Source organism: Candoia aspera, chromosome 2, assembly GCF_035149785.1.
Source record: "Candoia aspera isolate rCanAsp1 chromosome 2, rCanAsp1.hap2, whole genome shotgun sequence".
Taxonomy (NCBI): Eukaryota; Metazoa; Chordata; class Lepidosauria; order Squamata; family Boidae; genus Candoia; species Candoia aspera.
Window position 1 is genome coordinate 157,630,351 of NC_086154.1, and position 288,358 is coordinate 157,918,708.

General features: G+C 40.1%; 2 protein-coding genes and 2 long non-coding RNA genes across 13 annotated transcripts; 3 read left to right on the top strand and 1 right to left on the bottom strand.

Moving 5' to 3' along the window:
- Positions 1-19,155: 19,155 nt before the first annotated feature.
- Positions 19,156-132,552, top strand: TRPC4 (transient receptor potential cation channel subfamily C member 4). Of its 6 annotated transcripts, XM_063294537.1 has the most exons (11): positions 19,157-19,589; positions 64,132-64,536; positions 76,832-77,350; positions 89,781-90,117; positions 97,343-97,482; positions 98,731-99,044; positions 111,487-111,682; positions 123,297-123,491; positions 126,376-126,417; positions 129,577-129,666; positions 131,488-132,552. In XM_063294537.1, exons 2-11 carry the CDS (start codon positions 64,159-64,161, stop codon positions 132,193-132,195), a joined length of 2,919 nt encoding a protein of 972 aa, XP_063150607.1. In that variant the 5' UTR covers positions 19,157-19,589; positions 64,132-64,158; the 3' UTR covers positions 132,196-132,552. The 6 variants fall into 6 exon arrangements, with proteins under 6 accessions (XP_063150608.1, XP_063150607.1, XP_063150612.1 ...); XM_063294538.1 differs by lacking the exon at positions 126,376-126,417 and having other exon boundaries at positions 19,156-19,589; XM_063294542.1 differs by lacking the exons at positions 19,157-19,589; positions 76,832-77,350; positions 89,781-90,117 and having other exon boundaries at positions 64,474-64,536.
- A 21,349-nt stretch (positions 132,553-153,901) lies between these two features.
- On the top strand, positions 153,902-210,508 carry POSTN (periostin). 5 transcript variants are annotated; one of them, XM_063294543.1, is made up of 24 exons: positions 153,902-154,086; positions 159,888-159,986; positions 161,253-161,317; positions 162,914-163,071; positions 164,371-164,535; positions 165,042-165,188; positions 166,971-167,112; positions 170,691-170,903; positions 171,121-171,255; positions 175,382-175,530; positions 176,876-177,012; positions 183,607-183,737; positions 186,805-186,935; positions 187,187-187,289; positions 190,729-190,796; positions 192,969-193,014; positions 199,366-199,422; positions 200,717-200,812; positions 201,511-201,600; positions 202,269-202,349; positions 203,247-203,327; positions 206,254-206,340; positions 207,120-207,161; positions 209,782-210,508. In XM_063294543.1, exons 1-24 carry the CDS (start codon positions 153,962-153,964, stop codon positions 209,850-209,852), a joined length of 2,619 nt encoding a protein of 872 aa, XP_063150613.1. In that variant the 5' UTR covers positions 153,902-153,961; the 3' UTR covers positions 209,853-210,508. The 5 variants fall into 5 exon arrangements, with proteins under 5 accessions (XP_063150613.1, XP_063150616.1, XP_063150617.1 ...); XM_063294546.1 differs by lacking the exon at positions 203,247-203,327; XM_063294547.1 differs by lacking the exon at positions 200,717-200,812.
- Positions 159,897-215,363, bottom strand: LOC134491062 (uncharacterized). The gene is made up of 3 exons (XR_010067275.1): positions 215,290-215,363; positions 190,851-190,905; positions 159,897-159,971 (listed from the first exon to the last, which is right to left on the bottom strand). It is a non-coding gene; the product is annotated as an uncharacterized LOC134491062 (long non-coding RNA).
- On the top strand, positions 199,777-200,592 carry LOC134491065 (uncharacterized). The gene is made up of 2 exons (XR_010067278.1): positions 199,777-200,048; positions 200,438-200,592. It is a non-coding gene; the product is annotated as an uncharacterized LOC134491065 (long non-coding RNA).
- Positions 215,364-288,358: the final 72,995 nt, after the last annotated feature.

Sequence of the window (288,358 nt, forward strand, 5' to 3'; positions counted from 1 at the left end):
ACCATAAAACTCCCATTGTTACTGTATAGTTATTGTGGCACAGAGAGCAAACAATATTTTTTATAAAGAGTAAAAAACAAAATGACTGTAGGCTATGTATGCTGAACCAGTGCAGAAAGTGCTATGTATGCTGAACCAGTGCATACATGTATGCTATGTATTCTATATATTTACAGAGACTTGAGCGTTTATTTTGCTCATATATAATACACAGATCAGGTATACTATACAAAATTACTAAGGAAAAACAGCTTCTGTCAATGTTTGTCAGCTGCAGGGTTTATTTGGAGTGATCATTTATTAAAATAGTGTTGGCAGCTTATTTCTTATTTATATCCAGCCTTCCAAAGAACTCAACCCCTACCCTCCCACCCTCCACCCCACCCCCATGCGTTCATTTTGTCCTAAGAACTCAGTAAGCTTTATAGCTGAGTAAGAATTGGAGCTGGTATTTTATCAACACATCACATTGGCTCTAGTTGCCATATAAACAGCCTTTCCCATTTCTACTGCATTAACTACTCCATTAGCTGTGCAAAGCTTCAGAAAAGCGTTTTGTTCAACAAACTTCAACCAAATCAATCAAAGCACATTCACAAACCAAAGTGGGACCCACTTGGAACTAGTGAATTGAATCAAGTGGTTATGTCGCACTTTGCAGCTCCAGTGGCTTTTCTGCTGCTCCTGGGATTGTTACAGATCTCCTGCAACTCAATGCTATTTTTAGAGAATATGGGAGGGTTAGTGGTGGGTTGGGCTTTCTGACACAAACATGAGTAACTGACTATTATAATTTCATTAAATTTTGCCTATCAGAGCACTTTCAGGATAGCAAGGATAACATTGCTTTGGGGTTCACCTTCACAGCTTTCTACTTTCTAAATGGCTATCCACCAACATCAACTTGGGATGTTATGCTTCTGTGTGGTCCTGCCAACACAACTGGGAGGAGAGCTCAAGTCTTACCAGAGTAGTACAAGTATTCCCTCAACAATGTACAAGTGAATACATTTTGTGAAGTGCCAGAAAGATTGGCATAACTGGTTGGTAAGGTTGGCCTCTCCTGGGAAGGACTCTCTCATCATGGCAGGAGTTGGCTTTGATCTGCTGGCTTGCAGAGACAGTTGTAGCAGGCAGGCATAATGATACAATGCTACAGAGTCAGTCAAGCCACAAAGGCTGCACAAAGAAAATGGCATTCATAGCCTTGCCACCCTATATTATTAGAAATCATAAACGCTGTTACCCGGAAGAGGCCAAGCTCTGCCAATCTGCCCTACCAAACTTAGCACCCACTAAGTTGTGATGAGAATAAATTTTCAAGGAGGGATCAAGCTTGCCTAACAGCTATACCATTTCTCCAGACACCTCATAACATTCTCCTGAAGGTCATTCTTCATTGTCCTGCCAAGACTGATATCCAAGAAAAGATGTGGAAATACAAGAAAAGTGTTTATTTTAAACTGGATAAGCACACTTTCTGCACTGGTTCAGCAGGTCTTTGCTAGACAATTTAGAAGATGGTGTGCTGTCCTTTCCTTATCTCTGCTATCTCTATTTTAAAAAGAGAAACATTTAAAAACATATTGCAGTGAAACCATTGAATCTCAGATAGTTAATGTCCTTTATAGGGTCTACCATCCCTGCTATTTTTATCTCATTCTGGCCCAGAATGAAACAGGTGGAGACATTTTGATTTGCTGTTACTGCCTATGGATGAATCATTCTTCAAACTAAACCTCAAATTTTGAATATCTTGAATCAAAGCAGTTTGCCCTTGAATCACAAACTTGAATCATACTCTTTTCTAATAGTGTATCTCCAACTCTAACTGAATCAAGGTTGATTTGTAGAGGCCCCTAAGCCAGAACCTAATTAAGCTTACAAAGAAACAAATAATAACCGACACACTTAGCTACTTTATTAAGTACGAAACAATACAGTGAGAATGAATGATAAGTCTAAAAAAATTTATTCTGAAAATTCTGTTATCCACAGAAAGTCAGATTTTTTGGACAGCAATACGAATATCCTGATCGTTCAGAAGAATTGTAACAAATAAGCATTTCCCAAGCTATGAGTAAATCTAGAGTATCAGTTCCATCAGGAATAAATATTCTGCAGAAAATTCAAATAATACAGTTCAGATGAGAACAAAATCTCAGACACATGATTATCTGAAACTGTAGCAACAAGCATACATTATTTATTTATTTAGTCCTTCCTTCCTTCCTTCCTTCATTCATTCATTCAAATTTATTGGCCACCCATCTGTAGTGGACTCTGGGTAGCCGACAAAACTAAAAAAAACATAAAAACAGCTAAAATATTAAAAGATGTTAGATTAATGATGATCTAACATCTTCAGGAATTTTCACTCATCTTTGTTCAGATTTTTTTTTCTTCCCTTGAAATTCCTTGTACTTTCATCTACTAGAAACATACCAATTTGCTTAAGTGCTACATTTACCAACCAATTTGCCCAAATGCTAATTTTGAACCTAATTTTTTAGCAGCTCTAAATGCTGAATGATGCCTATGTACTAAGTCACACACAGATCACTTTTTCTCACAAACTTTCAACTATATACAAACAGAAAACTGTAGTCAAGTTTTGAAAAAAGAAACACTGTGGTACTACAAATTAGGGCAATGGCCTATTTAATGGAAATTTGAACATAGCCAAGCAGAACTATACAATATGAACCACTAGTAATATAAACATATAAAAATGAATAGTAAGGACGATTAGTATAGGACCTGACTCTCTTCTTGTTGGGTATTTGAATTTGACAGCAGCCCTTGTTAGAGGGTATGCTTATGCTTACTATGTTCAGGAAAACTGAAGTGCTGAAAGAATACTGAGTGATTAAGTAGCACAATATCTCATTTTAAAAAATGCTCATAGAGAATATAGTTGTCGTGGATGCAGAGTATGAACTTAGCCAGCTATTAGTGAATGCTAACAAACATTCACTGTATTTGAACTAAAAGCTAGATTTAAAAAAGCTAAAAAATACATAAAGATAGGAGATGGAAGGTAGGACTTCAGATGATCCCTCCTCTATTCTGCATCAAGAAGGAAACAATGTAATGGATGGGGATGTTTCCAACAACTGTGAAGGTCTTAACCAGTCAGAAGCAGCAGCATATCTTAAATTTTGGACTAATTAGAGGTGAATAGGCATGACTCACTAGAGTTCTGAAAAAGATCTAATCCAAGGGGACATAGGTCTTTGGAGGAATCTCTGCTGCTAATCCCTCATCACTTAACGCTGTATCTTCATGTCTCCAACCAGACTGGCCATCTAGTTGACAACCTGCAAGAACAGATATAGATTCTAGGAAGCAATAAAAGAACAGTTACTCTGTAAACATATTTGAATGAAGCTAACCTTAACTGTTGTCTTACTTGCCTGTTATTGTTTGATTTAGGAATAAAAGGAAAGATGTATTTGAAGTTTGTGGTTTCCTCTTTCCTGTAGATTACTAAAGCCAAGCAAAAGTATGCATTAATAATACTTTAACATATGAAGTTCTCAGTTATACTGTTTTGTTCAGATAAAGGGTCATGTTATATGTAATACTTCAGTTCTGACCACACATGAAATATGTTGTTTTAAGGTATGGATCTCAATAGGCCATTCATGTAATGTGTGATCCAAGCTATTGATCTTTTTCTTATCTAGTTCACATTCAAATAAGATATGAACTATGTCCTGTCTCTGGAGCTCTACAAATGCAAGTACGTTCATCTTAAGGAACTCAGTTAAACCTTCCATATTTAATCATTGTGTCCAGTTGCTCAAATCTCACTTGAGTAAATACCCCTAAGATGCTTGGGCATTTCTGTACTTAAATATTTTGCAATTTGGAAACTTCTTTAGATTGGCTCCATTTCAATGTGCTGGCCTTACTGAGGGTAGCTATATGTCTCTGAGCTTCTATATCCAAAATTCTTTGTGCAGCAGTCTTTTTAACTTCTCCAGAGACAGCTGGACAAGAAACAGGGAGGCCACAGCTCCTGATATGTCAGTTGTGCAACCCAAGAGGTTTCTAACTGAGATTTGGTCTGTTCTCTCAGACACAGTTTTCAGAGTCTGTCAGTTTCCATAGCATTGATTTTGCATCAATAATTGTATGCCCTGTTTTTAGACAAAGAACAACATGTATAAATTCCCAATTCAGCTCTAACTGCAGCAGCTGAGATCCTTTTATCCACATTCAAAATACTTTCTCAGATTCTGTGATTGTGTTTGCTCTAGTAACAGGGCCGCAACTAGGGTTTGTGTCACCTGGGGCAAACAAGGATTCCATGCCCATTTTGGCGCCCCCCCCCCCAGTGCTTATTTTGGCACCCCCACCCAGTGTGGCGCCAGGGGCACATGCCCCACTTGCCCCCACCCAGTTGCGGCCCTGTCTAGTAATGGTATGTGTTTTCAGCCCCAAACTGCAGCTCCATATAAGTGCAAAGGAGTAACTTGGTATGCCTTAATAATTGGGGCTAAGGAACCTGGATAACAGTGATTAATTTTAACAGTGAATTCATATGTGCCCTTGCTTTGAGTGAACTCCTTTGATGGTGAGGGAGCCAAGTTCCAGTCTCACAGAAGACTATTTCTAAATAAGGAAAGGTGTTGACTTGCTCTATTGACTCACCATCTAATAGCCATCTATGGCTGTGATGTTGCTTTCCGAAAACCATGATCTCTGGCTTTGATTTATTAATGATCAGATAATTATTATGACAGTAGAAGCCAAGTTTTCTTAACAACCTACATAACCCAACTTGTGAATATGATAGTAGAATCATGTAATCAGCTTAAAGCAAGGTGTTGCAATGTGTGATGAGTACCTTAGGCATGCATACTTAAGGATCCTTCATCAGTCCTGGTAAGTGATTAATATATAGATTGAATAGCAGTGGTGCAACTATGCATCTTTGCCTTACTCCTTTGTGAGTATTGATCCTGCTTGTCATGGCTCTATTAACCCCAAACCGTACTCTCAAGCAGGTATTTGTGTAACGTCCAGCATAGAACATGAATCCACATTTAGGTCAGCCAATCTGCTGGCTAACATCCCCTGTTCCCAAGCCCCTCCGTGTTAGGTACCTACAGAAGTGGGTGTGTTGTATCCAGCATGAGCCCATCATGTGATGATGATATTATTATTATTATTATTATTATTATTATTATTATTATTATTATTATTATTATTATAATAAACTTGTATGCAGTCTGGCTCTCAATGACTCTGGGCAGCTCACAACAACCAGACAAAGAAATTACAATAAAACTTAAAAAATAAAGAAAAAAGATGGCAAGCACAATGAAGTGAGGGGTCTCACTCTTCCTCGCTGAAGGCCCAGCAGAGTGGGGGCCATCCAGATCTTGGAGGCAACCTCATTCCAGAGGGTAGGTGCTGCTACACAGAAGGCATGCTTCTGGGGTCCTAAGAAATTACACTGTTTAATCAAAGGAGCCCAGAGTGCACCAAACCTGCAGGATTTGCCCTACCTCTTGGTATGAAGCCAATGAGTTCTGGGCTTTGAATCCTTACTTACTTGCTTCCCAGACCACCTTGATGCTTGGCTCCCTACACATTGCTATGGTCAGCATAAAGGAATAAGTCAGGGAGTAGGACTAACTTTGTGAGAAAAGTAAAAGGAAGTTGAAAGGTAATTTGTGCTTAAACAGACTGCCCTCCACAAGCATTGCAGTGGTGGAGAACTGGAAATTCACAAGCTGATTGCTTGTGAAATACATTTTTTAAAAGTAGTCCAAAAATGCTGGAAAAATAGAAATGGAAAAGTGTGAAGACACATTGAAGGCATTTTGTCACTTTTGTCAGCAGGCCTAGGGACTCCAGGTCAATATGGAACTGATCAAATGGTTAATTTGAGCGTGTCTATTGCCGCCGGGGTGTGTGTGTCTGTGGTTTACTGGTTTTTTGTACTATGGACTTTTAAGTCTGTAAACCACCCAGAGTCACTGTATGTGAGTTGGGCAGCCATATAAATTTGTTTAATAAACAAACAAACAAACAATTTGTTTTAGCCGCTCAAGTTCACCTTCTGAAATGTGAATCATACCAGCACAAGCCTTGACTAATTTGAGAGAAAGAAGAGGGGAAAACATTGCAGAAACCAATTAAGCCAAGTCTAACTTGCTTATACAATGCAGAAGTTACCTCTGAATGATGCCTGACAGTTTAGGCCATTTCTTCCGTATCTAATAGTTCTTAAAATCCTGCAGATTAGACCATCTATGCCCTCCCCAACATTTCACTGTCCTCACTACAATGGAAGCATGCAGGAGCAGTACTCACTCCTTTGCTGATCTTCATGAGAAGAACCTGACTCTGAAGCCTTGTCCTTGTGGTCTCCATTACCCCTTGAGAGTGATGGGAACAGAGCAGCTGCCTTTCATGAAGTGCTGTATTCCCGTTTTCCTTTTGTCAAAAATGTAAGGCTGAGGATAGTCACCACTCAAAATTCTTGTGAAAACAAAGCAACTGTTCAAATAATGTGGAGTACTCTCATGCCAAATCCTAAAAGCTAGTGCAGAGTGTCATGCAAGAACCATCCAGAAGAGGTTCCTGTTTTCTACATTGAGCAATGTTTAGGCAAATTGACAGAATCCTTTTAGTTTTCTGTCGAAAGGCCAAAGCATCAATGCAAGTTGAATATTGAGATTTGAATATTCTAAGTCCAGAATTAGATCTGCTGAAGTAATCTTGAAACCAACAGAAAATATGGTATTTAAAAATACATTAATGAATATAGCAGATAAAACCATGTGACTAATTAAATTTATTTTAAATTGTTATTCATCTTCATATAATATACATGAAAACCATTTCATATTTTCCAAAAATATAAATATGGTATTGCCATGTGTTCTTTGATTTGGTCTTGAATTTCAATTGTTTGACTTTCCTTAAAACTGTCAAGTAGGGCCTGTGAAAATAAGACCTGATTTAATTCAAATTAAAAATTGAAGATTTGAAGAGGAGCTGATTCAATCTGAGTTCACACTGAGATTTGATGGCAAACTAATTTGATTTGATCTGCTTCAAAATTCAATTTGAAAGAAAAAATGTTCATAATCTCTAATGTACAAGCATCAAATACCTGTAGTTACTTTATTTTTTTGACAAAATGGGATGAAAACAGTGGGAATGGTAGGTCCTTTAGTGAGCATTATTCCTGCTAACTTTCAAGGGTTTCATCATGATACATTTCAGCAGCTGCTGCTCAATGCCAGGTCGGTTTGTAATAAAGCTCCCCTTGTGATCTTAACAGGGGGGAGCAAGCCGACCTGGCATGAATTGCCAAACCTGGCTGGGGCCTGAAGGGAGGGTTCCCCTTTCTGAAATGTTTCCAGCCGGGTTTAGGGTATAGCACCAGCCAAGTCCCCAGGGCAGGGGTAGTAATTGTCATCAGGGAGTCTCTGTTGGCCTTCAGGGGTGCTGCTCCCCAAGTTGCTGGTTGTGAGACCCTGTTTTTGAAGTTAGGCTCAAGGGATCAGTTGAGATTGCTGCTACTGTACCAGCCTCACTCCTGTGTAGCAACCTCCCTGCCTGAGCTGCTGGAGGCCATCTCAGGGTTGGTGGTAACCCTAAAGTTCCCCAGGGCAGTAACCCTGAGTTCCTCAGGCTTATAGTATTGGAGGACTTCAACCTGCCATCTTTTGGGAAGGCCTTGGAAGTGACTCAGGAGTTCATGGCCACCATGGCAGCCATGGGCGTATCTCAGGTCATTCTTGGCCCAGCTCGAAACAGTGGCCACACACCAGACATGGTTTTCTCGTCAGAGCAGTGGCAATGTGATCTGAGGGGCGGGGGCTTATCCTTGTCCCCTCTGTCATGGTCAGATCACACTCTGGTGACTTTGAGATTCTCTTATGCTGCCCCCTCCTGCAGGGAAGCAGGACCTGTCTGATCGGTCTGCTCCCAGTGACTGATGGACCTGATTGGATTCCAAAGGGAACTGAGAGTTGTTCCTGAGGTTCTGCTGCACAGTCCTACTGAGGCTCTGGCTGCTGCCGGGAATAGGAAGGCAGCCAAGTTCTTAGATAGGATTGCGCTTGTGCAACCTCTCTTGGCTCATCATTCCTATCACTCCCCATGGTGTACAGAGGAACTGAGGGAACTGAAAAGGATCAGGAGATGTCTAGAGTGCTGCTGGAGGAAGACGAGGGAGGAACCCAAACGTGAGCTAGAGCCGCTATTAAGGCCTAACTTGTGGTGGTAAGAGCAGAGAAATGTCAATATTTCTCTGCTCTTATTGTGTCCGCAGAATGTCTCCTGGCAGCCCTATTTCGGGTTACCCAGACCCTCCTGGGTAAGGGGGGCTCAGAGGTTTACCTTCAGGGCTGTGCAAAGGAATTTGCTGCGCATCTGGCAGATAAAATCATCTGTATTTGTTCTCAGTTGGAGGCCAAGTGTGCTGCCTTTGGAGATGCCTGGGGAGCGGACTTACCCTGTTATCTGGGAACAGTTTGATCCTGTTGGACCTGAGGATGTAGACAGGGTCCTTGGGACTGTAAGCGCAGCCACCTGTAGATCCATATCCCTCCTGGCTGGTCAAGGCTGCCCGGGGGCGGGGAAATGTAGCTGGGTTCTAGTGATGATGAATTCTTCCTTGGGGGAGGAGGTGTTCCCAGCACCATTTAAAAAGGTGTTGGTTCGCCTTCTCCTGAAGAAGCCATCGCTGGACCCCACTGTCCTGGACAATTTTTGTTCAGTTTCTCACCTTCCCTTCTTATGGAAGGTCATAGGGAAGGTGGTGGCACTGCAGCTGCAGAGGATCCTGAATGAAACAGAGTAACTGGACCCCTTCCAGTTGGGTTTCAGGCCTGGATATGGAACAGAAATGGCATTGGTAATGCTTTTAGATGATCTCTGGCAAGAGTGGGATGCGGGCAATACATCTATCCTGGCTCTTCTTGACCTCTCAACGGCCTTCAATACTATCAACCATAGTATTCTTTTGGGTCGGCTCTGGGAGTTGGGATGGGGGTCAGTTTTGTGCTGGTTCACCTCCTTCCTCCAAGGCTGTTCCCAATCGATGTTGATAGGGAGTGAGAGAACCAGCCTGTGACCCCTGCTTTGTTGGGTCCTGCAGGGCTCCGGGCTCCCTCTGCTCCTTTTTAACATCTACATGAAGCTGCTGGGTGAAATCATCCATCACCGTGGGATGAGGTATCAGTATTCCAATGATACCCAATTGTACATCTCTGTTCTGGATGTACTAAGTGATGCTGTGGGTGTTCATTCGTGTTGCTTGGAGCTATGGGGGAGGATGGGGAATAACAGGCTTCAACTGAACCTGGTACGTTGGAGTGGCTGTGGGTGCAGGGCTCTTCTGGATCAGGGGGCTTATCATCTTTGGTCTTAGATGGGGTTGCATTGCCCCAGACAGACCCAGTGTGTAATTTGGGGGTCCTCGTGTACTCATGACTCCTGCTCAAAGAGCAAGTGGCAGCCATGGCTAGGAGGGCCTTTGCCCAACTTAGGGTTGTATGCCAATTACACCCTTTCCTGAACTGGGAAGCCCTTCTCTCAGTCACCCATGCACTAGTCATCTCCGGTATGGATTATTGCAATGCACTGTACATTGCTTCAGCAAAGGATCGTTACCTTGTCGTGGTGCTGGAGCTTGAGCACCTCAATGATGCCATGAGCTAAACCGTGAAGGGCCACCCAAGACGGGAAGGTCATGACAGAGAGGTCAGACTAAATGCGATCCCTGGGGAAGGTAATGGCAACCCACCCCAGTATTCTTGCCGTGAAAACTAAATGGATCAGTACAACCAGAGATATGTCGGTATACCATCGGAAGATGAGACTCCCAGGTCGGAAGATGGTCAAAATGCTACTGGGGAGGAACAGAGGATGAGTTCAACTAGCCCCAGACGTGATGACGCAGCTAGCTCAAAGCCGAAAGGACGGCTAGCGGCCGACGGTGCTGATGGTGAACGGCGAATCCGATGTTCTAAGGATCAACACACCACTGGAACCTGGAATGTAAGATCTATGAGCCAGGGTGAATTGGATGTGGTTACTGGTGAGATGTCAAGATTAGAGATAGACATTTTGGGTGTCAGTGAACTGGAATGGACTGGAATGGGCCACTTCACATCAGATGACCACCAGATCTACTACTGTGGACAAGAGGACCACAGAAGAAATGGAGTAGCCTTCATAATTAATAGTAAAGTGGCTAAAGCAGTGCTTGGATACAATCCAAAAAACAACAGAATGATCTCAATTCAAATTCAGGGCAAGCCATCTAACATCACAGTGATCCAAATATATGCCCCAACCACAGATGCTGAAGAAGCTGAAGTAGAGCAGTTCTATGAGGATCTGCAGCACCTACTGGACAACACGCCTAAAAGAGACGTTATTTTCATCAGGGGAGACTGGAATGCTAAGGTGGGCAGTCAAATGAGACCTGGAATTACAGGTAAGCATGGCCTGGGAGAACAAAACGAAGCAGGACATAGACTGATAGAATTTTGGCAAGACAACTCACTCTGCATAACAAACACTCTCTTCCAACAACCTAAGAGATGGCTTTATACATGGACTTCACCAGATGGACAACACTGAAATCAGATTGACTACATCCTTTGCAGCCAAAGGTGGCGGACATCTATACAGTCGGTAAAAACAAGACCTGGAGCTGACTGTAGTTCCGATCACGAACGTCTTCTTGCACAATTTAGGATCAGACTAAAGAGATTAGGGAAGACCCACAGATCAGCTAGATATGAGCTCACTAATATTCCTAAGGAATATGCAGTGGAGGTGAAGAATAGATTTAAGGGACTGGACTTAGTAGATAGGGTCCCGGAAGAACTACAGACAGAAGTTCACAACATTGTTCAGGAGGCGGCAACAAAATACATCCCAAAGAAAAAGAAAACCAAGAAGGCAAAATGGCTGTCTGCTGAGACACTAGAAGTAGCCCAAGAAAGAAGGAAAGTAAAAGGCGACAGTGATAGGGGGAGATATGCCCAATTAAATGCAAAATTCCAGAGGTGAGCCAGAAGAGATAAGGAATTATTTTTAAAGAAGCAATGCGTGGAAGTGGAAGAAGACAATAGAATAGGAAGGACAAGAGACCTCTTCCAGAAAATTAGAAACATCAGAGGTAAATTCCAGGCCAAAATGGTATGATCAAAAACAAAGATGGCAAGGACCTAACAGAAGAAGAAGAGATCAAGAAAAGGTGGCAAGAATATACAGAAGACCTGTATAGGAAGCATAACAATATTGGGGATAGCTTTGATGGTGTGGTCAGTGAGCTAGAGCCAGACATCCTGAAGAATGAGGTTGAGTGGGCCTTAAGAAGCATTGCTAATAACAAGGCAGCAGGAGACGATGGCATCCCAGCTGAACTGTTCAAAATCCTGCAAGATGATGCTGTCAAGGTAATGCATGCTATATGCCAGCAAATTTGGAAAACACAAGAATGACCATCAGACTGGAAAAAATCAACTTATATCCCCATACCAAAAAAGGGAAACACTAAAGAATGTTCAAACTATGGAACAGTGGCACTCATTTCACATGCCAGTAAGGTAATGCTCTAGATTCTGCAAGGTAGACTTCAGCAATTCATGGAGCGAGAATTGCCAGATGTGCAAGTTGGTTTAGAAAAGGCAGGGAACTAGGGACCAAATTGCCAATATCCGCTGGATAATGGAAAAAGCCAGGGAGTTTCAGAAAAACATCTATTTCTGTTTTATTGACTATTCTAAAGCCTTTGACTGTGTGGACCATAACAAATTGTGGCAAGTTCTTAGCGGTATGGGGATACCAAGTCATCTTGTATGCCTCCTGAAGAATCTGTATAACGACCAAGTAGCAACAATAAGAACAGACCACGGAACAACGGACTGGTTTATGATTGGGAAAGGAGTACGGCAGGGCTGTATACTCTCACCCTAACTATTCAACTTGTATGCAGAACACATCATGCGACATGCTGGGCTTGAGGAATCCAAGGCTGGAGTTAAAATCGCTGGAAGAAACATTAACAATCTCAGATATGCAGATGATACCACTTTGACGGCTGAAAGCGAAGAGGAACTGAGGAGCCTTATGATGAAGGTGAAAGAAGAAAATGCAAAAGCTGGCTTGCAGCTAAACCTCAAAAAAACCAAGATTATGGCAACCAGCTTGATTGATAACTGGCAAATAGAGGGAGAAAATGTAGAAGCAGTGAAAGACTTGTATTTCTAGGTGTGAAGATTACTGCAGATGCTGACTGCAGTCAGGAAATCAGAAGACGCTTAATCCTTGGGAGAAGAGCAATGACAAATCTCGATAAAATAGTTAAGAGCAGAGACATCACACTGACAACAAAGGTCCGCATTGTTAAAGCAACGGTGTTCCCCGTAGTAACATATGGCTGCGAGAGCTGGACCATAAGGAAGGCTGAGAGAAGGAAGATCAATGCTTTGGAACTGTGGTGTTGGAGGAAAATTCTGAGAGTGCCTTGGACTGCCAGAAGATCAAACCAGTCCATCCTCCAGGAAATAAAGCCAGACTGCTCACCTGAGGGAATGATATTAAAGGCAAAACTGAAATACTTTGGCCACAGTATTGGATGATATTCTAGAGGTGATGGACTCGTCCCTGGGGGAGCTGGGGGTGTTGACGACTAACAGGAAGCTCTGGCGTGAGCTGGTCCACGAAGTCACGAAGAGTCGGAAGCGACTGAACGAATAAACAACAACTGTACATTGGGCTACCCTTGAAAAGTATTCAGAAGCTGCAACTGGTGCAGAATGTGGCACAGCAGTTATGAGCACCTCTAGCTGCACTGGGTGCCGTTTTGCTTCTGGGTCCAACTCAAGGTATTGGTTATGACCTTTAAAGCCCTCCATGGCATGGGACCTGATTACCTGAGGAACCGTCTTGCCCTAATTACATTGACCATTCCACCCAGCCAGCAGGAAGGGCATGTTATGAACCCCATTGGCTAAAGATTTCTGACTGGCAGGGTCCAAGAAAAGAGCTTTTTCTGCCATTGCCCCTGCCCTGTGGAACATCTTGTCCCCAGAGGTGAGATTGTCCCCCACTCTTCAATCCTTCTGGAAGAGTGTTAAGATCTGGCTCTGCCACTAGAATGGGGATCTGATAGTTGTATGCAGCCCTGGTGGTCGTTGGTGGGCTGAGTATGCTCTCTCCATCTTTTTAACTTTGTATATTTTTTGTAAGTTTTTTTTTATTCTCATTTAACTTGTAAGCTACCTAGAGTCATTTCTACAGTGAGATGGGCGGCATATAAATTTAACAAACAGACAAATAAATAAATAAATACATTTTTAAAAGGAACCCAAGATGTAAAGAATCTCCATAGCTCTGTTCTCCGTGAATTAAAGGACATTTTTTGTGCTCTGTCTTTTCTTAGAAATGTAGCATCTCTCTAATTTCCTTAATCCTCTATTTTCCTTTCCTTTCAAAAGCAATCCAGTAAATTAAATTGATAGGTGGTACTTCTGGAAGTTTCTAGAAGCTTCTTACCTAATTATCTTAGTAACTGTCAGCCTACTTCCACATACAACAGAAATTTTAAAGTTTTACCTTACTAAAATAATTTCAGCTCAGTGCCTTGGATCCTAAAAACCTAGCTATAGAATATATTTGCAGAAGGGTATTTAACACCACCACTATTTTATTTTGAAGAGAAAATGAGTGGATTGGCTTACCTCTACTTATGAGCCTACCTTATCTTTCTGGGGATATAACCATGATGATCTGGTTCTCTAATTTGATACTTTGGTAAAATAACAATTCAGAGCAACAGAAAAGCACAGGTATTTTTAGCCCATATATTTTGCAGGGCTGCTGACCAACTCCTCTTAGTGGTGATGGTGGAAAACACCGAACAGTAAGGTCTGTGTGAGGAAAGCCAAACAGCCACAGTACTGCAAAAGCCTGAGTGCAGAGCCTCTACTGCAAAGGGCAGGCAAAATGTGGACAGGGAAGAGCCTGGAGGCTGGAAACGCTAGAGCTGCACCTCTCCCAAGACTAGCAAGCTGCCAGGAAGAACCAACCGCCCAAATTGCTACCACCAACAGAGTCCAAAAGGGCAAACCAAAGAAGACACAGGGCAATGCCTTCCAATGGACTTGCAGAATCTGCTGAAGTCATTACTTTGGATATGAACACCATTCAGGTGAAAATGACAGTAAGTGATAAAGTGGAAGTGAAGCAGTATTTCACAGCATGCCTGATGATATGTTGGGCTGTGTCTAAAATATATGTGAATAATAGGGAGATCAGCAACTGTAGGCCCTGGACCTTACCTGTTTTGTTCAAGTGCTACCTGGCTCTCAAGATGTCAATACAGAATTGAGTAAGACTTTGAATAATACCACTGTGGGAATGAATGGAAGGTGAAGCCATAGCTCACAACTCAAAGTTCTACCTCAAAGGATGCTGAGTAGAAAAGTATTGCCTAATACTTACCAAAATGCACAAAAGCCCATACTTAGGTTATAAGATGTTAAAAATTACACAAGTCTGAACAGCAAATATCCTTAGTTAGCTAATATAAGGATTCATTTTATTTTCACAGGACAGGAGTATAATAATAATTGAGATCTGAGGCTTTGAGACCAGCTGAAATCAGGACTAAGAAACCTTAATAGTATAAAATGAAATGGCACAAGCTCTCCTCTCTCTCCCTCTTCCAAAAGGCTGGGGGAAAGCAGAGAAAGAAATTTTATGAATTTCATAGGCCAAAATAAATTCAATAGAAAAGCTCCTACACCCTGTTCTGGGTTAACTGCTCAGCTTACAAATTAAAAGTGGAAAGGTAAGCACCACTCCACCACAATCGCAGAGAGTGTGGTTATTATTTTGTATACTTGTCATAGATGTATTATCTCTATGCTGAATAGAAATAATGAACTACCAGGGAAGTCTACCTACTTTCTCTTCTGGAGCCAAAAGACACTTATTTAGCACCAGCAAATAATCATTATAGCCCAGGAGGAGGAGGAAAAATTTGTTTCATTATGCAATGTTGCATTTTTTAAAAATAGGTTTACAAAAAGGAAAAGTCAAATCTACTTCTACATGAATTATACTTGTATACCCAGCATCACCCACCAGCAGGGAAACCATCACCAATCATTGTCCTTAGTGGGCTTGGGTAAGCAGATGCTGGACAGATGCTGCTTCTACCTTTCAAGTTGCCCAAGTGACAGGTTACTGCATAGAAATTCAAAAGTAGCCTGAGCAATAGCTGGCAGGCCTTGAATGAATTCCATTAAGAAGCAGCAGAGATACAGCCATCTTCCTCTCCCCTGCTGCACTGTCCAGCCCTTTCCCACTGTTGGTCAACAGCTGTTCAGCCTAATCTAGATCTCTGATCCAGGGATCAGTTCAGAGACTTGGTAAGCACCAGGGGCCTGGTTTAAACAACTAGACTCTGTGACTGCCAAAAGCAAAATGGCCCCAAAAGATAGGGCTAGAGGGATAGAAGATGAGGTTGCACAAGTGACCAATAGGTGTTTAGTTGTTCCTACCTCTATGGTCCCGATTGCACCACTGACAAAATGGTCAGTGACATGAATCAGGTTGTATCTACAGCAAAAGCTTTGTTGGGATAAGGGGGAAAACACTACTTTAACATTAGTACTGATATGGATATTTCTTAAAAATAATTTTACTGCATTTTAAAAAAGAAATACGTGGAAAACAATATTCAGAAGCAAGCTAAAAGAAAAACAATAATAAACACACAACCAACAAATTAGTTATGGTTATAATACCAAAACAAAATGAAAAGAAACAAATAAAACAATCAAATAGGGGAAAAAGCCCTAAAATTAACATACTAAATTGATATAAATCACCTAAATATATCATATATTCAATCATTTAGTAATATGTCAGATTGCATGTAATTTATCTATGCTTGTAGGATATTACAAAATCTATGCCAAAAAAAAATGTACAGGTAGTCTTCACTTAACAACCATTTGTTTAGTGACAGTTCAGACTTATGACAGTGCTGAAAAAACCGACTTGTGATCAATCCTCACACTTAAGACCACTGCAGCATCCCCTGGGTCACATGATCACGATTTGGGTGCTTGGCAACTGGTTCACATTTATGACCTTCACAGAATCCCATGGTCACGTGATCACCATTTTCAACCTTTCTGGCCGGCTTCTGGCAAGCAAAATTAATGGGGAATCCCATGATTCACTTAATGACCATGTGGTTTGTTTAATGCCTGCAGCAATTTGCTTAACAACTGTTGCAAAAAAAGTCATAAAATCAGGTTGGATTCGCTTAATGACTGCTTCACTTAGCAACCAAAATTCCAGTCCCAATTGTGGTCACTAAGCAAGGACTATCTGTATTGTGTCATTTTTTGATTAGTAGAACATATAGTCTTCTCAAAAATAGGTAAGTTACATATTCCTTGAATCTAGTCTTTGCTATCTGGGATAATAGTACTTTTCCAATTTCTCAATATGTCACTCTTGGTTATTCCCCCTATCTGATATAACCAGTATTTCTCAAAAACAAAGAGATTCCAATTTTGGAATATAAATAACATTGATATCTTTAAGTTAAAAACATTTACCCACAATTTCTAACATACGTTACAATAATATTCCAAAAGAAAACCAAAATCAAACATGACCAAATCATATGAATTAATGTATCCTTAAATTTCTTATATTGCCAACAGGGAAAATCAATGGTCCATCCTTTCTGATACATTCTTTGAGGAGTTCAATAAACTTGGAATAAAATCTTTTGCTGAGTTAATTTCAACTTCAAGTTCAAAGAAGCAAACTTAACATTTTAAAGATTTGTATCCATTAATGTTCCATTATTGGGTATTATAACTGTTTATTTTGTACATCACAAATATCAGTAATTTCAACTTTAAAGATATTTTTGGATTACTGATATACTTTCAGAACTGGTTTGATTTCAGAAACAGACTCCATCGTAAATGATAACATCTCAGGTTTCTTTGAGGTAGCTGTGGCTGGTAAAGCTTACAAGGTTTATACTGAGAAATCAAAACATGCTTAATATCATGCTTAAACATTATATTACCACTGATGTGTATTAGGCAATTCTGTCTGTAATTGTTGAAAACCCTTAAAACAATCATTGCCAAGTAATTGATTTAAAATATTTATTCCAGATTCTGCCCATACTTTTCAAAAAAAACATCTTGGCACCTATTTTTAGAGTTTTTCCACAAAGTTAAATATTCATGAGACTGAGCATCAAAACCCAATCTACAGTCCAATAGCACACAAATATATCTAGCTGCATGTAAACCCGGAAACGAAAGACCTTTTTTTACTGTAAGTCCAGTCGCGCTATGGATGACTGAAAGCTACCCCCGGCATGTGCTGTAAGGAAGGGAACATCATGAAAATACAGCAGAAAAAAAGAAGTTGCTATGACATGTTTGTACCACAGCTAGATGCAAGTGAGGAAAGGCCCTGAAGATGTCATAAATCACCAGAATAAAAATGGCCCAGTTGATGACATGAAAGTAGCAGCAATATTTAGGGAAAGTGATAAATCTAACCAGGGTTATCTGCAGCGGCAATCAATCAGATCAAAATGGCAGCTGCAGTTGGGCAATCGACCCCCTGCCCCTTTTTATACATGCGTATGATGCTTGCAACACACATTAAAAAATACTAAGACTGGGATTGCCATGTTGCACCTGCCACAACTTGATGTTGATGGCTCTTGTTATAGATGTCCCTGCCTATAAAGCTGGACTTAATTATTTTAAGGGTGCAAAAGATGGGTATAATCTACCATGTCTCCTGGACTTCAAAAAGCAAATTTTGAATTCAAAGCAGTGATAAAAAGGAAGCCACAGCACACCTAATGAAAAAGAGCTCAAGATCAGTGGAGTTCTTAAGAGAGAGATACTACAACCAATTCAATGATGGGGATGAATGAAGGGCGTAAGCAGCAGCTAAGTCTACCTGAGTAATTGGAAAGAAACATTTAAAAACTGCCGTGCAAAATCCTTGGTTGCCAGAACGGCAGAAAAGCTGTAATGCACCCAATGGGTGACAGCTGCTAACACAAAGGTGGTAGAACCCACCTCTCTTTCCTGGTTTAACTTATATGCTGGGCAACTCAGAACTAAAGCTCATGTGAAAGAGCACTCAATCCAGGTTTGAAAACCAAGAAGTTCAGGAGAGAGACAACAGCCTTACGGACAGCACGAGTCAGGCATTCCACAGATGCCTCTGCAGAAGACAGGTTTCTGGTGCCTCCTCCAGTCCAAGCCAAAACGGTCACGGAGAGCAATGCCCAGCAACCAGAGCATACAGAGCAGCCTAAAATGCCCAAGAGGAACTGGGCACTTTCCAGCCCCGGCCCCCCACCCTCGCTTCCTTCAACCACACCAAGCAAGCAGGTCTACCGTGAAAACTGGGCTGGGAGAGGAGGGGAAATACTACTTAAAACTAGAATCGCTAAGGCGGTTTTAAGCTGGAGATGAGACAAAGGCAACGTCACGAGATTGTGACAAACCGACAGCATGTTTGTGCTGCGATTAAAGGGAAGCGAGGAAGAGCTCCAGCCCCGGATTATTCACTACAAAAATAGTCCTTTGCTATCCCGCATCGACGCCTGTATTTTGTTCCCCAAACGCGTTACCGCCAAGTGGACAACGCTTTAAAAGTTTAAAAGCAAAAGGGCTGGGAGAAAGGGAGCCACGACGAAGTGTGAAACAGAGCTGAGGTCGTGTTCCGAGCGTGGGTTGCCCCGAGCGTGGAGGCTGCCGAGAGAGACGAGGGAGTCCCGGCAAGGCTGCTGTCACCCGAGCCCGGCTCTCGAAGTACTCCTCCGTACTCAGGGCATCAGTAGGGAACACCCTGGTTCCCGAGCACCATTTTAAAGCTGAGCCACTAGGGATCCAGGCCACGGAGCGGCAGCCTGGCGAAAGGTCAAGCAAGTAGCCATCACGGCTGGATCCGAAGGCGGAAGTGAGTCCCTTTGCCTTTTCGCCAGGAGCGGCAGCGGCGCTATGCTCCCTTGGGCCTGAAGAGGGCGTCTGAAACACAACGCCGATCTGCGCCCTCCCTCCACCGCCCAGGTGCGCCTCTCGGAGAGCGGAGTCCTCCAGCCTCAGCAACGGGAGCCAAAGCGGCCACGGCTGCAGAATTCTCCTCCCCGCAGCTTCAGTCGTTAGGGCGAGCGGACGTACCTTTTCTGCGCGCAGGAGCCGGCGCGGGCTCTCCCCAGCAAGCAGAAGCTACTCTCTGCTCCTCCCCATCTGTTGCGCCGAAAAGAAGCCTCCAGAGCGGCACCTCCGGGCCGAGAGCTTGAGAGGAGGAGGAGGAGGAGGAGGAGGAAGGCGAAAGAGTCGCAACCAGAGGCTGCTCCGTCAAGACAGAGACAGACTACTACGGAGACCCTCCGAGACAGACCAGCGCGAACTTGGGGACCGCTCCGTGGAGACAGATTTGCCAGGCAGGGAGGGAGGGAGGGAGGCAGGGGCTCTGGGAAAATGCAGCTACCTCGCTCAGCCGACCTCTTGTTCTCACGGCCAGTAAGTTATTTTTCCTCTTTACCCCCGAACTTGGACACGTAGGATGAGTGGGGAGGGCTGCTTGGCCAGTTGTCTCCCGGGTCAGATTCTTGCGATTCGAAGGCAATAGCGTGCCTTTGGAAGGGGATTTTCGAAAAAAAGGGAGAAAGTTAAAGTTGATGAGGAAGATCGTAATTATTCGGGCACGCTCAATTGGTGTAATACTTTTCACAGGGAAACTCTCACCCACCCACTCACTCCGCCGCCCCAACGGTTATGCACTGAGGAACTTCCAGTTTAAATCCCCGCAGCGAAGGAATGGGGCGCGTATTTTCCTTTCCCAGTGATGGTGCTGCTCAACCCTGAAATAAGAGTAGGAATTAAGGTGCTCCTGAGCGCATGCAGAGGCTATTCCTTCTCCACTGAATAACCCACAGACAGCCCACCTTTACAACAGGAACTAAGGGGATGTCCAGTTCAGAGAGTGAGGTGATGTTTTCAGACAGGGTAGAAAGTAATACTGGCAGGGTGAATGGAGATTTTTAAATTTTATTTTATATCCTGCCTTTATTATTTTTATAAATAATTCAAGATGGCAAACATACCTAACACTCCTCCCTCCTCCTACTTTCCCCACAACAACAACCCTGTGAGGTGGGTTGGGCTGAGAGAGGGACTGGCCCAAGGTCACCCAGCTGGCTTTCAGGCCTAAGGCAGGACTAGAACTCTCAGTCCCCTGGATTCTAGCCCGGTGCCTTCAACCTTAATAAAGGTGGACTTTACTTTGAATGTTTTATCTGGTGAAAGAAATGTGCCAGGTAGTGAGAAAACTGGAATAAATTTGGGGCTCAAATTTGTGGGCAACAGTCTCAGATACTGTTGCTCTTGCTATCTTTTCTAAGAATACATCTATTTTTGTTAAAGGTCACTGGCAAATCACTTACATGTTGCAGCAAAAGGAAGGGTCTGTATTTCCATTTCAAGTTGACTGCTTTTTTTGGTGACATCATAAAGGGTGTGCAGTAAACAAAGGTCTGGGTGCCTCAGCTAAGTGTGGCTCCCTTGGTTTTGGTACATCCAAATCCCTTTTAACTGCTACAGAATGAATCATCTTTTGCTCCAACATAAAGTCGGATTATTGTTTTGCTTGAGAGTAGAGAGGTTAATGTGTGAAAGCACTCATTATTCCTATCTGTAGTTCAACAAAGGAGCAGTTATTCCCATTTCTCAGCTGATATAATGCACAACTGCGGGTGAGCCATCTCCACTAAAAAATAGTTCTGTATGAGTAGTCATAATGTGAACATTTTGTCTACATTATTAGTTTGTGATGGCTATTATTACATCATGGGTGAAGAGTACTCAAGCCCTAGCTGGGATTGAAATTGCAAAATTCATCTCATATCCTATAGAACTCTTGACAAGTCTCAGTTCTTCATTACTAACCATGTATTTTTTTTAAAAAAAACCTTTAATTTTGGCCATGGATAACTTTACAGTTCAGTCAAAAAAAAGGGATTTTTTTTTTTTGCCATACAAATTCTACTTACAGTAGAAGTGCCAGTTGCAGCTCAACCATTTCTATTCTGGAAAATGTTCCTTTTAATTTTAGACACAGCATCCTGCAATCCTATAATAGATTTATAATGGATTTGAAGATCATTTCAGTATTAATGGTTAGGCAGGAGAATGAAGGTTGTTGAAATGATCATGCAGGGTTTTAGCTGTTTGCTGTTTTTGTTCAGCTAAGAATTTTTGACAAGAGAAATAAGGGTAACAGATTTCAAAATATAATACTAAAACATTCAACTGAATTAATTAGAAAAAGGGGGAAGCATGCAGTGAAGCATAGTCAAAGCATTTGAGAATGAGGATCAAGTGATAGGTGATAGGATGTTTATAGGTGATTTGAAAGGCTTCTGGTGATTTGATGTTTATTTTCGCTAGAGATTTGTTGAGGATATGAGTCAGTCCTTTGGGGTAGACCAGACCAGGACACAGACTCCACACTGCCCTGGAGGACTAGAACAATATTTTATTGAAACAGGCTGTAATACAGAATCTTGCAAGCCTGATTGTACTTTACCTTCCTTCCCTCTTTATATGCCAGTGAATCAGGGAGGAGCCTGCCTGAGCCTCTTCCAAATACTACCCTGTTTCCCAGGACTTAAGGAATGTTTCAATCCCCTTTGCTTATACAAGGGTTCTTGCCTATTTCCCTCGTCATCTCCCTGATTCTCTACAATATGCTTCTGAAACATAAGCAGCTTGCTGAAAGAATATTAGGTTGTCTGTCTGTCTGTCTGTCTATCTAATTTTGTCACCGCCCATCTCCCTCAAAAGAGGGAGTCTTTATTTATTTAAAAACATCCCATTGAAAATAAAAAGCTCACAATATCATACATTTGAAGTAAAAAGTAAATAAGAAATATTTTGATAGAAGCAAGGCTGTTCTATCCTCAACTATATCTTGAAGAGAGGGAAGCACAAAAGAAAAAGAAACAGGAAGTTCCCTTTATGTCTTCAATACAGAGACATAAGCCAGTGAGAAACAGACCAGTCCTCTTATCTCTCTCTAGATACTTGCCATAGTGGTCAAAAGAGGCTTATAAGGCGCAAAGAGATACGGTGTAATCTCCATCATTTTTTTTCTGATTGAAAAGTTCAATGTTTCATGAAATTCATTCAAGAAATAGGATCGGCCACTATTATATGTAGTTTAAATACATCTTCCAGGTCTATTGCGGTTCTAAAATATTGAGGAAAGGATGACTTCAGAAGGGTACTTATGCTTGTTTTAAGACTCGGTTCTAAAAGGTAGCCCTGGCGCTCTGGAAAATGGAATCCGTTTGGATGAACCCTATTTCAGATTAGTGGAGCGATGGAAATAAAGCCACAATTTGCCCAGTTCAACTTTTTATATTCTCTGTTTTTATTTGTGAAAACAAACGGCTAGAACTCCAACAGAAAACACCACTGTAGTGGTTGTATAGTAATGAAAGGATCTACATACTTCATAGTGATTGAAATAAGCGAGAAGTAACAAAAAGAGTCACTTGTTGAGATGGGCAGCTATGGAAATTAATTAAATAAATAGGAAAAAATTAAAAATCCACATAATATCCATTTAGTATTAATATAAAATTAATTCAATCCTTATTAAATCTAGACCTTACAGAAACATACTATTTCATCTTCTCATTTTTAGAACACAAAGTCTTTTCAAAAACAGATACAGACTCATATCCTGAATTCATTCCATAATAGCAGGAGGATAAATTTCTTTCACTTTACATAAAACTATCCTCTTCGCTCAGTACAGCTAAAGCTCGTCAAAAAATCACAAATTCCATATTTTAGGAACATAGTTTAGCTCCTCATCACTTTATTATATTTATTTCCAAGATTGTAATTATGTTATGCTTTGAAACAAACAAACAAAAAAACAATTATGAGTGGGCAAGACCAAATTCTAGGAGTTAAAGAATTTAACTCTCAAATTTCTTAGACCATGCACACAGAAATCTGATGTCCAACCTTTTAAAAACACTATTTGAGGGGTTCAGTAGACATGAAATAATGTTTTCTGATGAATTAACTGCATTCTTAAATCATAAGTATATTTTACATTTCTTAAAACCTGGGCCCATTGATTCTAATTCTTCATTTCTGAGTTCAGTTATGTAACTAATGCTAACTTTCAATCTATTTTTAAATTCCATATAAAATTGAACTATTGGTTTCACTTCATGCCCAGTTCAACTTAAGTCTGAATCAGCAATGTGCTAAAGAACTTAAATATCTCATCTCTTACCATAGACAATAACAAAATCAATAAATAGCTGCTACTTTTTAAAAAACCTTTTATTGGCATAGTTGCCCATTCTGAAGAGGATGGAGTCTGCCAGATTTTAAAAGAAAAATGGATGCAAGGAATTTTGTAAAAGGGAAGTCTTTAGTCTGAATGATTTTTCCTTTTAAAAAGGGCTTGTTCACCACCACCATCACCCAGATTTGTTGTGGCGAAATGCCATATATCTTAGAGATGTTTCAAATGGCGCTACATTTCTAAAGAATAAAGGCAGGTATTAGGGAGTTATGATAAATGAAAAGATACATTTAGCGTGTTTGTATCTGTGATAAGCATCAGTATGTAACTTGAGCCTAAATGAATACCATAAAGCTTCAGCATCAGAGTCGTCATAGCACGAAATGTGGGACTGCTCTTAGGTAAACTTTATGACACAGGCAGTATCTCAGGGTATGCTGTGTGGCTTGTCCTCAGGACTGAAGATAGTATCCTCTGCTTCAACCATCTTTGGTGAATGACTGAAATTTCTGAACACGAATACATCCTCTGCTTGGCTTGGGCAGGATTGAGAACATTGGGAAACTCAGAGGAATATTTGGCAAACTGTGGTAAGTTTTCTGCAGTCTGAGAAACCCATTCAAATATTCTTTGCTAGAAGAGGAACATAGGGCAGAAAGTACAATGGAATCAGAGTGGTGATAGCTTTCACTCTGAAGGATCACAGGCAAAGCCTGTGGCAGGAAAGCAGGGAGGCAGGGGCAGACATTTAAGGGAAGCCTGGATAGAGTGTGCCTAAATATTCATGTTCAGAAATTTCAGCCACTCACCAAAGACGGTTGGAGCAGAGGGTACTATCTTAAATATTGAAGACAGATCACAAAGCAAGCCAGATAGTCTGGCATTTATATGGTCATGCTGCTCTTATGACTAGTTTCTCCAGATAGGCTATAAAAGCACAATCTGTCCTACTTGGGTTCAGGTAATTTTGTACATTTTCTTCTATTACTTACTATCACCACATTAATAACTAAGTTAGGAAAGTATACAGTATGTTGTCTTCCATAGGATACACTGAGAATTCCTTTTCTTTATAACCCTTGGCCTGATCTGGCCCATTTTCAAATTAGATCTTTCTTTTGCCAGCTTCTCTCCCATCAAATATGGCCTCATACTGTTCATTTTTTCAGAGAGTTATCTTGCAGATGGACAAAGTCCTGAGCCCCTCTACATAATTACATCCTAACAATATATTGGGTTGGGAAGTATAGCAAGATACAGAAAGCATATAGAGCATGGCTTCTGGAATTATTTCCAACCCATTTACCAGCAGCAGCCATAGGAAGCATATGCATATTTTTCCATGTAATAAAACAATGTATTGTGTGTGTGTTTGCATGCATACGTATTCTGCCCAAGGATTAATCAAGGTAAGTGCATTTGTATTGCCTCTGTGTGTATGTGCACACACACAAATGATTGCAAGGTCTAACCAGGGTGGGTACAGATGTGATGCCTCTGTGTGCAAGAGAGGGAAGATATAATCAAGGGTTGGTGCTGCATCTGTGTGTATTTGTATCTGTGCCTAGGGAAGCATAGGGTAGGCTGCATATGTTCTGCTGTGTGTCATGTGACAGGGAACAAAGCAGGGATGGAATGCACTGAAAAAAATGTTTCCTAGAATGTTTTTTTCCATATCCCTTGGCTGGATCTGATTCAATTTTTAACCCTGTTATTTTTTTTGTTGGCTTCTCCTGCCACACCAAATTTGGTCTACTTCTATTTTGTTTTCAGAGAGTTATCCTGGTGATGGACAAACAGAATCCTGAACCCAGTTACATGTTTTCTTTCTAACATTCTGTTGGTTCGAAAAGAATAAAAAGACTTGTAATCCTAGGGCGGCAGCTTGCAGAAAAAGGCTGCTACACATTTTTAATGTGCACTAATGAATACCTATATAAAAGATACATGAACCATCAATGCTGTTAAATATAAAAAGACCTTGCAGAGGAAAATGAAACATGAAGTATATTTGGCTTTTATTTTTTTAATCTGTTCGATCGTGTCTGATTCTCAGAGACTGCCTGGACAAGTCCCTGCAGTTTTCTTGGCAAGGTTCTTTAGAAGTGGTTTGCCATTGCCTCCTTCCTAAGGCTGAGAGAGAGTGACTGGCCCAAGGTCACCCAGCTGGCTTTGTGCCTAAGACGACTAGAACTCAGTCTCCCGGTTTCTAGCTTGATGCCTTAATTAATTAATTAAAAAAATAATTTATAGTTTTTAAATTCAACCTGACAATGAAACTTAGGATTTTCCCATCAGTTCTGGTGTAATAGATATACTGATGCTCTCTGTCATATGTCTTTGATGAAAAAAATATATGCAATGGGACCTCTACTTGCTTGTCCTCACTACAACATAACTTTAACATTCTATGAAGAAAATATTTGATGCTTCCATTTTCAGTTGGTTGTCTCAGTGAAATAAATTTGTGTCCTTCTTTCTCCACCTTACTACTGATAGTTGCAAAATTCAGCATAAAATTTCAATAGTTATCTCTAAAGTATTGAAGACATTCCAAGCATGCAGCTTATTCTACTATTCTTGTGGATTGACGAAGATTCCTCCATTTGCTGAGGTCCCAAAGCCCTATCTTATTTTGTAGTGTTTCCTAGAACTATCCTTTAAACTTAAAGGGATATTTTCAATAGACATAAATGCTTGTGAAAGGTCTTTTCAAGTCCTGTTCATCAGTTTATTCATTTCCATCACTCAACACTTATTCCCCATCCATCTCTACCTATTCATCAAAACTCATTCTTCCCAGCCACCTCTCTTCTTATATGTAGCTCAATTAATAACAGTGTCTGATCATTTTTCACTGTCTTGCTCAGTGGTGTGGAATGACTGGATGACCTCTTGATTTATGCATTTGCTTCATAATTTTGCTTCATAATCTTCATTGTGCATTTTGCAGAATGAAGCCTCTCAATGGTCATCATTTTCCACAACAAATAGGCCCATCTAAACTAGTAACCACAGTTAAATCTGTACTAGTTATAGATGAACTAGAGGTAAAAAAGAGAATAAGAACTTAATCTGAGCCCCATATAACTCTTATCAAGTGTAGCTTGCTGATTGATAGTGCACTTTTTAACTGTTCAGAAAGGGATTTCTCACAACTGTGGTGGGGCAATTCCAACTGCGAGGATGGGAACTCTCAAAGGAGATAGGGTCATTGATCAATTGGAGTAGTGTTATTTATATGAGGGAAATATGCCATAACTATTAACTTTCCCCAACCTGTTGCCTTCCAAATTGACTGGGCTCCAACTCCCAAATTTCCCTAGCCAACCGAGCCACTGGCCCGGCTGGTTAAGAGATTTAAGCAGACTACTGTATAATCATCATATTGCCTCTTACTGTATAAGTCTGCTTAAATCCTCTAAATTCTTCTGTAACAACAATTTATACATCTTAGTAATAATACATTTACACGTACATATAAACTACCAATACGAATCCAAAATGTTGTCCTTGGGACAAAAGAGATTTTTTTAAAAATCCAAAAAGCCCCCTTGCTGATCACTATAGCATCCTAGATGCTAAATTTAGGAAGAACCCTTAGAAATATCAGGCATGCTCAGGATGCCCCATCTCACAGTAGTGGATTTCACCCTCTGTTCCAGGTCTGTATTTGCCTCCCAAATGGTCAGATACAAAAACAAACACAAAACCTGCCATTGTTCCCATGCCTCCCCCCCCTTTCTTTTATAAAACAATCTAAAATACAAAAATTACATACAGAATAATAATAGAAGACATCTTAAATGCCATTTTTCCAGTTTTCTATAGGTACAGAAAATCCACTTCTATCAATAGCCATCTGTTTAAAATCATCTATGAAGACGAGTCTTCTAATTTTCAGACAGTCTCCCAGTTTAGGTACTACCCTCTGGTATGAAAAACAAACTATTTTAATTTGTTTGATTTTTTTTCTGTACAATCACCCTTCAGATATTTTAAGCTCATCGTCGTATTACCTCTTATTGTATAAATCTGCTGGAAGTTTAGATAGTTCTTGCTTACTTTTTATTTTGCCTTTATTAGCCATGTAATTCCCATATCAGTCCAGTCTTTACCCCAAGGTATCTACAGCAATACCATTTGAAATCCAGATTGCTTGAAAATTATATGGCAATTTCAGTTTTGTTTAACATTTCTAGAATTAATTATTGTAAATTTTCTCTAAGTTATATACGAGGCAGCATTGGCTGATACGGTCTTAAATGCCAAACATGTAAGAGAATTGTGATGGGCAGAATTTTTGCAATTAACTTTGTCAAGCTTTGCCTTATTTCAGAATGTTTTTGACTTTGCAGTATAGCCTACAGCTCTACTATTCCTTGTAGGCTCCCCTATCCAAGTACTCACCCTGCCCAGTCCTGCTTTCCAAACCAAGACAGAGGTGACCAGGGGAGCTGCCACCAGTTATGGCCATCTTTATATACATAGAAACCAAAATAATTTCATCCACTGGAAAGATTCTCAGAAAGCAAATGCTTAAACTTAAGCTCTCTTATACCACAGTTTTAGGGGTGATTTGCTCTTCAGTGATATCACATCATGATAGTTGTGATGGGAGACAGATTCTGATGTTTTGTCATCTGACATTCATCCCTGAATCTTCTTGTGAAGCTATAGTCAAAGTATAAGCTTGATTCAGTTGATGGTATAATGAAGGAAATGGGTTAGGATCCAGGATTTTCCTCTTTTTTGTTGAGTTTCTAAGGGGGATATAGGAGTTTTCATTTTAAAATAATTGTGGTAAACCTATTTTGGGGCTTACATTACAGTTTTTGTCCTATCTCATATTGGTGGAAAGGAGTAGTTCTGTGGGTTGCAAAAAAGGAGCAGTGGTTTAGTTCTTATGGACGCTCAACTATATCAAAAGCTGATATCTTACCTCCAGATAATTTGGAGTTCTATACTTCCCATCAGCTAGAGTTACTATGGTCAGTGTCAAAGGGGTGTGGGATTGCAACCTAAAACATTGCCAACATCATCCAATGCACTTGAGAAGTTTCCATTCCCTTGTTGGTGTAGTTGGTGCTGGTTCAGTTGGAACCTCTCACAGAATGACAGCTGGTTCTGAAACTGTGCTGAAAATAGGGGCATTGTCTTGTTCCCATAAAAGATCATCTGTACTTGGCAGGCAGGTAGGACTTACTAAGCTTCACTCATTGCTCCAGAACAGCAAAAAGTAGCCAGGGTGAATTGACAGTGTGGTCTAAAAGCTCCAAAGTGAGCTAAGGGAACAAGAAAGTTCCAGACACCAGAGGGTTCAAGAGACTGCAAGATCATTCCAAACCAGGTCAGAATCTAACTAGTCTCAGAGTATAACATAAGGATTCCAACAACTTGTCACAGAGCACCCAAAGTGAAGATGTTATACCCACAGCAAGGTTATCTTCCAAATGGTTAGCTTTATCTCAGAAGCTGCAAACTATTCTGGGGGCTACATCAACTCCATCTGGAATATTGATCTATTCCAGATCAATACTAACTCCTAGGTTGGCCTTTACTCTCAAGGATTCCTTTCTTATAGACCTGTACTTTGACACACTCAACGTTCCGATTATCTACCTGGCAGTGCCATTCCTTCCCCAGGCTCAAAGATCAAGCTTCTTGGTCAGTTTTTGGGACTATAAGGCTCACATTGACAAGATTTGGTCCCTGCCAATGATTGTGGACTTGGCTCTGGCATTCATTGGCATTAATCCTCTGTGGAGGCTAAAACAGGCATTTCATAGTTCTTCCAAATAGTATCACACCAGATGAGAGTTTGTAGGTGCAATAAGTTAGAGGAGTACAGACTGTGTGTATTTCCATTGTGTGTAGACAGTACTGTAGAGGACATTTTTGTGCTTTGTCATATTTATTCTTGGTCTTCTGCTTCATCTTCCCAAAACACATTGGTAAACCAAGAGGTTCTTCTAACTCTTTTACTCATCTACTAATTGATACAAAGTGCAGCCACCTGGCAAAGGTGGCATAATAGCGTAAAGTAGCTTCATTAATGGTTCAGTCAGTTTCTGTAATAAATGATTTGTGTGGGTGCATGAGAGAGAGGGAGAGAGAGGTTTAAGTGCAAAAAGTTTAGTTTTCTTAATTCTGATACAGGAGGATATTCAGATGAAAAGCTTCTGTGATTTCTTTCACAGTGGTGCTTCCAAGTGCTTCCTTAATAGTGAGTGGATGTTGCACTGCAGAAAGGACAAAGGAATTGCCTCCTTTAACAGTGCAATTTTCCAATCAGCTTAGATAGTCGATTTTATTTTTTTATTCTTGCATTTCTTGTAACTTCCTAATTTTGCAAAAGTATGCAGTAAAATGTAGGATTAAATGCTGTGATATTCTAGTATCAGCTTACAAAGGGTGCACTGCAGAGTGGTAATAACATGCATTTCTCAGAAATATAAGATCTTTCTTCAGTACTATAAGCAAACACTACCAGGCAATTTTTGACTTACAGGTAGTCCTCAGATTACAACGGCAATTAGGACCAGAATTTCCATCACTAAGTGATCTGATTGTAAAGCTTGATGTCATGTGACCACATTATTAGCGACAGCAGTCTGGGTTGCCATCATAACCCCAGGACCACGCAGGTCATTAAGCAGGAAGAGGTGGGAGCTCCAGGCAAGCAGGCCAGTGGTGAGTAAGGGGGTCCGGGTGTGCTGCAGGCAGGCGCTACGGAGCACAGGCGGGTGTGTGAGCGCCGTGGGTTCTGCAGGCAGGTGCTACAGAGTGTGGGTGGGCAAAAAAGTGGCAGGAGCAGAAGTGACTTCTGACTTCCTGCCAGCTTCCCCATTGACTTTGCTTGTGGGAAGGTGATAGGGAACGTCCGAAATCGCAATCACACGGCCCCGGCTCACTGTGATGTCGTAATTGTGAGCTTGGCTCCTAAGAGCCCAGATCATGATCATGTGACCACAGGGACGCTGCAATGGCCAGAACTCTGAGGACAGGTCGTAAGTCCCCCTTGTTCAGCACCATTGTAACTTTGAACGAGGACTGTTCGTATTCTGAGGGGGATTGGGGGCAGATTGTGCTAGCTGCAAAGTAGCTGTGAAAACCTTTCATTCCAACAGGGGGTATCAAGGATAGGAAAATCTCCTGCAAGTGCTGTTACTTGGTGGGGTTTAGAGCTCCACCACTGAGCGTACAGTGGAAGCTCGTTTAGTTTCCTCCTCTTTTTCTTTTCCAAAACAGTGAGTGAAAGGGTACAGCATCGGCAGAAGTATAATTTCCAAATCATAAGAGGTAATCTCTCTGCTTAAGTCTACTTTGATCAAACCCTACCTGACTACTGTGTGCAGTTCTGGGCATCACATTTTAAGAAGGATTCAGAGAAATAGGAGCAAGTTCAGAGAAAGGAACAGGAGACTAGAAACTAAATCTTATGAAGAAGGATTGAAGGAGCTGCGTATGGTTAGGAACCACACATACTTTTGAGGGGAAATAACTGTCATTCAGTTGATAAAGTTGTTCAAGACACACCTAGAAGTTCTGAAGGTTAGTGCTTTCACAGATACGTCATCACTGTGTGCTGTGAAAAACATTGGAAACAAGGGCTGTTTCAGTCCTCTTCTTACCATCTCCTCATGCTAGCAGTCTCCTTTTATGGAGAGCTTAGAGTGAAATGTATTGGTTTTTGTGGAGGCATTGTGCTTATCTCCCTCCAAGACAAGTATTTTTAAGGCCTGTTTCTTTGCTTTAGACAAATGAGTCCAAAAGAGCCTAATCTAGATATCCAGCTTTATCTTCATTCAGTAGTTTCTTAACCATAACTATCAATTGATAGTTATTAGCATTGGCACTTATTAGCATACTAAAGGTTAAAAAGACCTATATGTCTCAGGGCCTGGGTATCCTGGGGACCACCTTTTCCCAGTAGTTTTGCCTGTTGTCCCCAAAGAGCTGGGAACTGCTAGAAACTGCTCACTGAGCTTTCTATCCTACTGGGAAGAACTGTAGGACAGGAAGAGGCCTGGCTGCAGGTATTGTCCATAGAAGCTCCCCTTCTATGAGGAGGCAAGGATGCCTTTCAAGGATTAATTATTACCAGCAATGCCATACCCAATAAATTTTAAATAATGTAATTGATAAGATTTGGATTTACGATTTTAATTCATTATTATACTGATTTTATATTGTCTTTTATATGTACTGTATGTCTGGAAACTGCCTATAGTCTGTTTGGTTTCAGGGAGTAGATAATCCTATCAAACAAAGCAAAACAGTTTGCTTTCCTCACTAGCTGCCTTCAGATCCAGTGGTTCTGTAGGCTTCTTTGCTGCATTTGCCAACATTTATTTTTATTCTTGCACTATGAATCAATGAAAAACAAAGAACAAATTGATAATGGGAATGGCAGTAAATCATTCTGGTGTGAAATTAATGTATTCAGTTTTGTGGTTAAGCATTCCAAATGAATCAAATAACAATAAAAATAAAGGGAAAGATTTCTTCTACTGTACCTTCTGTCTAGGGACGTGGTGGCGCTGCGGGTTAAACCGCTGAGCTGCTGAGCTTGCCGATCAGAAGGTCGGCGGTTCGAATCCACGTGACGGGGTGAGCTCCCATTGCTAGTCCCAGCTCCTGCCAACCTAGCAGTTCGAAAACATGCAAATGTGAGTAGATTAATAGGTGCTGCTTTGGCGGGCAGGTAATGGCGTTCTGTGTAGTCATGCCGGCCACATGACCACGGAAGTGTCTCCGGACAAACGCCGGCTCTTCGGCTTTGAAATGGAGATGAGCACCGCCCCCTAGAGTCGGACACGACTGGACTTAATGTCAAGAGAAACCTTTACCTTTACCTATACCTACCTTCTGTCTACTGTCAGTTAAGCTGACGAAAGCATGCAAATCATTTAACAAAGTCTGCATTTATCCAAAATACCAGTTACATCAAAATCAGAAACATTAAAAAGCCAGACAAAACCATATTCTTTTTTTTAACTTATGTAAATAGTTCCATCATTTGAAAATAGTCTTTGTTTCATCAGTTAAACGCTAAGGGCAAATGGCAGGAATCTGGATATTATTCTGATAAGTGGTACTGTAATAGACAGTGCTGGAAAGATGTTGGGAGGAGAAAAGAGAAGCTGACTGCAGGACAAATGCTATTTATATCAATCCCAGTTCTGTATTCCTTGGCAACACTGTTAGTAGCAATGCTCATAAGGGATGATACTCACAGATAGAAATTCCTTTTGTGGGAAAAATGCCTTAATTGGGAGCATAATACCCAAATGTTGCAGGTTCCATAGCACAAGTGGCATAAATGTTACTCTATGATTGGAAAGGAAATAAGAGTTAAGACGACATGGAGTAGCAACTTCAAGAGCTTTAGTAAAGAACTAAATAATGCTTGCATTCCCATGATGAGTACTGCTTGACTGCTGTTACTTCCATGTTGATTAATTTTGTGGGTATATAAGCTAGCTACCTAATGAGCACTGTGGCATAGATCTCTTCTTGAAATTACTGTATTCTTTCAAGATAGAAAATGCTACCCACAGAATTTTGTACAGTTTGGTATAATTGTATTTGATGTTTAGTAATGTTTGAGTCTATTATTGTAAATAACCATGTTGGGTGGGCATTATGAGAGTTATAAACAGTAGTCGACTGGAGCCAGCTTGTCCTGGCTCACAAGAGCTGATTGAACCAGCCTGTGAAAGGTGTTTATACATTATATACTTACACGCCTATCAAAGAATGAGTTGTAACTGAATAGTGCCTATTTCTATTTCTGTAGATATATGCATATATGTATATGTATCTATAATATCCATATGATTGCTTTGTCCCTTACTCTAATTTTCTAAAAATCAGGAGGAGTCTGCTACTATCTTTCCAGACTAACAGATTTTGCTAAAAGGCACAAGCTTCATCAGATGCATGGAGTGGCTAAACTGGTGTAAGATTAAATTGAGATGAGGAGGGAGGAAGGGGTGGGGGAGACAGGGTGGTTGCAGGCTACAGGTGAGGCAGATTACAAATACCTGATCAATTAATAGTTGTCATGTGTTAACAACCCATTGTGTGGGGTGACTTTCTGGGATAGCCTGAAACCTTTTGAAGGATGAGTTCAGCAGTCTCTCACTTAACTATGCTGTAATGTTTCTTTTTTTCCAAAATGGCTACAAAATGACTACTCCATCTGTAATGGAGTGTCCTGGGAGGTGGAAATGCTCTGATAGTATTTTGTCCTTGTTTTGAGTCCTAATGTTAAACTTGTGTACATTTTGTGCGAAGTTTGGCCTGCTTGACCTGTGTAGAATCTAGAGGGGCATTTTGCTAGCAGACAATGGAATATATTGTATTAGAGCATTGTTTCTCTACCTTGGCAACTTTAAAATGTGGAAACCCTGCATTAGAGGAGAAGCATGTGAAGGTGCCTCTGAGTGTGTGTGGTTAGTTGGGCTTGTGATGGTGCTGATGGCTCTCCTAATTTCCCACATTCTTTTGGTTTGAAAAAGAAGACAATATTTTATTTACAAAACAAATTTGGAACCAACTTTTTGATTCCAAATTTGGAATCAAAATGGGCCCCTTTTAAAGGCAATGTATTATTTGAAGCCTTAAACAAATTTGTACATTTTAACATTCCAAGTACTGAATAAGTATCAATTATATCAATTAAGACCAGAAGGGGGAAAAAAATCAAAATGGAAAGCCTATTTAAAAGCCAAGGGGGTGGGGGGGAACACCACCTTTGACAGAAGAGTTCTGCAATCAAGGATCTAGCACAGAAATGATCCTATTCTATCAGTCTAGCCTTTCTTGGGGATTCATCATACAGAAAGGCCTTTAAAGTAAATCTTAATCCCAGCAGGTTCAAAACCATCTAATTACCCCATTTTGCATTAACTTCACTCTAAAATCTCTTTAAGGGCACCCTCATATAGTGGTCATTGTAGTAATTTAAATAGGAAGTGATTTAAGTCAATCGATACGATGACATCTACCTTTTCCAACAAAGGGTACAACTGATTCATTGGCATACTTACACACCTATCAAAGAATGAGTTGTAACTGAATACTGCCTGTTTCTGTAGATATATGCATATATGTATATGTATCTATAATATCCATATGATTGCTTTGTCCCTTACCCTGATTTTCTAAAAATCAGAAGGAGTCTGCTACTACCTTTCCAGACTAACAAATTTTACTAAAAGGCACAAGCTTCATCAGATGCATGGAGTGGCTAAACTGGTGTAAGATTGAATTGAGATGAGAAGGGAGGAAAGGTTGGGAGAGACAGGGTGGTTGCAGGCTACAGGCAAGACCGATTACAAGTACCTGATCAATTAATAGTTGTACCCCAAAGTACCGCAGCTGGACATCATATGGCACCAAGAGGCTGTATCTCCTATTCCAGGCTAGCTTCTATACTGACCAACTGTGATTGCCTTCACACTTTGTGCTACACCATATTATGATTTGTTTGGTCTTGGCTTTGTGTTTTGTGTGAACCCAGGAATTGTGATTTGTAACCCATGGTTAATCCATGACATGGATTGATTTGTAAACCTAGCCAATACTGCCATTTTGCCTGGACTGAACTTCGTCTTTTTAATCTAAGTCTCTCACTATGTCTGGACATTATGATTGGGTAGGAGAAAGTAGATTAAATGAAATTATTTTCCATTTCATTTAATTCTATAACATGGGAATGAATTTGGTACAGATACAGTCACATATTCCATCCCTTTCTGGAAATCACTGCTACTTACTGAGATTTGTTGCCTTCTGGCTTAGATGACTTTAAAATAATATTTAACAAAAAAGGAAATTGACAGGTCTAGCATTCACTGCTAGCCACAGCACATCTTTATCAGCTGCAATTGTAATCATTTTTAGTAGGTATTTACAGGATTGTATTGCAAGGACTTGATGCTGTGCGGCAATTGCGTGGAACTGCTGATGCCTTCAAGTTTGCTCTGGGCTTTTGAGAGTCAGAAAAGCAGATGCTGATATATGATTCTCCAAGATTTCTTGTTGCAACTTGCCCTGAGTCAGAATATACATCTCAGCTGCTTTTCCCAGATTTGGTGGGTGGGTAGAAGAGGGGGTTTCCAGTGTATTCCATGTATCCCTCCCTTCTCAGCAGGTCCCGCAGAGAGTTTAGAGGTTGGAAATCAGAGACATTTCAACACCTCCCCACCCCCACCCTTCCCGGATAGGTTCCTTGGAAGGCATTGTACAAAGAGGATTCTGGATCGTATCACCAATGCAGCCTCTAACATTTCTACAAAAACATAATTCCTTTTAGACATTTTAATTTATTGTAACCTTTTCAGTCTGGTACAAACCAGAGTATTTTTTTTTTAAAGCCATGAATGCAGCACAGAGCAATAGGGAAAGAGGGCTAACAGACCTGCTTATATATTTAAGGGCACTGGTTTTTCTGAGATAAGAATAACTGAATGCTGTACAAAAATGTATGTTCAAGCCTTTATGAGGTCTAATTATATAGGCCCACTGAAGCAGGGAGACCCAGTTTGGTGTAGTGGTTAAGGCACTGGGTTAGAAACCGGGAGACCCCGAGTTCTAGTCCCTCCTTAGGCACAAAGCCAGCTGGGTGACCGTGGGCCAGTCCCTCTCTCCCTGCCCTGGGAAACAGGCAAGGGCAAACCACTTCTGAAAACATTGCCAAGGAAACTGCAGGGACTTGTAATCACAATAAATATAATCACAATAGAAAGCAGAGAATTAAACAATTTAAAGTTGATAACAGATCACGAGAATAAATTTTAAAATCCTTGTATTAAGAAGTGCTTACTGAGACTTACACTACTTGTGTCTGTGTCTTAAGGACTTTATTAGGTACCTTTCTAATAAGAGGATATGAACTAAAAAGGAATGGTGCTATCAGTGATATTATCCACCCAACAAGCATTTAAGATATGAAATGTAATGGATGTGATGGATATGAAATATAATTTGGTGGCCATTTGGAAGAATGAGAGTTCACCAAGCGTGGTAGCTAAGGTTGGTCAACAAGGTCCTATGTAAAATTCTCAAACTATCTGATTGATTATGTGCCATCAAGCTGTTTTCAACTCCTAGCAACCACATAGGTAGATTTTTCTCCATGATGATCTATCCCTGACCTGGTCTTTCAGATCCCCCAATGGTGCGTAACTGAGTCCATCTACCTTGCTGCTGGTGGTCCTCTTCTTCTCTTTCTCCTAACCCAGAAATTCTTCTAAGGGTGGATCATGAGCCCTTAGAAAATCCCTTAGGGGATGGACAGTTGCCTTCCCTGAAAGTCCTTTTCAAACAGACTTTATCAGTTTGATGCAAAAGTATACTGAATGCAAAACAGTGCAATGGTTCCAGAGTCCTATATAAAGCCTGTGCATTTTTTTTAACACACCAACTTTGCTTTTCAGGGGAAGAGTAATCATGCCTTGAAGGCATGAGACTTCAGTAGAAAGCTCTATCTGATTTCAGTAGAAAGCTGACTATGCTGAGGAAATTACCTGAAAGGGGAGGAAGAAGAAGTGATAAGTTGCAAGTGTAGTGGGAGAGATTTACAGCCACCTAGCACCAGGCTTGGATGAAAGAAGCTATAATTTTTATCTTGGTGTGACTGCCTGAGAGAGAGCAAACCAAAAGCAACTTATGAGTCTGCCACTGTTTTGCAAACTGCCCCATTTTAGAAGCAGTTTAAGAGAAGCAGATTTAATACAGCTTTAAATTATATTGGGGGTTCTTTGACTTTTCCAATGTAATTGTTTTACTCTATAAAGTTGTATCATTGTATGTATGTATGTATGTATTTATTTATCAAATTTGTCACTGCCCATCTCCTCCCACCAGAGGGACTCTGGGCGGTTTACAGCAAAATAATAAAAAAACAATAAATATATAATAAAATCCCAATATAAAAGTGCACTATAAAACCATTTCACATAGTTACTAAATATAAATAAAATCCAGATGGCCGTGGTCTCATTCAGTCCTTCTGTAGGAGGGGCACTTCAAGGCACTAGCTAACCCCAAGTATGACTATTCTCCTCCCCGCCCCAAGCCCGGTGGCAGAGCCAGGTCTTCAAATTCCTCCGGAAAGCTAGGAGCGATGGGGCTAACCTCACCTCCAGGGGCAAGATGTTCCAAAGGGTGGGCGCTACTGCAGAGAAGGCCCGCCTCCTGGACCCTGCCAGATGGAATTCTCTTACTGATGGGGTCCACAACATGCCCTTTCTGCATGATTGGGTGGGACGGGCTGATGTAGCGGGGAAGAGGCGGCCCCTCAGGTAGCCTGGTCCCATGCCATGTAGGGCTTTAAAGGTGATAACCAACACCTTGAATTGGACCTGGAAGCAAACTGGTATCCAATGCAGCTCGTGCAGTAAAGGTGTTATGTGCACCCTTGGGGTGCCAAAAGTAGCCTGCGCAGCAGCATTCTGGACCAACTGAAGCTTTCGGATACTCTTCAAGGGTAGCCCCATGTAGAGCGCATTGCAATAGTCTATATGGGAGATAACAAGGGCATGAGTGACTGTTCGAAGGACATTCCAATCCAGGAAAGGGCATAACTGGTGCACAACACGAAGCTGCGCAAAGGCCCTTCTGGCCATGGCTGCCACCTGCTCTTCAAGCAGGAACCAGGAGTCCAAGAGGACCCCCAAGTTACGCACCAGGTCTGTCTGGGGCAGTGCAACCCCATCCAGAACCAAAGATGACAAAGTCCTGGATACGGAAGAGCCCTTAACCCACAACCACTCCGTCTCACCAGGGTTCAGCCAAAGCCTGTTGTTCCCCATCCAGACCCCCACAGCCCCCAGGCACCGAGAGAGGGCAGTCACACCATCACTTACCTCACTCAGGATGGAGATATACAATTGAGTATCATCAGCACATTGATGATACCTCATCCCATGGTGACGGATGATCTCACCCAGCAGTTTCATGTAGATGTTGAATAGGAGAGGAGAGAGAACCGTACCCTGCAGCACCCCACAAAGGACGGGTTGAGGATCGGATCTCTCACTCCCTATCACCAAGTAGGACCGGCCCTGGAGGAAGGAGGTGAACCAGCGCAAAACCATGTCAACCACCCCAACTCCCTGAGCTGACCCAAAAGGATACCATAGTCAATGGTATTGAAAGCCGCTGAGAGGTCAAGAAGAGCCAGGATGGATGCACTACCTGCATCCCACTCCCACCAGAGATCATCCATAAGTGCGACCAATGCCATTTCCATCCCATATCCGGTCCTGAAACCTGACTGAAAGGGGTCTAGATAATCCGTTTCCTCCAGAACCCTCTGGAGCTGCAATGCCACCACTTTCTCAATCACTTTCCCCAAAAAGGGCAGATGGGAGACTGGACGAAAATTATCCAGTACAGTAGGGTCCAGTGATAGTTTCTTGTGGAGGGGCTGTACCAGTGCCTCCTTAAAGGCAGTTGGAAACACCCCTTCCCTCAAGGATGTATTAACCATCGCCTGGACCCAGCGACATGTCAGCTCCCGAGCTGCTTTCGCTATCCCGGAGGGACATAGGTCTAGATGACAGGTGGTGGCATTTACTGTCCAGCGAATCCTGTCCAATTCCTCAGGTCCAACAGGATCAAACTGTTCCCAGATAACTGGGTAAGTATGCTCCCTTGGTATCTGTAATGATTGCCTATTCAAAATCACCATCAGACTCGCACAGGGCTTTCATGGATATCTGATTTAATAATGAATAGTATGCAGGATCACAAGCAAAGCTGAGAATAGGAAAAGTGTGGGATGTCTCCCAATAAATCCCCAAGCAACTCCCAATCCCTCCCCCCAAAGTCAGTACAATTCCATGATCCAGGTGCCCCTAACGGTTCCTGCTGGTCTGTGGGAAATGTCCTTGACAAGGCGAGATAACCCAAACATGCATTCCTCATTCTTCATTCCTCACATCGCAGCCTGGTACAAGGAACAGGAGCAGCCCCCTCCCATACAGCAACTCATGTCAGCCCCACGGCATGGGAACCTGTTACGATGTTTTTCAGGAACATTGGAACAGTAACCATGACAGTATCTCCACAGACCATGCCTCACGCTTGGAATCTAACGTAGAGCGGATTCGAGCGATTTTATCCTGCAGATGCTCCGAAAACTCGTCTGCACAGCCCTGCAGGTGGGTCACAGGGCCCACCTTTCCCAAAAGGGATTGAGTGATTTTAAACAGGGCCATTGACTGGCATTCTGCCGACATGGTAAGGGCAGAGAAGTATTGACACTTCGTCACTCTTATTGCCACCAGGTAGGCCTTAATAGCAGCTCTAACCAATGTTTGGTCAGATTCGGTCTTTGTCTTCCTCCAGCGGCACTCTAGACATCTCTTAATCCTCTTCAGAACTCTCAGCTCCTCTGTAAACCATGGGGAGCATCGGGTATGATGAGTAAGACAGGTCGCGCAGGCGCGATCCTGTCCAAGGCCCAAGCCACCTCTCTATTCCAGGTGGCGGTCAGGGCCTCCACTGGACCGTGCAGCAGATCCTTGGGTATAACCCCCAGCTCCCTCTGAAACCCTATCAGGTCCATCAGTCACTGGGGGCAGACCAAGCCTCCCTGCTGCATAGCAACCTCCCTGCCTGAGCTGCTGGAGGCCATTTTGGGGTTGGCAGTAGAGTTCCCCAGGCTTATGGATCTGGGGGACTTCAACCTGCCGTCCCTGGGGCATGCCTCAGAGGCAGCTCAGGAGTTCATGGCTACCATGGCAGCCATGGGCCTGTCTCAGATTATTTGGGACCCGACTCGAGACAGTCACCCCGGACTTGGTTTTCTTGTCAGAGCAGTGGCAATGTGACCTGAGGGGAGAGTTACAGCTATCCCATTGTTATGGTCAGATCACACCCTGGTGGCCCTGAGATTCTCCTATGACACCCCCCTCCGCAGGGAGGCTGGACCCATATCCATGCCATCCCATGATCTCCCTTTTTAGCTACTAAAATTATATACAGGTAGTCCTCTGTTAACAATGATAATTGGACTGGAATTTGCCATAAGGCCCTGCTGCAAGGCCCTGCAGAGTGTGGTGGAATGCAGCGAGGCCCAGCAGAGTGGAGCAGAGGCCCAGTGAGCGGAGCGCGGCAGGCCGAGGTGCTCAGCAGAGCGTGGAAAGCCAAGGCACAGTAAGCCAAGGCATAGTGAGTGGAGTGGTGGAGTTTGGCGGACCAGCGGACCTCTGGCAGGCCTGGTGGACTGGGGGCTGGGGAAGAACCTGCAACTGTCCCCTCCTCGTGGTGAATTTGCCTTGCTGGAACCCCGCTGAGGCAGCGAATCCCAGCGGCAGGTCCCAGCCTTGAGGAGTGGGGCGTGCTAGCATGATGGACTTTTCAGCAAACATCATAGTGGAGGACTGGTTGCTCCCCCAATTACTGGGGGGTGGCAGAGGGTTTTAGGATACCCTCGGTGTGAGTGGGGTACTCCCTGTCAGGTGAGAGACATATGGGGAGCCCTTGTTTTTCATTTGTGTAAGAGTATCCCCCCCTCAGTGATAGATAGGGGAGGGTAGGAGTGGGTGGGGTACCCCCATAATCAGTGAGAGATTGGGGGCGTAGTGAGTGTGTGCATATGTGTATGGGTGGTGGCTAGGCCCAAACAATGCCGAGAGCGAGAGCTGGTGCGCTGGGAGGGCCTGCCATCACTTGAGGCTGATTGTGCGTGGGAGGTTGGGTGCGTGGAGGAGGGGACCCTTGTTTCAATCCAGGGTTTCTGGAGGTCCGGGAATGGAGGCAACTGGGCTTGGAAACTCTGGGGGCTGTAGGGCGGGTCACTCTATTGAGGTGGTGACGGGCTAGGGGTGCTATGGTGGGAACCGGAGGGTGGGCCATCTTTGGGGAAGACGCCCCCGGTGTTTGTTACCGGTGGTGTGTTCTGGCCCTCTGTGTTCAGAGCCAGGCCCTGGTCAGCAGACCCTTGAGGGCCCCGGCTTCTGACTGCTGCTGCTTGATGCCAGGTCAGTTAACAGCAAGGCCCCCCTTATATGTGATTTAATCACAGAGGAGGGGGCGGACCTGGCGTGTATCACTGAGACCTGGCTGGGCCCAGAAGGGGGGGTAGCCTTTTCAGAAATGTGCCCAGCCGGGTTTCATGTGTGGCATCAGCCAAGATGCCGGGGCAGGGGAGGAGGGGTAGCAATTGTGATCTGAGAGTCTCTAGTAGCCTTCAGGGGTGTTGGTCCACAAGTGGCTGGTTGTGAGACCCTGTTCTTCAAGTTGGGTGCCCAAGAACAGTTGGGAGTGTTGCTGCTGTACCAGCCTCCCTGCTGCGTGGCAACCTCCCTGCCTGCGCTGCTGGAGGCCGTCTCGGGGCTGGCGGTGGAGTACTCCAGGCTTATGGTTCTGGGGGACTTCAATCTGCCATCCCTGGGGCGTGCCTCGGAGGCGGCTCGGGAGTTCATGGCCACCATGGCGGCCATGGGCCTGTCCCAGATTATTCGGGACCCGACTTGAGACAGTGGCCTCACCCCAGACTTGGTTTTCTTGTCGGAGCAGTGGCAATGTGATCTGAGGGGAGAGTTAGATCTGTCCCCATTGTCATGGTCAGATCACGCCCTGGTGGCCTTGAGATTCTCTGGTGCTGCCTTACTCCTCAGGGAGGCAGGACCCATTCGATTGGTCTGCCCCCAGCAACGGATGGACCCAGTAGGGTTTCAGAGGGAGCTGGGGGTTATACTCAAAGATCTACTGCATGGTCCAGTGGAGGCCCTAGCCACAGCCTGGAATAGGGAGGCGGTGGGGGCCTTGGACAGGATTGTGCCTGTGCGACCTCTCTTGCCTCATCCAACCCGGCACACCCCATGGTTTACGGAGGAGCTGCGGGTTCTGAAGAGGATTAAGAGACGTCTAGAGCACCTCTGGAGGAAGACAAGGACCAAATCTGACCGAACACAAGCTAGAGCTGCTATTAAGGCCTACCTTGTGGCAGTAAGAGCGGTGAAACACCAATATTTCTCCGCTCTTATTGCATCCACAGAATGCCGCCCGGTGGCCCTGTTTAGGATTACCCGATCCCTTTTGGGTAAGGGGAATTCAGTGATCCACTTACAGGGCTGTTCAGAGGAGTTTTCTGAGCATCTGCAGGATAAAATAGCTCAGATTCGTTTTAAGTTGGACTCTTAAGTGCGAGGCACAGCCTGGGGAAATGCTGAGGGGACGTACTTACCTTGCTATCTGGGAACGGTTTGATCCTGTTGGGCCTGAGGAAGTGGACAGGATCCTCTGGACTGCAAATGCAACGACATGCCATCTTGACCCTTGTCCCTCCTGGCTGGTAAAATCAGCCTGGGACGTGACTTGTGGTTGGGTCCAGGCAATGGTTAATACATCCTTGAGGGAGGGGGTGTTTCCGGCTGCCTTCAAGGAGGTGCTGGTACACCCCCTCCTCAAGAAGCCATCCCAGGACCCTACCATACTGGGCAATTTTCTCCCTGTCTCCCACCTTCCCTTTTTGGGAAAGGTGGTTGAGAAAGTGGTTGCGTTGCAGCTCCAGAGGATTCTGGAGGAAACGGATTATCTAGACCCCTTTCAGTCAGGTTTCAGGCCAGGATATGGGACAGAGAATGCATTGGTTGCACTTATGGATGATCTCTGGTGAGAGCGGGATGGAGGGAGTACATCCATCCTGGCTCTTCTTGACCTCTCAGCGGCTTTTGATACCATTAACCATGGTATCCTTTTGGGTCAGCTCAGGGAGTTGGGGGTGGGTGGTGTAGTCTTGCGCTGGTTCACCTCCTTCCTCCAGGGCCAGTCCCAATCGGTGGTGATAGGAGAGGAGAGATCTGCCCCTTGACCCCTCCATTGTGGGGTGCCACAGGGTTCAGTTCTCTCTCCTCTCCTATTCAACATCTACATGAAACTGCTGGGTAAGATCATCCGTCACCACGGGATGAGGTATCATCAATATGCTGATGATACTCAGTTATATATCTCCATCCCGGGTGAAGTAAGTGATGCGGTAGCTGCCCTCTCCAGGTGCCTGGGGGCTGTGGCGGTCTGGATGGGGAACAACAGGCTTCAACTGAACCGTGGTAAGACGGAGTGCTGTGGGTTGATGGCTCCTCTGTATCCGGGAAGTTATCATCTTTAGTTCTGGATGGGGTTGCATTGCCCCATTCAGACCTGGTGCATAACTTGGGGGTCCTGCTTGATGAGCAGGTGGCAGTCGTGGCCAGAAGGGCCTTTGCACAACTTCATGTTGTGCACCAGTTATGCCCTTTCCTGGATCGAGAGGCCCTCCGAACAGTCACTCATGCCCTGGTCATCTCCCACATAGACTATTGCAATGCTCTGTACATGGGACTACCCTTGAAGACTATTCTGAAGCTTCAACTGGTCCAGAATGCGGCTGCATGAGCAGTTATTGGTGCCCCAAGATCGGCACACATGGCACCACTGCTGCGCAAGCTGCACTGGGTACCGGTTTGCTTCCGGGTCCAATTCAAGGTGTTGGTTATCACCTTTAAAGCCCTACATGGCATGGGTCCAGGTTACCTGAGGGACCGCCTCACCCCCCTAACATCGACCTGTCCCACCCGGTCATGCACAGAGGGCGTGCTACGAACCCCACTGGTAAAGGAATTCTACCTGGCGGGGTCCAGAAGGCAGGCCTTCTCTGCAGGGGCGCCTGCCCTCTGGAATATTCTGCCCCTGGAGGTGAGAGAGACAGGCCCATTCGCTCCCAGACTTCCGGAAGAACCTAAAAACCTGGTTCTGCCTCCTCGCTTGGGGTGGGCGGGGCACCAGTTCATCTTGGGGTTGGCTATTATAGATCTCTCCCCAACTAACAAGATCTGCACTGCTGGATTTTATATTTTATATTTATTTTATTTTTATAGAGTTATTTATATTGTAATTTATGTGTTTTAATTCTGACTGTAAACTGCCCAGAGTCCCCTTTTTGGGAGAGATGGGCGGTGATAGAAATTTGAAATATAAATAAATAAATAAAATTTCTCCCATTAAGCGATGAGGTTGTAAAGCACAATGTCACTTTCAGCGAGTTTCCAGTCGTGCAGCCTGTGAAGTATACTAGGTCCAATATTAGAAACAACTCAGACACATTAGCCAGAGTTAAGAGTCTATTTACATACATATAGCTTTGTACAGAAGTCTTCTGCTTAGCAGCATACAGATGGTTTCCACAGCACAGTTCAATGAAACAAAGTAACAGCATCCAGTGCAAGGTGAAGAGAGAGAATACACAGATCATAGTATACTCTTATACAATCTATTGTCCAATAGAATCATACATTACATCATCTCATTACACCATGCAACCATATTACACATTTCATCATCTTATTTCTTCAGCTTCCTCCTGTGTCATCAGCTTCCTACTCAACCATAATGACACAGCTAAATTGCAGATCAAATGACTCAGCAATTTCTATCATAATAATTTCTATTCTGTTGTGTAAATTCTGATGTATATTTTTACAAGCATCAACAGTCACATGACTGCATTGCTTAGCAACAGCAATCCCAGCAGTTCCCATTACCATCTTTAATTGAAGTTCACTGGTTGTTAAGTGAGGACCTCCTCACAACTTCCTGCCGGCTTGCAACAACCAAAGGCGGTGGGAAAGCTGGCAGGAAGTTGCAAGTTCCAGGTGGCTTGCAAGCAGGCTGGCAGGCAGGTAGGTGGCTGCTGTCAGGTGCAGGAGGGTGTAGGATGGGCCAGTTCAGCATGACCACAGCAAGGCTTGGGGAGGCTGCTACTGGGTGCCGGAAGGCATGCAAGGGAGTGTGAGGGACTGGTGTGGTGCGACCATGGTGAGGCTCAGGAGGCTGCTGCCAGATGTGAGAGGGCGGGTGAGAGACTGATGCAGCAGGGCTTGGGGTGGCTACTGCCGCAGGAGGGGGCGCAAGGGGCCATGCAGTGCAACTGCAATAAGGCTTGGGGAGGCTGCTACCAGATGTGTGTATGCGTGAGAGGGGCTGGTGTGGCACGAGCGCTGCGGGTCTTGGGGTGGCTGCTGCTGGGTGTGGGAGACTTACCAGAGCAACTTGCGATCTTCCCTGCCAGCTTCCCCACTGACTTTGCTTGTGGGAAGCTGGCAGGGAAGGTCGCAAATGGCAATCATGTGACCGTGAGAAACTGCAGCCATCATATGTGTGAGCTGGTTGCCAAGCACCCAGATTGCGATCATGTGACCATGGGGGTGCTGGGATGGCTGGAACTTCGAGGACCAGTTGCAAGTACCACTCGTGGTACTTTGAGGTACCTACTTCGAGGACTAGTTGCAAGTGCCATTGTAACATTGAATGGTTGCTGAATGAGCGGTAACTAACCGAGGACAACCTGTAGTGTCTTTTAGAATCTGTAATCTCTTATTCACCTAGAACATTAGATTTTTTAACTAAAATCACCATTCCTCTTCCAACTTTATCATCTTAAATTATAAGCCACTTTCTTAACTATTCCATTGAACCTTTTATATTCCAAGTCACAAATGTCTTTATCATTTTAAAAAAAAGGAATGATTTTTTTTAAACTGGCAATTGCATTTAAGAAAAATTTTAAAAAACTGAAACTTCTTAAACATCGAATAGATCATTATTAATGAAATTCTTATTAAGAAGTAACTTTTGGAAACCAAATTTTTCTAACAAAAATGCCATACTCAAAATTACTAACAACTCTATTTATACAACACTCTAAATAACCACCCAGAGTCCTCCATTGGGGAGATGGGTGGTGACATAAATTCAATAAATTCAATAAATAAATAAATAAATAAATAACTAATAAAAAGAAAAAAAAGTAATTAAAATCTAAAGAAAAAAAAATTGGATATCAGGACTTCTGATGGTGACATGCCAAGGACTTTGATTCCTCTGTTTTGCTTCCCCTGAAGTTGCAAATTGGGGGCTATGAAAGGGGGGGAAAAAGAAAAAAAGTGATTCTGTAGGGTTAATTAGCCCATCAATCCTTCCAACCAATGAATCATTTTTGAGTGGATTGTTAGGATACTGCAGTGGCTTCCTGGATAGTCCAGAAAGCATTTTACTATAGCTTCTTTTAGAATCTCTTTATGATTCTAACCTAAACGGAGCAGATGCATTTGCTTGTGGTTTTCCTGTCCTTGAATACAATCCAGGGCTTCTTGGCAGGCCACCAATTATTTAGTTGTTATATCTCAAGCAGTTAATAGTGCAATTAATTTCTCATTTACTTCAAGCTTAACTTTGTATTCTTTTAGCTTCTTGTTCTCCCTATCAGCTAATTGACCTTGTCAGCTTATTCAGAGGGCCAACGATTGATTGATTGATTGATTGATTGATTGATTGATTGATGACAAGAATATCAATGTTAATAATATCCCAAGCAATGAAATTTCTGGTGTAAATTTGAATATCTTCTATCTAAACTAGAGTTTCAGCCATAGTTCCCACTTGATAAGGTGGTGGAGGTTGTCACAGAAATAATAATTTGCAAATAATTGTTTGTTGCCCAGTGGCTGTCCCAATTAACCAGACAGCGGTAGGAAAATAACCGGTATTTATTTCGCAATTGCAAACCTTAAACATTTGATCAAATGTGATGCCTCACCAGCAAACAGGCTGAGTGAAAGACCCCAGCACAAACTAATCTAAACTTTTATGCCCAAGAATATGCAAATACAATTGTGTCATGGTTTCCATGGCGAAATCAGGCTAGCACCAGAAGTAACAGTGTTTGCTATGGAACTTTAGGTTTCAAGGCTCCCCCCACCCTACTGCCATGAACTAACTTTTACATTTTCCAGAACTTAATATTCTCCTAGAGTTAGCCTAACTAATGCCACCTTTAAATTCTCTAACATGGTAGGTGGTTTCTCCTAAAGCCTCACTACCCAACTCTGTGATAGCCTCTCCAAAAGTTGAGGCTAGGGTTGTGGTGTGAAAAAAGGAGATAAAGCTACTTCCTGAATTTATGAGGCAGTCTCTTCCCGGAAGCAGCAAAACAGTTGCATACAGGTAGTCATTGGTCAGAGAGCCAGTTTGGTCTGGTGGTTAAGGTAGTGGGCTAGAAACCACGAGTCTGTGAGTTCTGGTCCCGCCTTGGGCGCAAAGCCAGCTGGGGGACCTTGGGCCAGTCACTCTCTCTCTCAGCCCAAGGAAGCAGGCAAGGGCAAACCACTTCTGAAATCTTGCCAAGAAAACTGCAGGGACTAGTCCAGCAGTTGTGGAGAATCGGACATGATTGAATGGCCAAAAAAAAAGCGCCCTCAATTAATGCCATTCATTCAGCAACCATTCAAAGTTACAACAGTGCTGAACGAGTGGTGGTTATGACCGGTCCTCAAAGTTCTGGCCATTCCAACACCCCCATCCCAGCACCTCTGGTCACTTGATTGCAATCTGGGCACTTGGCAACCAGCTCACACAACAGTTGCACCATCCCCTGGTCATGTGATCACCATTCAAGACCTTCTCTGCCAGCTTCCCACAAGCAAAATCAATGGGGAATCTGGCAGGGAAGGTTGCAAGACACTCCTGTAAGTTGCTAGCACTCCTGCTGCTTTTTTTCCCAAGGTGCCTGGCTACAGAGTATTCCCAGGGCCACAACGAGGGTCTATGTCACCCGGGGCAAACATGGATTCCGCGCCCATTTTGGCACCCCCCCAGCACTCATTTTGCCCCCCCCGCGCTCATTTTGGCGCCCCACCAGCGCGGCGCCCAGGGCACATGCCCCGGTTGCCCCCCCCCCAGTTGCGGCGCTGAGTATTCCATAGTGTGCATGTGCCCACAGCACCCCCTGCACCCACAGTGGTCACCTGCGCATCTTCCCCCACCTGGCAGCAGCCACCCCACCACACTTGTGCCATGCTGCAGCAGCCACTTACCTGCCGACCGGCCTACTTGTGAGCAGCCTGGGACTTGTGACTTTGTGCTGCCTTCCCTATTGACTTTGCTTGTTGGAAGATGGCAGGAAGTTGCAAGGAGGTCCTTGCTTAATGACCTGTGATTCTCACTTAACAGAGCCAACCAGGACTGCCGGGATTGCTGTCACCAAGTGATGCGGTCATGTGACATCACATCACTTTATGACTGCATCGCTTAGCAACAGAAGCTCCAGTCCCAATTACCATTGTTAAGCAATGACTGTCTGTACAGTGTTTTAGTTACCATCTCTCTTCTAACACAGTCCAGTACTTTTATAGCTAAAGTGGGGGAAAAAAATGATAGGTGTTTTAGCATGTTGTCACCATTGACAAAATGAATGGATTATGTAGATGCTAATAACTTCTAGATTCCCTGAATTACTTGTAATTATTGCAATACATGAACATGTTTTATTCAAAAAGATGATATGTCTTGCTATATTAAAGTATCATTTATCAAAAGACATTCATTATGAAATTGCTCTGGATCTCAATAGAAGATCCTGAAGATTGCAAATGCATCCAGAAGATTAGAAATGCCAGACAAATCTCTAGGAAGGGTAGGTTACCCACTAAAACCATTGATACAATTTTAGACCCTGGACTTAATGTAGTCTTTCATCTAGGACTGCTGTCCTATAACGTACATCTGTTGTAACTTACATCCATCATTTCACGTCCTGCCTTCAAAGATCTTGATCTTTTGTGTTCCTTTTGTATTGATTGGGCTGAAAATAACAGAGCAAATGGTGAATGCAAGGGTAGGGTTCTGTCTCTATTATAGTGATTATCCTACATGCACAGCAGCTAGAGTAGGTAGTTTTATCGTGACCCTTGAAATTTAAAGCAATTCATTTATCATAAAGCATCCTGAAAGTCAGGATGCAGACAAGATTAAGTACTGGGCACCAGATTCTTGCCCTTTCCTTTGTGCTAACTAGTGGTGGATTTCAGAGCTGGTGCTCCTTTTCAAGAGGGAGGGGGCACATTCCAGAGAGATAAAAGATTGCACAGTCCGGGTTCTGCTGGTGGGAAAGTAAGGAGGTTCAAGGTAACTCCTCCTTAGAGCCATTGCTGAATATTTACCCATAGGTCGGTTAGAGTACCTTTAGTCTGGCAAGATTCTGTTTCATGGCAAAAGCAATAAAGAACTAGACTTGGAAATCTGGCTCAGCATGGTTCTTTGCCTATTCCCCCAACACTAGTTGTGCTTATGAAACAGTCTACTGAATGAAACATACTTTGGCTGACTAGTAAAATGAGTATATACATACACACATGTATAAGGTGTATGAAAAGTCAGGCCCCATAGGCCAATCAAAATATGATTGATTGATTGATTGATTGATTGATTGATTGATTGATTCATTCATTCATTCATTCATTCATTCATTCATTCCCAGAGAAAATGTTACTGTACTTAGACAGGTTCAAAGGTGATGTGTCAAATAAGTAAGGAAGTGTTTAGAAGAAACTGACAAGTCAATCATTTAATGTAATTTACATAATTGTTTATGGATCCTGACTTTTGGTACACACACAGCACCACACAGATGCATATATGGAACCCATGGACTTCCTTTTATCCAAGTGATTTTCTTTTAGCTTTTCATTCAGCCAAGATTTCAACCAGTTTATTCCACTTTTATTGAAATAAAATAGCTTTCCATTAAAAACAATTTCCATTATTTATCTGTCATTTTTTGAAGGAAAGGTTAGGTTTGCATCTTGTCAGAATGGATAAATCTTGTGGATTAGTTATCCTAGAAGACTGTTTCTTGTACTTGACAAATAAAGTGATGGGACTAATTAATAATTCAGCCACAAAAGTTGGTTATTAGAATTACCTTTCTTATTCCACAGTTGAATTTGCAGAATGTATTTATAAATGGAATATGCAATATGATATATAGATATGGATATATAAAATAGTTAACTATATGAGGTTTTTAACTTATGTTTCATAGCTATATCTTAAACTAGCTAAATTAATTAAAACTTGGCAATTAAGCCATTGACTAGGCACAGGCAGAGACAACTCTGTTCATCACTAATTCTCATTTTGTGACCAGTCATGTCAGTGGGTAGTAGATACAGGTGGCCTGGGCAAATCTTTGCTGAAATGAGCAGAAGTCTTCCTTTGTGGGTTGCAGGTTTGATGCATGAAGTAGGTGCTGCTATTGCAGCCTTGGGGAATCCCGTCCTCACATGTTGTTTCAAATGTAGGTTTAATTAAATGACTATACCAGGTTAAGGCTTCATGGTACCCATAGGCACTAATGGGTACCAAGATTTCTCTGTTGGAGCTAAACAGTATGTTTGTCTCATCTGATTTTTTAAAAAATATTATTTTAATTTAAACAAATAGAAAGCTGGCATATTGCAGAACAGTACAAGCCTTTGGCACCATATTTATTTGTAACAATACCTTTATGTCCCACAAGAATCCCATTGGACTGGTAAGAACATCTCTGAGAGGGCTGGTTTGGCTCCTGATAAAGGTGTTGTTAGGCACAGCCAATAACACATTTTCTGAATAGGCAAGGCTCCTATCGGCAGCCATTTTTTGAGTATGCCCACCACATACTCAAAATTCCAAATGTGTCCTCAGCCCAAAAATGTTGCCTATCCCTGGACCATGCAAAATAAAACAAAAATACAGCTAATTAATACGACGTCTTGCATGTATGACAACATTTGAAAACTTGGGAAATTACACAGTAATATCTAAGTTAGACCCACTCAGACAGATTGGTAAAATACGATCATCAGAGTGAGTGATGAATAACTATACCAAAGGCTAGAATAATTTTTTTCTATGCAAAAGAGCAAGACAATTTCAGTACAATAATAAATATTTAATAGACTCAATATTACCTGACTTGCAGGGGCAAAACCTTTGGGCTAATGGAATATCTCTAAAGTGGTCTTCTAGAACCATAGTAGACATGGTATCAATAATGAACAGGAACAAGGAGACAGAATTAACAGGTTCTGTCTATTTGTATCCTGGGAGCTTTGACCATAAATCTTTCATAGTAGGTATAATATTTGAGTAAAAATGTAGGGGAAACCCCAAGAGAAAAAGTACTATAAAAAATAAACAAAATGATGTTAGATGTGCAAATGACTTGACAGCTTGGTTTGCACGTAGTCTGAGCCAGAAACATTTTCATGGCATCAAGCCAGCTTTGTTAACAAGTTCTGATGAGATTCAAAGTTGAGTACTACTTATGTCATTTATTGAGAAGAGCCAAAAATGATGTGTGGAAAAACAAATCCTTGACAAGGATCCATAATGCGATTCCATAAAGGAACTGACGGCACACTTTTGTCTTATACAGGTAGTCCTCATTTAGTGACCACAATGAGGACTAGCAACTTGGTCAATAAGCGAAGTTGTCACTATGTGAAAAATCACATGACTGCAACAGAGCTTACGATTTTACAAAGGACAACGTGTACTAACTGACTGTAATGGTGAATATGTAACAGAGAGATGCTGCAAAGGTTGTAAATGTGGGCATTGGTTACAAAGTTACTTTTTCATCACCATCATAACTATGAACAGTTGCTGAACGAGGCAGTCACTGAAGGAGGATTACCTGTACTTTCGTAGCAGGGATAATATTTTTGCCATTCCATATAAAGGACTGTTTTAGCCACAGGACATTTCTTTGGGGCTACCCATTTTGCAGAACTGTAGGAACGGAGATCCAAATACTTAAAGCGCAAAACTTTTTCAATAGATTGGCCATCTGGGTACCACTCAACTTTGCCCACTAAGATCAAGGCTGTGAATTCCTCATTTTTTATAGCTGTTACTTGTGCAGTACTTACCAAATCCATTCAAAAGCCACATTAACTCAGGCCTGGTTTGGGTCATCAGCATACCTTTAGTAAAAAGCTAAAGATTTATATTATATGAAGAGAAACCAGCATTCAGTAAAAATTAGATTTTCTGTGTTTGGGGCATAAACATTAGTTTTGTTAAGAGATGACACTATAATTCCAATGTGTAATTTATTCAGAAATAGTAACATTCAGTTGGCATTTAGTTGGCAACCAAATAATATTATTTATTTATACAAACCAGATTCAGAACTGAAGTTTTTAAAGTATAGGGTAGAAAAAATTGTGGATGTGGAATTCAGAGCTGAAGTTCAACTTGAGGAGAAAATATCTACTTGAAGTAGAAGGAAAATTGGAAGATAGAAGGGATTGAAAACATAGCTCTCCTGAATCTGTTTAGAGAAATGATGATGCAGGGCTCAAAATTTTTCAAACACCAAATTCAAGCACAAAGCTTAGAAAGAACCATGTCAGACAGCAGAGAGTGAGTGAGAGGAAAGAGTAAGAAGAGAGATTAAGAATCACAAGCTGGCCTAGTTGGTCACCATGACATGTGTTAGAATTTTTTATATTTGTTTACCAGGTTCATTTCTGAGCCAGGACCAAAGAAACAGGCAGTTGCCTGAAATTAAGTTCTTTATTTTTCACCCAAGAGCAAAAGCAATGACAGCAAGCTGTTAGGTGGGCGATGGCGCAGGACCCCCTTCTTACAGCACGTTACATACATTCCATTCCACTCCTCCCTTAGAATACCACCCCTTACTCAATAACCCATATTCCACCTTAGCATCGTTCCATATTAGGAATTTCCTTCCTTCCCTCTATCTTAACATCATTCCATATAAGGGGCTTCCTTCCATCCTTGCTAGGGCCCCTTGACCGTCATTGAACAATGCCTTTCCTCTGGAGAAGCTATCTTTGGCATGTACACCTTACCTTTCTATGGGCATAGCTATCTTTCAAGGTTGGTTAGAAAGGAAGGGTAAGAAAGCCAACAAAACTCTTCAAGGAAATCATGGTTTCAGAGCCATAATAAAAGTGTGAATGTTTCTAATATATTAATACTAAATATAAAATATTTGTATTTAAGTTCAATATATGTAAGATCTTCTATCAGCTAAATTTTGGGGCCCCAGGGATCCTCTATGATTTTACGATGACAGAGTTGGAAAAAACCCTGGAGATCATCTTGTCCAACTCTGTGCCTAGTGCAGGAATTAATCACCACAGTGCCTTTGACAAAAAGTCACTCAGACTCCTAATGGGCCATTTGCTTAGGAGGGATAAGTCTGACTAACATGGCTTTTGTCTGATTAGCTATGAAGCATTAGTTCCACTCTCTTCTCAAGTCTGTGTGTCCATTTCTCCTTTGACGTGGATTTCAGATACACAGATTACTATATCCATATGAGGTATTGCTTCATTAATATTGGGGGAAAGCCTTAGATGAGCTATAATTTTAGAATGTAGAATATTAAAGAAAAAGATGTGATTCAATTCACAGTTGCTCCAATTTGTTCCAAATAGGTTTTAAAATGGTGGAATTGAAAAAGCTTTCAGATCAATAAATGTAGGAAGTATTGCAGAAAGTATCTTCTTCAGGATGCCAGTATTTTTCTGCAAGGTATGACAGCCTCAGATAGCAGTTTAGGGTATAAAATCCTGTTATCCTATTTGCTTTCCTCCAATTTTGATCAAATATTTCAGTTTATTACAAATAAGTTTGGCTTAGAGCTTCTTGGTAATAGACAGCAAATATATTGGGTGATAGTTACAGGGATCAGCATTATTGCCTTTCAGAATACTAGTTTTCCTCTGGGAAATTAGGATCTTTCCAAGCTATAAATCAAAGGAAAAAGGTGAACCACTAAGAGGCTAGCCAGGCAATATTCTGCTGGGATCCTATTGAGTCTAAATGTCTTTTCTGGGAAGCTGATGAATGAGATCTTTATTTTCAAATTAGCTTACTGAGGCCACTTGGGAACTGTGATGTCTTTCAAAAAACATTTGTTAAATCATTCAATATTGTCTAAAAATGTCCCTTCCATTTACAAAATCGGCTAGCATCTTTTTTTCAGCTGAACCCATTGTTTTCCACATCCTTCTTGATATGTACTAATAAAAACTAAGCATTATTCTCCTAGCAAAGGCCTCCTAATGCTCAGAAAAGGGGAACTGTCTCAGATGTGACATGTCATAAGAGGGCCATAAGATTTTGCTTGAAGCAGAATCATTGTGGTAGTTTCTTGTGTTGGGCCATTTGATTGTTATGTACCAATGCTTGCTTAAAGTTGAGAGTTTGTGTATATTTGGATTTTGAATACTAAAATGTCTGAGCTACCTTTCAGCTGAAGTCAAGTCACATAACTGAAAAGGAGATGTTAGCTTCCACTGGATGGCAAAAAGGTTTAAGCCCTTCCTTCTAGCCAGGAAAACTGGAGTTAACGCTTTTCTGTTGGGTCTTGGGGGGGCAGCACTTCAAGTCCAAGTTCCTGATTGCATTTCCTGGAGTAGAAAAATCCCATCAGGCTGGACAATGCTTTCCACAGTTTCTAACCACATGTGGAATTATCTTCCTTCTAGTGGTGCACTGCTTTAACAACTGTCACAAATGCCACTACAAATGCATTAAGAAGTATATCCTCAAGCTTTCTTACCTTAGAGGACTTGTCTTAGCCTTTGCTTTAAAACATACTGTCATCATGACTACCACTGGCACAATCCACTAGAAAATCCATTTAGCCATGCCAAAACTGCCCTGCAGAAAGGAGATACCTTGAACAAGGAGAATATGAAACTTGTACAGGTTTTATCCTAGTAGCTTCAATACATTATTATCTTTTCGCTGCAGAATTTTGAAAGTATAACCAGTTGCTGTTCTTGTGCCTACCATATGCAGAACAGGGGCGAAGGAAGAAGGTTCAGAAAGCTCACACGTTCCTTTTTAGATAGCTTGTAGGAATTGCCTTCAGTACCTTGTTTTGTAGGATTTCCCAACCTTAATGCAGTTCTCAACAGATTTTTATACTGCAGTAAAACTACAAAAATATTTGAAATTCTGAATCAGAAAAGTGTTTGTATATCCCTTTTAATTATCAAGATATCAGCTGGTTTCTTTTGTAAGTCCAGTGTAGCATCTTTTTCCATATCATTCTTGTAACCTGTCATTTTTAAATCCACTTTCAGATCAGTCTCAGTCTTGTCCAGTAAACTTGTTCCTCTTCCATAATATCTTTTAAACACTAAAGATAGAGAGCCAGTTTGGTTTAGTGGCTAAGGTTCTGGGCTAGAACCCAGGAGTCTGTGAGTTCTAGTCCCACCTTAGGCGTGAAAGCCGGCTGGGTGACCTTGGGCCAGTCACTTTCTCTCAGCCCAACTCGGTGCAATCTAGACTAGCCTCCTCATGGTGTACTCCGGGCAACGTGATTTGTCATGGCTAAATAGTCTACACACCTGGCTGCTGGGCATCACAAGGATTTCCCAGCAAGAAAAAGCAGCATGACCACTGAACTGCTATGCCAAAAGATTTTTTTAAAAAAACACTATAGATAGACTATAGATAGAGGCAGACATTCTTAAAATTAACTTCTGGGCCCATTGTTCAAAAATATCCTTCAGCATGTCCTATGTTAAAATATTTTTCTCCATTCTGCATTAGTAAGTCAAATTGAAGTGTTTTTCTCCTTTAATTGTAATCTTTAATTCCTTCTAGGTCCCTCTAGTGTCCAACCTTCAAAGTCCCATCCTATCATGTTTGGTAAAAAACATGATAGCCAATTAAATTCTTAGTGGCCTATCTTCCCATATAAATTTCCTCATTAGTTTATTGATCTGAATTAAAAATCTGTTTGGAATTAACATTGGAATGCCTCTTAAAATACAAATCAGAGGGGGCAGGTAATATTTTAATAACATTAGTCTTATCCTACCATTAAGGAATACTATTTAAAAAATAAATAAAACTGTGCTTAGTCAAGTTGAATTCTGCAATTGTTACTATTTTACTACGCCATCTGGCTTCTGAGACTTCAGCAAACCTTGCCCACACATTTCCAGTCATATTTGTAGCCAATTAATCCAAGAAAACCTCATTAAGAAAATCTCACAGCAGTGGAAAGAAATATAATTTGTTCCTACCTGGTTTTTTTAATTATTATTTTCAGGTTGGAGTTATTTATCTTAAGATTCCTTGTTTTGTAATATTTGGGATGTGTGTATTTTAATACAGATTTTTCAGTGGGCAAAACTAGATCTGTATTTCCTGTGGATATTTATTTTTGTGTTTTCAGAAACTGGCCTGGCACCCTACATAACTTATGGCTCTGTGGGGAAAACCTACAGAGCAGCAACTGATCTTGAGTTCTAATTGAATTTTGTGTCCAAGACAATCAAGCCACTTTGTTCCTTGGAACACGGCCAGCTCAGTATGTCCCAAAGGGACATTTTGCACAAGACTTCTTTTTTCTGAATTGAAATAAAACGTATTTTCTATTTCATGTATTCCCCTACTGGAAACAAAGTCTGTTGGTTCTGTTGCCCCTGAGAAGACTAGATTACATGTAGTCCTCACTTACTGACTGGACTGGAAATTCCATCACTAAGCAACATGGTTGTAAGGTGAAACATCACGTGACCACACCTGACTTATGACGTCAGTTCTGGCTGTGGTCATGAAGCAGATCACCCATGGTCATTAAATGTGACATCACGTGACTGCAACTTGTGACTTCCTACTGGCTTTTCCATTGACTCTGCTTGTCAGAAACCAGCTGTGAAGGTCGCATATGGCAGTCATGTGACCATGGGATGCTACAACCATCGTAAATGTGCACTGGTTGCCAAGAACCCAGATCACAATCATGCGACTGTGGGGACACTGCGATGGCCACAAATTCAAGGACTGGTTGTAAATCTCCTTTTTCAGTGCCGTTGTAACTTCAAACAGTCACTGAATGAGCAGTCGGTAAGCAAGAACTACCTGTATTATAGTACCTGGTGTTGTATTGGGCTACCCATTTTAGACATTTACTTGTGTATGAAGTAATTCCCCCAAATTAGTTGATATAGGAATATATTTCCATTTGGTCTTGAGAATTCGACAGTTTTAGATGAGACAGATGCCTTTTTAAAAATGTGCTCTTTTAGTGTCTTTTACCAGGCTTCATATGTTGTTTAGAAAAAAAATATTTAATGACTTGTGTATTGTATGAATAACTTAACCATCTGTAACATTGGGAAAATGAATATAATATTTGAAAGGAAATGTCAAAATTTGTCAGTAAGAATTTTGGCACTGAAAAATTTGACCACCTGCTAAAATAAGATCATTTTCATTAATAAAGTAAATCAAACACAATTTTCTATTTGTTGGCAAAAGTTAGATTTCCCCCCCAAAACTATGTGGGTTTTGTACAGTCTTAAAAATTAATCACTTCTGAAAACTCTAAACTTAGAATATTTTTTTCATTTACTTAATAAAAACCTTTTCCTCTGCCCAGCACATCCATAATGCTATTTATTCCATCTAAGGAAGTTTAGTTTGCTTGTAATATATTACAATAATCAATAATAATAATAATAATAATATCATTATAATTATCTACTATATTAATCATCTTGTGATAAATGAAATTTATCTTGTTCTGAGTCTCAAATAGCAGGAAATACTTAGACAATCTTGATCAAAGAGCACTTTTAGCCAAGTACAATGGGCTGAAGTCAAGAGAACAGTATATTGGAGGAAGGAAATGATTACATTACAGATCCAACCTTGCACAAAATAGCAACATGTTTGAAGTTTTAACCCCCTCCCCTCTACTGTTTCACTTCATTTTTAATGGAAATGACCAGGTTCAAGTTAACATATTTAAACACATGAAAGATCCAGCTCTCTTGAGAAATCTATAGTGTTGGGAGCAGTGGAAGGAAAGAAAAGAAGAGGACAAGCAGCAGCAAGGTGGGTAGACTCTAATAATGTTGATCATTGGACGATCTGAAGGTCCAGGATGGGGAAAGATCATCCTGGAGAAGGTCTATGTGATGTCTAAAAGTCAACACCAACTTGATTGTTAATCAATTAGAGTATTAGAATATACAGTATATTTTAACGTATATTTCCATGTACTGTATGTCTCTGGAACAACATAAAGCATTACTGAAAGCAAAGAGCAGTACTGTGGATGCCTTGGATTGGCATATAAAATAACATGAAAGAAAACATCACCGTTTCACATATTTGGACTGTATCCTCATTTCTGTTAATTTGAGTTGCTTCTTCCATCTTATTTCTTGCAAATTGGTAACTCTGCATTCTGCTGCAAATAACAGAAAACCCAAGTTTACTGGTATTATTCATATAAGCACTGAAGATAATTTAGCACATATTCTATACCACCCTTCCATCAAATCAGATTCCAGAGGCTCCTAGTTCATTGAAGCAAGCAGCTTTTCACTGAACAAAAGTCTTGCTCATACCTATAGGTGGACCTTGTTATCATGACTTCAGTATTCTCAGAATCATGTATCCACAGCTGATAAATATATACTTGAATCTGTTACTCATAGCATTTATAGGTAGTCCTTGGGTTACAGGGGCAATTGGGATTGGAATTTCCATCGCTAAGCAATGCGGTCATAAAGTGCGATGTCATGTGACCACATCACTTAGTGACGTCAATCCTGGCAGTCCTGGTTGCCATCGCAACCCCAGGTTAGGGGGTTGGGCAGGCCAGGCAAGTAGATTGGCAGGTGAGAGCTGTGGGTTAGAGCTACGGGCAGGTGCTACGGAATGCAGGTGTGGGTGCTATAGGCCGGCGCTACCAAGCCCAGGCGGCTGAGTAGGTGCTGCAGGTAGTCAGACAGGTGCCTCAGGCAGGTGCTACAGAATGCGGATCTGTGTGTGGGTGCCGTGGGCAGGCACTACCAAACCCAGGCAGCTGGGTGGGTGCTAGGGGCAGTTGGACAGGTGCCATGGATGGATGCTATGAAGTGCAGATGGGTGCACAGGTGCTGCAGGCATGCAGTACAGAGCACGGGCAGCTGGGTGGGTGCCACGGGCAAATGGGTGGTTGGAAAAGCAGCAGGAATAGGGGCAAACTTGTGACCTCCTGCCATCTTCCCCATTGACTTTGCTTGTGGGAAGCCAGCAGGGAAAGTCTCAAATGGCAATCACATGACCGTGGGATGCTGCAACTGTCAAAATTGCAAGCTGGTTGCCAAGCACCCGAATCGTGATTGTGTGACCTCAGGGATGCTACAACGGCCACAACTTTGTGGACTGGTTGTAAGTCCCCTTTGTTCAGCACCACTGTAACTTTGAACAGTCACTGAACTAGTGTTCATAACCTGAAGACCACCTGTAGTTTTCCATTTTGTGCATGTGGAGAAATACAGACTCTGACATACGAATCCCCCAGTGATCTACATGTTCTTACCTCATATAAACTTCTGTTCTGCATGTGACTTTCTCCACAGTGATAGAATTATGAGGAAATAGTTATCAAAATGCTTTGCTGGGGGAGGTGATACAGGTTCTTTAATGTGAGATACTGTGTGAAGCAGGCAAGAGAAGAAGAGTTTGTGTGAAAAGAGGCAGCCCAGCCCAGATTCTTCATTACCTCTGACTAACATTAAAAATGCCTTTGTGAAATTGGGGTGGTTTTAAGCAGAAATTCTTTACACATTTTCTCAGTGTTATATTGTTGGTGAATGTAAGAAAGGAGCAAGAAAAATAAAAACAAATTCTCCTGGGGATTAGTTAGATACCATGAAATCAGCCTTGACTTCTGGTGACAGCATGAACAAATATCTCAGCCAACAAAAAGTTGTAGTTCTTCCAAAAACATTCTTGTAATCTTTTTAATCCTGTCTACCTACCTTATCCACTGCTCTCCCCTTCTTCTATTTCCATTAACTTTGCCAAACATAGTGATTCTTTTCTAATCCATAGTTTGCTCACATCATATACCTAAGGAATCTGAGTTTCTGCTTGCTGATCATTGCCCCAAGGGAACAGTCAGTTTTTATTTGGTCCAGAATTAATTGGTTTTTCTTAACATCAATGATACTCTTAGCAACTATCTGCAATTTTTTTTTAATCGTATGGCATAGCAGTTCAGTGTTCATGCTGCTTTTTTTCTTGCTGGGAAATCCTTGTGAGATCCAGCAGCCAGATGTGTAGACTATTTAGCCATGACAAGACACATTGCCCAGGGTGCACCATGAGGAGGCTAGTCTACATTGCACCGGGTTGGGCTGAGAAGGAGTGACCGGCCCAAGGTCACCCAGCCGGCTTTCATGCCTAAGGCGGGACTAGAACTCTCAGACTCCTGGATTCTAGCCCGTTGCCTCAACCACTAGGCCAAATTGGCTCTCCTATCTGCAAATAATTTGAAGGCATCTGTCGTCTTCTTTGTTTTTTCTTCTTTTTCCCTTTTCCTATCTTAAGTAACAAAATGCAGGTGAACAAATAGGAGTCTGCAGTTGTGTCCTGAAAAATTTGTGGTATATTTGTGTTCCTGAGAGCAATATGGCATGCATTTGTAGGAAGTGCATGCTTGTGGACTTGAGAAAAAGAAGTCTAGGGAATTAGATGAGTAACTACACTTAAGCTCGTGCAAGAGGATGAAGATTTATCAGATCAAAGATAGGAGGCACAACTGAGGGAGCAATGTTACATAAAAAGAGAATCAAGCAAAGGAGCATTCCCACAGGATGAAAGTGACAACTAGAACCAAGTGATGTAATCAATATTCTGTACTGCTGGAATGCAGAAAAGGCTTTGGGGCGCTTAAGGAGAAACAGGCACTTAGATTTCAGTGGAAGAAAAAATAACATGGCAATTAATACAACTGGATTGAAAAAGTGCTTATAAAACTAGTCCATCAGCATTTTGATTAATGACATGAAAAACAAGACAGAGGGTATGTTTATCCCCTCCCAAAATAGGGTGAGATTGTATCATAGAAAAAGTAAAAATGTTAAGTAAAATTTAAAAAGGATCTAGACTAGTTGGAGAAATGAGGTAAAAAATAGCAGAACAAATTTTGATAAATATGCAAAGTTCTTCACTTAGAGAACAAAAATGAAAAGTGTAGGATGTAGGTTACCTGACTGTTTATAGTATTGCAAACTGAATTTGAGCAATGTGATGGCTGCAAAAAAAAAAAGCGCAAATGCAATTTTAGGCTGCTTCAGCAGAAATGTACTTTCCAGTTATTGGAAATCAATCATTCTACTTAATTTTGCTTTGGTTATAACCCTCCTTGAGTACTGTGGCCAGTTCGGGGCACCAGAGAAATTGGACCAGGTTCAGAGAAGAGCAATCATTAGGAGAACAGAGAACTAAGGGGGAAATGGTATTGGTCTTCAAATACCTTCATATACCTGAAAGGATGTTACAAGGAAGAGGATCTAGACCTGTTCTTTCTTGTAGGACATGGAATAATGGATTTAAATTAGAGAAAGGCAGATTCCAGTTGAATGTTAGAAAACCTTTTAAATTGTAAGAACAGTTTAACAGTAGAACCAGCTAACACTGGAACCAGCCATAATGCTGGTGGCTCCCTTTCACTGGATGTTCAGGTAGAAGCTGAGATGCTTTAGTAATTTGTTCTGCTCTGAGAATAGATTCAGTAGCCAAATGGCCCCTTCCTGTAATTCTAAAATAATGTTAATAACAACATTAATATAACATTTTTAATTTACAAAATTAAGTTTATGTTTTATTGCATTATTAGAGGTTTTCTCTTTGTGAATTGTATTATTGTTTACTTTTTATGTTAAAAAATTGTGATTATACTCATTAAATAATTGTAATAGAATTCAAACTATTGAGAATAAAATAAAGGGGAAAGCATTTTGAAATGTGTCATTCTAAAATATGAAAAAGACTATCTGGTTTTCAATAAATTGTTTTCAAACTTATTTTCCTCCATAAATATCTAGTAAATTAATTTAATCTCAGTTACAAAATCCCAAGTTTTTTTTTTAAATGCTGGCTATTTTCCCTTTTCCCTCCAAAACAAAGCTATAAACCTTTGCATGTTAATAAGTCTTTCATTTCATTACTTTCCACTCATTTTTTCATATAATTCAGCAAAATTAGGGAGGAATGCATTATTTTCTCAACATCTCTAAGTTTTCATGTTCCTGAAATTCTTAAATATATGCATACAGTCAGTATCGATTTGTTCACATTTCAATCAATAATCATACTTCAAACTTTAGGAGTATATTACTATTGTAGCATTTTAAAAATACATATATTTAAAAAATGGAATTATTTCCAACCTATTGTTCTACCATTCAGTAAACCTCCATTGGTAATAACATTCCCAGATCTCCTTCCTATTTTTTCTCTCATTATTACATCTTTCACTATTAATGAACTTTGGACTTTTAAATCTCGGCTGCACAGAGGTATAATTCTTCAGTTCCTGATACAAATGGAAAGGCTTTTTTAGCAGCAGCGCCCTCCCTCTCTGTTTCCCTTTCCAAGTGCCCTTTTGCTTGCAGAGCAGCAAGTCTAATCCTCTAATCCTGGAAATATGGAGGTCCATATTTTGTCATTTGTACCAAGATAAAAATGGTCATATTTCTGATTGTTATAAAATTCCTCACCAGGTTTTTCCTCCCAGAACTATCTCCCAATATATCCCTTGTATTGTTTTGTTTTAGGTATACTAAATGGATGGACATGTTCATTACTTCGGTGTCTTAGAATTTCCATCAAAGCATATTGTGGAGAAAATATGTCTTTTTGTTTTTGATGGATATCCCATGGAAAGAAATAGTGGAAGAATTTCACAATGAAAGACGGAATTTCTAAGCCCTACTCATTAAATCCAGAAATGAGCCAAGATCATTGCCTTAAAAAACCTTTATTGAGAAGAAAACCACATTTTGTATTTGGTCCATGCCATATAGTTAGCTTTTACTTGAGTATCTACTGTGTATCTAAATCATACTTTTTAAAAGAATTATAGTAAAGTAATTATAATTGAATATCGTCCATTTTCTTTATACCATTCCAATTTAGATTTTTAATACAATTGTAAATATTTATCAGTTTTCCCTTCATCATAATATTTTAAAAAATAATGGGGTGTTTAACTTTCATCTTTTTGTGAAAGTTGAAAGGTGAAAGGTCCCCTGTGCAAGCACCAAGTCATGTCTGACCCTTTGGAGGGGCACCGCTTTCGCGAAGTTTTCTTGGCAGACTATAGAGCGGGGTGGTTTGCCATTGCCTTCCCCAGTCGATACCTTCCCCGGCAAGCTGAGTACCCATTTTACCGACTTTGGAAGGATGGAAGGCACCTTTCAACTTTTTACAGATGGTTTAAAACTGTCCCTTTATCTTTTAATTTAAATTTTAGTGCCACCAAACGCCAAACCAAGTCTGGGCAGATTACAATATAATAAACAATAAAAACACAATACAGAGCAAAACAAGATGGGATCTGGTCACTCTGTGCAAAGCCATAGAAAAAATACATCCCACAAGGGGCTCTGTCCATCTTAACCCAAGGCCTGGGGGAACAACCAGGTTTTCAAGGCCTTACAGAACACCAACCAGGTGGGGGCCACACAGATTTCAGGGGGAATCTTGTTCCAGGGGGCATGAGATTGCTTCACCTATTTAGCAGAGACCCAGCTGCTCTTTTACCCCAGATCTTTTATCTTCCAAGGAAATTTTAACTAACAAAAGTAAAATCCTTGGGAATATATTCATTTTAATTGGGGATAAATTCCTCACTCAAGAAAGGTTAATGGAAGATACATAAGCAAAAACTTAAAGGAGCTTAAACATAAGCATTCATTGCATGGGGAGAGGCTGCCCCGCCCCTTTGGTCTTCCTGCTGCTAAATACTATTATTTTGATGGAATTTGGCTGCTACAGCCATGGTGTATTCATAGTGCTATTATTCCTTCAGAATGCAACTGATGACTTCTTTCTATTCTGTTGCAGAGAGTCATGGTCAGGGTGGTATAAACTATGGCCCAGTTCTATTATAAGAGAAGCATCAATGCCCCTTACAGAGATCGCATCCCTCTTCGCATCGTACGAGCAGAGTCTGAACTTTCACCTGCCGAGAAAGCCTATTTGAATGCTGTAGAAAAAGGAGATTATGCCAGTGTGAAGCAAGCTCTGGAAGAAGCAGAAATTTATTTCAAGATCAATATTAATTGCATTGACCCGCTTGGAAGAACAGCTCTCCTCATTGCAATAGAAAATGAGAACTTGGAGCTCATAGAGTTGCTCTTGAGCTTTAATGTCTATGTTGGAGATGCTCTGCTACATGCCATCAGGAAAGAGGTGGTTGGTGCAGTTGAGCTGCTCCTCAATCACAAGAAGCCCAGCGGGGAAAAACAGGTATCTGGGGAAGTTTCTGTGGGAACGTTCACCCCTTACCAACCATTCCAAAGAAATATCTCACAGAATTAGTGGGCCTTTGGGCTAAGACCAAGTATGTGTGAATCAGTGAGACTGATTGTGACAGTAACTCATAAAGGTTGAAAATGTGGGGTATTGCGTATGAAAGATTCACTATTGCTTTCTTACGTTGCTTCTGTATTGTTAATTACACCTTAAACATTAATTATTCCTTTAAGCTCATATCCCCCAATGTGGCTACATAAATCATCTGACTACAGAGAGGGACATGCAGAGAAAGAAAACTGACATGTAATAATTATGGCATGTGCCAAAAAATAATTTCTTAATCAAATCCTTATATTCTCTTAAAACTTTGTCAGTAGAAATAATGACCATGATTATTTGGCAGAATATTTGTGTGTAAGCCCTTATAGAACATTATAATTCTCTCAGAACGAGGGGTGAACTCCCAGAGTCCTCAACTTCTTCCTTTGCCACTTCCCTTTCTTTTAAAAATATTTTCCCTTATTGCTGCAGATTCTTGCTACAGCTGCCAAGACCTGTAACTCTCTTCTTTCTTGAATTTCAGCCACTAATTTTAGATGTCGGGGAAAATCTGAATAAAGAAATCATACATTAAGTCACATTTCAAAAGCCAATTTCACTTTAATGTTGGCATGTGTGGTGACTGTTCATTTAGTTTTACATCCCAAATCCCACTGTTAGTTCTAAGCTCTGGTAAAAGGACCTCTGTGATAAGGGTGCATAACATTTTTCAGGTCAAGGAATGCAGGGTAAAGGGAAACTGGGTTAATAAAAATTACTGTAGTCACTAGGCACTAAGTATGTCTATGTCTATGTTAAATTAGTCAATCTCTGAACACCTAGCTGCCCTCCAAAAAAGCTAAGCAGGGTTGGACTGGTTAATACCTGGATGGGACACCACCAGGAAATCCCAGGGCTGTAGACTAGCCTCAAAAATATGCATTTTAGGAGATAATGGCAAACCGCCTTTGTAGTGCAGCCATAAGAATAAAATGGATGTGTCCATGTAGTCACCAGGAGCTGAGCTCAACTCAAGGAAGAGTTTATCTTAACTTTATAGGCTAAGTATACCCATTTTCACCTTATATACACCATACATTTGCTGCATATTTTCATATATCTTTAAAATCTAAATTTAAAGAAAATCGTTCTTCCCAAGCTACCTTTATCGTAATTTGGTTTCCCCTCTAATCTACCACACATTATTTCCTTCCTCCATACATCAGTTTTATTTTTGCTGTCTTCTGACTGAATTATCACTATGTTCTGATTGAGGAAGCCAGAGCAGGAAGGAAGAAGAAAGCTACAGGTCTTGATGGCTGCAGCAGGAATCGACAGCAGTAGGGGGAAAAAAGTTAAAAGCAAGGCAAGGAGGTAGGTCTGGGGTTGCATTGTTCTAAACAGTATGGATGAAATCACATATAATGCCAAATTGTTGTTTTATTCTGGCTGGTAGACAAACCTCAGTTCAGTGAAGTGGTGTAAAAACAAGTTATGGTTTGTCACAACCATAAATGGAAGTTCTTTCCTCTGCCCTCTTGTATATAGGAATGAAGGTAAGAAATACACAGAGCTCTACTTACCACAACAGGTTTGATCTACCACTCGTAGTCAGCGCCTTCATTGAAACGTGGTATAGCTGAGTACAAACAGCAGCAGTCCATCCTGCTGAAAAATGCCAGCCAGTCAGGGCTCTCTGCTCCCCACTTCTGCTTCTAGCATTCCATAAATTCATTGGAAAACAAAAAGACACTCCCTGTTTTAAGACGAGCGAGAAAAAAAAACCAAGTATACCCTTCCATATGCCTTTATAAGTCCTTGAACTTGTTCCATTTTTTTGCACACATTTGATTGGTGGATGCAATTGGCAAATTGCTTTATGGTGACATATCAGTGTTGCTGATGAAGTAAATTTTCTCTACAGACTTACTAGTGTTTCATACTTGTTGGCTTTCATGTTGGTATTACACCATTCAAATACTTTTCTCCAGAATTGGGTGGGAAAAATATGGACAATGGAGCAGGAATGTCCAATCAGAAAATAGATGCTGGCAGACACTAAAAACAAAAGTACATTCAGCCATAGTGTAAGCAAAACAGAAGAAACTTTGTTTCCAAGAGGCGCTGAAGAATGTGAGTAATTTGTGGTAATGGCCACTCACCTGGATGGTTTTAAAGGGGGTTCAATAAATTAATGGAGGAAAGATCTATCAAGGGTTTCAGTTTTGAAGAATCCAGATTTTTTAAAAAATTTATTTATTTAAATTTCTATAGCTGCCCATCTCAACAAGTGACTCTGGGTGGCTTACAATCATAAAAATTACAAAACAGTCAAAATAATTAAAAGCACAAAATAAATCTATATGGTCGCCAAGTAAACAGTGCATGGATGTTAATGTAGCCAAGAAACGGGGTCATTAGCACACTCAGGGCCCCAGGCCTGGGCACAGAGCCAGGTCTTCACAGCCTTACAAAAGGCCAGCAGGGTCGGGGACATCCTAATCTCTGAAGGGAGGATATTCCAGAGGGCAGGTGCTACGGTAGGGAGGACACGCCTTCTAGTCCCCGCCAACCAACATTTCTTGGCTGATGGGACCTGTAGCATACCCAACCTACCAGACCAAACTGGACGGGCAGAAACAATTGGGAGAAGACAGTCCCTTGGGCGACAGCATGCCTGAAAATATAATTTTCAAGGAAGGGAACAAACTTAGGAGAGAGGTATGTCTCCATTTCCTCCTTATAAACACTCCAGAGGCATCTGGTTGGCTGCTATGAGAAACAGAATGGGCTTGGTGGGCTGTTTATATGTTATGTACAAAGCTGACATTCTCTTAATAGGAAACGCAAACCAGAGTTTTGCCCAGCATAGAAATTATGTGTGTGTACAAAGTGCATGCCAAAAAATGGCTTCATTAGAATACCATATGAAAATCAGTTGACACAGAAAGAAGTAGCTGTTAAGTAAAAGAGGTGCAATAGAAAGATATAGCTGAAGATGGTAAATAGCAAAAACGTCGTGTTAATGTATTAGATTTTTTCAAGTTGCAAGGCACACATTATTAATTTTAATAATGTTTTCCAAATATTTGGTGTCATGTTCCCCATTTCAATGTTCTGTTAACATTGTAACGTTTCACATGTCAAGTTCTTTCCCGTGTTCAGTCGCCCTTTCAGGCTTTTTCCATTCCTCTGCCTTCCGATGTTTTGAAGCCTTGGAATGTGTGTTTGGGTTTACGCTCCTGTTCAAGGTTACTTTCCCAGGCGCGTGTAACGGTTCCTAGCACCTGGGAGGGGGTGCGCACTGACGGGTGATTGGGGCAGGACTGGCTCACAGGCAAAGCTTTTAAGTTTGTATTTGGCGCGCTTTTGCTCATTCTCAGCTTTCTCTGTATTTGCATACTATTCCTTTAATAAATCAGTTATCTTTAAGCCCGAGCTTGTGAGACTGAGTATTTGGGTTTAGGCAACCATTACATAAAGCTGAGAATCATTTCAATCATCTTCCGCTAGCCCCATCCATTCGTTGGGTAAGAGGGAGCGCTAGCGATGACCGACCAACAGCTTCGCGTGAGTGAAGGGAGCGAGGAAGAGCAGGATGTGGCAAGAACTCGACCCGCTCTAACTTCGAGAGCGCAAAGAGCAGCACGTCGAGAAATGCGGGATGTCCAATTAGATGAATTACTAATATCCATGCAGGAGAGCCTCAGGACTGAACACAAATCCGTAGTGGAAAGGGCAAAGGGGAGGGGGTCCCCACAACTATCCTGGGAGCCCGAAATCCCCTTGTCGCCGAGGGTGGTGGTAACTAACCAACCCATGGAAGAACCGGTCACTCCGGCTCGCATAAAGGCGATCGAGGACAAAATGAACCTGATAGTGACAATACTTAAGGATCTCCCCAGGGGTGCAGAGCCAACGCAGGAAGATTGGGAGGAAGAGCCGTCACAGCTGGCTTACCCAAGACACAGCACCCTACCACCCAGGGGAAGGAGCAGGACTCGAGTATCCCGCCAGGGAGGAGGACGAGAGCCAAGACTGCCAAGGGATCGGCCATCCCTGGGGGCTCGGCGTACGTTGACATTTACGGAGCCGCCACAGCCAGCCGAGCTGGTAAGAAACTTCCCACCATTTGGGGTGAAGTTCGATGGGGATCCCACCACACTTTCCTTCTTTATCACTAATGCCAAGCATTACATGGAGGATTGGGGCCGGAGTTTTCGTTCAGAACATGGCAAAATCAATTTTATTTCCAACAAACTGAGAGGGAGGGCAGCTGATTGGTATGTGCAGCTGTGCCAAGCCGAGGCCACCGAATTAGAGGACTTCGATGACTTTCTCTGGGCTCTTAAACAACACTTCGAGGACCCTTTAGCCCAAGAGACAGCAAAAAATGCCCTAAGAAAACTCTATCAAGGATCCCTTTCCGTTGCAAATTACGTGCTTGAATTTAAAGCCATATCAGGGAAGGTGGAAGATTGGTCCGAGCCAACTTTCATTGAGATGTTCAAGCAAGGGCTAGAACCAGAAATCCTCCGTTGGGCGCTGGGAAGAGACGACCCTAAAACGCTACACGGATAGATTCAGTTGGCAGGCAGCGCTCAAAACGCCCTGCAAACCTATGCCCATACCAAAGAACTTAGACAATCCCGACTGGCCAGGGGAGCAAGGATGACTGGACCGGCCAGCCGCCCCAAACCAAAAACCTGGGAAGAGGAAAAGGAGCGACGGTTTTCCAAAGGTCAGTGCCTGAGATGTGGAAAAGAAGGACATCGCGCCACTTCGTGCCCTAGACGTCGGCCAGAGGAACGACAGACAAAACCTCCAGGGAAGCCGTCTGCCCCGCCACGGAAAATGAAAGCTGCCATCGCGGAGCTCGACCCTCAAGAGCTACCATTCGGGGAAGAGGACGAGGAATTACAATTTGAACAGCTGGCGGGAAACGCATACCACCTGCCCTAAAGGGCGCCGTTGGGCAGGTGGAAGAAACCGGGCGTGACCACAATTCGGTGAGTGGGAATTTTCCTACACTGACTGTAAAAGTTAAACTAGGATCAAAAACCAAAACTGTGGAAGTTTGGGCCATGCTCGACTCGGGCTGCTCCCGTTCCCTTATGCACCCTGATGTCGTCGCAGCCCTGGAACTGCCCACTTTTCCTTTGCCAAGACCTATGATTTTCACCCAATTGGATGGAACTATGGCGGGGGGGAAAGCAGTCACTCATTCCACAGGACTGGTTGCCTTACAAATGGGTTCCCATTGGGAGAAACTACCTTTTGTTGTAGCTCCAGTGGGGGGTCCTTTGGTTATTTTAGGTATGCCCTGGTTTGTACAACAAAATCCTTTCATCAACTGGCTACATAGAACTGTTACTTTTGCAGATGGGTTTTACAAAGTCCCAGAAAAGGACCTTCTGGAGGACATGGAGGGTGGAGGGGTGGCACACACCACTGTGCAAACACTTCAACCTCTTGAGGGGCTGCCCAGTCAATATCAAGATCTAGCTGATGTATTTGGGGAAAAGAAAGCAGATCGCTTGCCACCCCACCGAAAAACAAATTGTGCCATTGAATTCTTACCTAACGTCAAGTTACCCCAACCAAAAATATACCCCATGTCTCCCAAAGAGCTTGCCACGCTAAGGGAGTTCATTGACAAAAACCTAGCTAGAGGTTTCATTGAACCTGCTAACTCCCCGGTAGGAGCTCCTGTCCTATTCCGGCCAAAAAAGGATGGGTCATTGAGGCTTTGTACCGATTTTCGCGGGCTCAATGTGGTCTCAAAATTAAATAAATATCCTTTGCCCCTGATCAAGGATATGTTATCACATCTGGCCAGAGGCAAAATCTTCTCAAAACTTGATTTGAGAGAAGCCTATTTCCGTATACGGATAAAGGAGGGGGATGAGTGGAAAACGGCATTTAACTGTCCTCTCGGGGCTTTTCAATACAAAGTCTTACCCTTTGGTTTGTCGGGGGCGCCTGGGGTTTTTATGCAACTAATCAATGAGGTCTTGCATGACCACCTATTTAAGGGAGTATTGGTGTATTTAGATGATGTATTAATTTATACAGAAACCATGTCAGAACATATTCAATTGGTGCGTCAGGTACTGGCAAAATTGAGAAAAGCAGAATTGTATGCTAAATTGTCTAAATGTGCTTTCCATCAATCACAAATTGATTATCTAGGCTATAGAATTTCTGCTAAAGGCATTGAAATGGACCCTGCCAAAGTTGAGGCTATTGTAGCGTGGGAGCCCCCACGTACCAGGAGACAATTACAAAGTTTCCTTGGGTTCGCCAATTTCTATTGGGCATTCGCCCAAAATTTTGCTGAAATCGCCCTCCCCCTTACTGAACTATTAAAAACTAAAGCGCAGGGGGATACACGCCGTTCGAAAAACCCAGGAGCGCTCCTAAAATGGACTCCAACCTGTCAACAGGCGTTCGAAGCGCTCAAACACATCTTCACCACTGAGCCAATTTTACAGCATCCAGACCCCTCCAAACCGTTCGTCGTACAAGTAGATGCTTCTGATTTCTCAATCGGAGCACTCTTGCTACAATCTGACCACTCTGGTACCTTAAAACCATGTGCTTACCTCTCACGCAAATTCACCGACACGGAGAGGCGATGGCATGTTTGGGAAAAGGAGGCTTTTGCTGTAAAAACTGCTTTAGAAACTTGGCGACACTTGTTGGAAGGAACTTCCAACCCTTTCGAAGTCTGGACTGACCATAAGAACCTGGAGGCTCTAAGCACCAGTCGAAAACTCAGCCCCAAACAACTTCGCTGGGCAGAGTTTTTCAGCCGCTTTGACTTCACCCTTAAATTCATCCCAGGCAAGAAAAACTTCTTAGCTGATGCGCTCTCCCGTCGACCCCAAGATGCTGGCCCGGGGCCAACTGTCCAAGGTACCGTCTGGACCGAAAAGCAGTTGAGTTTGGCAGCAGTAACACGCAGCCAAACCCGTGCGCATCAAACGCAAACTCCACCCGCCCCGCCTCCCAGCCGTTCGCCGCGCTTGCCAATTCCATCAGAATTGCAACAACAGTTGCTCCTCCACCTTAAAACAGACACTTGGTTACAAGCAAATCAAAACATTGTAACCTTCACCGATGGTTTTGCCTGGCGCAACGATCGTCTATACATGCCTGATGCTTTGAGAAAGACAATTCTCCAGCGTTGCCACGATGACAAGCTTGCTGGTCATTTTGGATATGTAAAAACACTTCACCTTGTTCGACGACAATTCTGGTGGCCAACATTGCTCAAGGACCTAAAAACCTATGTCACATCCTGCCCTGTTTGCGGTCATCAGCTCTGCTTTCACAGGGCCATCTCCAGTTCACCACACCTCCCCCAGAAGTCCCCAAAAAGCAGCAATTTCCTGGAGTTTTCTGCCAAATATCCCAGTCTCTCAAACAGATTTCGCAATGGTGCAATGGCTTCCAAGATCCAGAGATGTTTGCAGAATCGTACTTACATTTAATACCTGTATAATTCTATCTATATTAAGCAAAATGAAGAACTATCTAGATTTTTTTCAAATCCTGCCTGAGTCTTCAAAGACCTGACAAGCACCTTTGGATTCTGGGCATATTGCCAAGAGCATAAAGGGTGGAAAGATACACACAAGAACCTGGCCCATATCTTAGAGATGCCATTCTTGTACACTTCTCTTATTGTTATAGGTCCATTCATCATCTGCTTTTGTTTCTCCATTATTTCTCGTAGCTTTCATTTCTCTCTTCACCCTTCTATAGTTTTGTGTAAAATGGTTGAAAGATCCTTTGCAAATTTTCATTATCTGTTATCATAGCATTCTCTTTTTGTAATTTCAGTATCATTTTTTCATACTTTCTTTCCTCAGTTTATATGCTAACTATTTCCCTGGCTCCCATTTCCATTCAAAGCTCTTGTGTTTAGCAAAGGTCATTTTTATTTCCATTTCTTTAACCGTCAATATGGCAAATTGGCATTGCAAAAGTTTAATTTGTTGCAAAATACTTTTCCTTCCTTGTGATCTTTTTAATTCATCTTCTTTCTCTTGTATCTCTGCTAAAAGCTTTTGCATCTTTTCTTTTCTCTGTTTTTTCAATTTAGTATTGTGTAGTATAAATCATCCTCTCATAAATGCTTTACTTTGCTTGGATTTTACTTTTATGGTACATGAGCTGGGCCTTCCTAATAGGGCAGGCTAAAATTAAAATCAGCTGTAGACAGCACATACTTAGGGCTGTGTGACACTTCAGATTCATAGGCAGAAGGTTGTTTCAGAGCATGAGGGTGCATGAATATAGAATCTATATGCAATGTGGAATGGCAAAAAGGAACGTGGCTTATGTCCTCATATGCTTCAAAAGCACTTTTTGCCAACTGCATGCCCTCTGGAATGAGGTTCCCCCAAAATCTGGGTGGCTCCCACCCTGATGGTATTGTGGAAGGTCTTAAAGACCTGGCTCTTCTCCCAGGCTTGAGTTAGACTGGTTGGAGCCCCTTGTTGAGTGTGATATCTGGTGTTGTTGTTGACTGGATTCACAATCTTGTTTTATTCTGATTGTATATTTTTTATGCTGTGAACCACTCTGACTTGATTTGGAGTAGGGCAGCGCTTGAATTGAATGGAATGGAATTGAAATGAAACGAAACAAATATTTACTAGGGGTATGCAGCACTTTGAATGCCAAGACAAAAATAAAGAGATAATGCAAAATAAAACAAGAAAAATAATAAAAAGAAAAATAATTTTAAAAAAGAACGTAACTTTGTGGCTCATTTTCTCTACTAAAAAAGGATAATGTAGCAGTTGTCGTAAACAAAGAAAAACAAACAGATCCCCTTAACAAAAGAACTTTAAGAAGGGGGAAGAGAGAATGAAGAAGGGAACAAGAATTCAGGCAGAACATGAATTAGAAGCACACCCTGACAAGAGATAAATATTGCAACCAAAACAGTGGTTTAGCAGTGGTTGCTAAGCAGTAAATTAATAAGAGAACAAACACGTATAATGGAAAACATATTTTAAAATGGTGAAAATGATAATGATGGTAATGGTGATATTACCTCATTGCCTACTGACAGAATTAGACATATAGGAAAACAGAAGCCACAGAAGGATGCATGAAATAGTGCAGCTCAAGAATTTAGCTCGAGTGTGTGTTGTATTGAAACTTTTCTGGTTTTGCATGACTGTGCTGCCAAGTATCCAGGCAGTGATCAGGCGCCCAGACAAATGGTTCTTTTCGATCCAGAGACAATGAGCACACCAGCGGATAAAGAGATTTTAAGCTTTATTCTTAACTCAAGCAAACAGATTTAAACAGAAACACAGTTTAGGCAGACTAAACAGAAGCATAAAAAGCATAAAAGAAAAAAAGAAAAATCATAACCTACCAGGCAAGATGATACCCCATCTCCCATCAGCTGTTAGGAGCCCCTTAATGATGACAGCGGAGAGACCCCAGAGCGGCTCCATTTCCAGAGTCCTCAGCCCTGAGCCTGGGGGAAGCTATATAGATAAGCGAGTGCTGACCTAAGCAATCTTGGTGTTTTCTCTTCTCCCACGCTTCAAACAAAAATAAAAACCAACAAGCCAGCTAAACATTCGTATAACTCAAACTCTAAGCTTCTTCATGTGAAGGAGAAAATCAAATATGTCATTTAAACTCCTCGATACGCAATGGTCTTCTGGATTGCCACTACAACCACTTCTTTTCTAAATTCAGGGAAGATGGCCGTTTTCTTCTTAGGGCTGCAACTTCGTTGATTCTTATCTAGATCTGTGCAGAATCCCATCTCTTGTAGTAGGGTGTGGTAACTGATCGGTCTGAGCCCCTAATCTTTGCATGATGGGTAAATACCTATCAACACACTCAATTTCAGTTTAAAAGTAAGCAGGCAGTGTAAGTAGATCTCTAATTTTTTCCCATGAACTTTCCAAGTTTGAGCAGAAATATTTTCAATTCTTACATAATTAAGATTCCAGAAAAGTTATACAAGTTACTGAAACTGCTGTAACTAGCAGACATCATTTATTGTGATCTTAATTAATCCAAGAGAAGGTTTCTAGTCTGAGCAATCTATTTAAGAATATTACTGGTGTTTGCAGGTAATGCCTTGAGAGAAGAAATAGATTCTCAGATTAGCTTCAGAGTCTTTAATTGGCAAAGAACGTCTTTGAATAAATGAGTTGTTTCTTCTTCTCCCACTTTTGGTGGGTGGAGCTAATGTTGGAGCAAAATGATCAGCTACAATGAAATATTACATTGTAAATATCCTTTATTTATTTAATATCCTGCCTTTATTATTTTTATAAATAACTCAAGGCAGTGAACAGATTAATGAAATGTCATGCAGTATAGGATTTCATATAGTTATGAGGGGTTTTGGTTATCCGCACCTGCAAATAAGTTGAAATGAAGATTTTTACAGTGTATTTGGTATGCAAAATACACAACCCAGTGGGCTATGCTTTCTTTTTAAATGGCCCAGTTGAAATGGATCTTTTCAGGGGAAGCATAACTGGGAGGGAGCTTTCAACTTTGGGCTAGTGGGAATGAGAAAAAAAAATCCACAGATGATTCCCAGAATTACTGGGAGTTGGGTGGCATATAAATTTAGATGATGATGATGATTTGGGGCAATCTGCACCGCTTATCATACCTGTTTTTACACTTCAAACACACCTGTTGAGAAAGTGAGAGAGCATACATTTGGATGCTTTTTTAAAAAAGCTTCAAGATAAGTAAAACAGCGTTCCTCAAATTCTTTCTCACCTTTCCCCAACCAGCCATTCACCCATCCTTGCATGGGGCCAAATCAAGTTATTTTAGACCCCCACTTCCCTCCCAGCATTTTTGTTTGATAGCCTTCCTAAGTCTCCAAGTTTCATTTTTGTAGCCAACAGTATCCTGCAACTTTCCTTGTTTGAATTGGTTTTTTCCCAAGACGTTATACAGGTAATCCTCATTTAGCGACCACAGTTGGGAGCAGCAACTTGGTCATTAAGTGAAGCAGTTGCTAAGTCAAACCGTGACTGTGCTTATGATCTTACTTCAGCTTTCCTTTGCTTTGCAGACCTGCAAAGTTACTTTTTCATCACTGTCATAACTGTGAACAGTTGCCAAACAAGGCAGTTGCTAAACAAGGACTACCTATATGCAGATTTTATCCTGCAAACATGTCATTATAGGAATCACATCATATTTTAATGTCTAGAAACTTATGTAAAAGACCACCTGTATGGTTAATGGCTCCCACAATATCTTTAAATCAAGGGCACTGAGGTGGGGGGAGGGGTATAAAAATTATAAAGGAGGCTACAATGTCACTGTTGAAGCCTTGCTCCTTTTTCACGTGTGTCAATACCTGTGCTCAAGCCTCTTTTATCCTGGGTTTACTGACAAAAGAGTCACGCTTCTTTTCCCTTGATGCTTTATTTTATTTTACTTTACTTTATCCTTTATCCTTTATTTTTACTCAGAAAGGCAAAGCCACCTGTGTTCTTCCTTACTGAATTTAAACAAATACATCAGGAAACAAGGTTTTTTTAAAAATTCTATATTACACTAGCTAGGGAAGTAGAAAGCCTGAGTTTGGTTTTGTTGGCAAAACTGTAATTATAATTGGAAATAAATCAGAAGTGATGTTTCAGAAACAGAATTATCAGTGGTTACAACAGTGAATTAAAAGAGTGGGCAAACTATCATTTTGTTTCCTCTTCCTTGTTTCATTAAAGCTGAAATAACTAATTTTGTCAGTGTTAGTCTTTAAAGAACTAATATGGAAACCTGAAGTCTTGCAAAAAAGAAGCATGTGCAAATGAAGGCTTTGATGCCAGCTGGAATTCCGATTTTGCAAAGCCTGAAGTAGATTTGTTCAGAGGTATCATCAGCTTGTGGAGGATGCACAATGAAAAGATCTCATTTTCATTGGATTTAGTTAATGTGGAATCAGTTTTTAAGCTTGGTAATTGGGATTGAACAAGAACTAATGAAATGAAAGTCATACAAGATAGAGATACTTTGTAAGAGTGGTTTATTTCTTTATTTCTTTAAAGTATTTACTTGATTTATTTGCAGACTTTTTGTTAAATCTCTCCAAGTCAGTGAATTCCAACATATTCTCAATAGACTTGCACTTATGTGACTCGTATGAAATTACCTAATGTGATCGGTTCTTGCCATTCAGCTGTAGGTAAGATTATCCAATATGATTGTATTCCTTTCCCGCCCCCCACAGGTACCACCCATACTACTGGATAAGCAATTCTCCGAATTTACACCAGACATAACACCCATTATCCTGGCTGCCCATACAAACAATTATGAGATCGTAAAACTTTTAGTCCAGAAAGGTGTGTCTGTTCCTCGACCACATGAAGTTCGCTGTAACTGTGTGGAGTGTGTCTCCAGCTCAGATGTGGATAGCCTTCGCCATTCCCGATCCAGACTGAATATCTACAGAGCTCTTGCAAGCCCGTCTTTAATTGCCCTATCAAGTGAGGATCCATTTCTTACAGCATTCCAGTTAAGTTGGGAACTTCAAGAACTGAGCAAAGTGGAAAATGAGTTTAAATCTGAATATGAAGAATTGTCACAACAGTGCAAGCAGTTTGCAAAAGATCTGTTGGATCAGACCCGAAGTTCAAGAGAACTGGAAATTATTCTTAACTACAGAGATGATAACAGTCTAATAGAAGAGCAGAATGGAAATGATTTGGCAAGATTAAAACTGGCAATTAAATACCGTCAGAAAGAGGTAGGTATGCAGAAAAAATGTTAGAAGATTTCATTGCAATAATGAGTGAGATAATATGCTTCACAAATGAGACCAAGTGCAGTTTAGGTCCTCTATACTTCATTGTCTCTCATTTTTTAATTGAACGTTTTAGATCTAGTGGGCACTGAAATATTGCAAAAGGAACACAGACACATAAAAACCAATACATCTTGTCACCCTTGGTTGATTTCAAAAAGCTAAGCAAGGTTTCGTCTGGTTAGGACTTGGATGGGGACTACTAGGAATTAGCAGGGCTTTGTTTTAACTGCCAAGTTGAAAAAACATCCTGAAAAAAGACAGTGGCAAATCACTTACTATTGTCCAAGAAAAATACATGGATATATCTTATGAGTAAAGCTGAACTTTACTTGAAAGAGATAATTTTTCTTTCTTTTTTATGGGGGATATTATTGCTGATAAAGTGGATAGTGATCCATGAACTCTAGTGCTATAAAAATGTTACAGTGCAATGAGATTCTTTGTTTTTGCAGCATACTACCATGACTACCTCTCTGGAAACTGAAATATCAGTATTTCAGAAATCTAGAGATGTTGCTGATTGTTTTTTCACATGAAATAGGTGTTTGTGGTTAAGTCTCACATCAAGCTCTTTGGAAGGATAGGAGCAATTTCTGATTCATTAGATATTTCAAATTAATTTGCAGGTAAATTACTTCATGTAATTAATTCATCAAAATGTTGATGCTTTCTTAATGAAATGATAATTAAAAAAAAGTAAATTTATAGGACTGTACTGGTACTTGGCATTATTTTTAAAAATAGTCATCTTGGAAAAACTTATCCTGAATTCTTCTTGGATTAACCAGATGAACATTAATTCTATAAGATCAAACTTGCTTTGAAATTGCAAATCTGAATTATAAAATGGGTTTCTGTAGTAACTGTGACATGTCGCTATTGGGCTCTGATTTTGTTTTTTGAAGCTGAAACTTTATTCGTATTTTATTTAAAAACCCACATATTGGGCTTAATTTTGAATAGTTTTGAATTATCCCTGTTGGATAATTATCAGCCAGTTTCCAATCTTCCCATTTTAGGGAAGTTTATGGAAAAGGTGATCAGAGGACAGCTACAGAGGGTCTTAGAGGAAATGGATTATCTGGACCAGTTTCAGTCTCATTTCAGATCAGAGTACAGTACTCTGGTCATGCTTGTTGATGGCCTTTGGCAGAGCCAGGACTGGGGTGGTGCATCCATCCTAGTGCTCCTTGATCTCTCAGTGGCTTTTGGTACTGTTGACCACAGTAGCTTTCTGGACCAGCTATGTGGGTAGGAGTGAGAGGCACCATGCTCTAGTGGTTCATATTTTTCCTCAGTGGTCAGTTCCAGTCAGTGTTCATGGGGGGAGAGATTTCGTCCACGGCCCCTCAAGTGTGGGGTGCCTCAGGGCTATCCTCTCTCCTGTTGTAACATCTATATGAAACCACTGGGTGAGGTCATTCCCCAGTTCAGGGTTTGGTATCATCAGTATGATACTCAGCTTTACATCTCAGCCCTGAGCTGCATAGGTGAGGCTGTCGATGTATAGATAGCCCTCGATTAATGACCAATCATTCAGCAACCGCTTGAAGTTACAATAGCACTGAACAAGTACTTCTGACTGGTCTTCGAAGTTCCAGCTCTCCCAGCACCCCTGCAGTCACGTGATCACAATCCAGGCACTTGGCAACTGGCTCGCACTTTAAACAGTTGCATATCCTATGGTCACATGATTGCCATTTGTGGCCTTGCCTGCCAGCTTCCCAGAAACAAAGTCAATGGGGAAGCTGGCAGGGAAGGTCGCAAGTTGCTCCTATAAGTCACTCCTGCTCCCACCACTTTCCCACACTCCCACCCTCCGCAGCACCCACCCCCGCATCCGGCCATGCTCACACTGGGCTGCAGCAGCCACCTCTACACCCTCCTGCCCTTCGCAGCACCTGTCGGGTTGCACTCATGCTGAGCTGCAGCAGCCACTTGCACACCCTCCTGCCCTCCGCAGCACCCACCCCCTGCCCAGTCACAACTGCTTAACAACTCACAATCCTTGCTTGACAGCAACAGGGACTGCTGAGATTGTCATTGCTAAGCAATGAGGTCACATGATGTCATGTTTTATGACTGCATCACATAGTGATGGAAATTCCGGTCCCAATTATCATTAAGTGAGTCAATACTACCTGTATTGACCCAGTGTCTGAAGGCTATTCAGGTGTGGATGGAGTGGAACAGACTTCAGCTGAATCCTGACAAGACTGAGTGGCTATGGCTGTTTGTCCCCCTTCCCTGCCCAGGGTTAGGGATGTTACCATTGTTGGTCTTGCATGGAGCTGCACTTCCCCATTCAAAACTGATGTGCAATTTGGGGGTCCTTTTGAACTCACAACTACTGCTCAAACAGCAGGTTGCAGTTGTGGCTGGGAGAGTGCTTTGCACAGGTTCACCTGATGCTTCTCTTGTGCCCTTTCCTTGATCAGGAGGCCCTTCAAGCAGTTACTCATATCCTGGTCACCTCACAAGTGGATTATTGCAGTGGACCTACAAGACCACCCGGAAGCTACAGCTGGTTCAAAATGCAGCATTATTTTGATAAACAATACTGATACTGAATGTTACATGGAAATGTATTTATAGCAAACTTTATTATGCAATATTTTCATCTAAGGAGTTAAAGTTGTTGCAAACAAAATGGTTTTTTGTTTTGTTTTTTTCCTATGGTCAGTCCTATAGGACTGTGTTTGAGTTACTTTGCAACACAATTTGCTTGGAGCATATTTTGCATATGTTTTCAGAGGAGATCTAGAATCACTATTTGGCCAAAAAATTACCTTTGATTCTCATATTCTTCAAGAAGGAGACTGTGAACCTTATTTCAGTTTCTGGTTTAAAGGGCTTAGATGAATTACTGAATATTCTCAAAAAGTTACAATGGAAGAATCCATTGTATCTGTTGCACAGAACTGGAAAATAAACCATATGCCATGGTAGAAGCTGTGAATTAGACAACATGTTGGAAAATGGATAAAAATTCAGTTTGGGTATCCAACACTTTGTACAAAAAATAAGATACTAAGGAAGTCGACCTTTGTTTCAATCTGCTTGGATTTTTGCTAGATTAGATGGCACCAAAGGTTTTTAGCAGATAGAATTGGTGTCAGAACTTTCACTGAAACTAGAAAAAGAGTCTCTTGGCACTGATCTGCAGCAACTAACTGGATTTCAGCAAGTGAAAGACGCATTAACTAAGGAATCTTGTCTGGCTTAATCTTGAGTGCCCCGACATATATGAAGACTGATGCCACTCCTGTCAAACTTAGTGTCATGTTGTTACAGTCTCCGGAGATAGATTAAAGAAGTCCATTGGATGTACGATCCTCTCTTTTCTGGAAAAGAGAAGAACATTTTTAATTTTTATATGTTAGGATTACTGGATCACAAACTACTCATACATATGCTTCAAACACTTATACTGCCATTTTGTCACATTGCATCCAGCATCTCAGAGATTGCAACTTATGATTTTCTGGTTCAACACATTTCTGGAAAAATGAATATAGCTGATTCCTTATCACATCTTCCATTACCTGATTCAGGATCAAAAGCATTGATGGTGCAATATATTTATTGTTACTGATTTATGTAAGATGGATTTTCAGGCACTATCAGCAAGATGCGTTGCTCGCAAGACTTGGACATTCCAACAAATAGCCACAAAAAAATTCTTACACCACTGCACCCATTTAACATGTTGCTGCTGATCTTTCTGTGAGCTGTTATTGTGTGGTGAATAGATTCTGGTTGAATCTAAAACAATATATAACAGATGCAGCCTGCTTCCCAAATTTCATGAAGCTAACTTTTTAATTTTATGAACAGTAGAATGTCCATAACAGGAATACTGTAATGAGAAGTTAATGATAATATGAAAATACTGCCAAATGTTTAGAAATATTCCATGGAAATACCACATAAAATACCACATTTCTGTCCCATCTTTAGCATCTCATTAATAATAATGAGAATAATAATAATAATAATCTAGAACAACGTAGAATGCAATTTACAGAGTAACACTTCTATTTATATAAGCATTCTTTTTTAAATAAGAACTTTATTAAAGTTTCAAAGAAAAGTTAAAATACAAAATACAGAAAAGTTAGAATACAGAATTAAAGGAAGGACACTGAAAAGTGCAAGAATAGAAAGAAAATAAAGGTGACTTCTGACCTTCTCCAACAGATATAAGTACTTATTACAATATCTTAATATCTTACTCTTAATTAAACCTTAGTTAACATTATTTCTATAAAAACCAATTAATTGTAAAAGCCCAAAATCAAAACTTTTTTTTTTCAGTTACAAGCAAATAGTCCAATTGCGGTTTCCAAGTGGAAACAAATCCAGTCACAGTCTCTTATAAGTGCTGTCAGGTTTGCCATCTGCACTAACTCCCTTCATTTCACCATCCATTCTTCCAGTGTGGGAATTTGTACATCTTTCCATTTTGTGCATACAGAAGTCTTGCTGCTGTTATCATATACAAAAACAAAGTCCCATATTTTCTTTTGAGTTGTTGGTCCATCAAGCCCAAAAGAAACAGTTCTGGTTTTAATTGTATATCCATCTTAAGAATCTTTTGAAATATAATACATATTTGCTCCCAAAATGCTTTTGCCTTCTCACAAGTCCACCAAAGATGGTAAAAAGTTCCTTCACTCCAGGACCATTTCCAACACGCATTTGATACCCCTTTAAACATTTTTGACAACTTATCAGGTGTTAAATACCAATGATACATCATTTTGTAAAAGTTCTCCTTCAAATTGTAGTTCAAAGTGAATCTCAAACCTTTATTCCATTGCTCAAGCACAATGTTATATCCGAAGTTCTTAGCCCATTTAATCATACAGTCTTTAACATATTCATCTTCTGAATTCATTTGCACTAGCATTTTATACATTTTAGTAAATGAGATGTTCATCATTAATACAGAGGTCCACTTCAAACTGAGTTTTTTCATTAACAAAATTATAAGTCTTTTTATTCAGACTGAATCATTTTGCCAATTGTGCAGATGTAAACCAATGACAAGTATAACCTTCCATTTTTAGTTGTTCCCTTGTTTTAAGTTTAGGTTCACATTCCTCAAAATTCACCAACTCTTTATAGCCAGCTTGGTTTCCCAATCATCTCTCTTCTGAAAAAGGCTTCCTGAGGTGACAGCCACAAAGGTATTAGGAGACAATCTTGATTTATATTTATTCCAAATCCTCAGTATGGCATGCCTTCCAAAATGATTTTTAAAATCCTTATTAACTTTAACTGTATCATACCACAAATAGGTGTGCCACCCAAATCTCAAGTCATGTCCTTCCAGCTCCAATAACTTCTTATTCTTCAGAGTCACCCAGTCCTTCATCCAGAGTAGGCAGCAAGCATCAAAATACAATTTCAAATCAGGTAAGCCTAAACCCCCTCTTTCGTTGGCATCTTGCAACAATTTATACTTGGGTTTTTTCCCCTTGCCAAATAAGCTTAGAAATTACATTTATATGTACTCAAGCGGCAAACCCTCTAGAGGAGAGGCCGGGCAATGCGGAGTCGCAGCTGCCGCTACCCCCACCATCTCCTCTGGGGTACCCCTCCCCTCTGGCGCTTGATAAAATCCATCCCTAAAAGTGATAGTCCGATAAACCCAGTTTATCTGAGGATTCTGCTGAACCAACCAGGGCACCCCCAAAACCACCAAGGGACCCCCTACTGGAGCCACGACAAAGGATAAACCTTCCCGATGGCTGCCCAGCTGCAAGGCTACTGGTCCTGTAAAATGGGTGACCGGTTTGCCCCCTGCCATGGACCCATCCAACTGCGTAAAGGCGATGGGTCGTTGCAAGGGGAATGTGGGTAGCTCCAGAGCCGCTATCACATTGGAGTGCATCAAACACCTGGAACACCCCGAATCGATCATGGCCCATACTTCTACAGTCTTGGATCGGGAGCCCAACTTTAACTTCACCGTGAGAATGCGGTAACGGCCACTCACCGAGGAAGGCTCGCACCCTTCTTCCACCACCTGCCCTGCGGCGCCCTTTAAAGCAGGTGGCTGCCGTTTCCCGCCGGCTGCAGTAGTTCGGGCTCCCCCTCATCCTCGTAGAACGGCACACCGTCTCCCTCACTTTCAGCCACCGCCGCTTTCTGCTTCCTCGGCAGGGAAGGGGACTTCGTTGGCGGCTTCCCCAGCCGTTCTTCCCCCTTTGCCTTCGGGCACGCCGCCACTCGATGCCCCTCCTTACCACATCGCAGACACTGCCCTTTCGCATACCGCTTGTCTCGCTCCTCTTCCCAGGCTCTTTGTCCGGGTCGTCCCCCGGTGCTCGGTGGGCGACTGGGCTTCAACTCTCTCCCCGATTTTGCGGCCTTCCGATGGGCGAACACCTCATGAGCATGCTCAGCCCTTCCCGCCAGCTGGATCCACTCATACAAAGTATATGGGTCGTCTCTCCCCAAGGACCAGTGCAGCACCTCGGTGTTCAGACCATCCTTGAATAACTCGATGATGGTGGCTTGGGACCAGTCATCCACCTTCCCGGCAAGTGCTTTGAACTCCAGCGCGTAATCAGCCACGGATCTCGATCCCTGCTTGAGTTCTTTCAAAGCTCGCTTTGCCCTCTCTTTTGCCAGGGGATCCTCGAAGTGCTGCCTCAACGCCCAGAGGAACTCGTTGAATTTCTCCAGTTCGGGCGCTTCCGACTGGCACATCTGGACATACCAGTCTGCCGCCCTCCCTTTCAGTTTGGTGGCAATGGTGATGATCTTTGCTTTTTCCGATCGAAAAAGCGACCCCCATTCCTCCATGTATGCTTTAGCATTTGTCAGGAAAAATGAGAGTTTTGTCGGATCCCCATCAAACTTGACAGGGAAGTCTCTCATCCCGCCCGCCGGTGGGCTGCGCCCTGCCACCGGGGCTTCGGCGGGTTGCGTTTCCCTGGCCAGCTGCGGCGCGGGGGCTGGGGGCGGCCGCACGGACGGTGATGCTACTTCCATCCGGACTGCTTGTTCCCCTTCCCGCAGACGTGCTGTCCGTCTCTGCTCCGGGGACTGCCCATGGGACGACGGGGTCGAATGCCGTTGGCTTGACCCGTCCCTGGTTTCTTTCAATGAACTCAGGTCTAGACTCAGCTGTTTCAGTATCGTTTCTAATGAGTCCATTTTCGACTCCAGCACCCGGATACGGTCCGGGGTGGGGGAGCCCTCCTTCGGCTGCACCTGGATCACTGTAGGGGACAGTGGGTACCTCTGCCTCCAGGATGGACCCCCCGCCACCGAGACATCTCCTTGGGTCTCATCCCAGGTGACCAGCTCACCCGGGGTGGTTACGGTAGTCTCCGGGGCGGTTTTCATGCCCCCGGCTTCACCCTCCGACTCAGAGCTCGCCTCTTCCAGGATAGCTGACAGCTCCCCCACTTGGGACGGTCGGTCGGGGTGCCTCACGGTCGAGTCCGGCTCCCCTTCTTCCATCAGCACGATATTAGGTTCAGTCATCGCTGGCGCTCTCCCTCACAGGGTTAGACAACTTGCCCTCTCCTGGAAAGGGGCCAGCGGAGTTGGGATCTTAGATTCTCAGCTTTATGTAATGATTGCCCAGCCCAAATACTCAGACTCACAAGAGGCTGCTAAATGAAATCTGATTTATTAGGGAACTTAGGACAAATACAGAGAAAGCTGAGAATGAGCAAAAGCGCGCCAAATACAAACTTAAAACCCTCGGTGCGAACGTATCCCGCCTCCCTGGCAACAGCCCCGCCCGTCCCAGGTGCTAGCAATCGTCAGACCTGCTAGCCTGGGAAAGTAACCTTGAACATAGCAGATAAAGCAAACACATTCCAAAGCAAAGCCAAGAGATAACTGCTCCCATCCTCCCATGAAAGATGAAACATGCATCCAGCTAATGACATGCGAAACGTTACGATGTATCAAAGACATTGAAACGGCGAACATGACAGTATTCTTCTTGACTTTGCGGGGGAAAGGAAATAATAGCATTGTAACAAGGTTTGGAAGATACCTTTCAGGTCATCCACTCCAACCCCCTGCCTGATGCAGGAACCCACTAGTGCTGCATCCTCAACAGACAGCCATTAGTGTAGTGCAGTGATTAAGTTGTTGGACTGAGAGCAGGGAAAGCCAGGTTCAAGTCCACCCTCAGCCTCAGAAACTGACTGGGTGATTTTGGGCCAGTCACCACCTCTCAGCCCAACCACAGGGTGGTGGTTGTAGGGAAAATCAAGAAGAGGGAATGGTGCCTGTTCTTCCCTGAGCACAAGAATGAAAGGCGAGGTATAAATCAATCCCACCTCTGTTTAAGCAGTACTGTGAAGGAGAATCTACCACCTCCTAAGTCAGCCTATTCCATTGGTGAACACTCTTACTGTTAGGAATGTTTTCCTGATGTCCAAATACAATCTGATTAATTTAAACCATGTGTTTCTTGTCCTCTCTTTTGGAACAACTCTAAACAATTCCAACCTGCTGTATATGATAGCTCTTCCAATACTTGAAGGAAGCTAACAGGACTAATTTTACTGCATTGTATTTTTTTTAACAAAGTGATTAGACTAAGGGAGTGCTGTGGATGTAGTGTACCTAAACTTCAGTAAGGCATTTGATAAAGTTGACCATAGCCTCCTTCTTGATAAAATGGAACAGTGTGGGATGGATGGTCCCACTACCAGATGGATTCCCAGTTGGTTGAACCACCAATCCCAATGTGTGGTCCTTAATGGACCTATGTCTACATGGAGAGAGGTATTTAGTGTGGTACCTCAGAGTTCTATACTGGGCCCAATGCTCTTCAACATTTTTATAAATGACTTAGACAAGGGATAGAAGGAATACTCAGCAAATCTGTAGATGATCCAAAGCTGGAGGGATTGCTAACACCTCAGAAGACACATCAGGGTTCAAAAGGATCTTGATAGCATTGAGCACTGTGCCTTTTCCAACAAAATGGAGTTCATTGGTGAGAAATGTAGAAAACCTGGTGCAGAGATACAAGATACGTGGTACATGGCTCAGCAGTAGTACTTGCAAAGAAGGATCTGAGTGTCCTGGTAGACCACAGATTAAACACGAGCCAGCAGTGTGCTGCAGCTGCCAAAAGAGCCTGTATTGGCTGTCTTGGGCTACTTCAAAAGAGATACAATGTCAAGATCACAGAAATGATCGTTCCATTCTGCGCTGCACTGGTCACCTACACCTGAAATACTACAATACAAGAAGGATGCTGAAAAAATGGAAGGAGTATCAAGAAGAGCAACAAAGGTGGTGAGGGGCTTGGAAACTAAATCTTATGAAGAATGGTTAGGAAAACTGAGTGTCTTTAGCTAAAAAAGAGAAAGTTAAAGTTAAGGGAAGACATGATAGCAGCCTTCCAATACTTGAAGGGCTCACAGGGAAGAGGATGTGGATTTATTCTCTGTAGTGCTTGAGGGTAGGACCAGATCCGATAGGTGGAAGCTTTACAGAGGGAGATTCAAACATGACATAAGGATTCCTCCTTAAGCTATTCAAGCAGGGCAAGAGCCTGCCTCCTGGAGTTTTGAGTGCTCCATCATTAGAGGTTTTTAAACAAAGATTGGAAGCCATTTGCCTGGAATGGTCTGCCATCCTCCATTATCCCATATTCATGCTTTTGACTTTATCTTCCGAATATAGGACTTTGTCCCTAGTGAAATTCATCTTGCTGGTTTCTCTGTGCTTTATCAAGATCCTCCTGCAGTAAGTTGAATGTAGCAGGAATTGGCATGTAAAGCACAAAAAGATTGAGTCAAGAATTAATAAGTGAAGAATGAATGTAGATTGAATGAAAAAATGACCTGTACTAAAGAAGTAAATTGGAGGTGATTTGATTATATAGAGAATAAAGAAGGAGTGAATCGCAAAACAAAGTATGAAGGTAATGAATGGGTTGATAGGAAGGGGAACACATGAGAAAGTTCTGGTTGCAGCCCTGGATTGGCCATTAAGCAAAAGAAGCGCGTGCTTAGGGCACACAGAGAATTTTCCCCTAGCCCTCTCACTGCCACACCCGACTTTAGTTTTCAATTAATTTTTCTATTTGCGTTTTTTCGTTTATAATAATTTTATTAGAAAATGCATAAAAGCGTGTTGAAAATTTGTATTTTTTCTATTGCCCTAATTATAGGTAAATAGTTTAGTTATATTGCTTACTGCTATTTAGTGTTAAATAAATACAATGCTTAAGAAGTTTATATTTAATATAGTCATGGGGGATGGCCTGGAAGAAAATGGCATTTTTAATTTCTTAGTTCAATAGTTCTTCAGCACTTACGGAGTCTTAATGTCTTGTCAGTTAAGGAATGGAAGGGCCGAGGAGCACCACTGTTGCTCTGTGTTTAGGGCATCAGTTGACCTTAATCCGGCCGTGATTGGTTGGATGAAATTGATGAGAACCTCAGAAAGAGACAGGTGAGAAGTTTAAAGAACAAAAGGCAATGCATTAATTGGTGTATGGAATTAATAGAAGCAAGGATAATTTGCAGTGATAAAAAGCAGTAGAGAGGTATATTGGTGTAAACTAGATTTAGCAGTATTTCTTTTTCTATTTTTTTTCCTTATCACATGGCTTTACATTTCTTCTTCCTACTGTTTCTTACTTTTCTGTACAACTTTTCTGTTGCTTACCTGTAAAGGAATAATGTGTGGGTACGTATATGTGGCTGACAGAAGGAATGAGGAATGACATATAACATCTATAATGATTTGTAAGTCTCTTATATAATACATTTTAGCTCTGAAACTATTTTAAAATTAATCATCATACCAAATATGCTTTTTAAAAAATAAAATAAACCTCATTGTCAGCAAACAGGAATCAGAAACATAAAGACATAATAATGCACTAAACAACTGGACTCTAAAGTCCTGTTAGTTTACTTTAACATTTAAGACTTGTGGTTAGTAATAGTAATATAGTATTTTATAGGCATTTATTACAGTCCTTGTATATTTTATACAATGTACTATATACATACAGTATAGTGAGAGCCAGTTTGTCTAGTGGTTAAGGCGCTAGGCTAGGAACTGGGAGCCCATGAATTCTAGTCCCGCCTTAGGCACGAAGCCAGCCGGGTGACCTTAGTCCAGTCCCTCTCTCTCAGCCCTAGAAAGCAGGCAGGGGAAAACCACTTCCAAAATCTTGCCAAGAAAACTGCAGGGACTTGTTCAGGCAGTTGCCAGGAATCAAGACTGACTTGAAGGCAGCAACAAATACAGGGAGTCCTTGTTTAGTGACTGCCTCATTTAGTGACCATTCACAGTTACAACAGTGATGAAAAGTAACTTTCCAACAAATCCTCACATTTACGACCTTTGCAGGCTTGTGAAGCAAAGGAAAGCTGAAGTAAGATCATAAGCACAGTCATGGTTTTACTTAGTGACCGCTTCGCTTAATGACCAAGTTGCTGGTCCCAACTGTGGTTGGTAAACAAGAACTACCTATATTACCTTATATAAGAACTACCTTATTACCACAGTGCCATGAAACTCAGTGTTAGGTCCAAGCAAAGAGCAGTCAAAGAAAATGTTTTGTGAGTTTCTCACAAAGAAAAGTGAATCTCATTTTTAATTAGAGGAAGCAATATCTGGGTTTTTTTGCAGGGCTAACCTTGGACAAGTAAGCTGACAAACCTACCACTTCTGCATCTAGATGGATCTGAAAACTGTCAAGTAATTGTTCCATTCACATTATGTCCTAATGTGAGGACATAATGCATTTGAGGCAGGGAGCATCAGATTGAGAAGCAAATTATTTCCTTTGCCAGTTCTGTATCAGAGGTGTACTGTAGAAGAATCAAGAGGCATTCACAAGAACTATATATTATATATACTGCCTTCCCATTCAGCTATATTAGTTTATATAATATAATATATATTATATTACATTACATTACATTACATTACATTACATTACATTACATTACATTAACTTGCATATATGCTCATACAAATATATAACATGAATATATTAATCTATTCATGTTATATATTAGTATGAACATATATGTACTGAAGGGAATATTCCTCCAGGTGTGGGTTTTCCCATGGCTCTACAACTGAAACCAGAAAACCTCATCTTGTATATTAATAAGAGGATATATTGGAGGACAAAGTTCTTCCATCTTTCATGTTAATGCGTAATAATTGTGTACTTTAATTTTCCACTCAGGGAGTTTTACCTTGTCATGTGGCTAGTAAGCAAAGGTGCAAATTTAATTAAATCTATTCAATTTACAGCAAATCTACTCAGATTTCTTCTTGCATTATACAATTTATATGTAAGAATTTACTAGATGGAAGAGATTTGATTATTCCTTTTGTTTTGCTTTAGTTTGTTGCCCAACCAAACTGCCAACAGCTCCTTGCCTCTCGTTGGTATGATGAGTTCCCAGGCTGGAGGAGACGCCACTGGGCTGTGAAGATGTTGACTTGCATCATAGTTGGATTCCTTTTCCCCGTTTTCTCTGTCTGCTACCTGCTAGCTCCCAAGAGCCCACTGGGACTGTTCATCAGGAAGCCATTCATCAAATTCATCTGCCATACTGCGTCCTACTTGACTTTCTTGTTTCTCCTTTTACTTGCCTCTCAGCATATTGACAGGTCAGATCTGAATATGCAAGGGCCTCCACCAACCATCGTCGAGTGGATGATCTTACCATGGGTCTTGGGTAAATGTATTAGTAAAGCAAATATCCTTGAATTATGCATTTCTTTAATATTTGTCTTTTTAGTAATTGACTCACACAAGAGAAAGGTGATGCAGATCATTGGAATGTATCAGAATTTTGATTATATTAGTTCAGCAATACATCTGTAGCTATTCAGGACAATAATATTCAAATCAAATCAAGATTAGTTTTAAAGGAGTAGCAGAAACTGATGTAAGCAAGTCGTTTTCTTCTTACCCCATGCCAGTGCAAGATTTATGTCCAAAACATGGTGAATATCTATCAATGGTTATAATCACAAACAAATGTATTGAATACATTCAGCCTTGTTGTCTTCTATTCATGATAGTCTCAGCAATCAACAGCTGTCTGTGCCTAATAAGAGAAATCACACAACACACTCAAAAAGTTCATGTGAATTATCAAAATTGCCCATGAATTCTTACCAAATTTCATACAAGTATTACATGTGTTAGGGCCCCAAACTAAGCATAATTTCGCATGGGCTGGAAACAGTGGCCATGTTGGAGGGGATGGGGACTGAACCAATTTGTGCCACTTGGAGCAGAATCTGCTTTTCCCAAACCCTTTTTAGAAAAATAGTTGTGTACAATGGCAAATTTCTTCTCTCCCACTGTCCTTGCCTCCCTGAAAAATGAAGATGCTGTTTCATTATGTTTCCCAGTTTCCACATTTTGCTCCCATCACAGCTTTATTTTTTTAAACCTGAAGGGGCCTATAGCATGTTTAAAAAATGCATTACAAATAGGTGAGAAGGACTTCCACCCCCAAATTGGTGGCAAAAGGGGAGGAAGTATCTTCATTTAAATTTAATGTTTGCCTCACGTGGTTGCTGATTGGTGCTGAAAACTACAAACTGCATTACAGAGAGTGCAAATTGGTTATGATGTTAGAAGGGCTTCTGGAGCCATGTCAAAACTAAAAAGAGGCTGCAGAGAGCTGCAGACTGCCCACCACAATCTACATGAAACCACAAGGAGACATCATAAAGAGCCTTTGGTTGTTGCTACTGGGGAAGCGAATCATAGCTAACACTAAGCCATGCTTTGTGGAATGTACTAACATGATTATAAAATTCAGACAAGACTTAGTTGCTGTTGAAAACATACTTGGGGATTGGAATTCAGTGTATTCAGCAGTGCATTCTGCTGAAAGAGCAATTCTGCAATCTGAGAGTACTCATGGACCCTCACTGGGTGTTCAAGTGACAGCAGATACAACTGTATCTAGTGTGTCAGTAACAATCCTGAGAAGCAACTACTGAAGAGTGTACATGATACCGGGATCATATTACACCAATATTAAAAGATTTTCATGGGATGCCAGTGGCTTTCCAAACACAATTTTGTGTTGGTTTTAGTCTTAAAGACTTATGAACTACATAGGGCCTGACTACCAGGCTCAGTAAGTATCAGTCTGAGCACCACGGTTGGCAGGAGAGCTCTCTTTGCTAATTCCAGAGACAGATGGGAGAGACTCTTTCCTGCCTTGGTCTCAAGCAGTGGGACAAACTCCTGTTCTGTTTGCACATAGGAAAGGAATCTTTAGCCAGGTTTTCTGAACAGGATATATTACAATTTTAGTTACTGTTTCTCTCTCTCCCTCTCTCTCTCCCTCTCTCCCTCTCTCTCTCTTAGGGCCCTTCCATATGGGATTTGCATTGCTTCCAGATCAATGCCACATTGCAGCATTCATATCCTTCCTTGAACAGCCAAACTGGTTTTCATTTACTTCACTAGCCAAAATCTCAAATTGCAAAACTTCCTTTTTGTTGAGACCCAGTAAACCGGGGACCTTGGTGATGGGAGACTTTCCTATTCATGGGAATTCCTGCCAACAGCCACCTTGCAGCTCCCTTTATACAATGCCTCCAGAGTGCCCTGTTGACTCTGTGCTCAGACAGGTTTCTTTTCTTTGCCACAAATGAATATGTGGCAAAGGATTGGAGGTGCTGGCTGGAAGCAGCATAAGTCTGCTGTGGCTGTTTTCACAATGGCTGTTGTGAATATAATCACTGGCTGTCCCAGATTGGTTCTGAGTGTTTGGGGAGCCTTGTTGAAATGCCCTGTTTAGCCCCTTAAGTGGCCTAAGTGAGGCAGAAACTGAAACAAATAAATAACTGCATTTTCATTTATATCTGAGAGCAACTAGGAACCTTGCAGTATAGACATTTGCAACTGTTTCAAGATCTAACTCAAAAGATGCATTGTAAAATACAAATAATTTAGCCTACTAGAATCAACAATTAAGCAACACCAGGGTTTTGCTATTTATAATAAAACTAAATTGGTGGTTTTTCTCTTATAAATTAAATCAAGGAAAAGTCATTTTCTATTGTTTAAAATGATGTCAAATGATGTAATTCCCTCAGATATATTACTGGCTGTTATTATTTCCATATTTAATATGTAGCGTAAGTAACACAGGGGAAAGCAAACTTTTTGAACTGGTGATGTGCCCATTTGGAATGGCTGCTGTCGATGTTATAAAGGAGCTATTCCCAAATTGCCTACCTTGACTGACATGGCCTGTCTTAGAACACCCACTCAACAGACAACAGACTTCCTCTGGATGTTCTCTGTCACCTCTACCACCCCGTTCTATACATTTGTCTTTTTTTCTGAGTCAGAAAAAAGCACTGGGCTGCAGTTACTCAGCATTTTTATTTTTAAAATAATGCCTATAAATGATGCTAGAGACCTGAGCTTTGAATTGCAGCTCTGCCAGTTTCCCACTTTTTATTTTTAATTAACATAAACCCTAAGGTGAGTGAGAAAATCTGATAGATATCAATGGATAAGTCCATGGGAGCAAGAGTGCCCATTGACAGCATGTTGAGCAAAGGAAATTGGTCTGTGGGAGTAGATTTAATGCTATTAGCATTCCCTCATCATTCTCATTATTCCCCTTTCCATTTTGCCCTTTTTCAAACTTTTTTTTTTACATATTATGTAATTTATTGTTATTCCTATTCAGCCCTGCCCTGGGAAAATAAATGGTAGGTGCTTTGGATCTTTCTGCCTAAAAATACAAGACTTAACAAACCTCATGCTGATCCTGAAACAAAAGGGTAGGTGTGCAATCCATGAGGTAGTGAAGGTTTTAATGAAAAATTATCTTATTAAACAAATAAAGCTAAAGGAAAATACAAGGGAAGGCACCAGTCACAAACCAGAATTCCATATAAAATGTAATGTAATCAGCCTAGCTATACTAATTACTATATCCTTGAATATGTTCATGTGATAAGAAATTTGTAAGCATTAAGAAATGTTTTGGATTAGCCACTTCAACATTACATGGAAAGTTTGTCAATGGACAATTTTTAGATTCCCAATCTAAAATTGTACTTAATCAATTTCCAGTTTAAATAATTGACTCACGTAATTAAATATTACAAATATACTTACATGGGTTCTGACTGTACTCAGTTATTTAGATATCTTTGTCCATGCAATCCTTTTTATAATATTCATTTAAGGAATTCTGTTCATAAGGTTTTTCTAGGAATGTGGTGCTTTTGTGTGAAATTCTTACATACATCACACCAATCTTTCCGATAGCCCCCATTCTTGATTATCTAAAATTCAAGTCATGAGCATAGAAAAGAAAGGCTTACACTGAGCTAAAGACTTGTTTATAATGTCCTGATGTTCACTACTTTGCTGCAACTCAGTCTTGGAGAAACTAATACCAGATTAGGGGTTTTTAGCTCTTAATGTATCACAACAATCACCCATAGTCTATCACACATTTTGACAAACTTTGAATAGTAGCAGATGCTTTCCATAGTGGCCAAAGTCCAGAATTTACACATCATATTGGGCATTGGTTTAAAATTTAGTTAGAAATTTGAGTTCAATAATGCAGATAAAAATTGAAAATCTGCCGTCCAATCCCATATCAATTTAAGTCTTATTTAAAAGTATATAATAGATGTCTTCTCACACCTAATGTATTAATCAGAATTACCACATCTCTCCTCAGACCTCAAGGTACTCTGTAATGAAGTGCTCCTGTTTTTATGTGGATGAAATGTCAATGTTTTTTAAAGAAGACCTAGTTAAAGATTAACCCTTAAACTGTTATGGAGGATCTATACACTCTTGTTTTTAAAGGTTATCATGATTTGCTGTGGCCCACACAGTCAAAAGCCTTTGAATAATCAATAAAGCAAAAATAGGTATCTTTTTGGAACTCCATTGGATGTAAGCAATGTGATTTATTCACAGACTATTTAAACCCACTCACAATTAGTTTTCCTTTTGAATGATGTGGAGACAAATGACATGGCCAGAAGAGACTTTGAAAGAATCTCTAGATACTGTGACGCCTACAAATTATCTTACTGACATGTGAGTTTAATGCAATCATTCAGTACTTTTGAGCATTCTTTAGCATTGCCCTTTTTGATATAGGAATATGAATTGATCTTTTCCAGATCCTTGGCCAATGCTATAGTATAAAGCCTGCTTCTAAACAAGTGGCACCTTAACTGCCAACAGCTTGTAAGATGTTTAATAGTTCTGCTGGAATTTCATTAACTACCACAGCTTTATTCTTCGTAATATTTTCTAGCGCTCATTTAACTTCATTTTCCAGAATGTGTAGCTTTAGTTCAGTGATCAAACTTTCATATGTAGTTTTGATATCTTTTGGGTACAGTTCTTCCTATATTCATGCCATATCTTCTTTCTATAGTAGATAGCCTTTTAACATTTCCCTCTTTGCACAGAAGATTCTCTTCCATAATTAACCTAAATAAAATTCTTGTATTCCATATTCATCTGTTAGTCTCAATTTCTTTACTGCCTACTTAGGTATACTCCTTCATCTCTTCTTACTCTTGGGAGCTTAGTATTTAGTTGGGCAAATTTACATATCTCTTGCCTTTTGCTTTCTGTCTTTCTTCAGCTATTTTCAACTTATCAGACAGATGTATCATCATCATCTTCAGCAACATCATTTATTTCAATCATTGATCAACAAAATTTACATTCAATACTAAAATTAAAACCAACCCACTGTGCCAAGAATAACTAAAACTCAAGGTGTTAGCACAAATTTAAAACATAAATACTGTTAAATTTTTATGATTGCAAAATCAAGTATGAATGCAGTGCTATATAAATCTATGTCATCGGTATATTATTATATAAAACTATATATAATTCTCAACATTACTAAACAGCCATAGGCTTCATCTCTAAAGGCGGTGTGAATTTCACACCAGAGTTCTCCAAGCACTCTGTCAAATCTAATGCATTAAGCTCATTTTTTTCACCGAGTAATAATTGGGAATATTGCAAAGGTTGTTGGTCTGATTATTTTATTTAGTTTAAGTTGTAATTTTGCAAGGAGTTTGTGTTCTGAGCTGCAGTCAGCATCCAGTCTTTTTTCCCCCCCCAACCGAATAAAACTTTTCCACTATTATTTTGGGGTTGTATTCAACACTGAATTTGATAATATAGTTAGTATCTATTGACAGTTGATAGTTATTACATTTCTTCTCAATGTTAATTATCAATCTTGACATTTCTACTTTGACAATATCAAGTTTCCCTTGGTTCATGGTTTTGACATTGCACGAATACCCCTACTACAGTATCCAATTTCCCTTTTTCCTCTGGGCACATCAGCAGCCTTTTGGCTTTATATTTCAAATCCTTTGGCTTTAATCCAGCCACATCATAAGCAGCAGTGCTTCTCATACTTGCCCTCCACTCCTCCACAGTAGCCTGTCAGATCTCACCTGACCTGGATGTCTACCCATATTACGTTGACATTGTCCTGGTTGTGAATATTTAGTAGGCTGCCATCAGATACATCTTCAAAATAACGAGAGCAGCACTACGCTGTCACAACAGTAAGCAACAATGGATCATTTTTTTAATGTCTGAACTGAGTTTATACTTCATAGTGTGGTTTGCCTGTTTCTATTGTTTTATCCCAGCATTCCCTTTTGGTGGGCTAGAATACTAAGCAGATAAGTATTAGCAATGCATTCATTGCCACCCGTGTTCAGAGACCAGGCTACCTTGTGCAACATGTTCTATATGCAAAATGCCCTTTTTCTTTAATGTTCTTTACTGGAGTCCCCTCTTTTGGACTCTAGGTGTGCAAGACATGGATACAGCAAGAGCTATACCTCCCCCCCACAAACAGATTTCACATCCCACTGACACTTTTCTATATGTGACATACTGTATCTATACTGGAATGATTGATTTTCCCTATATGTTATGTTCTGTAGTGACAATGGGGACAGAATTATTTTCCATTATAATAAATGGGAGAGAAACTTGCACCAGACTTAAATTTGGTGTAAAGTTGTGTCATTAATAGGGATTTATAGTTGTAGCTATAAAGGGATACAGGATACAGTGCCAGCGTTCTCCACTCCTGAAATGTCCACACCCTGATTTGGCAGCACTGTTCACTAATTTAAAATGTTTGTTCATTGCCAATGTATTTTTGAACACAATTAACTTTTGACAATATAGTGGGGCTAATGCCACACTTTATAGTTCATGCATAGAGGATCTTCAGTATAAGATTACGCCGCACAATCTCTTTAGGTGGTTCTGCAAACCTTAACCCCCACTTAAAGCACAAAGTTGTACGAAATTTGCTGCTTACAAATAACCATTTCCAAGAAAGACTATATCAATTTAATTATGATTGGTGGAGAAAAGAACTTTGCTGTTAGTGGCTTTCCAAGTATTTCTTTTCTAACAATAAATTGAATTTTAGGTGACTGATTTTTTTCATCATACACAGTTTCTCTTGAGTGCCATCCACCTACCATATAAGCATCACCTTGAAAGAAAAGAAACCGATTCCACAACCACTGAATTGATTTATTGGTTAAAAAAAAAACTTTTTAAAGACAGCTATAAATGTGAGATCTCACTTTTAAACCTGCAATTAGTGGGACTGAAATGCATACCACTGCACGTTTAACAGAAGCTACTGATGCTGGAGAACTTTCTATGGCGTAGGTTATCAGATCTGATTTGCAAAATCCAGACGCCACTAGATAGAAGTTAGAGTTTTCTGTATCTCTTCGTTGCCATCTAGTAGCTATGCAGATTTTTGCAGCCCTGATCTGGTAATCCTAAGTCTATTCGTTATGGAAACTTCAGTTAAAATGATTGTTCACATAATTAGTGATGTAGTTAATCTTTGCTTTTTATATTTATAGGGTTTATTTGGGGTGAAATTAAACAAATGTGGGATGGCGGCCTGCAAGATTACATTCATGACTGGTGGAATCTGATGGATTTTGTAATGAACTCACTATACCTGGCAACAATATCACTGAAAATAGTTGCGTTTTCAAAGGTAACAAACCCTAACAAATATTAGTCGCTTGACATTTTCTTTGGATGTATTTTGTTCCATGAATGTATCTTTTTTTTTAATCCATATAAATGCAGGTGGTCCTTGTTTAGAGACCACAGTTGGGACCAGCAACTTGGTCGTTAAGTGAAGCAGTCACTAAATGATACCAGGACTGTGCTTATGATCTTACTTCAGTTTTTCTTTGCTTTACAGACCTGCGAAAGTCATAAATGCAAGGACTGGTTGTAAAGTTACTTTTCCATCACTGTTGTAACTGTGAACTGTCTTTAAACAAGGCAGTTGTTTACATCCACTGTCTAATGCCAAAGCAATGTAGGAAGAGTATTTTAAAATTGAGTGTCATTTTTTGTTTCGTAGAAATCAACTAACTGTATAGTCCCTCTTGCATACAAGTTGGAAAACCCATTTGATGACTCTGTGGGCCATATATGTCATCAATCTCTCCCAGTGATCAGTTTTACATTATTATTACCATTTGTAAGATGTGAAACACCCATCTCACTCCATGTTTTATATTAGACACTCCTTATTCCAGGTGTAAAAAAATGACAGAAACTGAGCCCAAATTATGTGGTGATCCATCTCTATTATCAACCCTCCTTTTCCAGGTCCCCATTGTAAAAAATGAAAATAATTTCCTGTGAAATCTGTCCTCTACTACATCATCATCATGACTCCTTACTCCATATTCCTGCCAAGTCTATCTGAGATTGCTCTTTGACTAGCCTACCTTAGGGAATAAAAGTATGTTTTATGCTAGTTCCACAGCAACTGGGGAGTTTGCTGCTGGTCGCCCATTCCCTGGCAATGTGCGAGTGGCTGGTATGGGGAGACACAGGCTGGCTAGACCCTTACGGACAGTCTGAATCTTCAGCTGAACTTCCTTTGTCTAACAGTCCCAAGCATTTTGCATTTCCTTCTTAGTTCAGTTGTTTTAATACTTTGACTAATTTGGTTCATAGTTCAAATTTCTTCAGTGATGTGCAGTCCTTCTTGAGAAAGAGTTCTCCATTCTCTGCATAGAGAATCTGAACATCCTCCTCTCACAGAGCTGTAAAATAACAGTGGAAAGGAGCTCTAGCCAGCGATCACTTTGTAAAGAATGGCCTTGGGGAGATGTGTTTTCTTTTTGTGCAGTCTTGAATTCATAAAAAATAAAAATGCCATATAACGGGCTGGTACAGTGGAGAAAGACTTGTTAATATTGTCTTATTATTTTGTTTTCAGTACAGTGGGCTGCTTGCAAGACAGAGCTGGGATATGTGGCATCCAACACTGGTTGCAGAGGCCTTATTTGCTATTGCAAATATTTTTAGTTCTTTGCGCCTAATCTCATTATTCACTGCAAATTCTCACTTGGGACCACTGCAGATCTCTCTTGGAAGAATGCTACTGGATATTTTAAAATTTCTGTTCATCTACTGTCTTGTACTGCTAGCTTTTGCAAATGGACTTAACCAGCTATATTTTTATTATGAAACAAATGAACCTGATCGCTGCAAGGGGATACGCTGTGAAAATCAAAATAATGCATTTTCAACGTAAGTTAGACTTAAAAAAAACTTGTTTTATAGCATTTCTAAAATTGCATAATATTTTATCTGTATCCTTTTTTCTTTCTCAGAACTGCAGTGACAGAGAATCTTTATGAGAAGTTAGCATGATACTTTAAAATTTTCAGTCGTAACAATGATTTTGCAGTATTAATAATATAAATTGAAATACATCAAAATGTATGGAGGCTAAAGTTATACAGAGGTTACGGTCCGAATAATTCAGATATTCTGAAATGTTGTTGATGCTTACGAATGAGGCCACTTTTGGATACAACAATCTTACAAAGGAGCAGGAATTACTGTTATGCAAGTGATGTTCGTTCCACTGGTGGGCAATGGAAAGGAAGTGGATTAATTGAATTGGTTCCAGTTCATGGATGTTACAATCATTACATTAATGCCTTAGCGTTAATTTTGGTATGGCCTCAAAAGTTATTGTTAAGGCATTTTTCACAATGATGCTAAAACATGATTTTGAGGTTCTCACATTGTTTCAAAAACTAAAGTTATGCTGACGAGATAGGATTATAAACTAACATTTACAAGTGCTATGTTAAAACTAAAGACTTTATTTTTAATTAATAAATGTTAACAGTGAACTTGATCTATTACCAAGCTTCATATTTTATAATGCTCTAAGTTTATATTTAGATTTCTGCTGCTAAGGCACTTGGGATCTATGCACCACTTCAGAATCAGCTTTGTACTACTGTTTGTATTATCATTGTTTGCATTCAGCAGCTAAGCCAATTTATTTCTGGTTCCACTGGGATGTATTTAGAATCACAAAAAAGACAAGTTTCATCATCCTGTCTTTTTACCATCATAGCCTGCAAAAGGTTTTCAAATTCAAACAGAGCAACAGCATCCTTCCAATCAAAAAGTTTAGCCTCGCAGCAAAACATTTTTGCAAACAACCAAAGAGATACATTTCTTGAAAATGTAGATAGAGAGGGTACTATTCATTCATTTGCACAAGAATGTAAGAGTAGCAAGATCCTTCTGGAGCCCTTCACAATCACATTTCATTTTACCATCCTAAATTGCTGAACAACAAATTTGACCAGTACACTTCTTAACCCTAAGTCAAGATAGATCCTCAGACCACTCTACTTCTTACTTCCTTCCACTAAGAAAATTGCCCATTTACTGGCATTCTTTGCTTTCTAAGTTTTAATCAGTCCATCATAAAAAGACAAGCCTTATTTCATGATCACTAGAGCTCTTGGCCACTTTGACCACTCAAGAGTCTTCGATGAGTGCCATGGTACAGCTCTCATGCAGTATGCTCATACATCAGTTCCAATGGGAAAGTATTTTATTATAAACAAAAAGTTGTTTTTCATTAGAAAAGAAAGATTACCTATTGCTTTTTAATTTACAATATGTGTTTCTACCCTATGCCAACTATTTTCGTAGGTATTTTATCTTTTAAGCTCTATTACATTTTTTATTTATCTTTATTCTAACTTCTATTTAATTATTTTTCCTAACTACCTCACTTCTATTCTTTACTGTCTACACTAACTTCAACTCTTTCTTATCTCTTTCTGTCCTGGCCCCAGTCCTGTATACTACCAACTACTTCTCCTTGGCAAATGTTATTGTTGGGCTAGTCTCTATTATCAGCTGACTCAGCTGGAGCTTGGATTTGATTATTGTGGACTTTGATCATTGTGCCACCAGTGTCACATCTGGTAGTGTTACATCCCTTGACACCACATCTGGCTCTGTGGTGATGGCCCATTGGTGTTTGCTCCTTCAGCTTTGCCTATCTTGGCATCTGGTCCACTCTGGCATCTGGTCCTTTCTTTGGCCCCCTCTGGCTTGACCATTTCTTCCACCTGTTGTTGTGACAGATAGTATTGGTTACTACTGTCAACCCCTGAAGCTACTACTGCTGCAACTGAAGTTCTTCAAGCCTTACAATGCCTCTCCTTCGCTTTATTTTTCTTCTTGGCTTTTCTGCTTCTCTCTCCCAGTCTTGTCTCTTTTTCCTACTGCATTCTGTTGATCTTCCCTTACCTATTGCACTTTTTAGCTGGAGTAGCTACTAGTGTGGCTGGTTTCTGCTTGTATGGCTGGCTGTACATTCTGGATGAGCTCTACAGTCAGTCCAAGGTTCTAGACATATCTTGAATCTCTTCCGCTAAGCCTCTGTATAGTTACACTTATACAGTACTGGCTACTTGGCCCTCCAAAGATAGGAAGACTAACCACTTTCCCCTCCCTTCCTTCCTCTTCTAGCTTGGTCCCCTCTCTAGGGATACATCCAATCATTACTAGCTGTTCTGCTGCCTTGAGACCTTCAGGGAACCTTCTCTACTTATGCCTACATTGGCATCACACACCTGGGTCATTGCCTCTTCTCCCAGGTTTGTCTGGTCTGTTGCAACTGAGTTCCTTGGGAGTTTCCTCGCCAGCTGCCAAGGCTTTTCCTCCCTCCCTCCCTCTGCTGTTCAGCAGTCTTGCATAGCACATGTGCACACATATGCTGACATACTACTCCTTCCTCCTTCCTTCCTTCCTTCCTTGCTTGCTTCCTTTTCCCAACCTTTTCTTTTTTTCCCCTTTAATTCTTCCAATCTTCTCAGTTCCAACAAGCAACTAGACAATAAGTAAACCCCCTGTTGTAAACAGCTGCATCCCTGTAAAATGAATGGCTCCCTTTTCTTCTGGTGAGGCCCTTCTTAAACTTCATTTCACTTTCATCCTCTGAAACAGCACATTTTTTTCCTTTACAGCCATCCTCTCCCAATGAGGAATTTGGTCAATAGCTTTTTGATAGTATGGGGATCTGCAAGAAGTTGAGATTTCCTCAAAAAATATTATATGCATGGTCATGATTACCTTTTGCATGTGACTTCGTGACACAAGTATAGAAGGGGAAGACTGTGCATCACAAAGTTGTGACACATCGTTGGTCACTTACCAAAGCCCTCTCCGTGAATGTTCATAGTTAACAGAATTAGCCCCTTCACCTCTGAACGCTAAAAAGGTGATGGAGCAGAATTTGCCTTTTAAAAATCCATACAAAATCTGTGCTATTTAAAGCCTGGTCCTACATATGCTCAATTATTTTTCTTTGCTTACCATTTTTACCAAATTACCTGGAACTACGTGAGGCTGACTGACTGTACCTATAGTGCCCCTTTATCCCTTTTTATACTTATTTTATTTCTCTTCTGTTTGGAGTAGGAGCAAAGATATTTTTGTTTAGCTAGGATCTCAGATAACAGAGGAGATGTGACACTGATTAGATAAAGGGTTTTGCACTTGTACGTTCTAAATGTTTCAAGTCTGGCAGAAATAATATTTGACCGGCTTCAAATTGATTTGGACTGATGAGTGGAAATGGTATAATATGGAAGTACTCTTTGAAAACTAGGAGCAGTTTTATATAATTTACTTTGTTTTTTACTAACTTTTTGGATTAATCAGTTAGAATCTGGTGAGAAAGACACACTTCATTTCAACAGTAAGACAAAGGAAAGTCATATTCCTGTTGCTTTGTTAAACAAGAATTAGTTTTAAAAAATCCTTACCATTTTATTGCAGATCACTCAAGGATCTACCAATAGTTTGCAGTTTACCTTCTGATCGCCATGAAAACTGATCCTTAAGGGATAACCAAGAGAAATTTAGATTGCAGCCCAAAGGAAAATATAAATGCACCTGAAAGTAAATTGTACTTTTGAAAATCTATTTCCAACATAAACTGGATGGGGTCATGGATCAGGGAAAATGATAGCTAGTTCCAGATTACTTCAAATTTAAATTCCTTCTAATTGAAAATACTGATTGGATGGATACCAAATGGTTTGGAAACAAAAAAGGCTGATCAAAATTAGAAAGTGGTTTCTACATATCTGTACAGTTAAATAAGGGAGATATTTGATCCAGAATTCCCCAAACAGTATCTATCAACTTCCAAATGTTGAATATTCAACTGAAGTTTAAAAACAGGATAGGGAAAGCATGCAGAATATAACACATGATCAGAAATGGGAGAGGGTGGGATTAAGAATGGAGCAGTTGGCACCATTCCAAACCACCACCCAATTGCTTCTCCCCAGGAATGGATTGGGGGGATTTTTCTGGATTTTTTTTCCTCCACAGTTCCTAATAGTTCTGTGAAAAATATTCTAACTACTTGGCAGATAAAGTCACTCAGAGCTGCTCAAAGTTGAACTCCAACTGGTGCCCAGAGCTCAGTTTGGTGGTGTGATCTGGAATGAGTGATCAATGACTCTTGAGGAAGTGGACAGGATACTCCAAACTGTTAGTTCAGCCACCTGTTTACTAGATTCAGGTCTGAAGGCCTGGGAGCTGACCTGTAGTTGGATCCATGCTGTAGTTCGCTTCTTGAGAGAGGGGTGATGTCTTCAGGCTTGAATGATCCCCTCCTCAGGAGACTGTCTTTGGACCAAACAGTTCTGTCTCCAGTCTTCCATTTTTAGAGAATGTTGTAGAGAAGGTGGTTGGACTGCAGTTACAGAGAATCTAGAGGAAGTTATCTAGACCTGTTTTAGTCAGATTTCATGCCAGGATTCAGTACAGAGACAGCATTGGTCTCTCATGTTAGTGACCTTTGGTGGAACTGAGATGGGGGTGGTGCATCCATCCTTATGCTTCTTGATCTTTCAGTGGAGTTTGATACCATCAAACACGGTCTCCTGCTGGACAGGCTTTGGGGGCTGTAAATTGGGGCTACCGTTTTATGGGAGGTCTTCCTTCATGGCCAGTTCCAGTTGGTGTTGACAGGTAAGAAGTTGATCCCTTGGCCCTTCTTTGTGGGTGCCTCAGGGTTCAACACTCTCTTCCCTCCTACTTAACAACTGTGTGAGTTGTCTGCTAGTTCAGTATAATTGCTGTGTTCGGTTGTCTGCCAGTTCAGTATCATCAATATGCTGATGATGCCCAATTACATTTCTCAATGCTGAGTTGGCCAAGTGATGCTGTTGAGGTCTTATCCCAGTGCCTGGAGGCTGTTTGGTCCTGGATGGGGAGAAACCAGTTCCAACTTAATCCTACCGCAACTGAGTGGCTGTGAATTTTAGAGCTCTCCACATCCAGTGATTTTCCATCTTTTATCTTGGATGGAGTTACAGTTCCTCATTAAAGACAAGTCTTCTTGGACTCCCAACTCCTGCTCATAGAGCAGGTGGCAGCTATGGCCAAGAAGGGTTTTGCATAGCTTCATGCACTCACTCATGCCCAACGCAGCTTGTGGCCTGACTACCCCAACACACTGTACATGGGGCTGCTCTTGAAGACCACTCAGATGATTCTACTAGACCAAAATGCAGTGGTTCGGGCTGTGATGTGCATCCCTTGGTATGCCTGTGATGTGCATGCCTTGGTTGCACTGGTTGCTGGTGTGCTTCCAGATGTAATTCAAGGTGCTGCATGTCTATCTCCTGTGTTTTCTGCTCATCCAGTAAAAGTTGGCAGTTGGTGTGCTCTGGCTCCCTTCAGTTAAACAACATCCATCAACATCCAGGAAGTGTGCCTTCTCTCAATGCCTGTCTTCTGGAAGTGTGCCTTCTCTCAATGCCTGTCTTCTGGAAAGAGATCCCTCCACAGATTTATGTGGTTCCCATCCTGACAGCATTCCAGGAAGCCTTGAAAACCTGGCTGTTCTCTCAGGACTTGTAGGGTGGATGTGTCCCTCTTGTTAGACATGTTTTTGTACAGTATATATATTGTATTGCTTGGATGGATACTATCTTATTTTGTTTGTATTGCACATTTTTTAATTGTTGCTTGTTTTAAATTGTGAGCCACCCAGCATCATGTTAAAGTCAAGGCAGTGCCTAACTCTAATGAGAGAGAGAGAGAAAGATCTGACCTATTTTTAAACTCACTTGCTTCTCCTGGCTCACAAAATTTGGTCCTAATCCAACCTGTTTTCTTGCTGACAGATATAAATAGACATACAGAGTCCTGAGCCCCTGTATATAATTCTTTCCAATATTTCATTGTGCAGAAAGAATAAAAAGTAAGAAAAGCCCACAGACTACAATCAGTCCCCAGGGCTCCATTTGCTAGAGCCCAACAGAGTGGATGGGACTGAAAATTTCAGATTTTGTTGTGGTGGGGGAGCTGGGGTGGTTTAAGGGCTTACTAATAATAGTCCTTAAACATTTCAACCCCCAAATCAGGTTGATTTGTTTAATTTTTCCTTGTGCTTTGTAAGGAAGAAACTTGTTGACCAATATTGCTCCTTAAGTCTCTTGTACACCCAATTTTGAAAAAATGGGTACAAATATTTCAGCCCCACCAACTTTGATGACACTATAAATTAGGCAGAGCAGAAAGAAGAAATGGTAGGCTGAAAATAAGCTTTGCTTATATTTACTATAAGAATGTTTAGGAGAAAGGATGAAAGGGACAGACTTTTAGAAACAGTGATATACAATGTTAAAATGTTCTCATTTGGGTCCTCTAGCACTCGATAGATAGATAGATAGATAGATAGATAGATAGATAGATAGATAGATAGATAGATAGATAGAGGTCATTAACCAGCACAAGGAAATTGGAATTTAAAAATCCAAAATATCCAAAACTAAATTGACAATGTCAGGATAATTAGGAAAGGTACATAGCACTCTGGGTAATATAAACTTTAAAATAGCAATATAAAATGCACACATACATTTATCTATCTATGTATACATACATACATGCATATTTGTAAATAAAACAATAAAATTATCCAAAAGGGATTTAAAAATTATAAACTTCTCTTACAGACCCCTGTCAAACCTGGGAAGGGTATAGTATAAAAGCTGGCATGGCATATACACACCAAAGCATAAAAGAAGTTAAAAAGTAGCTGAGCCTGAGCCATTTCTGGCTATCCATACTCAGGCAAGTTCAACTGCTCTTGATTCTTTGCCTGATTTTGCATGTTGTTGTTTATTCGTTCAGTCGCTTCTGACTCTTGGTGACTTCATGGACCAGCCCACGCCAGAGCTTCCTGTCAGTCGTCAACACCCCCAGCTCCCCCAGGGACAAGTCCATCACCTCTAGAATATCATCCATCCACCTTGCCCTTGGTCGGCCCCTCTTTCTTTTGCCCTCCACTCTGCATCAGCATCTTCTCCAGGGTGCATCAGCGTCTTCTCCAGGGTGTCCTGTCTTCTCATTATGTGGCCAAAGTATTTCAGTTTTGCCTTTAATATCATTCCCTCAAGTGAGCAGTCTGCCTTGATTTCCTGGAGGATGGACTGGTTTGATCTTCTTGCAGTCCAAGGCACTCTCAGAATTTTCCTCCAACACCACAGTTCAAAAGGATCGATCTTCCTTCTCTCAGCCTTCCTTATGGTCCAGCTCTCGCAGCCATATGTTACTACGGGGAACACCATTGCTTTAACTATGCGGACCTTTGTTGTCAGTGTGATGTCTCTGCTCTTAACTATTTTATTGAGATTTGTCATTGCTCTTCTCCCAAGGATTAAGCGACTTCTGATTTCCTGACTGCAGTCAGCATCTGCAGTAATCTTCGCATCTAGAAATACAAAGTCTTTCACTGCTTCTACATTTTCTCCCTCTATTTGCCAGTTATCAATCAAGCTGGTTGCCATAATCTTGGTTTTTTTGAGGTTTAGCTGCAAGCCAGCTTTTGCACTTTCTTCTTTCACCTTTGTCATAAGGCTCCTCAGTTCCTCTTCACTTTCAGCCATCAAAGTGGTATCATCTGCATATCTGAGATTGTTAATGTTTCTTCCAGCGATTTTAACTCCAGCCTTGGATTCCTCAAGCCCAGCACATTGCATGATGTGTTCTGCGTACAAGTTGAATAGGTAGGGTGAGAGTATACAGCCCTGCCGTACTCCTTTCCCAATCTGAAACCAGTCTGTTGTTCCGTGGTCTGTTCTTACTGTTGCTACTTGGTCGTTACACAGATTCTTCAGGAGGCATACAAGATGACTTGGTATCCCCATACCACTAAGAGCTTGCCACAATTTGTTATGGTCCACACAGTCAAAGGCTTTAGAATAGTCAATAAAACAGAAATAGATGTTTTTCTGAAACTCCCTGGCTTTTTCCATTATCCAGCGGATATTGGCAGTTTGGTCCCTGGTTCCTCTGCCTTTTCTAAACCCAGCTTGTACATCTGGCAATTCTCGCTCCATGAATTGCTGAAGTCTACCTTGCAGGATCTTGAGCATTACCTCACTGGCATGTGAAATGAGTGCCACTGTTTGATAGTTTGAACATTCTTTAGTGTTTCCCTTTTTTGGTACGGGGATATAAGATTTTTTTCCAATCTGATGGCCATTCTTGTGTTTTCCAAATTTGCTGGCATATAGCATGCATTACCTTGACAGCATCATCTTGCAAGATTTTGAACAGTTCAGCTGGGATGCCGTCGTCTCCTGCTGCCTTGTTATTAGCAATGCTTCTTAAGGCCCATTCAACCTCACTCTTCAGGATGTCTGGCTCTAGCTCACTGACCACACCGCCAAAGCTATCCTCAATATTGTTATCCTTCCTATACAGGTCTTCTGTATATTCTTGCCACTTTTCTTGATCTCTTCTTCTTCTGTTAGGTCCTTGCCATCTTTGTTTTTGATCATACCCATTTTGGCCTGGAATTTACCTCCAATGTTTCTAATTTTCTGGAAGAGGTCTCTTGTCCTTCCTATTCTATTGTCTTCTTCCACTTTCGTGCATTGCGTGTTTAAAAATAATTCCTTATCTCTTCTGGCTAACCTCTGGAATTTTGCATTTAATTGGGCATATCTCCCCCTATCACTGTTGCCTTTTGCTTTCCTTCTTTCTTGGGCTACTTCTAGTGTCTCAGCAGACAGCCATTTTGCCTTCTTGGTTTTCTCTTTCTTTGGGATGTATTTTGTTGCCGCCTCCTGAACAATGTTGCGAACTTCTGTCCAGAGTTCTTCCGGGACCCTATCTACTAAGTCCAGTCCCTTAAATCTATTCTTCACCTCCACTGCATATTCCTTAGGAATATTAGTGAGCTCATATCTAGCTGATCTGTGGGTCTTCCCTAATCTCTTTAGTCTGATCCTAAATTGTGCAATAAGAAGTTCGTGTTCTGAACTACAGTCAGCTCCAGATCTTGTTTTACCGACTGTATAGATGTCCACCACCTTTGGCTGCAAAGGATGTAGTCAATCTGATTTCGGTGTTGTCCATCTGGTGAAGTCCATGTATAAAGCCGTCTCTTAGGTTGTTGGAAGAGAGTGTTTGTTAAGCAGAGTGAATTGTCTTGGCAAAATTCTATCAGCCTATGTCCTGCTTTGTTTTGTTCTCCCAGGCCGTGCTTACCTGTAATTCCAGGTGTCATTTGACTGCCCACCTTAGCATTCCAATCTCCTGTGATTAAAATAACATCTCTTTTAGGCTTGTTGTCCAGTAGGTGCTGCAGATCCTCATAGAACTGCTCTACTTCAGCTTCTTCAGCATCTGTGGTTGGGGCGTATATTTGGATCACTGAGATGTTAGCTGGCTTGCCCTGAATTCGAATTGAGATCATTCTATCGTTTTTTGGGTTGTATCCAAGCACTGCTTTAGCCACTTTACTATTAATTATAAAGTCTACTCCATTTCTTCTGTGGTCCTCTTGTCCACAGTAGTAGATCTGGTGGTCATTTGATGTGAAGTGGCCCATTCCAGTCCATTTCAGTTCACTGACGCCCAAAATGTCTATCTTTAATCTTGACAGCTCACCAATAACCACATCCAATTTGCCCTGGCTCATAGATCTTACATTCCAGGTTCCAATGGTGTGTTGATCCTTAGAACATCGGATTCGCTGTTCACCACTAGCACCGTCGGCTGCTAGCTGTCCTTTCGGCTTTGAGTTAGCTGCGTCATCACGTCTGGGGCTAGTTGAACTCATCCTCTGTTCCTCCGAGTAGCATTTTGACCATCTTCCGAGCTGGGGGTCTCATCTTCCGATGGTATACTGACATATCTCTGGTTGTACTGATCCATTTAGTTTTCACGGCAAGAATACTGGGGTGGGTTGCCATTACCTTCCCCAGGGATCGCGTTTAGTCTGACCTCTCTGTCATGACCTTCCCGTCTTGGGTGGCCCTTCACGGTTTAGCTCATGGCTTCATTGAGGTGCTCAAGCTCCAGCACCACGACAAGGTAACGATCCTTTGCTGCCATACAAAACCTGGCAACCTTCTGTGTTATTTCAGGGTTGATGTCAGAAAGCAGAAATTGCTTACACTGTTGATTTTTGAATCCTGTTTTCTTGGTCAGGAGTGGGGTAATTCAGAAATAAAGAAAACAAATTTTAGACAAGAATGTGGATTAGTTTTGTGGTCAGGGTCCCAGACAAAGATCCTTCACTTTTGATTCTTCTAGCAAGGCATCCTGAAGCAAAGCCATTAAGTGGAGAGAGAAAAAAAGCCAGGTTGAAAATGACTGCAAAGCCAGCATTACTCATATACATCATAGGAAGATTGACTTGAGTGAGACAATTGATGATGATGATGATGATGGTGATGGTGATGGTGATGGTGATAGCTGATGCTAAATGTTGTTTGGAATCATGCTTTAAATACTACTTGTGATATGTTATGGGAGGAAAAACTGCCTCAGCAATACTTACTTAATGGGCCAAAACATGAAAGCTGATATTCTGTCACTAATTTCAACAGAGATAAAAGTAGCGTGGGTATTTTAACTGATATTTTATGATAAATATCAGTCTGCCATTAATATTGGCATCCTGGCAGCCTGTAGTTAGGTAGTAAAACTTGCCTCCTATTTTTTTTAAAGAGCTTTATTAATTTTCAAGATACAATTAAAACACAAAATACAGAATATAGAACAGACAGAATACAAGTCTAAAAAAGGAACAAAAGCAACTAAAACAGTGCAAGAATAGACAGAAAAACATATAAGACAGGTGGCTTCTGATCTTCTCCAACACAGATATAATAATAATAATATTAATATCTTGCTATTAATTAAACATTTAGTAACGTTAGTTCCTTAAAATCAAACCATTTAATCATCAAAACCTGAAATTAAAACTTCATTTTTTTGCGTTGCAAGCAAATAGTCCAAAAGCGGCTTCCAAATAGAAACAAATCCATTTACAGTATTTTCTCTTATCAGTGCTGTCAGTTTAGCCATTTGCGCCAATTCCATTAACTTAATCATCCAATCCTCCATTGAGGGAATTTGTGCATCCTTCCATCTTTGAGATAAAAGAGTCTTGCTGCTGTTATATGTATATATAAGAACAGTTCCATGTTGCTTCTCGAACTGTTGGTCCATCAAACGCAAGAGGAACAGCTCTGGTTTCAATTGAGAAACCACTTTGAGAATCTTTTGAATAATAATACATATTTGATTCCAGAATCTCTTAGCTTTTCCACAAGTCCACCATAAATGATAGAAAGTTCCTTCACCCTGTAAACATTTCCAACAAACATTTGATACCCCATTATACATTTTGGACAGCTTATTGGGAGTTAAATACAGTACATCATTTTATAAAAATTCTCTTTCAAATTATAATTCAAAGTAAATTTTATACCTTTGTTCCACATATTCTCCCATTGTACAATCATAATATTATACCCCAAATTCTATGTTTGCTATGGATGAAGGATTGGGTGACTCCGAAGGACAATAAATCATTGGAATTAGAAGGACATGATCTCTGATTTGGGTGGCACACCTACTTGTGGTATGATAAAGTTAAAGTTAATAAAGATTTTAAAAATCATTTTGTTAAGCATGCCATACTGAGGGTTTGGAATAAATATAAACCAGTATTGTCTCCTAATGTACCTATGTGATTGTCCCCTCAAGAAGCTTTTTTTAGAAGAGAGATGGCAGGCAAACCAAGCTGGTTGAGATATGATTTGTTGAATTTTGAAGAAGGGACACCTAAACTTAAAACAAGGGAACAACTAGAATTGGAAGGTCATATTTGTCACTGGTTTAATTTTGCACAATCGTCAGAACAGTTTAATTTGGATAAGAAGGTATACAATTTTGTTCATGAAAAAACACAATTTGAAATGGAACAAACGATGAGCATCTTATTAAGAAAATGTATAAAATGTTGTTACAACTGAATTTAGAAGATGAATATGTTAAAGATTGTATGATTAAATGGGCTAAGAATTTTGGGTAAAACTTGCCTTCTATTCTGATATCATCATCCTATGCATTTGCCTGACCAAGAGCAGCAAACTTGGCTGTCATAGCGGATTTGCAGAGAACAAGTTTCCCCTTTTGTTCTTCTCACTTTATCTGACTGAAGTGGCTTGTTTAATTTATGATGGGGAGAATATGATATTTAAAAAACAATAGTTAAATTTTCTTTGAATACTTTGTCTGCCTCTGTAGGTCTCTAGGCACCTAGAATACATTGTGATAGTGATTCTTTGCTGCTTATTTGTTTGTTTGTTTTCTTTTCCAGTTTATTCGAAACTCTCCAGTCATTATTTTGGTCAGTCTTTGGACTCATCAACCTGTATGTGACCAATGTTAAAGCTCGGCATGAATTCACTGAGTTTGTTGGGGCCACTATGTTTGGGACCTACAACGTCATCTCACTGGTGGTCCTGCTCAACATGTTGATAGCCATGATGAACAATTCCTACCAGCTTATTGCTGTTAGTGCTTAATATTTTTTTTATTCTGAAATAATTTTGACAATGACTTCTTGTATGCTAACAATTTTAGATTCTCTTTCTAAAAAAGCAAACATCAACTTATTGCAAATTCCAGAAAGTGTTCTACTGAGCTTCACAATTCATTTCACATATCCAACCCAATCCAATGCTTAAAGTCTAATATGTAAAGAAATTACTTTTCCAAACAAAAATATCCCTACTCACCAATAACTTTTTAAACATACCAAATTATGCTGAGCATTACAAGCTGCTTTTCCCTAGCCAGTCATCTCCTCAGCTCCAATAACCTGTCTCTACATTTGACTCATTTCTAAATCTTCCCAACCCTTGATTTCTTAATCTGCTTATTTTATTAATCTTCATGCTTTGTTCTTAATTGTATTGATAACTTGTCTGTTCTTTCACTCTTTTTTCTGCTAACTTCTCCATTATATCCTCACTTTTGTTATCCATTGGGCAAATCTATCAGCTTACTCTATTCTACATCTTTCTTTTTTACTTTTAATTAGGGCTACTGTAAATGGGCTGTAAAAAAAAAAGCTAATTGGCAGTAAAAGGACAGAATTTTCTACAGCAGTTTGGTGCCATCTAGTGATCCAGATTTTTTACAGCCCAGATATAGTAGCCTTCCATCATATTCATACATATGACTATATATATATATATATATATATACTGTATATAGTAGCCCTATTTTTTAATTATCTCTTCAGGTAGTCCTCACTTACTGATTGTCTCATTTAGTGACTGTTCAAAGTTAGAATGGTGTAAAAAAAACAGCTTTGTGACCAGTCCTCACATTTATGACTGTCACAGGGTCCCACAATCACCATTCAGGCGGTTTGCAATTGGTGTGCATTTACAACCATCGCAGTGTCCTGCGGTCACATGATCACCATCTTGTGCTTCACAACCGGCTTCCGTCAAGCAGAGTTAATGGAGAATGCAGAAGTAAAATTGCCAGTCATGGTCACATGATGTCTTACTTAACAACCACAGTGATTTGCTCAACAACCAAATGGGAAGGGTTGTAAGCCCGTCACGGTCATGTGATTTCCCACTTAGCAACCGCAGCGTTTCACGATAGAGTTGCTGGTCACAATTGTGGTCACTAAGTGAGGACTATCTGTATTTTCAATTCTCTTTAAGCTAAATAGATACCATGTCGGTTCTCCCTGAGTAAATTTGCTCCTCATTATCAAGAGATGGATTGGGTCTATTGCTTGGAAAGGATGTAATTTATTTTATTTAGTTTACGATATTTGTAAAAGCACGCTGGGCAGAAAAACATATACTATGTCATAATTATGTAATTAATAAAACAATTAACAATATTATAATCAGAAGGCCAACAACAAACACCCTATGAGCCAAAGATGCATGGAAACAAAATGATTTTAAGGGCCTTCCAGGAGGCAATGAAGGTTGGGCCCAGGGACATCTCCTACAGCAGTACATTCCACCACCACATGAGGGTCTGCCTTCTGATCCACCCTTACCTTTGGTCTTACCTTCCCCCAGCCACAGAGGTAGAAAGGCAGCTTGTTCTGAGAAGCAAAATTACCTTGTCACAAATCTTCCATGTGCTTCATTTATCTCATATCACTCATCGTCCACTCTTTTCTGGAAACTTACTTCAAGGATTCTGTTGCTCTCCTTTCTGTACATAGCTGTTCTCTCCAAGATGGTATTTGATAATGTGCCTTGCGGAAAGGCAGCTAGGTGAAAGGGAGGAGATTTTCATGCATATTATTTCTTTGGTAGCCAAAATGGGCTAATTGCAAAATAGAAAGTATCAGCACACTCAAAGAAGTCACAAGATTTTCAGACTTACAAAGAAGCTTAAGGGAAAAAACAGTCCAGTGAGAACCACATAGGTTCAGTGATCACATAATGTTGAATATCCTTGGAAATCAATGAAAATGTCAGAGAGGGAAAACAAAATAGATCATCACTGGTTTGGACCCCTGAATGGCTCTCCATTTGCACTTTTTGTTGCAAGTCCTACCTATTTTGTATATACCTGAAATATATTTTAAACATCCACTAAAACTTAAGAATAAGCTTTTTTTTAACTTGAGTAACTACAGGGCATTGTTTCCAGCAACAGACGCCATTTCATTTCATCTGTTCTTATTTAGAAAGGTATAGAACTGTTACAGGTGTTTTGAGAGAGAACAGTATTTCACTCTGCTCTGCATAGCTTTTGGACTCCAGAGTAACTTCCTGACTTCAGTTCAATCCTACGAAGAAAAGTAATAAATCCACTTCCCGCCTCGTAATAGATTCCACTGGTCTTATTATAACTTTTATTTGACTCTTCAGTTCTACACTTCATCCTGTCCTTCATGATTTTCATCGTAGAATTTGGCTGCAGAAGACTGAATCAAAATAGGAATTGAATGGCTCTGTCTTGTCTTTGTTTTAGTCACTGAACAGCTAGTGTACTGATTTCTTCCTTTTCTTCTGAAGTTTCTGAAGAAACTTATTCTCTAGCACCCTTTGAGACCAGCTCTGAGTTACGGATCTGTACTCATGGCCCTCTTTCCATTTCTTATCCATGTTTTTGAATCCATTTGTTTTTCATATCTTCACTAAGCATTTTTTGTAGTCACACTGGCTGTATTTGTTATCCTGCTTTTTTTGTTTCTCATTGTCATCATTTACAACTGTGCTTTTTAAGGGTTTTTTTTAAAGTACCCAACTCCAGCTCTTTTTCCTACTAGCATCTCCTGCCATGATTTTTATTTATCATATGCACCCCAAACCTTATTCCCCACCCTAATTAAAATAAGTTCTGAACTGTTTCATATCTGAGGAAGGCATGCTTCTGCAAAATTGCATTGCTCAATCTTTGGATCATCAGGCTGAGGAACATCATTTTCAGTGGAAAACTACTAAGGAGGAAAAGGTGTTTTACAGTGTTGAGTCATCTGGCCATAATCTTGCATTTGTTTTCTCAGCTATGAATATGTAAGCTTTTGGGTAAATATTTAGCTAGCAATATTTAGTTGGCATCTGTATGACCTTGGCTAATTTTGAAAAGCTAAGCTAAGCACATGAATGGGAATGTATTAGAGGAATGGATGAATGAACTAGAGGAAGGAATGACTATTTTTCATTCTACAACTCTGCTTTGGTAACTTTAAATTAGCAAGTACTGGCAGTGGAGGAGTATGCTCAGTGAGAATGGGCAAAACCAGATTTGTTTGCAGTTTGTTTAGCTAAATTTATATTTCATTTTTTCCCCTTTATGGGGCTCAAAAGGCACAGGCAGTAACTATCTTTGCTGTTAGAAGCCACTATCTAGCAGCAAAGTCAGTTAGCTCATCCCCCATCTCTGTGTTACCTCATCCTGCACTTCAGGGTAGGGGTGTGATTGATAGAGAGAGAGAGAGATCACAACTGGGAGGGAGTCTGTCATTGGGTCAATAGTTAGCAGAAAATATTGCATGAGTAGCGATCAAATGTAACTCAAGCCCAATCAGAGTAGTAGACAAATGTTCAAGATCTAAAGGGGCCACTAAAATACTGTATATTAAAGAAATTACATGTTCCAATATGACGTCTGCAGCCCTGAGCTTAGTAGGGAAATGAAGAAGGAAGGAAATGCTTTATTCTTCCCATGAAGCAAGATGAAGCAGCAACTCTAAAAGCACTAGTCTTCCAACCAGGGGAAAGCAGAACAGGGACAACGGAAGAATAAAGCGTAACTATCCCAACTCCTGTTACCTATGGTGCCCAATGGGATAAATAGTGCTTCTGCACATCCAATAGTTTGGGGATTGAGGAAGGGGCCGAATGGGGATGGCAACACTCATTTCTCTGGCTCCCTTCAGATTGGCTGCGGTAATTCTGATTTGAGGGAAAATAGCAAGGTTTATTTTCCAAGCTAATCTGAAGTAACTCCTATCTTGGTGAAAAATGTACATGCATACAAGTAGTCCTCGAGTTACGACAGCAACTGGGGCTGGGATTCCCATTGCTAAGTGACGTGATGGCAAGCCTGCACAACGTCACGTGACTGCATCACTCAGCGATAACCCTGGCAGTCCTTGTTGCTGCTGTAACCCCAAGACACAGGGGTCGTTAAGTGGGAAGCGGCGGCAGTCCCAGGTGAGGAGTGCAGGGGTGCCGCCGGGGGGTCGGGGAGGCCCTGGGAGGGCTGGCACAGGCCACACATGAGTTGGGGGAGGGCTTGGGAGGTCTGTTGCAGGCCATGTGTGAGTGTGGGAAGGCCAGAGGGAGGATGGCGCAGCAGGGCACAAGTGTGGGAAGGCCAGGGGATGGATGGCGCAGCTTCGAGGACCTCACAACTTCGGTCACTGAACGAGTGGTCGGTAAGCAAGGACTGCCTGTACTCATCATGCTATTGCCTTTTTGGGTAAGCATTATGCAAAGTGCAGAAAGGGAGTAAGAAATACTAAGACAAGGAAATTAAAGGCATGAGGTAAGAGAAAGAAAAGGAAATAAAGCTAAATCTATTTCCACCGTTCACTATATTTCTCCATACCTTTCTGTCGTTGCAAGCCGTCTTTGCTGTCATCCTTTCCGTTCTGCCATTTCACAGGCAGTATACCTCTCTTTAGCTCTGCGCATCCGTGGCTTTCTTGGTCTTCTCCTTTCCTCTGACCACATCCGCTCCACATATATTTGTTTTGTACTTCTACCTGTATTCATTCTCTCAAGCCACCTGGGCATTTAGTTCATATTGGATGCTCACTTCTTTGTTCAGATCCATTCAGCAACCATTCGTTCTATACCTCGCCTCTTACAGTAGTGTAGTTCCCTATTCAACTTATTTTCAACTTTCAGCTTATTCTTTGTTTCTCACTTCCTGTTATAAACAGCCATTTTTGCATTTATACTCCCTGAGTATCATATAACCTAATATTCACTGCCAAGTAGTCAAATTTTCATCCAACCATGTGGCATTAGCTGCATACACTGTAAACTGCCCAGAGCGACAAAATTTGAAATATAAAGTATAAAATAAATACAAATACAAATAAATACAAAATGATGTATACATTCACATCCACAATCTGCATATCTCTGATATCACCAATACGCACTTCTTATACACATTATATGCATTGATAAATACATTAAACAATCAAGAAGACATTACACATCCTTGTCTTATTCCCTGCTTAGTAAGCATTCCATTTATGCTACCCCTACAATTTTTCCACATTCTGAATTTATGATCTCCTTTTCATCATTTTTTCTTGAACAATAACATTTATAGCATTTGTTTCAATTTAACTCTTTGACATGTTACAATTATTCTTATACAAATCTTTAAAATATACTCCCTCCAGTTTTATCCTAAATTATTTTATTTTTATTACTGTTCACTCTGGTGGAGGCTCTTTGTTCATCCGCTTCCCTTTTCCAAAAAGTGAAAAAATAGAGAAAGAAAGAAAGAAAAGGAAGGGACAGAATTGGGATGGGATCGGAAAAAACAACAAATATATATTTATATATATAAGAGCTTCTCATACGTGTGTGTGTGTGTGTGACATTTTACACATTTTCAAAAAGGATGACCACACTTGTTTGTAATTGTCCATACAATTTTTATTTCCACCAAAATCACTCTGCATTTTAATTTTATCACAAATAGATATAGAGATATATATGATGATACAGATACAGATACAGATAGGATAGATAAACTAGAGACATGTAACAGAAGAAGTAGTAAAATAACAGAGGTCATCATCATATATACTGTGAAGCACAAGCTCAGTTATTACTTCATCAAAACCTGCTGTAATCTGCAAGCAAAACTTTGCCACATTTTAGGAGATAGAGATGGGTTCTTACCTGAGAGTAGATGTCTTTAGTTAAGTTAAAATAAGTCTTGAGTGCTCAGGAAAATTTATAAACAGCAGAGACAAGTGTCTGTGTAAAGTTCACAGTAAATGAGGACATGAACTGTTGTTTTTATGACACCAGCTCTGCATGGACATGATCTTTTTCTTGTATTTCCCTTGCATAACCAAAATAGGAAGAGCAATGAAATGGGCTAAGGTAAGAGGAGCCAGTTTGGTCTAGTGGTTAAGGCGCTGGGCTAGAAACCAGGAGCCTGAGAGTTCTAGTCCCACCTTAGGCATGAAAGCCGGCTGGGTGATCTTGGGCCAGTCGCTCTCTCTCAGCCCAACCCACCTCACAGGGTGGTTGTTGTGGGGAGAAGAAGAGGAAGTATAATTAGCTATGTTGGCCGCCTTGAGGTATTTATAAAAATAATAAAGGCGGGATTAAAGAAAAATAAATAAATGGCCTTTTGAACTTGGGAATTGTAATAACGTTTAGGCATTGGGTGTGTTTTAATTTTAGAAAAAGGCTATTTGCAAATATATATCTGGGAAGGGAGACCTTTTTCCTTTGGCCTTCCCTGTCCAGCACAGGCTTGGTTTTCTTGTACTCCAGCATCAGTATCACATCACTGGGGAATTCAGTTTCTTGGCAAGTGACTTTTTTCCAACTGGGGTTAAAAGTATCAATTTCTATTAAACAGGCTAATCCAATTTGGCATAAGGAGACCCTTATAAGCAAGCCAGGCCTCCCTGCCTGCTTTCAATCACAGAGCCACATTTGAAATGAAGCAAACAATTTGAAATATATTTTATAAGGATTTGAAGTGAATACGCTCCAGTGCAGCCATAAAATAACAGGATGTGTGCTTTGCCTAATGCAGCAGATATAAATTGTGTATCTCTGGCAAAATGAAATGATTTCATGGCTGAGGTGGATTTTTGAATATTTTGGGTTACATAGTCCAGAGAGGCTTTTGGTCTCCATATTGTCTGGAAAATCATGCATTAAAAAAGTTTTTACTTATTCAACTGCAAAGCTATCCAGTTGTCAAGTCTGGACCTTGGGACATTTGGAGAACATAAAGACCTTAGTCTTGCTGTAGTTAACTAACAACCCAGCATTGGGTCAGGATGTTAACTGAGTAATGTTGCTTAGGGTATTTTTTTCCAGCATGGGCTAGTATTAGGCTCAATCACATTATATTGTTTATGTGTTTAAATATTATGAGGTATGAGGTTATAGATACTTAAGTTATTGTTTTAAACTTTGTTGGTGTGTTTTTGTGTGTTGTTAGGCATCCAGGGTTGAGATAGGTGGCCATGTTAAATAAATAAATAAATAAATAAATAAATAAACAAACAAACAAACAAACAAACAAACAAAATCCATTCATTCATCCATTCATTCATTCATTCATTCATTCATCCATCCATTCATTCCCCAAAGTTGTTTCTTTACAATATAAGACAAGGGAGTGCAAGCCTCTTTTCGTATCTACTAATGCATCATCAGCAAAGAGTAGCACTGACACATGTCTGTTTGCCTGCCTTGGGGTGGGATGAGTTGCTTAGGTACAGAACCAGTGAGTTTATCTAACAGTTGAAAGTAGAGGGCGCAAAATAAAGCCCCAACACCTCTCCTCAGGGGAATTTCTTTTGTGAGATGACCTGAAACACGAGTCTTCATGAAATCTAAAGAGCAGAAGTAATAGCCTTCTGCTAATAGAGGCATTTATAAAGCTTATGCTACAGAGTGTCTCTTGAAATTGAATCAAATGATGATTTGAAATGGATGAATACAGCTTATAATGAAGAATAGGTTTTGCTTGTATATTCCTTGGCTACATGTTATAGCCTAGTCCAAAGAGAAAGGTCCTGACTAAAGCATGCCTGTTCCTCCTGAAATCTATGATCTGTTTCAAATAAAGCCAATAATTTCTCTTCTAGAAGTTTGGAGTATATAGCTAGTTCTCACTGATGGTAATTGGGACGGGGAAGTCCGTCACTAAGCAATGCAGTCATAAGGCATGATGTCACATGACTGCACCAACCTACGACAGCAGTTTCAGCAGTCCCAGTTGCCATTGTTAGGCGAATCCCCGTCATCACAGTGTCCCGGAGTCACATGATCACCATTTGTGACTTCCTGCCAGCTTCCCCATTGAGTTTGCTTGCCAGAAGCTGGCAATGAAGGTCACAAATGGTGATCACCTGACTGCAGGACACTGCAACATTGTAATTGTGAGCTGGTTGCCAAGCACCCAAATTGCAATCACGGATATGCTGCAACAGCCGCAACTATGAGGACCTGTTGTAAGTACCCCTCATTCAGTGCCATTGTAATGTTAAACAAGGCCTACCTGTATTTTACTGTTAGCAAGCTAATAGGATGGTACTTTGCTGAATCTTGAAAAGTAGAATAATTATAGCCAAGCCCTAGTCTTTGAGAATTAAAGGTGGGTGATGAATAACTATAAAGAGAGAAGCCAGGACAGGGGCTCACGACTCCCTATTTATTTTTATGATTTCTTCAGTCTGGTCCAGGAGCTCTGGCAGGTTTTAAGTAATTAATAGTCTTTATTTCCAAGCATGTAACCAGTGGTCACTGTGGGAGCATGTTGGCGTTAATTTCTAAAAGAGAGTCAAATACCCTGTCTGCATAGGGAGTAAAAGTAATTGTTCCAGTTTTCTAAAAAGAAGGGAGGAATTCTTCAGTTGCAAGGCTGCAATTAAGCAACCCCATACATTTCTAATATGATCCCTTTATTAGTTTAAATCAAAAATCAATTGCTTGTATTGTTTTCTGATTCTTAGTAGCATTTCGGTAGAGAGTGAGGAAGGATCTGTATGTCTTATATTATATTATATTATATTATATTATATTATATTATATTATATTATATTATATTATATTATATTATATTATATTATATTATATTATATTATATTATATTATATTATATTAATATTATATTATATTATTGTATGTCCTATATTAAATCTCTCTTTGCCCTCTAACAATTCTTATCAAACCAGACTTGGGAGTTACAGGGCTTCCTTTTGAGACAATATGGTTTATAGTAGGTATCAGTGATTGAAACCGACTAATGAGAAGACTGTAATTTAACAAATTGTAATTGTTAGTATCTGAATCACCATTTACAAATCCAGAGTAAATCTGATTGGTGTGATTTGATGCGAGTGCCTTAGCTACCATGCCTCCCTGTTGTATTTCGTACAAGCTGGCCAAAGGTCCTCTTTCAATGCTATATCCAGATTGTATCCAGTATTTTTAAATATAATATGCTTAGGAAGTGACTGCTTTCAGGGAGATTTTCAATGGTAAATTTTTGCAAGTGCTCTACCGAATTTTGAGCAATAGCAATGTCATCAATCAAGAAAGGACTTTCATCACCCCAGTGTGAGAATTAACAGGGTAATTGTCAATAGTAGCTCCAATCTGGATAAAGTTTGCATCATAAGCAGCCCTTTAAAATCTCCTACATTTGAACTGCTGCAGAAGGAGAGAAGAAGTTTCCAAATCTGGAGGGTAATAGCATCTCATTATTTGAACTAATTGTTGCATTAAAATTGCCAGCCACTATTAGGAAAGGTTTTGCCGTTTTTTAAAATAAGACCCTAGTTTATCCCATGTAGTTTGTACCACATGTGTTTTTGTTTCTCACAATGGTCTAGGACCATTACAAAGTTAATCTGATCAGATCTACAGTGGACTGTCCCACGTTTCAAACCCTTGTATCCTTCACTAATTCTCTCAATATTTCATCATAAACAATCAAATCAACCATGCTTTAACCCTGTACATCATTTGCCATATGTACATATGAATATACTTATGCTTAAACCACAGACAGACTTGTGAAACCCTTTGAGGCTAGCAAACTCAGGAAACAAGAGCCACTTGTTTCTGGAAAGATCTTTTTTGCTAGTAACAGAGTCTTGAAAGCCTGCCAAAGCCATTCTCCCCTGTAGCACAATTCAGGCAATTCTCATTCTTCCTCTCCCCCCTAAGCTGAGGTGCCTGTTTTGCAAAGGTTCGGTTTCCTCCTCCACTTTCCCAAGGTCTGTTAGACATTCCACAGTCTTTCTCTAAGTGGATACTCACCAGTTACCATTCTCATTCATTCTTGGGACTCCAAATGCCCCAATCACTATTTTAATACTCTATTGACTAACTTCTGGCACTTAATAGAATAACATTTTTCTCCAGGATCACATTCATGCAGAAAATTATACTATTTTTTCCACAACTTATCTCTGGTTCTTTCATTATGACCATTCACTTGAGAATAATATGCAAATGTAACTCCTAGCGTCATGATATAGATTGGGGTTTTTCAAACGGTGTTCTATGGAACTCAAGGCTTCTGCAAGAACTTGATGGGATTCCATGAGTGACTGGGGGCAGGGGGAGGAGTTCATCAAATGCAGCCAATTCTCTATCCTAGAGCTTTGCTTCTTGATCAAGGATTCTGGATTTTTTTTTTAAACTAACAGGTTCCAAGGCCTGAAAACCTTTGACAACCTCTGATCTAGATGATACCAATTCATACTTTCTAACCTACACTTTCTGTTCTTGGCCTGCACATATTCATCCATTCCACTAGATCAAACCACCTTGACTTGGGTTTATTCATCGTTCTCATATCTTACTTTCCCAGACTCACAAAGTAGATGTTTTTCTATTTTTATTTAATATCTCAATTCATACTCGGAAGGAGTAAACTAAGTTATAAACCTTAGTTATATCCAATATCACATACAGCATTCCCTACTAATATGTAGCAATTTTGTCCATTATGCCACAAGCACAACTGAAGTCCAGTTCTATCCCAAGGAATATTCACAGTATCCTATACAAACCAGGATCCATCTTACAAGCCAGCATACTGTTGCCCACATCCCACCAAGTAGAAGATACAATCATTGTACAATCAGGATGTGGAAAAATAGAAAAATATTATCATGAAAACTGTATTGTGAAAATACATTTTAGTTACTGTTAAGCTAAATATTTCCTTTGCCTTTATTATTAATAATAATAAGTATATATTAATATAATATATTATTATATATTATATATTATATATTATCGGGGTCCAGGAAGCAGGCCTTCTCTGCAACAGCTCCCACCCTTTGGAATATCCTTCCCCTGGAAGTGAGGCTGGCCCCCTCTCCTGGACTTTAGAAAACAATTACAGACCTGGTTTTGCCATCATGCCTGGGGCGGGAGGGAGAATAGTCACCTTTGGAGATGAATAGTTTCCTAGGTTGGCCCTGTTCAACTTGCAGGTTACGGAGACCTTTTAGCCATCAGGTTCCTATTTATATTTTATCACATATTGTATTTATTCTATTGGTTTATAGGGTTTTTATTAATGTTTTATTGTAAACCGCCCAGAGTCCCCCATCGGGGGAGATGGGCGGTAATATAAATTTAATAAATAAATATATAGTATAATATATAATATATTACATTATTATTACTTATTATTACACTTTAAAACATGGCAAGTTGCTTATAAGAAAAGGTGACGGGCATTATAAAAATTAATATAGATGAAAGTTAACTGAATAAACCAAACAGAAAACACCAGAAGAATTGAAATCCAAGGGGAGAGCACAACAGTAGATATAAATATTTCTGATAAAGTATATCAATTTTAAAAAAACCTAGAAAAATTGTAATTTGACAAACCTATCTAATATGAAATAAAAATGTATTTTCATGTGTTTTATATATTCAGGATCATGCAGATATTGAATGGAAATTTGCTCGTACAAAGCTATGGATGAGCTACTTTGAAGAAGGAGGGACTTTACCCACGCCTTTCAATGTCATACCAAGTCCAAAGTCTCTCTGGTATCTAATAAGATGGTTGTGGAGACAGCTATGCAGAAAAAACATTAAAAAAAAACCTGAAAGCTTTGGAACCATTGGGGTAAGCAAAATTAGCCATGTCCTTCCTCATCCTTGTGAGGATGGATGCCAGTGCCATCTTACCTACAGAGGCTAGAAAAGTGTAAATTTCTGGTTTTTGACAATGCCCAAAGAACCTCTTGAGCCAACTGTACCACCATTTTCACTCTCTCTCTTCCTGACTGTTTGAAGTAGTCACCCTTCCCTATTTTGGTGAAGGAATATTGTAAACAAAATAGAAAAAGTGTTTATTTTGAGCTCAAAACTAAACAGCTCCATTCAAAATATCCCTTTGGCTGTGTTACTGTGTTCTATCTGAACACAATTCCAAATATTTAGAAGATTCCCATAGAAAATAATGAGAAATTACAATAAGAGCCTTGCAGGGGCAAGTAAGCAACTGCCCTGGGCCCACACATGGAGGGGGCACTATCCAAAATATAATTTAGAGTTTGAGATGTTCAGAGTGTTCCTTTTTATTCAGGCTAGTGAAGCTAATTAAATTAAAATATAACTCAAGGGTCAAGAATTATCCGGCATTTGGGGTTTCCTCCCAGACTCTATTTTCTGAGCCACTGATCCAATTGTTTGACTTGTAGGTTTAATCAGGATATGGCTCACTGTCATTGTCCAACCAGGCCAAGCTAGGTGAAGGCAATGTGGCAGCTGAAACATAGGTGGAGGGTAGAAAGTTGTTTCAATGGCAACATTGAGAAATACTTGTACTGGATCAGCTAAAGTTCTTGATAAGTAATACTCCCTTTTCCCCTTTTTAAATCTCATGACCTTGAAGCTCAAAGGCTATTAAATAAAGAGAAAACTCGCCAAAGCCTTCGCCCTCATACTATGGAGTAGTAGTGCAATTCAGTATACCTTAGAAGCAAAAATTGTGGCTCTTTGTAGGTGCATCAGTTAAGCTGACCATGTTTGGAAGCAGAATCAACTTTTCCCACAGCTGAGCAATGAAAATCATGTCCCTTTCCCCATCCAAAAGTATATTACCCAACTATTCCAATAATTTAGCGACAAAAAACTGCTGGCTTTTTCAGCACACCTCATTCATACTTTAGCCATGAGATTGCACAAGAGCCAGGCTAGGGACTCTGAGAACAAGTACGGTAGAGCAATTAATTGCCTCATGTCAGAGAATAGCACACACTGTTCTTATTTCAGGATTTACCAATTTATCTTTTGACTACTTTGGCAAAAATGGCAAAATCTTCTGACTTTTTAAAAAGAAGTGGGTAAAAAAGCCTAGACTAGGTATGAAAGAACAGTTCAAGGGGAACTGGGATGACCAAATTTAAAAGCTTCTTATGATGGGTGGTCTGCTGGATCCTTTGGACTATCACTACCACCTGCTGTGGGATTGGCTTCAGAAGGGGAAATTCTTTCTCTTTACAAGCTCAGCCCCTACACTGCCAATTAAGTAGGCTGCCTCAGTGAAGTGTACCACTACCAGCTCTGTGTGTACTAGGGAAATAAAGCTTCCCCCTGCAGTGGGTCTTGGCCTCAGCTTTGCCCATCGTAACCTGTCGTGCTGCAGGAGTGAAGGCCGTATACAAAGCTGAGGACCTGTGCTCACTGCCTGAACCCATTGGTTAGCCCTCAACTACTTTAGGGCTGGCCAAGAGCAAACCTCTGTTAATATGTTTGTATGCAAGCAGCACAGTAGTCCTATCAGTGATAACACATTATATTGGAAGAAGTTCATTAGAAGGATTAAATAAGCAAGCAGCAAGCAGGACTTACTGTGGTGGAGTCTCATTTTAAATCTTGAAGGACCTGAATTGGAAAGTAGGGCAGAGCTGGAATTCCCACCTCTCTTTTCTCCCTCTAACCATTAAACCCCACCATACTTATTTAAAACTAAGAGTAAACTCCAAAACACAAAAAAGCACACTGGAGTTAAAACAGAATGTGGTGGAGGAGGAGGCATTACCTCAAGGCAGGCAACCAACTCCCCAGCTCCAACAAAGATAGTGGGCCTATTGAAACACAGATCCGTTGCAATGGCCTTGATCTCTCTCAGAAACAGCAATCAGATCCAGCATGGATCTTCAATGAGCTGCTGGAAGTCCTGCTGATTTTCTCAGCACTCCACCCAAAAGGTCACATTACCCAACAAATCACCTAGAACAGCACAGAGCACTCAAAACAGTATTACTTACAACTATTCCAGACCTGTGTATTTTGAACAGAGACACTCAAAACAGCCATTTCAAGATCAAATTGATTTAATCGTAATCTGTTCTGCAATCTGAAGTGTTGTTAGTGTTCATGCAAAATCCTAAACTGGTCCTGGGTGTTTTTAGATTTGCAGACATGGAAGACAAAATAATGCAGTGTATTTTAAAACGTTTAAACCCGAGCCATCCATTGCGTGCTATATTGCCATTGAATGTACTCTCAAACTACTATCCACATACTCAGATCGACATAATTCGGTGAAATGCTTGCTTTTGTCATTGACCTTAGTACTTAGTACTTTTTAACAAGATGATGGGCAAATGGTAATGAGCTAAAAAGACTCTGAAAAAGGAAATGGCAGACCCCAGGCTCTGGCAAAGAAAATACAACACAACATAACCCTTGCCCATGCTGGATAGCATCTAGCTTTCAGTCTAACTTTTCACAGATCCTATTACTTTGCTTTCATTTAAAATAAGTAGGGAGACTTGACAGAATAATCACAGTTGAAGTATTGTAAATTTATCATAAACAATGTGGATTTTTCAAGGAAAGATCTTAATCATGGTTCCCCTTGTATACCTTTTATTATTCACACCCTCATTGAACATTTTGATTAAAATGTTAAACTCAATTTTAAGGAAAATGTCTGTGGCCCTATTACCATTACTTCTGCTCATACAGGTTTATGAATTATTCTTCAATTTCAATTTCAGAGACGTGCAGCAGATAATTTGAGAAGGCATCATCAGTATCAGGTAACAAATCTCTTCCTTTGTTTTGTATTACTTTAATTTGATAAGTGTCACAATTGGAGTTGGATGCATTTGCCATCATGAGTCACTATAGTTCAGATGTTGGGAACGATACATTTTCTGGCAGAAGAGACAATTATTTAATTTGGATGGGCATATTAGGAATTACATACAAGGAATTTAGGACAAAACATGAGGGAAGAAATGCCTCCACCTCCATTACTTTAGTTCAAATATAGCTATTTAATAAATGAAACAGGAAAAAATCCTTGAAATGAGCATTTTTGTTACCTGTATTTTTCCCCCATATAATCACCACTATTCGCTACACACTTCTGCCAACAATGGACAAGCTTCTTAAAGCCATCATGAAAAGACTCCACACATTGTCCCTTACTGAGGGCCTGACAATCCTTCCCACCTCCTCATTTGAGACAAACATGCTCACAAATTTTGGGAAAAGATGGCCGTCTCATGGCATTCAGTATGGACTATATGGTAGATGGGATAAGACAGTGGTATCTATCTTTGCAATTGCCTCTTGGGTGGCTCATGGGGTATGAGGCCCAACATTGTTATATTGCAGTAAAATGTCCTCTTGTGCTTTCAAACTCTGCTTGATCATTGTTTCAAAGTGCTGCAATATGGTGCTCTGAGTTGATAGTGATACCAGGCTCAAGGAAATCCATGTGAATAACACCATCTGCATCCCAAAAACCTGTATTCATGAGTTTTCCTGCCAAAACCTGGGTTTTGAATTTTTTTCCACAGGTCAAGCATTATGATATTCCATAGGCTGATACTTCATCTGAAGGTCATAATGATGAGCCCATGTTTTGTTGGCTGTCACAATGTTGTGAATAAATTCCTTACCTTCATTCACCACAACTGCTGGCAAATCTCAAATCTTGAAGTTTTCATTGTCAGCGTACAAGGAACTCACATTGGAAAACCTTCCAAGGCTGAAGAACATCAGTTATGTGGCCCACAGGTTCCAGTGAAATGAAAGCTTTATAGTAGTTTCTCTTTGAGTGATTCAACAACTGTCCTTAATCAGTTCACAACCTTTCTCATGTGAAACTTGTTGGTCATTATCAGAAATTGTCCACTTTGTTCTTGATCAACAAATTAGTCCTTCCCAGTTCAGCAGCTTTACATTTTAGGCCTAGCAATGCACAGTACTAATGTCAACATATTCACCACCATAAACAACTTGCATTTGGTGGTGAACTTTAACTGGAGTGACTCCTTTGGAAGTCAAAAAAACATTGCTTAAAGCATGTTGATGAATACTCACTGCAGGCTTCCGTTTCACAAACAGTAGCAAACAACCGTTTTTCACAGCAACTTCCAACCAACTGAAGTGAAAGAACAGGTGCTAAAGAACACATCAGGATTTCTAGCACGTCAGTACTGCCTTCTGTAGGTGAATTACAACACTAGAAGTATTACTTTTCATTCAGTTCTTGTATTTGCAATCCGGAGGCAATTCTCATTAGGGATAAGTTATCATTTCCATTTGATTGAACACTAGATGCATTCATAAGTTGTTCTTTACATTACACATGATCAGTGGCATCCACTGATGGAAACATTTTCTAAGCCTATTTTCAAATGTGCCCTTAAAAAGCACATTCAGATCTCTTTTAGATTTTTTTAAAGTGTATGTGAATGTAATGTTCACATGCATGGAATGAGCAATCTAGCCGAAGTAGGATTTACATGTACTGCATATCCTATAATGGTTTGAGCACAAACCAAATTTTAGCGTATGTTTTAATTGGCTTTTAATGATTTTCTATCATGGCTGATTATTTGTAACTGTTTATTGATTTTTTGTTCTTTAATTGTGTGAGCCACTCAGAGTCATGTATATGAAACGGGTGGCTACCTAAGTTGAATGAGTAAATAAATAAATATAAAGAAAGACAATGTACTTTGGGAGGGAGGGGGCAATAGCACTATATTGTTTAACTTGCAAATTTACTTGTGTGAAAAAAAAAATCCTCACAACTATAGAAAATGGAGTTAGTTGTCCAGTTAGTGTATTATCTTCTTCACTACAGCTACAGTATTGTATACATTGATGTCAAAATAAGAGCTATTGAACTCAGCAAAACTCAGTGGGTTGGATTGTATGAACCACATCCATGATTCTTTCATCACATGGCAAGGAAAAGAAAGAAAGGGCATTTTTTTTGTCCTGTGAGTTAAAGTAGACTGATTAGTCAATTAAATTCATAGATGAATAGAAATTTGAACCTGAGTTTCCCAGAGATGGTGGCTTTAGTCCATTCTACTTCAGATAGTTCTAACAAATTAGCCTGAAATGTTATTTCAGTTCCCTTATTCTTTAGCAAATGATAGCATGGAGTTCCAGTCTGGCCCTTCCCATAAGCCTACCAGCATAGAGGTTGATTCCAAGAAAGTCACTGTCTTTCATAAATGCTCTGATGCATTTAAACAGTAATGGCAAAATATCATACAATGGGTTAGTTTTTCATTAATATTTTAAAATCAGACTAGCAGAGGTTGCCCTGGATGCAGTCCTAATTTAATAGCTCTGTATTTGCATTGCCTAGCAACCAGGCAGAGTCAAGGAGATGCGTTTTTTATTTTACCTTCATAATTGTGTAAAGTGTGACAAAGGACTTGAGAAATCTTTCCTACACATGCAACTATTCTCAAATGCATTTTGTCACTGATTTGAGCACACAACGTAAGTCACAACTTACGATGAGTGCACAAACTCTGGTATCATTGTACGCAGCTCAGAGTGTGACTAAAGCTGGAGTTCATGAGGAGAGACAGAGCTATTCACCTGTTTTTCACTATGATAAGGCCAGTTGGGGAGCACTTTGTCTTTATTCTTCTACAAGAGCATTTTCTGCAGTTGGTAACAAATATTACAGTCTGTTCTACCTGTCATAATTCAGTAGATATGTCCCAATCTTTAGGACATGGAAGACAGCAAGGCGGTAACAGAAATTCCCTTGTCATCTGTGATAAAAACGATATAATTAGCAGCAGAAGTTCACCAGCTTCCTCTCCCCCCAGAAGCCACAGCTGCCCAAAGCTAACATTTTGACTTTTCAGAACAAAGTATCTCATTCATCAGATACTAATCAACAAAGGGTTGACAACCTTGTTTTTATCTTTCAGGAGGTCATGAGGAATTTGGTTAAGAGATATGTGGCAGCAATGATAAGAGATGCTAAAACTGAAGAGGGACTAACAGAAGAGAATTTTAAGGTAACTGCTCATATAATGAGTTGCATAGAATCATAGGGTTGGAAGGGACCTTGGAGGTCTTCTAGTCCAACCCGCTGCCCAAGGCAGGAATCCTCATGCCACCTTGGATAAATGGTTGTCCAATCTTTTCTTGAAAACCTCCAGCGATGGAGCACCCACAGCTCCCAGAGGCCAGCTGTTCCACTGCTTAATAGTTCTCACTGTCAGGAAATTCCTCCTTATTTTCAGGTTGGATCTCCCTCTGAAGAGCTTCCATCCATTGTGTCTTGTCCTATCCTCAGGTGCTATGGATTGACGCCCTCTTCCCTGTGGCAGCCCTTCTTAATAACAATGAATAACAAACTCTACAGAGCTTCAACTGAAAAAGTAATCTAGTACACAGTATATCTTTCTAGAAGTTAGAGCGTTAGAACGATTCATATGGGACAAATTTCATTTGTCACATACACATATACTAAATATGGACACAGTCACTATATAATTCAAGGCACTGGTTGTAACCCTATATGGCTCAGGGCCTGAGGATCTGCAGAGCCCTCTTGTCCTGGTGGTTTCAGCCCATCCAAAAAGATCTAATAGGGAGGGCACCCTTTGAGTCCCATCCTTGAGGGATTGCCATCCTCAGGAAGCGCAAAGCCTTTTCTACTGCTGCCCCTCTCCTTTGGAATAGTGTTCCACCCAAGGTCAGGCCAACACCAACCCTGCTGGCATTCAGGAAAGACACCAAGGTCTGGCTGTTCCAGAAAATAATTGAGGATTAATGGAATAGCAGGTCCCTTCTGTGCAGTAGGCAATTGTTGCTTTGTTTGGGGGAGGGGGGTGTTGGCTATTTTTTTCCCCTTTTAATTTTGCTTTTGTACTGTAAGCAGCTCAGTCTTTTTTTTTTTTTTTTTTGGTATTGAATGGCATACAAATAGAAATAAATAAACAAATAATCATGTATGAAAGTTTGCCAAATGGGAAGTTGAGTGTCCAGTTAAATAGGATGACTTTTTATGCTTAGTAAGTTAGTAAAGATTGTGTTGTTTCTGAAATTAGGGTTAGGGCATACAGTACATTTGTGTTTGCATTAGGGTGATGTTAGGCTTGATTGATATCTATGGTTAACTATGGCATGAGGATTAGCATTAGGGCTAGTGGTAGTCAGGTTTATGTTATAATTAGGACTGGTGGCTGGGTAACATTTAGAGTAAATATTCCTATGGTGTTAGAGTGAAGTTAAGGTTAGGGTTAGGATTTTTTTGAGCTCTCTGATGAAAAGTGAGCATTAGGATTAATTTTTATGGCTAGTGGTAATCTTATGTGACCACTGGGAAAGAATGCTGGTGTCAGCCCTCCCAGGTAAACCAGACAGGAAACACAACCAGATGAGCTAGTTCTACTTTACTGTAAGGCTGCATTGACAGAATCTTCCTGCCCTCCCTATTTACCACCTGAGAAACTAGAGCGGGCCCTTCCTAAGTTTCTTCCTCTGGCTGTTACTCTGTTGTGGGCTCCTTTCTCTTTTATCTGATCATTCCCTAGGCAGCATCTCTTCCTCTCACCTTCCAAGGCTACCCTCACGTTCCATCACAGCTGGAGATAGGATTAAGATAAATATTTCTATTGGCACTAGGGTGAATTTGGGGTTAGGACTGAGCTGAACTGAGGCCTATTTAATGTATAACATTTACATAGCACATAGTTCAAAAATGAATCCATTAATTAATGTATAATGCTATTTATTCATAAATGTTAATTAATTAATAAATCAAATCAAACCTTTTTTTGATACAGTTTTTTTTAGTTGCATGCATCATTAATTTTCTTCTACTTCTTTAGGAATTAAAGCAAGATATTTCCAGTTTTCGCTTTGAAGTCTTGGGTCTTTTAAAAGGAAACAAACTATCTAATTTACAACACTCCAGAACTAGCACAGAAGGCTCCTCCTTGACAGAATCTGATGAAGGAAGTGAAAGTGGAGGAAATGAAAAAATCATGAAGAAAAACCTTAGTCTTTTTGAAATAACCACAATGATTCACCCAAGAGTAATGGCAAGACCCTCTGAAGCACACAGCCAGAGTAATGGGTCAGCACTGATGGCAACCGAGTCCACCAAGGAAAAACAAAAGAAAGTAAACTTTGTGGCTGATGTAAAGAAGTTTAGGTTATTTCATAGACAATCAAAAAACAGCTCTACTGAGCACAGTACAAATAAAATTTATTCAATTTCTGAAGAAATTTCCCGTCAACAAGCAGAAGAACACAAGAAAGTAATTGAACTGGAAGATAAACCATTGGCTGTGAACTGTGAGCTAAACAAACAGGGTATCGGTGCAGAGTGCACCGTTCCCAGCAATAAGCAAGTTAGAAATGAGACTTTGGACTCTGTGCTGAATAAGAAAGCTGTTCCTTCTGACTGGAAGACCACTGAGGTGCAGGATTCAGATTTCCCCAGAGAAAATGATTTGTTAAACAATGAGCAGGACATCAGCATCATAAAGGAAGAAACAATTATTCGGAACAACTACATGACAACAAGGTTATGATGAAAGCAGGCAGAACTTATACAATTATGTATAAATTGCAAAATGTTTTGAAGCAGAAATATTTAAACCTAGCCACAAAATACAGCATTAAAATGTTCAGAGACTGTAGGGCAAAATATTGTAATATAATTCTATGATGTAAGGTAAACAGAAAAATCTGGTTTGTAGCCTGTTTTTGTTTTCACAATTACTTTTACATACTTTATTAAAAAGGAGTATCTGGTATTCTTGTATTGTTGCAATATACACAGAAAAGTTTATAGCTATCTTTTTCAATCTGAATTAAAAACATTTTCTCTGTGATAGTTAATGCCTATAGTAAATATTTTTCTATGCAAATAAACATAGCTTAATAAAGGTGTGAGCCAATATGCTTTTTAATGTTTCCTCTGGATGCAGGTGAATATATTTTTTCCTTTCTGAAAAATGTTTAAACTTTTCATTTAAGTTATAAATAAAATTAGGAACATACATTAATTTATTTTAAATTTTTATTTTTGTACCTACAAAGAAATACTGATATCCTATTTATGTTAAAATATTTCAGCAATAGGATACTTGATGTCCTTCAGATGTCTTCAGCTATAAGACCCATAAGCCACAGCCAGCATAACCCAGAGCCTATTAAGGAAATGTAGTTCAGTTTATTTTGCAGGCAAAGTTGTCTGTGCCTGGCATCCTAGGACTGACCATTTGCATTTATTAAAAATATTATCCTTTAATTCTGTAATGTGTTCTGATTCTGACAGCAAGAGGAAATGAGATTACTTCTTTACAATGAGACAATGATTTCAAAACAAACTCATGCATTTTGAAAAAATGGGTTTACCCACCTTTCCTAAAAATCCACAAAAGCTTGATTTGCCAGTTCTAGAATATAGAAATGTTTACTGCCCTAATTTACATTCTTCTGTAGTCTGAAAGAAATAAAGATCTGCTTTAAAAAAACAAAAACTACTGGTTTGGCTATTCTGGTTTGGCTATTCTGGCTCTCTGTGAGCAATCAGAGGCTTTTCATGTCTGTTTTCATAGTTCAGTAATTTACTTCAAGACATACTGTCAAACAATCCAAACAATTCCAAACAATCATTTGGAATCGGATAAAGAATAAGAATAAGATCCTTTTCTTGACTGAGGTATTGGTGGCCTTCACCAACATATGACAATTTTATTTCTCATATTTCTACACCATCCATCTCGCAAATGACTCTGGGCAGTTTACAATTCAGTTAAAATAAGAGATTAAAAACATAAAAACAAGTACATCATACAAAATATAAATATGAAATATAGAAAAATATTTAAAGTTTATATAAAATATAAACTCCTTGGAGCCACATCACGGCGCCAATCACCCCCATGATTAGCTATCCCACCTCCCAACTCAAGTGAGGTGGCAAAGCCTGGTTTTCACTCCCTTTTGGAAGGCCGGGAGAGTGGGGGCCTGCCTCACCTCTGGGAGTAACGTGTTCCACAGAGTGGGGGCCACAGCAGAGAAGGCTCTCTTCGTGGATCCTGCCAATCGACAATATCTCATGGAGAGAGTCCGTAGCATGCCCTCTCTGCCTGACCAAGTGGGATGGGTCAATGCAATGGGGGTGAGGTGGTCCCTCAGGTAACCTGGACCCATGCCACATAGGGCTTTAAAGGTGGTAGCCAACACCTTGACTTGGACCTGGAAGCAAACTTGAACCCAATACAGCTCACTCAGCAAAGGTGCTATATGTGCCATCCTTGGGGCTCCTAAAACTGATTGCACAGCTGCATTCTGAACCAGTTGTAGCTTCCAGATGCTCTTCAGTGGTAGCCCCATGTAGAGCGTGTTGCAATAGTCTATACAGGAGATGACTAGGGCATGAATGATTGTCCAGAGGGCCTCTCAATCCAGGAAGGGGTGTAGCTGGCACACAACATGAAGCTGGGCAAAGGCTCCCCTGGCCATGACTGCCACCTGCTCTTTGAGCAGGAGTCATAAGTCCAGGAGAACCCCCAAGTTCCGGATCTGTCTGGGGCAGCACAACCCCATCCAGAACCAAAGATGGTAAATTCCTGGATGCCGAGGAGCCCCAAACCCACAGCCACTCCATCTTACCAGGGTTCAGCTGAAGCCTGTTGTTCCCCATCCAGACCTCTACAGCCTCCAGGCACCAAGAGCAGGCCCTGAGGCACCCCACAAAGGTGGGGCCACAGGCCAGATCTCTTGCTCCCTATCAACACTGATTGGGACTGGCCCTGGAGAAAGGAGGTGAACCAGCACAAAACTGTGCCACCCACCCCTAACTCCCTGAGCCAACCCAAAAGGATACCATGGCTGATGGTATCAAAAGCCACTGAGAGGTCAAGAAGACCAAGGATGGATGCACTGCCCCCATCCTGCTCCTGCCAGAGATCATCCACAAGTGTGACCAATGCTGTTTCCAGCCCATATCCAGGCCTGAAACTCAATTGAAAGGGGTCCAGATAATCCATTTCAACCAGGATCCTTTGGAGCTGCAACGCCACCATTTTCTCAACCACCTTCCCTAAACAGGGGAGGTGGGAGACTGGATGAAAATTGTCTAGTATGGTATCCAGTGACAGTTTCTTGAGGAGGGGGTGCACCATGCCTCTTTAAAGGTTGTTGGAAACCCTCCCTCCCTCAAGGATGAATTCACCATCACCTGGATCCACTCACATGTCACCTCCTGAGCTGCCTTCACCAGCCAGGAGGGGCATGGATCTAATTGGCAAGTGGTGGCATTTACAGTCCAGAGGACCCTGTCTACTTCCTCAGGCCTAACGGGATCAAACCATTCCCAGATAACCAGGTAAGTACGTTCCCCAGGCATCTCCATAGGCCATGCCCCACGCTTGACATCCAAATTGGTAAAAACCTGAGCAATTTTATCCTCCAGATGCTTGGAAAACTCCTCTGCATGGCCCTGTAGGTGGGTTACTGGACCCACATGTTAGTTTTTAAATGTATTTCCATAAGCAAAGAATGATTTTCTGTCAGGCAATTTTTTTTTAAAATTAAAATCTCAGCTTTCCATCTTATCCTTTGCTTTATATATTATAAAATGAGAATAAGAATACAATATACACTATGGAGTGAGAATTGCCAGATGCACAAGCTGGGTTTAGAAAAGGCAGAGGAACTAGGGACCAAATTGCCAATATCTGCTGGTTAATGGAAAAAGCCAGGGAGTTTCAGAAAAACATCTCTTTCTGTTTTATTGATTATTCTAAAGCCTTTGACTGTGTGGACCATAACAAATTGTGGCAAGTTCTTAGCGGTATGGGGATAGCAAGTCATCTTGTCTGCCTCCTGAAGAATCTGTATAACGACCAAGTAGCAACAGTAAGAACAGACCACGGAACGACAGACTGGTTTAAGATTGGGAAAGGAGTACGTCAGGGCTGTATACTCTCACCCTACCTATTCAACTTGTATGCAGAACACATCATGCAACATGCTGGGCTTGAGGAATCCAAGGCTGCAGTTAAAATCGCTGGAATTAACAATCTCAGATATGCAGATGATACCATTTTGATGGCTGAAAGTGAAGAGGAACTGAGGAGCCTTATGATGAAGGTGAAAGAAGGAAGTGCAAAAGCTGGCTTGCAGCTAAACCTCAAAAAAACCAAGATTATGGCAACCAGCTTGATTGATAACTGGCAAATAGAGGGAGAAAATGTAGAAGCAGTGAACGACTTTGTATTTCTAGGTGCGAAGATTACTGCAGATGCTGACTGCAGTCAGGAAATCAGAAGACGTTTAATCCTTGGGAGAAGAGCAATGACCAATCTCGATAAAATAGTTAAGAGCAGAGACATCACACTGACAACAAAGGTCTGCATAGTTAAAGCAATGGTATTCCCAGTAGTAACATATGGCTTTTTCTGGTAAATCCAAATAAACCCCATCTGGGGTGCAGTGTCCTGTCCCAATAGGTTTACAGGAGTGTGGTCACTGAGCAGGAAAGCACACTCAGTAGTATGAGGTCTGAGTGGAATTATAACCAGTTCTGTGAGAGAGCAGGAAGCAGTTGTCTCCTCCACCTTTCACCTTTAGGCTGGAAACCCTCCTTGATCCTGCTATTATATTTGGCCTCTAAAGGTCACAGATCTTTCTAATGTTGGAAGTCCTGGCAAATCCAGCATGCCTCATTAGCATATGGATGGTTGCTCTAGGATGCAAACTATTGAGGAAGCTGTTTGTTGCCACTCCCACTTGCTCTCTCTCTCTTCCTCCTTCTTCCACCAAGGGAGAAGCTAGCATGCTGCTCAGCTCTCCATTCATCAGGCCTTGATGAGGAATTCCACCCCTATTCTGCATGCAGATCTTAGCAGCTGTAGGGCTGAGAGATCACCAAGTATAGGTAAAGAACAGAAGAAACAAGGAACTTCATTTTCCACCAAAGATGAATGCAACTGGACCAAATAATAAAGTCAGTAAAAGTCTTTTTTACTTTACTTGAACCTACTCTGTCTAAGCATGTGATTCTTTATGCTTGGGAGGGCTAAGTATGTAAGATCAATAACCTGTGTTTCTCTGACATGCTCATTTAAGCTATTTAAGATAATATTCTTTTTCTGTGCATAGCTTCCTCCACTGTGTAAAGCTCTCTCCATTATATGGTCCTAGCTGGCCACTAAATGGCTTCATCTAAGGTAGAGAGACCAGAGAAAAAAGTTTCTAAGAGAGAGTAAGTTGCACTGTTGCTTATTAATAAAAGAATGTTCTAGACATAGACAGAGAAGGACCAGACTGACCACAGGCAAGAATGGACATGTGTTGCTAACAGAATTGGCCTCCCTGGCAATAGAAAAGTGCCAGGTGGAAACTGTCCTCTAGCTCTTTAGGTGCTTTATGTGAATGAGTGGAGGTCTGATGGATATTGATGCTAGTAAGTCTGAGTTAAAACTGGAGTGTGGACAGCATGCTAGTGCTTAGGCACTTTGATTTTCAATGGCCCAGCTGCTACAATAAAAATAAACATAATCAGGAGCATCAGTAACTTTGTGGACAGCTGGAGGTTCTGAATCTAGTAGCCTGTGTTCCCTCTTGTGGCTGGGATAGGACTGCAGTTGCAATTGGGTTTGCAGAGCCAGCAGGTGAGTGCAGTCATTGTGGGTTTAGGGGGGCTGCTGTCTTGCATTGGGTGTGTAGGCATTCACAGATATGGGCAGTAGCTTTCACCAGGGCATTATTTATAGGAGGACAGCCTGGTTTCGATGTCTGGTAGCAAACCCTGCTGTTGGAAGGAAATCTTACCAGGGTCCATTCTGAGCCAGGAATGAAGAAATGCAGGCAGTTGCTTGAACAGAGGTAATTGCTTTATTGTCTGAGAGCGTGATACAGAGAAGTCAGCTGCCGGAGGTGGCCACACTTGTATTCCCCCCCCCCCTTATATAGAAATGTGGGTTTTGTGTTAGAAAAAAGGCTGCAAAAGACTGTTTGTCTTGGCTGGATCATGCTTACTTGGTTCCTGGAAGAGTTCTTCTAAGAATTCTAAGACAGCGTTAATTGATAAAAGAACTGAAGCATTCCTGTGGTTGCGCCCCCTATTGTTTTGTGGTTCCCTTGCTTTTTGTTCAATTAAGCTCTCTGCAGGGCTGCGGCTTTCGCCCATTAGGTTTAGATTATTGATATTCTAAGGGGAAGGCCTTTTTCCCTTTAATTATGTTAAGGTGTTGTCTCTCTCTGGCTTTTGTCCTCTCAGTTTCCTGATCTGATCGGTTTGCGGGGAATCTGATCAATTTATCCGGAGGTTCTTTTATGGCTCATGTTAGTATTTTCCTATTATTCTATTGTGGTCTTTTATGTTAGGTCATTTCCCTTCTGTTTTAGTCCTCTGCCCTGGAATTTCTGACTTCTTACCCGGTTTGGGGGAAGTGTTTTTGGTGGGATGTGTCTATCGGGGGGAAGATGTTTTAAAGGGGAAAAATGGCAGTTTGCTAAAAAAAAAAGAGAGAGAAATGGGGGGGGGGGTTGCTTGAATCCTTCCAACAGTGCCCATTACCAGGGAGTGGGTAACTGGTTTGAGAGGCTTGATCCTGAGGCACAGGACTGGGCTTGGTAGTCTCCAGGATGTTCTTTGGGTCCTTGGATGACTTTTTCCACCTTAGTAGTTTTGAGCTGGGTAGTTCATAGCTGTCATAGATTCTATTATTGATTCTATTATTCACTCATTCATTCATATTTAACAGTAATTAACAAACAGTAACTGAGTAACATATATCTATGATACATAGAGAAAAAACATTTAAACCCACTAAACAGAAGATAGATAATATAGGCATTCATATTTACCATACTTCAAAAGCATTACTGATAATAGCTCTATTGCAGTTAAGATAAAATATAAAGTTCACCCACGTTTGATAGAATTGTGGTTCCTGCCTCTGTTATTTTATTACTTTAACTTTATATGTAATCTTTTCTAACATGGTGACTGAAGAGGCCTTATTAATCCACATCTCCTGTTAAATTATCTAAGATTTTTCACTGTTGAGCAATTTTTATTTTAGCTGCTGAGATTAAATAAATAAAAAGTTCCATGTTTTTAAGCTTAAGACTTGATCTCATAAATAAATGCAGTAACCCTAACTATGGACAGCATACCATTTTATTAATGGAAGCTGTCATGAGCACTGATGGTGAGCAGGAGGGGGCCCCTATCCAGGGGGTAAAAAGCATGCATAGTAGTGAGGAGTTGAGCAGCCATTCAAAGAGACACAGAACAGACCCGCCTTGACTTTTGGCGTTTTTCTGTCTGGGTTTTCTCATGCTTCTTCAGTTTGTTAGGATTTTCTGTCTAACGTAGCAGTAATAAAACACTAGAGACTTATTCCTCATCTCAGCATGGTTCCTGACTGTTAGGACATCAATCCTAACAAACTCCTACTCCCATTGAAAGAGGGAGGGAAAAAAAAGGGGGGGGGGAATTTTGGGGGGAAAATGTCTTTGGAAAACCAGGAAATTCGGCAAGCCATCCAACAATTGGCAGCAGCCTTGCAACAATACCTGCAACAAGTAGATCTCCAGATCAACACATTACAAGCAGCTATGCTACAGCAGTTACAACAACCAGCTCCGGTTAACCCACAACCGGCACCAGCAGCAGCAGCTCCGCCAGTAGTCTTGAGATCCCAGGGCAGTTTACCAGAGAAGTCTGGAGGAGAAGCAGGACAGTTGAGAACCTTTCTTACACAGTGCACAATGTTTTTCGACAGCAGACCGGCAGAGTTCCCAACAGACCGAACCAGAGTCACTTTTATTTTAAGTCTGCTAAAGGGCCCAGCAGCCAAATGGGCTATTCCCATGGTGGAGAACAATGACCCAATTCTCAATGACTACCAGAATTTTCTGGCAGGGTTCCAAGCACACTTTGATGACCTGATCAGAGAGGTCACTGACAGCCGGGAAATTTGGAAGCTCAAGCAAGGCAACAAGAGGGTGGGAATTTACATTGCTGATTTCAAGCTGTTAGCAGGAGATCTGGACTGGAATGAGAGTGCCTTGAAAGACCAATTCAAACAGGGGCTAGATGAGGAAATTAAAAATGAATTAGTGTGCCAGGGAACACCAGCTACTTTAGAAGGTTTATATCAGCTGTCTGTGGTCATAGACACCAGGCTAGAAGAGCTCAGACAGATGCAGCTGGGGAGAGGCAGGGGCTTCAGAGCACTTCCAGGATTTCCAGCTCTCTCTGCAGCATCTCTCTACTCAGGACCAGAGGAGCCGGTGCAGATCGGGGCAAGCAGGAGGCTTACTTCCGAGGCTGAGAGACAGAGAAGGAGAGAGAGAGCCCTCTGTTTCTACTGCAGAGTCCAGGGGCACATGGTGAGAGCTTGCCCAGCGAGAAGCCAAGCAAATTCCGTAAGAGCCCCAGGGCAAGCAGCTGAAACAAGAGCCACTTCCGCCTCTACTTCCAACCAGGGAAACTCCGTCGGTCTCCCTCCACAGAGCTCAGCAGGGAGACCATCAATCAATTAAGAAGGGCTCATTCCGCAGATTCCAGGCAATCCTTTTACTACTTACCAGTCATAATGCACGTAAACCCAGAGCACCAGGTCAAGCTAGAGGCTCTCGTGGATTCCAGAGCTTCCACCAATTTTATTGATGTACAGTCTGTACAAGACCTGAACATCCTAACCATGGAATTGCCACATCCCATAGAAGTTGAGACCATTGACGGCCAGCCCCTCAAGGCAGGATCGATTCGAAGTTTCACAGAACCTTTGCAACTAACAACGGGAGACCACACTGAATGGATCCAACTTTATGTTACTGCATCACTTAATGTGCCTATAGTCCTGGGCACACCTTGGCTGAAGATGCACAACCCATTGTTGGACTGGACTACGGAAGCAGTCTCCTTTCCAGCTAAGGAATGCCAGCACCACAAGATTCAAGCCACTCTTCTCTCTCCAGCAACCAACGCAGTCACCGAAGCAGGGGGGGTCCAGTTGCCAGCCAAGTATGCAGATTTTGCAGACGTTTTCAGTGAACAAGAGGCCACAGCACTACCCCCCATAGGGACTGTGATTGCACTATTGAGTTGATACCAGGAGCCAAGATTCCAGCAAGGAAACAATATCCCAAGTCCCCCAAGGAACTAGCCACCTTAAAAGATTACTTGGATTCTAATCTCCAAAAGGGTTTCATCTGACCATCTACTTCCCCAGCATCTGCTCCTACATTCTTTGTACCAAAGAAGCCTGACTCATTGGCACGGGCAGCTCAGGAGGCACCCATGAGAGTGGTTCATGATTTCAGCTCCCTCAATAAGGTCACGATCAAAGAAAATTACCCACTCCCCTTAATAGCTGATCTGCTGGATCGCTTACAGAAAGCATGCATTTTTACTAGGTTGGACCTCAGGAATGCATACAATCTGATCTGGATGAAAGAGGGGCATGAATATCTGACTGCCTTCAATACCAGGTATGGTAAATTTGAGTACCTTGTTTTGCCCTTTGGCTTGACAAACACAGGAGCCATATTTTCCCAATTTATGAATCAAATTTTGTCTGATTTATTAGATAAGTATCTGGTCATTTATCTAGATGACATATTAATATTCTCTGAGGATGCTACAACCATGTACGTAATGTCTTACAAAGACAGAGAGAACAAGCTGTTCGCCAAGCTAGAGAAATGTGCCTTCGATTTAACTGAATTACATTTCCTGGGCTATAGAATATCAACAGAAGGCATATCCATGGATCCTTCAAAGGTTCAGGCAATTCTCTCTAGGCAACTCCCCCCCCCCCCCCCCGGAATGTGAAAGATGTACAAAAATTCCTAGGATTCGCAAATTTCTATAGAAAATTTCTATATAAAATTAGTGACAGGGCCAAGCCCCTCACACAGCTTTTGAAGAAAGGATCAAAATTTCTTTGAGGGGAGAAGGAGCAAGCAGCCTTCCAAGAATTTAAGCAACTCTTTGCATCCCAGCCGCTTTTAAAGCATCCTGATCCCACGAAGCAATTCATAATGCATTCAGATGCTTCAGATTTTGCTATCACTGCTGTTTTATTGCAATATACTGACAAAGCAGGGAAGACATTGCTTCCTTGTGCCTTTTTCTCTCGCACGCTCTTGCCGGCAGAGAGAAACTATGATGTTTTTAACAAGGCGTTGATGGCAATTAAAGCAGCATTTCAAGAGTGGAGGCACTGGCTAGAAGATGCAACCTTTCCTGTGAAAGTTTGCACTGATCACAAGAATTTACAGCTTCTACAAAAACACCAGATCCCTCACCCCACGCCAAATCAGATGTAGCCAGTTTTTCTCCTGTTTCAATTTTGTTATTTCTTATGTTCCTGGGGTGCAGAACTGTTTGGCAGATGCCTTGTCTTGATCCATTCAGGCAACCCCTGCTACTCACCAGGATGTCCAGGCTACTATATTACAACCTCACAACTTTGATCAGTCTATGAGGGGGAACTAGACAGAGATTTTAGCAGCAGGCAGACAAGCAGAGGACCTATTTACAAGAGTCAGAGCTCAGCAACAACAGGACCCGTATGCCAGGGCCAGGATGGAAGCAGGAATCCTCTGGCATAGTGGGTGATTATACATTCCCCCCTCATTGAGGGGAGAAGTACTGAGACTTTGCCATGACCACCAAACGGCGGGCCACGGAGGTGTTTTCAAAACTCTCCATAGAGCTCTGAGAGACTACTGGTGGCCTAAGATGACTGCAGACATAAAGGGTTACGTTGCTTCTTGTCATACCTGTAGACAAGACAAGCCTCTCACAGGGAAGCCCACAGGACTCTTCAACCCCTACCCACCCCCAGTAGGCCTTGGGATACAATTTCCATGGATTTCATCATGGATTTACCCCCGGTCCAGGGGCTGACTTCCATACTAGTGGTGGTGGACCTTTTCACTAAAATGGTGCATTTTATTCCTTGCAAGGGCCTCCAATCTGTGCAAGCCACAGTGCAGTTGTTCATGGACCATGTTTTTAGGTATAGAGGCATGGTAAATCACTTGGTGAGTGACAGAGGCCCACAGTTCACTTCCAGGTTCTGGAGGGCCCTTTTCCAGTCATTAGGGGTCCAAATCCACCTGTCATCATTGCATCATCCTGCTAGTAATGGACAAGCTGAGAAAATTAACCAATGGTTACAGCAGTATCTCAGATGTTATACCACTTATTAGCAAGACAATTGGCCAGCCCTACTCCCCATGGCAGAATTTACCTATAACAACTCCGTGCAATCATCTACCAAGATGTCTCCTTTCCAAGCACTCTATGGGGTTAATCCTCGGGAGTTGCCCACCTCCTCACAGCAGGGAGCTGTTCCAGCCATGGCTGATTTTCTTAAAGAGCAACAAGCCGCACAGGAGTTGTTAAAGGAGCAGCTGAACAGGGCAAAGAGTGCTTACAAGAGAGCTGCAGGTGCTCACAGACAAGAGGGGGCAGCGATTGTGGTAGGAGACAAAGTGTGGCTCTCTACCAAGTTTTTGACCTCTACCAGGCCTTCCAAGAAGTTGGACTCTAAGTTTGTGGGACCTTTCACTGTGGTACAGCAGATAATTCCAATGGCTTATCATTTAAAGCTACCAGCATCCATGAAAGTCCATCCAGGGTTTCACAGAGCCTTGCTAGCCAAAGACCCTCCCCCAAGTGCCTTACGATCGCAAATGCCCCCCCCCACCTCCAGTAATTGTGGATGGGGAGGAGGAATATGAAGTCGAGGAAATTCTGGACTCTAGGAGGAGGGGAAGGGGCATCCAATATTTCATACACTGGAAAGGGTACCCTGAGGAAGAGCGCACATGGGAAAATGCCAGAGATGTACATGCACCAGCGCTGATTCAACGATTCCATTAGCTTTTCCCTCACAAACCCAAGCCTCACACTCTACCAGAGATTCCTCACTTGACTGAGCAAGCAGAGGAATCCCAAGCAGAGGAGTTCATAAGTTGGCAACCTCCACCGCTGCCAGAGGCTCTGAGGCCAGAGTGAGAGGAGGAGGGGGAGCCGCAGCCCTCCACCTCTGGCTTGCATTTCCCAAGGGGGAGGGGGGAAGAATCTTCTAATTATCTAGCTATTTTCCAGAAGCCGCCACCTGGGCCAGAAGCATTATCAGTCCTGGAGAGCAGCACTGATTCGTCCTTGGAAGAGTTTTCCTTTGAAGAATTTCCATTGTTGCCCAGTTCGCATGGAAGCTTGGAGGGGGAGATGGACTCTCATGAGACTTTGGAGGGAGGAAGGAACTCTAGAGAGGAGGGAGCTGAAATGGAATGTAAATCTGGAGGGGAGGGTGATGTCATGAGCATTGATGGTGAGCAGGAGGGGGCCCCTATCCAGGGGGGAAAACGCATGCGTAGTAGTGAGGAGTTGAGCAGTCATTCAAAGAGACACAGAACAGACCCACCTTGACTTTTGGGGTTTATCTGTCTGGGGTTTCTCATGCTTCTTCAGTTTGTTAGGATTTTCTGTCTAACGTAGCAGTAATAAAACACTAGAGACTTATTCCTTGTCTCAGCATGGTTCCTGACTGTTAGGACAGAAGCATTAATGGAAGCATTATATTAACTGAATATAATGGCCTGTTAGAACCACTGAAATGGAGCAGAGCTTATAACACAGCTGTGAAGCTATCCACAGAAAAAGAATATTATCTTAGATAGCTTTAATAAGCATGCCAGAGAAATACAGATTATGGATCTTACACACTCAGCCCTCCCAAGCATAAAGAATCACACACTTAGACAGATTAGGTTAAGATAAGTAAAAAAAAGTTTTACTGACTTTATTGTTGCTTCTGTTACATCCATCTTGGTGGAAAAGATGAAGTTCCTTTGTTCTTCTTTTCTTTCTAAATACTTAATTTGCCCTAAACTCTCAGCCCTACAGCTCCCAAGAGCTGTGTAGAAGAATGGGGCAGAATCCTTCATCAAGGCCCAAGCACATGGCCCTGATGAATGGAGAGCAGAGCAGCATGCTTGCTTCCCCCTGGATGGAAGAAGAAGAGAAGAAAAGACAGGAAGTGGGAGTGGGAACAAACAGCTTCTTCAGAGTTGCATTGTGGGACAACTCAATTTACATGCTAATTCACATGCTAATGAGGCATGCTGGATTTGCCAGGACTTCCAACATTAATGACATTTATGTCATCAAAAATTTTATGCCCAAGGGATATAACTTTATCACATGACATGACACATGAAAGAAAGACCCTCTTTGTAGGTGTTGGCATTTGGTTGTTTTGCAAGGACCAAACCCTATGGTAACAAATCACTCTGGCAGGGTGAACAGGTCAGACTTAAGTATCCTCAGGTTTGGGTGTGAAAAGAATGACCATATAAGGAAAAGTAAACTCTAGCAGGTTATGGGCCCAGTGAACCCCCAGAGAGAGCAGAGAGATCAGCTCCACACCTCATGCACATTTTAAAGGCAGGTAACAAAGACCTGTGACAATTTTTCCTTGGAGCCGCCTGGAGGTTCTCCAGCTGCTGCCAGTCTGCAGGACAAAGAAGCCAGCTGAGGTGACTTGCAAAAGAAGGAAGAAGCCTGGCTGCCTCCCAGCCCTCACTGATGCCTCTTGAGTGTCTATCAGAGACCAATTACCTGAATTGGGCCCTGAAGGTGGAAATGTATCTTCACAGAGAGAATCTTTGGATGCCAATTGGTGAGGAAACCCCCCCAAATCCCAGTGCTGAATGAGCGGGCTAGAGCCACCATTATCCTGGGAGTTAAGGATAATCAACTAGTGCATGTGTGTGTCATGCATTCTGCAAAGCAACTTTGGGACACTTTGAGAGACTTGTACATAAAGGCAACAGCAGGGAGTAAAGTTACCCTGACAAAAAAGCCGCACAAAGCCCACCCTGCAGAAGGAGATAGCTTTCCTGAGCACCTGCATCATATTCAGCAGCTGTTTGTTGAGTTGCAGGAGAGAGGTATGGAGTTTGCACCTCTCACAAAATCGTATATCCTGCTGTCCTCATTGAATGAAATGTGGGACATGAAGATTTGTACCCTGGAGGCTATGCCTGAAGCAGGACTCACCCCATCGTATGTTACACAGCACCTACTCACTGAATGGGAGAATAGAGAGGAAACCCCCGCCCCCCATCTCTTCTGGGAAGCTACAGCACAAGAAAGCAAGCAAAGGGAAAGGAAATGAAGCTGAGGCAACAGCACTAGCCAGCTAGCGATGCTTCAATTGTGGTTCAGCTGGACATTTGCAGAAAGACTGTGCCTTGAGACCCAAGAGTAGAAAGACAGAGAAGAAGAACACAAGGGCAACACAGAAGAAGGCTCTTCAGACAACCCAAATTGCACAGGTTTCTGAGAAGGGTAATTCTGATGTATGGGTGTTAGACTCTGGGGCCAATTGTCACTTATGTAATTGTAAAAGCTCTTTTGTTTCACAGTCTAAAACCAACAGACAAAGTGTATCTTTGGCTGATGGGTCTGTGACCAAAATTACGGGACAAGGTGACTTGTATTTATCCTGCTTGGGAGAAACTGTAAAAGGTGTGTTGTATGTGCCAAATTTACAATCAAACCTTTTATCTGTGGCACAATTGGTTGCAACAGAGTATGTCATAACATTTAAGAAAAATGGTTGTGAGATACATGAAAATGGGAAATTGTGTGCTACTGGTATGCTAAAAGACTCCTTGTACATTGTGCAAAATGCAAGGAAGCCAAACTGCAAAGCTGCAGTTGGCAACACTCCATATCATGACCAATGTGTACACCTGATGCATAGAAGATTTGGTCATGCTAATTTCAGGTATATAGCACAAATGCCACAGCTGTGTGCTGACCTAAAGATAAAACCCTATGACAAATACTTAGACTGTGTAGTTTGCAAAGAGTGCAAAACACAAAAAGCTCCTGTGAGTAAGCACAGTGACAGAGTTACAACTAGACCTCTAGAAATTGTACACTCTGACATTATTGGTCCTTTTGCTCCAAGTTTTGGACAAGCAAGGTATGCAATGACCATCATTGATGATTTCTCAAGATACATATTTATCTACATCTTAAAATATAAAGATGAGGCATTTGAGAAATTTAAAGGGTTTGTGACATGGGCAAATGGAAAATTCCCTAGGCCTGTATCTGCACTCCAATGTGATAGAGAATACCTTTCTCACAAATTTAAAAGGTTCCTAGCAGACAAGGGGATAGAACAAATTCTTTCTAATCCTTACACCCCTGAGCAAAATGGTGTTGCTGAAAGAAAGGGCAGAACCTTGCAAGAATCAATGTTATGCATGCTTAAAGATTTGAATTTATCTTTTAGATTTTGGGCAGAATCAATATCTACTGCCTGTTATGTGTGAAATAGATTGTATAACTGGACACTCCATTCCACTTGTTTTATGGTGTGAAACTAAAGGTAAACCGTCTTAGAGTGTTTGGTAGCACTGCATGGGTTCATATTCCAAAACAACAGAGAAGAAAAGGAGGCCCCACAACAAAGAAAACCACCTTTGTTGGCTATGAACAAAGCCAAAAGAGCTACAGGTTCATAGTGGGAAAGAAATTAATAATTAGCAAAAGCACTTCTTTTGCTGAGCAAAACTGCGGGAAATTAAATTCTAGCTCTCCAGTTGATCTAACCACAACAGAACAGCAAGGACTTGCTGATAGTGATCTTTTGCCTGGTGAGGACATTAAGCCAGAAAAGCAAACTGAAGATCTGTCTAATGAGACAGATGCTTCTCAGGAAAGTGATAGGAGTCAAAATTTAAGCCCTGTATTACCTCGCAGATCTCAGAGGAGTAATAAAGGCGTTCCTCCATCATGTTTTCAGGCTGAAACAGTAAAGGCTTTTCACATATTCACAGAACCTGAATCTTTAGAACAAGTAAATGCTTTACCACCTGAGATTGCACAAAATTGGCATTCTGCTGAAGGGCCGCAATCACAGCTTAGGACTGGAGTCCTTTAAACCTGGTATGGGTCCCAATAAACACACCAAGCGAGAAATAGGATAACCCTTTTATTTGAGCGCTCAAGTAACAAAGGGGTCTCTCCTCTGAAAAGGAGAGCCCTTTGTATTAGTAGACAGCATCGGCCATCCTTTGGGTGTGGAATTATCTAATAGTGGAAGGGAAATTTAACATAATTACCTGTCCGGTTACTTTCGGACAGGGTATCCCTCATGTGCGCATGCTTGCATTCTTGTATTATCTTCTACTGGCTTCTGCTGGTTCTGGTTCCCTTATCTTCCATTCGTGCCATCTCCCAACTTATACCTGTCATGTACTTGCCAGCCTCCTTCATATTCCAACTTATTCTTAGGCATCCTTATCCCCCAGGAGAGCCTTGGAGCTCTTGAGACAAGGAAGCTATTATTTTCCTTGACAATTACAGCTTACACAGTTAGCTGAACACATACATTCCTTATAAGAAGGATGCTGGTAAGGATGCTGGTAAAATTCTGTCTGCCATGCAACAAGAATTAGCATCCTTGAAAGAAAATAAAACATGGAAACTGGTAAATCTACCTCCCAATGAAGGCTGCCTAGGTTGTAGGTGGGTTTTCAAACTGAAAAGGGATGCTGATGGCCAAATCCAAAAATATAAAGCAAGGTTGGTTGCAAAAGGGTTCACTCAAAGGAAAGATTTAGACTTTGGCAAGACTTTTGCGCCAGTTACTAAAGATGAATCAATTAGATTGCTGTTAAAAATTGCTGCACTCAAAGGAATGTCAGTTCATCACTATGACATTCAAACTGCATTTCTCTATGGTGATTTAGACCACAAATTATACATGCAGCAACCCCCTGGCTATGAAAAAGGGGAGAATCTAGTCTGTGAACTGCAGAAGTCAATCTATGGGTTAAAACAAGCTGCTAGATCCTGGAACCAAAAATTAGATGAAAAACTGCAGAATTTTGGTTTTTGAAAAAGGAAAATGCAGATCTCAGTGACAGGAAATCCACTTCTGGGGTTTTAATTCAATTTGCTGGGTCAAGCTTAGGCTGGCATTCTAGAAAGCAAACACTTGCTGTACCAAGACACAGAGTTGACAAAGAAAATAGGTTTGTGTCTTACTCCTTAGCATAACAAAGGGGAGTGTTGGTAGTTGTTTGTTTGCAAGGACCAAGCCACTAAGATACTATGGTAACAAATCACTTTGGCAGGGTGAACAGGTCTAACTTAAGTATCCTCAGGTTGGGGTGTGAAAAGAACGACCATATAAGGAAAAGCTACTGTTTGGGGAAATTGCTTGGAGGGGAACTTGCCTGGGCTTGTTACAGTTTCAGTTTTCCTTTTACACAGCCTTTCCTTCCAGTCCTACTCAGAGCGCGTGTCCGTGTGTCTGAGCTTGTAAATATGAGCTTGTAAAGCTTTTGTGCCTATCCAGGATATCTGGATATGAAACTGTTTATGTTTTTATGCTTTCTGTAAATACACTTATTTTCATAGAAATGCCTGGTGTGTTTTTTCTGATCTCTTGGGCGAAACGCTTTCCAACAAACTCTGACAGTAGGCACCCTCTCCAACATTTGAAAGAATAATTATGATATCTATATATGCCAACAATATATACTCTTCCTTTGAAGCTCTTGCGTTGAAACTGAGGTGAATTCACCTGATTTCCATAATGCCAAGTTGTCTCCTGTATAGCTTTTCCAAAATGAGTATCCCAAGCTTCCTTTAAACCAAGAGGTGAATCTCCTATTTTGAGTTGCAATGGCAGCATATACATTTTTGAAATAGTTCCTTTTGGTTGTTCTAGATGGTTATTAAATTCTCAAAATTAGTGTAAGGTGAATTGCTGAATCTCTAACATCCTTATTATCCAATAGAGATTTAAGCTGATACCTGAAAAACCATGGTAACTGGTCACCTGTTTGTGGCTCTATCTGTTCTTTATTGAGAGGTTCCCTACTGCTATAGAAATCTTTTATTCTGTAAAGGTTATACCCTCTCCAAGGTTTCATTTGGGCCAGACCATATTGATTGTCCTGTTCTATGTATGTTATTAAATGAGCTAGAGGGGAAGTATCCTTTATCAAGGCTATATATTGATTCTTCCAAATTTGGGGCATCATTTTGGTAAAAACATTTTCCAGTCTGTTTATTTTTCAAAAATGTTTGAGAGGGGGAAGAACCATTGATTTATAAAATGATTTGGCTCTGATATAGTTTCTATTTGGAGCCATTATTTAGATGGTCTTCTGAAATGATTGGAATAAAATGCCCTCAGTGCAGCTTGATAATATATTCTTAAACTGGTAATTCCTAGCCTCCCTGCTTTTGAGGCCTATAAAAGATCTTTTAGTTAATTGTAAATGTTTTTGCATTTATATCATAGAAATTGCTTTTATATCATATATAAAGATATATAATTTGCATTTATATCATAGAAATGGCTCTCTATTTTGAACCCATTCTGGAATTCTATTGGGAGGCACTGAAATCAAAAATTGGGCCTTGCAAGGATTTTCCTTTTAACAGCTACAATTTGTCCTAAGATACTGAAGATTTTTTTTCACCTTTTTCTTTCCTTGTTCAATTTCTTCCACGTTGGTATATCATTATTAATGAAACTTTTCTTAATATTTTTGTTAATAGTGATCCCTAAATATTTTAAAGATTTATATGCTATTGGAATTCCTAAATCTATAGAGACTGCCTTTTGAATTTTAGGGAAGGTAGGAAAGAACATCAGATGTGATTTATGAAAGTTAGCTGTGAATTCCTCCAACTCCTTATTATGGTTAACTGAATGGGAGGCATTCCAGAGAGTCAGAACCATGCAAGTAAGTTCAAAAAATATGTCCTCCTACCTAATTGTATCTCATAAATCTGATCACTGGATCAAAGTACTATTGCTAGCTCTTCTATAGCTAAACTGAATAATAAACATGATAACAAGCAGCCCCGTTTCATACATATTGAAATCATAATAGAATTTGAGCCATAATTGTTATATCTTATAGTCTTATCTGAGCTTCAGTTGGTCCATAAATGTGGACCAAATTTCAAGGTCAACAATATATTCTATATTTGGAAGACCTTAAATTGGTCTATTTGGCTAAACATCCTGAGGGACCATCCGTTCCTAAAAGATGTTTAAAAAATTTTTTCTCCACTAGAGGACTCCAGAGACTATCAATGTAAGATTTTTTTTAAAAAAATCTAAATAATTCAGAACTACTTTTTAAAGGAGTTAGGAGTGGGTAGAGTGATGATAATGAAAGAATGTCACAGAATTTGGGGCCAATTCTCATTAATTTTGCAAGAAAGGGTAGAAGTTCTTTATGTTTTAACTTTGAAGCTACAAGAAATGAGATGACCTTACTATGGCTATCCCATTCGTCTCTACTAACAGGACTCTAACCCACCCTAATTAGAGATACCAATACCTTGTACCATAAACAGTGGCATTCATTGTTCCCATATACTGCCTCCCCGTCACATCAAAGAAAGGCAACCGTCTTGTTTTTATTATCTATCTTGTCTCTTTCTCTAGGGTCTTTGAGTGGTTTCAGGTTGCCTGCTGCTTTGTATTTCTTCACCTTTCCTCATGCTTATCCCATGTACAAGCCATCATACATTACAACCCTCTATAAGGTCCTGGTAATTTAGGAAACACTGCTACTGACTCTGCTATAACTATTTACTGATTTCTTCATATTTAAATGAAGTGGTGAATTTGGGTTGAGAAATCAAGCTCAGTCTTAATCTTTCCATTTCTTGACAAATGTGGGAAGAAGATCTAAATAAAAGGAAACTAACTTTTGACATTTTTGTAGCAAGTGGGTACATTTCCCAATAAAGTTCTGTGCTTTCTATTATTTCTATTATTATTATTATTATTATTAAAATTTATTGGCTGCCCAACTCCAGTGGACTCTTATCTTTTATCTTATAAGAAACACTTCAGGTTAGGTCCAAAAGTATTTTTAGAAATCATGACTATGCTTAGCATTCTGCAGTATACTAATTTTCCATTTAATTTTTTCAGAATTAAAATTATCTAGAAAAAAATCATATGGAACATGGAACCTGTAGGGAATATCAGGAATTCAGAAATATATTATTTTTTAAAAGAATGAATGTTCTTAATATTTCCCCCATATAATTTTTTAAAAAATATAATACAAGATTATTAATGACTGTAAGCTGCCCAGAGTCGCTGGGAGTCAGGTGCCATATAAATTTAATAAATTATTATTAATATTTTATTGGAAATGTTAAAATTAATGAGCTATAATATCTAATGAAAACTTAAATTAGCAGTCACCTGAACCTGCAAAGTAGCCTTGATTTAAAGGTTTACCCAGCTGTAAGAAAGTTGTTAGAAGGGTTCACAGGTACAGGTAGTCCTTGCTTAACAACCATTTGTTCAGCCGCCATTCTAAATTATTATGGTGCTAAAAAAATGGATTTGCAACCCATGCCTGAAGGTACGACTGTTGCAGTGGCCCCGTGGTCACATGATCAAAATTCGGGGGCTTGGCAGCCTGCCCGCCCTTACAACCACAGGGTTGCTGCAACTCCCCCCACCTGCCTATCTTTCCCCTGATCTATGCCCTTCTGGCTACCCTGCACAGCAGCACTCATTGGTGGCAGTGCCAGGGGTGGGGCTGAAGTAGACGCTCAGGGCCTTCAGCAATCTCACCTAGCTGTCACCGATGAGTGCCACTGTGCAGGTCAGCCAAAAGGGCATAGATCTGGGGAGAGATAGGCGGGTAGGGGGAGTTGCAGCACCCCTGTAGTCATAAGTGTTGCCGGGCCGGGTGGGGCGGCTAAGGCTTCCCAGGGCAGTTGCGGCTTTGTGCAGCATCCCCCCCCGTCTCATGTGCGGCCTGCGCTGGGCCTCCCAGGGCCTCCCCCACCCCCTGCAGCACCCCATGTCCTTACCTCGGACTCCCTCCACTTAATGACGCACAATTCTCATTTAATGACGGCATCTGGGAGTGCAGGGGCTGCGGTAGCTAAGTGAAGTGCTCATGTGAAATTTCACCGACCGCATCACCTAGCACCCTCAATTCTGGTCCCAACTGTGGCTGTTATTAAGCAAGGACTACCTGAATACACTGCTCAGAGTCACTGGTTTTATGAGATGGGCGGCTATATAAATTAGACAGATAAATAAAGAAATAAAGAAATGGGGATAGCAGATGGTCCCATTCCAGTGACAATGTGGTTCCTACTCCCTCATCAGCACCATATTTGGTAGCACTGTAAAGGGATTCTACATGCATATCACAATAGACAGTTGAAGAATCTTCTAACATACAGTAGAGGAGAAATGTGAAATAGATTTTTGTAAGCTTTTAAAATATTGAAAATACTGCAAACCCTATGAGAAAATGGGCTGTACTCAAGTGAACTTCCCCTGACGTAGTCTCTTGTGGAACCCTGAAGTTCCACAGAACTAGAACGGATGTTTTGGAAAACCTTGGCTTAGTCAACTCCTGCCTCCATGTGAAATTGTGAAACCAGTTCCTAAGCAGCTTGAAAATCTCTTGATTCAGCTATGAAAACCATCAGCACCAGTATTCCTAGTTTTTCAATGACTTATTGTGAATGTTTTAATCGGTATTTTAGAAACGTTTAGACTACACTGCTAAATATTTCTTTCTATTATTGGAAACCTATGAATATATGTGTCTTATCAAATTGGGGTGAATATATTGAACACTTTCCCTAAAATTAACTATTTCAGGCTAATGGTTCTCAGGTTTCCTGCTTCCCCTTAAAGATACCCTATTTTTCTGTGTTATTTTATATAGAAAAAAAGCACATCAAGAAAAGTACTAGCACTGGCTCTAATTCCATGCTATTTTGATCCTGCTGGATGACTACTGAAAACTGCTTATACTGTAAAGTAATGTTGCATTTCTGCTTTCTATAGGCAGAACGAAGGCTCATACAGTATCTCATGGAGAACTATGTTAGAAAAAAAGCCAGTATCTCATGTTCTTTGTCCAGGAGATTTATGTATCTGTGTGGGGAAGAACATTCAGTAAGGTGAACTTGTGAGGCCGTCCAGAAACTTGAGGTTTTCTGCATTATAAACTGCAGTTAAATCTATAATCATAAACTCAAATTACGTCTATGGGCTGTCATAAAGAATGGGTTGCTTGTGATTTGCATTCATGCAGAGCTGGTTAAAGCCATCTGATGCTCCTCTTTCCTGGAGGGTGGTTCAAAGTCTCAGGTTGATACATTTTCTCCTCCCTCTGTATTGCAACTTGGATATAAACTTTGAGCTCTCTGGAGCCTTTGCCAGTTCTGTTCTCAGACATTACAGGAAACAGAGAGACAGAAACATGGAACTCTTTTGCATTGTTACAGTTGCTATTTGTTTTATGTCAGTTTTTCATCTAGCAGAATCTTCCACTGCTCATTATGACAAGATTTTGACCCACAGTCGAATCAGGGCACGTGATCACGGGTAAGCATTATATTAATGACTAGTATTTCAAATGGATAAAAATTATTGTACCATGTTCCAAGTTTGTTTTTTGTGGATTTTTTGTGGATTTTTAATGTACATATTTACTGAATTTTAACTTCTTATAGGCTGAAGATACATAGCCCTTCTAGATAGGTTTTGTGTATCTAGAGATATGATAACATAAACCCATTACATATTATTAAGATTATCACTTTTGCTTTTCAAATGAATAGCTCATTAGTTCTCTTTTAAACTTTGGTTCATCTATAGCCATGTGGCACAAGTATGGGTTAATAACAGATTTTTATCAAAAATTTGACACAATATTTGGTTCAGAATTAATTGCATTTAAATTATCCATGTATATATATATATATATACACACACACACACACACACACTATATATATATATATATATATATATATATATATATAATGTTTTGCAGGTGTATGGTGTGTATGTATCTCTAGTTACAACATATACAAAATCACATATTTTGTAAAAATGAACAATATGCAGGATTAAGTATCAAATGCATTTTTATATAAAATAAACATTTTATTTTAATTAATTACAGTACTGTTTGAAAGTGTTAAAATGGAATAATATTGTAGAATGTATTCAACCTCTAGAGAATTTTTTTCAGATTAAAATAATGCCTTTTTATTCAAAACATTATGTTTTTGTCATGGAATTATTTATTTTGGTCTTCTGATTTTATTCCAAACATGGGCAATCAAATCAACCAATTGAATTATACTATATCGATGTTTCCAGTGGGAAAAATGGGAAGCAAAATGTTTACCATTCTCCTATAATCACAAGTTCAGCTGTTGGCAAGTTGATATACATCCATGTCACCAAAATATCATTTGTGTAGAAAAAAGCTGCATCCATTTCTAGTGACAATACTTATAATAGCATAATACGGATGGAGTGGACTTCCTCCTTCAGAGGCATGAAGTTACATTGCCATAAAAGCAAACCCAGGTCTCAGGAATTCGCTTCAAGCTATGGGTGATTCCTTGTTCCTAATCTAATCCCATCTCATCCCAGTCTGGATAATGACACCATTGCTGTTTTCAGAACAGAACTACAGAACTACAGGCCCATTTTGTCTGAAGACAGACAAAACTTACAGAACCTGTGGGTAAGAACAATTGTCCAGTCAGTCAATAATGATGTTATTATTATTTCTTTCACACACTGAGAAAAAGATTTTAGCTCTTGAAGAGGTAATGAAACTTCACTGCCACAAGAACACAGATGTATGAAAACTTAAGAGGCATCCCTCTGAGTACATGGACGGCACAATAACAGCTAGATGATCCTGTGTTGTATTATTAATATCTAGCCTTACCTACCTATGAAAAAGTAATTATTGGTCTCCAGCCTTTAGGCGTGAGAGAACAGGAACAGACGAGAAATAGGGAAACAACTTCAGAATGAAAGAAATTGCAAGCAAACAGCAGGCTATAATTTCTGATCAGCAGCAGTCTCAGAATGAAAAAAACACATTAACTGGGACAACAGAGAAGTCAGTGATAATTCGAGTGAGTAAACAAAGATGGCTTTATCAAAGTCCTGTGAGGCATCTTCTCATTTAAACTTTTATTGTATGGCGTCAGAGTAAATAGATCTTAAATAAAACAGGGAGGCACATACAGGACTGGAGGCTTTCATCAAAATGATGAGAGCAGCATCGCACTGTCATGGCACAAGCTCTGCCTTTTGCATACATGCCCAGAGAAGAGGGATGAAGCTTGTGGTGTGAAGGCACCATATTGCTTTTGCTTTTTGCTCCCTCCTCCAATAGATCCCTCACAGCCTTCACAGCCACATTAAAGTGCTTTGCTCCAGGCCTTGAGGTATCAGAAAAATATCTTGGTATACCTTGTATGGCCCTCATTTGCTGGGCCCTATTTATGCTTGAGTTACAAGGCTGTCCTTCTAACTGTCCTTGTAACCCGAGTGATGCTGTCCTTACAGTTTTCATGTAGGACAAATCAAAGAGAAGTGACTGGGGGATTCCCCTGGCTTTGGGCCTTTAGCTATGTCTTCCATGCATAAACTGGCTGGAAATAAAAGATGCCTTAAAAATCCCTATCTGAAATTCAACTCCTTCCTCCTCTTCAGGCATTTGTTCCGTCTGGAGAGCAGTTACCACAGTCCCAGATTACTGCACTTCCCTGCTTTTTTTATGTTCCCTCACGAATTGCTCTCTTTTCTTTAGGCATGGCTTTTTAAGACTGATAGAAACATTTATGGTTTCTATGGTTCTTCCCTTTTCCTTCAGCCAGAAGGGAAAATTGGCAGTACTCTCATTTATTTCCCCTGATTTTAAAAAAAAAAGGAAAAAGAAAAGGAAGTTCCACCTTTTACCATCCCTTTGCTGAATGTGTAGACAACAACAAAAAAATCCAGCCTACCAGTCATGGTCCAATGGGGAAAAAAAGGAGAAGAATCAAGTGAGGCAGATGTGGGATTTGCTAGCAGAAAGTGGAACACACAGCTCTTGATGCAAAGCAATAAAAGACAGAGATTGCCTTTGCAGTGGGTTGGGGCTGGGGATGTTCCCATTCTTGAAAAATGATGGTGGGCCATGCTCCCACCAAGGCAATTGGGAAGTGTGGATCAGCCCTTTGTTTGCCTTCTCAACAAACATTACCAATCAATGTGGAAAATACCCACCAATCACTGTCCTGAAGATCGGATGGGACTGGGGCTGGAGGGAAGGCCAGCTCTGACACATGGATTTAAGCCAATATTACTATCTCCTCTAAGTTTGCAAATGTGTGTTGCATGGATACATTCAGAAAACAGCCTGACTATCAGCTGATAAATTGGGCTCCTTTGGAACATGGCTTTAGCACTAATTCCTTTGATCACAAAACATCTTTGCCCTTTGTCTGTGTGAATGTGTTTTTATGTGCCTTCGATTCAGTTTTGACTCCTGGAAACTGCCTTTCAGAAGAGGTTTGCCATTGCCTTTTTCCTAGGGCTGAGAGAGCGGGACTGGCCCAGGGTCACCCAGCTGGTGGGACTAGAACTCACAGTCTCCTGGTTTCTAGCCTGGTGCCTTAACCACTACACCAAATTGGCTTTCATCCTAGCCCTAGTCTTGACTGTTTAATCACTAAAAACTTACCAGGTTTTTAGTGATTAAACAGTCACTTCCTCCCTCTCCCAGGATTGCAAGAGCTCTGCCCTACCCCTGAAAATTGGCTACAAAATGTGTTTTTTCTCTCTTGCTTTTCATTTTCTGCACAAGCTAACTTGGGAATGTGAAATTCACTACTAGTCAATTTAAACTGCAATCAGCCTTGTACCTGACAAGAGCATTGCCTTCAAATCTGTGTTGTGAAAAGGACAACGGGAAAGAAGAAAACACCCCTTTTCATTTCTGCTAATGCCCACAGAGGGATTAAAAGTAGGCAGTCTTTTCTGTGTATGGGAGATTCACTTTTGAAATGGGGGTAAGATGAGGATCAAAGCTGCTCCTTGGACCCTTGAAACTCTAGTATGAATTAAGTTCCAGTGTTTTCAATCATGCAAACTTTCTGTTGAAGAGAGAAAGGGATGGGAAGTGGGCATAAATCTTTGAAAACTGTTGTTCTCCTGAAATAGATGGCTCATTCCAAATGGCCATGGATGTAGCCACTGGAAAACAAATATAATAATGAAAACAGTAACCACCCATTGAAACCAACTCATTTAATTCCAACTGTGTCACTGGGCATTTAGGTAAGCCCCTTTGAATTCTGTAGACAAGGGGTTTCGGTAGTAGAAACATGACCCAGGCTGCAGGCAGATGATTTTTTTTTTGTTTTGCATGTGGTTGTGCAATGTTGGCACTCCTACTTTTTTTTTTAAGTGACAACAGAAGTAGCTGAGATATCAAAGGTGGTGCAGAAATACAACAGAAGAATGGAACTTGCCAGTTGACAAGTACTGCTGGAGAAAACAAAGTGCATGCCATGGAAGGGGTGTTAGCAGGTATTGGCTAGGCAAGATGGAAAACAGAGTTGGAACTTGGATTCAAGAACAGGTCCTGTGGAGATGCAGTAGAAGGTGCAGGACAGTCCTGGTAAGGCAATTTCAACCCTCTCCCTAGATGCACCTCGTCTCCTGCTGTCAAAGCCAAAATAAACATGGGAGGCAGTGACTAAAGTGGAGGGGCAATGCCCACACTACCTTAGCGTACCCAAAAGTAGCTCAGTAGATACTAGCCCCGTATAACCATCACCAGCATCATCCAAGAGGTGTTGTAGATCATAGGAAGACTTGTAGTGAAAGAAGAGAGAAAACACGACTTCTAAACCAGCTAAAGATGAATACGTATGCATTGCTTTTGTGGTGGAATGGGGGTGATGTCATAACCCAGGACTCAGATGATTCTGAGTCGGAAGAAGCTGCTCCAGGTGAACCAGTGGAATGTCACCTGCAGGAGACACCAATCCAGAAATCACCTGAGGCTGATCAAACACAGGTCCCATCAGAATGCTGGAACAGTCAGATGACGACGTATGGCCTCCAAGCCCTTGGACTCAGTGAGCAGAGCAGAGCGTAGAATAAAGATGCTCAAAGGGACTCCTTGCCAAGCAAGGGAGTGACTGTCTTAATTAAAGATAGCTGGCTGCAGCCTGATCTAAGAGGCAGTTCTGACCCATGTTTCTTTGTTGGAAATAACTGTCCAATTTCCTGTGTCTGGGCTATTGCTCCTGTGCATTCTGGTTGTACAAGAAAGCCTGAAACTCTTAACGTTGAACTGGCTGATGAACCTGAGTTGGCTCTCTGAGCTTTGGATTAGATTTTGACTTCTCTTTTGTGTGTTCCTGTTGAAAGTGAAACTACTCAGGCAAGCTTTCTTTCCAAGAGATTCTGTTTGATTTACATTCCTTTGCTTTTCTTCCATTCATCTGCTCAGCCTTGAGTAAATTGATGTCATGGTCTAAGAATTGTGTGTGTGAGTCTGAAACCTGAAAAAGGCGATGATGATATTATGAGGATGTGCTGTGGTTAGAAGGATAGGCTGATGAGCACAAACTTATCCCTAGACCGCAACGGAAGCAGCTTAAAGTTGTTTTGAGCTGTTCCATCTTTAAAGAAGTGTTTTATCTGTTCTCCCAATTCAATTTTTGCCATATATATGATCTAGCATGCTTCAGCAATGATATGGTTGCTGATACAGTCAAGGGTAGCATCTGCTGAGCTCCTGTTGGCTGTTTTAGGCTGGTATAGGCATGCCTTCTCCCCTCCAGTTGCTAGGCATAGGCAAAATGCATATTAATGTGTCTGTGAGGAACAGTTCTTGGATAGCTTTTAATACAGTCATTTGATTGTACAGTACAGCATTACTTTCACACTTCTGCTTTTATAACACAATGATCAAATAAAGTTTATACCTGGTCTCTGTATAGTATGGTTTATATATTTTAATATACTTTCATCTTATTTGTCTATGTTTTATTGTATTTTAAATTGTAGAATGCAAGGTGGGCTTTAGGCTAAGGCCTTGTAGGCACTGGCCTAGCATGCCAAAACGTAGAGGGCACCAATATCGCCCCTCCTTCTGAATCATTCTAAAAATACAAATCTTTGCATCAGCAGTAGGTGGCACCATCAGTCAGTGTGGCTTAGAGCCAGCACTAGTCCTGTATAACGGTAAGATGGTGTATAACTTTCTGAAGATGCACCACATCAGAGGCAGAATATACCATAAATATTTTAAATAAGTAAGTAAACATTCAAATTGCAAAGGATTTTTCACATAGACCTTTTTCTTCTCCTTCCAGTCCAAATGTCTGTGCTCTCCAGCAAGTTATGGGGACTAATAAGAAATATTTCAGCACATGCAGGAACTGGTACCAGGGAGCCATCTGTGGAAAGAAAGCGTAAGTCCTGTTCAAGACTATTAATTATGATTAATAATACTTTATAATTTCATTAAGTTAATTTATTAATTTTGTGTGGGTTACCTGTAGCACCTATGTAGCACAGCCAGTTTGACTTTTACAGTACCATGTGGATGGAAGTAAATGTACAGGTAGTCCTTGCTGAACGACTACTTGTTCAGCAACCATTTGAACTTATGACAGTGCTGAACGAGGGGTATTTACAATAGGTCCTCATAGTTGTGGCCATCACAGCATCTCCATGCTCACATTATCGTGATTTGGGTGCTTGGTAACTGGCTCACAATTACATCATCACAGCATCCTGTGGACACATGAACACCATTTGCAACCTCTTGTTGGCTTCCCCATTAACTTTGCTTGTTGGAAAGTCACATGACATCGTGCCTTACAACTGCATCGCTTAGTGACGGAGTTCCCAGTCCTAATTATTGTCAGTAAACAAGGACTACCTGTATATATATTTTAGAGAACAAATTTTATAGATAAGAGTTAATCCTTGCCTGAATGGAAAATCTAGGCTATGGAACCTTGAATTCCTTAAGTTGTACAACATTCATATCTTGAAAATTTTAGTTGTTTTGAACTTATGCTAAATATAATAAAGACTGACTTGTTTTGATTGGTGATACGTAATTTTAGAACTGCAACATAAAACATAGCTTATGACTCTGTTGCTGCAAAATAGAACTGAAATTGGATAGAAATGACTGACAGTAGGGTGATTACTGAAGATTTGAATTCAGAAGGTGCTCTTGTTCAAGAACGTGGCAGAGTGCTGAAATTGAGCAATAAAGTAATGGGATGTCACATTTTAAGGGCAAAATGTTACTTAATAAATGGTAAAATAAGAATGTGTTATTACTGCAAGCTAACTTTGCTATAGTTCTTAGAGAGCATCCCTATAGGGGGTTAAATGTGAAACATGAATTGTGGGACTTCAGATTCAGGCTTTTCAGTGATGAAAACTACCCTCCTTATAGAAATCCAGGATCCCCTTTTTAACTACATTTTACTTTTAATACGTATATCACTGTTTTTCCTGGCTTTTACTTTGACTACAGACTTTTAAAGTATATGTTCTTATTGCTTTAATATGGGTTTTGTATTGTGCATTTTATTTTTATGTTTTATTCTATTTAATTCCTCTAATCCACTTCATGTATGTTTAGATTTAAAAGGATACTAAATATTGTCACATTAAGACTTAGGAAGAAAAAATAATCATGCATTGGTACTCTGCAGAACGGTTTTATATGAGTGCTGCCCTGGCTACTTGAAGATGGAAGGAGAACGTGGTTGTCCTGCAGGTAGTATCATGGAACTATTTAATCAATCCAATTTATTTATTCATTTTTACATTTAAACACCATCATAATTAATTTGACAAATTTAAAGCATCCACAGGAAGCTTAAAAATGTAAAACAAAATGTCATAACTGTGAAATAAGAACAAAACTACACAAAATAAAAGTTGTCTCTGAACAGGTTAAAACTTTCCCCAGAACAGCTCCATTTTCAAGATCTTCCTCAATGAACACAAGGATGGTTCCAGCCTGATCTCTACAGGGACACTGTTCCAGAGGATTGGTGTTGCCACCAAAAAGCAGCACCTCCTTGCTTCAGCACCCTTTATTTCCTAATGGTGGAACATTAGGAATAGTTTTCCCCTAGATGATCTAATACGTCAGGCTGATTCAGGTTGGACCAGGCAGCCTTCTGCCAAGCCATATTGTCCTGACAAGCAGGAACCACGCTGAGACGAGGAATAAGTCTCTAGTGTTTTATTACTGCTACAGTAGACAGAAAATCCTACCAAACTGAAGAAGCGTGAGAAAACCCATACAGATAAACCCCAAAAGTCAAGGCGGGTCTGTTCTGTGTCTCTTTGAATGACAGCTCAAATTCTTGCTACTACGCATGCGTTTTCCCCCCTGGATAGGGGCCCCCTCCTGCTCACCATCAGTGCTCATGACATCTATAGGTAAAAAAATAATACTTTAAATTGTACCTGGAAGCTAATCAGTAGTCAGTGCAGGGCCTGTAGTATAGGGGTAGTATGTTCCCAATGATGGCAGCTAGGTAACACACAGGCTGCTTCTTTTTAGACTAATTGCTTTTTGGACTAATTGTTTTTTAAAGACAGCCCGATGTAAAATGGATGTAGTGGACTAAACTGTAGACTAAACTGGTGGTAGTAGACTAAACTGGTGGTAATCAATGCATGAATTACTATAGCAAGGGCATCTTGCACTAGGTAAGGTAATTACTGGTACACCTACCAAGGCCCTTAGAATCATGAATCTGTTCTTTCAGGGGTAGTGCCTTGCCTGTCCAGAGATAACATGGCTGTTGATGGAGAGCCTTGATGTAGAAACAGTGGTTGAGTCTTGTCAGGGTTCAGGTCAGCCTTTTCTGTCCCATCCAAATACTGACAGCCTCCAGGTACTGTGGTAAGACATCAACGGCATCTCCCCTACAGCCTCAAATGATGATTTAAGGTTGGGTATCCTTGGCATACTGGTGATACTGTTCTGTTGGATGACCTCACCCAGCAGCTTCATATACTGTAGATGATAAAAAGGAGGTTTGATTATCCCCTGCCATGTGCAAGTTGGACGCAACATAGGTGTGGATCAAACTTGCACATGGCAGAGGATAATCTAGGGAATACCCTACCTACTTCCTTTTAGTTTACAGGCTAGAAGGAATACCAGGTCACACAACAAGTCAGTGATCATCACCAAAGACCCTATGCATGAGGAATCAAGATTTAAGCAAATTTGAGTGGCTTTATTGGCCCTAAAATCTGGGCATTAAAACAGGAAGCACTTTGTTCAGCAAATTCCATTAATAATTCACTAAGAAACAGGTTTGATAACTGTAAGTTATGTTTCTTTTTTCAGTGGCTCCGATAGATCACATATATGGCACCTTGGGCATTGTAGGAGCTACCTCCACTCAACGTTATTCTGACATGTCGAAACTGAGGGAAGAAATTGAAGGACATGGCTCTTACACATTCTTTGCACCAAGCAATGAAGCTTGGGATCTTTTAGATCATGTAATTATTTCAAATTTGATTTTTAAAGGGTTTTTAATGCATAGAAATTGGTACAGATGAATACATTATGAACGAAGAAAAGCTAATACTCGGCTTCTGTACATATTATTGGAACTATTGATACTGGTTAAGTTTATACCCATATATTCACAAGCATACTTATATATACATGTACACACATCGACACACACAACTCTAAGTAACCAGTGCTTAGCATTGCAGGTTAGATGGGTAGAACAGTAACTTGAAGTTGGGTTTTTGTAGTAACTTCCAGAATTTGTATCTTCTACCACTTCTGGCTTCAGAAAAAGAAGAGACTGGCAGACTTTCAAATATATAGGACCAGCCTGTAGGAAATCTTTTCCAGTCTATTTTGTTGTAATGAAAATATATTATTGTGTCAACCAATCATGTCTTTCCCAATGTACCACGTAACAAGTAAAATTACAGAGATATAGCTGTCCTCCAACTCTTGAATCCTACATTTCTAGCTAAGGTGAGAAGCCCCAAGATCATGTAGGGAGAGCTCCCTCATGTTATCATTAAACCTTAGAAAATGGAATTAATGCTGAAATGGAGGGAACTCTCAGTAAAGCCTTCTTTTACCTGGTTTTAGGCTTTTCCAGTTATCCAGTGTTAATGGCTCCTATGCCATTAAATTAATATGAGAAGCCAGGTGTAGATTAAATTGAAGAAGACAAAGTTTAAGAGACTGGATAGTCCTTGACAATGGAATAATGATGATATGGAAGGACAGCATTGATTTGGCAAGTATCATAGCAGCTTGATCCAAGAAAATCTTTGCTGATGAATTGGGGAGGACTAGAAAGACGGGAGTGGGGAGATGGATATAAATAAGGCTTTTTCTGAAGAAGGAGAAAACTTGGATGGAAAAAAGTGGATATGAAAAGAGATAAAGATGACCAAGACAGTGAGCTGTAAGAAGAGCATGATTAATAGAAGAAGTAGGAAACTGAAATAAAGTAAGTCAGTAGGCAGCAACAGTATATGGTTGGCCTTGTTTGGTTCCAGAAGCTAAGCAGGGTTGGGCCTGCTTAGTACTTAAATGTGAGATCTCCAGGAAATATCAGGGCTGTAGGCTGGAGCAGGAAGTTGAAAACTATCCTGGAAGAAGGAAATGTTTAGCCACTTGGTATTGCTGCCAAGAAGTGGCTGTGTCCATGAAGTCACCAGTAGTCAAGTAAGTCAGAAGATTCAGAAAGTGGTCAAAAATATTTCACTAGCTGTCTGAAATAATGTTAATGGAATATCTACCTGAATTCAACCTTCCGCCCTCAGGAAATCCACAGTGGTCTGATTGAGAATGTAAACATTGAATTGTACAATGCTCTCCACAATCATATGGTAAACAAGCGGATGTTGACAAAGGACCTTCGGAATGGCATGACTCTGGTGTCTATGTACAACAATCAAGAACTGCATATAAATCACTATCCCAATGGGGTAAGTTTACTCGTATAACACAAGTGAACTTTAGGATGTGGTTTGCATCATACATTTTGGAAAGAGATATAAAGTTCAGTGTTCTAGTTTAAATTTCCCTTGAAATCCATATGAATAGTTATTTGTTCATTTAAGATATTTACAGTATATGCCAGGTATTATCAATTATGTTAAGATGGTTTACAAAAAGTACAAAACAAATTTAAACAACATATAAAATAATCAAAGATAACAATATTTTAAATTTCCACCATACTTAAAATATATAAAAATGGTGTCCAGTGAACTTCATTTGAGGGCACCTTTGTTGATATTTATTAGCTGTCTCATGGAGAAGAGGTTGATGCACTTAGAATGCAGGTAAACTCTCATTGACACCACAGGTTTCATAAGCAAGTTATAAAATTAGTGAAAGGAAAGGATTATGTAAAGCTTCTTTGGTAAAAATCAGGAAGCCAAATTTATAACAAATGTTGAGGTTAATTCATGCTCTTCTTCCAATTTAGGTTGTGACTGTTAATTGTGCCAGAATCATCCATGGCAATCAAATTGCTACAAATGGTGTTGTTCATGTAATTGACCGTGTGCTAACTCCAGTTGGCAATACTATTCAAGACTTCATTGAATCTGAAGATGATCTTTCATCTCTCAGAGTAAGTTTTTATTTTATTTTTCTTATTTTCTTATGAATCTTGTCTTTTAAAATAGGTGGTGTCCTAATATATTTCATGTATAACTAAAAACCAAAATAAATTGCATGTAATGGAAGAAGATAGTACTGTAAAATACCATTTTAAAAATAAAACTAATTTGGTTGGTTGTTAAAATAAAACAAACAAATCCAAGATCCATTATTAGGCCAATGGTAGATAAAAAACTGGGTGCAAGTTTTCCTATTCTCCAGTATCAGTACTATCAAGGGGGTTAGTAAATAAAACCAAATCTCCTACTGACAAATCTGAAGCCCCACCCCTGTTAAACTTTGGAGGCTACATTTTGTTAATCTGAAATTCAAATGTGGTGCCACATTTGTCCCCCCCCCCCTAGAAGTACTGTGTGCTCCTGCTCAATCTACTAGGTAAAGAAAAAAAAATAGAGCTGATATGATGAGTCATTTGACAACCTATAAAACTGTCTAACGAATGGAACTTAGCCTAACCTTTTGTTATTGTATTGAAAGTGCCTCCTCTTCCCCAGACAAAATGGGAGCACTTCGTCATCTGCTTTTCTTCTCCTAAAGTGGTTGAGAAGGGGAACTGCTCTTTGCAATTGTGAACAGAACTGCAATATTATCTAATTTAGATTTTTAGCCATGATCTTTTGTCATAAATAAAAGAATTTGGTAATTTTGTCACTGTTTAGATTGTTTTTGGAATTCTTTTTAATGAAAGCCTTTATATAATAGTGAAGAGAAGGAATGAAGTTAGTGGACTATATGTTGATCTATTTTCAGTGTTACAATTTTGATTAAATTTGCAAGTCTAAAAACTTTGTCCACTTAACTGCTATTATATCTTTGCACCATTTTTTCTTTTTTTTCTTTTTTTTCTTCCTGTTCATTTTTTCCTCTCTTTTTTTTAAAACAGTTTTTATTGGCTTTCCAAGTCTCTTCTCTCTCTACAAAAAAGAACTTGAGGGACCCCTCCTAGAGGCTAATATTTTGTTCTTAAATTCTCCTACTTATTTGTCTATGAAATATAACTGGAAAGCCTACTTTGCCTCCCTTGGGTTTATCATATGCAGCCTGCAAGTCCAGATGATATCAGAAGCAACCTATTTTCTACCATCTAGTGGTCCTTTGGATTTTTACACCCCAAATATGACAGACCCTGTCCCTACATATTTTCTTTACATAGGCTTTTTGAAAGCTAATTCAAACTATTCAGCTAATCTAATTTATTTGCAAATGAAAAAAGAAAAGAGATGTAGGTTTGAAAACTCTAACTAGCACAAGCAGGAACCTTGCAAATTTCCAGCTGATAATGCAGGAGACATCAGAAGGTATCACTTCCAACAGTATCAGCTAGCAGAGAAATATGTTCATTTCACACAATACAACAAAGCATTTGGCTGCTTTGTGGAATGCTGATGTGCACATATGGAGGAAGAAGCTCCCTTACCCATTTCTTTTCCTACTTATATATATATATGTACAGTGTAATCCTACTCAGGTCTACCCAAAGGTAAATCTATTACAATTCAGCAGGAATTATTTTGAGTAAATATGCATAGGACTGCAATGTGCATGTATATAAATACATAGGTACATCATCTTGCAATATGTATGTATTATATTTTATTATTCTAAGGAAATTCTTCAACACAGTTACCATGTATTTTTGGTATGATTCCAAAGAAAGTTGGCAATATTTAAAAGTGCATTATAGTATTTGCATAACAGTTTAAAAGATTCCTTATTCTCTTTTCTCTCATAGGCTGCTGCCTTTACATCAGATGTAATGGAAACTTTAGGGAAGCCTGGGCATTATACACTCTTTGCACCTACTAATGAAGCTTTTGAGAAACTTCCACGTGGAATCCTGGAAAGAATAATGGGAGACAAGGTGGCTTCTGAAGGTATTTCAGTAACTTTACTCAAAACTACTTGATAAGTTAGGGAGAATAAAAATACAATGCTGAAACACATATCATACCTATTACACAATGCATATTTCATTAGTAGCTATGGCTAATACCAAAGCATTTGCCATAAATCAGAATACCCAAACCTCCTTATTTAGTTGTTTTGGATACATTTTATACTGGAATCAGATCATAGAAACATAGAATTCTGGAGTTGGAAGTGACCACAAGGGTAATCTAATCCAACTTTTGTAATATGCAGGAAAACCAGTTAAACCATCCTAGAGATGTGGCTATCCAGCCTCATCTAAAACACCTCCACTGATGGCAAGGCCACAAGCTTTCTTAGGAAAATTGTTATACAGATCTTACTGTCGAGAAGTTTTTCCTTTTATTTAAATGAATTGTAGGTAGCTGGATCATATCTCCATTATTTTTAGTCCTGATTTTTTTGTGGCAAGGGAAAATAATTCCTAACCATGTTCACTGTAGCTTCCCTTTATGCATCTTGTATCCCTAAGTCTAAATTTCCTCATCCTCGTACAAAACCTGTATTACATTTGCCATCTTCCTTTGAACTTGTCAACCTGGCTATATAATTCTGGAAATGTTTTGCACAGAATCATACACAGTATTCCAGGAGTGATCTCATCAGTGCAGAATAGAGGGGAATAAGGACTTCACACAACTTAGATATCGTGCTGCTTCTAATGCATTTTCAGACTGCATTAGCCTTCAAGAGTTGCTCATGTTTAACTTGCCAATTACACTCAAGTTCCATTCTGATGTAGACATGTATCCCCCATCTGATATGTGTGTCCTGTGTTTCCTCCCTAAATTGAAGGACATTTTGTTGAAGGGCATTCTGCTGCACTCAGTCCAGTTTTCCAAACTGCCAGATTGCAATCTTATTCTTTCATCATGTTAGGCTCACTTGTTAATTACCGGGATCCTTTTTTTCCCTTTCTTGAAGAGGGGAACCATTTTTGTTCTTCTCCAGTCTTCTGGCACTTCCCCAGTTCTCCAGGACTCCTCAGAGACAATTGACAGAGATCCTGCCAGCTCTTCCACCAGTTCTTTTGGTATTCTACAGTATATTTCACCATGACCTGGGAACTTGAGGTGTTCAGATTAGTTTACTGCATCCTTACTGACTTGTACCTTCCCTATTATGTTCATTCCTAATCTATCACATCATAATTTTCTGTGGATGTAAGGTAATTAAGTATTTGTGCCTTTGAGTCAGTTTTTGACTCCTGGCAACTGCCTAGACAACTTGCAGTTTTCCCGGCAAGGTTTTTTGGAAGTGGTTTGCCATTGCCTTCTTCCTAGGGCTGAGAGAGAGGGACTGGCCCAAAGTCACTCAGCTGGCTTCATGCCTAAGGTGGGACTTGAACTCACAGTCTCCCAGACTCTAGCCTAATGCCTTAACCACTACACCAAACTGGCTTTGAAAAACAAAGGCAAAATAGGAGCTGAGTTTGTCTGCTTCCTGTTGACCATCTATTAAGATGTCTCCATTTGGAGTAAGCAGTAAGTCCACCAACTACCCTGCCTTCTCCTTGCTACTGATATATCTAAAGAAACCATTCTTGCTTGATTTTTGCCTCTCTTGCTAGCCATAGCTTATTTTTCATCTTTGTCTTCCTTACCTCATTTCTACATTTCCAAGCTGAAGCTGGGTAGATTCTCTTGGGTGTTAGTCCATCTTCCTTCTGCAGTTTTAGTTCCTTCATGAGCTGCCTGTTTAACCACATTGGCTCCTTCGGATGTCTCCTAGTTTTCTTTCTCACTGGTGTTGTTTGAGATTCTGCTATCCTTAATATCCCTTTCCAGAAATCCAGTTAGCTACAACATCTTTGCCTTTAAGGCTTTTTCCCATGGCAAGTTCCTTACTATTTTCTCTATATTAACACTGGTCTTTCTAAAATCCATGACTTGAGTCTGACTGTTTTTTTTTTAAATAACCTCTTTATTGAAAGTGGTTCCCAACACTGTAATATCTTCTAACAACTCCCCCCAGTTAGTAAGGATGAACTCCAAGTTTACAGATCTCCTAGTGCCCACCTCCAACTTTTGAAAGGGAGAATATTACCAATCTATCAAGAATTTATCTGACATCTTGCCTTTGGTAGAATTTGTCTTCTAACAGATGTCTGGGTGGTTCAAATCTCCCATCACAACCACTTCATGGTTTTCATTTTGTAGGGCTTTGGTTATCTGCTTTAATAAATCTTCATCTATCTCTTCTGACTGGTTGGATAGTCTGTAGCACACTCATAGCAAGATATCTCTTCTGTTAGCTTGCCTTTATTGTAATCCAGACACTTTTAGCACTTGTGTTATCATCAATACAGTGCACCTTTGTACAGGTAAGTTCATTCCTAATATATAACGTTATACCATCTCCTCTCTTGTGTTGCCTGTTCCTTTGAAACAAGGTGTACCCATTAAGCCCAGTGTTCTACCCACAGATTGATATTACATAGATAGATAGATAGATATTATGGAAAAAAAGAATTAGAGTGAAGAGTCAAGTCTCCTTATTCAGTCACAGGCACTTGCACTTATGTGAGAAGAGACTTTTTAGTTGAGTTGAGTTGAGTTTTTAAATAGATGTTGGTTCCCATTACTTCTTGAAGGGGAATAATCTTCTTGTTGTTGTTTTTGAAATCCTGGCATAGGCTTCCCTACTCAGGTAAGTTCCTTAGACTAGCTATCTCTCAGCTATCTGTTGGGGATACAAGCTGTCCACAACCAAAAGGGAACCCAGCTCACTGAACCTCTGTGTTAATCTAACTAAAAAGCCTTCAGATGAAATCCACATTCTGGGGGAAAGGAGGTATGATATGAGCTAGTTTCCCAACTTAGAACAACTAATGGGAGACAAACATGCAAATCATGTTCCTTCCAAGATGTGGAAAAAAAAACTTTCAGATCAGCTGGAATTTGGGGGGTTGATTTCAGTGAGCCGATGCTATAGATAAGTCACAGACTTTGTAGCTATGGATTACTTTCATGTATTGTTCTTAATTTTGCTTTATGGTTTTGGTTTGCTGCAGTTAGAACAACTGAATTGTTTTGAAAATCTACAAATTGGAGAGCTATCGTCAATTGGAACTAAATTTATACTGATTATGATGGGTACCTCTAAGCCAGAAAACCTAATCTATAACCTAATTTTTTCTATCTCTAGTAGAAGCCCAGGAGAGCCAAATGTCAAACACAACTCTTCTTCTTGAGATTAAGCAGCCAGAAGGAATGTGGAAATGCATTAATTATCAGAGCTGCAAGTAGAACAGTAGGCTGAACATTCTGAAATATACTTCCAAGTAAACAGGAATTGGATGGAAGTGTCACAACTATGCATTTTTATGAATGTGTTAAGATGATGGACTCAGATGACCCATGTTTGCTACTTGACTTTTGACTAATCACTGAGTCTCTGCTTAACTTAGTGTTTTTATGGTATTAAATTGAGGGGACGACAGTCAAATTACTGCAGTACTTCAGTCATGATACCTTGTTTTTCATTGGAGCACATGGATCTTTTTGTTCTCTTCCCTGTTCAGCTCTGATGAAGTTCCATATTTTGAATACGCTTCAGTGTTCTGAAGCCATCACGGGTGGGGCTGTATTTGAGACCTTGGAAGGCAATACAATTGAAATTGGCTGTGATGGTGAAAGCTTGACAATCAATGGAGTCAAAATGGTAAACCGAAAAGACATTGTGACAAGTAATGGTGTCATTCATCTCATAGATCAAGTGCTTATTCCTGACTCTGGTGAGTGAAGCAGGAGTAAATTCTCATCTTTTTTTCATATTATTGATGACCAGACTGGACCAACAGCTGATCTAATTTTTCTCTCAATTAAAGAGAGACATGATGTACAGCCCAAATTGATAAATATAATTTTAAATTCTGTATGAAATATTTATCTATGAAGTGAGAATTTTGAAGCAAATCAAACCTCTATTAACCATTTCATTTTCAATTTCAGCTAAACAAGTTATTGAACTTGCTGGCCCCCAGCAAGCTACCTTCAAAGACTTGGTGGCTCAGCTTGGCTTGGCTGCATCTCTACGGCCAGAAGAAGAGTACACCCTGCTAGCTCCATTGAATGGGGCTTTTTCTGGTAGGTGGGCCATATTAAAGCTGTGTAAGGGTTTTAAAGACAGAATTATTAAGGCTCTTGTTTTTTGTCACGATTTGCAATCAGGGGTCAATTTTTAATATTTCTATCTACTGTTTTCTACTTCCCTTGCTCTTTTGACATTATAGTTATCAGCCATTGATATCACGGCATCAGAGTGAGGATCTTGACTAAAAGAAAAAAAAATCAGCTCCCAGGGCTAGGATACCAACAAGTTGCCCATCCAAATTTCAATAGGAGCATGTCTTTGCAGCTTCTAGAAGAAGCAGGGTAGTAGTTCACTTACATTAATATGGGAGATGTGAAAAAGTATCCTTCCTTCATACACACACACAGACATGTTCATGCATGCAAACACAGTTGAACTGAGGTGTTATCTCTATACTTGTCTCTATACTTTCTGGAGTCATTGTATAAAGCAACAGACATCCAAACTTTAAGCAGCCCATATGAAAGTACAAGTAACTAGTTAACAGTGAAAGCATAATAATTTTCCTTTGGAACATCTTGCGTTGTCTGTGTTCAGTGGTTAGGTAGGTTAAGTAGCAGTCAGCATGAACAGCCACCTAACCTACTTAGTGAGTTCAAGCAATAGTTTTGCCTCTACTTGCCTTTTTACAACCTGTCTGCTTCATGGACCATTTTCTGCCCAACATCTTTAAAGGACAAGCTGGAAATTGTGGGTTTGGATTATTTCTTGTGAGAATCATGACCTGGCACTGCTTTTGCTAACAGTGCATTGTGTCCCTGAAGCAATCCTCAGTGTGTCTTCCTTCCACTAAGAGAGAACAGGGAGAGCAAACAGAAGTTTGAGCTCAACTGAAGGCAAAAAAGAGAGGGGAGGAGGAAGAGAGCTGAAGAACCAAGGAGGTGAAGAAACTAGCTATTCCCTGACTATTGCTAACTGATGACTGAGTTCTGCTATTTTTGCTTTGGGCTGGCACTTGCTGCTAATTGCCCACTGTGTGTGATTAGAGTGTTGCTTGCTGCTTTAGCTGAGGCAACTTCAGAGGACATGTAAGGAAGGAGGCTACCTCCCCAGACTTACTCAGCAAACAACAACAAAAGTGCAAACAGAAGTTTGACAAGGGGCAGCCACTTTTTGTTGCCTGCTGTTTGTTAGATAAGCATGGAGATGGAGGGGAATGCTCTCATGATCTTCAGGGGATATGTTTGTTTACCTCCCTGGAGGCAAGAATCATACGTGCTGTAGATGCAGGCTGGTTGACCTCTCGGAAGAGATGGATAAAAGATCTAGAGGCAAAATTATTCGTGCCCCAACTGATCAGGAAAGATGGGGATATCTTCAGTCAAACACAGGAAGTGCTTATGGAGGGACAACAGCTTCAACAAGACTCCCAGAGGACAGAAGAAGGCCAAGGGGAGGAAATGAAGAGATGGAAGCATGAGCCTTAAAGGCCCATGCCTGTCAAGATGAACTCTCATGTTTCAGAGTAGATTCCAAGGCTTTAGGATTGATGGTATTTCTGATCCCTGGCTGAAGAATGCTGCTACAAACATAAAAAAACAAGGAAAACAACTTGAAGTTCTGCAAAGAAAAGAATTCTTATCTCTCTCTTGAAAAGCTTCTACCTTGATGTTATGGGAGACTCCCTACTGAGAGAGGATGAAACAACAATCTGTTGATTAGAAAGCCAAACAAAAGTAGTGTGCTGCCTTCCTGGAGCACACATTTAGGATGTGACAGAAAGATTTTCAAGACTCTTTAAGCCCATTGACAAATATCCCTTTCTATCGGTTCATGTGGAAAGAAATGCCACAGCTAGATTGATTATGTGCCATCAAGTCGTTTTCAACTGCTAGTGACCACATAGATTTTCTCCAAGACAATCTATCCCTAACCTGTTCTTTCAAGTCTCCCAATGGTGCACTCATCGCCTCTGTAACTGAGTCCATCACCTTGCAGTTGGTCATCCTCTTCTCCTTTTTCCTTCCAACTTTCCCAGCCTTTTCCAGAGAGCTGGGTCTTCGCATAATGTGTTCGAAGTAGGATAATTTGAACCTGGTCATTTGTGCCTCAAGTGAGAACTCTGGGTTCATTTGTTCAATAATTCATTGGTTTATTTTCTTGGCTGTCCACAATATTCTCAGGAGTCTTCTCCAACACCAAATTTCAAAGGCATCAATACTTTTGTATCCTGCTTCTTTAAAAAAATTTCTTCTTTGGTTACTGAGTCTTTGGGTTTGCTTAACATGTTTTAGAGGGAGCAGAGATGTTTTGGAGGGATCATCAGCAGAGGAAACAATGGCATATGACTAACTCAAGTATATTGAAAAACAGCCCACACTAATCAAGTGCTTCACTACCAAAGCAACAATCCAACTGTCCACAAGAGGAGCTGTGTAAGAACATTAATCTGACAGGCAAAAAAACTGCAGTAAGTTTTTTTGCCAAAAAAACTCCAAAACTCCAGAAAGAAGAAACAGATTACCCCATATAAACCTTCCAATGCAATAAAATTTCCATGCCCATAAAATTTCATTTAAAAAGTGCTTAGCTACACAAACTATCACAATGCAACCATCACAATCTATGAAAAGAATAACTCTCCTGTGTATCAAAAACATCTCTGAGACAACAGATTATTATAACCTCTTGGCATCACTGTAGGACACAATCCTTTTTGCTGACTGGTTGAAGAAAAGACAAGGGGACTGGCTGTCCTAGATCTAATCCGAATTAATATACAAGAAGTGGTTCAAGAGGTAAATGGTAGTGAGAACTTTGGGGAAAGTGATCGTGTCATCTTGGGGTTTAAGAAAGAGAAACGGAAATCATTTAGTTTCTTCTAAGACTGCACTTAGCACATTGCATCCAGTTCTGAGCAATGCTGCAGTGTGTCCTGAAGATAAGGGGTCTGGAAGGAAAATGTTAGGAGGAACAGTTAGAGGCATGGATATGTTTATTCTGGAAAAGGAAAAAAGAACACCACATGTTTTCAACAAGTACTGTATGAATACTAGAGCACACACCGTCTAACTGAAGAATTAATTTCCCTGAAACAAGCAAACCTTTTTAGGGGCCAAAGAATTACCTGGAACAAGGAGAAATGTCCTTTGAACTTCAAAGGAGAATGAATTGAAAAATAGAAGATGGACTCTCCTCCTCCTCCCCCTCCCAGTCCTTACAATGTATTACTTCAGCTGGTGCCCATGAAAAGACTGCTACTAAAATTAGTAGTTGCCTGAGGTAGACAGCCAGTACTCATCCATGAAGTTCCAGCAGTAGTAGCAAGCAGTCCAGTTGCAACTGGTAAATCACAACAGTCTCAGGTCTCAGTCTGCAAGAGGAGAGAAAAAAATCCACTATGAGCTTAAAAAACTGGTTGCTGATGCTTCATCCCTAGTCTAAGACAATAGCACAATCAGTCCCTGTGGCTCAATTGGTTAAACTGGGAAAACAAAACAACAACAAAAAAACTAGTCAAATTACAACAACAGTCTAATCCCAGTACTATTCCAGATCTCTCAAACTGTGCCCACGCTCAAAACGTGCCAAACACAGAACAGAACTGTCAAGGCACATGTGTTTTTTTTCAGACTTAGAACACTTGAAACATTAGTTTGAACTTAAAATGGCTTTTTCTCAGAGTGTTTTGCATCCCTTCATGGTCAAGGCTTGTGGAAGGGAGGGAAGGAGGAAGGTGAAGGGAAGGGAGGCAGGCTTTGTTAGATTTTGGCTGATGAAGCTGACTGGGTTGTCAAATGTCATATGAACATTCTAACATTTCTGTATAAGTCTGATGATTTAAATGTTAGAGAAGATTTCCTGCGCACTGAGTATTTCAAGCGGAGACTGGATGGCCATCTATGGTGGATGATTTAATTTGGATTGCACTGAGTGATGTAAATTTCAGTGATGTAAATTACCTCTTCTGTGATTCTATGAAGTCATTTGGTGATCATGTACATACAACTAGTATAAAATGATGGCATGTTAAAATTGATGTGAAAAGCTGAGCCCAAAATTATGAGTATGTTTAGGGAGCATTTTCACTGCATTTAAAATTAATGTAATGCATTTAGTACAGCAAATTCTATGAAACAAACTTAATGAAGACTTTATGTGGTCTTTCAAAATTGTTAGATGATACTTTAAATATGGATCAGAGAATCCTTAAACTGATTCTGCAGAATCACATTTTGAAAGTGAAAGTTGGCTTGAGTGACCTCTACAATGGACAGTTCTTGGAATCACTGGGAGGAAAGAAGCTAAGAGTATTTGTGTATCGAACAGTAAGTAACATTAAAGATTTGAAAAAAAACTTGTTATAGTAAAAGATGGTAAAACTTTATCTCTGTAGCCATGCTTTGTTGAAGGTTACTCCATATGGCCCATTAAAAAGATTGAGGCTGTACACTGATTGATGAGAGTAAATCCTTTGGACATACAGGGAACATGAGTAAACACAGACAGGACTGATCGGTAAAATAATGGATCTGACTGGGTACCAGATTTCAGTCTGATCTACTTGAAACTGCTGCTTCCAGCAACTTTATGTTTAAGCATGCTGTGCAGTAAGTAGATGCAAATGCTGGAGTTGACCATTTTTCTGTTTGGAATACATTTTCTGATATGTATAATTGGAACAATTTTCCAACTTTGGAAATAAAAGTAGAATATTGGTGCATTGATTAAAGATGGGATTTTATCAGCTAAATCCAGTATCCAAACTCAGTATCATGTTCTGCTCAATTGATGTCCTTGTTCTACTTGGGTCTTTGGATGGGCATTGATTTCAGTATGAGCAGGATCTGGTCCAAGAAAATCAGGACAAAATGTGCTTTTTTTGTTATCTGAAGGTGAATTTTGCAGAGAAGAAATTCTTGAAAGAATGTAACTCTGGGGACAGAAGTATACTATGTAATATATGCATTGACAGTACAGTATGTTGAATTATTCAGTTATTTTCTTGGAAATTAGTTTCATTTGAAAGATTAACAGCAGCTGAGAAAAAGTGATTTCTAGAATGAGAAGTGTCAGGCTAACCAGGGCTTGTGTTAGGTGTATCAATAAAAATGTTTCAAGTTCAGAGACCAAGGATTCATGCCAGCAATCAGATGTTAGCACAGATTTTGAAAGTTGTCTATACAGTGTACCTTTATTGTACCAAAGAGGAAATTTTACCATGTTGTTTCCCATCACTTCAGCAGTATGATGGAAAGGCTGCATGAAGACAGAGTATCTTTTTAAAAGTCTTCTAAAATAATAAATGTATTGTTTATGATTCTGGATTCAATAGCCCTAGCAGGAGTCTAAGGATTTTGTTTCTATGGAGTTTGAAAGTTATTTAGATACATCTTATAACTGTTTACACATTAAGGTTCTTATGCTTGGCCCTGGATAACCATTTTTTGCCCATTCAGGAAAAAGTTACTCAAATTGCTATGATGTCATTTTCATGGTGCCTTTTGTTCAGCCATCAAAGAAAATGTTATGTTTATTTTATCAGATTGCTTGCACAAGAACAACTGTAGATGGATAATATTTTACACCACATGAAATATTTCCATACAAAATGTGTTTATGTGCTTTCCAATGAGATTTATCTCATATGCTGTTTGCCTTTTGTATTCCTAGGCTGTGTGTATTGAGAACTCATGCATGATTCGAGGAAGCAAAGAGGGAAGGAATGGATTTATTCACATTTTCAGGCAAATAATCAAACCAGCAGAAAGAACTCTGCATGAAGTATTGCAATCTGACAAACGATTCAGGTATACCAAGACTTTTTAACTATTAGGAGATATCAAGAAATATGGGACACAACTATGAAAACAATAATACCTTTCATATTTACATATTACAAATACATTTCTATTTTATGGCCACACATTTAAATAGCATCCTTTCACATATCAGGTACTATATTTTAAAATTACTTAAGTATAATTAAATAAATCAGTAGATATTACTATATAAGCACAAGCATTATGTATTGTTCCAGAAATCAATCAATCAATCTATCTATCTATCTATCTATCTATCTATCTATCTATCTATCTATCTATCTATCTATTAGATTTCTCCACCGCCCATCTCATGTAACGACTCTGGGCAGTTTACAATAAATAAAAGGATTAGAGTTCGTTATAAAATATAAATATGAATAAATACAACAATATAAAATGTAAAGTATAAAATACGAAGTCCAAGAGAGTCTTAATGATTTACCGGGGCCGCATCATAGTACCAGCCACCTCCACAATCAACTGTCTCCACATTGCCCCAAGGGAGGTAGCATAGCCAGGTCTTAACTCCCTTTCTGAAGGCCAGGAGAGTGGGGGCCTGCCTCACCTCTGGGGTAAATTATTCCAAAGGGCGGGGGCCATGGCAGAGAAGGCCCTCCTCCTGGACCCTGCCAATCGGCAATCTCTCATGGACAGGGTCCATAACATGCCCTCTCTGCCTGACCGGGTGGGACGGGTCGATGTAGCGGGGGTGAGGCGGTTCCTCAGGTAGCCTGGCCCCATGCCATGTAGGGCTTTAAAGGTGATAACCAACACCTTGAATTGGACCCAGAAGCAAACTGGCACCCAATACAGCTTGTGCAGCAATGGTGTTATATGTGCCCTCCTTGGGGCTCCTAAGATTGCTCGGGCAGCCACATTCTGTACCAGCTGTAGCTTCCAGATACTCTTCAAGGGTAGCCCCATTTAGAGTGCATTGCAGAAGTCTATGCAGGACATGACTAGGGCATGAGTGACTGTTCGGAGGGTCCATATAATCCTGGACTGGTTCAGGAATAGGCCAGCCCAATTTTGTTATAGCTCCAGAAGATGGTTGAAGAAAACAACATTTTGTTCTTGGTGCGGCCATTTTCCTTAGTTAAATCAAATCAAATCAAATCAAATCTTTATTATGGTAATAGACCAAGGTTAGTATGTAGAAGACTTAATCTATCAAATTACAGAGCACTCTAGTATGGCAAACTAGATGCTCATTAAGTCACAGGACATTATCCAATGACTTTTAAGTGCTGCTGTGCAGAACCTGACAACACTGCATGTTGTAGTGGGGTTGGTATCTGAAAGCAGGGAGATGTAGAATAGTCCTGTGCACCCTGGGTATTTTTGCAGTAATGGTAAGATGAGGCTAGTGAATGTTTCTATAGTATAGGTACTGGAAGGAGTACATACTCTGTTGTTTCTGTGTGACCAGAGTCACAGGGGCATTGTTTCTCTGGGTAAGGAATCTTCCTGTATTGGCCTTCAAGAACAGCTGAGGAGAGGCCATGACATTCCACCAGAGTAAAGGCCCTCCGGTATTTAGGTACTTCGAGTTTACTTAAGTATGCCATAGAGGAAGCAGAGTACCTGTTGGATTCACTGGCAATAAAGAATGGGGTCCTGGCTAGATCTAGCTGGTGCTCTGTGTCTGCTATATGCTGTTTAATGAGTACTTTGGCCTGATTATATCCTATGATGATTAGAAGACCTGGAGAGAAGCCCAGGGATGAGATTTTAGTTGCCACTGCCTGTTTCCATATGGGCTGAAAGTCATCCCTCATAGTTAATGGGGCAAGGCTAAGGGGAAAGAAAGTCTGAGCTGCTGGTTGAGTATGGTTACCCACACCCTAGCTTCCACTTTCATGAGGCCAGTCTCTAGTCACGGGGTGGCATTAGAGACATATTTTGGGACTTGAAGGGCTGATCTTAGATTGGATTGTACAAGTTCTAATGGTGCAAAATTGGAGAAGGGGCCCAGCTGTGAAACCATAAAGAAATAGTGCTATTAGCTTGGCTTCAAATAATTTGAGTGCTGCAGGTATATCACTTTTATTTTATTTTATTTTATTTTATTTTATTTTATTTTATTTTATTTTATTTTATTTTATTTTATTTTATTTTATTATTTATCTCATTTGTCCCCGCCCATCTCCTCCCATCAGGGGACTCTGGGCAGTTTTTAGCTTTTTTTTGTTTAGCTTTCCACTCATTCCCACTGATCCAATGTCTCTGCAGTATGACCCATCTTATCCTGATTCTCCTTAATCTCACCATTTGGTCCTATCCACATTATCTCATGCCCATTCAAAAGGTCAAAATGAGGCAGTCAACAGTGGTCTCACTGAGTGTGATTTGAGGACAGACTTGCCAATCATTCACTCTCTAATTCTCCCTCCATTACTTCTTCTTTGCCTCCACACCAAATACAGCAAGTGCCAAATTGTTTAAGTTCCCCCCTCTGTTAAAATAGTTTAAGTTTCCCTTCATGTATGCACTATAGTGTCATTTGCAGCAGGGTGGAGCTTTATGGACTATGTGGTTTAGTACCCTCTGCTCTGCCTCAGTCCCAATTCTGTATTTGGGCTTAGTACCAACTCAGAGTACAATTCACAGATAGCCAGATACATACACACATGCATGTGATGCACACACAGAAACTAATATCCACATACTGTTCTTGTGATGTTCTGTTTTTTCTCTGGATTGGATCCACAAATATTAAAAACAAGGATTAAAAACATTTAAATCCCTCTTGGTATGTCTGAAACATCCCATTAGAACCCAACAATTTAATTATTTAGGAAAGACTGATTAGCTGATTGCAAGGATATTAATTTTAGTAGCTGATGAGGAGGTGCTTATGGCTGTTATTGCAAATGATAAATATAAATGAATATTGCAGTGCCTACAGTGACTTGACAAATATTGTACTAAGATCACAAACTGTGGAGTATCTGTTACAGACGAAACCTGGTGTAAGTGTCATCTTTCTCCCCAGGGAAGGACTGCTAGCAGAATTCTCAACATGTTTACCTTATTGTAGAACTCTTTTTTTTTATAGACGTCACTTTCTGAGTAGGATTTATCAGAGCTCATTTAGATTTGTCTCCTAAACTTTAGAAAACCTGGCTCTTACCGTGTTCAGAATGACCAGTCAGAATAGAATTCTTGATTGCAGAGATATTAATAGATATGAGTATTTATCCTTCATTTTAACTCTAATTGCAGAATTAAAAGTTGGATATAGGTATTTTATAAAAAGAAAGTAAGTATACCATACAAGAAAGTTACTGAGGACAGCGATGTGCCAGGCCCAGGGACACCCTAGCATAAGAAACCATGCTATAATGGTAAAAAATTAGGCGTGATTATAAGAAACTCTAAAAAAGCTTCCTACATGGCTAAAATATCATCAGAACTGGAAATTTCAGCAAAAGGGACAAGCTCAATTTTCTTTTGGAACACTGTATCTGGTTTATTGAAGGAACATACATTTCAATTTGATATTCCTATTCCAGCTTAAGTTTGGGAAGATTTTTATGCAAATTTATTTTCTAATTTTAACCAGGGCCTCCTACATAAGCTATCTTTTAGCCTTTGAAAACCTTCCCCCTGACCTCTAGTGTCAGTATCAGAAATTAAATTTATTATTCAAGCTCTGAAATCTAACAAGGTGCCTGGAGAAGATTTTCTATCCTTGGAACTCTTCAGGACATACAGTATATTGATGGCTGGGCCCCACTGTTAGCAGGACTGTTCTTCCATATAAACAACACAGGTTGCATCCCAGTTGGATGGGAAGTCAGCATTATAGTCCCCATATATAAAAAAGAAAATAAGGGTGACCCCAAAAGTTATAGACCCATATGCCTCATTGGAATTGTGGCTAAAATGTATGCCAAACATCTTTTGAGCAAAATAGAAGACTGGGTAATGGAAAAAAATCTTAGTGGAGGAACAAGCTGAATTTAGACTAGAGCACTCCACAATAGACAATGGTTTTATTTTATACCATCTCATAACAAAACAAGTATGTAATGGCAATAATTTTTTTACCACTTTTATAAACCTCAGGGCAGCTTTTGATTCCGTAAACAGAAACGTTCTGCAGAAGAAATTGGTCAACTTAAACATGGAATGCAGACTCTTATTCCTGGTTAAGGCTCTCTTTTCAAACACCCACTTGAAAGTCCATATGGGTGTAAATGGTTCTCTAACTAAGAGTATACCTACCTATAAAGGTGTTAGACAGGGTTGTATTCTAGCCCCAATGATTTTAAACCTCTATTTCAATGATATTCCAGGATTCCTATACGCTTCAGACACCCATATGCCAAAGATCCATGATAAATTTATTAATATTCTTTTGTATGCTGACAATGATACATTCTAATGATACATTCTTAAATAGGCCTGAGAAGTCTGTTGCAAAATGTGTTCTCAATTCTTTAAACATCAATAAAACCAAATCTAAAGTGATAGTATTTAGCAAAAAAAAAAAAAGTGTGAAATATAACTAGCAGTTGAACAGAGAGCCTATTGAACAAGTGAATTCTTTCACTTATTTAGGATTGGCTTTTACCAACACAGGGTCATAGGCAAATCATTTTAAAAGAAGCTCAGTGAGGGCTGAGACAAGTACCAAAAGATTATATAAACTATTTAATTATAATTACCCAGGTACCTTGACCCGCATATTGGAAGTATTTAGTCCCAACGCCGACCTACAGTGTGGAATTGTGGGGCCTTACAAAAGCTGCCTCACTTGAGCAAGTCCAGACCCATTTTTTAAAGAAGAATACTGGGACTGACAAGAAAACAGCCCCTGCAGTCAGAGCAGAAAAAGGTATCCACTCCAGAGTTTTACCAATTGGCAGAGGATCCATTCAATGGACCCTGATAGGCTACCCAAAATATGTTTAGCTGAACCTCCTGGGTAAGCCAACTTACCAAAGTTATTTCACAGCATGGCTTTTCCACCCAATATTTACTCTCAACTGCCTCCCAGGCAAAGGACATTTTAAACACAGAGTCCTAGATATCAGTGCCCAAACAGACATGGAGTTATTGGCAAAAACCCAGATCTTTAAATTGGCTGGCTAAGAACAAAACCATTTTCCAATTCAAAAAATACCTGTCAATGAGTTTTAAGCAATTCTTAACAAGGGCCTATTGTAGATCAAGAGTTGAGCTGTTGGATTCCATGGCCAAATATGGGCACTTCCATCACTTGCCATATCATTAGAGGACGTGTATAGGCGGTGCCCCAGCCATCAAAGATAATGCTCATGTTTTGTTTGACTGTCAACTCAATGCCCCTTTTAGGCTTAGATATGTAACACCCATACTTGAAAGAATAGCCTAGTGGGACCTGAATCACAGATTGTCCTATTTTCTCCTGGGCTCTAACATATACATTGTGAGCAGAACTGCCAAGTTTATAGACAAAGCAGTACAGCTAAGAACCCGTTATATCAAACAAATCAGGGTATCATGACAAGGTGATGATACTGAAAGCTGATTCTTTGTATTTATCTGAAAGCGGATTCTTTGTATTTACCACATATGTATTTTATTATTGTATTTTCTTTTATCTCTTTTATCCTGGAATTAGATCCTGTATTTTACCTTTATTTTCTTTGATATGGTCATAAGACTAATTAATTAATAAACTACTACTAATAATAAAAAGAAAGATTTTTTTTAAATTGTATGGCATAGCAGTTCAGTGTTCATGCTGCTTTTTCTTGCTGGGAAATCCTTGTGAGGTCCAGCAGCCAGATGTGTAGATTATTTAGCTGTGACAAGTCACGTTGCCCGGGGTGCACCATGAGGAGGCTAGTCTACATTGCACCGGGTTGGGCTGAGAAGGAGTGACCGGCCCAAGGTCACCCAGCCGGCTTTCATGCCTAAGGCGGGACTAGAACTCTCAGACTCCTGGTTTCTAGCCTGTTGCCTTAACCACTAGACCAGACTGGCTCTCCAAAGAAAGATGATAAAGATTAAAGGAATTAAAGGAACAGCTTACCCAGGAAATTCCTTAAAAAGTCTTCTGCTCACTACTTAGTCACACTTTAACTACTCTTTACTTGTATTACATCCTCTTTTCTGACATTTTTCTTTTCCCTGTCAACCATTCTATTTTCTTTTCTTCTCAGAATGTACTCATGCTTTTTGTTTCTATCAAAATTATTGCTATTCCAACTCTTTAAATTGTATTTTGATTATTAGCCTTCTGCTTCCTTGAGATGTTGTGAGTCAGGCACTTGACTGCTTTCATCTTTGTACACACATAACTTGTTATGGGAAAGATCTTGTTCTGAGCCAACAATTCCACTTCTTTTTCAATAGGGAATCTACTGGCACATTACCTCATGTCACTAAGGGTACCCTACTCAGATATGGTATTTTTCTAAACTACAACAACTCCACTGCCACAAAAATGGTTGAAATTGGATATACAATAAAAATGGGTTTGATGTTGGGAAGGCATTCTTCTTTCTATGTACAATTTCATTTTAATATTCTGCCAAATGGCAATGCTGAGTGAGGGATTGTATTGTGTATTTTTTTTATCCCCAGCACTTTCCTCAGTCTTGTGGAAGCTGCAGGCTTAGAAGAGTTACTGTCCCAACCTGGTGATTGGACTTTCTTTGTCCCAACAAATGATGCTTTCAAAGGCTTGACTGAACAAGAGAAAGAGACTCTGATAAGTAAGTTATAAGATGATAGATGAGGGCATTCCCTGTGGATGAACTGTCTCATTTCTTCTTTTGCATTAGGTGAACTGTAAAGTTATTTCTCTTGGTCATTTCAGTTTTTTAAAATGGTTTTATGGGTTATACATCTTAAGCCACCAAAATTCAGCAGCAAAATCTAATTTCCAATAATGCAATTATTTCCTTTCTCCTTCTTTTTGATAAAATAAATCCAATAGTAGGTATTTTAAGCTTTGACTTTTTTTAAAGAATGGCCAATCCCCTCATCTAAATCAGCCAAAAGCCAATGCGACTGTCTTCTGTTCGGCAGCCTTGGGAAGCCTCCCCACAAATAAAATAAAGTGTGACTTCCATAGTTGAAAAAGTTGCCTAGATGTAAGATCATAAATAAATGCCAGATATTATTAACCAAATATAAAAACAAGGCAGCACTATTTGATTATATAGAATTCATGTTTATGTTTTGTGTCTGATACCTTACACGTATATTTTTATTGCTGTATTTCACAGATGTATATTGTGCCTCCTGCTCCCTTAAGTGACCATTTCATGCACAAATGTGAGATGTGACCCACAAAATTAGACATGGACTTCAAGTCACAAAATCTTTGTATGCACATACATACCTATATTCACACACATACACACACACACAAAATGCAGTTCCCTTTCAGAATAAGTAATATTATACAAAGTACAGATTTCCACATTCTTTGATTATAATCCACAGTCCAGTGTACTTAATTCCCAGAAGCAGGCTAGTCCTTGAGATATAACTGTATGGTCTGCTTGTTTTCATGAATGGTTTTAGTGAGATTTTCTCATAGACCTAACGGTAGATCATAGAGTGATACAATTGCTGCAAAATCATTTAAAATACAAACTGCACTTCTTTCCTCTTTTAGCAAGGCCTAGGCTCTGCAAATCACTTGAGTTGTCAGAAAACAGCATATTTATATTCTCCATAAAAAGATTCACATACCTTCACATCCCCAACCAATACATCTCTAACATTACTACAAACATTCTTTACACATTTATCCATAAATAAGGGGCAGTAAACTTCATTTTCATATATTTTGCAGGGGAGCAAAAGCCTAGTCTACACACTACTTGCCTGGCATGCATTTCCCAAATTATGTCCACTGTCACCTGTTATATCCTTTCAATCAATATCAAGAATCTCCCAAAATGTAATCCTTCTGTAGTTTTTGCATTCAGAACCTTCTGTTTTGTGTAAGGGAATAATAATGGCATTCTTCCAATTATTAGACACAAATGCAATTGTCTCACACACATGTTAACACTTCTCCAGTTATACCATCTACGGTTGCAATCTTATCATTTTTCAGTGTTCTCATTTATGAGTTCATTTCCTTTGATATTTTTCTGGGATATTAACATATCTTGGTTCAGTTCCAACTTCCATATATCATAATGGGGGATCTTAATTACCCCACCATTTACTGGGAGACAAGCTGCCAAAGCTTGGTTCTTCCAGGAAATTCCTTCTGTCCTGCTGACAACATTCTCTTTCAGGCAATTTAAAAAAGCAAAAGAAGATCGGCTGACTTTGATCTGATACTAACTAATAGTCAGTGTTAAAATGTGAACTTGGAGGAAAAGTGACCATGACAGTCTGGAGTTCTTGATTTTAAGAAAAACTGAAGCTAAATGTATGTCTATTGAACTTCAAAGAGTTTTTTTGAGTACTTAGAGCAATTATAATATGATTCCATGGCAGGAGAAGTTTAAGATAGACTTATATTCTTAAAAAAGGTGATAGCAATCATAAATAATTTCCCAAAGAAGAACAAGACAACAAAGGAAACGAGAGTAGCTGCCCAAATGGCTTAGTGAAGATCTGAAGCACACATATAAGAGATAGAAATTGAGACAGGTCACCAAAGAATACACAGATACTGTAGAGATGGTGTTAAAAAGCTAAGAACAACAACAAAACCCTTCTTCAGATACACTGAAAATAAAGGGAAGAAGGAAAGTACATTATCTATTCTGTGAAAATGCAAAAGTGCTAATAGTTCTACCCACCTATTTTGGTTTACTCTTATATGAGAAGAGTAACATGAGTTCCACTGGGCAACTATGTAGAATAGAATAAATGGGCAGGATTGAAGAAGAGTTATTGTCAAGGAATAACTATTTATTATGAATAAATTTAGATTTCCAGGATCAGATGAATTGTATTTTAGGGTACTGAAGGATTTCACTAATGGTTTAGCTGAAACACATCTACTTCATGTTTTCTTCTCTGTAGTGACTGTAGAGCAAGTGAGTCCATTGGTGCGTGAGTTATCTACTTTGTTATCTGGAAGACTGCTGAAATGGCAGGACAAGTACTGTATTTATCTGAAAGGGAGAATACTTTGTTGCCAAACGATTTATCTTTAAAATGGGAGTATTATCCTACATTACTCAAATAAGCATTTTTCCTGCCTAATTTTCCATTCTTGTGTCATCCTATGACACTTGAGATCCTCATTCTTTCTGATACAGGAGTTCTTTTTGGTTTATTCTCACTTGTGAATTAAACCACATGCAGCACATTTAGGAGCAGTTTAACATTCCTACATCCAATTAGTTAGAACTCAATAAAGGATTTATTTGCATGGAAGTTGCACATTTAGTTCAAATAGTTCATTTTTGTTTTAAAATTCATGTTTTACTTCCTGTTTGTTGTTGGAAAATGTCCAGAGCAGGGATTACTTCCTGTTTTACTTCCTGTTTATACTTGTCCAGAGCAGGGATTCTTGCAAGTCTCCCATGGTATATAAAATACAGATGCAAACCCAAATTGAAAATCTCTTGTAAGATTTATTGGAGATATTATTATTGTTTATAATATTTTCATTTCTATCAGTGTATAAAATCTCTTTGCTAAACTGCTTTGTCTTGTCTGATATACTTGGGACCTAAAGAACCAGAGTATGGGTGTAGGAGTGTGTTGGTTAAAGGAAAATGAGTTCCTTTGGCACTTGTTCATTGAAGCAGGATAACCATCATTCCAACAGTGTTCATATCTTTTGTATTTTTTCACCAGAAGACCAAAATGCTCTTAGGAATATTTTGCTTTATCATTTGACACGAGGAATTTTCATTGCAAGTGGAATTGAACCTGGTGTGACTAACATTCTTAAAACTATCCAAGGTGGCAAACTATACTTGAAAATGGTAAGTAGAGTAGCTCTTTTTTAAAAAAAATATCACCCTTTATTTATTGTTAATGAAATGATCATTACATATCCGAACTAGCAATGGGGAGTACCCTTGCAAAAACTATGCATTTCTGCTGATTAAAATTCTATCATTTTTTTTAAATTTACCCAAATCCCCAAATTTCTTTTGTACTGGAGATGAAAATATTTCTTCACTAATTGTGGATTATTTTCTTATTTTAATTTATTATTATTATTATTGCTTAGGTAAATGATACTCTTCTGGTAAATGAACTGAAATCAACAGAATCTGATCTCATGGCAAATAATGGTGTGATTCATGTCATAGACAAGCTTCTGTATCCTGCAGGTGAGCTACGTATCCTGCAGATTCTGTATCCTGCAGATTCATGAATACATTCATGCTATTTAGACCCTTGCCCTGCTTGCAGTGTAATCAGAACTTAGTTTCTGTAGCAACTGGCTATGAGATATACTGATTTTTTCTACACATTCACATCATCATAGAGAGGTAAACATAGTATTTGTGGGCAATTGTTAAACAGTGATGAGTGGGAGGGACCCATGGCTGGCACTTTTAGTGGTGTTGGAAAAAGGGTGACTTGGGGTGGCATCTATGCCTTTGAAACAACTTCCAGTAAGGGATCTTACTCAATTGTCCTGCAGTGCCTAATAGTCTATTCCACCATTCACTCTGCACATTATTATTACCACGACAACTAAACTGAATAGGAAATTTGAGAAAGCGGGGATATCATAATAAATCTTCAAACATACTGTCCAGTCCATATGGTCAGTATAGGAAGTTTGCAGGCAGCAATGTGCTACATATTGACAGTAAGATTCCCTGAATTGAGATTTTAAATGTGTGAATGTCCTGGAGGAGAGGGGACATGGTTCAGCCTCTGATGCTCACTCTTTGCCCACTTTCTTGTACTGAAAATGGGAGAACAAGCACTTTATTTTTAAAACACATTCCAAAATAGTTCTCACTTATGTTCAGAAATTATTGTAAGCCCAAAATATATAAAACACTGTTGACTGAAAAAAAATCTACAGCTGACAAATTTTTATGCTATGTTGGTTGGTTGTGCTAAAGATATTTCAGAACTAGAAAGCTGAAATATATAATTATATTCCAGAAATATAGTTCCTCACTTTTCCCCACTCCACAAACATCAGGTCTTGCGTTGCTATATTAATCTCAGCTCCCACCTTGTTTAATTTTAATATAAATGGTATGGTTGGTCTCTTGGATTCCCCAGACTTTCATGTGCTAAAGGTTGCGGGTCACAAGGTGTTCATATTACTTTACGCAAGTGACAATGCAATTATCTCTTCCACACCCTTTGGGCTCAAACGAGTGGTAAGAACCATGGTTCACTACTGCACTCAGAACAGACTGGTTATAAACTACCAGGAATCTAAAATCATGAAAACCAAAAAACCAAAACAGCAAGCCTGGATAACTGAGCAGAACAAAATCGAATGGGTACACTCTTTGGTGTACCCTGGCGGTAACCTTCCATGACGGGGATCCTGGAACACCCATTGTGAGCATTCTGGTTGTCCTTGCTTAACAACTGCCCTGTTTAGTGACCATTTGAAGCTATGATGGCACTGAAAAAGCAACTTTACAACTGGTCCTTGCACTTACAACCATTGCAGCATCTCTGCTCACTTGATTGAAATTTGGGCACTTCAAAACCAGTGGGTGTTTACAACTGTCATGGTGTCCTGCAGTCACATGATCACCATTTGCATGCTTCACAGCCAGCTTCCGACAAGCAAAGTCAATTGGAGAAGCTGGCAGTAAAATTGCAAGTTGCCATCATGTGATGTCCTACTTAATGACCGCATTGCTTAGTGATGGAGTTGCCAGTCCCAATTGTGGTTGTTAAGCAAGGACTACCTGTATTATGCACGCGGCATCAAAATCTATAATGGCCATGAAAAGATTTTCCTATTCCCAAGAAGGTGAACTGATACCAGCAGCACTGAAGTTTTCTCAACTATTTGATCTAAGCTTTTTTCTTAGCTCCAATACTTTATGCAGCACAGGTTGCACATGAAGAAGAATGCCTTAGAGACAAGACAAATTGTAAATTTCTAAGGTCCCTACTTGCTGCACCCTGGGGTATCACCAACACAGTACTCAGACCTGAGTATGGGATGCCTTAAATTGAATTTAGGGCATGGAAACTAGTTGTGACATATTGGTTAAGGATTAGATCCTTTCCCACCGGGCTGCTTCCGCTAGTCCTGTCTGATAATTCAATTTCAGTACGGACAGTGCTAGTAGAACAGACACTATGAACCGTTAGATCGCCTGCAGACTCTTTGATAGCTACGGACTGTGCTCAGGCCAAAAAGCTAGTGCTGCAAAGACTGAGTGATACAGAGCATCATCCTGAAGCTAGCTCACTGTCTCAGAGCTCTAGAATCCTATTTGAGACAGGTTCCTGGGAATCAGGAAACTTCTTACACACTCTCACTTCCTCTAAGTTGAGAAAAGGATTTTTTAGGGCTAGGCACAATGTGCTCCCATCAGTGCTTCTGTATGACAGGTATGCCGGCATCCCTGTTCCCCAACATGCATCCCCCCTGTAACTCCAGGGAAATTGAAACAATCCAACATGTCCTCCTTTACTGTAACTTCCACAAGGATCTTTGAAACAACATTATAACTCCCCTTTAACTGTGATTCCTGGGGATAACAGACGATTTCTATACCCACTACCTCCTTTCAGACTCAAATTGACATCACTCACATGGCAGCTAAATTTATCACTGCAGCAGTTAACTTCAGACTCAGACTGATAGCTCAATATCCTTGGACTACTTTATTTTTTCCTCTTCTTTCTCTCACCTTCTTTTATGAATCCCTAAATTATGATTATAATAAACAACTAAATAAGCATACTGTAAGCATACTGTAATTAATTATTAAGTATTCCAGGCATTACTCAGAGTTCTACCACATTGTTATACAGCAGTATAGCTTTGTACACACTGAACAGTTAAGCATTTCTGACAATTTTTGCTGCCTTACATACTTTAAATAATAGGTACCGCTTTGGCGGGCAGGTAATGGCGTTCCGTTTAGTCATGCCGGCCACATGACCACGGAAGTGTCTACAGACAAACGCTGGCTCTTCGGCTTTGAAACGGAGATGAGCACCACCCCCTAGAGTCAGACACGACTGCACTTAATGTCAAGGGAAACCTTTACCTTTACCTTCCTGCTGTTTTTACTTTTTCTCTCTTTCTTCCTCTGTTTTGTGTAAATTGCTCAGCTACCTTTATCCCACTCCTCTTTTCCCCCTGTAATTTCTGAACGTTCTGGGGGATTTTCAAGTGTAGTGGCTGGAGTGCAATTCTGCTGAGACTCTCCTTTTACTGCACTGTGAACAGTGAGATTAAAAAGTAAATTGATAATATCACTCCTGAGCACCCTGTCTGTTTACAGGGAGGCCAGAATGTCCATTAATTACTGTGTCACATCAAACAATAAAACAAGTAGAGAGATGCCTAGTGTGCAATCAGTACAAATATTTTAATGAATATGACAGATCAAAACACATAACTGCATCAATTGACAATAGTGGAAATGAAGAGGGCTTGCTTCTCTGCCATCATTCCATCCTCAGAAAACTGACCCATAAGACACGCCTGATTCCCAGAAATGTTTTGGCTAACAATGACTCCAAACCAGATTTTATTTTTGACAGATTGCTAGTTACAATTGCTTTATATTTATCTAAATGAACAAATAAATTTTGTTTTAGATATGCCTGTTGGAAATGATCAGCTCCTTGCAATTCTCAGAAAATTGATTAAGTACATTCAAATCAAGGTATGGTTACTTGGTTGTGCTTTGAGATAGAATGAATGCAGATCACATACATACCTGTAGTCTTATTTCTTCCTTTTAGTGGTATTTAGGGCCCCCAAATGCATATGCACTAAGAGTGAAAGGGAATTCAGTCTTAAGTTAGATGTGGAGACAAATTAACCATCCAGGGAATATATCTATCATTTCTCTGTCACAAAACATTCTTTTGCAATAATTTTGATGGCCATTAGTTCCACCAAGTCTGATATAATTACTCTTCCCCAGGGCTATGTTAACATTCATTCTTACTGTCCCTGAGTTGGCAGAAAAGTGTGTCAACATAAACTATGCTGCCCACACAGCCAAGCTTTGTTGTACCTCAGCAATAAGGTTGGGGGGTGCTGCTGCCATTACAGATTTAATACCAAACAATTTTAGGGCAATGATTTGTGGACTCCCTGGCTTCCTTTCCATTCCCACTCAGCATCATCTGGGAAACAGAACTTTCCAGAACATGTGGGGCATGGTTAGGGGATGCAGGGAATTCTTTCTGATTTTATCCCATGTCCTTCTAATGCTCCAATGGACAGTCAGCTGTGATAAGATCTTTTTTGCACAGGACCAGTAATTTCCTGGGAGAGTGATAGTCCTATCAAAAGAAAAGAAAACAAGAAAGCATCCCTCTTCCTCAATATTCAACATCACATTTGTCAGCACCTGTTCATTCGAGCATTCACACAATAACAGTCAGGAGGCTGGGATCCTTTAACTGTTTTAATGAAGCAAAATGAATAGTACAGAGGTAAAGCTGCAAATGGAGAGTTCCCGCTCAAACCTAGATTTTAAAACTACATTCCCCTAACTGGTTCCCTTTCCCACGAAAGTACGTCACCCCCCCTTCCATCCCAGTGATGTTCCTGGTGTATCTCAAGCCATTGTCCTTGATGTCTACCATCATGAAAGGGTAGCCATAATAATACACTTCACACTCCAACTTCACACCCCCTCCCATCTGGCGACAAAGAGTCTACGCCATTGATGGCAGATGCTCCGATAAGGGGTTCTGTGAGTCCTTTGATCAGAGGGATCTGACACATTTGTTTCTTCCTTGGTGTGAAAAAGCACCAGTTTTGAGGAGTTTTTCTCTCAAAAATTAAAAAAAAAATTCTGTAAAACTTTATATTTCCAGAATAAAATGATTATCATTGACATTTACTTCCCAAGCCATGATTACTCTGATGCTAGGCATGTTTACTCAGAGATAAGTCTCCTAATTAATACAAATATACTTACTCATGAGTAAAAGTGTATTGATTTTTTTGGGTGGGTTGACACAGGATCTTAAATAATTCCATGTCAAAAAAGAGTCCCTTTCTCCTCTTTCTTAATATTCAGAATTATTTCTGCTTCTTCCTTGAGGATCACAATGCAACTTTGTAAAGCAATGAGACCTCCTCAGATGGAAGTCACTTGGAGCTTACAGAGCTCTGAAAGAAGGTGCAAATGATTGTAGTCTTGAGATCATGTCTTGCAGCTGAGTGATCTTCTTCTCTTAAGACAACATTAAAGCTTGCTTGCTTCTCCCCTTCCCTTCCATTGAGAAGGAAGAATGGCCACTAACAACTCAGCCAGGATATGCGGTTGTGGGTTTAGTTCTTTTTTACACAAAAATATCAGTCCCCTGGGAGATCAAAACTGCTGTGTGGGAAAAAAAAAGAAAAAAGAAAAAAGAAAGCTGTCTTGACAGAGTTTGTATGCAGAGGGACAGAGCGCCTTCCTCTTCATCTTGTGCTCTCCTACACCCAGTTGGCTGTACAGCTGATTTTTTTCTCACAGGGATCAATAGTCTAGTGACAAACAAACATATCCTTACCGAAAGCTGTTAAGAGAAAGCTAGGGTTCAGAAATGGACTAGCTGGGAGCTATGCATCCCTGTGGTAGAGATAATATTGCGGACTGTTCCATTCCTTATGTCTCTGAGTGCATGATCCAGAATGGTGCTTCTGTTAAGGACTTGGAAAATCTTCCAGAAGCCATCCTCTGCAAGATTTCTCTACCTTGTTTATTTTCAGATTTTTATTAAGCTTTCTGTGTAATAGAATTGGTCCACTTAATGCACTGTAACTCAGCAGTTTTTATTTTCTTGTTTCTTATACATGCATTTGATTGAACTTTTTTTTTATTGTTTCACAGTTTATCCGTGGTAGCACCTTTAAAGAAATTCCACTAACATTTTACAGTAAGTATTTTAAAAGGTAATATGGACAATTGCAAATATTTATAGGCATGGAAAATTACTTGGAGGGTTAGATAAGGGAATTCGTTGACCTACTTTGCATTATCAACTGGCAGAATTACCAGATGTCTGTGAGGCATGGATACCATACATAGTGCATAGAGTTGCCACGCGACATACGCACACACACAGAGGGAACCTCAGTTTGTTCTCCTGACGAAATAATATGAATGATAGCAAGTAAGCGGAACAATATTTAGTGAAACAACCCCAAATCACCAGCAATGTATTGAAACACAGTGAAGTGAACCTGCTGAAAATATAAAGACCACATTAGAGACATTACAAAAAATTATCTAGTGTAAATAGTAGAACCATGTCAACCTGATTTTAAAAACAACGAGTTAAGTTTAGGAGAACAGGCAAATCACTTATAATTTCATATTCTTTTCCCACTGAGACTCAGGTGCACCTCATGGTGATGTTAAAGTCTTCCTCATCCTCTCCCTACCTGTAATGCTACACGCACTTTTCAAAAGGTACTGAACAAGAGGGGGAATTGATCTCTAACTTCAATCTTAATTCTGGAGTAAGCATTCCATGCCTCTTAGTGTTCATGAATAGTACCAGGAAGTTTCACACTCCTGGATGCACTTCCACATTTCTGTGTTTGTAGCAGCTTCTAGTCATGCTGCGCTGTACATGGCAATATCAATGTGATCTTACATTTGCTACCAGCTATCCTGACTTTACCTCTATACGTGTGGGAAAGAAATGGGAAGGAGGGATAATGGGGAAGTGATGTTGGCATTTATGGCCCAAACTCCCTCAGTGTTGAATTATGTCACACTTCAGAAAAAAAAATATCTGAGATAATCTCAAGACAAGCTCAAATGAGTTTAGATAAGGCCAATGAAGTTTCACAGGTGGATCTTACACTCCTAGATTGTTATCATGGAATGAAACAGAGCTTGTTTTATAATATAGATGCTAGTTGTGTCTTATTGGAATACTTTTAGCTCCAAAGGAGCTCTCTCAAAATTAGATCCTTAGATAATTTGAGTTGAATCCATAAAATCTTAATAAAACAGATTATTTGTTTGCAGACTTTGTTACAAGGCTCTTAACCGTGATCAGCTAGTGCGAAGTCATTACTCAGTAATGTGAGGCTAGAAAAATTACTCTAAACTAATGCAGCTGAAGCAAGCACAGAAAACAGTAGTAATTACTCCTTTGTGCAGCCAACAAATCATCAGATACCAGACTAGTAATCTGGCTTCACCTCAGGAGAGGATTAATATTGGAGGTTTCTTTATCATTGCTTACAATGCCATTGCTGATGATTCAACAACAGTCCTCTTCTTTCTATGCCAAGATTTTATTTATTTGACAGTTTTTAAAACCTTTCCCAAACCATAGACTCTCGACAGCATACAACAAAGTAAAAATAGAAGATGAAAAGACATATAATTAATAGAAATCCCCCAAGTAGTGATTAGAAAGATTTAATCCCGCTTAAAGTGATTCTTTATAGTGTCTTCAAGAATGATAGAATACTGTTGTTTTAATAATTTTATTATTAAAACTGCATGAACCTTCAGAGGCAAGGAGTTCCAAAATATAGAAGGCCAGGTCCTCATCTCAAATAGAGCAGAGACTCTAAACAGACATTCTCATTATGTCCGTAGCAGAATGGCAGATTCGACCTAGGGAAGGTGTTGCCTGACAGAATTTGAATTGGGCCTGGAAGCCTACTGATAACCAGTGCAGTGATTTCAGTAGTGGTGTTACACGGCTATGATGGAATTGTCCCATTAGTAATCTAACTGCCACATTTTGGACTTGCTGCACCTTTTGGGTCATCTCCAATGACAGTCCTATGTACAGTGTGTTTTAGATCCAGCCAAATGATGGTCAAAGCATAAACTACTATTGCAAGGCATCCTGGTTTAGGTTTAGATAGGGTTTTTTAAAAATTATAAATTATGAAATTAACAAAACTAAAAATAAGCAATGGTAATACAATAAAATATTTCAAATTAAGATTAAAATGAACTAAAGGTATAGAACCTTAAATAATTAATATAGTGTTAATATACAATTAGCGCATCCTTTAACATATTAAATTTAGTCCATTCAGAAACATACTTCTCAATGTACAATATAAATACATTTAAAAATAGAAAAAGAACATATCTCTTAGAGTCCAGAGACAACTGGAATGTTATTTTCTTTCCACTTATGTAGAATAATTCTCTTAGCCAAACCCACCTTGATAAAGCCAGGATTCTTCATAGTGTCTTCAAGAATGTAATTTTTGAAATGTAATTCAGGATTCCATTTACGTCTTTAATTACTGTGTTTTTCCCCAAGGTTGTATTGATGAATAAACCAAAAAAGAGTTAGAACAGTATCATATCATATAAATTAGGGAACCTTCAAATTTGTTACAGCACTAACAGAAAAAAATCTGATATTCATCCCTTTTAAAATATTCTGTGGAGAGTCCAATAGACATGATTTGTGGATGAATTAACTTCATCCCTTCATCATAAGAAGTCCCCCGTTTGGGGGAGATGGGCAGTGATAAACATCTAATAAATAAATAAATAAATAAATAAATAAACAAGGTATATTTAATGTTTCTTATAATTTGGACCTATTCACTTTTCAAGACTGGATCCTCCAGTTCTTTTATTCATCACAAATTCCTCTGAGACTGCTAAAGCATCTGGACCACATTGTTTTAACAATACAGTACATGTTTTAATTGTATATACTGCCAAGCAGATGAATCAGATGAATTAATTATGAATTATCCTTAAAATAGCCATTACTAATAAATTGATTCAAGATATTAATCCATTTTTGACCCAGGATTACCAATAAAACTATTTCCAGCCTATCTTCAAATTAAGATTACTCCATAATGACTATTTCTCATGCATATCTGAGTCAAAATTTACCTGCTTCACAATTAATCCCCAGGTACTTCTATCAGTTCCCAGAAAGTCTGACCTTGCTTACTGTAAATTGACCCCAGAAGTTGCCAGGATATCAAAAGAATCACAGTGACTCTCTAAATGATCCCAAAGGAGGTAATAATTTTAGAAAGTTTTCATTCCACATAAATACAACTTTTAAAATAAAGTCCAATGATAAAGTTGAAAATACAATAAATTAAAGCCATCCTCCTCCTTAAAGCAACCTCAGTTTAGCCAAAGAAAATCAAGGGGCCTTGTCCTGTCATAAAACTTTCTCAATAGTTCATCAATCTATGTAAAATATCTAATAGAATTAACATGGGAATCCCTCTTAAAATATACATCATTCTATAGATTATATTCATTTTGATTTTGTTAGTCTTACCCCAGAGGATCAAAGGTAATTTTTACCAATATCCAAGAAAACCTTATTTATGCATTTGTGCAAGCTAAGGTTAAACTGGTGTGACTACATGCTGAATAAATAGAATATTTCTTGAAATGTACTCAGGAGAGACATTAAGAATCTGTTGAGGAAGCTGGAAAGTTATTAGCCTGCTTATTGAAACAACAAAAACTACTGAATGCATTTTCTGGAATCCAGGCTATAAACTGTCAGTTATACACTGACACAGAATCTATTAATCATCAGGTTTTTTAAAAAATTGGTACTCATCTGATAACTTTGCAACTAAACAACAAATTACAGATTCTGGAGGAACTATTGAAATGGAAGAGATTTCTCAAGAATGTAAATGCAGTTTGGCACAGCTATTGTCTTTATTAGAAATTATTAAGACAATTACATCTATGAATTTGGGGAAGCCCCTGGTCACGGTGGCACTGCGGGTTAAACCGCTGAGCTGCTGAGCTTGCCGATCGGAAGGTCGGTGGTTCGAATCCACGTGACGGGGTGAGCTCCCGTTGCTAGTCCCAGCTCCTGCCAACCTAGCAGTTCGAAAACATGCAAATGTGAGTAGATTAATAGGTACCGCTTCGGCGGGCAGGTAACGGCGTTCCGTGTAGTCATGCCAGCCACATGACCATGGAGGAAGTGTCTACGGACAAACGCCGGCTCTTCGGCTTTGAAACAGAGATAAGCACCGCCCCCTAGAGTCGGACACGACTGGACTTCATGTCAAGGGAAACCTTTACCTTTGCTACCTGGTCCAAACATTTGTTCAATTGAATGGTATACAGTAGAACTTTTATAGATCTGTTTACACCTATATTAGTTAAAGTTTACAGTGAGTCATTCTTGTTAATTTTACTTCTTTAGTCTCCTTTTTCATTTTATTACAATAATATCAAAACCAGAGAAGACCCTACCAAATGTGAAGGTTATAGTTATTGTTGCCAACTGTAACATTAACTCAGAGATTACAGAATGTAGTACCATCTATCATTTATCCAGCTCAGTCAGGATTTATAAAAAACTGACAGCATTTGCTTGGTGACTGACATTTTGGAATCTGCAACTAATAAACTGGATTTAGCTCTTTTAGTCTTGCTGCTGCTGAAAAGGCCTTTGACATGATACAGATTAAATTTCAGAGTGTAAATAAAAAGATTTTGTTTTCAGCTGCCTTTTATGCTTTGGATTACAATTTGATATTAAAGTCCTACAGCTAGAGTTCATCCTACAGCTAGCGCTGATCACAAATGGATTTGTTTCCACATCAGTTAAGCTGTATCATGGTTCTTACTTGACAAGGATACTCACTGCCCTTTAATTTTTACTCTGGTTCTTAAACTTTTTGCTTTTCTTATTAGATAATCACAAGATGTTACTGGTGTTGCAGTGGGCATTAAAACATTCTTATAGGCTTATGACATTTTGATCATTTTGGATAGCTACTTAACATAATTACTAGAGCTTGTTAAAACTCTGCAACGATATGGCTTATGTTCAGGGTATACTTCCAGTTGGTAAAAATTTAATTTGCTTTCACAGGGGTCAAAAATATAAAAACATCTTTATTACTGTCAGAAATTGGGTTTCACAGTTGCTTGGATTGTATATAATATTTTCCCCAAATATCTCAATATATGTTGAATTAAATGCCGAACTACATAGGTAGGGTTGTAACTGGCACACCAGCTAAGGCTGGGCAGAGGATGCCAGCCATTGCCTCAACCAGCTGCTTTGAGCAGTTGATGTGAGTCCAGGACCGTCACTTGAGCATGAACCAATCCCTTCATGGGAAGTGCAATCCCATCTAGAGTTCCTGAAGTTCCTGGATGTTTACTGACAAAAAAAGACTTGGTCTTTGAAGGATTCAGTCTAAGCTTTTTCAACCCATCCAGACCCTGACAGTTTCCATATACTTATTGAAGCTTTTCATGGCATCATCAGTCCTGCCTAGAGTTTTTTTGGGGAGGAGGGAGAGGGTACCTTCAAGTCAATATTGATTCCTGGCACTGCCTGGACCAGTCCCTGCAGTTTTCTTGGCAAGATTTCCAAAGTGGTTTGCCCTTGCCTTCTTCCTACGGCTGAAAGAAAGTGACTGGCCCCAAATCACCCAGCTGGCTTCATGCCTAATGTGGGACTAGAACAAATGGTCTCCCAGTTTGCAGCCTGATGCCTTAACTTCTATATCACACTAGCCTGGAGTAGCAATGTACTGTATAATTGAGTATTATCCTTATATTGATGACATTTCACCCTAATCTACCAGACCTCTCCCAGTGACTTCATATAGATGTTAAATAACATAGGGGACAGATTGGGCCTTGTAATACCATGGCTTTGAGTACTTCCCACCCACCCCAACTGCAGACTGGAACTCATTATTCAGACAGGAGCAGAAGCCTCAAACTTCCAGCTCTTCTGGGCAGTCAACAAGATACCATGGTTAATTATTTCAAATGCTGTCAAGTGGTCTGATAGGACCAAGAGAGTCACACTTCCTCATCAATGTCCAGATGAAACTTTCTGTCCATGACTGGATCTGAATCCTGACTGGCAGGAATTCAGATAATTGGTTTCTTCTAGGATTCTGGAACTCAGCCATTGCCACCTTCTCATCCACCTTCCCTAAAAAGGGAGGGTAGAATATATGTGGAAACTTCAAGTCAACTCTGGAAATGTGTCGGCCATATTCTGATCACTTGTGGAAAAGAAAGACTTCAGTTTTTTTCCTAAACTTTATGGTGAGAAAGGGCATAATGGAAATTTTAAACAAAACTTTGATACCATCTTTTTTTTTCCTTCTCATATTCTATACACTTTCAATATGCCATGTATTTTAAACATATCTGTGTGGAAACATTCAAGAGATTGAACTACCATGAATAAAGGAAGATAAATTCCTTGCAAAATTAGGTTAAGAGGCAATCTACAAGTGAACAAATCTATTTCTTCCCACAGATGTTAAAAAAATTACAAAAGTAGTTGGCGGGTCCACAGTTCGAAAGGAGATTGAAGGTAAGCTGTGCGAAAAAGAGCAAATAGCAACCTCTCCAGTATCCCCACTGGAAATAACCAGTAATATTGAACTGGCTTTCAGTAACAGTTTGTTCCTATAATCAATTATGTTTTAATGAGGACTTTCACAAAATCTGTAAATGTACTCAAAACTGCAGAAAAATCACATACCAAAAGAGCAAGGGTCAATCTAAATTTTTCAAAACAGTTCTCAAAGCAGAGTTCCTGTACTTAATTTGAGTTTGGGGACAAGAGAGATACTGGGGTGAATGGTAATATCACCCAATCATGTAAGTTGTGCTTACCCAAAAGGCAACGGGGAGCAATATTCCCTAATATAGTAATATATATTGTTTTGTTGTTGTTCCTTACTGTTTTCTGCTTGTTATATTGTTTTAAAATGTTGTAGATTGCCTAGAATTGCTTGGACATTTGAGGTAGCTTATAAACAAATGACAAACAAACAAATACAAAGGCCAAAGGTCAAAATGGCAAGTGGGAATTATTATTTGCTTTCGTATTATTATGAAAGAGCTGCAAATTTCTGAATCTGCCCATGCATGCTTGCTAACAGACATCTATGATATTTTTGCTGACACATTATATCAGAAAAAATAATTACCGATGTGTGTTAAAATATACGTGTCATGTTCACCGTTTCAATGTTGCTGAACATCGTAACAGTTCGCATGCCAGAGTGTTGACGCGCGTTCCTGGCTGGGAGGGTGCTGCTGATAAACCTTGTACGGGGAGAAGTGTAGGGCTGTGCCAGGAAGGGTTATCTCTTTAATGTCAAGGTCTTTTTGCCCGTTGATCAGCGGAGCTCGTTAGGAGCACCTGGGAATGTGGGATTGTAATGAATGAAGGGGGGGGGACGCTGTTTGAAATGGGGCTATTTAGTTTGACTTTAGGTGCGCTTTTCTCATTCTCAGCTTTCTTTCTGTTTGCACTCTATTCTAAATAAAATCAGAACCTAAACTTTGATTTGGAGTCTGAGCATTTTATTTGGGTTCAGGCAATCATTACAATACGTCAATAACTTTTCATATTGCAAATCTGGCTACCCATCTTGGAACCTCAGATCAAAACCTTTAAATCAATTTAATGCTACACTCCTATCATGGTATGACTGCATCATTCTGAATAAATTCTGCTAAGCTCAGAAGCTTTCGAAGTGGCTCTGCAGTTGATTCCTTAGGTATTATGTTTTTTTCCTCCCAGATATTTTGAAACTTATATAAAATGTATATCATTTTCATTACACATTTCATAATGTTTTAACAATGCTTTGCAGTGCCATCCATTACAAAGTTCACCAAAGTGATTGAAGGGGAGCCAGAATTTAAGCTGGTCAGGGAAGGAGAGACAATAACTAAAGTGATTCGTGGAGGTGAATATATTTTGTGGTCTGGGCAGCACTAACTAGAATGATTTGGAAAAGAGTTTCATATAACAGTTCCAGAGTTTAGATGCAAGTGGGAAGATCAAGAGTCTTGCAGCTATAGACTTGCTTTTAGCATGTTTTAATCATATATACTGCATCACAAAATTAAATATTTTACCTTTCATTTCTTCCTTATTAATGCGAATAAAAGAAACCCCTTTCCACTTTGCATGCTAAAATATTACTGAACTGTAGACCTAAGATGAAATGCACAAATAACAGTTTACCAGTTCTATTAATTTCTTAATGATTCAGTGCTTAGTACATTTTTCTGACTCTCAACTGCAGAAATATTGAGAAACATGATATCCTTGTTATTCAGAGCTGTCAATAAAACTATAAGCCAACAAGCAAAAAATTCAATATATGGTTTAAAATAACTCTAAATATTTTTATTCAGATTTAAAAAGTAATAATAATAGTAATTTTCAGTTTGAGATTGTGAGTATTTGGCCTTGGCAAAAATTGCATGCTTTTAGTCTTTTTTTTTTTTTGGTGACATTGTAGCATCTCTATAATCTAGTGAAAACCTTTGAAAATTAACTATTTCTAACATCTGTCCCACAGTCCAAGTGTGAAATACAAAAACAATCCAGTGCATTGCAATGTTCTTGTCTCTAACCATTTAAAAACGTTTTTTATAGAGCCTAAAATAAAAAAATACACAAAAATAATTGATGGCCATCCTGTGGAAGTGACTGAAAAAGAGGTGACTGAAGAAAGAATTATTCAAGGTAAAATTCATTTAAAGTATGTTCAGTCTTAAAAATTAAAATTTTCTACTGACCTGAGGGGAATAGTATGTGCTATTTTACATTTTCCTATAAGTTCTGATTTTGGGGCATTTGTGTTTAGTTTTGGCAACAAAAGTCTCTCTGCTGACTGACTATACAGTCATAGTTTCTTAAGAAAAACCTTAAGAGAAAAAAACTTCAAGAAATCTTCAGTCATCCAACTAAAATATCTTGGATGAGACCTGCACACTCTATACAAAAAGATCTACTTCGGTGCTCAAAGTTTTCATTACTTGTATGTGTTCCACTGACTGGCTTTTATTTTACTGCACACTTATTTACCGTATTTTGTTTCAAACAGCGCATTCAAATCTCAGTGAAGTCAATAGATTGATCTTTTATAAAGAATGTGATAATGAATTCTGCATGGACATCTTTCAGCAGTACATTTACTTAGTTGTCATAACTGTTCATCCATCTTCTCAAGCTTCACAGTTTTCTTTCTGCAGTTGACCTGCCAACTACCAAATACATCACTTATCATATCATCTTATATTGTATTATAATCATATAATATTAAGGAAGATCCTGATAATCACAATGTAACATTAAGAGTATAAAAAAGAAATTGTAGGACTTCCAAATAAAAATTGCTGAACCTTTTTCAGGCCCTGAATTGAAATATACCCGAATCACTGCTGGAGGAGGAGCAGATCATGAAGAAACTCTTAAGAAATTGCTAGAAGAAGGTTAGTGCTCAGCTTGTCTGAGAAGATCTATGGACTGCATTGAAACATATTCATTATCTGAAGTGGCTACCTTTATGAAAATTGAATAGTACACATAGAATAGCACCTGAATTCTAAACTCAATTTAAAAGGATTCAGGCAATAATTAGGAAGTTTAGGTATGTGGGACGCGGTGGCGCTGCGGGTTAAACCGCTGAGCTGCCGATCGGAAGGTCGGCGGTTCGAAACCGCGCGGCGGGGTGAGCTCCCGTTGCTCGTCCCAGCTCCTGCTCACCTAGCAGTTCGAAAACATGCAAATGTGAGTAGATCAATAGGTACCGCTTCGGCGGGAAGGTAACGGCGTTCCGAGTCGTCATGCTGGCCACATGACCCGGAAGTGTCTATGACAACGCCGGCTCTAAGGCTTAGAAACGGAGATGAGCACCGCCCCCTAGAGTTGGACACGACTGGACTTTACGTCAAGGGAAACCTTTACCTTTTAGGTATGTTTAATTTATTTGTTTCTTTCTATTATGGTACTTGTGTACTGCCTGGCTCATATAATGTGTACAGGTTATAAACAATAAGATTAAAAATACAAAAGCAATCTCTTAAGATAATTTACTATACTGTTGACAATTTCAGAATGGAAATCTTCGTAACTTAAACATTTTTAGCATTCAATATAGATACTCAAATAGTCCTGCTATCAAGTTTCACAGAAGTCAATTACCTTCAGTTGAATTTACTTCAAAGTCAGTATCTCTGCACTAAAATGAAATACATATTTAGCCAAATACTGACTTCTTGTAATGAATGAAATAATTATAAAATAAGTGTATTACATTTGCTGTAGTTATATTTTTTTCCATGTTGTCATATAAAACAACTTCATGCCATAAATATATGTCCTGTCAGAGGTTACCAAGGTGACCAAACTCATTGAAGGTGATCGTCATTTCCTGGAAGATGGAGAAATCAAACGACTCCTCCAGGGAGGTTAGTGAGTGCAAGAAAACTAACTTCATCATAATGAGCCTTAAGAGTTGACAGACTGATCTCTTAACTTTTTAAAGACTGATTCAGTTAAGAAAAATTATGGACTTCAAGGATTGCATGTGAAAACAAGATGTTTGAATGTTCTGCTTACTTACACAAACCCATATTGAGGGAAAGTAAAGTTGCTGCGTATGCTCAGTCTTTAAACTGTTTCTAATGAGCACTGAAGGTTTTTTTTTCTCATATAACGCAATGCATTTGGAAAATGTAAAACATTGAGAAAAGTCCAGATCTTTTGCATTATTAATTAACCGTGAATAGTCATTGCTCGTAAGTTAACAAAGGCATGTTTAATATTCTTTTCAATCAATCAACTGCAGGTTCTATGCTTTAAACCTTAATAATTACAATTCTTTGCATACGTAGAGTACCTTTTAATACAGAGCATGTTGATGTCAGCTTTTTTCCCCAGTTAATTAACCAGAGGAGCTTCAAGGTTCCAGTCCTTTCATTTATAACAGCTCATTGCAATAAACACAGTGTTGTTTTGCCTTGGTACCATGGCCTTCGGTGCAACGCTCAGTACAGCTGGGGCAGCAGCAAAGGTTATTGCCAGATATATTATAGCAGTACCATGAAAACTGTTAGGTGACATGAAGACTGTATGTGAATGAGGAATGACTTACAAAATTGAAGACTGATTCATGCATACATTCTGAAAACACGTGGACTTCTCCAGAGGAAGCTCCTTTGGAATTATGAGAACACCATGTTTTGAGTGATAGGCTTCCAACTCACAGCAAAGATTTGGTATTATTGCCTCTCAGAGAATGCTGTGGTAGTACATGCTGCTCCATTCCAGTCTCAGCCAGGCATACAAGGAGGATTTCATCTCCATTCCATTGTTAGCTTTGTTAGTGCTATGCATCTGAGAACATTAGCCATCGTAACATATAAGGGTTTCTGGCAATTTCTATTGCCAGAAATTAGGTTCTGTCTCTTCAGCTTAGGTATTCTTCACCAGGAAATAGCTAGGTGAACTGCAGCTTTTAAATCTATAATTATCATTTCATTCATCTTTATTACTTTAGAATGCTTTTGTTTATTGGGTAGACTATTATAGTATCCAAATAGCTAGAATGAAGAAAAAAGAAATCAGTAACTTGGGCAACATTTTCTGAAGCCCTTGATCTTCTAACCTCATGCTGGACATTTAATTGTTACTCCAGTTGAAGTAGGGTATAACATCAGTTATTTATTTATAAATTAAAATTCTTTATATACTTTCCATCTCTCAAGAATCCTGGTGGTTTGCAGCATTAAATTACATTTTAAACATAGAGTATAGCACATAACTTCTTAATTTTAAAAAGTTGAAATGGATAATCATCTATGTGTAACCATCAGTAGACCAGAAGTACAAACAATGCAACATCTTAGTTGCAAAACAAAATCTACCAACAAGGATATTGTCATCTCAAATATAGAAACAAACATGTTCAGATATACCTTCCAAATAATTAATTTACTATCCTTGTCACTGCCTAAAGAAAAAGTCCATTGATGAAAATGTCCTTGTTTTTTTGTTCCTGTAATAAACATTTACCATAAATTGACTTGACCTCCTAAGTAATGAAGCCAATAGTGAATTATGAGTTGTAACATAAAAATGACAGTATTTCTCTGCTTCCACCTCCTGATCTTTACCTGGGCAAGCTCACTAGGGCAAGAGAATGTCAGCATGTCTTTCCAGAAGGATAGAACAAGAATGAATAATTATGTAATATATATGTATGTTACTGTTTTTTTACAAGAGTCTTAAGTACCAAAATACATGGCATTCCACAGATTAATGATAATTCTGCATTTAAATGGATGAATGAATTCTTGGTACATCTGGAGTACTAAAACAGTCTAAGGCATATATTGTCCCTAGGATGCAGGCTATTTATCTATTAGCAGCCAGATTTTAATACAGCTGAACTGCCTGCCCTCCCCCACCCACATTACTATTAGTTCCAGTTAATAATTCCATTTTCATGTACTAAAATGATTGTTATAGCTTAAAATGATTGTTTTGGTTTATTCAAATTCATTATGCTATAAAATACAAACATCAAACAAAACAATCTCTAACATACTACAAATCCTACCCCAGTCTCTGTACCTTAATGGCTGAATCCATGGTCTGCGTATCAAAGATTTCAGACTTTCCTACCTAAGTCATAGGTAGAATTTTTGCTGCCATCTAGAAGCTATCCTCTTTTATCCAGCTCAAGTCTGTATTTCTATTTAGAGATTCATGCAGCAGTTTAGAATCTCAGTTGGCCCAGATCTCCATCCTGGGTGCTGCAATAATGATAGCAATGTCCCACAGACATTTCAGATAGTATCCAGAATTTTTCAGGTCAAAATGCCATGCAACAAATTATTCTTTGTGTATAGCAACACAAAACTTTGCAAGCTGTGAGAAGAAGCTGTGTACTCCTTGCATATTTTATGAATGTGTCAGATATTGGCCATGCTTATCTTTTATGTGTGTGTGTGCCTTCAAGTCAGCATTGGACTAGTCCCTGCAGTTTTCTTGGCAAGTTTTTTTCAGAAGTGGTTTGCCATTGCTTGCTTCCTAGGGCTGAGAGAGAGTGACTGGCCCAAGATCATTCAGATGGCTTTGTGCCCAAGGCAGGACTAGAACTTGCAGTCTCCTGGTTTCTAGCCTTAACCGCTACACCAAACTGGCTCTCTATGCTTAACTACCAGCCCTAGAATAGAAGCCTGTATGGTCAGTTCTAAGAAAATGTTTAGGAATTTGTCATGCCTTTCTGACTATAGCTGCATCCATCCACAGCTCCTTAAGATTTCAGTGTTTCATGCCTGTCAGAAATATTCTCCATATATTAACCATTGTTTTTAATGCTTATCATAGCTGGATCTGAGTACACTAAAGTTACTAAAAGAATTGATGGAGAGCCACAGATTATTGAAACAGAAATAAAGAAAATTCATCTGGAAGGTTAGTCATACAATAAATGGAATCATCCTTGTATCCAATAGTTGCATTAATTATTTGTATGGAAGTGGTTAGGGTGAAAGCTAGAGAAAACAGTATTTCTGACAAGACTGCTGACTAGAATGATAAAAAAACGTTTGAAACTTCCCTGTTTTCACCTACTCCAAGTGAAGGGCTCTAGAAACAGTTTCACATTGTGTGGGTGTGGGTTTGCACGCGCACGTGTCCTATAGCTATACTGAAGTGTTGCCACAATACGCATGCTGCAATAAGTTCATTTATTTATTTGGTAAAGATACAAGGCATTATTTCACACTTCATCTTTTTCCACATTATGGATTAAATCTTTTAAATTGAGGTTAAATAAAAAGCTTAAATCTTTGGTCGAAATGTTGACTCAGTAGTGTTTTTACATGAAATTTTTTAGCACTATTGACAGAATCCAGAGAACTAATCAATTACTGCCATGTTCCTAAGGGTAACTGGTGGTGGTGTGTTTGCACCAAATTCAAGCAGCAAATTTCCATGGAAAATACTTACGGTATGCAATAATTACTGTAGTTCTTTAGATCCCAGCTTGTGTTTGTACTTGTTGGCCTAGAGCTCCCTGTTGTGATATATGTTATCAAATGCAGGGTGTGGATGTGGGTGTGTTACGGGGTTAAATGTTGCTTGAACTTTTTCCCCTATACTGTTAAGTCAGAAAATTGAACTTTTGAATCTATGTCACCATTATTTATCAGATGTTTACAATAAAGGTTTGGTTTCAACTTTTCTTTTAGACAACCCAGTAAGAAAAGTACAATCATCTAGAAAGACACAAGGTACAAAGAGGTTTCTAACATTAACACATGTTCAGTAAAGCAATTATTTCTAACTATGCTTAACTAAAAATGTTTAAAAGTACTCTAGTTCAATAATGGTGGTGAGATTCCTCATGTGAACTGATTTATAAAATATAATAGCAATAAATATTTAGAGAGAAATTTGTTAAAGCTGTTCACACAAAATATGAACTTGGAGTTTACTGGCTTGAGCATATACCATAAGAGAATGAAACAATAAAGCACTAAAGAAAAAGTTAACAGTTCTGAGTCCCACATTCTTTCCTCACTGATTCTTCTTGATAACAGATATTGAAGAAAGAATACCTACTTTTGAACTGGTACATGTCCTAAGGCTTGAGAGGGCTAAGAGACGCCTGGAGCGCTGCTGGCGGAAGACGGGGAGCGAAGACGACTGAACACGAGCTACAGCCACTATTAGAGCCTACCTCGTGGCGCTAAGGGCGGCGAAACATGCTTATTTCTCCGCCCTTATTGCATCTGCAGATAGCCGTCCGGCGGCCCTATTTCGGGTGACTTGGTCCCTCCTCGGAGGGAATAATACTGAGCCTCACCTGCAGGGTCGCTGTGAGGAATATGCTGCGCATCTAGCGGATAAAGTCGCTCACATTCGCTCTACGTTGGACTCCAGCTTTAAGGCAGGGCCAGTGGAGGATACAGGGGCAAAGTCTGGCATGGTTATCTGGGGGGAGTTTGATCCAGTTGCACCTGAGGAAGTGGACAGGGCCCTCGCAGCTACTAGTTCGGCCACCTCTGTATTAGATCCGTGCCCTTCCTGGTTGGTGAAGGCTGCCTGGGAGGAGGCATGTGATTGGGTCTGGGCGGTGGTTGATTCCTCTTTGAGAGAGGGGGTGCTCCCGCTGGCTCTTAAGGAGGCGGTGGTGCGTCCTCTCCTCAAGGGGCCATCGCTTGACCCAACCATCCTGGACAGTTTTCGTCCAGTCTCCAACCTCCCCTTTTTGGGGAAGGTTGTGGAGAGAGTGGTTGCATGGCAGCTGCAGAGGACCCTGGATGAAGCAGATTATCTGGACCCTTTTCAGTCAGGGTTCAGGCCGAGTTACGGGACTGAGACGGCATTGATCGCACTCTTAGATGACCTCTGGCGGGAGCGGGATGTGGGCATTGCGACCATCCTTGCTCTTCTTGACCTCTCAGCAGCCTTCGATACCATCGATCATGGTATCCTTCTGGACCGGCTTCGGGAGTTGGGGATGGGCGGCACAGTATTGTGCTGGTTCTCCTCCTTCCTCCGGGGTCAGTTCCAGTCAGTGTTGATAGGGGGGGAAAGGTCCAGCCCATGTCCCCTACTTTGTGGGGTGCCTCAGGGCTCAGTTCTCTCCCCTCTCCTATTTAACATCTACATGAGACCGTTGGGGGAGGTGATCCGACGGTTTGGGGTAAGATACCATCAATATGCTGATGATACTCAGCTTTATATCTCTACCCCAGACCGCCTGAGTGATGCTGTGAATGTCCTGACCCAGTTCCTGGAGGCTGTGAGGGCCTGGATGGGGTGCAATGGGCTTCAACTCAACCCAAGCAAGACTGAGTGGCTTTGGGTTTGTGGGCCTCCCGGTGCTAAGGTTTTTCCACCTCTGTTCTTGGGTGGGGTTGCACTGCCCCAGACGGACCCGGTGCGCAATCTGGGGGTCCTCATAGACTCACGGCTCCTGCTCAAAGAGCAGGTGGCAGCTGTGGCTAGGAGGGCCTTTGCACACCTTCGGATTGTACGCCAGCTGCGCCCATTCCTGGACTGAGAGGCTTTGCTCACAGTCACTCATGCCCTCCTGGCCTCCCGTCTAGACTACTGTAATGCACTCTACGTGGGGCTGCCCTTGAAGAGCATTCGGAAGCTTCAACTGGTGCAGAATGCAGCTGCATGGATAGTAGATAGTGTTGGCTCCTCGGCACATGTAACACCACTGCTACGTGAGCTGCATTGGTTGCCAGTGTGCTTCCGGGTGCAATTCAAGGTGCTGGTTGTCACCTTTAAAGCCCTTCGTGGCTTGGGGCTGGGTTACCTAAGGGACCGCCTTCTCCCAGTTGTTTCTGCCCATCCAATTCGATCTAGTAGGTTGGGTATGCTGCTGGTCCCGTCAGTCAGGGAGTGTCAGTTGGCGGGAACTAGAAGGTGGGCCTTCTCCTCCGTAGCACCTGCCCTCTGGAACATCCTCCCTCCAGAAATTAGGATGTTCCCGACCCTGTTGGCCTTTCGTAAGGCCGTAAAGACCTGGCTTTGTGCCCGGGCCTGGGGCCTCGAGCATGTGGATGGTCCCGTCTCTTGGCTGTATTAATATTTATGCATTGCTCACTTGGCAGCCATATATATTTATTTTGTATTTATTTTATATTTTAACTGTTTTAATTATAATTGTTTTAATTGTTTTATGGTTTTATTGTTGTAAGCCACCCAGAGTCACTTGTTGAGATGGGCGGCTATAGAAATCAAATCAATCAATCAATCAATCAATCAATCAGCATGTTTTTAAGCAATAGTAATAATTATTATTGTGTATTGTATTGCTATATTTTATGAACATTTTAACTGAGAAATACAATAAATAAAATAACCTTATTTGACTTATTTTTGGATTAACAGGATCACTACGGAGAAGAACAAGGCTTGTCCGTCCTGGCACAAGAAGTCAGAATCCACAGAAAGAGAACTGAAAAAGCTTTGAAAAATTTGTAACAATTTAAAAAAATTAACAAGGGAAATCATTTACTAAATCTTGTGTTCACATTAGGAATTGGGCAAAGTACTCACTATTCAATAAAATCTCACAAAATTTTAGGTGATAGAAGGAATTAATTCAAAATCTACCTGTTTTCTATGAATAACAATAACAGTAGATGTTCTGGAAGTATGCAAACAAGGTAAGCTCTATTGATTTTGGTGGGTCTTATTCCTGAGCCATTGTATTAAATACCCGGAATAGAATATATATATGTGTATCTCCATCATATCCTTTATGTACAGAAGACAGCTATAAGCTTTATGAAACATTTGCCATAAAAACAAAAAGCAACCTTATTTGAATAATTACTTCTGTTGGGAAGTAATATAAAATTAGAATTGAGTTGGAAATATTTATAATACTTTGCTATTAATCATTATTAACATGGGATTGTTTGTAAATTGTCATTTTTAATAACCAGTATATTTGCTTTTTCTTCCATATTTCTGTATTACCTATGCAAGAAGCCTTGTAAATGAAATAACCAAATTTAGTCAAGGTGCCTTAATTCTGCTGTGTTTTGTCAAAAAGAATTCAGGGTTCCCTTCTAGTTTGAGAAAAATCTTTCAATAAATGCGTGTGAATTACCATTTTTAGTAATGAATCCTTTATGTGGGAAAAGACTGAGGTTTTCTGGGTGGCCAAGGATGGGGGTTGGGAGGACTGTTATTACTCTGATTCCTTGTATATGGTTTCAAGCTGTTTCCAGAAAGCCTGGGGTTCTTCAGTGAGATCAGAAACAGCCTACTAGGCACAGAAGGGTGTTGGGTTTGTTTCAAGGAGCATTCTCAGATGAAGGGACAATGGTGAGACCCAGGAAGGCACTGAGACCTAGTTAGAATGTGCCCTGCAGGGTATGCTAGGATTTATTTACTTATTTATTGCTCACATCTCACACAAGGATCCTCTGCAGCTCATGAAGTGCTCTGGAAGTAAGACCAAACTACATTATTTATTGATTTGATTTATGCCCTGCCTTTTCATTTAGCCAAGACAATCTAACACACTGAAATAAAGGTTCCAAAAAACAAAAACAAAACCCCTTTCGTGATTTTTTTAACATGCATATGTGTCCATCATGCTATTACTGCTGGTGCGAGCAGCAGAAAAGAGTTAGTAGAAAGCAAAGGAGATTAAAATCAGGTCATAAAAATAAATTAACTACATATAGTTTATATAAGACCATTCACTGTACCTTTCCATACCTTTCTTTCCTTGCAAATCATTCATGCTTCTAACACATTCATACTTCATATATCCCCTTTTGTTTTTTATATTTGTGTTTTTGAGAATCTTACTAGCTCTATCCAGCCACAATTTTCTCAGTCTTCCCCTTTCTCTTCATATATTTGTTCTACAATTTGATGTTCATTCATTCTTGCTATATGACCAAAGTACTTCAGTGTTAGAGCACTCAGATCTAGGTAACTGCTGGATGGAAGCAAGGAATTTAAAGGATTTTTTTTTTATCCTTTTGCAGCCGTCTGGTCGTCATCCACATTTTAAGAGTGCTTTTTGAAATGTTTGGTTGTTTATATAATAATATTTTATTGATTAGCCATTAGGCTCTATCAGAATACAAAATGTAAAATACAGAACAGTAATAAATGAATATGTTAGAAAATAGAGTAAAAGATATAAGTAAAAGAAAATATAAATCATATTTCTGTGTGACCCCTACAATTAACCCCAGTCACATATGCAGTTCTCAGTTGTGCTGTTCTGTTTAGATAAAGGGCCATACTATTTGTAATGTTTTGGTTCTGACTGCATGTGAAATATGTGGTTTTAATGTAAGGATCCCAATAGGCTGTTCATCTAATGTGTGGTCCAAGGTATTATCATCTCTCTTTCTTATACAATTGACATTCAAGTAATATATGTGCTATGTCCTCTATCTCTGGGCTCCACAAATATGGTGTTTATATCTTATGCTTTTGGTTTTAATTTTTAACTATTATGTATTTGTGTCAACCCAACGAATTTGGGGAGTTGTATGCTACTCATCATCAGTCAGTTGATTGGAGAAGCCCATAAGCCAAATCCATCCATCCATCTATCCAGAATTTTGTAACCTAAATCTGGGACCCCCTACTTGACATACTTCTATCCTACTGGCTTCTCTCTTTCATAGTCAATCAACTTTCAATCTCCATCCTTGACTCTATCTCTTGTTGTTTTGCCACACATATAAGTAATCCATTCCCACTTATAAGTACTTTGAGATAGGCAAGATCAAGAAACAGGCATGCAGAAATTCTAGGAATATTCTTTATTATAGTAAGACAGAATAATAAATTTTGAAAGCCTGCTCAAGTCTCTCTCTGCCCATCTTACACTAAATAAAACCAAGGTAGGGTTATTTTGACCCCCCCCCCATGCTTTCCTCTTTCTCAGGACTCAGTAATCTTTTTCTCAAAGTCCCACCATAAAGGCTCACTTATTCCTTCCCTTCCCCAGGTCAGTTCTACATTCCTTCATACCACCTCCCTCATCAGAATCACTCCCTCCTCTTTTGCATGAAGACAGACCAGGCAATTTGTCAAGGGCAACAGACACAGAATCATTCTCCCCAACTTTGCTTGCCAATGGGCCTTGGCAACTTACTATGATCAGCAGAGGTGTCTGGCAGACAGGAATTAGATGGAGCTGGAAAATGCCCTTTTTCCTCCTGTTGCAGAGTAACTGCCATCTAACTTTGAAGGAAGCTAAGAGTTTCTGTTAGGTTTGCCGTATTTGATAGTGTCAGCAGGTCATGGGGAGGGAAATTCTGTGAGAATTTCAGATAGTACTGGCAGATGAGTTGTGACGCATGGACATTTATTACTCTCTTCCATGACCTATCTGATTCAGGGTAACCCAGTGAATAAGATATTTTAAGCATCCCCTCATGAGTCTAGAATACAGAACACATTCCTCTTATTCATACACCAGAAGTGGGAGGGGGGGAGGGGGAGGGGGGAATCAGGAGCCAAACACAAGGGACAGAGTAGCACAAACAATGAGTGACCAGTGAAATACCAAATTAATATTCATTGAAGCAGACAATTGTAGATGGAATTGTAGATGGAAGGCCAGTGGGTTAACTTGATGTGTAACTGGGAAAAGGCCAATACATTTGGAACCCAGCTTCTTGAATGGGCGGAAGGAAGGTATAAATCTAGTGGAAAGTAACACTAAATCCCCCACTTCTATCTTGATATGATATGTCTTGTTGCATCTGTAGCATACCTGTACACAGCATTGGCCAGATCTAACTATTATCTTTAAGAGCAGCCTATCTCTCCTGGAGAAAGTCAGAAGATCAAGGAACAGTAGAATTCAGTACAATTCAGGAGTACTGAAAACAGTAGTACAATTTTATTGTAAACCGCCCAGAGTCCCCCTTTTAGGGGGAGATGGGCGGTGATAGAAATGTGAATAATAAATAAATAAATAAACAAACAGTAGAGGCAGGAGACTTGGAGGGCAAGCTGTAGACCACACGAAAGAGGGACATGCTGATGGAGGAATACAGTGCATTATTCTATTGAAATTCCGCAAAAGACAATAATTTAATCCAACTGACCAGCTGCAAAGCTCAAGTAATGCATTCATCTTCTCTGATTGTCCATTCAGTGCCAGATGATTGTTGTTGTTCAGTTGTTAAGTCATGTCCAACCCTTCGTGACCCCATGAACCATAGCACACCAGGCCTTCCTGTCCTCCACTGTCTCCTGGAGTTTACTCAAATTCATGTTCATTTCATTGGTGATGCTATCTAACCATCTCATCCTCTGCCCTTCCCTTCTCCTTCTGCCTTCAGTCTTTCCTAGCATCAGGGTCTTGTCCAGTGAGCCCTCTCTTCGCATTAGGTGGCCAAAGTATTTGAGCTTCAGTATCTGTCCTTCCAATGAGCAGTCAGGGTTGATTTCCTGTAGGATTGACTGAGTTGACCTCCTTGCAGTCCAAGGGACTCTTAAGATTCTTCTCTAGCACCACAGTTCGAAAGCATCAATTCTTCAGCGCTCAGCCTTCCTCATGGTCCAACTCTCACAGCCATACATTACTACTGGGAAAACCATAGCTTTGATTATACAGACCTTTGTCAGCAAGGTGATGTCTCTGCTTTTAATACGCTATCTAGGTTTGCCATAGCTTTCCTCCCAAGGAGCAAGCGTCTTTTAATTTCGTGGCTGCAGTCACCATCTGTGGTGATCTTGGAGCCCAAGAAAATAAAATCTGTCACTGCTTCCATTTCTTCCCCTTCTATTTGCCAGGAAGTGATGGGACCAGATGCCATGATCTTAGTTTTTTATGTTGAGTTTCAAGCCAGCTTTTGCACTCTCCTCTTTCACCCTCATCCAGAGGCTCTTTAGTTCCACTTCACTTTCTGCCATTAGGGTAATATCATCTGCATATCTGAGGTTGTCGATATTTCTCCCGGCAATCTTAATTCCAGCTTGTGATTCATCCAGCCTGGTATTTCTCATGATGTACTCTGCTTATAAGTTAAATAAGCAGGGTGACCAAATACAGCCTTGTCATACTCCTTTCCCAATTTTGGACCAATCAGTTGTTCCATGTGCGGTTCTAACTGTTGCTTCCTGACCCACATACAGATTTCTCAGGAGACAGATAAGGTGGTCTGGTACTCCCATCTCTTTAAGAATTTGCCAGAGTTTGTTGTGATCCACAGAATCAAAGGCTTTAGCATAGTCAATGAAGCAGAAGTAGATGTTTTTCTGGAACTCTCTTGCTTTCTCCATTGAATGTTGGCAATTTGATCTCTAGTTCCTCTGCCTCTTTGAAATCCAGCTTGTACTTCTGACAGTTCTTCATATATTGCTGAAGCCTAGCTTGTAGGATTTTGAGCATAACCTTGGTAGCATGTGAAATGATTATGAAATTATGAAATGAAATGCCAGATCATTAGGGGGTGACAAATGAATATCCATGTCCAGTAATTGGAAAAGGGATTTCCAAAACTTGGATGTAAATTGAGAGCCACAATGTGAGATCACATGATTGACCAAGCCCCTGTATTGAAAAACATGGTCTAGAAAAAGCTGAGCAGTCTTCAGAACTGATGGTAGTCTCATGTAAGGAAATGAAATGAAATGAAATAAATTCATTACCCCCAAAATGGTCTTGTAGACTTGTACAGTTGGAAGATCAGAAATAAAATCCAGGGAAACCATGTCCCAGATACAAGTAAATTAAGTTTTACTTCTACTCTATCTTCTTTTATCCAGATACAAGCTTCCTGTTACAATTTTATCTCATAGGAACCATTCATGACCAGCAAGTGCACTGTGGCCACTTTAATTGCTGCTCATGGTCAGACACTTCTTACAACATTCAGATCACTTTCAAAAGCAGCCTATTACCTTTTCTTCTTGGGATATTTTCATCCAGTCAGCATCCATTTCATGCCACTTAGGAAGTAAACAGAAGGATATCTGAAACATATTCATTGTAGGAGGAGAGACATATTACTCTATGGTGGCAAAAAATCAGGAGGAGTCCAGTAGTACCTTTTCCGATTAACAATCTTTATTAAAAGACATGAGCTTTTGTGAGTTGCAATCACATTTGCTCTAGATGGGCAGAAGCAATTATTGCAGAACCAGGTCTTTAGCTGTTTCCTAAAGTCCGGGAGGGAGGGAGCCAATCTCACTTCCAGGGGAAGGATATTCCAAAGGGTGGGGGCTGTTGCAGAGAAGGCCCGCCTCCTGGACCCCGCCAGATGGAGTTCTCGTGCAGACGGGGTCCATGGCATGCCCTCTCTGCATGACTGGGTGGGACGGGTTGATGTGATGGGGAGGAGACGGTCCCTTAGGTAACCTTGCAGACCCCATCTGCAAGAGAATTCCATCTGGTGGGGCCCAGGAGGCGGGCCTTCTCTGCAATAGCACCTGCAATAGCACCTGCAATATCCTTCCCCTGGAAGTGAGATTGGCTCCCTCCCTCCTGGACTTTAGGAAACAGCTAAAGACCTGGTTCTGTCCTCATGCCTGGGGAAGGAGAAAGAGTAGCCATTCCTGGGGATGGTTAGTTTCTTAGAAGGACCCAGCTCTGCCTGCAAATCATAAAGAACTCCCAGCCATCGAGGTTTTCATTATATTTATTCTATTATGTAGTATAGTGTTTTACAGTTTTATATTTTTATTTATGTTTTATTGTAAACCGCCCAGAGTCCCTTTTGGGAGATGGGTGGTGATAAATTTGATTAATAAATAAATAAATCATAGATTTAAAGGTTGCCTGACTCCAGAGTGACTCTGGGTGGCTTATATTTTAAAAGAGTAAAAAACAATATTAGACAGAATAAACCATGGATGTCTGGACAAGAGAAACTCCATATACTACAAAAAATATACCTTACTGGAGCTCAGCAGCCAAACTACTCTAAGGCCTGGAAGAACAGCCAAATTTTTAGACTTCCAAAACACCATCAGGGTGTGAGCCACATGGATCTCTGTTATATGGGTGGTTTTGAAATCTCCCTTCATGTATTGCTGATGGTGTCAGTTGCATTTGTATTTTATCAAAGCACTTCTCAGTGGTAGATTTAAAGTTGTCAGCATTGGAAATTTCCATAGCAATGGAAATTTTTGATTAAAGGAACCCATGGTGATACCTTGTTGTCTACCAAACCATGTAGGTCTACTTGAATTGCACAATCAATAACCCACTTCTTTATGACTTCCATTGCAGCTATAGTAGAAGGTGGGCACTGCCTCAATAGAGAGCCCATACATTCATAATTGCTGATGGGCAGCTCTGACCCATGTACTAAGGGACAGCTCAACCTCCATTTGTTCCAAAAAGCATTTTTTAGTTCTCCTAGAAGGAGACACATGCCCCAGCTTAAACCAGTACTTAATTTTTAGATAAGTTGCTGCTCTTACAGAGGTTACCCCCATTTCCACCCAAATAAATGAAGATGGGGCACATATAGGATGGCTTTCAGGATTTTATTCTGAGGCTAAAATCCCATGGGGAAAGCCTTCTTAGTGAAGGCTCCCCTCCTTTGGAACAGCTTGCCCCTATATATTTGGACCACCTCCTCCTCACCACGTTTTTAGAAAGGGAAAATATCATGCTAACCAAATGCTGGGACATTATATTAATTGGTTTTGTTTTTAATCTTCTGATATTGATATCATAAGCCACTCAGAGTCTCTGGAAATGGGGCAGTGTATAAATTGTAGTAATGAACAAAGAAAACAAATATATTCATGTACTGTATGTTTTCAAGATAAATGCTTGTGACAAGGTTTCATTTCAACTGGACTGAATTAATGTGTCCAGTTTCAAGAAACCCTCTTTTTCAGAAGGATGGCTTTATAGCCCCATCAATGGACCTTGCCATTTTAGTGTTGAGTGTGAATGTCAGAACCACTGTATTCTGTTTTAGAGGCCTCTTTCCTCATAACAGTAGCTATTTCACCCTCAGGAATTTTAACCTTGTAAAACCTGCTGTCAATTAGGTTTTTCTTTTCTTCCATTTCTAAAATAAAAGCTGCAGCAACTTAAGGATGTTTTCAAAGACTAGAGAAACCAAGTGGGAGCCCAGGCTTTTTCCCACCCTCTGTATTTCTAAACATGTGAAATAGTGATACTCCATCACTATCCCCCATGCAGATGGCATAATTAAAAAGTTAATGTATCTGTATCTAAATAATTAAAGTAGTAAAGCATCTGCAACCCCTCCCCAAACAAGTTCTTCTTTTCTTCAGAAAACCTACCCCTTTTCAGTTCAGCCACTGTAAACGAGCTGGTGAACTGGGAAAGGACCTTCCTGAGGCATCAGTTCTCAGTGTCTTTGGGATAGAATTTAATTTTGTTGCTTTATGTGGAACTTGTACTATGGGCTTCCTCTGCATTTGTCAAAATTCACTACTGCAAGTGGTACCATTTTGATTTTGCAAAACGTTGCCTTTTGTAACTGCACAGAGAGTTCAATAACCTAATTTTGTGATTTACCTAAAGAGAACAGTCATTTCAAAAGACTGCATTTTATAAACTGATGGTGTTAACTTAGTGATACAGAATATGTTGCTTTTTTCTAAATTTCTCACATGATACAGAATTACTCCACACAAGAAAACAGTCTCTTTGTGAATTAGGATATGCTCTTCCCATCCAAATCTCCCCAGAAAAGTATATGCTGCTTTGTTGATTATCACACGAACACTGTCATTACAATAACTGACAGTAAGGTTGCATATGACAAGTACCTCTTTGTTTAGTAGTCTAGATTTCTGTGACTATTTTCAATGCTTTGGAACTGCACTGGAGTATTCTGTTATAATAGCTTACAGCAGCGTTCCCAATCTGATAACCTTCAGAAGTGTTGCGATTATAATGTTCAGAATTCCCAACTGTTCAGGCACCGCTTTTCTGCTGCAATGTAATATCCCTGCTCCCACCAGCTCAAAACTCTTGGCACAACTGTTAACAACATTACAAAATGAACACAGAATAGGGGAATGACACAGAATGGTGGAAATGTAATCAAGATTCAATAGCTTTTTGTCAATCTACATACGAAAGTCTGATGCACTTAATGCTAATGAGTTATGAAAGTACAATGTGCTATCAAAACTGGATTATTATTTAGGTTATGTTCAGAAATGGACTAGATAGACAGAATGTTCTCATTGGATCAGTACAGATGACTACAGAATTGTACATTCTCTGGAAAAAAGAAAGTGTGAATGAATGATTCATTTCAAAGAACTTTTAAAGTTGCTAATTCCAGAAAAAATGTCTAGTTTAGCCTTGATACACCCTCAGCCACTGAATATTATGTATATTAAGTGATGAAAATCTGCCCTTTCTAAAAAAGCCCAAGGGATTAGAATAAAAAGGAGGCCAAGGTTGTGAAAAACAGAGCACTGGAAATACTTGTTTCCAAATTCCTGCTGTTGTATAAAATAAACAACAAACACAAACCTCAGCAATTCTACCCTACTAGTTTTGTAATGTTATAAGATCAAATGTCAGAAGAACAATAGTGGCTAGTAATACTGTGTTCTCTTTTGCATGGCGTCAAACAAGTGATCTACCAACCAAAGCATCTTGTGTGCAGCCAGACATCTCTGTAATTATTAGAATAATATTGCCATACAGACAGAAGTTGCTCAGTTACTGAACTTTAAATAGATTTACAATTTAGTTTCCTTGCCATTAGACTACACTGGATATTCCTGCAGGTCTGCCTTTGTAACTAAAGAGGCTTTGAGCAGTTTCACTGTGATTGAACAATACTAGTAAAATGCTTGCTCATTTTAGTGCTACTTCACGACAGGCAGTTTATACCATTTTATATGGCACTCACGTTGCACCAGTGTTTTCTCACAATGAACATTTCATTTATGGAGGAAACTGAATGTCCTAAGCATTCATGGTCACACCTGGCCACACATGCCCATTGTTCTCTGAGGTAGTAACCAAAATATCCTTAATCGTTTAATGGTATATGTTTTCTTATTAACTTTCATTATGGGAAAAACTGCTGTTACTCCTGCAGGTGTAAAATGTGAGCCAACTCTTAATTCAGGGACCTGGACAACGTGGTTTAGCATAGATACATGCTTGTGTATATATGTGTGTGTGTACACCTCGGAGTTGTTTAAAACCTGAGATAGCCAACCGTAATGAGGAAGGGAAACAGAGAAATTGATACTGGAATTGTCCTCCCCCTCAAACTGGAGTTCACTATTAGACCTTGGAAGACGAAATTGGACCTTTCAGCATGGGATCACAACAGAGATTACAGCTAAATTTTCAGCAATTTAGCAAGATTTCTATGATTTTGCCCCTGGGATCTCACGCAATCTTGCACTTGAATGCAAAGAAGTATGTGTTCTTGTCTGAAATCTCATGAGATTTTGGTATTCTTGCTTAAAATGTTATGAGACCTTATGCTAGAATACAAAATTGCATGAGAGCTGGTGCTCTTGTAAGATCTTGCTATTCTGGTCTAAGGTTATGAGGATGCCATCTATGGATATTGTGAAAACCGTTGGTGCCTGAGAGGGTCCTGAGCTGCCAACCCCTGGATTATAGCCACGAATAATAACTTAATCTGAATATAAACATGTTAGGCCTGCAGTTCATTTAATAAAGGGGCTATTGCCTTCTTCTGCATACATAGTTAAAATAGTTTTTTCTATATACATGAGGAACCTGCCTGGTCATTTCTCAAATATTGATCTTTACCCTCTCTGTATCAAACATAAGCATTTCCTTTGTCCATGATGTAGCATACAGTATCTGTGAATGAATTACTTTGCTTCATTCTGTCAGTCATGGGATCTCTTCTTCTTTCCACACTAATCTTGCACTTGGAAGGACCAATGCTCATTATAATGAAGACAATATCTGAGTTTGCATGTTTCTATATTCCCATATATAATCTCAAAAAGACAGTGAGGCTAAAAAAAGGCATAAAGTGACAAAGAAATGTAAACTTAGTTGTAAGAAAAGGAATCTTTTTTTTTTCCCTTGGTTCCTTTTTCTCTGGCTATTTAAGGTCACTGAAATCTAATGCATATTGCTATATTATCATAACAAACCTAAAATAGTACAATGCCAAGTACTGGGAATAAGGCTGATACCCAGATGTGAAGGCACCCAATAATGAGAACATAAATGCAGGGAGAAACAGGTCAAATTATCCTTGTACATCAGAACAAGTAGGAAAAAATTAAACATCTTAATTCTGGAAGCATGGATTCCACAGTTCTGGCTGCTTTGGTAAAAATGACACAAAATGGTATTATGCTCCACCCTTTCTTAAGGTACATGTGATGTCACAATACATGTACAAAAATGCTTGTGGCATGATCGTATTATGCTATTTTCATCAGAATGACCAAAACAACCCCCTTGCAGACGTCACTGGCCGAAAGGCAAATATGATTTAACAGACATTAGTGAAAACCAGTAGGGTTAAACTCATGAGCAGAATGCATTGATTGAAAGGGGAAACGTCTTCAAAAGGTCTTCCTTTTGTCTAGACAAAAGGGAAAGCAGAGCAGCGTTAGATGTGAAGGGATGGCACACATCCAGAAATCTGGATATGAGAGTCCAGTTGAGAGAGTTTGGGTAAGAATAGAAAGGAAGATAACAATGGTATTGTGACATCTGACAAGCCAAAGATCTAGATCAGGGTTTCTCAACCAGGATTCCGTGGAACCCTAGGATTCCACAAGAGGTTATGAGGGGTTCGCTGGGAGATCACGATTTTTTAAAAAAAAATATTTCAAATTTGGGCAACTTCATATTAAAGAGGTAAGTTTCATTCTTTATTTTTAGTTTAAGAACACTGTTAATGTGTTCTTAACTATTCTTAACACCTGGGGAAACAATCAAGTCCAAAAACTAATTGTCACAGTGATGGTACAAAATTCGGCAACAATTCTAGAGACTCCTCAATCTGCAATTTTAGGATTCAGCTTTCTCAATCCTAGGTAGTGCATGATTGCCATATGAGAGCGGTCTGAATAGTTTGTAATTTAACTCTGCCCTCCAAAAGTGGTAGATAGGACATTTCAGAAGCATGTGTGCTACTGTCTCAATTTTGAAGTATGAGCAAATAACGAATGCTCTTTGCAAGGAATACCATTGTATGTACCCAACAGTACCATTGAGGGGAGTGCATCCAAACATGCCTATGTGAAGGCTCTCCTATGAGATGTGAATAGATAGATGATAAAGGTGTTGGGGAATTGTTAGCAGGGTGTGCATGAGCTCATTGTAGCAGAGATGAAAAGTGTTGGTTCTATCTCTGTGTAAATCAAGTTCTAAAATTCTCTGCTTGAACTCTTTCCAGGCTTCATCCAAGCCTAGCAAGGATACAGACAAAGTTTAAATGTTGCAGGCATGTAATTGTCACCCTTATGGGTCGAATATCTAATGATTGCAGGAAACAGACAAGATTACAACATCATTAGCAGATAGCAGAATGGAGGTTGTGGACAAGATTTGGCTTTGGTAAGGGGTTGAACAATATAATTGATACAAAAAATTAAATAGAGGGACTATGATACATCCCTGTTTAACCCCCTTAGAAGTTGGAATAGGGTCACTTCTCCATTATTTGACCACTGGACCTGCACTGTGGTCCCTTCATGCAACATGATAATTAGTTGCAGGAGCTGGCAGTTGATGGGGGAAGTGTTAGCTTTTGCCACAACCTCCCATGAGAGTCTGAATCAAATGCTGCTTTCAGGTCTATGAAAGCAGCATAGAAAGCACCTCCAGGAGAATTAATATACTTCGCAGAGAGATAGTACAGAGTGATATAATGATCAGCAATTGAAAAACTTGATCTAAAACCAGCTTGCTTCATTGCTAAGACTCTTCCTTGGACCATCCAATCAGTGAGGTTATAAAAAAGATGCTTAGCATATACTTCGCTAATTATACATAGGAAGCTGATAGGTTGGTAGTTAGCTGGATTGGTTTTGTTGCCTTGTTTGTATTTTGGTATTATAAAGGGATTGGTCTATTCCTTGCAGATCTGCATGGAGGTATCTGGGATCAAATCCCCTCCCAGAGTTTTGCCACTTTTAAGGAAGAATTAAGTTCATTAACTCTGGTTTGGAGACTGGGGGCTAGTCAGGGTAGGAATTAGGGATCGTTGGACATATGTTGGAATCCCTGACTGTGGCTTGGAACATGATAGTGAGTATCCAGGTCTCCCTGGTATTTGATTATCCATTCTAGGTCTGGGACTTGTAGACACAGAAGAAACAAGGCACAAGAACATAGTGTTATTTTTGGTTAAGGCTGATTGAATCAGTCTGTCCTACATTGCCAATTGACTTGCCTGCTTCTCCTTAGTTAGGTGAACCTTATAGTTCTGTTTCTGGAAATAAAAGGTTTTCTGGGAGCAGGGATCATTACTATCCATAGTAGCTTTGTGGGTGGTGATTGCTAAGTCTATGGCATGATCACACTCTTGGTCATACCAGGGCTTGGAGAATTTAGTGTGGGCTCTTTGTGTTAGCTCAGAAGTAGACTTTATGCATTCCTGCACTGATCTAATAATATCTTGGAAATCATAAGAAATGGTGTGTGTTGGATTGGGTTCAGTCATAGCCTGTTCCAACTGATGGGCTCTAGTTGAATTTGTGAATGTAGTACATACATATTCTAGATTACGTGACCATTAGGAGTGGACAGTTTCTCAGTTGTGGAAATTTCAGAGCCTTAACTTTTAAGGGAATGATAAAAGAGCCTTGTAGAGGCAAATGGTCACTATCATGGAGGGAGGAGACACCACAGTTTCTGCAGCAAGTGATCAAGTTGCTTGATAATATAATCAAGCGCCCTTTCCCTTTCCAGAAAGTAAGCTATCCCTCTAAGTCTTCAGGAACTGAGCCATTTAAGACTGAGACCAAATCTAATGCTTGTTGTGCTAATCTCCACCCCCTGTATTAATACCTTGTCTTTGGAGCAATACAAACCAGTAAGTGGCAACTGGCTGAATATAAATAAGTACAGGTTATTGACGTGGGAAGAGAGAGCTTTGTTGACAGAACCCACCCTGGCACTGAAGTCCCCTGCTAAGATCATCTCTGAATTTGGGAAGTGGACTGTCAGTTCTAGCAGCCACTCTTCAAGAGTGTCCCAAATTCTGTTGATTTGTGAGACAAGCCTGCAGGGAGGAAGATATATGTTAATCAGTAGTAAATGTTATGATTCACTTTTTAATTCTGTAGCCAATGCAAGTGCGTTCAGGAAAATGGGGCATGACACAGTTGTACACGGTTTTGAAAAAAAATAAATGTAGTCATACCCCATGAGCATGACCACCCTTCAAGCTAGGTGTCACTATCAAGGAGACAGCTGTGTAGTTGTTCAATTCTATGGAGTTTTGCTCCCATTTTTCCTGGAGAAATTCAAACTGTTCTAAAGATGAAAGAAAAGCAGTGTTGTCAGATATACCATGCAATCCAGATATAATTCAGGAAAGCAGATGGATGGACTGCTAGGAAGGCAAATGTCATTTTGCAGAGGGTGATAACTGAAATAAATCTGGTGAGATTTGTGGCTCCTTGAACTGGAATGTAGAACTAGTTTGTTTCCAAAAGCTGAAGTGGTTAGGTTATTAGATCCTTGTTGGTAAAGATTTTGTTGAAGTGGGCAACTCCTGAGTTGACTTTGTCTCAGTGTTTCTGTAACATCACTCATTAATGGAAAGTGAGCTGAGTTTAAGTGGGGGGTGTCTGCTCCTGCTCCAGAAGAAGGTCCAGGGGTTTTAACTGGAGATGGATGGGGGGAGGGTACTGTTGGCAGATGCTGGGAAAGCCTTTAGCCCAGGAGAGGTCAAAAAAGTCACACACCAAGCATTTCTATAAAAATAATTTATTTACAGAAAGCAAAAACAAAAGCAAAACATTTAAAGGACTTAGCTCCCTTGGAGCAAGCCTTGCTTGGCTACATTGCCGGCAGAGGAAAAAAAAAGTAAGAACAAGTCCGGGCAGGTTTCCTCCCCCCAGGCTATTTTGCATGAAGCACGTGAGAGGAGACAATCAAATACAACCTTTTCACCCAGCCAAAATGACTAGGTACAACAGCAGCTTAATCTGTTAGTAGGAAAAACTCAACAGGTACAATGAATTTACTTGAAGCTGGGGAATCAGTGATTTTGGCAGCTTGAGGTTGAAGGAGCAGATTCTTTACAGCTTTTTCAGAGCACTAGAAGTTGGTGTCATAATACCCAGATCAGCTTGTTTGTCCAGCCTTTCCATAATAGTAGTCTGTCTGTTACTTGGGAGCTGTGAAAAAGCTCTGAGGTTTCTTCTGGTAAAAATGTTGGAGCTGAAAGGTTTTCTGATCTTAGTTTCTGTGAAAGTGGAAAATAATTCTTGACCTTCTTCCCTATGGCATCCCTTTATGTGCCTGAACCCTGATAACATCTTTTCTCTGGACTGAATATTCCCAATTCCCTCAGCCTGTCCTCACTAAATATGGCCTCAAGTTCCTGCATCACTTTTGTGACCCTCCTCTGAGCCTGTTGTAATATCTTTCTTTAAATGTGATGTCCAGAATAAAACACAGCATTCCAGGTGTGGTCTCACAATTGCAGAGTACAGAGGAATAAGGACTTCATGCATTTCTCATAAAATGCTTCTTTTAATGAAGCCAACAACTGTGTTTGTTCTTCTAGCAGTTGACTCACACTGCTGGCTCACATTCAGCTTGTTGTCAATGACCGCACCCAGGTCCTTCTCCAAAGCAGCATTCCCAGACTATATTATGCATTCCCCCATTTTGTATGAGTGTCCTACAGCATATTTTTCCTCCCTAGATAGTTTAGACAGCTGCAGCTATTTCATGCTCTGTCTTACAACATGCCCTATGGCAGGTTTATATATGTTTTAATGGTTGTTTTGCTTTTTTTTTTGTATTGCTGCTTTAACTTTTTGTTAGCCTTGAGCATCATTTGTTGATAGAAAAGATGGAATATAAATCCCAGAACTAAATATAATACAATAGCTGCAACCACTTTCAACTACTGTCTATCAATCAATCAATCAGATTCAATCAGTCAGGTTTTAAAGACTGTTTAAAAGCAGTCAGTAAGCAAGAAACACACTTCCATAATTATATGGCCATTATCAAGAGCTCCTGATGGATCTTACTACAGGCAAATGAATTCTTGCTGATTATAAATGTTGGACAGATTAATTTAGGAGCTTACTGTCTTTCAAATAGTCTAATTCCAACCGAACTGGGATTTCAAAGGTAACAGTACTTGCAACTGAACCTGGAAAGACACTAGCAACTGGTATCTGGACAGAATTGGTATGGCAATATTGTGGTTCTGGTCCTCGCAACAAGTTAGCAGCTGCATGGTGCATGAACTGAAGTTTCTGAATTGTTTTCAAAGTCAGCTTCAATAGATAGGAATCAATTTGGCAGATTCTGATCTCCCTAGGTCAAGGGGAACCTGGCAGATCAGCCACAACTGGGAAAAAGCTTCCTCCTCAGACACAACAGCATCTGCTCATACACATATTCCAGGTATAATTAAGGACGCAAGGATATGGTTTTAGCTGCTCTTTCAAAAAGACTCTATGGGACAATCTTTTTGGTTGTTCCTTTCTTTTCTTATGATTCAAGAGGATTATCTGATCTACAAGTAGCCATATGGGGATAGATAATTTCTGCTGGAAATCCCAGGTGCCAAATTTTTAAAAACTGCAAGCATCAGCAAAATACTTGTTCTGATGTAGCAATATCATTTTGGAAGCTCTAGAACCTCATGAGCCACATTTTGATCCTAAATGGATCATGATAAAGAATATCATGATCCACAAAGAATAAAGGCCAGTTGAACCAGGTTGTCTTTGATGGAAAGGGTGTTTTACATTCTCTGAACCCAAACCTGCAAGGCTGTTTACAAACAACATTATAAATCAAGAGAGATTAAAATAGAATAAAATAATTAAAATACTGAAATATTTCTAAAACAACAAATAATTAAAATACTGAAATATTTCTAAAACAACAACAAGAGAATCAATCAATGGGCTTAACCCAATGCTTTCAAAACAGTTTTCATCAAATACTTAAAATACAGCAATGAAAAGACCAGGAGAAGATCTAGTGAAGGCAGGAATTGTAGATGATGGGTTCTGAGATTGAAACTGGAATCATGTTGTTTGGGTCTGCACAGCTGCTTGTAAAAATAAATCAACAGAGAGTGGAGACTATGGATTAGCAGCATGGCATGATGGGGGTTTAATTCTGTGACCCAATCAAGCCCAACTGTCTAGCAAGCAATCACGCAAAGCTAAGTAATATGAATAACATCTGTCTAATTTGACAATCCTGACAATCCTTGACAATCCTGGTAAACGTAGCTTCTTATAGCTCTGTGGCACTGACAGCAGGGTCTTCAAAGCATATTTAATTGTGCACTTTGGCTCATATGAGATAAGGGATACACAGAAATATCCTGGTTCCCAGAGCATTCATTTAAATGCAGTAATAGCTTCTTGAAACTGTTAAAACATCTGACAAAGTATGGGAAATCAGAATTATTTCTACACATACTTAACTTCTGCTACAGTTGATATATTTTTTTAAAAAAGACAGTACACTATTGCTGTAACTAATAGTTCCCATGTGCGCTTAACGTGTAATTTTAATAAAACTATGCCATGGCAGGAAAGGAGGTGAGGGAATAACTTATGGGAAATCCTTTGTAATGGAAAAAGAGACAAATTGCCTCATGTTGTTTCTGGCCAAGAGGAAGATTCATGGCTCTCTTATAGCAAGCCAAGCCATTTTTTCCATAATCAGTCTGTACTGCAGAAAGACTGACAATACAACCTTATCCTAAAAAAAATCCTTCACACTTGCTCAATTCCTCAAACAGCTTTCTTGAGATTTCCATCAGTCAATTATTTTAAACACAAGTTCCAAGTATTAACAATTATACCATGAATGCTTTAAAAAGACTTCCATTCTTTCAAAGGAATTTTCAGCTCAGAGAATAATGGAGATTCATAACCAATGTGACAGATCTTGTTATCTGAATGGTTTAGATTTTATATTAAATATGCATTCCTGTCTATCTGTCAAATATCACCACCATCATCATCAATTAATATGCCACCCAATTCCCAGTGGCTCTGGGTGGTTATTATGCCAGCTTCTGTCTAAATGCCTAGTTTTGTCAGATCTATTACTGGATTAAACTAGAAGTTAATTCCATGAATGTGATTAATATGCACAATTGGTTATTAAAGCAGGGATAGTGAAGGGTTGTTTTGGCATGCTGTGGATGCCCATACCCTGAGATGTCAAGAAGGTGGGGGCCTGGAAGCAGGCTTCCTTGGTTGCAGCCTCCTCATGCTGCACAGCTTGTCTCCCAAGGTCAGGATGTTTCCTTCTCTCATTAACACTCAGGAAGGCCATGAAGAACTTTGGGGACATAAGGATGGTCAAGCTTTTGTGGGAGCTGTTCAGTAGTTATCTGGCTCAAGGTCTGATTTTTACTGCTGGTTGATGTCGGATATATAGTTTATTCTAAGATTTTATGATGCAGTATTTTTATGAGTTGAGGTTTTCATTGTTTTCATTGTTCTATTGTTTTTATGCTTGTGAGCCTCTCCAAGTCTTGGATGGAGGCAGCATACAAATAATGGCACACACACAGAGAACGAGACAGAGAGAGAGGCACTTGGATAAGCTTTTGCATCCCATCCCCATCAGGACATATATATAAAAAAGAATAAAATCCAAAATTAAACATTTATTTACTAATTGTTTTACACCATTAGAACAATAAATCTTAGCATAAATTTGCTGGTCAAGAATATTTTCCAATGGAAACTCTGAGCACCGAGGAACTAGGGGAGAGTGAATCTCCAGCTCAGTGAGATTCCATTTTAGATTTTTACCTGTGTATTTCCTATTCATTTTTTTCCAGTTGCTTATATGTGACCACAGTTCCACTTAGCACATTGGACTCACAGCTGGTAAATGCATTTAAGAGCTGCTCACTGTTCTCAGTTTTTTAAATGATAGTATTTATGTTGCTGTTTATATGATTCCATTTATATTATGCTGCTATTTGTATGATCACTCATAGGCTTCAGTGAACCAGCCTGCAGCCATTAATCCATTTTGGGGAACTGGCAGTGAACAGGGGGAAATGGGGCTGGCCAGCTGACTGGCGATGAAGGTAGGGAAGGCTAGATTTAATTTCAGCTTGCTTTCTCTCCCCCAGCCTACTATTGATAATAGACATTGCTCAAGGGTATTGACTGTTTCCTTGGAGTTAAATAGCAGGGAGCAGTACAGCTGGATGTCATTAGCATACTGATGGCACTCCACTCAAAAGCTCTGAATGGTCTCCCCCCAGCACTTTAATGGAAATGCTAAACAAACATGCTAGACCAGGGTAAAATGAGAACTATAGGTCATGGAGTAGTCCCCTAGCACTACTTTCTGGGCACATTCAAACAGCTTCCTGGAACTGTTATGAAACCTTTCACTCTTTTTCTGTGAATTAAATAATGTTTGTTGTTGTTGTTTATTCGTTTAGTCACTTCCGACTCTTCGTGACTTCATGGACCAGCCCACGCCAGAGCTTCCTGTCGGTCGTCAACACCCCCAGCTCCCCCAGGGATGAGTCCGTCACCTCTAGAATATCATCCATCCACCTTGCCCTTGGTCGGCCCCTCTTCCTTTTGCCCTCCACTCTTCCTAGCATCAGCATCTTCTCCAGGGTGTCCTGTCTTCTCATTGTGTGGCCAAAGTATTTCAGTTTTGCCTTTAATATCATTCCCTCAAGTGAGCAGTCTGGCTTTATTTCCTGGAGGATGGACTGGTTTGATCTTCTTGCAGTCCAAGGCACTCAGAATTTTCCTCCAACACCACAGTTCAAAAGCATCGATCTTCCTTCTCTCAGCCTTCCTTATGGCCCAGCTCTCGCAGCCATATGTTACTACGGGGAGCACCATTGCTTTAACTATGCGGACCTTTGTTGTCAGTGTGATGTCTCTGCTCTTAACTATTTTATCGAGATTTGTCATTGCTCTTCTCCCAAGGATTAAGCGTCTTCTGATTTCCTGACTGCAGTCAGCATCTGCAGTAATCTTTGCACCTAGAAATACAAAGTCTTTCACTGCTTCTACGTTTTCTCCCTCTATTTGCCAGTTATCAATCAAGCTGGTTGCCATAATCTTGGTTTTTTTGAGGTTTAGCTGCAAGCCAGCTTTTGCACTTTCTTCTTTCACCTTCATCATAAGGCTCCTCAGTTCCTCTTCACTTTCAGCCATCAAAGTGGTATCATCTGCATATCTGAGATTGTTAATGTTTCTTCCAGCGATTTTAACTCCAGCCTTGGATTCCTCAAGCCCAGCATGTCGCATGAAGTGTTCTGAGTACAAGTAGAATAGGTAGGGTGAGAGTATACAGCCCTGCCGTACTCCTTTCCCAATCTTAAACCAGTCCGTTGTTCCGTGGTCTGTTCTTACTGTTGGTCGTTATACAGATTCTTCAGGAGGCAGACAAGATGACTTGCTATCCCCATACCGCTAAGAACTTGCCACAATTTGTTATGGTCCACACAGTCAAAGGCTTTAGAATAGTCAATAAAACAGAAATAGATGTTTTTCTGAAACTCCCTGGCTTTTTCCATTATCCAGCGGATATTGGCAATTTGTTCCCTAGTTCCTCTGCCTGTCCTTACTCATGACACTGCCTTTTCTAAACCCACCTTGTACATCTGGCAATTCTCGCTCCATGAATTGCTGAAGTCTATCTTGCAGGATCTTGAGCATTACCTTACTGGCATGTGAAATGAGTGCCACTGTTCGATAGTTTGAACATTCTTTAGTGTTCCCCTTTTTTGGTATGGGGAGATAAGTTGATTTTTTTCCAATCTGATGGCCATTCTTGTATTTTCCAAATTTGCTGGCATATAGCATGCATTACCTTGACAGCATCATCTCGCAAGATTTTGAACAGTTCAGCTGGGATGCCGTTGTCTCCTGTTGCCTTGTTATTAGCAATGCTTCTTAAGGCCCATTCAACCTCTGGCTCTAGCTCACTGACCACACTGTCAAAGCTATCCCCGATATTGTTATCCTTCCTATACAGGTCTTCCATATATTCTTGCCACCTTTTCTTGATCTCTTCTTCTTCTGTTAGGTCCTTGCCATCTTTGTTTTTGTTCATACCCATTTTTGCCTGGAATTTACCTCCGATGTTTCTAATTTTCTGGAAGAGGTCTCTTGTCCTTCCTATTCTATTGTCTTCTTCCACTTCCACGCATTGCTTCTTTAAAAATAATTCCTTATCTCTTCTGGCTAACCTCTGGAATTTTGCATGTAATTGGGCATATCTCCTCCTATCACTGTTGCCTTTTGCTTTCCTTCTTTCTTGGGCTACTTCTGGTGTCTCAGCAGAGAGCCATTTTGCCTTCTTGGTTTTCTCTTTCTTTGGGATGTATTTTGTTGCTGCCTCCTGGACAATATTGCAAACTTCTGTCTGTAGTTCTTCCGGGACCCTATCTACTAAGTCCAGTCCCTTAAATCTATTCTTCACCTCCACTGCATATTCCTTAGGAATATTAGTGAGCTCATATCTAGCTGATCTGTGGGTCTTCCCTAATCTCTTTAGTCTGATCCTAAATTGTGCAAGAAGAAGTTTGTGATCTGAACTACAGTCAGCTCCAGGTCTTGTTTTTACCGACTGTATAGATGTCCGCCACCTTTGGCTGCAAAGGATGTAGTCAATCTGATTTCGGTGTTGTCCATCTGGTGAAGTCCACGCATAAAGCCGTCTCTTAGGTTGTTGAAAAAGAGTGTTTGTTATGCAGAGTGAGTTGTCTTGGCAAAATTCTATCAGCCTATGTCCTGCTTCGTTTTGTTCTCCCAGGCCATGCTTACCTGTAATTCCAGGTCTCATTTGACTGCCCACCTTAGCATTCCAGTCTCCTGTGATGAAGATAACATCTCTTTTAGGTGTGTTCTCCAGTAGGTGCTGCAGATCCTCATAGAACTGCTCTACATCAGCTTCTTCAGCATCTGTGGTTGGGGCGTATATTTGGATCACTGTGATGTTAGATGGCTTGCCCTGAATTCGAATTGAGATCATTCTGTCGTTTTTTGGACTGTATCCAAGCACTGCTTTAGCCACTTTACTATTAATTATGAAGGCTACTCCATTTCTTCTGTGGTCCTCTTGTCCACAGTAGTAGATCTGGTGGTCATTTGATGTGAAGTGGCCCATTCCAGTCCATTTCAGTTCACTGATGCCCAAAATGTCTATCTTTAATCTTGACATCTCACCAATAACCACATCCAATTTGCCCTGGCTCATAGATCTTACATTCCAGGTTCCAATGGTGTGTTGATCCTTAGAACATCGGATTCGCCGTTCACCACCAGCACCGTCGGCCGCTAGCCGTCCTTTCGGCTTTGAGCTAGCTGTGTCATCACGTCTGGGGCTAGTTGAACTCAACCTCTGTTCCTCCCCAGTAGCATTTTGACCATCTTCCGACCTGGGGGTCTCATCTTCCGATGGCATACTGACATATCTCTGGTTGTACTGATCCATTTAGTTTTCACGGCAAGAATACTGGGGTAGGTTGCCATTACCTTCCCCAGGGATCGCATTTAGTCTGACCTCTCTGTCATGACCTTCCTGTCTTGGGTGGCCCTTCATGGTTTAGCTCATGGCATCATTGAAGTGCTCAAGCTCCAGCACCACGACAAGGTAATGATCCTTTGCTGAAGTAAATAATGTTGCTTGTCCCAAAAGAAATAGCACAATGAAATGCATCTATCTATCATCTATCTCTATCTATCATCTCTGCCTGTCTGTCTGTCTGTCATCATCTATGCCTATTTTGTAGTAAAAAGGGAATCACATTTATTTAATCACATCAAATATTACTGTAATACTGTAGCTTATCCAATGTTACTGCATTTTGCCAGGAACACACTGGCCCAGAGAAATCCTGCATTGGGGAAGCTTCAGAAATGAAATCATAATGCTCCATAGCAATAGAGACTTGAAGATAAATTTAGACCAGGTTTTCTCAACCAGGGATCCATGAAACCCTAGGGTTCCATGAGAGATCACTAGAGTTTTCCTGGGAGATCATGATTTATTTAAAAAATTATTTCAATTTCATGCAACTTCACATTAAAGAGATAAGTCTCATTCTTTATTTTTTGTTAATGGGTATATACAGGCCTACCCATGAAACGAATATAATCATTTTGTAATGTCTGGCCTATATTTGAGCCTTAATGTGCAGGGCTGAAAAATATTTCAAGGGTACCTCCAGGGTCAAAAAGGTTGAGAAAGGCTGATCTAGACAGTAACATCGTTCTCCCTTCATAGTCTACTCCTGGCATACTCCTGGCATACTTGTCCCTATCCAATAAGTACATTACAACGTTTACATAAGTCACATTTTTAAAGTAATTATGGAAAGTGTTTAATTCATTCAAAATCCTTTGACACAATCTATTAATGTATACTATTTATCCTATTATGCTACTAGACTAATTGTTAGCCTTGAGAAGTAAACTTTCACAATTTTCATAGAAAGCATACAAACAGATGTGATACAATTTCCATTTTGCTGAAGAAAAAGGAAGGAAGGAAGGAAGGAAGGAAGGAAGGAAGATAAATCTGTGCTGACTGACATTAACCTAATAGTCTCTCATTTTATCCTTCTATGTACTTAACATTTTCCACAACCCCACTTTAAATGCTATTTTCAGACTCTGACATTAATTTCCACCCTTTTCCTTCCTTCAGTGTAATTTTTCTCACTTTCATTTGGAACCATTCATTTACATATCAGCCTTAGTTACATTATATTCTCCTTTTCATTCCCATACAGACTTTCAAAACGAATAGAAGCAGACCACAGCAGTGGTCCACATACTGATATTTAGTTGAGTTTAATATCGGAATATAATCATACAAAGAATGTAGGCTTCTCAGTCTGTATATATACATGTATATATACAGTACCTGCAAAGGTGTTCTTTCATACACATCTGGCAGCATGCTAAAATTCTGGAAATTACGCTGCCTTGATAGCACTGTTTAAGTAAAGGGCTATTGCCCTCTACCCAAAAACAAATGCTGTTTTTATTTCTCTATTACTGTGAGCAGCTGCTGGAAAGCTCAAGTTTCTCTAAATATAAAGTTTGGCCAGAAATATTTTTTCAACCAACTTTTAAGAAGTAGAATAGTATGCAAAATGCAGAATAAGTAACATCTGGGTTCTTTGGATGGAAAACAACTTATTTATTGGCATGACACCATGAAAACGTGTTCTATGTAACAAACATGCCAAAGTGTGCCCATATCACTAAAGGAAAATATGAGAACTGCCCTGCAAGATAGAGGACACAAACATGATCACCTCAGCACAATCCAATGCAAATGCTTAGAGTCTGAGACTTGACTTGAACACTGAGGGAATTTTGTGTCATCTACAAAGCTGATAAACATTATCTTCAAGTCATCGTCCAAATTATTAATAAAAATATTGAAGAGTTCTAGCCCAGGGCTAAACCCAGTGGAACCCCATTCAATAAATATATTCTGGCAAAGATTTATTCCTGGGAAATTCATGCTTATTTTATTTATTTTCCTATTAATTAAATGTATAGTATGTCTTTCTGTCCATACAACAGTTTACACTAGTAATCACTGCACAGTGTTCAGAGTGATTACAGATTAATTGCTTTATGATCTGTTCTAGAATCTTCTCAAGTGCTCATTTTACAGACTGGTTTGAAGTTCTCAGTAAGGGTATAGCTAGGCTGGGATGGGCTCCCAGCAAAGAAAATAACATGGGTCCTTCATCCCCAAAAAAGCCTGAGGCCAAGAGCTTATACAGAACTTAATAATAAAACAAAGAATACAAGCTCAGCAGCCAAAAAGCAAAAGCAGTAGCTTTTTTTGTGGGCAGGCTGAGGGAACCTATGCATTTATTACTTAATCTGCTCCTGTCCTGTCCTCATGCAGCTGTAGTCTAAATCAGCTTTAAGAAACTTCCATCCAAACAGCTTGCAAGGTATTCAGCCCAGACTGCAGGTCATCACTTCCCCTGGTGCTGTGCCCTGCCATCTTTCTGTTCCAGGAAAGGAGGGGCCAATTACTTTCCTTCATGGGCAACATATATATTTTATAGATGGCTGTCTCTATCTGCATATGCACATACATACACAAAAATAATTTAAGTTATATGTACAAAGTTAATGCATCAAAATGCACATTATATGCAGGCACAACAATCAGCTTTACATTTTTTAGAAAAATACTTTCTTTGCCAGCTATTCTGCACTCTAACCTCTATACCTTCCATTGCTACACATGCTAAAGTGGCATGGTGTATAAGAGTTTTGTCCGAAAGGTCCCCTGTGCAAGCACCGAGTCATGTCTGACCCTTTGGGGGGAAGCCACTTTTGTGATGTTTTCTTGGCAGACTATCGAAGGGTGGTTTGCCATTGCCTTCCCCAGGCGTCACCTTCCCCAGCAAGCTGGGTACTCATTTTACCGACCTCGGAAGGATGGGAGGCTGAGTCGACCTGAGCCGGCTACCTGAGACTCCAGCTTCTGCTGGGATTGAACTCGGGGTGTGGGGATAGTTTCGGTTGCAATACTGCTGCCTAGTGTATTCCACCCAGGGGAAATGTTTTTTAATTATTAGTTCCTTTTCGTCAGTTAGTTTGCTAGCTTTCCCTAACTAGCTAAGGGCATTTTTAAAAAATGTAGGATTCCATTATTTCACTGAAACAATGAAATGGTGGGATCCTGCAGTCTTCAGTAAGCTAGAATAAAAGCTAGCTAGCTAGCTAGCTAGCTGAAGAAAAAAACCAGTAATTATTTGAGAAAATTAAAACATTATAAAAATGTTTCTGCCAACTGTTACATTCTAGACAAAGCTTTTAGCCACTTTATTACTTTAATACTCATAATAAAGGCAAGGTCTTAGAAGCTCTTACAACAGATGAACTATTGTATCAGTTGAGTGGGTGTTCCTTCCACTGCAAAATAGCCAATGAACTTCTCTGGGGTTAGCCTGCAAGGAAGCAAAGTGCTCCAGCTAAAATAGACAAGAACATCCATGGCCACATATGAAGAAACGGCTACATTCAAACTGCAGCAGGAAATGTACCTGGAGGTTGAATTTGCAATGGAAGAGAGGTGAGAAAAGGCTCTTCAAAAATAGTCGCTGTCCCATTCTGGCAATGGAGCAAGTAGGCAATGCAGATAAGCCCTGTGACCAAGAGCATGCAGAGAGTGCCCGAAAAATAAAGAACACATAATTTCAACAAGTCAAAGCAAATCTTTAAAAACTAAAACAGAAATAAAAGGTATTAATCTAGATTAGGAAAAAACTGGTTCTGAAGGCAACTACCAGTTATACCCTGACTTTTCCTCTTCTTCCTCTACCTTGTCTGGCCTGCTTGCCTGGGCCTTTCCTAGTGGGAAATTGCACTAACTTCATTTCCAAGCTGCAGCAGTGTATATACACCAATGGGGATGATGGCTGTAGAGGAAGCAGCCAGTGGGGCACACAGGCAGAAAGGAGGTGAGTTACCCGGACCTACTGCTGAAGATTCTGAGCCATCTGCTTAAGCTGCTGGGCATCTGTCTCTTCCTCACAGAAGGAGGAAAAATTTAACAAGTAGTTTACAAGAACCAAACTGAACTACAGTAGCTATAACCTGATAGCGGCAGGAACTTATCTGCCAAGCAGACAGGCAGGCAATGGCACAAACAAGTCTGTTGGCTCTCCTCTCTCCCTTCTCTTGTTACATATGAATTGTATAGTCTGCTGGCTAAATGATCTATGTTACATGTGTGTTCAACAGCCTCAGAGCTAGTACCCCCTATATGACCCAGACCGGTTAGAGACTGGGGCCCAGCCACATCTCTGCGCAGGTGGAAACATGGCAACAAAATTGTAAAGAATCTTTGAACAGTTTTTCTTTGTGCCTTTTCATCTGCAAATATACACTGAACAACCAGAGGAAACAGGAATTTGGCAGTGGAGACACTTGGTTGTGGTAGTTGTTGTTCACCAGAAGAATATGGACTCATGGATCTGCAGGGGATGCGCCATATTTGTTTGCCTCCCTGAAGGCAGTAAGAATACATGCTACAAATGCAGGCTGATTGCTCTCCTGGAAGAGAAGGAGAAGTGGTTAGAGGCCAACTGTCTACCTCCCAGCTTATAAAAAAAGATGGGGATTTCTTGAATGAGAGACAGGGAGCCCTTGTCTCCACAAGAGTACCAAGAAGTCTCTCAAAAGAAAGCCAGGCAGAGGGAACAGAGAGATGGGGGAATCCCCAAATCCTAGTTTGTCAAGATTTATATTCTGCAGCTTCAGAATAGATTCCACAGCCTCTCCAGCAATTATATTTCTGCTACAAACCTCAGGGACTGAGGAAGAAGAGTCTACAGATTCTGCAAAGGGGAAGATTCATGCCTCTGTTCTAAAGAAGACCAAGCAATAGGTGAGAGGAGCTGAAGCAGCAGCCAGCCAGCCACTACCAAGAGAAGTGTTCTACCTCGCTGGGCACATATTTGTGAGATGAGGGAAAGACTCCCAAGAATCGTTAAACCCGGTGAAAAATATCCCTTTGTACAAATATCGCTTTCTACTGATTCATGTAGGCATACATCATGTGGCCAGACACAGTCTTGAACACAGTGGAAGGGACTATAAAATGCTGGGCGAAAGATGAAGATGCTGGGGAAACAGGTTGTATTTTCTTTCTGTCAAAAGTCATAGCTCAGAGTCCTAGAAATGAGCAACTGGCTATGCCAATGGTGCCAAGAGGAATTATTTGGATCCTCTGATAATGGGATGCATTTCTGAGATGAAGGACCCCTGGTAAAAGAAGTGTCCCTCATGATCTGGAAAGAATGTGTTTGGAAGGAATCTTGTGAACCTGGTCTGAGGGGCTTTAAAATGAATCTTTTGGGGGTGGGAGAAGAAAATCCAGAAAAATGTCAGATGCCAAGTCTTGGGAACAGAACTGGGAGGTTTATGCAGAATATGGAGGCACCCCAAAATGAGCATGTAAATACAGGAAGGACTATATTTAATACTGCACCTTATATAACCTGTTATATGAGCCAAAGACTTCGTGTCTCTACACAAATACACAGAGTTGGAGAAACAAATAGGAAAAACAGTAGTCCAGGCTAGAGGTCTTCACAGGCTCTGGGAGCTTGTGATAAGCAACTCCAAGTAATATAGACAGTGAAGGAAGCTTTGTGGTGATCTGAAAGGTATTTGCAACAACTTCTTGAGTCTACCACTGCTGGAAGTGCAAGCTTGTGTCATTATTGGAGTAAAAAGTAAAAGGATGCAAGGAGAGAATTTCTATAGTGCAACATACCAGGGAAGATAAGAAAAGAGGTGAAGTTCCCTAGGAGGGTCAAAGAAAGAAAATAAATACCAGAGAACATGAAGAGGAAGAGAAGTGGAAACATGTGACCCAGAGAAGCAACTGGTATCAGACTGTCACTTGAGAAGACAATCCACTGCCAAGACTTGCCCAACCTGGCTTCGCAGAACAAGGTAGAACTTGGACCCATTTTAAAGAGTCACATCATAGTAGTGGAAATTCTGTGTTGATAGAAAGTGAAGTCTTATTATGCAAACCTAATATGATGTCATGGGAGGTATGTTGTTTTCCATGTGCTTGTATTCAAGATCTGATGAATAGGTTGCTGAGATTCTTTAAGTCCACCTGTAACTATCACTTCCTACTGATTCACATTTGCTGCCAGAAGAAATCTTGAACAGATTTCCAGAGATTAAGAGGCCCTAGACAGAAGGGGAAGGAACTGGGAATACAAGTAATGTTTTAATCAATCCTTTAATCAAATGTTTGGGTTCTTTGACCATGGACCATGGGTTCTTCTTACATGAAGAATGAGGCAAGCTATATCTCATGAAGACTGGGAAGAATGTTTTGGCAAGAACTTTACCAGTCTCATGGGGAGGACATTAAACTAGAATAAAAGGCGAAGGGCAGCAAGAGCCCAGAACTGAACATGCTGCCAAGGACTGGGGCCAACAATGCAGGAAACAAAGGGAGAGGCACAAGTGGGGAGAGGGGCCTAGAAACTGGCAGGAAACTACAATAGTGAAGCCAGTGGGTGAGACCATTCACAATTTCAGATGTTTTCATACCAGTGCTTAGAGTATTGGAAACTAACACATGAAATCCAATACAGGAAAACATATGATGCAATAGGCATTACTGAAACTTGGTTGGATGACACAATGACACAACATAACCCTGGAAGGCAACAACTTATACAAAGGAAACTCAACAGATTCAACAAAGAGGTAGTGGGTGTTGCACTGTATATAAAGAAAACATATGTCTTTCACAAATTGGAGAATGGCAATTGTTGAAAGTGCTTGGGGATACTGTCATAAAATTTATTACAGACATATATGAATAGGCTTTCTGCAATGGCATTCACAGGAGGGGTTAAAACTGGGAAGATGGTGGCTGTGGCAGAGCAATTAAAGCCCCACCCCTTTACACATGCATGTAACATCAATGCACATAAAAAAGGGTGGGGCTTGGATTGCACACTGCAACTGACATTTTGCTTGTTTTGAACCACCCTATGGATGCTGTTGCCTTTCTGTTTCAGGTTATCAAACTTTCAAAGAGGCATGCAATAATAACAATGAGAGATTTTAACTATCCCAACATCTGCTGCCACTGCTATCTAGGGGTGCATTATCAAAAACATAGAGTCCAGATCACAGGAAACCATTGTTACACACATTTGGTCAAATCTCACTCAAAATATTGAGTCCCGTTCTGAATTCCACCATTCAAAAAGGGTAGTAATAATTTGGGGCAAGTTCAGAGAAGGACTACCAAAATGATGAGGGATAAGGAAACTAAACGCTATGAGGAACAGTCAAACAATTTTTTAGCCTACAGAAGAGACAGCTCAGGGGAGTTATGAGAGTAGTCTTCAAATAGCTGAACAGGGGGTAAATTAGACATCATGTGGAACTCCATGACCATATGAACTATCAACCAGTGGAAAAGACTGCCAAATGAATTGATGACTTTCCTTCCCTGCTGGTTTTGAAATGGGTTGTAAGAGATGTTTTAGTGGATTCTGCACTGAGCAGAAGGTTGGACTACATGATCTCTAAAGTCCCTTCCAACTATATAATTCTATGACTCTATAATCAGTATTATTCTATGTGGTCAAGGTTTGGTGTTTAAGAACTGAAAGTATATATATTAAAAATTCTCTTCCAGCACTTATGTGTCTTCCTCAGTCTCAGGTCCTCTACCAGAGGCCTGGGAGTCTGAGGGTTCTGCGCAGTATCTCAGCTGTTCCTAGCACTGCACTCTTCTGGACAGAGAGCTCTGATGTTGTTCCTGGGATCTGTTGGAGCCACTCTCCCAGCTTAGGAGTCACAGCCCAAGTGTTCCTACCACCCCTGGGACCACTTTGGCCTTCACTTTCCACATCTTCTCTAGTTCCTCCTTCAGGCCCCGGTACTTCTCCAGCTTCTCATACTCCTTCTTCCTGATGTTGCTGTCACTTAGCACCGCTACATCTATCACCACCGCTGTCTTCTGTTCTATTCTACTATATAATATCTATTTCATCATGTATGTCCTAACAGTCAGGAACCACACTGAGACGAGGAATAGGTCTCTAGTGTTTATTACTGCTACATAAGACAGAAAATCCTAACAAACTGAAGAAGCGTGGGAAAACCCAGACAGATAAACCCCAAAAGTCAAGGCAGGTCTGATTTGTGTCTCTTTGAATGGCTGCTTAATTCCTCAGTACTACACATGTGTTTTCCCCCCTGGATAGGGGCCCCCTCCTGCTCACCATCAGTGCTCACGACAATGTATATCTTTTTCTTTTGTCCATTTTTGTCTTTTTATTTTAAAGCTTGTCTTTTGCTGGTTTTTTTCCTCCTCTTGTTTCTATATTAAAAGCAATAATATTTTATTAAAAAAGGAGTTCCCTCTCCTGACTAAGCAGGATGCCTTTCAAATTGCCTATATAGACAGAACAAAGTGTGCTGTCCTTTCTATTTCGGAATGGATCTGAATGCTGCCAATGGCCACTAGTTTCTCACCACTGATGTATCATATTCTAAAGAACCCTATTTATGTAATTATAGCAATATTTTATGCCATTCATTTTTTTGTGTCATTCAGGAACTTTTAGGAACATCAGAATGTGTTTTGGATAGTGATGGTATTGTGTAAGTATCATTATGGTTTCATATTTAAAAGGGAGAAATTGGTCCTTTATGAGGTATTGGTAGTTTCCAAACCAAAGTATTCGCTGATTAAAAACTGGTGTTATATAAACACTATTATTAGTAAAATATACAAAGATGACAAGTTGGAACATAAGTATCTGATTTCAGTCATTACAGTTAGTAATTCAAATGAAAACTGAATATTTATTTCCACCCATATAAAGTTTAATCCCCCTCAGAGATGTAAATGTAAATATGAGTTCTTTCATATGAATTTATTGATAATATCTTATAGTTAAAGAACTATAACCATCATTCGAAGTCTGAACCCTGGGAAACAGCTTTGCAATTTTCTGGAAACTTTCAGAAATTGCACTTAGTATACTGGGTCCAGTTAAAGGCATTGCACTTAAAAAAAATTAAGCAGCTGTAGCAGGTTGAGAAGATAGCTCCCTTGATGATAAGGAATCTCCAAACCAAGGCCTACAAGAAATGGTTAAAGGACCTGGGTTTGTTTAGCAAAAGCAAAGGCTTTGGGGAGATATTAAAAAGCTGTCATGTGCAAGAGGGAGTAGATCTGTTTTTTATTAAACCAGTGGCAGTACAAGGACCATTAGGTTAAAATTAAAGGAGAGTCAGGCTATGCACTAGTGAGGAAGTTCCACTGTTGAGAGTGGAATACTCTGCCTAAAGCAGAAATGGATGCTTCCTCAGTAGAGGGTTACAAACAAGGGTTGAATGGCTGGCTACCTATAATTTAGAGAATTCTTGCACCAGCCACGGAGTTAGAATGAATGACCTATAAGGACCTATAATTCATACATTATATGATTCTACAAGAAATATCCAAATGAATTGTTCCTATTTTTATTTTAATAATCACCCATGCTTTCTTCTGAATTCCAAGTCATCCATTGGAAAAATATATCTAGGACTTCATATTGAATGAACAAACTAATATGGCACTTTCATAAAGACCTGGTTAGGTGAGATAGGAATACTGATTTTATTTCAATTGCGGTTGGAAAAGTTGGAGTGGTAATCTCCTAGGTGTGTTTGGGAAAGGATAGTGATTTTGTAGGTGCAACCTTTGTCTTGCTCCCCACCTGTCTTCCTGCCTCAGTTGGTCGAAGTGTTCTCAGGAGCCCTTAGAACAATCCATATTACAGTCTTTTTCAGGAGTGACTCAGTTGCTAATGACTTTCCTTAGAATTGTGAGCCTCTTCCAAATAATTTCTGGCCCTACACATTCAGCTTCTTGGACTATTTCTTTCGTCTGGAATGTATGAGGATTATTTGGGAGTGAAGTAACTAAATATAGTTCCTTTGTCATAGATTAGCTGAGCAGGATTAAATTTTGTCTAGGGAAGGGGAGCCTGGCTGGGTCCAGGTGGTTGTAAATGCTTCATTGAGAGAAGGAGCAGTTCTAGCCTCTTTAAAAGAGGCAGTGATTGGGCTGCTCCAGAAAAAACCAAGCCTGGACCCAGAGGATGAAAACAAGAGAAGACCAGTGGCCAATATTCCCTTCCTAGGCAATGTGCTTGAACAGGTGGTTGATCCAATCAAATCCAGGTTCTCTTGGATGAAACTGAATCCATTTCAGTTAAGTTTCAATCCTAGCTATGTAATAGAAACCACCTTGATTGTGGATTGTAGGATTACCTAGGCAGGGAAAAAGACAGGGGGAGTTGCAACCTTGTTTATCTTCCTGGACCTCTCAGCTGCTTTTGATACCATTAACCACGGTATCCTCCTGGAGGATTGTCTGAGTGTCTCAGACACTCCTTGTCTGAGTGAAGGAACTGACCTACAGTGGTTCCTTTCTTATTCAGGTGGCCGTTTCCAGAAGGTGGTGCTGGGCAATTATTGTTCTGCCTCAAGGCAGTTGGGTTATGGAGGATTCAATATTTTAGGTGCAGTCTAACCAACATACAATACAGAGGAACAATAATTTATCTTGATCTTGAAACAGTATTTCTGTTCATGTAGCCTAGGATTGCATTTACTTCTTCACAGCTGCATCATACTTGCTGGTTTCTGTCCATTATTCCAGATTGTCAAGATCCTCCTGAATCTTGAGAGCATTTAATTTATTTTGCTTACTACTACTTATTCTTTTTCTGTGATTTGCATAAAGTTGCTTACCCTAAAAGAGAGTAGTGTGGCAAAGTGCTGGAAAGCGTTTGGCCCGAGAGATCAGAAAAAACACACACCAGGCATTTCTATAAAAATAAGTATATTTACGGAAAGCATAAAACATAAACAGGTTCCATATTCAGAAATCCTGGATAGGCTCAAAAGCTTCTTACATAGACATATTTACAAGCTCAGACACACGAACACCTGCTCAGAGGAGGAGCTGCTGCTGCTGCTGCTGCAAAAAGGAAACTGAAACCTTCTTGTGGCAAGTTGCCCCCAAGCAATTAGCAGCTTTAGCTTATTTAGTAATCCTTTTTACACCCAAACCTGAGGACAATTAAGTCTGACCTTCTCACCCTGCCAGAGTGATTTGTTACCATAGTAACTTAGTTCCTCTACAACCAAATTTCTGGCAGAAAAAAAACAAATACCAACAAGTAGAATGTTTTGTCTCTGTATAAGTTGCATTGCATTTACCCTGAAAATTGCAATATTTTCATTTTGTATACAGCATAAATTGAACCTCATTTAGAACTATTCAGGTATTATTGATCAATCTGAAAGAATTCTAAATATTGTAATAAGGGTAATAAAAATCTAGATGGCAATTTAGGATGTTATAGTAATAGGAGCAATTCTTAAATAAATGAAAAATAAATTCCTGAACTTAAATTCCAGATCCAATAAATGATCATATCATTCTCAAAGGACCAATCACCCTGCATTTTTATATGGTGCTGAATATGAAAGAAACTTAGAAACAGTTGCTGCATAATTATTTAGGCTTTTGAGAAGTGACAGTTGCCCCAAAACAAGCCTGTATTTATAAAATTGTAGTATGTTCAACAGAATATTCTTATTAGACAAACTAACTCATACAACAAAAATCCTTGTTCTAGTTCAAACCTGAGGCTCTATAAAAGGGGTCTAAAATATTTGTGGACAAAGATGAAGAGAGTAAACTATACAAGCCATATAGTCACATTCTCTAAATATTCTGCAAAAGACACATTCTGGGTTGAACATTTGCCTGTGTCATAATATCTGTTGGATCCTTGTTGTGTCTAAGGTTGTGAAGTCTTTGCTTAGCTTACATGTACGCAAGCCTAGTCAATGTATGTGTCTACCCATTTCCCTTTCACTGGTCTGCAGACTTCTTACCTACAAAGGGACTAAGTAACATACACCTAAGTAAAAATTCCCAAAGGCATGTATTCCTGATTAAGCACCTGGGGAAAAAGCCAGATGTTTAAGGCCTGTCTGAAGGATGGCAGTCAGAGCAACTTGAACCTTAGGAGGGATACTATTCCAGATGGTAGGTGCTGCAACAGAGAAGTCCTGCTGCCTAGGTCTCATCAGATGGCTTTGTTTTAAGGAAGGGACCTGGAGGATGCTAAGTTTGTCAGATCTTACCAAACTGGCAGAAAATATGGGAGAAAGGTCCCTCAGAGAGCCAGGCCCTATGCCATGGAATACTCTATAGATCATAAGTAGCACCTTTAATTACATCTGGAAGCTTACCGGTAATCATTGTAGCTTGAGATGTTACTGAGGTGCACCATCACAGGATTTAAAAGCCAGTTGGCCAAGTTAATGCTTTTAAAGGATCCTGTCCAATTCCTCAGGACTTATAGGATCAAACCTCTCCTAGATAATAAGACCCATTTTGTGGTAGATTTCAGTAATGCTGCTGCTTCTCAGGAAGGAGGGAGCACATTCCAAGGAGGAGGGCAAGGTAAGAGGAGATACAGTCCAGAAAGTGAATGTGGGAAAACTAAGAGGTTCAGAATAGCCCTGCCCTAGAGCCTTCCCAGGTTATTTCCCCTTAGGTTAGGCAGAATAGCTTTAGTCTGGCAAGATTCTGTCTATGTAAGCAAACAAAGAACTGAAGTTTGGCTGGATTGAATCTCTGAAGCTCTTGGGCTGGGCTTGACACATTTCTCCCTAACAGGGAATGGGTCACTTTAAATAAGACTGGATGGATACCTGCAGATGTAATAAGGGCAGAAAAATTAACACATTTTGCTGCTCTTAATGCCAGGATGTAATTCCTAATGTAGACTTTAACATGAAGTTGGTTGAATTCACACTTTCTCATTTCTGTCATTTCATCTGTTGGAACTCCTCAGAGACACATTACCACCTCCACCTCAGTATTGACAAGCAGAGAGAGGCCAGATAGGAGCAATCCAATCTTAGAGTCTAATGGTAGCATAATCGAGCCCATATTTTGCCATCCCCTATACTAGGATTTAACGGGAGACTTTATCAAATGCTTTGCTGAAGTAAAGTAAATCCTGTGGGTAAGATCCAAGTTTAGATTTGGGGAAAAAATGTGTCCATATGGTATAACATCAAAACATCTGAAGTTGTTTAATTTTTTGGCAGCACTGGACAAAAATTGAAGGGAGAGTAGGTATTTTAGAAAATGTTAAAACTACCTAGTCTCAGCCAAAAAACCTCAAGGTTTTTACCTCAATAAAATCCCAAACTATTCCCCCATAACTCTTTTAGGGCAGAGAGACAGCAGGGTTGAGGAGAAAAAAACATAACAAGTCTCCAAATTCCCTAATTTTCACAAAAAGTCTGTAGAGAACTTATAGTAGAAATGCTGCATTGTTTAAAAATCCAACTTTAAAAAAACTTTAAAAAATGATCTCTTACATTTTTATTGCAGTTCTGGGTGCCCCAAGCTTGTGGTTTATGGCCTCCAATCCTTTGATTTCTCTGGGCAAGCTTGGCCCCTCCTGCAATATAACCAAGACTCAGAGTTACATTTTGCTGGCAATATCCAGATTAGTTAATAAGCAGAGGCACAAAAACAGGTTGGCAAAGTGAGATACAATGCCACAGAGACAGGCATAGAGAAAGAGGTTGGCATAGAACAGTGGTTTATTTCTCCTTCTCAAAAGTAGTAAATGTTTGCCAGTATCTGTCAGTGTAAGCTTGGTACATTCACTAAGGATGCCCCAGTTATGCAGGCTGTAAAAGTTGTGTTTGTTCCAATATACCATAATACTGAAGGTCAGCCATGAGCCCATATTTAGAGTGCTGAGAGCTGAGTTTAACTTGACCTCGCATAGGAATTAACAGTCCATTAGTATAAGAGGGTATGAAGTTATGCTAGCCACATTAAGGAAGCTGAGAGTGAGACAGTGAATTAAGCTCTGCCAGCTCCAAACAGCTCTGATGGAGAGTTGAATCAGGTGATAAAGTGTATTGGCCAATTGCTTCTTTCAGCATCAGAGAGCCTGTCACACCACTCATTCCCACGCCTTACAGCATTCCCCAGAGATGGAACTGACATTACCACACAGGATGTAATCTGTTAAAACCTCAGAAGCAGAAATGCCATCCAACCTCCAAAGTGCTTCAGAATGTTTGTGTGCCCTCCCAGCACCAATTCCTGTTCAATATCTCCATCCATCCATCCTTTCATTAACATGGAGTACTATGTGGCAACCCTAGCTCATGGTGCATAGTAAAAAGAAGTTATTTTTTAAAAGTGGGCTTTCAATGTATTTAAGTAGGAAGTCATCACTTCATTTTAACAGCCTCCTAAGAGAGAAACTCTCCTTTTTAAGCTTTATCCATATCCAGTTCTAAATGTTGTCAGAGTTTTAAATATTATTATTTATTTTATTTATTTATTTTCTATCCCACCTTTATTATTTTTATAAATAACTCAAGGCCGCAAACATACATAATGCTCCTTCCTCCTCCTCTTTTCCCCACAACAACCACCCTGTGAGGTGGGTTGGGCTGAGAGAGAGTGACTGGCCCAAGGTCACCCAGCTGGCTTTCAGGCATGCCTCAGGCGGGACTAGAACTCACAGCCTCCTGGTTCCTAGCCTGTTGCCTTCACCACTAGACCAAACTGGCTCTTAAATAAATTGATTTAGAGGAATAAGGATAAACCTCTCTAAAGAGCATTAGGAAGAGCTTGGCCTTTGCATAAGGAAGCAGGGATGATGCAAACACACAATTTACCTGCTGGCTTTCAGCCATGGACAGAGGCTTCTGAAGCTGCTGCCTGGACAATGCTACTACCTTCTTACATTTAGCAGATCCCCTGAGTGACAGCATTTTGTGCAAGATGTAGTTTATACAGAAATGATTACACAAAGTACACAAAGATAGAAGAATGAACCCAGTATTATGTTTTCTTAAAATGCCCCTCAAAAAACATTAAAACATCATGTCTGAAAATGATTAGCAAAGATTAAAACAGATCTAGTTACCAAGGTACAAATGTTGTCTTACACTTCTTCATCCTGACAGTTTTTTGTCCATCCTGTCATAGGTAGCAATAAACTTAGGCTTGTCACCACCAGGTTGCAATATACTTTTAGGTGCAGGAGATTATTAAAAATGTTTAAAAATGTTTTCACACAAACTGTACTATAAATATTTTTGTGTCCTTACTCTTTCCACCATTACAGTGGCTGCAATGGGTTGCTATACATAATCTTCTGAGTTTACAATCTAGTGTGGATATCCTGCACGTTTTTCCAGCTGCACATATAGGTCTAACAGAACAGACTGGGGAAGGAGAGTAACAGCCAAAGTCAGAGTAACTATGTTTTCCAATTTCCTGAACAAAGCTAGTTGCAAGTAGAACAGCCCTAGGAAAAGCCTGGCTGTAAATGGAAACAGAATTCTCTCAAATGAGTGGTGGTCCGACCCTTTGCTCTGCAAAGGAATTTAGCTAATAATATTCAGTTCTGGGACTGATTAGAGAGTAGACATCTGGAAATGAGAATGCAATCTTCTTTTCTGCTACATTCAGCAGTGGAAGGGATCAGACTTTATTCTATAAAGTGAGCATTTTAAAAAAAACTTTCAGTGCCATCAAATAATGTGGGAAAGAAAGGGAAAAAGTGTGTAGCTATGTTAAGCTTGGTTCTGCCAACTGCTTTTATAATTACAGGGGGTCTTTATCCAGAGGCCACTGAAGCCAATGGAAAGATGCTGTCAGTTTTTGTCGGCTTTGGAGGAGGCCCAGGATGTTCAACTGTCTTTTGCCAAGTCAACCATCTTAGTATACTATATTATTGCATGCTTTTTGCATTAAAACTAATGTCAGACTTTGAATTAAGTCTTATTTTTTCCAGGTCATTTTTTCCTGTCTGCAGCATAAGAATCAATAAAGAATTGGTGATAATGATGAAGTGGTTGTCTGGTATACCATTATTGTTACTGATTCCAGAATTAAGCACATTGAAAACCAGGATAAATAGACACCCACATCCACTGCCATCTATATGAAGAAATAGTTTTCCCTGACTTGGGTAATGCTGTTGCTGATTGGCTGTTGGCTAAGTTGAGCAGCCTTCTTCCAATTTCTTAGCTTACCAATACTCAAACCTAGGCAAGATCTGAATGTGGGAGTAGGTAGACAACTCATGAGACTAACCACTCACTAGGCTCACATGGAACAGCAAAGCTGTACAGGTTGATAGGCAATTATCTCTAGAAATGTGTAGATCCTAAGAAATCCCCTCTGTTCATTCCCCACTTTGGCAGGGCAGTTCTGGGCTGGCATTTTTTGAAGGGTTTTTCTAAAAAAAACTAAACTGTATGATCAGACCATTTTTTTTTCAGTCATTTTTGTTTAATGCACAAGGTGACGGAATGATTTCTTGATTTTTTAAAAGTTTTTTTAAAACTTGGTGTAGTAATGGCAGTCCTTCCTTTAATCTCTCCAGTGATTGCTGGATTCAATCAAAATTTAAAGGAGTCCCGCTCCAAAACACCTGCACTTCTTGCACTGAGATTAGGCAGACTTCATCTCTCAAACTGTCCCTGCAAATTGTATCCCATTAAAAAGTATCCAATTAAAAATTTAGCCTTAGATATTTAAATTGGTTTTAAAATATTAAACATTAAATATTAAACATTTTTCAGTTATACAGGGGTTTCCAAGACAATCAATATATCTGGTCCAAACATGCTTATGCCTTTTAGTAAAATTTGTTAGTCTGAGAAGGTGCTACCAGACTCTTTCTAATATTAACTCATGTCTGTAATTTATCTTGAAGTCTCATACATATGGATACATAAGGTATGTTCTACTTTAGCTACTGATTCTCTCTCAGAATTTTAAGATGTGTGGAGAAGCTGAAGGGAACAGGAAGCCTAATTGTTGCCAAAACAAACAAACAAACAAACCACTAAAACCAGACCCAAACCCACTACCATAGTGTTTATTACATCCTAGAACACTGTCCTTAATCTTCTATATGACTGCCCTTTTCATACATTTGTAGGGATCAGTATCCTAGGTCTAATGTGGGAAATATGTGCTCCTCCTGAAATTGCTGAATTATGACCATTATCCATCATTGATCATGTTAGCTGGGGCTGCAGGGAGTTGTAATTGTAATCTCACCACTGGGTGAGATCATCTGTCACCACGGGATGAGGTATAATCAATACACTGATGATACTCAATTATACATCTCCACCCTGGGTGAGGTAAGTGATGCAGTGTCTGCCCTTTCTCGGTACCTGGGGGTGTGGGGTTCTGGGTGGGGAACAACAGGCTTCAGCTGAACCCTGGTAAGACGGAGTGGCTGTGGGTTGATGGCTCGTCTATATCCAGGAAGTTATCTTTAGTTCTGGATGGGGTTGCACTGCCCCATTCAGGCCAGTGCGTAATCTGGGGGTCCTTCTGGACTTACAACTCCTGCTCGAAGAGCCCATGGCAGTCGTGGCCAGAAGGGCCTTTGCACAACTCCATGTTGTGTGCCAGTTACGCCCTTTCCTGGATTGAGAAGCCCTCCAAACAGTCACTCAGGCCCTGGTCATCTCCCATATAGATTATTGCAATGCTCTGTACATGGGGCTACCCTTGAAGAGTATCTGGAAGCTTCAACTGGTCCACAATGCAGCCGGACGGGCAGTTATTGGTGCGTATAACACCACTGCTGGGCGAGCTGCACTGGGTGCCAGTTTGCTTCTGGGTCCATTTCAAGGTGTTGGTTATGACCTTTAAAGCCGTACATGGCATGGGGCCAGGTTACCTGAGCGACCGTCTAATCCCCATAACATCGACCCGTCCCACTCGGTCATGCAGAGAAGGCACGTTACAGACCCCACCAGTAAGGGAATTCCACTTGGCGGGGTCCAGGAGGTGGGCCTTCTTTGCAGTGGCACCCGCCCTCTGAAACATTCCACCCTGGAGATGAGGCAGGCCCCTTCACTCCTGGCCTTCCAGAAGAACTTGAAGACCTGGTTCTGCCACCTCGCTTGGGGTGGGAGAGGCAATAGTTCCTCCTGGGGTTGGCTGGTATCATAGAGCCCTCCCCAAGAATGACATCTTTGCTCCTTGGATTCTGTATCTATTTTATTCCTTATTTATACTGGTTGTTGATACTGTAATTACATTTTTATGGTTTTAATTGCTGATTTTATTGTGAACCGCCCAGAGTCCCCCTTTTTGGGGGAGATGGGTGGTGATATAAATTTGAATAAATAAATAAATATCTGGAGGGCCAGAGGTTCCACACTACTACATAGAATGCTGTGAAGGTCTGTAAAGGCCTACTTCATGAAAGTGAACTTGCAGAAGCTGGTAAATGAACTGTGATTGACCCATGTAGGGCAGAACCCAGTTGGGGTTCTTAAACAGAAATTCACCCTTGAATCAGATGTCCATGAAATTCCTGTGTTGTGTTTCATTCATCCTGATTTTATTCATAATATTTTAATACAGGCATATACACTACAATATTTCACTGAAACCAGCAATTTATGCTGCCCAAACCAAGATTCAAGCTGATTGGGACACAGAATGCATTTCTTCTGCCCTCAAATGCTATGTTTACTTGGAAATACATATGTGAATGGTTTGTTATAAGAAACAGAAAGGACTTGATTGATTTGGTGAACCAAAGCAGGACAATTGCATTCTAATAGACCAATTGTAATGCACACACTAACATCTAAAATTGGCTTAGTCACATATTTCTTCATTATCTGATTTTTTTAGCACTTTGTTATACAAAAAATACACTGCTGTTTTTATTGTCTGAAAAACTGAAAGACTAAGTAAGTAATCAATATTTATGCTGAATCCTTGTTAAGATATCACCACTGGTTGTAGCTCTTTTGGGGGCTTCAAATCTGAAGTGTCTGGCCTGTTTAGTACTTGGATAGGAGACCTTCAGGGAATGCCAGGATGGTTGGCTAGATTCAGGATTTTAAAAAAAATCCTGGAAGAAAAGTTATTGCCAAAAAAACCTACATGGACAAGTGAATTAAAGTGCCAGGAGTTTAGCTTGACTAGCAGAAAGCTTTCTTTTTGATTGTTATTACTATTAAGGACACTATAATTTGACTCTGAAGAGCCAAAACTGTGCATAAAGATGTACTGTAAGTGTAAATTAATGTAACTAATCTCTTTCACACTTACATGTGGGAGAGCAGGCTGCCAGAGTAACCACAGGCACCTGTGCTGCCTCCCTCCTTCCTATTTCAAACCTCCTCCCAGCTGCAGGCCGGCCTGTAAAGAGCCTCAGCTTTGTAACAGCCGGCGGAAGGAGGTGAGAGGAAACAGGAGGAGGTTGCAGAGACTGTGTTGGGAGGTCTTGCAGTAGCCAGAAAGAAAGCAGCCAAAGGAACGGAGAAGTGTTTGTTTTCCCTACAGAGACTTTAGAGGTCCTGAGGAAACAACACAACGAAGCAAAGGCCTGCAGCAAACTGGTGAAAAGGGGCAAGTGTTGTCCAAACTGCCCAATAACAGAAGCTCTCTATACTAGCTATAGTAGCAGTAGGCTAGTGGTAGTAGCAAAATAAGAATAGCTAGATTATTTGTGTATTAGTATAGAAGTAGTTGTATAGAACATAGTAAGGTAAGGATAGAAGAACATTGTATAGTGTAATTCTATTAGTAACATAGGTAAATTAGTAATAAGGTAGGATATTAGCTAGTCATATAGTACACACTTTTATACTGTAAATAGTTTGTTTAAAATAAAAACACCTCTCCAACCTATAAGGGGAGAGATAAAAACTAAGTGTTATAGAGTGCAGTGCTTTTTGGAGATCATTTTGAGCCTGGAACAATCAGACTGGGTATAAAAAGAACCTGTGACACTACATTAATAAGCACATCAATTAATATTTCCAAATCTATTTTTCCTTTTATTCTGACCATCAGGAGAGCGATAGGAAGTAGGAATCGTGCCACATTTCAAGTGGCACAAAAAACATAATATTAAAGCATAGAGTATTGCAGTGAAGAATTGTGGCCAATTATCTGGATACCTCCCTTAATCCAGGAGTTCTCAAACTGTGGGTCACAATCTTGGGGAGGGAGGTCATGAGCAACATAGACAAGAGTCACAAAATTGTTTTAGAACTGATCAGGCTTGTGTAGGCAAAGAAGAAGCACTGTTAAAATGTGCTCTGGGGTTTACTCCCTACTTTGCCTGCATATATCTGCAGTGGGTAGTCGTACTACAAAGTTTGAGAAGCCCTGTAAAATATAATTATTAAAAGTAAATAGTATTCTTATTTCTTGCCTAACCTTAAGGAAATCTCTAGTTTTATTCATGGGGACCGGGTAGCATAAATATATTTATCATTTTAAGGGTACCGTAGAGTATTCCTGCTCTAACCTAGCAAGTATGGTACTGCATCATGTAATCATTAAAAAAGTTGGACTGTCTCTGCCATCTTTACCTGCCTCTGCTTTCTCACCCCTCCGCAATTTCAAACTGTCTGGAAGGCAACCACAGTCATTATTTGGCTGTGATAATTTACTCAAGTAATTGACCTGGATTCCTTTCTTCTAAAGCAGACTAGGTACAGCTGATGACAATGACTATGACCATAATGATGGGTGAAAATTCTAGAGTTCTCTAGAATTTATTTCTTTAACAGCAAAGTTGAAGGACTGAGTGCCTATAATTTTTGGAAGCAAAATAGGGCCACTCAAAAATAACATGCTATCTATATAATTTTTACCTCTTTATGTAAAAATCTAAAATCTGCCAAACTTCAAATACATATGAAAAGCCAGTCAGGAAGGGAGATTGGGTTGCTTAAGTCTATAACAGTTTTTACTATTCTGAAGTGCACAATGATCTGCGTGGTAAGAATTAAATAAGCAAGCATCCCCAGAATAGCAGGAAAGAGCTTTTAAGTGTATATGCCATTCTGCTTCTAAAGATTCTGAGCAGTTTACAACATAGGACAAGTAGGATTAAAATTTCCAACTGTCAGCCATGTGAGGTAGGCCAGTCAAAAAACAAACACTGCAGGGATTCTAGGATGCTGCTTTATTGTAGGAGGTATATTAACAGAATCCTGAAAGCATGTCTAAAACCTTCACTGCCCCTTTTTAAGGATAACAAGGTCAAGGTGGAATGCTTCTTTCTCACACTTCTTTTACTTTCCCAGAACTGAGTAACTCTTTCAGCTCTACTTCCTTCTCAAGGCCAGAGCTAAATTCTTCTACCGAACAAAAGATGAAATACAAATAATTCCAGCAGATTCAGTGTACCACTATTCAAGGCTACCATGAGCTCACCTATCCCCAAATACTATCCCAAATAGCCACTTTCATGGCTCTTCCCAAGCCATAATAGGGAAGGAGTGGTCCAGATATGTGGGGGACCACCACTAAGAAGGGGTTGACCATGTGGGCCTGCAGATGGCATTCTCTTGCTAGTGGGACCAGGACAGCTGCCATAGTAGTGTTACATTGGCAAACCTTGGCGTATTCATAACTATCTGGGCCAATGCACACTAAACAAGCTGAAGTTTATGAATATTCTTCAAAATCAATCCTTTGTACAGCAAATTGTAATAGACAGCTGTGAGGAAAGAAGCATGTAGATGATTATATGGAAAGCCTCCTGTTCGAGAAATCACTGCAATTGGAACATATGTTACAATTTGCAAAGGCACACCAGGCCAAAGCTTCTACTGTTGTTCAAGAAAGAGAGAGGTAAAAAAAACCCCATACAACCCAGGACATTTTCTTCCTATTCAGCTTTCCAAAACCATTAACTGACCACCCTGAAGCCAGTTTAGTGGCCTGCTAGAACCACTGAAATGGAGCAGAGCTTATAACACAGCTGAGAAACTGGCACAGAAAAAGAATATTGTCTTAAAATAGCTTCAGTGAGTGTGTCAGAGAAACAGGTTATGGATCTTACATACTCAGCCCTCCTAAGCATAAAGAATCGCATGCTTAGACTGGGTTAAGATAAGTAAAAGAATTATTACTGACTTTATTGTTGCTTCTGTTACATCCATCTTGGTGAAAAGATGAAGTTCCTTATTCTTCTTTCTAAATACTTAGTTTGCCCTAAACCCTCAGGCCTACAGCTGCCACACAGCTGAGCTCTGTGTGGAAGAAAGGGGCAGAATTCTTCATCAAGGCCCGATCACATGGCCCTGATGAAGAGAGAGGCATCCATGCTGCCTGCTTGATCGGTGGAAGAAGGAGAAAGAGGGAGTGGGAACAAACAGCTTCCTCAGAGTTGCATTGTGAGACAACTCAATTTGCATGCTAATTCACATGCTAATGAGGCATGCCGGATTTGCCAGGACTTCCAACTCACCCAACAGTCACTTATGCATTCTCAGACCTAAAACACATAGAAAGTTGACCCCCAAATACTTTAAAACTGATTCATTCTAGCAAGCAAAATTAACAGGGGAACGCACCTTAGAATGCACTCTAAGTAGAGTCACTGATGCTGGTGATGATGACGAGATATTGCCATCTAGCTGTAACCTCAAAATTGGAAGACAGAGTGAAGAGTTTATGTGGTCAGATAGCTTTATTTAGGAACCAGTGAACAAATCGATCTTTGAAATAGAGGATTTATTATTTTTACTTTGCATTCCTTTGCTATGTCACATTTTATATCTAGATTTCCATCTTGAATCCATGAGATAAGTTGGCTGTAAATGTAACAAAGAAACTTGCATTGTTAGTCTCTTGAGTGCTAGGAGAGCAGCAAGGATGGGTCAGGGATCATGGTGGCATAGGAAAGATACTGAACAGAAGGGATAATGTGGGCAGGCCCATTGAGGCAGCAAGGGCAGGAGTGAGTAAGTGGAGCTGCGGATTGCAGTGGGCAAAAAGCCCTCCTATCTATATCTCCCCATAAATCTGAAAGAGAGAGGGTATGTTTACTTCCTCATAATTCAAGTACTATAGATGAAGATGTGAAATTGCAGGTATTTTGAAATGACTCCTTATTTATCTCTCCCTAGCAGCTTTATGATTCCCCACTGTGATGACTAAACCAAAGGACATGGAATACACATATTCCCCTAATTAAGTATCAGCTAACAATAAAGTAAACATGACGGTAAACCATTCAAGACTGAAACAACTCAACATATGCTTCCAAAGGTATTTAAAAACAGAAAACTAACAAACAGGAGGAGATCAGTTTTTGCTGGAGCTGAGTTTTGGAGTTCCTGCTCCTTTACTAAATATAGAAGTTCTTGTCTTCATGTGGATTTTTAGTCTGGCAAAACAAAGCCTTCCATTTGTATCTGGCAAACCAGATTGCCTGCTCAGCATATTAACATATGTCTAGCAGAATAAATGTGTTGGCGTAATCATACATTGGACAGATGGACAGTATAATTTCAGATGTCAGGTAAAAGAACTCAGATTAATGCTCCTTTGTACAAAAGCTCCCTGTAGGCAGAAAACATCAAAAAGCCAGCTATGTATGCTCTCATTTTTGTTTTCTATTTTTCTAGAGGTTTTTATGTAGGAGAGCGTTCAAAAACATCATTCCTGTGATTGAGATTCAATGTGTTAACTTTCCAAACGGTCAGTTCAGGATTTTACCATATCATTCGGCTGTATGAGTAGCCAATAAGCCTATAAGAAGTGGCTGCAATTTGCTTCAATAAGGTATTTCTCTAGGATATCATAGCTGGACTGTAAAAACCTGGATGATTTCTGGCTGGCAGCAAAGAGATGCAGAAAACTCTAACATTTAATGGCCAAGTGGTCGAGCAGATTTTTGCAACCACATATGGTACCCCTGATTTCATGCTGCAAAAGTTGCAGTGTCACAGCAATTGCATTGCTATTTGCAATGGCACAGCAGTGATGCTGTTTGCCTCATCAAGGAACCCTTCATATTGCTCTCATTGGACTGCAGCCATACAGTATATTTATATAGCTGATGTCATGAGTACTGATGGCGAGCAGGAGGGGGCCTCTATCCCGGGGGGAAAACGCATGCGCAGTAGCGAGGAATTGAGCAGCCATTCAAAGAGACACAGAACAGACCCGCCTTGACTTTTGGGGTTTATCTGTCTGGGTTTTTCCCACGCTTCTTCAGTTTGTTAGGATTCTGTTAATGTAGCAGTAATAAACACTAGAGACCTACTCCTTGTCTCAGCGTGATTTCTGACTGTTAGGACATCTAAGATTTAAAGGACATTTGGATGAAAGGTGTTTTGGTTGCATTTTCACCACATTCTGTAAACGTCTGAAAATGTTGCCAAGAAGATTGACTCAAAGGTGCATGTACATACAAAAATCTTTCCATGCTTGGGTATAATTGAGATATTGAGAAATTTTAATCATATTTTTTCAAGTGTTTGGGGTTCTATAGCATGAGCTACTGTTCAATGTTTTCATGTTCAAATGTTATTTGTACTAGCAATACTGTAGTATTGAATCAAGAAAAGGTGAATCTTAGTTAAACCATCACTTTCTTTTACTAATGTAATAAATATTGCAGGCAAATTTAGTCTAAAATCTTCCATGAATACTAATAACAAAACAATGAACTATGGAAAAATAAGATGTTCACTGTTGCCAAGTACCTCATGGTTAAATAATACTCCAATATTTCATGAGGAACTGGTTAATCAGTTAAGTAGAAAGTAATTTATTTTAATAAGAGCTTACAGATGTTTAGTTTGCAGGAGCATTATAAGCACTAGAAATCTAAAAATTGGGGGCTAACTACCTTGTACCAGATGAAACAAATATTAAAATAATGAGGATAAAAGTGACAGGCAGAAAATAGAGCTGGGCAACATGCATTACAGATATAATAATTATCATTTTGGACATATATTATTCTGTTGCTGGTTTGCAAGAGAGGAAATCAGTACCAGTATTATGTAATCAGTAGCATAATTTAAACCTATGAAAGTTCTGGGGTTAGACATTATATCAACTGATTTACCTGTTGGTAAATAACATTATTTGCTGCACTAGTTAGTTACATTGCTGAAGCAATGGTGAGAATAAGATATATAAAAGTTTGAAATTAAATTATATTAATTATAATTCTATAATCATTTAAATTAATGAGCATATTAGCTGATGTTTTAAGATGAGTGCTGTATTGAGTTCCTGACAGGAAAAAAATGTTCCATGCATTAGAAAGGCAAGTTAAATTCTACAGCTATATTTTTATTCAGTGTCTTATTCCAATAACATAAAAGGCAGCAAAATTAATAGATATAAAGTCTTAGAATGGCTCTTGTGCAAAAGAACTGCTTCAGTTTTTACATTTACAAAAGCTTTAGAAATGTTTTATTTCTAATACATTTAATTCTATAATCTAATGTGTCTATTCAACTTTGTCCAGATCACGCTTACATATTTTACATATTGTTCCATTGTTTCTAATTTTTGTATGTTTTGCTCTATGAACTTTAAAAAAACAACTAATAAAAACTGGAAGAAATAAACAATACTACTAAATGGGGAAATGTTACTGAATTTAGCAAATTGTTCCTTATTTAAGTTTCTGTAGTATTTACTGTAAATAGTTTGCCATCTACTCTTTGGACATTCACGTTTTGGTATTAAGAACAACTATAATTACTGTTTCCACACACAAATTTTGCAGGATGGAATGGATAATTATAGCATCACCTTCAGGTACTCACCATAATATTTTTTCTTCCATTTTTACACAGAAACCCACAACCTTTTTCCATGGAGAGCCATCTCAAGGAATTTACAGCATGGGAGAAATATCCCTTTTTTGGTGGGAAGGCCATAAACAGCATGAAAAATCTGCTGCAAAGCCCATTTGTTGCAAAGCCCGTTATACCCCTGGAGGGTTCTGTGGGAATATATGTGGTGATATCATAAGTAGGATAAAGTGGAACCAGTTAATCCAATTTTTTTCCATTTCTCTGAGGGGGCCTGGATTGCTGCCTCAAATATATGACCTAAAAAAACTAATGCAGCAATTTCTCCGATCCCCCAATTAATTTCAGGGAAGGATTTTATAGGAAAGAATCTACTAAGACAGAATGCCTGATAAACCTAATTCTCCACCCCACTCCCAGTCTTGTTGACCAGGATAGGGGTCCAGAAGTACCTGAGAAATCTACAGTCTTCTACCCCTCCAACTATAGTGATACATCTGTAGAACACTCCTTAATAACCGAACTTGGAATGGGATATTCTGCAGGCAACCTGGAGATTGTTTTGGATCTGTGGGATTCAAAGCTCCATTCCTTTCAGAGTATCCCAGAGAAGGCTCCCTCAGTTAACATAGTTTGTAGCTAGTGGAATTACTTTCTCTCTCTCCACACTACATAGTGGCTGGTTTTGTGCAACGTACAGATAAGTTAAGTTCCTTAGCTGCCTGCATTCATATAGCATGATGTCTGGTTATCTGTAACCTAGTTTTTAAGATTTAGCTCATTTGGTTTCTCTATAATTTAATGTATCCAGAAAATAAGTTGATTCATTAATGTAAACAAGTGCAAACTACAAACTAATTTCTACAAATGGCCCCTCCCCCTGGAATTCCCCCTGAATTCCAGAAAAAGAGTATCAGTAAAGTCACCCCAATTTACTGAGGTAACTGGCAAAACAGAAGATCTATTTCCCTCTTCACCCAACTAGGAATGCACACTATATGGTCACTATGATGTCATATTCAGTTTGTTCCTTTTAAGAGCAAATATATTATAGAATACAAAAGGAAATCCTGAATTTTTATGGGAGTTTGTCCTTCTGTCCTGAGGCAATTGAGCAAAATTTTCATCATCATCATATCCTTTTGCAAGTAAATGAGTGAATAGGAAGAGGGTGAAAGGACATCATGATTATTAATACTTCTTCCACATTTGCCTTTATGATCACAACACTTGAAATAGAGGGGATAAAGGCTTTGGCTTCTACAAATTGATCTGTGTAGAAATTGGAAAGATTTTTCTTATTGCTCTGTGTATTTCCTCCATAAATGGTCTGGAATATGAAAACTTTGGGAGGCACTCTGTGACCCAACAAGAATTCTGAAATGAACAATGATAACAAGTGAATAGCTATCATATTCATTAATAGTTCAAAACTGTGAAGAAGTCACTAATTCTTTCATGAATTTATTCCAAATATTTGGGCAACAGGAGTATATGTAGTAACTTTGATGCTTGGGCGGCTTTCCTCTAAATGCAAATAGCTGTCCTAACAGCCAGGAAACACGCTGAGACAAGGAACTGGTCTCTAATGTTTTATTGCTTGTACATAACAGGAATCCTAACAAACTGACGAGGCGTGGGAAAAACCCAGCCATATAAACCCCAAAGGTTAAGGCGGTCCCGATCTGTGTCTCTTTGAATGGCTGACCAATTCCTCAGTGCTATGCATGCGCTTAACAGTCTGGAAGGGAGCCCCCTGCTCGCCATCCTTACTCATGACAATAGCAGTGTGTATCTTAGAGATCAATAACACAAATAATTCTATGATTCTATAAGTTACCTGCCACAAGGGTCTTGAACCTGCCAAGGGGAAGACTCTTTTAAACGTTTCAGAAACCTGGTCAGGAGCTGAAAAATAAAGTTAATGTCATTTTTAGTTTGGTCCTTTCATAAGGTATACAACATTTATATGTATGCTAACTTGGACTATGAATTGTCCACCTGCAGAATGAAAGGTGGGATACAAAATGAATGAATGAATAAATTAATACATATTCTAGCCTAAGCACTCCTTTTTAAAGTTGTTGCTATAAGTAAACTACACTTTGCTGCAAGTTTACTTACACTTTGTCCAAAAATGCAAAATGCATAGTATCTTTTAAATTGGAATTACAGTAACTCAACGTTTTTCATCTGCAAAAAACATAGCAGTAATAATATTTTCATTTGCCTGCAATGAAAATAAAATAATAAAATATTATTTCAATGAAAATTTGGTTTGCACATTGTTAAATCATAGTTCTTTAAGTCTTAAAGTGAACATAACATTCTTTTACAAGTGAAGCACATTAAAATAATACTACATCAGATTTCAAATCTAACTTGATGGTGAGGTAGAAATGCATGTTTTCTAACAGACTGAGAAATATAAAGTGCTCATCAAAAGAAGTCTGCTACAGAGCCTTATGAGAGTGAATTGTACTGCTCCTAAAAATGTATGGTGGGCTAAATGCTAGCAGGAAGAAAGGTTGTTCTGTTAATTCATTTTAAGATGCATTTAAGATAAATATATTTTGAAACAATTAATACCCCCTTTTAAAAAAAATAGAGCAAATTGATTTGAAAACAGTGAAATATATTTCTTTTTGTCTTAAAATGACATTACCACAAAAAAAATCCATTTCACATGTGTTGGCTAGCCCAAAGACTTTTGTTCAGGAATTATTTAAGATAGCAAACTTTTCTCTTGCTAGCCTTTAGCAGGAGAGAGATTTGCTCTTGTTAGATGTCACACATTATTTTTCAGTATATTTGTTAATGTCCTTAAAATTCACCTAAATAATTCAAGTTCATTCAAAAAACAAATTGCTCAGCAGAAAAGTTGGGAGCTCAGGAAAAGAAAAATGCTAATTTAAAAAAATCTGCTGGGTCTTAAACTGGGGAGATTTTTCATGTAAGGGGAATACAGGACAGTATTATAACTGTTGGAATTATCAGGGGTCAACTCAGCATTGTCTCATAAGCTTAAGAGAGTCTCTCTAGCAAATGCATCACTATTGTGTTTGTGGGATGTCACATGGGTCACCTGATTTCCACTTCCTCCTCCTTTTTGGGCTTGGGGATTAACAATCTCCATTACCTCATGGGCAGGCCTGCAAGCAGGAGCTGCTGCAGGATGCAGCTCTCGCCCTATAGAAAGTGTCTACAAAGAACCAGTGATGATTAAGTACTTTCTACTATGAACCTACCTGTATCCAGATCTACTGAACAAAAGTAAGCTATCTCTATTTTTTCTTCATCTAACTACAGTGTGAAGACTGAATTTATTTCTGAATGTAATTAAGCTTAATGTGCAAGTTCTCTTTTTTTGGTTCACACTTCTACTCTGCAAGATTTCTGTTTGCTGCTTGGAGTTCTTTTATTAACCTTTAAAAACTCCATCAATAACCACTATCCTAGTAAAGGGTAAGACCTGCAATAACAGAATGTGCAGCAGATACTATTCCAGAAGAGCAAGGTAAATGCAGTGAGGGAGCACTCCTGTGAAGGAGCCCATCAAACTGCAGGTGTTGACCCAGGAGAGGGTAAAGCTCAGCAGGCAAACTAGACAGCAGTGCTTGAGTTGACAGAGGCAAGAAAACACTACTTTGAGAAGGGAGCAGGAAAACCTTAAATTTTAAAAATGTACACATAAAAAGGGCACACTGGGTGTTCAGGAGGAAGAGTTGTTTTCTTTGCAGCTAAAAGAAGTGAAAATTGAAGAAAAACTAATGTTTTGAGACTAATCTTTTGATTGTCTTCTTACTGAAACTTTAACTAGAAGGATTTATCAGAGTCTAATTCATTGCCAAGAAAGTTCCTGAAAATAGTCTCGCAACGATTATTAACTAACAGCAGAAATAACAGGATTTCCTTCAGAATGGAAATTATCGCAAACCTTCTTTATCATCAAGGCAATTAAAGAAATTGATGATGGGAGAAGAAATTTCTAGTAAATACAACCTCTACAGAAATGCCTCCCACTCTAAACTGCAACAATATCTGCTGAGGAGATGGAACTATTGCAGCTGCAGGACACAGGACCATCCTGCTTCCCTATATTACAAAGTAATATAAAGCAGAGGTGGAAATGGTCATTTTCCTCAGGTTTTAATCCATTACAAGACTTGGAGCAGCAGGACATATAAAAGACCTTGTTGCCTTGTATTGCCTGATCTCATTTTCTGTTTGCAACCAGCCTAACTCAGTTCCCCTCATTGGCAGGATTATGCCAGATGATTTGAAACAGGAGAAAACTGCATCGTCCTGAGGGACCATGGATGGTACATTAATTTTTACATTACATTATTTGTAATGTAAATATTAAGGCATATTACATTATTAAAGTATATTACATTAATATTTATTGTGATAGCTTTGAAAAAGATACCATTGTTAGTTGAGGAGGAGGGCTTCCCAACTGAATTATACCGTTTGACTAATATCAAATTTTGGATGCCTTCACTAAGTATAAATTCTCCTTCCTAGGCCCCTTTGGAATAGTCATATCCTTTAATTAGACTGGGGTACAAAATGTTATAGATAATATACATCTCCTGTCACTATCATATCAGTTTGAAAAGTAAGGGGTAGTACTCTTAGAAAATAACATTCTGATCCTTTTTCCCCACCAAACTGATACTATGGAGTAATCCTGAATTTAAAATTGATTAAAAGAATGGAAGAGTTGGACAAATGCTTAGATTTTATTTTAGATCAATTATTGGATGATAACAATGAGTTTTTAAATCTATCATTTTCTGTATTAAAGGATAAATATTATCTGTCTGTTGCCACTCTGGCAATATTTACAACTACAACATTTACTGACATCTTGATTTGGACCAGCAACATTTTTAGTTTCAGAGGCACCTGAATTATTAGAAGTGATCACTAAATCCTACAAGATTAAAAAAAAGCACACTAAGTCTTTACAAATACATTTTATCAATACTGTAAATGAATTTGATAGGCACATTTTAAAGACTGAGTAGAATAATCCCCATTTTGTTTAAACAATGGGAAACTGTCTAAACGTCAATATCAAAAATTTCAACAGATTTTAGAGTACAACTTGTTAAACCAAATAAATAAATACATAAATAAATAAATAAATGAATTCAGACTTATTGGACTACTGCATTTCTATAGAAAATGAGTGAGTAAATAATTGTGGTGTTGCAGATGCAATGAAAATAGTGCTTCATTAAAGCATGTTTTTACAATGTCCTAATGTTACTATCTTCTTGGAAGAAGTAATTACATATATTAATTTGAACTTTGTTCAAAACTCATTTGAACATTGAGTTTTAATGTTTTTGAATGTTTATATTCTTTTAAACTGTTACATAGAAACTGATGGCTATACATTTGAAAATGATTCTCCTTATTGCTAACATCAGAAAGATGAATTTATAGCCCTATAAATTCTCCTTATTGCTTTCAACATCAGAAAGGTGAATTTATAGCCCTATTACTCAGTGGATAGAACCTGCTATTACTTACAACTAATGCTTACATATGTAGATTTTACATACATACATACATACATACATACATATTTATATGATTCAAGTGAAATATGGTAATCCTTTACTGAAATATTTATGTAAATTTTATATTTTTCTGTAAAGATACTTACTTTTCTCTTATAAGTTCTTATAATTTAATATAACAAGCTCCTGTGAGAATTATTTATTATCTTAGTGGCATTTAATATATGACTGAGACTTTAAATGGAATTGCGTGTATTTGTATTTTGTATTTTACGTATTTATATTCTATTTATTTTGTATATTTTCAAGGCCAACAGGCGAGGCATGAAAACTTCTACTTCATTTTTATTCTCTCTGATTTTAAAAAAAAAAATTAAAACATTTTTGTGATCCTAAATGTGTGTTTTCTTTTCTTCTTTCCCTAGTTCTCTGAAGACATTTCTAATTCATCTTCTTCAGCACTTCATAGCTTGCCAACAAACTGGAGAGGAAAGATATCCTTTTGTTAGAGGCTATATTCTTGTCTAGCTGGAACATCCTGAATATCCATTATTTTCATTAAGCAGACTCAAAAGTACAGTAATATAAATCCATCTGTTTTGCATGAGCACATGCCATGATTTAGAGAAAAAACTGACTTCTATGCTCTATGTGAAGTTAAGTGTCAAGTCTGAACTAAAAAATAATCTCCCTCTTCTGAGCAAAAAAAATATAGAATGGAAAGTGCTGTTCAGTGAAGCCCCAAGCCTCTCATTTCCTCTTCCCATTAACTATTGTGCAGCCAACTTTGTGTACCTGTGTTTGCACACAAAACAAAGATCATTATTATCAGCAGTGTCTCTTGCCAGATGGCACCCTGACAGCAGCAGTCCTCTCAGTTTTAATAATTAGAAATCAAGACTGGATTGATATGAGCACTTTGGGAAATGAATATCTACTATTTCTAACTATATTAGGAATACAAATAATGGTAACGATTTAGTCCAATATGTCATTACTTCCAGCTATGTCAGGATAGACAACATTTTGGAGGCTAAGGAGTGACAAAGGTCATGTGACCTGGGTAATCACACAAAACGTAGATACAGTATTAAAGAATTTAATTTGATTTTCATTTCTATATGCATTGACCTAATTTGTACTCAATGTGCTACAATATTGTATGGATTAAACATAGTTATTCTTCATATTGTGCATGTCTCTAAATTTTGGGATGTATTTATTTTTAAATTTACTAAAATATACTGGGGTGGACCAAAAAAAAGACAAAAATTTAGAAGAGAATACAAATTACAAATATCCAGTTAAAATATTGTTCAAGCCTGAGACTAACCCAGGTCCAGCAAATCCTGACTTTCATTGCAATGGCACAAAATCTGTCCACCTTTCTGGAAATTCTCCAGTTCTGGTCATTTAACAGGCAGAGCACGATTACCATGTGAGATTGATCTAACTCATATTTCTAAGAGGGAAAACTAGCTCTGCTCTTCAAGGATGGTAAATAGGGCATTTCAGAAGTACTGTGCTGCTGTCCTGACTCAGAATCTGAGCAGATACAAAGACACTCTTGGCAGAGGAGACCATTGCATCTTCCGGAGAGAACCATTTTTGGAAGAGCACATGCCAGTGTAAAAACCTTCCTATCTGATGGAACAAGTAGATGATAAAAAATATGTAGGGTGGATGTGAGAGTTCATTCATTGTAACAGAGAAGTGAAAAACCAATTCTGTCTCTTGGTGCAACAAGGTAAAAAGTTCTTTGCTTAAACTTTCTCTAGGCTTCGCCCAGGCCTAGCAAAGATACAAATGGGGTGGGGTGGGGTGTGCTATGATGTAGTTCATAATTCCAAACTTATTCTGGAGCGATATTACAGAATGTGTGTATCTTGCATATACTATAAGGGTACAAAATACACATTTAGAGAAAAATAGTTCAATTAAAATTAATTGACAGAAAACAGAATTAAATGATTTGATGACTGAATATGTGTAACAGTGAAGAGCCCAGGATCCTATCCATTCCTTCTTCCCATAAAATACTCCTTTATAGCTGTGCTTTGTATTCAGATTGCAGAAAGGCAGATTCCAACTAAAAATTAGAAATTTCCAAACAGTAAGAGCAGTCTGACAGTGGAATTACTTTCCCAGAGAGGTATGGATTCCCCCTTCCTGGATGTAGTCAAGGGAGCACTGGATTTGTGGGAGATGGTTTAATTTGGATTCCTGTGCTAAGTAGGAGATTAAACTCAATGACCTGCATCACTCGTTCAAACTTTATGATTCTATGATATCTTCCATGTACCAAGGTACAAGCATCTACATGAGGATTTTAACATCTTGTACCTATCGTGTCTTAGACAGTGGGTTTATGGAACAAACTCCACAGGTCTTCCTGCATCCTAATACATAAGAATTTGTTTTATATAGCTGAGCAAGTGCCTAAATAAAGCCATTCTAGTACTTTAGTCCCACTGTTGCTGGAGCCTTCAACATTAAAGAAGCTATTGTGAAGAATGAAAAATATTCTGAAGACTTTGGAATGTTATAAAATATTATTTAATAGGTTTGGGACAAATAATGGGAATATGCAACACTGTTTTCATCTGAAATTCATGTTCATGCCAAATACAAATTTAAGAGTTTAGAATTTATAAGCAGATGTTCTGTTTGGAAGATAATAACAATCTTAAACTACAGCATTAAATACAACACTAAACCCCTTCCCCTTTTTAGGGAAGGTGGTTGAGAAGGTGGTGGTGTTGCAACTCCAGAGGGTCCTGGATGAAACGGATTATCTGGACCCCTTTCAGTCAGGTTTCAGGCCAGGATATGGGACAGAAACTGCATCGGTCGCACTTATGGATGATCTCTGGCGGGAGCGGGATGGAGGCAGTGCATCCATCCTTGCTCTCCTTGACCATGGTATCCTTTTGCAACGGCTCAGGGAGTTGGGGGTGGGCAGCGTAGTTCTGCGCTGGTTCACCTCCTTCCTCCAGGGCCAGTCCCAGTTGGTGGTGATAGGAGAGGAGAGATCCGACCCTTGACCCCTCCATTGTGGGGTGCCGCAGGGTTTAGTTCTCTCTCCTCTCTTGTTTAACATCTACATGAAACCACTGGGTGATATCCTCCATCACCATGGGATGAGGTATCATCAGTATGCTGATGATACCCAATTATACATCTCTATCCCGGGTGAGGTAAGTGATGCAGTGACTGCCCTTTCTCAGTGCCTGGGGGCTGTGGGGGTCTGGATGGGGAACAACAGGCTTCAACTGAACCCTGGTAAGACGGAGTGGCTGTGGATTGATGGTGCTTCATCTTCCGGGAAATTGTCATCCTTAGTTCTGGATGGGGTTGCACTGCCCCAGACAGACTCAGTGCGTAATCTGGGGTTCTTCTGGACTCAGGACTCCTGCTCGAAGAGCAGGTGGCAGTCGTGGCCAGGAGGGCCTTTGCACAACTTTGGGTTGTGCGCCAGTTATGCCCGCTCCTGGATCGAGAAGCCCTCCAAACAGTCACTCACACCCTGGTTATCTCCCATATAGACTACTGCAATGCGCTCTACATGGGGCTACCCTTGAAGAGTATCCGGAAGCTTCAGCTGGTCCAGAATGCAGCTGTGCGGGCTATTTTTGGTGCCCCTAGGTTGGCACATATAACACTGTTGCTGCATGAGCTGCACTGGGTGCCAGTTTGCTGCCAGGTCCAATTCAAGGTTATCACCTTTAAAGCCCTACATGGCATGGGGCCAGGTTACCTGAGGGACCGTCTCATCCCCATTACATCAGTCCGCCCCACCCAATCATCCAGAGAGGGCATGTTGCAGACCCCGTCCATAAGAGAATCATCTGGAGGGGTCCAGGAAATGGGCCTTCTCTGTAGTGGCCCCCGCCCTCTGGAACATCTTGCCTCCGGAGGTGAGGCAGGCCCCCTCCCTCCTGACCTTCCAGAAGGCCCTGAAGACCTGGTTCTGCCAGCTTGCCTGGGGCGGGAAAGTGAATAACTATTCTTGGGGGTGGCTCGCACCCTAGAGTCCCTCCCACCAGCCTGGATTGTATACCTTTCTTGGATTCTATTTATTTATTTTATAATAACTGTTTTTATAAGATGTTAATGTTTATATTTCATGCTTGATTTTATTGTAAATCGCCCTGAGTCCCTCTTTTGGGGGAGATGGGTGGTGGCTAAATTTGATTAATAAATAAATTAATTAACAGAGAACAACTGTATATAATTAAAGAAATCCTCTACAGATCCATTAACTACAGAAACAATACTGTAGTTTTGTGGTACCTAGACAAAATCACATTTATAATAGGTTTTTGTGGATGACAGCTCCTTCATCAGAAACATGAAATTTTACTTTGAGATAGAAGTATAACTGTGTTGTAGAATTTAGAGACCAACAAATTTATTTTTGCATAATCATTTGTGGATCACTGTCAATTTTTCAAAGTATAACTAGTTTTCCAAGAATACTACCTAGATGTTCCTTCTGGTCACCAGAACTCAATTCCTGCTAGCTGATTAATTTTTATAAATTAAGTGATAAGGTTTTTCTTCTTTTTTTACCTCTGAGAAAAATTTCACCTCCTATCTTCTGCCCAAAAAGAAAGAAGGAAAATATGTCTGGCATAGAACTTTCTTCTTTTTACTTGTCAGCATTTTGTTGGAAGGAAATTTCGAAACTCAGCATGTTGGGATCTCTGTGGACCTTTGAATATTTACTCTGGCCAGTAGAAACTCCATGAAAAAGCGTTTGGTCAGAACAATCATCTCTTTTTTAAAGACAAGCCTGGCATCTCACTTTGCACCTTTACAAATTCATTCCTTACTCCCAAGGGCAGAGAGGTGGAAGGGGCAATGATGGTTTCAGTTATTCCTGTTTCTGGCCAAAGATTCTTTCTAGAGAAATTCTCCTCTCTCCAATTTCTCTGCTTCCTTCATCTTCCAGACTTCACACAATGCAGCTTGGATAAGCTTTGTCAACCTTCTTCAGAGCTCTTTCCATATAGGTTAGGGAACAGTTAAGAATGTTTGAATTGCTAGGGCTGACTGTAATTCTCTCCCTGCCTAAAAAAAAAATCTTCCCTGAATCAGGACAACTTCAGACATTTGCCTCACTTTCCCCCACTCCCCCAATAGATTGCCGTACATATATCATTTATTATAGCACCCTGGGATTCTTATCGCTCTCAGTACAGTAGTTTTCTCAGTGGAGTGGGAAATAATAGAGCTGTGAGCAGAGAAAATTGTGCTAGATTTGTAAATGTTCCCCTGAGGTGGGTTTTTTTTTAAAGAGGAGAGAGGAAATCCATCTTTGCTCTGCTTCTCCCAACCATCCACTTACACAGCATTCTGACCTCCAAAGTCTCTTGCCAGCTGTGCCAACCTGGGCCATCACTGTGCCAGTGGTACATCACATTTGCCCAAGAGAAGTAGACAATTGCATCTGATTTGGCACAAGGCTTAAATGGTATGATTGTATAATACTGAAGTGAAATGGTATATAAAATGAACCCTCCCTTCTTTGTCTCTTGAGCACAATATGGAGGAAACTGGCAGAAAAGGAAAAGAAGGTAGGGAAAGGTCCTAAATAAAAGTACTCCCCCACGAACTGCTCCTAATGGATTCCTTCATGGCAAACATTGAAAGCTGCCCTTAGAGCATCAAAAATATAGGCCTTTCTCTATTTTTTTCCCCTCTGATTTTATGTATTTTAGAACAGTTTTTCAAAAACACAATATGGAATTATAAAAGACTTCCAGGATAGTCTACGAACATCAAGCAAAATCCTATAAGCAGAATTAAACAAGAAAATTGTATAAGAACAGAAAAATAAAATCCCCTCAGACATTTGAAAGCCAGGAGAAATTACACTGATAAAGACCGTGTGATGTCTTAAAGGTTAGTAAACTTAACATAGATTAAGCTTTTGAGGGCTGGTTATAGAATAACAAATTACATTCCTCTAAGATGTTTGTTTGTTCATTATTTCAATTTACATGCTGATACATTTTTGAAGACCCCCAAGGGGCTTACAGTTAACAACATAAAATTAAAACCTAGAAAATCAATAACTTAGCCATAACAACAACAAGGCTTGATGTCTTACTTAATTTTAATCAGTAATTATATAAATTAATATTAATTGTTTGGCTTGGCCCTGCTCTTTTTTTTTTTTTTTTTGCAGTTGCCCAGTATGTATAAACAACTAGATGTATATTTAGATATATACAAGTATGTCCCAAACATACACTGTTATTAATGGAAAATATCTCCAGGATTGGTTTCAACAAGAGTTAGCAACTATAAGTGATAAGCTAGAAAAGCTAGGCACTGCACAGAATCTGTGTGAATATGCATGTAATTATTTTTTCTTTCTAATCTACCTAGTACTGGAGAAATTCAAGCTCATCTTTCTTTTAGATAATAGATCTAAATCTGTAATCCAAAATTCACAGATTCTGTAAGATATATAGTAGGAGCAAATGTATTAGACTTTTGCAATAAAACATAAAACCTGAATGGCTTCTCCAGTAATTCTTTGACCAAGGGATGGAGAAAACATTAGATCAGTAAATTAAGAGCAATAGAAAGGTATGGAGAAGGATAAGAAATGGTATTGGTGCAAATCCGATTTTGTTAGGTATCTCTTATCTCCTGTCTTTAATTTCTTTTGACCGCTATTTTTCATTCTTTCCATGATTTGTACAGCGTAAGTTATCCTGCAAAGGAATGTCTGGTGGGTAGATATGTATGCTCCATTAATTCTACATATATCGAAGCAAGGCCAGATTTATTCTGCTTTCGGGATCTATTTCAGGCAACCCTTAGGCAAGACACCAGAAAATTCTAATATATTTGTAAAACTTCAGTTTATTCATCTATCATTAGAGAACAAAGGAATAAATACTTGGCCAAATGATTGACCAAAACTAGATTACATTGTTTATCAACATCCAAAAACTATGGTTTTATAATGTCTTTAGCTTTATCAAGGCCAATGTTAAGAATAAATTTTATTTAAAAATATCTCCTGCTAATGGTTGATAAAAAGATAATAGACTAAGCAAGAGATTTTGTTCTTGTTTATTGGTTCAGTCGCTTCCGACTCTTCGTGACTTCGTGGACCAGCCCACGCCAGAGCTTCCTGTCGGTCGTCAACACCCCCAGCTCCCCCAGGAACGAGTCCATCAGCTCTAGAATATCATCCATCCACCTTGCCCTTGGTCGGCCCCTCTTCCTTTTGCCCTCCACTCTTCCTAGCATCAGCATCTTCTCCAGGCTGTCCTGTCTTCTCATTATGTGGCCAAAGTATTTCAGTTTCGCCTTTAATATAAGTGAGCAGTCTGGCTTTATTTCCTGGAGTATGGGCTGGTTTGATCTTCTTGCAGTCCAAGGCACTCTCAGAATTTTCCTCCAACACCACAGTTCCAAAGCATCTATCTTCCTTCTCTCAGCCTTCCTGGTCCAGCTCTCGCAGCCATATGTTACTACGGGGAACACCATTGCTTACCCATGCGGACCTTTGTTGTCAGTGTGATGTCTCTGCTCTTAACTATTTTATCGAGATTGGTCATTGCTCTTCTCCCAAGGATTAAGTGTCTTCTGATTTCCTGACTGCAGTCAGCATCTGCAGTAATCTTTGCACCTAGAAATATAAAGACTTTCACTGCCTCTACGTTTTCTCTCTCTATTTGCCAGTTATCAATCAAGCTGGTTGCCATAATCTTGGTTTTTTTGAGGTTTAGCTGCTTTTGCACTTTCTTCTTTCACCTTCATCATAAGGCTGCTCAGTTCCTCTTTGCTTTCAGGCATCAAAGTGGTATCATCTGCATATCTGAGATTGTTAATGTTTCTTCCAGCGATTTTAACTCCAGCCTTGGATTCCTCAAGACCAGCACATCGCATGATGTGTTCTGCGTACAAGTTGAATAGGTAGGGTGAGAGTATACAAGAGATTACTGATACAGTATTAAATTGATAATGCCATATATAGTACATACATTCAAAATAAAACTCCCTGAGTTTCAGCCGTGCATATACCCATCATAGGCCTATCAGAGTTAAAAAAGAAAACCTCCAAAACTCCTCTCAAGCCTTGTTCTTCCATATGTGTCATGTGTTCCCACCACTTTCCAGCTGTCAGGTCTCCAAAAATATTAGAAGTAACCTTTAGCCACCAAAAGGTTGCCTATCCTTGAGTTGGATTGCTTTAAAAATTTGTCTGCAGTTGAAATGTTGCAAACTACTTCATTTATGATAGTTGCTGCTACAACTTGTATAGGTCGAACAGGGACATACTCATACTGAGTTTTCTAATTGCATTGGCTTTAAATACTATCCCTAGAATTTAATCATCTACTAACTCCAGCTTACAAGTAAACATTTGCCATGTGCATTTTTTCCTGTGCCAAGGGGGAAAAAATAGTATTCCTTAGCTGATGAATGAACAGTTGGTTGGAAAAGTTTGTAATTACCTTTTAAAGTCCAGGGGATTTAAGACAGAAGTACTGCATCATCAGCATAAAACAGCACACAACAGACATGTTTTAGGAGTCAAAAAATTTTGAGGGAGTTAGTTGCATGATAGTATTATTTTTTTTAAATATCAAAAAGTGTATAGGCTAACATACCAACTTGTTGAACTCCCTGGTAAGAGGAACAGCCCCTGAGAGATAATCATACATTGTGCATCTGATTTAGACAGTTTTCATTCCATGCTATGGTGAAAAGGAAGAATGGGATTAATGGAAGAAACAGCACATGTAGCTAAGAAAAATAACTAGGGAAAAAATGAAAACGCAGAATTCTAAATGAACAATAGGGAGCAAGTACATACACATGACAACAACTCAAAAAAGCAAACATGCTGCTAGAGTTACGTGCACCTCTAGGCTGCAGGACAGAGGCAAACACAAATTACATTCTTTCTCATATAGTAGCCAGCAAGGTTTTATGGCTTCTTTTTTATACACAAGGTTATTTTACAGAAGCTAACTTGCCTCAGGAGTAAACTTGCTTGGACTGCTGTTATTTTCCTAATGTGTGTAGAAAACAATTACCGATTGCCGTGTCCTAATGGAAAATACTTGTGTTATGCTTTAGTTTTCTTTTAGGTATTTACATCCACATACATAGCATATTTCTGTCTGAAGAATAAGTGATTTTCAACAAGCAGAAATGTTATGATTAGTCTAATCCAAACACAGATTTTTACCCATGTCCAAAACAACAGGATTAGGGCAATAATGTTGGCCAAGAGGCCCCTGACTCGGCGCAAGTTGTCACCCAATAATAAAGCACACCGAGGCGGGAAGGTCCTTTGTTCTCTTTTATGCACAGCAACAAGAGAGGGTTCCAGTTTTTCCACTTGTGCCTTGTTAACAAACAAGCATTAAACAATAATCTTCTTAAGGATACTTGGGCCCCCATACCGGGCGCTCAATAATTGTCACCATTCTTATTCATTAACTTTAGGAATGATCCACATAAACCTAAGGTGTAGGTATTGTTATGGTTGATCGCACAGTCAGCCAGATGTTTAGAATGGATTTAGCATTTTTGTCCACCTACTGAGCTTTTATTATTATTTAGAAATTATATTATTATTATTTATATATTATATTTTATTATTATTTAGATATTATTATTATTATTATTAGATTTAATATTGCTGCCTACTCCTGTGGACTCTGGGAGGCTTACAAAATATGGTTAATAATTAAAACATAAACAAAATTAGACAGCCCAAACTAAAAACAATCATTAAAACCAAACATGGCAGCCACCTCCTCCCATACATTAACCCCAAGGCCAGCTAGTAAGCGAAGTGTGGCTGGCACAATGTGGAAACACAACAGATAGTTATTAAAAAGCAAAGGCAGCAATTAAAAGAAATCAAGATTTTAAACCTGCATATTTGAAACTTAAATTTAAAAATATCACAAAATGAACTTTTGCAGCCTACTGATGAAATGCCTGAAGTGGAGAATGTAGCAAATTGAGGTAAGCAGGACATACAACAGAAGATAAACTTTGAAAAACTAGTGAGAACTAGTTATGAGTATACATAATACAAGCCATGATGGCATATTATGAAACTAATAAAATGCAAAATCTATATTACCAATAGGCAATCATGATTATCAGACTATCATAGTACTACTACTGCTATCAAGTGGATAGTAGTAGTAGTCGTCATTTATTTTGGTCATTGATCAGCAAAATTACATTCAGTGCTAAAATTAAAGCCTTCCCATTATGCCAGTAACTTAACCTGTGTACTATAAGAATAACTGGAGTTTAAGAGAACCAGTTTGGTATAGTGGTTAGGGCAACGGCCTAGAAACCAGGAGGCTCTGAGTTCTAGTCTTGCCTTAGGCATGAAAGCCGGCTGGGTGACCTTGGGCCAGTCCCTTTCTCTCAGCCCAACCCACCTCACAGGGCTGTTGTTGTGGGGAAAATAGGAGGAGGAAGGAGTATGAGGTATGTCCACAACCTTGAGTTATTTATAAAAATAATAAAGGCGGGATAGAAAATAAATAATAAATAATAAAAATGCTAGGCCAAATATAGAAACATAGTACTAATACAGGTACACCTCGGTTAATGAAGGTAATTGGGACTGACAACTCCATCACTAAGCGATGCAGCTGTAAAGCGCGATGTCATGTGACCATACCGACTTAACAATGACAGTTCTGGCAGTTCCAATTGTGGTCATTAAGCAAATCCCACATGGTTGTTAAGCATGATGTCACGTGATCACCATTTTCGACCTCCTGCCAGCTACCCCATTGACATTGCTTGTTGGTAATTGGCAGTAAAGGTTGCAAATGGCAATCACGTGACTGCAGGATACTGCAATCATCGTAATTGCAAGCTGGTTGCCAAGTGCCTGAATTGCAATCACATGACAATGGGGACGCTGCAATGACCACAACTTCAAGAACTGGTTGTAAACCTCCTTGTTCAGTGCCATTGTAACTTTGAATGGTCGCTGAATGAATGATCATTAACCAAGGACTACCTCTACCATAATTTTTTTTTAAAAATCCCTTCTCACCCTTATGGGTGGTATGTGTCTTCCTCAACCTCAGGTCCTCTGCCAGAGGCCTGGGAGTTTGAGGGTTCTGCATAGTATCTTAGCTGTTCCTTGCACTGCACTCTTCTGGACAGAGAGCCCTGATGTTGCTCCTGGGATCTGTTGGAGCCACTCTCCCAGCTTAGGAGTCACAACCCTAAGGGCTCCTCCCACCATTAGGATCTCTTCAGCCTTCACTTTCCACATCCTCTCTAGTTCCTCCTTCAGGCCCTGGTACTTCTCCAGCTTCTCATACTCCTTCTTCCTGATGTTGCTGTCACTTGGCACCACTACATCTATCACCACCACTGTCTTCTGGTCCTTGTCTACTACCATGATGTCCGGTTGATTGGCCAGTACCTGCCTGTCTGTCTGGATCAGGAAGTCCCACAGGATCTTAGCCCTGTCATTCTCCACAACCTTCTGTGGAATCTCCCATAGGGACTTGGGAGGGTCTAGCCCATACACTGTGCAGATGTTCCTGTACACAATGCCAACTACTTGGTTGTGCCATTCAGTGTGTGCTGTTCCTGCCCACATCTTACACCCTGCCACTATGTGTTGGACTGTCTCTGAGGCCTCTTAGCACAGTCTGCACCTCAGGTCCTGTCTAGTGTGGTAGACCCCTGCTTCTATGGATCTAGTGCTTAGTGGCCGTTCTTGTGCTGCTATGATCAGTGCCTCAGTGCTGCCTTTTAGTCCAGCCCTTCCCAGCCACTGGTAGGATTTCCCAATGTCAGACACCTCAGCTATCTGTCGATGGTACATCCCATGCAGGGTCTAGTCTTGCCATGGCACTTCCTCTGCTTGATCTTCCTTCCATGTCTGCTGCTGCCTCAGGCATTCTCTCAACAGCTCATCTTTGGGTGCCATCTTACTGATGTACTCCTGGATGCTCTGGGTCTCATCCAGGACAGTGGCTTTGACACCCACCAGTGTGTGTGTGTGTGTGTGTGTGTGTGTGTGTTTACACATACACAGACAGACAAAGAGCTAGATAGTTAGGATTTCAAAATACCATTATACTATTGTATAAAATGATATATAATGCTAAATGACTAAATACAAATGGCTACATGGTATATAAAATCACTAAATTACTAAAATCTACAGGTATTTCAATATTAATGGTGTGTCTGTAATACTCTGGTGGAGAAATATAGATAGGGCATAAAAAGCATGACAAAGAATCTAAAGACTGAATGGGCACTTCCTTAATCATTGTGATGACTCCAGTGTCTAACAGTGTAGATTGTGGTGAATAGGTGTAACATACTAAATAAAATAATATTTTTTTAAAAAGTAAAATTAGCACCTAACTGTGCCAATAACTGTTATTGACAATTTGTGGGCAGAATTTACACATGCAGATAGTCCTTGCTTACTGACCACTTGTTCAGTGACCGTTCAAAGTTATGACAGTGATGAATGAGTGGTACTTATGACGAGTCCTAGAAGTTCCAGCCATGGCAGCGCCCCTGCAGTCACATGATTGCAATTTGGGTGCGTGGCAACTAGCTCGCACTTATGACAGTTGCAGCATCCCAGTCATGTGATTGCCATTTGTGACCTTCCCTGCCAGCTTCCCACAAGCAAAGTCAGTGGGGAAGCTGCCAGGGAAGGTAGCAAGTTGCTGTGTTAAGTTCCCTGGGCTCGCTGTGCTTGCACCCTGCTGTACCATCCACCCCACAGCCTCCCTGCACTTGTGCTGTACTGCACCATCCACCACCCCCCGGCATTCCTGCATTCACACCTGGCCTGCGCCTGGCCTCCCCCATCCCCCGTGGCACCCTCCCACCCCCCTGCGGCACCTCCACACTCCTCACCTGGGACAGTTGCTGCTTCCAGCTTAATGACCCGTGTCTCTTTCAGTTACGATGGCAACCGGGACCGTGATGCAGTCACTGACATCGTGCTTTACAATGGTCACATTGCTTAGCGATGGTAATCCCAGTCCCAACTGCCATCATAACCCCAGGAATACCTGTACTGTAACAAAATTTTGCTACTTTTAAAGAGATAGTTATCTTTTTTTTTTTTAGTAAATTTTATTAGGTTTCAAGAGAAGAATAAAAACTACAAAAAAACCCAAAAAACTACAAAGAAAGGGGAAAAAAACTAAAAAAGTGAGGAAACACAAGAGAAATTTTTTTCAAATTTACAAAAAGATGTGGCTTCCAACTTTTAACAGCAAGGATATACAAAAATTTTCCATAATCAATCTCATACTCTATATTAAACCAAAACACCACATTGTTTCTATAAGTCATTCCACTTTAACACATAATGTGTTTACATAAGCGAAAGTGAGGTATTGTGAGGTTCTTGATCTTTATGCCCCAAATCCAGCAACTCACAGCAAAAGCCACTAGAGATAATGCGTAATTCTTTATGGGGACAGTATCAAACTCTGTTAAAGCCACAAATGGGGCCTACTTCCTCCCGCCTTCTCTTTTAAGCCTCCCGCCTCCTGCTTCTGTCCTGCCCCTTCCTCTCTTCTTCTTCAGCTCTGTGTAAGGCTGGAGCACCAGGTCACAATTAGCCATTGCAACTGGGTATTCCATCCTTACAGATATGCAGAAAGTTTTCCCAGGGAAAGTAGAAGCAGAAAACTGAGAGTTCAAAACAGCCAATTCAACATGTAGGAAAATGCTAATACCTTCAAATTTAGTACAAAAATAATAACAGGAAGACAATTGTTTACTCTCAGTCTTTGGAATTAGAGATACAGTTATCTTGATCACCTAACAGATAGTGTAAACAGAAATTACCAGGATGCCCTGGAGCTGTCATTAAAAGAGGGGTAATCAGCTAATAATTAATATCCCTTTGAAGCTGGCAGTAAGGAAGAACGTGGACCTGGTTTCTATTGCACCTATTCCATAAGGACAATATTGTGCTTCAAAAGGAATTAATTTTCCTGCCAAAATAACTGTATGGAATGCATTAAGATGGGCTAGATTGATACTATCGAGTTTCCATTATATGATGTGAATGCAATTGTTGAAGGATACAGTTTTCTCAACAGAAGTTATAGAAAGTGGCAAGAGTTACGAGTTAAAAATATCCACTGTTGTTCAGAAATCCAGTTATGTGAACTGGCAATGCTGTAGAAAGTGTCTTAAAATAAATAAATGGAACAAATAAAAGTATTACTATTGTTGGGGCCTGCGTCCAAGCCAAGATGCCCATGACACATCCCAAAAGCAGACCATAGGTTTTGATAGCTGTTATATAGATTGTGAGGCTTGCTTTAAGTTTTGTTCATAATGTCTTCTCAAGATGTCCAAGTATTTAAGAGGGTGAAAATAACTTCTCTACTATTTTCTGAATATTCCTAGTTTTTATATCATATATTGGAATGATATAAAGACCCATCCCAGTTAGCCAATCTATACAAAAAGAGGACAGCTTGAAATCCAGATGGTCAGGGTGTTACGTGGATCCATTCTGTAGATTTTCCACAAACTCACCCCCCCCCCATGTATAATACTTTGTTTTTCTAGGAAAAAAAGAGGTTTTTTTCCAAGCTTTGTGTTCAGCTTATCAGTACATGCTTTATGTATAAAATATGCAAGACAGAAAAGATATTAATTCACCACTGGTCAAACACATATAATTGCCCTAAACTGTCACAAAATTATATGAACACACTGCCTAAACGTCTGTACTAAAATAGTTGTTTTTTACATGTTCCATGTACTCTAGCATAGTATGCTATTAGTTTTACAGGTTTTAATGCTTCAAGTTCTTCAAATAAATACAAATAAATACAAATAAGGAAATCAATTATGTAATTATAAGGGGGAAAAAACAAGGCAAAACAATGGCTTCCCCCTCCCTCTCCCCAAAAAGTAATATATAGTAGCACCATGTCCCTGCCGTAGTGTTTACCAACCCCTTCCCAATGTAATCTGACTGTACTTTTGGATTTTTTTTTTCATAAACTTACATAATATGTCACTCAAGCATTAAAAATTCTGAAACAGATGCATTTTGTTCATTATTGTTTTATTTATTTATCTATCTAATTTATCACCACCCATCTCCTCCCATCGGAGGCCTCTGGGTGGTTTACAACAAATGATTAAAACCATCAGAATAATAAAATACTATAAAAATACTATAAATAGAAATAAAAATAAAGAATAAAAATCCAAGCAATGAAAGATCTAAAACAGTCCAAGTGTGGGAGGAGTGGTCTATAACAACCATCCCCATGTAACTCTATTCCCCTCTCCACCCCAAGCGAGGCGGCAGAACCAGGTCTTCAGACTCTGCCAAAAGGCCAGGAGAGATGGGGCCAATCTCACCTCCGGGGGCAGCATGTTCTGCAGGGCAGGAGCTACTGCGGAGAAGGCCCGCTTCCTGGACCCCGCCAGATAAAATTCTTTTACAAACGGGGTCTGTAGCATGCCCTCTCTGCACCATCGGGTGGGATGGATTGATGTAATGGGGAAGAGGCGGTCCCTCAGGTAATCTGGTCTCATGCCATGTAGGGCTTTAAAGGTAATACCCAACACCTTGAATTGGACCAGGAAGCAAACTGGTACCCAATGCAGCTCGCGCAGCAGTGGTGTTACATGTGCCCTTCTGGGGGCACCAAAAACAGCTCGCGCAGCTGCATTCTGGACCAGCTGAAGCTTCCGGATACTTTTCAAGGGTAGCCTCATGTAGAGCGCATTGCAATAGTCTACCTGAGAGATAACAAGGGCATGAATTACTATTCGAAGGGCCTCCTGGTCCAGGAAGGGACGTAACTGGTGCACAGCATGTAGCTGCACAAAGGCTCTCCTGGCCACGGCTGCCACCTGCTCTTCGAGCAGGAGCCATGAGTCCAGGAGGACCCCCAAGTTACGCACTGGGTCTGTCTGGGGCAGTGCAACCCCATCCAGAACAAGAGATGTTAATGTCCCGGATACAGAAGAACCATTAACCCACAGCCACTCAGCCTGTTGTTCCCCATCCAGGCCCCCACAGCCCCCAGGCACTCAGAGAGGGTGGTCACGGCATCACTTATTTCACCCGGGATGGAGATATACAATTGAGTATCATCAGCATACTGATGATACCTCATCCCATGTTGATGGATGATCTCACCCAACGGTTTCATGTAGATGTTAAAAAGGAGAGGGGAGAGTACTGATCCCTGTGGCATCCCACTAAGAAGGGGCCACGGGACCGATCTCTCCTCCCCTATCAATACCAACTGGGATCGGCCCTGGAGGAAGGAGGTGAACCAGCGTAAGACTACGCCGCCCACCCCCAACTCCCTGAGCTGCCCCAAAATGATACCATGGTCGATGGTATCGAAAGCCGCTGAGAGATCAAGGAGAGCGAGGATGGATGCACTGCCTCCATCCCGCTCCTGCCAGAGATCATCCATAAGTGCGACCAATGCAGTTTCCATCCCATAACTGGGCCTGAAACCTGACTGAAAGGGGTCTAGATAATCCGTTTCCTCCAGGACCCTCTGGAGCTGCAAAGCCACCACTTTCTCAACCACCTTCCCCAAAAAGGGGAGGTGGGAGACTGGACGAAAATTGTCCAGAACAGTAGGGTCCAGCGAAGGCTTCTTGAGGAGGGGGTGTACCAACGCCTCTTTAAAGGCCACTGGAAACACTCCCTCTCCCAAGGATGTATTAACCATCACATGGACCCAACCACATGTGACCTTCCGACCTGCTTTTACTAGCCAGGAGGGACACGGGTCTAGATGGCATGTGGTGGCATTTACTGTCCATAGGATCCTGTCCACTTCCTCAGGTCCAACAGGATCAAACTGCTCCCAGATAACTGGGTAAGCCTGTTCCCCTGGTATCTCTCCAGACCACGCCTCACACCTGGAGTCCAACTTGGAGCGGATCCGAGCGATTTGTATGTATTTGCCAAAGATTAGGGCTTATATCACATTAGACTTGTGGCCAACTTTGAAAACTCTAGTTTTGGAAATCTCCTTTAGGGAAATTCTCTATATTTTTATATGTTCAATGACTGGAATTGCAGAACCACCTCTGTGTTCACACATGAACGGCACAGCAGCATGTCTTCTTTGAACCTGGAGGATTACCATATACTTTGGTTCCATGTGCTGTGTAACAAGTGCTTAAATTCACTTTCTGGAACTGTTTGTGATGGAATTTACTTTAGAGACTTTGATCAGTAGGTATCAGTTCTTTGAAATAACATCATAATAGTCCTGTGAAATATTGTCTGATACTTAAGTCTGTATCTTGTACTATATTGTAATGACATATTTATTGTGCCAGAGGGACACTGAAATAGATGCAATCAGTGGGCCAAAATCCTATTTGCTTCCTGCTAGTGTGAATGTTGACAAATGTTCTTCCCACAAATGCAACTCTCTGTATTCCTTTATTGCCTCTGGGTTAAGTTGATGGGAGGAAACTGTGTAGGGCAACCTTTACTGGGCTTTGGAACATTACATCTGTCAATCCTGTTTTTAGTGTTAGGACAAACAAAAGCAACAGGTTCCTACAAAAGTGATGCCATATAGTGGAATATAACTGATTCCAAAGTGCAAGCCTGTAAAACATTCACATTATAACTTGTCACTCAGCAAATGGGTATTTATTGTATTATAATTAAACTGCAAATCAACAGAGGAATTAATCACACTTGAACACTGGAGAAAATCTCAATTTCTTTCTAGAGAAAAAATGCATTGATGTCCATCCCACCCCTTTTTCTTAGCCTGGCTCAGTTCTGCTGCACAGCAGAGCTCCTGACACCCTGCCTATGACTGACTGCGTGATCCTCAGACTAGTTACCGAAAGGGTTATTTCTGCAGATGTTTTAGCTCTTTGACAACGTAATCCAGCTGTTACAAATAAAGCTTGAAGGAAAAAATGATAAATATGGACTCTCTGGCTACAAAGGGTTTGAAGGGACACAAATCACATTGATTGTATTAGAATCAATTTTCACTGTCTCTTTAAAAAAGGAAGCTAATACCCTGATTTGTTTACTGGCATGTGCATATGTGTATGTATACACATTAAAACGCACATTGTATAGAAAAGCTGAAACTTTTTTAAGAGCATTCCTCTCTTTTAACTTTGATTCTGGCAACTCTTAATAACAGGAAACCTGCTGTACTTTAGGGCTGTGCCTATGCAGCTTTGTTGTTGTTGTTCAGTCATTAAGTCGTGTCCGACTCTTCGTGACCCCATGGACCAGAGCACGCCAGGCCTTCCTGTCCTCCACTGTCTCCTGGAGTTTACTCAAATTCATGTTCATTGCATCGGTGATGCTCTCTAACCATCTCATCCTCTGCCATCCCCTTCTCCTTCTGCCTTCAGTCTTTCCTAGCATCAGGGACTTTTCCAGTGAGCCCTCTCTTTGCATTAGGTGGCCAAAGTATTTGAACTTCAGCTTCAGTATCTGTCCTTCCAATGAGCAGTCAGGGTTGATTTCCTGTAGGATTGACTGAGTTGACCTCCTTGCAGTCCAAGGGACTCTTAAGATTCTTCTCTAGCACCACAGTTTGAAAGCATCAATTCTTCGGCGCTCAGCCTTCCTCATGGTCCAACTCTCACAGCCATGCATTACTACTGGGAAAACCATAGCTTTGATTATACAGACCTTTGTCGGCAAGGTGATGTCTCTGCTTTTAATACGCTGTCTAGGTTTGCCATAGTTTTCTTCCCAAGGAGCAAGCGTCTTTTAATTTTGTGGCTGCAGTCACCATCTGCGGTGATCTTGGAGCCCAAGAAAATAAAATCTGTCACTGCTTCCATTTCTTCCCTTCTATTTGCCAGGAAGTGATGGGACCAGATGCCATGATCTTAGTTTTTTATGTTGAGTTTCAAGCCAGCTTTTGCACTCTCCTCTTTCACCCTCATCCAGAGGCTCTTTAGTTCCACTTCACTTTCTGCTATTAGGGTGGTATCATCCGCATATCTGAGCTTGTCGATATTTCTCCTGGCAATCTTAATTCCGGCTTGTGATTCATCCAACCCAGCATTTCTCATGATGTACTCTGCATATAAGTTAAATAAGCAGGATGAAGAAAAAATGTAATTTAAAAAATCTCCCAGATTTCAAACCCTATGCTAAGTGCCAATGCAACACTTAGGATCAAAGGAAAAAAGATGATATGGTGCACTTGCTGGTGACTCCTTAGCACAGCTGTTTTGTGTGTGTTTGTGTGTGTGTGTGTGTGGAATTGCATGGTTGCCTTCTACAGCTGCAGCTGCAGCACAATCCCAAGAAAATGTGTTCGGTGTAAAGAATTGCTAAAAGGATTACATGCAGATTCAGGCACTGTGGTATGATAAGAACTTAATGGAAGGCAGCAATTTCTCATGTAAGTTAGCCCTTAGGACTAAGGTACGAGCTTTATAAACCTGAAACATTTGTCCTAATGTAACTAATGCGTATGTGCTCATAAAGGAGCTCCATTAAACAGCTTAACCAGCAAATAGCCAGATGTGTGCTATATTTGGGCATATCTGCAGTTAGTATTTAAGCTGCTCATGTCCTGCAATCATGACAGTAAGCCTTCTTAAGAAAATCCTTTCCAGATCAAGATACTTTGGCAACAGTTATCCTCCCTTGGACATTTCCTCTGCTGCTCTGCTTTCCTGTCTATACACACACAGTGTTAAATTAAATTTGTATATATTAAAGCTGTTAAAACATCAACAGGCAGGCATAACAAAGAGCTTTTAAAAAAATCCCTTCCTTCCACAAAGCATTCTCATATATTCTTTAACTCCCTTTACCAAATCAAATCAAATCTTTATTATGGTTATAGACCAGCATAGAAGGTAGAGTTGAAATAGTACAGTGGATTTTTTTTTTTCACTTAGCATAGGGCTTGAAATCTGGCAGATTTTTTTTTAATTACATTTTTTCTTTCTTTGAGTTAAGTTATTTTTTCTCCCTGGTTATTTATTTATTATTTTTAAAGAAAAAGTTGAGAAGTTTTCCATTTCATTTTTCCATTCACTTGAGATAGAATGGTTTCACTTTCAGCTCCAAGTAGCCCAAATAACTGAATACCTACCCCAGGTAACTGAAAAAATGGTTAAAAAGTACACCACAGGCATTTAAAAAAAAAAAAAAAGCTCAGGGAAAAATTTAGGTAATACTATAATTTTAAAAAATGATCATGAGTTTCAAAGTGGCAACCTTCTCTTTCCTACATGAAAAAGAATATCCCTTGTACTCTTTCACCTCTGATGTTAAAGAGTAACAGAAACTATTCGCGTGCACAGTAACTTTCTAACGTTAGAGCATATCACAATTCCAAAGGCAAAACAGTTTCACAAACATATACAAAAGATCTTACCCAAAACTACCTCAGCATATCCTGAAATTAGAGGGTATTCTAACCAGTTTGCTGCTTCTAGTTGCTTTATATTGATGCTTCTCATAATCTAATTGAAATGAATGCTCAGAAATGCTCCAAATGATAATATGGTGAATATTCTTACATGTTGGCTCAGGGTATAATGAGCCAAGTTATTAGCAACCAAGTCCTCAACTTTAACACTCTGTGTTTAACTATGTATGATATCAACCCAATGTTTTCAGTGGCTCTAGAAAGTTCTGTGCCTTTTGATATAGATATATTGATAATGCAAATTGTTGCCTGTGCTCACGTCTGTCTCTCCCCCTGCTTTGCCTGCCTTGTCCTGTTTTTGTCAGTTAACTATTTTGGATGTTTAATAAATTATAATCATATTTATTTATGGCCAATGACCTGTGAAGTAGCACTAAACAACACTAAAACAACACATAAAAGCAGGCTCAAATATATTAAGAGCGATAAAATCACAATACAGACTTGCCAGTTAAAATTTACACATATAAGCAAAAGAGAATGGAACAAAGCAAAGCAAAACAAAATTGTTGTTTATTCATTTAGTCGCTTCCGACTCTTCGTGACTTCATGGACCAGCCCACGCCAGAGCTTCCTGTCGGTCGTCAACACCCCCAGCTCCCCCAGGGACGAGTCCGTCACCTCTAGAATATCATCCATCCACCTTGCCCTTGGTCGGCCCCTCTTCCTTTTGCCCTCCACTCTCCCTAGCATCAGCATCTTCTCCAGGGTGTCCTGTCTTCTCATTATGTAGCCAAAGTATTTCAGTTTCGCCTTTAATATAAGTAAGCAGTCTGGCTTTATTTCCTGGAGTATGGGCTGGTTTGATCTTCTTGCAGCCCAAGGCACTCTCAGAATTTTCCTCCAACACCACAGTTCCAAAGCATTGATCTTCCTTCTCTCAGCCTTCCTTATGGTCCAGCTCTTGCACCCATATGTTACCATGGGGAACACCATTGCTTTAACTATGCGGACCTTTGTTGTCAGTGTGATGTCTCTGCTCTTAACTATTTTATCGAGATTGGTCATTGCTCTTCTCCCAAGGATTAAGTGTCTTCTGATTTCCTGACTGCAGTCAGCATCTGCAGTAATCTTTGCACCTAAAAATACAAAGTCTTTCACTGCTTCTAATAGATAACATAAAAATAAAATTAAGATAAAAGAATAAAAAGACTTCCTCAAGACATTGTTCCAAGATTAGGACACCTTAAGTTTATGTATGACAATAGCTGCCAATAAGAACTTGGAAACTCTGTCCATATTGGTAGGGTTCTGGTTTGAGGGTAAGAAGTGAACCACATCTTGCCCAGTGAAAACTGGATCTCTGCTTGGAGGTTGTTCAGGTGGTGGTAAGATCAGCATGTAAGTTCTTGGAGAAGGGACAGTGAAGAAATACTTGTGCTAAGATCTGGAGTTTATTCTAGCCCCAGGGATGCTTTTTCTCATTTCATGGGATTTTATGAAACCTCCCATCCAATACTGCTGAGATAGGGTAGTACTTTAAAAGGCCCAAAGAGCAAACCAAACTGACCAGACAGTTTACAGGTTTAAAAGATTTTCAGGAAGGAAACCACCCTTGTAGACTGCTTGTAGCACTTAAGTCTATCTGATGCGCAACATCAAAGTCTCTTTGGCAAATCTCAGCTTTTGCTTTCTCTATGCCTAGAGATAGCCAAGAGTGGATAGAAAGACCACAAGCTATCATTTTATAGGAAAGAAAAAGTAGGCAAAGAGAGATGGTTAACCTATCGAGAGTTGTTGCAACAACAGCATGGAGAATGTAAGATGAAATCAACATATCAGTTGACTGCAGAGGGATTTAGTTCTCAATGGTTTTTGTATGTACAGTTAAGAGAAAGATTTAAGGCAGATAACAGGACATTTGGAATTGAACAGTGCAAGACAGAATTTGAAATTGAACTATGTAATTGAACTATGAACATGTAATTGCTAAAGTGTATAAACTTTTGTTGAAATTTGAAATGGAAGAACAAGTGAAAGTCTATGATAAAATGGGCTAAGAACTTTGGATATAATACTGTATACTGATGGAACAATGGGAAAATATGTGGCTGAAAGGACTGAAATTTACAATATGTTATAATTTAAAAGAGAACTTTTATAAAATGATGTACCACTGGTATATGACTCCAGAAAAATTATCTAGAATGTATAAAGGTACTTCAAATTTATGTTGGAAATGTGGAAAACATGAAGGGTTTATGTTTATCATGCCTGGTAGACTTGCAAAAATCCCAGAAAATTTTGGGTTCAAATACATACAGTGATACAAAGTGATATAAACATTTTAAAGATTAATTAATATTCAATTGAAACCAGAACTGTTCTTGTTGGAACTAATTAGAAAAGATTGGATGATTGATGGAAGATTGTTTTTATATACTGTATGATAACTGCTGCGAGATTATTATATGCACAAAAATGGAAAGACTCTGAGATATCTACAACAGAGGAATGGATGGTGAAGATGACAGAATTAGCAGAGATGGCAAGATTGACTTGTTTGATTACGGTACAACTACATTAGTGACTGGAAACCCCTTATGGACTTCTTGCTGAAAAAAGAAAAAAATAAACTTGTGATTTATGGGTTTGATGGTTAGAAAGGGTAGACTATGGAAAGAAGGAAGTTATGTTGTTACCTACAGAGAGGATAAAATATAAATGTATTTGTACCTGCGATTAAGAAGACCAGAAGCCTTTTCTTTTCTTTTTTCTTTTCTTCTCTTTTTTTTTTACTTACCTACTACTTTTCTTTACTTTCCTTTTCTCTTTCAAAATTTCTATTGTTTTTATTCTTTTAAAAATGTCTTTAATAAAAATTATATATGTGTATGTATGTGTGTCTGTATATATATCAAAATGCATCAAGATGGAAATTAAAAAACATAGTTGACAGTCTTTATATAATATAAATTTTCATATATATATACACGCACACACACACATTCATACTGTATGTATGTATGAATGTATTTATATATAAAAGAAAAACTGTCAGCTATGATTTTTAATTTCCATCTTGATGCAAAGTCATCGTACCTGATGCTCCCCGTGGTTTACAGAGGAGCTGAGGGTTCTGATGAGGATTAAGAGATGTCTAGAGTGCCGCTGGAGGAAGACAAAGACCGATTCCAACCAAACACTGGTTAGAGCTGCTATTAAGGCCTACCTGGTGGCAATAAGAGTGGCGAAGCATCAATACTTCTCCGCCCTTATTGCGTCAGCAGAATGCTGCCCAACAGCCCTGTTTAAAATCACTCAATCCCTTTTGGGGAAGGTGAGCCGGGTGACCCACCTACAGGGCAGTGCAGAGGAGTTTTCAGAGCATCTGCAAGACAAAATCGCTCAGATCCGCTCGATGTTAGATGCCAAGCGTGAGGCATGGTCTGTGGAAATACCAGGGAATTATACTTACCATGTTGTCTGGGAACAGTTTGATCCTGTTGGACCTGAGGAAGTGGACAGGATCCTCTGGACAGTAAATGCCACCACGTGTCATCTAGACCTTTGCCCCTCCTGGATGGCGAAAGCAGGAGGTGACATGTGGCTGGGTCCAGGCAATGGTTAATACATCCTTGAGGGAAGGGGTGTTTCCAACTGCCTTTAAGGAGGCACTGGTACAACCCCTCCTCAAGAAACCATCACTGGACCCTACTGTACTGGATAATTTTTGTCCAGTCTCCCACCTCCCCTTCTTGGGGAATGTGGTTGAGAAAGTGGTGGCATTACAGCTCCAGAGGGTTCTGGAGGAAACGGATTATCTAGACCCCTTTCAGTCAGGTTTCAGGCCTGGATATGGGATGGAAACGGCATTGGTCGCACTTATGGATGATCTCTGGTGGGAGTGGGATGGGGGTAGTGCATCCATCCTGGCTCTTCTTGACCTCTCAGCGGCTTTCAATACCATTGACTATGGTATCCTTTTGGGTCAGCTCAGGGAGTTGGGGTGGTTGACATGGTTTTGCGCTGGTTCACCTCCTTCCTCCAGGGCCGGTCCTACTTGGTGATAGGGAGTGAGAGATCCAACCCTCGACCCCTCCTTTGTGGTGTGCCGCAGGGTTCGGTTCTCTCTCCTCTCCTATTCAACATCTACATGAAACTGCTGGGTGAGATCATCTGTCACCAGGGGATGAGGTATCATCAATATGCTGACGATACTCAATTGTATATCTCCATCCCAGGTGAGGTAAGTGATGCTTTGACTCTCTTGGTGTCTGGAGCTGTAGGGGTCTGGATGGGGAACAACAGGCTTCAGATGAACCCTGGTGAGACGGAGTGGCTGTGGGTTAAGGGCTCTTCAGTATCTGGGACTTTGGTTCTGGATGGGGTTGCACTGCCCCAGATAGACCCGGTGTGTAACCTGGGGGTCCTCGTGGACTCACAGCTCCTGCTTGAAGAGCAGGTGGCAGCTGTGGCCAGAAGGACCTTTGCACAGCTTCATGTTGTGCACCAGTTACACCCTTTCCTGGATTGGGAGGCCCTTTGGTCACTCATGCCCTTGTTATCTCCCATATAGACTATTGCAATGCGCTCTACATGGGGCTACCCTTGAAGAGTATCCAGAAGCTTCAGCTGGTCCACAATGCTGCCACGTGGGCTATTTTTGGCACCCCTAGAAGGGCACAC

Coding starts and splice junctions, on each gene's coding strand:
- TRPC4 (XM_063294537.1), top strand. CDS start 64,159: ATGGCCCAGTTCTATTATAAGAGAAGCATCAATGCCCCTTACAGAGAT. Junction 99,045..111,486: donor CAAAATAATGCATTTTCAAC/GTAAGTTAGACT, acceptor TTTCTTTTCCAG/TTTATTCGAAACTCTCCAGT. Junction 111,683..123,296: donor ATTCCTACCAGCTTATTGCT/GTTAGTGCTTAA, acceptor TTATATATTCAG/GATCATGCAGATATTGAATG.
- POSTN (XM_063294543.1), top strand. CDS start 153,962: ATGGAACTCTTTTGCATTGTTACAGTTGCTATTTGTTTTATGTCAGTT. Junction 190,797..192,968: donor TTAAGTACATTCAAATCAAG/GTATGGTTACTT, acceptor ATTGTTTCACAG/TTTATCCGTGGTAGCACCTT. Junction 203,328..206,253: donor CAAACGACTCCTCCAGGGAG/GTTAGTGAGTGC, acceptor TGCTTATCATAG/CTGGATCTGAGTACACTAAA.